This window comes from Chironomus tepperi, unplaced genomic scaffold, assembly GCF_022539635.2.
Source record: "Chironomus tepperi strain 1889 unplaced genomic scaffold, CSIRO-AGI_Ctep_v1 contig_395, whole genome shotgun sequence".
Classification (NCBI taxonomy): Eukaryota; Metazoa; Arthropoda; class Insecta; order Diptera; family Chironomidae; genus Chironomus; species Chironomus tepperi.
The window spans coordinates 303,147-591,247 of NW_027226517.1; the positions used below are offsets into that span (position 1 = coordinate 303,147).

Sequence of the window (288,101 nt, forward strand, 5' to 3'; positions counted from 1 at the left end):
ATTTGGAATCATTTTGATCCAATTTCCTCCTTTTGTGTGCGATGAATCAGCAAAAATGTTAGGTTGGATTGGAAGCTTTTCCAATTTTCGCGGTGTTCTTTATAAATTAGTATTGTAGATTTCCTAATAAAGCAGTTCCAACAATTATGTTCTTCACAAGAGATTAAGAGATTGAGTTGGCATAGAACTAAGCTTTGCATCAAACCCGGATAGCTTAGCTATAAGAATGTTAAATCGAAAATCGTGATTCAATTCAATTTTAGGAATTTCACTGTTGCTGCTAAATATACAAGTTGATCATAATCAATTTCTAAGAGACAATCACTATTAGGGTAAATAAATTAATAATTCATATTGTAACTATATTTCCAATAAAACAATTACAAAACAATAAACTATTAGCTCTTGTCAAGTCCACTTGTATTGCCAGTTGTCATTCTTGCATCCTTTAAAGCCTTTTGCATCTCAAACATTTGAGCTTTCAATGTGTCAACTTGTTCTGCCAATGTATTTTTAGCTGCCCTAATAACTTGATCTGCCTGCTTCTTATTGATATTCTTAATAGTTCTGATAAGCTCCTCGGGAGTTATGGCTGCAATATCAGCAATTGTACGTAGACCTGCCGCGTACATCATTTTAGCTCGAGCCTGTAAGGAAGTAGATTATAGATTAAATATTGATGGATTTAATTTAAATCCGATTGGATTAAAGCACTCACAATCTTAACAGACGGCAATTCCATCAACGGAAGTAGCTCAGTAGAACAGCAATAAGCCAATTTCTTAGAAAACTGCTCCATAATCTCCTTAAATATCCAAAATTCCTCAAAAACTTCACAAAACTTGAAAATACTGTAAGCTTGCGACGATGCTGCATACATCAATTTATGTACAATTCCACGATTTACTTTAAACTTCCTTGACACACTGAATACATCCTGACCATTCCAAAGATCAAACAGAATTAATGCTACATAAAATCTTTTCTGGATATACAGCTTATCTGGCTGAAAATTTGGATTTCTTATCATTTTCATTGCTGTCTTTTCGTCGATTCCAATAACACGTGCTGTATTAAGCATTGATGAGTCTAATTTGAGGATGATGTCACTGTAAACTTTATAGTCCAAGTAAATTGAATCCACAGCTTCTTTTGGTGCAACGACATACAGCAAATGAAGACATTGAGACAGCACTAAATTGTTATAAGCAGTCCTCAAGTCTGTTTCAAGTTTGCATGCATCCTCATAAGTCATTCCAGATTTTACAGCTGCTTTACACAAAATACTAATCTCAAAATGATCTTCAGCATAGACAATCTTCTCATCTTTATGAGTATTTCAATACTTCAGGTCGTTTTGAAATTTTGGACTGAAACTTTCTGCGTCACTAGACCTTGATTCAGCAGTTCCTTTAAAGTCTCAATGAAAATTGCCTTCACATCAATTTCGAATCTATCCTGCTGCACACGAGCTAGCATACATTTTGAATAGTCATGAAGTTCCTCAAAATTCTTACACAATCCAGTTCCAATTAAATTAATTATCAAGTCACGAAAATGCGCAGCATTCTTAATATAAGCACTGACTGTATCTTCAATTTTTGATGTCAAAATTTTTGTAACTTTTTGAAAATCTTTTTTATCACACATTAAGATGCTGTCGCCTTTTTCACACTTTCCAGCCCTTCCTGCTCGTCCAATCATTTGCTTGTATTGACTTAGTGATATTAATTCAGTTCCAACGTATGGTGCACGAATAATCACACGACTTGCTGGTAAATTGACTCCTGCTGCTAATGTTGATGTACAGCATATGACTGTAAGGATGCCAGAGTGAAATGCATCCTCGATGTGCTTCCTTTCTTCACTTGTGAGACCTGGATTGGGTGAGAAATTGCAATAAACATTGAATTTGTAAGAAAACATTGGATTAAACATTGGATTTAAAATTAATCCAAGGATTAAACATTGGATTTAATTAATCCCAAAAGCCTTTTACCTGAATGATGATAAGCAACGCCAAAAGGAATCGTCTTCGCTAAAGTAGGACAAATGGATCCATTCAAATCAAACTTAAGTGCCGCAATCAAATTCTTCTTCTCGTCCGTCTTCTTCTTCACCAGTTCCTTTGGTAAACTTCCAGCAATCAGCAATGCCACATTCTCACAATTTGCTTTTGTTGCACAGAAAATTAGACATGATGAGTCCATAGCTGGCTTGTAGACAAAATACCCAATGTGATCAGTGTCTCTTTTAAGCATTTCTGGTGTGTAGCTTTGCCCAACTACCTTGTCAGTCTTTTTGATGATTTCTGATGGACTTTTAGCTTTATGGTCAATTTTGTACAATTCAGTTCCAGTTTTTACAAATTCTTTGAGTTCAATTGGACGAAAATTGTAAGTAAATGTCTCAGCTGTTAAAAAATCAGAAATTTCATCGATGTTTGATATTGTTGCTGACATGCCGACGATCTGGATCGGTATATGTTCAAGGTAAAGGATTTTAGTCAGGAACGACTCCAAAATGTGACCACGATGAGAATCTCCAAGCATGTGAAGCTCATCCACAACAATTAAGCTGATTTCATTGATTCTCTTAGCTTCAAGGAGACTATCCAGCAGTATTTGACCTTTTTCGATTGTGCAGATGTAAATTGAGTTCTTATTTCGTCGTTTGACTGGTGGAACTGAACCTTTTCCTGCACAATATTCCTCAATAAGGAAGTTATACTCTACAGCCAATGGCATCATTTCATGCACTTTTTCTTGGACAATTGAGACATAAGGAAGCATAAAAATCACATTTCGTTTCCTTAACAGCACTTCACGAAGCATGAGAACTTCTGAGACTAGAGTTTTACCGCCACTTGTTGGCGTTGAATAAATTAAATTTGTTCGATTCTCGACAGCTTTTAAGCTTAGACACTGTTCCTGCCATCCATATAATTTTGTAATTCCTCTTAATTTCAACAAGAAATGTTTGTGACTTTTTGATAATCCAAAGAAGCTTCCTTCAGGTGTTAATGGTACAATGTTCCGATTTGTGACTGCTTTTGGAATCCTGAATGAATTCTGCTTTTTGATAGATTTTGTGGGTTTTGGGATATTTGTGGTGACAGGAACTTGAACATCTGTATAATATGGAAATTCTGAATAATCATTAGACAATTCTGAGTTATTGATCTTAGCATCATCCTTTAATTTCTCTAGAGTAGCTCCAAAATCCAAAAAATCATCAATCATAAGCCTTCCTTCAGTTGACACTTTGAGTTGCTTAACATTTTGTGGGTTTGTAGATTGGTCCTTTTCATGCTTTCTCTTCAGATCGATAGTACTTTTACTAGTGCTTGGCACTAAAAACTTAAAATCTGCAAATAAAATGTTGAGATCCAGTAAATATTTTACAATCAATTAGAAATCCAGTTTAAATACAAAGCTTACCTTTTGATTCATTTGATGACTGTTGCATAGTTTGAATTTAGTGATACTGTCCTTTAATACCAGGCAATTAGTGGCAAAATATTAATTTTCATTTCAAAAAAGTTTTTTGTTTATAAACAAACCGGAAAATTTTCAATAAAATTCTTATTTTAACCATTTTGTGGAAGTTTCCGGTGAAAATCTTTTGGATGCAACTAGCTTATATAGAATTCAATGTATTGACACTAATAATATATTAAATCATCTACGTTTTATGCAATAATTTAATTTATTTTTACAATTTCACAATAAATAATTTTTTATAAAAAAAACCGTTAGCCGAAAAATTCAAAATTTAACGCCAACTTCACACTGGTCGAATTTTAAAATTTTAAATTTTCGGCTAACGGCTAAAATTGGACATTAACAGATAAATTTCATTTTTAATACAATTCTATTGGTTCCTGTTTTGCCCACGGCCGTAAAGTTCCAGAACACAAAAACCAGTAAACTATGCTTCCAAATAAATAAAATCCAGCTGTTATGTAGAAGATTATTTGCCATTCAGCTTCAGTCTGTAAATAATTGAAGATCAAAATAGTTTAAAACAGTTTAAATGATCATTTGATATACTTACAGGAGTTGTGACAATATATCCAGTCAGCAGAGGACTCACAATTCCAGGAACAGACCCAAGTGTATTAGAAATTCCCCAAATAATCGAAGCATAAGTTGGTGCTATATCCAAATGATTAACAGCATATCCCGACAAAGAAAATGCTCCAGCACCAACAGCAAATGTAAGTATTAATACCGAATAAAATTTGTCAATAACAAATGCAACAAGTATCATGAGACAAGCTTGAACTGCAAAAGATCCACAACAGAAAATACGTCGAACATTTCTGGTTGATAAAATTCCTTTCATTTGGAACCAGTCAGCAAGATAACCAGAACAACAGACACAAATTGAAAGTGCAAGATACGGAACACCTGATAATAAGGCTGACGATGTTAAATCAAAGCTCAGCATGTCTAAAAGTTGATAGCTTTATCAGTGACATTGTAAGTATGGAATTTAGAGCAATTACCTTTCAAAAATGACGGAAGTTGCGTAAACATTGTAAAGAATCCCCAAGCCTCACAGAAATGAGCTATGATTATAGCCCAAACGGAACCAGATGTGAATATTTTCATCCATGGTACATTAACTTCTGTTAGTTTATTCGGTTCATCTCCAAGACTAGACATGATGTAATTTCGTTCAGCTGTAGACAGTCGTGGATCATCAGCTGGGCTTTTCCTAACAATGAGTAGCCATAGAATAAACCAGACAACTCCAATTCCACCAAAGACATAAAAAATGCTCTGCCATCCTAATGTTGATGCTAATATGCCTGAAAATGGCATTCCAACTACAGTTCCTACGTATAAGCCTGCCATGTTGAATCCCATTATTCTGGATCTTTCTAAAAATAAAGATGAATTAAAGATTCAATTGAAGTTTGCATGAATAACAAATTTTTACCCATCGGCGGTGCCCACTTAGACCAAACATGAAAGCAAGCAGGAAATGTCATCCCTTCAAACACACCCTCAATAACTCGAACAGCAACAAGTGCATAAATGCTCACACTTGCAGCATATGGTGTCAGTAATGTCAACAATGCAGTCACTCCAATTCCACATCCAAAAATGACATTTCCGCCATATTTAAGTGATAAATATCCACCGATAAACTGCGTTGTGATGTAGCCATAAAAGAATGCACTAAGGACAACCCCTCTTTGCTTTGAATCCCAGTCGAAATCTTGTTCCTGGATGATTGTTCCGTCGGTTAATGTAACGTTTCTAATTTCTGTCATTGACACAATTGCGACACTGGAATTTTAGAATTAATTGAATTAATGGAAGCATGAAAGGGTAAGGAGCTTGTTGGTAGACAGCAATACGGATGGTATTTCATAATAGGCATTGTTTGTGCTCTCAAGATCAGAGTAACTTTAGAGCAACGCTCATGAGAATGCTTTATTGGTATATTTAAGTAGAGCATGCCAGACAGACGAAGTCTGTTAAGAATAAGCAAGAGATAGCTAGCAGTAGAGCCAGCGTAAGGCACCACTTAAGGTAGGCCATGAATCACAATTGATCTGTACAGCTAACAAAGCAATCAAGTTTGAATAAGCCATTCACAAATGACAATCATACCAAAATAAAGCAAGTTAAGATTAGTCAATTGTATGTCTAGTTACAAACTTGACATTTTATGACAAAGCACACAAATGTCAAGTTCATAACTAGTAAAAGGGCCGAGCAGGGACTCCAGGAACCAATTCATAGGATGTTAGCTTCTAATATCGCTTATTCTACACCAGATATGCTTAAAAAAGCTTCACAACACTCTCATTCCCTTAAATACTAAGCATAACTTGTAAGAAACCTTCAAGTCAAATCAAATTATCCTCACCTTAAATTAACACGCAATGTATAGACATTGAAGAATCCAAAAAACGTGAGTAATGCAATCAAATAACGCTTTCGTTTCCAAAAAGGCACTGGATCTATCCTAAATAAACATCATTGAAGATTTATTTAATGAATAAAATTTGGCGGGTCTATTTTTTATGTTGTCATTTAGATAAGGAATGAATAGAAATTGAGATGACTTACGACTGACTTTCCTTTTCCATTTTAATACTCAAAATGTTTACTATGACTGAAATTTAAGATTTTTAAGATTCAAACTCAAAAAATTTAAGATTCAAGGATGAAGAAAATTCAAGCTTTAAATCTTAAAGTCACTTAAAAGTGACCTCGACTTGATGATAACGTAACTTTCTAAGAAAAAAATCCACAACCTATCACAACGCCGAAATGAGAGTCACTGAACATTATACTCTGTCTGCTATATGAGACAGCAAAGCTATTCTCATTATCTCTCCGTTAAATTACACTGCAATAAAATAAAAATATCATGCAGCCACAAATACTAGAAAAGAGTTGATAGATAAGTCTTTATTAATGAGTGGTTTATTTCTGGTTAATCAGCTTTTTGTCTGGCAATTATAAAATATTAAGATTGAGATATGATTAGCTCCTTAAAAGGTTTTTGATGTGGTCAGCATGCAATAGAGTCAAATGTAAAGGCTTGTGTAGTAACCTAGGCTCCAAGTCGGAAGATCTCCAGGTATTTTTTCCATTAGCCTTGCTGTTTTAGCAAGTTTCTATTTTTTTCCATTTTGTGTCTTAATTACTGCGAAAATCGGTTTAGATACAAGTCGGAAAAAGGTTCCAGTAATTAAACAAGAATTTTTGGTTTTGAAACTTATGTATAATCGAGTAATGATACCTTCAATACGTAAGTGATCAATTAATACTACTGGATATCATTCGACACACTTATAACTCTCACATCTAACAAAGTAACGAGCATCTGTCGACTACAAAAACCTAGATAACCACTTTACTTACATACTTACTCACTTTGCTGGCTTTACAGATCAATTGTGATTTATGGCCTACCTCAGATGATGCCTGAAATATACTCTATCGATGGCTATCACTTGCCAATTTTCAATATCAAATGAACTTCTGTCTTTTCTATACGACAGTTATATTCCATTACTCCGAGCCATACCGCGCTACTGGCGAATACTTCTCATTGAGATTCTCCATGGCACTAATGGATGCCGTACAGAAAAATATGTACGCTGCGCCAAATACCAAAAAGCCACTTTATCGATCTTAATTGAATTCAAAGAAATGCTTTTGGAAAGTGTACTGTCAAATCTTCAAAATAACTACTAGTGTTCCGCAAATACCCTTGAGGATCATACAGTCTTGAGTATATTAATATTCCATTCGTAAGGTAATGTTGTAGCTTTCATTTCCAGAATTCGAAGTTTACTCGGATTTTGTATGGAAAAGCTCTTGTCGACTTCGATTCCATCCTGCTTCATCTCTATTGCTGTTCCCAATACACTTTATGTCCCTGATTCGATTATTTATCCAGCGTTACCTAGCTCCAATATTCAGCCGAATTAATATAAAATTTTCGACGAAATAATCAAGTCCAAGTCATTTTGAAGCCTAAAATCTGTAATGCAAATTTACCAAAATAATTTTGACACTTTTTGAGTCATTTTTCAAGTACTTAATTTTTATTTTGAAAATTCAGATTTCCCATTGAGTAAATTATCGCTAAAGCTTCCTCAACCACATATAATTTGATCAACTTTACGATAATTTCATCACTGGGACAATCCAAAATATGATTATTAACAAAAAATCTAAAAATACTTTTTTTTCTCGTGTAACGATAATTAAATTATCAACTTAAAGCTTCTAACATTGTTTTTTTTTTTCATTCTTAATAAGAAATCTCTCACACATTATAAAACACTTAATCACATTTATGAATGTTATAATACATATTAATGTAATCATCATCATTATTATATTTATTATAATTATTACGTTGTGAATCCTTAACATAATTGAATTCATTAAATTTACGGAATCGCTATTCGTCCTTAAGTTCAATTCCTTCATTTGTATAAGTGTATGGTGGTGGTAAGTTATTTTTCTCGGGATCTGTTCTGTTATTCTCAGCTGCTTGTTGTTCATGAACTCTTGCCCATGGTTGAACTTCACCTGATGCAAAGAACCAATAAACAAGACATCCAAAGAGATAAATTCCAGCACTAATGTAGAATACAATTTTCCATTTTTCTACTGTCTATAAAATGCAAGAAATTTTCCGTCATTAGTTAAATTAACAAGGAACTCAAAAGTCATTTATCCTTACTCCATCTTCCACAATATATCCAGTCAGAATAGGACTTATGATTCCCGGTACTAGAAACAAAAGAGCAAATTAAACATTGTCATTCTCAATCAATCACTTTAAGTCATTCTTGTTGACTTACCCGTAGCAAATGTATTGGATATTCCCATCAATATTGATGCATATTGTGGTGCAATGTCAAGGTGATTTACTGCAAATCCACTCCATGCGAATGCTCCAATACCGACAGCTATTGTTATGCAAACAATACTTGTGACGGGATGTAAGAGGAATGCAGCAAGAAGCATGAAAATTGTTTGTGCGAAGAATGCTGTACAATTAAAATAACGACGGACTTGGGTGGTTGTGAGATATCCTTTAACTTGACTCCAATCGGCCAAGTAACCGGATACGAAGAGAAGGAGACCCATTGTGAGATATGGAACTGAAAATTGAGGATTTATGGTTATCGATCATATAAAATTGAGATTTTGAGTCTTTTAACGGTTTTGTAAAATTCAAATTTTGAAATTGCTTTACTTTTAACGGTTTTTGTAAAATTTAAATTTTGAACTTTTTGGAACATTGAAGTCTTTTAACAGTTTTGTAAAATTCAAATTTTGAACGGTTCTTTAACATTGAAATCTTTTAACGGTTCTAAAAAATTCAAATTTTTAACGGTTTTGTAAAATTCAAATTTTGAACAGTTTAATAAAATCCAAATTTTGAACGATTTTTTAATTGAAATCTTTTAACGGTTTTGTAAAATTCAAATTTTGAACGAATTTACAAAAATTCAAACTTTAAACCGTTTAGAATTTCCTCTAAATTACTCACCAGCTGATACAAATCCAGTCTTTTCTAAATGGAAATTGAAAACATCTGAAAAGGAAAAAGAAAATTTTTTCGTCATAAGTTTTCACATTTTCAAGCCACTATTTACATTTAATCCTAAACAAATAGGATAAGAAAATTGAAACTTACCACTCAAGAATGTTGGCAATTGCGTCAATAAAGTATAAAATCCCCAATTTTCGGCACAGTGACTAGCTGAAAGAGATGATAAAATTTAAAATGAATGACTTTTTTGATGTAAAATTCCAAGAAGTTCTGTGGAATTAACAAGTTGTGACTGTTGCAAACATCAATCAATACATGACTCAGACACGTGTAAGGAAAAATATCATTTAATGACATAAACGTACCAACAATAGCCCATACAGGAGGTGATGTAAACATTGCTTTCCATGGTGGACTTATATGCTTAGTTTGACTGTGATGTGCTGTTCCAAGCTTACTAACAATATATCTCTTCTCTTCTTCTGTAATAAATTTATCATCTTCTGGTGATTTTCGTACAATTATCATCCATAAGATAAGCCATGCAACACCAATTGAACCGAATACATAAAATACTGATTCCCATCCGTAAGCAGCTGCAAGCAATCCTGAAGCAGGCATAGCAATCACAGTACCAGCATAATTTCCAGCATATGCAATACTTGCCATACGACTGCGCTCAAGTGGTGGTGCCCATCTGGCCCATACTGAATGGATGGAAGGGAATGTGACCTGGAAATTTTTAATGGAATTGATTAAGTTGGGATAAATACAGCTGGATGTCGATTCAACTTACACCCTCGAACACACCCTCAATAATACGAACAGCCAACAGCACATAAAGATGTGTTTTTGCAGCCAACGGCGTTAAAAGTGTCAAAATTGCTGTCATTCCAATACCAATTCCAAAAATTCTGTTACCGCCAATTTTAGCAGCTATAACGCCTCCAATGAGCTGTGTTGTGATATATCCATAGAAGAAGGAACTAAGAATAAGTCCTTTTTGTGTCGAATCCCAGTTGAATGCCTGTTCCTGTACGATATCTCCATTTTCTAATGTTACATTCTTAATTTCTGTCATTGAAACAATTGCGACACTAAAGGAAAGACGATAAAAATGTTATTGGATATTCCCATAACATTAAAGCTGCGATTTTTCATACCTCAAGTTGACACGAAGTGAATAGACATTGAAAAATCCAAAGAATGCCATCAGAACGACAAGATATCTTCTTTTTAGCCAGAACGGTCTCGTCTCAATTACCCTGTAAAAGTAAATTAATTTGTAGATATTAATATTTATTGGATTTCTCATTCTATGCAATTTTATTAGATTAATTAGATGAAGCAAAGTTCAAAATCAGAACAAGGATGAATGTAGGATATGCGTGGATGTTGATAAAACACCAAAAAAATATTCCCCCTTTTCTGTGCATTAATGGAAGTTAATTTGACACTTTTTTAGTTGTAAAGAAGAATTAATTGCGAGGGAGTTGATGTATGGTAAGCAGGAGATTTAAGCATGCATGAATTTGACACACGTACACCTTGGCTCCAGTACTGAGAAATTTTTATGAAAATGTTGCAACTTTTTGATGCTGAAATAAGTGAATTGTCGAAACAGCATCTACAACAATTTATTCTACAGTCAAGTTTAGAGAAAAGTGTTGCATGGCGCATTTGCTGCAAAGCGAAATTAACGAGAATTTGCCATAAAATCAGTAATTTTAATTGCCACTCGCGCGATGATCTCAATTATTTAAGTATCGCCAAAATAGCACAAATCAGCTAATCAATCAAATTCTTTACCAGCCCGGCGTGATTCTGTCTTGTTCCTGGATTCGACTTAAATCCGCTACAGGGCCATCAAGACTCTAGCATTCGAGTCCTTGTCAGAGTCATGCTGGTCAGGTGACGGATTTTGTATCAATTAATCGACTTGAGCTGCTCGTGTTAAGCATTTCCCACGTCCTAAAATATAATTTCAATTCAGACCCATTCTAACTTTATTTTTAATCTTCCGAATCCAAAATTATCAACAAAGCAAACCACCAAAACGTACTCACATTCACGTTCATTCATGAAAATGTGGTTGTAAATGTCAAGAAAATAAGCTTAAAGAGTTTCTGTCATGTGGGATGAGTTCATGTGTCTCAACTTTTTTTTAGACACGTTAAACTTTCTTCTGCTATCTACGAAATTTTCTATGCAACAAGAAGGAACATCACAATGTAATAAATGTCTAGAGAATTTGAGAAATTTATTAATAGCACGGTGGAATCAAGTTCTTTGAATTTTATGAGAATTGGTTTACATTTTATGTGGTTAAGTTAGTGACTATGGAGGAATTTGTTGGTAATATTCTTAGAAGATTTTCAAAAGTGATTCAGAAATTATTGTAAATCGTCCAAATAGAGCAAATGAGCGAGGATTTTGTTGATAGAAGTAGCGTAATACTTGATAATGCGGAATCTAGTCATAGAGCTAGTTTCAGGTGTTATATAAGGAAGATTATGAATCAAAATTGTTTTAGACTTCCTTCTCTAGCTATTTTTTGACTGTCAAAGCATAGCTTTAATGTTGAACATCACAATAAGTACAAATAGTAACCTCAAACCATCATAGTAGGGACATTTACGTCAGTGATGGCCAACCTATGTACCGTGACATAAAAGAGAGCCGCCGAAATTGTCTAGAAATGGTGATAAGCAATGGTTTAAATCGATTTATGCCATTGCATCGTAGAATCTCTTCATAGTTACACTCTTACCTCATGCCATTTCCCCGACCTTCAAAATCTTCATAATATTGCTCATGACAGCAGAACAATGTCAAATTCAACGGAAACATGAGCATTCTTACTATTGACATCACGAGGTTAAATTTGATGTCAATAAAATAGCAAAAGAAGAAGTTTTCCTGACTCCCAATGAACTTGTTGTAAAAGTTTTCTAGGAAATTAAATAGGAAACTCTCATAGGAGTGGGATGAAGCAACACAAAAAGGGATATTTTTTCTCGGAAAGACTTGCTAATTAAATTTTCGATTCTTTCATTTCTTTGAATTTTATCGAGCATATCTACTCTGATTATACAATCAAATGAACGGAGCTGTCAATTCTTAATAACTATCTTAATTAGCTTTCCAAACCTGAGGGATTTGGGAGCACAATTGTGTAGTTAAGGATAAATTAATTGGGAATATTACAGAATTGCGTCTTTGCATAATCATTAGCTATTTAAAGAATCATATTAGGATATTGTAATTTAGGGTTAAAAAACATAGAATGTAGTTCCATTTGTAATCAATTGACTTGCATTTTAAAGCAGACTGTTATTCACCTGACATTACCAAAAATGGTTAAATACGTGATTTCTACCTTAAACATTGTAAATCTCAAGTACCTACATTCTGGTAATTTTTATGGCATTTTATCAATTTCCTCAAAAATAAATAAAAGCTTAGCTAGATTAAACCATTCTATTGTTATATCAAGGGGATATTACCCCTACTTAGTGCTCAATAAAAAAAAAGTTAAAACAATGAGCGCCTTTAGTGTTTTATTCATCTGATAACCTATCAGTACTCCAAGGAAGTGATGAAGAGCAGATGCTATAAAAACAAGACTTGAAACTGGGAAAATGTGAGCTTTTACAGTTTATAGCACGTGACTTTCTGACGTTTTTATGAGATACTTCAAAACAAAGGAATAACATCATGACCATTGTGCGAATCCTTGTCATATCGACAGCTCTAAATTATTAGGTTGAGAGATCGGTTTTTGGTGGGAATCGAACCAATCACTCATAAAAATGATATCCAGTTGCTTTCCTAACCACTCGGTTATAGAGACCTTACTCTGGCGTTGGCAGATTACCCTTTATAAGGTTTGACACTCTAGATTCCACTCTGTTCAAACTCTAAAATTAATAACGAGGATTCAAACCATTTTGTATAATTCATTAAAATGCAAAAAAGGGATGACAATTGGATGTTTTTGACATAAAGAATCATCTTACAGTCCTTCAAATCGGACAACTTCTACAACAATTCAAAAGGATAACAAAACTCATTCAATTCTTAGAATTCAGGTCTTATTCATCCAAAGTAAACACAAGTAAGTCAACTCATTTTCGCAATTTATCCGTTTAACTAAAGAAAAAGGTTAAAAGTCAACCTTACACAGAAATAGAAAGAAAAAAGCAATTAAATCGTGGATTTTTCTGTAAATTAAATTTACTTTTAATTAAATTTATTTTTTTAATTAACTTTACATGTGATTGATTTTCAAGGTTGATGCGGTGCTGTGCTGTATGTTTATTTTGAAATTTAATAATTTTGGATTTGTTAGATATTTGGTTTTGAAGCTCAAAGGAAATCGGAGGAAATTAAGTCATTGATTCTCAAAAATTGCTTAATTTTTCCGTCAATTCCAGCAAAGCTGCATATTTTTACCATAAATCTGCTCCTAAGAGAACAACAATAAACATCAGAAATGATCTTAAAAACCATGAAATTTGCAGAATTTTATGATTTTAAAAGACATTGTCTGCCCTTGTCTGTCTCTTCCTTTTATTGAAACATGCACAACCCATCTAAGTTACTCAACAATCAGCATTAAAACTTCAAGAATCTGTCATTGGATACTCATCTGTATCCAAACCAAAGTATCAAATGAAAAAGAATTCTAATAAAAGTATAAAGTCAAACTTGAAAGTAGTTTCATTGTCATGCTTCTCATGAAACATTTACTTCGCAGAACGACTTAATCTAATGCAATCCATTAAGCTTTGTAAACATGACGATGACATTTTATGATGGAACTTATTTTATCATTAAAAGCTTATTAAAAAACCGAGTTCTTCATTAAATTGTTCTATAAATAGCATAAGATATAGCAACAACAAATTCCACGAAGAGAACATTATTTGGGAACGAAACAATTCGTTCCGTATTCTTAATACAAATTAGCAGAATTTGTTTTACACTTTATTATAATGAAATTTCATTAATTCAAGGTGAACATTACAGAGTTTCCACATTTTTTGTTGTCATTTACTTTCAGCAGACCGTAAACAGCAAAAATGTGTAAAAGTCACCGAAGAAAACTCGTAATTTTTTGTAATTTTAATTAAAATGCAAAACTGGCTGACAAATTGTGAAAGTTTGTGAATGTATTTAAGTGCATTTATGATTTTACGTCAGCTTAAGCTTGTCCGTAGCCAGTTAACGCAATAAAATAACTCAAAAACACGTTTTTGAATTTATTACTTAACACAACGTAAATAATTGTCGTCAGTGCTCAGCTGATTGAACATTTTTAAATGTCAGATTTATTTACAAGTTTCGCGCTTGTCGAAAAAGAAATGGTTCCAATCTGTCTCTTTCTCTTTCTCCACTTTAAAATGCAACAATTTATGGAGCGTGCCTGATAATACAGTAAATATTGGGTCTGTTTACTAAAGATGTTTTTTTTTGCCTCATAAATACTTAATGAATTTGTATGGATCATTAAGGAGTAATTAGTTGTAGAAATTGTGTTTTTAGAGTGTTTCTTGTGTAGAGAATTTGAATAATTTTGGGATGTAGTCATATTATTTGACTGTTGACATTGAAGGTTGTTGTAATGTTTTGAAGACGTACTTTAATAGTCTTTAAGTGGTTTTTAAGTAATTAGTTAGTTCACAATTTTAAGAAATCAGAACTGTAAATTTCTAAGAATTTAAATTAACGACAAAAGAAAATTAACGGTCATTCAGGATTTTAAAAGTATCGAAAATTGAAAAAGAAGTTGAAATAAAGTTCAAAATTTGAACTGCGGGAATTTTTAGTATAAAAAGTGGAATTTTTGGAAAAAAGAATTTTTGAACACTCAAGCAGGAAACATCTAAAGGAAAAAATAAAGGCTAAATCTAAAGAAAATAACAATAGGGAATCAACAAAGGTTTAGTATAAAATACAAAAGATTTAACGAATACTTTAAATTACTAAGAAAATTGGTTGTTGATCCTCAAACTTATAAAAGATATTGTAACTTTCAACTTGTTTACATCGATCAAAATTATAATAAACAATAAATTATGTCCCATTTAAATAGATACTGTCAATAAATCTTCATTTAAATTCTACCATTAAATTCTCTAATTCAATCATAAAATCCACAAAAATTCCAAGAAAATCATCAATAAACACCCAAACAAATACGTTTCAATCATTCACATTATCAGCGATAAATAAAAATTTAATTTCTTTCTCAGAAAAGCTTTTAAAAATTGTCTGTAATATTTTCAATAATTCCCACTCCTACAACACTCAAGTAATCACTACGAAATTACCCTCGTCTCGGCACATTTTCATCTGATACTGTTCAGTCAAATAGCATCAAATGTTCTTCTTACCAGTATAGAAATTGTAATTGGATATGAAGCCGGCTATTTACTCATCATATTGCGAATCTATTGAAAGTTTATTTTTGCAGATCTAATGACCTTATTTTATGGATCAATTTTATTCCTTGAAGGCATTGATTTTTTAATTTAAAGAGAATTTTAAAGCTTGAGGATTATGGAAATTTGAGGAACTATACTGTGTGAAAATTAAAGCTGTTTGGTGTAAAAATGCTTGGAAATAGGGAATAAGATGGTTCTTTGACATTTTTGCATTAAAAGCACCACTAAAACTCTTTTATTGTTAGGAAATGGAAGTTGCCAATTTTCGATAGCCATAAGGCAGCCAAATAAAGATGTTAAGCATTTAAAATCTCCATGGCAGAGCATTCTTCATTTGTGTCACTCGGGAATATTGCATGGAGCATTGACACCACGCCACAATCACCAGAATTTCAATTTCATCCACTTAACGTCAAACATTTCATAATTTTCTAACTCAGACAGTAGAAAATGATTTGTCATACTCAAAATAATTTAAATTAGTTTAGATAAATTGAGTAATAAGGCTTGCGTCACTACAGATTCAATTACTAAATTATTGCATAATAAATTTAATTCAATGACCTCTAATTTTCTTATAACTCAATAGAATAGAATTGGTTAACAAAAGAGCATTCAGGAGAGTACTGGAATCAGTCGGGTTCTTAATCGGGTCTATTGAGATCATTTGACCCTTCTGCTTTTTGTTATGCAAGAGCACAATTGAGGCTATCTTCTTTAAATTCTCTTTGGGACCGTCTAAAACTGCATGTTTGCAAACAAAGAACGCAAGCTAGCAACCATGGACGAACTTGGAACGAAGTATAACCCGAGCGGTCGTTCCACGAAAAATACGTTAGAACTAGACATCTGCTGGACATTAATTTGCCATCAACTAATTGTAAAGTATTTTTGTCCATTTGGGTAAGATACAGCCGAAATCTGTTAATCTACTCAACCAAAACGCAGGGATGCAAGCATGCAGTTCTTGCCCGAACCCTACTTTCTATTTATTTACTTTCTAAATAAGCTTTCTGACGTATGCCAGAGCTTAAGTTCATTAAGTTCTTTTAAAAAAAATAACAAATGATTCTCATTATGAGGATCTAATTTAGTCACATTGACTGATAAAAAGACTTATCAAGTCATAAAGTTTATAACAATAAAGAGTAAGCATTCAGGTACGACCGTCAATAAAATACAAAAAATGATATCAGGAGTGCAACAATAAAATTATATTATTTTCAAATGATGATATGAATCTACAGCCGTCAATGTCGTCGAGATAATGTTTTAGCCTCTTTTTCTACGGCTTTATTTATTGTGTGTGAATTTTTCATATTTATTTAGTCTCTTGCATGCCATTTACTATACAGGCTCATTACTAGCGATAAATTACCTATATACATGTGTAATATTTTTATTTTTTAAAATTAAATTTATTAATGACATTTCAGTGACTTTGAGAATTAAATGAAGCTACATTGAAATTTTTCATATAATTTAGCTATCAAAGCTTATTCAAATAAATTCCAACTAAGACTTTTTATAAAAATTTATTGCAATAATAAAGTCTTTATGAAAGTTAAAGATGATGATGTCAAGTCATTGACCTGTTTGTGTTTTGAGTCAATGAGATGAAACTTCTTTATTTATTATGGTGGAAGAATAAGGAGTTTTTGTTAAAAATTGCAAAAAAATTCGACTTAAGAGTTGATATTTTGCAGTCAATAACTCCTCTTATTGCAGAGCCTGGTCAAAAACAGAGGTCGAAGTTGATTCGGATTTGACTCGGGTTGAGTCATGACTCGACAATTTCATAAAAAATCCGAGATTTTTTCATACAAATTACTATTTCATTAACAAATTTTTACAGATATTTATTTACTACCTTCCATTTGTTTAGGGATAATTCAGAAAATGCGTAACACTAAGAATTACTTTTGAAGACCTCCTTCAACTTCTCCTCCAGCTGCCTTCCCATTGCAGCACATTTCGGCAAAAATAATGAGTCTAAATAGGAACCCCAATCTTCCTCTACACCACATCAAAACAGTAACGTAATATAATTGTTACATAACTTCCGAACGTCCCATTACTACAGAATCGAATAACAAATCATTATTTAAATTACTAACTTTCATGGGCTTCTCTCTTTATTGTGAAAAACATTTATCAAAAGTTGATAACAAAATAAACAAAAAATCAAAAATTGAATGAAATTAACATTTCCATGGTCTTGGACATCAAGCATGAAGAAATTTTGTGATATAAACAGGTTTTTTGTTTATTTCGCACAAGAATGCATAAACAAGTCGAAATTGGTATTATGGATGGAAGTTGTGGATATGACGCATGTTTTGGGGTTAGTTGCATTTTTAAATATTTGAAAGATTTAAAGCTTTTTGCCATTTTGTTCTTTAGAAATATAACTGAGTGGAACGGGTTGCGATGTATGAACTGAATGTGGTAGCCGAAAGATACAAGGCTCTGTGCTCAGAATGCATTTGGAATTTTTCAAGACTTCATATGGTTTTGGTCGTCAGGTCAAAAATACGTTAAAACTAATCATCAACTGGACTTTAACTAGCCATCAACTAGTTATAACGTATTTTTTATACTGTTTGGTCTTAGTCTTGGTCTCTTGACACCTTACTTGTCATGAAACCACAAATTTATAACTAATCGCTGTCTGTTTCTCTTGATAACTTTGAAGAGTAAGTAATCATAATTATCAACAAACCTTGCTAATTTATTGCATATTATCAGTGCATTTTTCGACAATTTTTTGTGAGAATAACTCAATATATTATCGGTTGTGGGTAATATATATTGAGCGATTCTCCCAAAAAAATTCCATCCAACTCTTATTTATTTTGCACTAATCTCAACAACCTGTATTATCTTATCTTGTAACAACTTTGTGGTTTCGTTTCCTCTCAAAACACTTAACCCCAACAATGAAAAATTACGTAAAGAAAATGTCACACTCAATTTGATCAACAGCATGTGAACAATACCTAAATAAGCCAATTTTTTAATAAAAGTTTATCAAAAGTTTATTTTTAAGTGCGCTGATTAAAAAAGAGCATCGAATTTTGCTATTTTAAGGTCTAGACAGAATAAATCAGTCTGATGTTAATCTTGTTAATCTATCAAAGTTGTGAGATTGACAAATTAATTAACCATCCATAAAGTAGATATACACAACTCAATATGACAATTTCTATGACTTTCCATAATTTTTCGATAGTTTTGACCAAAAAGTCCTTAATTGTATCACTGAATGATACATAAACATCACTTAAAGCACATGCAGTACTCTTAGTATTACAACAACTACAATCCCAAAACTGCTTAAATCCAAAAAATAAATCAACTTAATATGTATGCTAACAATTGTTTTTCTCGCTTTCTGCTTTGATTAATAATTCATCATCGCATTTCATTTTTGTGTTTTCATTCTTATGGTTTTGGCTGTATTATTGTGTATTTGTGCGATCACAAATTCTTTGAACTTGCCATTTGTTTATGTTTTGTGGATATTTCGGTTTTTGTTTTGATTCGCGATACAGGTAAGAGACTTTGTGTTGAGCTGGACAGGTTTATTTTTCTTCTTTTGTGTTTTGGGGATTGTCTGGAAGTTTTGGGACTTTTTTTATGTAAATTCAGGACATTGAGTTGTCTGTCAACTTGTTATCGTGCCTATAACTAGTTATCCATTAGCTAATTTAGTGTCCACTCGAGAATTAGCTTCAAAATTGAATAATTTCCAATTTCAATCTTTAAATACCTCAAAAAATCTACAAACATTCAATCCATCAATTATTAATCCCACCCGGTCATGTGATAGTTTTAATAACTTTGTTTTGTATCACTTTATCAGTATGATGGATATGACACATTTATTTGTTGCCAGCCTCTTGACTTTTTGTTCCACTATATTTTTCTTCGCATGTTTCATATTTAACCTTATCACAAATAATTTTGCTCTTACGCATTGACAAAATTTTTCAAAACCCCTCAAAAAGCCCACTTGAGAAGAACTTGTTGAATGAAGAAAACAGCAAAATCACCTGACATTCTAATCAGAAAAAGGTCAAATAAACCATTACTATAGTTCTTAAAATAGATGTTAATGTTTGGGAAGAGAATTTATTCTTAGAATCAGGTTTAGGCTTTTTATGTAGATTAATACAAGATGATCAATCGATCAATGGACTTAAGGGAACGTGATCATTAGCCTCGAATGGAATGGGATACGGCACACGATGCATGCTGATTCATAGAATTTCCAAAATTGTTTGATAGACACAGTAGTGTCCTGCTGCACACAGGTTGCCCACCACTGACTTAAGGGGAGGAGGTCATCATTTTTTTAACGGAATTCAAAATTTGGTTCATGATTTTGTTACTTAGCGTTACAGTGGAATAGGAAGAAGATGGCTCGAACGTTCCCCAATCAAAAGCTGATAAGCATTGAAAAAACTTCAACTTCTGTTCCTTTAAAAACTTCTATTCTCAAAAACCTCATTAAAAATGAATCATTTTATCAAAACATTTCAAAATAATCAATAAATCCTCAATAAATCCCCTCCTTTTCAAGATCCAGTTGATTAATCTAGTTACACTCGTTTTAGAAATCCACTCCAAGATAAAACCAAGTTAACAAAAACTTGAAGTAGTAAGATTAAAATTAATTAAGTTGTTAATGCTAGGAGACATGATTTTGATATAATTGTCGAGCCTATTGATTGATCGGCATACCCCTAATTAATTATTGACGCACAGACTTATCTTTGCAGGTGATTTTTGTCTCTCCCATTGTTCTTTTGTGGTATCAAGCAGCCTTAATCAGCAATTTATTTCAAAAACTCATTCAAAAATTTTGGAATTTCCTTCAAAAAATGATAAGATAAATTTTTTGGATTTTTTAAGGGCCGATAAATGATGTTTATTGCTTGCAGGATTCTTATGGAATTTTATTTAGTTATATAAACAAGAGCCCAACAACATTTTACTTCTGTCAACATTTAGAAAGCTTAAATTAAGTACACAGAAAAACACGAGAAATTTTTCGCTGACATTGAATGTGAATATGAAAATGATGAGTTGTCATTAAAATATCGCATTTTAAATAACAATTTATTTCAATAATAAAATGAGTTAATTTGTATATTAACATGATGTATTATGTTTGATAAGTCAGAGTTGTTGAATTTGCAACTAGCTTTAATACATATTTTAATGATTTAAGACAATAGTAAGCCACAGATATCGCGGAAAAGTAGTTTGTCGTCAAATATGCTTCAAAATACCATAAACTGTACGTCATGTTCGACTCCGGTTGAGATTTATCACCAAGGTATGCCGCGAATGGTAAAAGGTTGCTCACTACCAATTAAGGATGTCAAACTAATCAAAATGATAAAATGTGTTCCACATTCTGAATTCTACTATATGTCTTTTAATCAGAGCCCGAAATTGACTCAAATTTAAAAACAAATTTAACAAAGATTCCATATCTTTTTGAATGTTTTATCCAAAAACTCTTCTGGTGAACAAGCCGGCATTTAATTAAGTTGACTCAAATTGATTTTTATCGTCAAGAAAAGAATTTAATTGACAACTTTATTGTTAAGAATTCCAACAGGAGACGTTGTAACCCCTAACCCCACCCTCTGGATCAAAAACTTAAAGCTGGTATGCAACTTATTTACATGAACAGATATTATTCAAAGAATTAATCAACAGCATATCAGTTGTGTACGTAACTATTGACTTAAACTTCTTTAAATCATGTCCATCACAATTAGGAAGCCAAGTCTAGTCACATGACTTTTATTTCCTAACATGAATCATGGCGTAATTCAATAATTCAAAAATAGGAACGAAATTATTCCAACAAAGCCACATGAACTCTTAAATAATTTCTGTTCAGACATTTTGGTTAAATTTAAATGACCCAAATCTTTTACATGAAATTTCAGAATAAAAGGAATAAAAAAAACTTGCAGAACTGGTTTGGTAAAATTATCCTCATTACAATAATTCGTATCGACAGAAATCTGCCGGTTAATGTTTTGTTGTGATACGGTCTATTTATTATTGGATATTAATATAGGTAATTGTAAAAAATAAAAGTAAAACTGTACCAAACAGGTTTTTTATCAAAATTAATTTTAATTTTTTAATAAGAATAAATGTGATTAAATTATTGTGCTCTAAATGTCACTTGACTGATCATCCAAATTATAAATTTTTTTTTTCAATTTGCAAAACTGATGCTCGAGGAAATTTTGTGGTTTTTGTCCCAAAATTTAATTTGAGTGGACAAAAACACGTTAGAATTAGTCGTCAACTGGACATTAACTTGCCATTAATAAGCTCTATCGTATTTTTGTTCACTTGGGTAATTTTAATCAATGGTCAAAAAATTCGAACAGTTCAGAAAAATTGTACTTTTTAAGGATTTTTCACAGTTTTCTTCAATTTAAAAATCCAAAAAATCTTGATTTTTACAAGTTTTGAGTTGAAAAATTGTAAAAATCACAATGTTCACCATTGTGTCTGATTCTGGACACTTAATGAATTTAAATGATTATTGTAAATTAGTTCAAATTATTTTTCACAATGTACACAAAGTAGTCACCAAAATAACTCAACTTCCATCTTCAGAAACATTTAGAAATTACATAACCAGTCTTGAGACATTATTCTTGAGGAACTTCATAACAACATCATGAATCAAAATCTGCATTATTTAACAAAATCAAAAACCCCCACATCCCCACATACCCACTAAGCCTTCTAAGTATTACACAACTCTCAAAAATTCTCCTCACTAATTTTCATGCATGCCTTTTTTTGATTTTTTAACCATTCCCAATGCAATAATCTACCATGACTTCACAACTTTAAAACTTCATGACACTTAAAATTTGTCAAACTTATCTTCAACAGCTAAAATAAAAAATTTCAAAAAAATAAATAAAATATGTTCTTACTCTTCATTATCAACCGACTGCATGATTGCGGAATTGTTGAATATCACTGATGGACCTTTATTATCCAGCTCGTCTTTTCCCATTTTTTAATTTTTTTATATTTTCTTCACTTTACACCTTACAACTTCACAACTGGCAATGAATAAGCAATCAAGCTTCACAAAAAGTGTATTTTTAAACCAATTTTGATATTCTTTTATCTTGAAAAAGATGAAAAAAAGAACTCCAATAGCGATAAAAACTCAAAATTTATAGACACTTGAAGACTAATTTTAAAACCTTAATCTTAAATAAAAAAAGGAACTCTCGACAGGGAGTCGTTAATCTCACAATGATAAGTATAATGAAACTTTAAATTGACAGGCAATCAATTTATTAATGATTTTGAGTTTTTGTACAGTCACAACTTAACTACTAAGTCATCACGAATCGAAACTAGCACTTGAAAATTACTAACAAATTTCAATTGTTTTTCTTTTCTGTCACAAAAGCTGTTTTGTAAAAATATTAATCCACGAGATAATTTGTAATTCGCGACTGTTGTGTTCAACGCTCAAGTCGCAACTGAATTGCGAGAATGAAAGCAGAAGGAATGGAGAAAAAAAAAATACACAAATTTGATGTGTGGAGTTGTGAAAATGTGAAAGAGCTCGAGATCCTAAAGCACTAGAATGTGTGAGTGTGTGTGTGTAGCTGTGTGGGTGTGTGAGGAATTATTTTATAGTCACAAAAAGCTCTCTCGATGACTCAATTGCGGTGTTATGGAAATCAACAGTAAACAAAATCTGTGCCTTTGTTTTGCAAATAATTGTTGGACATGAAAGAGAATAAAAAATGTTCTAATTTTCAGCACGTGATGTAAATTTGAAAAATTAGGCAATAATTTGTTTTGCAACAAGTGTGACATTTGAAAATTTATAGGCGGGACAATTAAGTTATGGTCGAGGTAAAATATTAATTATCAGACAATGTGGATGGATGGTCGTATAATTATTAATATAGTTGGTAGTGAAACTTGTTGTTAATTAATTCCTTTATAGTTTTTCTGTATATTAATTAATTTTTGGAATTATGTAACAAGATATGTGGGATTTTATTGGTTAAATGATGATAATTGCTTCCGTTTTTATATAAATTTCCTTGGTAAATTTAAGAATCTCATCGCAAATTAAATTCATTTCATGAAATTCAAATCTTGATATTTTTTTAAGGTAGAATTTCATGAGAAAATTGAGACTTGATCTGCTTCGTCCTTGTGAAGGTATTTTCTATTTAAATATAGGTTTTCTCTGCTTTATTACTTCTTTTATTTAATTGAATTTAAGAAGAAAAGTTACGTTTTATGGATGGCTATTGAATTTTTATTAAAATTTTGGTTTCATCGAAGAAGTTTGGTAAGGAAGGAAATAAACAAAAGTGACATTCGAGTTCAAATACTTTTCTATGCAGGATTTATAATGAAATCACTTTCCTCGTAGCAAAGGAATTTGTGAATAAAACTGGGTGGAAATTGCCTTAACTGCACGACATTGGCGGTATTTCAAGGATATTCCTGAAAGTTTTGATCAGTTTTAATCAGAAACAAAATTTCAAAAACCGCAGTTTTGCGGTTTTTTGCGGTTTTCAATTTTCATACAAATGTATGAAATTTTTTTTTTTTAACATAAAAATATTAAATCTAAAATCTTCCAAATTTTTTACGGAATTTTTAGGAATTTGAGTTCTAAAACTGCGGTTTTTTCTTTCAAAACCGCGGTTTTTAAAAAATCGCATTTTAGGGTCAAAAAGTGCGGTTTTGCGGTTTTCGGAAAACCGCTTCCAGAAACCCTAGTTTTAATCAGAAACTTTTTTTAACCTAAAATCTTCCAAATTTTTTACGGAATTTTTAGGAATTTGGGCTGAAAATGTCATTCACAATCTTTCATTTTTGTTCGGAAAATTGGAAGATTTTTGATTTTGGAATTCATTTTCTGAAAGAAATTGATAGGAATATTCCCAAAATCCGGGCATTCTTGTGCAGTTTAGAGCAATTTTCGGTCCGTTTTCCTCACAAATTCATTCAAAATTAGTTTTAAATTGCTGCGAGGGTCTGATATATTCGTTAACAGACAAAAAGCATGCTTTTATTGTACAGAAATACCACTAAGATATCTAAAGGCGGGTTCTTCACCTGTTCTTTTATTATTCAAAAAAAATAATAATAAATTTTGAAATAACAAAATTGACTAAATTCTTGAATTACTTTTGAAATTAATTTCTTAAAAAGTACAGCTTAAAGAAAGCTAAAAAATTGTTATAATAAAAATATGAAAAGTTTATTCTTAAGAAATTTTGAAGAGTATTTGTATTGAACGTATTTTTATATTTTCCGAGTAAGTCGTAAGTCTCTTGAGAAACAACCTTGGGAATAAAAACTCAATGTTCTTGGTAATCATTCAAATAATTTTCTAAAGTTATGATAAGATTAAGAAGTCCCTTTTTGGGATCATTCGTAAATGATGTCAGTAAAAGAGAGAGGAATTTTGCACTCTAAGTCAGTGGTGAGCAACCTATGTGCCGCGACACACAAGTGAAGCGACTAAAATTTTCGGAAATTCTGTAAGCCATGTGTGCTTTCGCTCGAGTCTTATCATCAAGGTGTGCTGTGAACAATAAAAGGTTGTTCACCACTGTTCTAATCTGAAAATCACAATTTATTTGCAAGGTTACCGTGTTGTTATCAAAACCTCGCATTTTATCGTTAACACGGCAAAATACCGCCCTGATGGCTAAGTACCGCTCAATTTTTGCCATTTCTCGCTCGAGCAATGCGAAATTCTTAGAACTCAATAAATGGAAATTCCCATAAATTTATTTGAGATTATCCAAAGGAAATTTGTTTTATTAATTCGTAAAATTTGTAATAAATCTTGTTGCAGCTGATAAGGTAGATTGGCATATAATAGCACTTATAAGTGTCGTTATCACAAAATGAATATCTAACAAATTCAATAACAACAATAAAAATACATAAAATGCACGTTTTTCATTCATTAATCAAAGGTGAGATAATTAAAGTTTTTAAAGTGTTAAAAACAGTGTCAATTATTTATAGCTTGTCTGATATCATGTCTGAATATTTTTCATTCATATTTAGCATTATCGAATGCTTCAGCAATATTGAAACGAACCATATCGGATGGAGAAGGATGAAGTGAATCTTGCTAATGTAACAGTCATTCATGGGAGCTTACAGCTAGTCTATTTGCAGCATTACATTTTGATGGAACAAGTTTGCTTCTATTTTTAAATTTCCATACTTTTACTCAATGGCCATCAAAAGTTATGATAACGCATCAAGTGATAAATGCTTCCAAAACAATTTGCTTGTTAAAGTAAATCTGAATTGAGAGAAAATATTTATGGATTGAGTATTTTATGCATGAATAAATCCCTAGCGGCAATTGTTGGGGAGGTTTTAATCATAAAGGATTTCTTAGAATTGTCATCAGAAGCAATCACATATCAATATGCCTTAATATTGACAAAATTGATTGATTTTCTTAGATTTGTTTTGGTCAAGGTTATGTGAATCATAAGATTGAGAAAGGTCACTCAAATTTCATTTGGTTCTCTTTAATAATTCTTATTTATTATTCAACTTCTTATTCAGTACACTGTTGGCAACTTAAATGTTTGAGCTAATTCATTTTCAACAAATTCTTCAAAGATATTCAAAATTGCAAATTTGATGAAAATTAACCCTAAACATTCTCGAGGCGCACAGCGTATCAGCTAGGAAACTGTATTAAAGGTAAGACATGAAGTTGTCCTGAAGCCCAACATGGCGGCTGATTTTGATCCTTTTTTATGTCGCATTGAATTTCACAGAATTTTTACGCAATATCCATAGAATCTAATTAAAATACAACAGTTGGCATTAATTAACAAATAAATATGTAGCAATATTTAAGGATATTATTGTTTGATAATAATAATAATCGTTTATTGAGCCATTAGCATATCCCACACATCGGTTAAAGTTTTATTTTCTTTGTGTTATCTCTCAAGTTTATGGCTATAAATATATTGTGTAACTTATGGTTGATCCTTGTGAGTAATATTGTCAGAATTCAAATGGTAACCTTAAACCTAAATCTTCTAAACATTATTTCAATTTTCATTAAGTTACTTTATTAATTTTAGGAATTAATGGAAGCTGAGATGACCAGAAGCAAAGGACATCCAAGAGGAGGAAGCAGATTTAGGATAAAATTCTTTAATTTGTTCGTGTCTGAGTATATTTCAAACAAAATTTCAAAACCTTCCTTCCACTTCCTTCAAAAAATTTCTGTCTACGCCCTTCTTCAGGTTTGATTAGCAGAAGACTGAATTTCTCGATGTGTGCATCTCTGTCATTGACTAAGGCTTGCTGACAGCTAACTACAATTAATTTTTGACTCCTTTTTATCTAATTAATTTTTACCTTGCGAAAAGAAGGATGTGTTGAAGGATAGACTAAGAGTCTTTCTACACAATCTCGTGAATGGTAGACCCATATCACTAGCTTAGTATTGCAGCTCATTGTTCACCCTAACAGGCAGTAAAACCGCTTTTAGGTACCGAAGTGGTCTTCCTGTATCATGAAAGCATACTCTTTGCCTGCTATGAACATTTCCATTTATGAAGTCATACTCGGTCACAACCAAAATTCCAACAACTTCTCCTAAGGACATTAGGCATATTATTTACAACGTTCATATCTATCTTTATGATGAGCTAATTTAGAATATTACATTAGGTAACTGTTCATCAGTGATAAAAGTAAAAAAATATTGAGCAATAAGAAAATAATCTTTATTATTTAATTGCCTTAATTTATATTGTTTGTGAAGCCACTAACCTTCATAAACAGCAAATAAATAATATCACTTGACTGATTATTATTGAGCTCTTCATGACCTTGAATTCTTCTTAATTTGTATGCCATTTCGCTATCGTGAAGAGAAAGGTTTGGGATTCACTGTACAGTATTTCTGACATCTTTGACATTTATCCATAACAGGTTATTGCTATTGTTTAGTCGTCAAGGTAGACTGCCTTTTTAATGAGGTTTTGTGATTGATTTTAATAAACAAAATATTTGCACTGAAAATTTTCACTCAGGATTCAAAGCTTACTATGACAGATTCTCAATTCTTAGAAGGTTCCTTATGCTGCACACAAATTATCAACAATAAAATTTGATACAATATTTTGAATATCCACAAAAGCATCGATTTCAGTGCCTGAATCAAATACTCAATTATCTAACGATACTCATAAACGTAAATCCACTCATCAATCAAGATGACATTATCGCTGAAAGGCATTTTTTGAATCACATTTCTGATTGATTAGGAGTGAGCATCATGACTTTTGATGCTTATTAAATTTACAGTTTGGTTAACGTAAGGATCCGTGATATTATGAGACAAGTTCGTAACCTTTATGCACTTTGATGTCTGAAATATTATTTGGTAGACTATAAGGGATTGAGCATTGATTAATTGATGATTCATTAATATTTTAGAGACTTATAAATGAGATTCCGTTGTTAAGTAAATATGATGAAGTTTGAATCAGCTGCGATTGAAAATGCAGTAATTAAAATCTCTAATAATTATTTGAAAGTTAATTGAGCAAATGGATCCATTCCGTGTTAATAAAGCAATTTTGTTTGAGCGAGGTTGAGCCTTAAAGGTTCCTGGTTGATCCTTCTTCACTTGTCTCTCTTTGGACTATAGGTAACATTCAGCGTAAAGTCTAAGTCTGGTAAGGAGTCGAATTCAATGAAATCGAATAAAATCAAGGCTCATATCATAGTCAGTAAGTTGTAACTAAGCTTTCAGCTATCAATAAGATTAATACAGCTTGGTTATTATGGTTGGCTTCTGTCGAACTTCATGTGTGTATCTTGTCATGGGTGTTGAGATTTAAAAAGCTCCTTTGTAGTCTCGGTCCCAGTCTCAGTCTTAACAATTTGTCTGAACCGTGAATTTGGGAAATCCTACTGTTTAGTCTCAATCCGATACGAGCATTGTTTACACTCCGAATTCTAGTATGAGTCAGTAACCTGGTCATTACTAAAACAAATATTGAGAATATTCAGAAGAATGATTAGCATCAATCAAACCTGGTTAGTTGATTCAGCACCGTAAATGTATATAACTTTGATATAACTCTTAAATTGCATATTAAGCAAATGACAAATTTCAAGATAAATTCATAAATTGTCATTCACATTCTAATTTTTTTACAATGTACCAAAAAATGACATCAGTACCTTAATTTAATTTGATATAATTTTAAAATTCCAAGTACCCGAAATTGATCTCAGTTAACTTATAAATTCAAATTGGCAATTGCTTTATTTACAAATTATTTAATTTAATATCCAATAAATTTCGACATAAAATGGCACCAAAAACAGAAGAAAAGCCAAAAAAGAAGGAAAAACTGACTGATGAAGAGAAAAAAGCATTAAAATTAGAAAAGCAACAGAAAATTCTTCGAGATCAAATAGAAAGAGAAGTAAATTTTGCAAAATTATCTCACAACAGAAGTGAAAAACCGCTGCTTAAAACAGCCAAAAATATCAAAATCGACAGCTTGGCAGTAGCAAAAAGTGCAGCAATCCAATGGTCGCATCAACAAGTTGCCAATGTAGATAATAAAATTGAAAATATCCAGACAGATCGCGAGCATTTATTCGATCATCTTACACATGCACAAATTGCTCAGGCTGAATTGATAAAGTACATAAAAGGTGAACTTGACTGCTAATTTAGCTGATTTATCACATAAGTCATTAACAATCCAATTCCACACAGATTTATTCCATTTATTTCAAAATGCATTACAAAACTTATTCGATGTTGAACGAAAGAATCTCGTCGATGACTTTTATGCTCAAAAAATAGTTTGGGAGAGACTTTTGTATGAAGGCAAGAGAAATTATGAGAATTATGCTCACGAATTTGTATCGCAATTGAAAGCAAGCTTAAACAGTCAGACAGAGAAATTAATAGACGATAAAATTGCTGTCAGAGCAAACACAGTCATCTTCAACGAAAGAATTAACAAGAAGCAAGCTGAATTTGAGCAGAAAATTATTAAGGAACTGAATGACATTTATCAATCATTTATGTGGATGTGGCCAAAGGAACGAAATGATCGATATCAAGCAACATTAAAGAAATACATTGAAATTCAAGCAGAGATTGAGGAACTTGATAGGTCAGCTGACAAAGCTAAATTTGATGTTTTTAGACTAGAGAACTTGTTGGAGGACAAGCAGATAATATGGAAGGAAGAGGTATTAAAGCATAGCAACTACTATGACTATTTAGTGAGATCCTACAGAAACTTAAAGCTTATTGAGAAAAATGCTCAAAATCAGGACAATGCAAAATTAAAAGCTCTTTCAAAGCTTACTCCAAAAGTTTCAAAATATCTGCAAAAAAAGCTCAAAACTGTCGAAAATATTTCAATGCTGTTCAAGGTTTGCGGAAAGTATGAAACCATTCAGGACAGAATTAGGTTCTTTGATCAGCCTGTTGACTATTCCAATAACTCTGACAATCTCAAAAGCTTTTCCAGAAAGCTCTCTGAAAAAAGCTTAAATTTTAGTATCCGAAATTCATCAATTTTAACAGACTTTGAAGGCCAAAATTCAGCATTCCTCAACAATAATAAGCTTCAATGCGATGCTATTAATAGTCAAAGCTGTTTAAAAAGTTCTATAGACTCAAACAATAGAGAGATTGGACATAAAGGAACTTCCAATGCTGAAAATAACTCAGAAAACAATCCATTGAGTTTTTTACATGTTTATAGCAGTCCGGATTTTAATGCTTATTATTCAGCCAACGATAAAATTGTTGACAGCCAATTTACGGATGAAAATACATTATCAGCAAAATATCCATCGCATGCATCTTCACATCCAGGCGACAAACTTCAGATCAATGAACTTCTTGTGGATCAATTTTGTAGAAAATTGTCAATAATTAAAGCTGATTGCTTAATGCTGAAGAATTACAAGGAGGAAATGACTAAAAGTAATGAACATTTGAGGAAGCTTGTGAAAGCTATGAAGCATGAATATGGAGTTCAACAGAATCTACGGAAATTGAGATTGAATTGTTCACCTAGTGTTGGGAATATCTGTCAAATTTCTCATCAAATTCCACAAATTCAGGAGGAGATTATCATCAGGAAATGTCGATCGATGCATTTGAGAGTTGATAGACTGAATAAAGCGGTGTAGTTGATTTGAAATTGTAATAAAAATGGAGCTTAGTTTTATTTTTTAGAGCAGTCAAGGTCAGAGCTCGAAGTGGAGTTGACATAAAGGGCTCGAAGTCAACTTGATTTGAGTCGAGTCGAGTCAACTCTAGTCGACTTCTTATCAAGGCTTTCTTGAAATTTCAGATTCTCTATTTAGAACATCTCAACTGTCATTAAATATTCAAATTATATTTGCAACTTTAATTAGTTGATTTTCCCCTTTTATAGTTGTTGACCCTTTCATGTTAACATTTTGGACTGTTTTATAACTTCAAACAATAAACATAATCCTTTACTTTAATCCATAAGGAAGTTCTTTTTATTATACTTATCAATCCCCTTCCATATCCTCATAAATCCTCACTATTTCTCTGCATTTCCATTAACATGAACAATATTAAACTCCGAAATCTTGAAATGATCAATTTTCCATTCATTCTTTTTCTCATCAAGTTGCTGTTCCTTTGAATAGCTAGTGAACAATTGGAAGTATCCTTCAGTGACTAGCAATTTCTCTTCTGTTGGAACTTGTGACTTTTTATTGTAATTCTTCTTTTTCATTAATCTTTCAACATCCTTTATGTCTTGATAAATTTTCAGACTAATATTTGGATTTGATACTTCATACAATTTGATGACGTCATCGAGGTACTTTACACAAACGAAAAAGACCTCAATAAGGCACATAAATTTTGCATCTGATTCTGCAATTTGAACATCAGTTGTGATGATTTTTTGGATGTCGCGGTCAGTAAAGTAAAGGAGCTTCCTTCTTGGATCATTTTGAGATGCAAGCATGTCTTTGAAGATTTTGGTAAAACCGCGAAGTGTTGATACTCTTGCCAGTTGAGCGGAATTGCGTGTTCGAGCTATGTCAAGGATTACTAGAGCTGCCTGAAGTCAATAAAGTTGTGGATGTAAAGATTCATGAATGAAAAACAAGTTTTAAAGGATGTGTAAACAAGACTGTCTCGGTGTAGGATGTCTATTGACTTTTTAATCCCCAAGCCATTCACATTTACCTGCTTAGCACCAAATAAGAATTCCTTTTCATTAAAATCTCTGTCATGTAGCTTGAGTCGTTGAAAGTTTATCTTATTTTTGAGCCATTGCGTTGGTGCTAGAACGTAGCTGCACTTTGGGATTTGTCTGTGGTTTGATTCGTGTGTTGAAAATTTTGTTGATTGGATTGCTGCGATCTTAACTAGTGATTTAGGTTCCAACAGACATTTTCGGAGGGCAACTGACATAATTTTGAGGGATTTTGGGCCGAAAGGTGTTTTTTTTTTTTGTTAATTATTTAATTTTATTAAATAAGAAGCCTTCTATGATCTATTATTGGAAATTCATTCTAACGGTTTTTCAAAATTCAAACTGATTTCGCTTGACAAATTCAAAAATATTTTAAAAGTTGCAACAAATTCCCAAAATTTCTCGAATTTCCGCGGGATAGTTACAATGATGTACAATCTCATATCAAATATCAAGGCATTACAAAGCATAAAATTAAGTTGCTAATTTGAATGCCCTTTAATTAAACTCAATTTCCCGTCGATGGGTCAGAATTATGCAAGATTTTGTGTCAAATAAAGATATTAAAACCTCATTAAACTGTTTATTAGCACTGATTAACATCTTTTTTTCAATTAATTTCGTTATCTTTATCATCAATACTTTCATGATTATATCCCAATAATTAGCAATTTTTCCTATAAAACAGCCAACTTTCACTCAATTTCAATCAGTAAAGTTTCGAGGTCTAAAACAATAAATCACAAAAAAAAAATGTTGAAAGTAGTCGGTTCTATTGTTCTGTTTTGTGCAATTGTTTGCAAAATTTCAGCAATGGTCCAAGAATCATCTGGTCATAAATATGATTTGGAACTTCAGAAAGTATTGCCAATGAACGAGACTGACTATGTTGTATTTCAAGGATTGAAGGTTAAGCGCTACAACAGAACCTGTAAGTATTATTACTGCTTTTATCAGCCTATACCTAATAGATCCAAACCCTTAGTCTATGTGGCTGACGGAGAATTTACAATAAACGGTGACTTTAACGACTCATGGACTGTTGAAGCTTACTGCTGGCGTAGTAAATTAGGAAATAACCAGTGGGAATTGACATCCTTCAAAACTCCACCACAAAAAGTTTCGGAATTTTTAAAAAAAATCTACATTCCACATATTCAGCCTGATGTATGTCCATATTCCAATCTTCCTGCATTTGAGGATAACGATGATGAACACATTTTCCCTGGCGGGGTCTATAAGATTGAAAATTACGTCGGAGATATTCAAAATTTTCCACCACATTTACAGGATGGAGTCTACAGAATTGAAATCTTTATAGCATTGGATGGACAAGTTTTATCTGGTTTTATAATTTATTGGAAGGTCTATCCTGAAGTTGGGTAATCTTCTGTACAGAAAATTTGATGTGATGTATCATTATAGATTGTTTTGATTATGGTGTGGAATATTGATTGTTTTTTGAATAATTAAAGCTATTATGCATGAATTAAACTTGCGTTAATTAATGATTTCTAGATTTAAGTCCAAAATGTAGTTAACTTTTGGCGGAAAATTTCAAATTTTTCAAAACCGTTAAATTTTAAATTTCAAAGAACCGTTAAGAGATATAAATTCCAAAGCACTTTTAAATTATAACACTTTAATGTTCATAAATACATTGCAATTTCATTAATAATTTGATTAAGATGTATTTAATTAATCAAGTGAATTTTGAACTTCATTTTCTTACAGTTCAAGTTTTTGAACCATAAAAAAACCGTTAAAGTTCATTTCATTTCAGTTTATTTTTAAATCTTAAATGAACGTTGCATTATTAATTTCATGACTGTTAAATTCATCTAAATTTTATGCCTCTCAACTGACCTTAAATGTTATAATCTAATTTAATTCATCAATACACACTACAAGAGCTTAATTACTCTTATCGGTTTGCTTTGAGAGAAATCCTTCGAGATATTCAAATCGCCATCGCATGTAGCAAACCTTCATTCTGTCCCAAACATTATCAAATGAATCCATTGCAGGCCTGACATCAAGAAGAGCAAATTTGTACTTTTCATCAACCATTCCACCGTCATAATAGTCAATAACATAACGAACGTCCTTTCCGCATCTGTCAACAATCCAGTCATGACGATCAAATGGTAATTCATAGCCCATCCAGTTACGAATCTTAGCACGAGGTGAAAAGTCCTTTGCCTTGCCTCCAAAACTCTTTAATTTTGGATTTCCACATTCACGAGCGTGAAGTGCTTCCCATTTTAAGACTTCCTGCCATGCCTGTTCATTATTTGCATTGTGAATTTTAATTATATCGTCCATATCCTTTGGTGAAAGATCTTCCTTTTGCCATTTCCAGCCTTTACGAAGCATAGCATTCCAGAACATTTGTTGACTAGGATATTCCCAATGGGTCTTGCCTTCTGGACCTAAAAAATAATAAATTAACGTTAATATCTAGTCTGAGGATCTTACAGGATCTAATATCCTTACTTGGAACTGCTCGAGGAATCGATGATGTTACTCTTTCTGTTGGTAATGGAAATGGCTGTCCAGGTGATGGCTGTTGATTAGCTGGTGGCATCATATTTAATGGATTTACATCTGTGGCTCCTCCTTGAATCGGACATTCGGAAACTACAACTTTTTCTTCTTTTTTTGGTGCTGGATTTTTTTGATGCATTGGACATTCTGGTGGTATGTCTTGGGGATTTATATTGTTTATTTTCGGATGATTTTTAGGTATTTCCGTCTGATCTAGTGACTTTATTACCGACTCAGCTGTAACACTTATTGATACTGTTTGACCCATATTTCTTTTTTTGATTCTGTAAAAATGTGATGTGATTAGGTAATTGTTGTAAATTTAACTAAATACATTTAAATTGAGGAATTCTTGAAGTTTTCCATGCGCTTTACTTACTTTGGAACTGCCTAAATGATGATTTGATTAATTAAACTCCTTTATTTTATTTTTAATCATAAAAAGTTAAATTTAGCTTGAATCGATGAGAAAAAGTATAAATAAAGCAACCCTTGGTTTTTTTAGCAACACAAATTTGAAAAATAAAAGTTCGTTACACTTAAACAGATACCTGTGGAATAATAGCCGTTTGAATATGTTTTGACTGACTTTGCAGACTTAAAATGATGGAGATCAATAAGGACATGGATTGTAATTTAAAGATACGCTGGAGGTATGTGGATTAATCTTAAAATTCAATTTTTTAACAGTTAATTTAAACTAAGTCAACATAGTTTAGCAGAGACACAATTTTGTTTCGTACGTGAATCGTAATGCTGTCAGTTTACGTACGTATTTTGTAATTTACGTATGTAATCCGTAATGTACTTTACGTACGCAGCATTTATCTTCTGAAATTAAACCTAAATCTACAAATTAACACAAACTTTAATTAACTTCTGAACTTCCTGTTTATTATTTTTCAACCAAATAGTATCGCTTTTAAAATTTAATGACGATTATTACACAAAAATTATGTAAAAGCTAAGACTCTTTATATCATGTTCTGTATCATAATTCTTATCAGCTCATAATTGAGCTATACTTTGTGATTATTTTCAGGAAGAAAAATTAGTAAATAATCAGTAAAAAATTATCAATCATCCAAAAATTTACCTTAAAGCTTTAGTTCATTGGCTCATCATCATCATTTAAGAATTCACTGCTGATTTGACCACTTTGTAGCATTTTTGTTAATCTCTCAACTTCATGCAATGAACTAGCTTTTGAAATAGCTTCACGGATCTTTTGAATATCGGCTGTTGTTGCTTGAATCTTGGGTTTAGCTGCGTTAGTGTCGTTTGCCATGCTAAGACGTGCCTTCTTCTGAATTTCTCGCTGGATCTCTTTGCCTTTTTTACTCTTGAAGAATGCAACACTTTCCTCGCGTTCCTTCATCTTTATTTTCTTAAAATCTAGTAAGCGAAGGTGTGGAAGTCTGAAATAGGAAGATCCAGGGTTACTTATTGAATGGAAATTGGGTTAAATTAAAGATTCAGAACTTACTTGTAGATAAGATATTCTCGATAGTATTTCTTGCTGGCAATTGGATTTGTAAGGAGTGATAAGACTGTAAGTTTCGGAAGTTTTGCTAATCCATCAATATCTCCTAATTCCTGCAAATTATTTCCTGTAAGTATCAAGCTTTCAAGATTCGGAATGGTTTCGTGAAGATCATCAGCAATTCTCCTGTAGAATAAAAATGGAAGTTATATTTGAATCAAATGGATATAAAGGCATATTTTCAATTACGTTATTCTGTTATTGTTCAATAGTAACTGCTTAATTCTTCCCAAATACGGAAAACCCGCCAATTTCCTCAAATCATTGTCGGAAAAGTCTATTGTATCAAATTGATCTAATGTTGCTCCTAGATTTTGTATTTCCGGTATTTTATATCCTGTAAATAAGTGAATAATTTTATTAAAAAATCCAGTTTCTCAATTTGACCTAAAAAAACCGCAAAAATTGACGAAATCAATCAAATTTCTCACCTCGAAGATCCAATTCACGATCTCTGCATGGATTGATAAACTGCATACATGAATTAATTAATTCTGGACTTAATTTAACCATTTTAAAGCTTTATTTATATAATTTTTACAATTTTTTATTTCACGAGTTTGTTTACAAGGGGTCCTTGCTTTGAATAATTGTATTGTTGTATGAAATTTGGTTAGAGTTGAAGATATTTAAATCGAGGACCCCTTTTGAAAAACTGAGCAATAGTTGATTTATTAATATTATTATAGACTGAAATTAGCGTGATTATGATCATAATAAATTGAAGATGGGATAAAATTATGTCTAATGAGGAAAAGACAATTAATTTAATCAACTTAACGACTTACAAAAACTCTAAAATCAACGACATAAAAAAATTCAAAAACTGAGCAACTGCAAATTGAAATTTTTTCGTAACGAATTTTTTGGAAAAATTTCTTAACGGCCATTTTCAGATTTTCATTTATTTTGTTGTTTTGACAATTGATTTTGATAATTAATAATGATTGACAATAAATAAGCATATAAAATGTTAAAAAATTATTTTAACAGTGACTTTAATTGATAAAACAAGAGAAATGTCTATTGCAATTTATTTTCAAATCAAAAATTCTTTAAAATTGCTTGTATAATTTTGCAGACAAATTTGACATGACATGATTGATTAAATTGAAGATGTGCTAAGTTTTGTAATAGTTGATGCAGAGTTTGAAGTTGAGTCGTAGTTTGTATGAAGTCTAGTCGACTTTTTCATACAAAACCCGACTATTCTTTGATATCTTCACAAAACTTCAGAAAATGATAGTTTTGATCAGTTCTAGACATCAAATATTGACATAAAGCATGTTTGTATCTCGTGTATGTTTCAATTACATGATATATTATGTTGCGATAATGAATCGTCTGATTCTATTGTACTAAATTCATTACAGAAAAGAACCTTAGAAACGAGAGCTTATTACATCACATGAAAAGCTCTGACCAAATAAGAAACCATCAAAAAAATAGAAATTGACATTACAAACATTTCAATTAATTGAAATTGATATGAAGTACATGATCGTGTATCTTATCTGATGTGATTTATTTTAAGAAATGTCAAAATAAAATTTCTAAATTAAAATCCAGTTTTAAATGCGTGGGAAAAAGTCAGCATTAAGCTTAAAAGAGCCATCAACCGACAATCAGCTTAAATTTCATGATTTATAGATAAATAAAGCTATGAAGACTACCAATTTGATGATAAGAAATAAAAAAGACATCAAAAGAAGAAGACGAGCAGTTTTTATATATCGTAAATAGAATGTAGACGAAAGAGGAATGCCGAATACATGTCATCGTGTTTCATTGATAATTTCCAACCAATAATCTATCAGCTGATAATGACATTAAGTGTCAAAAAAAAAAAAATATCTATATTTTATGTCTATTAAAGTGTTAGATACATTTTGCAATCTATTTAGTCGTCCGTTAAATTTTGTGAAGGTAAGAAGTTACTCATTTAGTTAAATAAGAAGAGGCTGATTCTCTTTATTACCCGCGAAAACGAATCCACTCGACTTAATTTTTGGTATAACAATCTATTATCGCGATAAATATGGAATTCTTATCAGACATAATTGCTTTTTAAACGGTTTTTATTTTCGGTGTAAACAAAAATAATGAAAGATTGAAAAGATTGGGGTAGGGAATGGAATCTTGGAGCGCATTATGGGTCTTTTTGTGAATTATAGGATTTTAATGAAATGCTGCTGTAGGCATTTAACGGAATTAGAGTTGCAATGTACTTAAGGCAAAATATTTTTATATATGAGGAGAAACTTATGTCCAATTTGAAATTATGTATCTTTTACAACTAATAATTAGTTTCTAATCAAGTTGTAATTGCTTTTATAATACCAATTCATTGTCACGCGTATCAAATACGTGGGCAATTTAGAGGCATGTTGATAATACGTCAGAATATATATTATTAGGAATATATAGCTTGTTCAAGGCAAAGTTGTCACGAATTTAGGATTCTGGACTTTAAAAGTCCAAAAATGCAACTTCAGTTCCTGACTTCAAAAAAAGATAGTCCCCAAAAGACCCATTGAAGTCTGGCTCAAATCTTTTTCGGGACTCCAAACTCCACGGAAGTTGGATTCCAGTGGAGGACGCTCCACATTTGAGTCTTGCCAACTCTGGTTCAAGTTACGAAATTTCCATTTATTGGTTTGGTATGTTTTGCTGATTCCATTTCATGATTGTGTAAATATTCCGAAAAATCTTGCTCTTGACTCTTTCTCCGCGTGACATAAGGCTCCATTTTTAAGCTACACATGATTCAGAATCCAAAAAGACTTCTGCTACTTTATGTCGTTCAGAAATTTGACTACATTTTCTAAATTTTCAAGTTATTTGCTAAATATTCTGTATTATTCTTAAGTGAGGTTCTTTGGACATGGAATCTCCAGATCTATACTATTTTATATTTGCTACCTTGGCTGGGACGTACGGGGACCCATTATCTTGTTTAGAGAACGTCTAAAGAGAGCTTTAGACGATAACTTCTCTCAGTTCGAAATATTGAGAACTACTAGGGCGCAATCCTTATCAACACATCGAATATAGGAAATTTTCGTTAGTTTCAAATTTAACGATCAAAAGATTGGTTTATTAATGGCATTCCTGATAAAATTGATATCATCAAGTCCTCAGAATTACAGAGTTCAATGTTGACTCGAATTTGCATGAAAAAATCGAACCTATATTAATTTCTCCAAATTCAACAATTGCGGTGAAATATAGAAATTCTCATAAACTACTTCCATTTTGTTAACATTCGTATCAAGATTCTTATTTGACTAACGGTATGTCCTCACGTGGTTGTACGTCATCACATGCCAACATTAGTCATCCTCAGAACATGATATACATATAGTCAAATTAAGGCCTGTCCATTCGTGTTTAGAAAGAAAAAGTTCAGAATATAGGATCAAAAACCTTTAAAATCCTCAAGACAGCCACCCAAAAACCAACCATATCTTAACCTACATTCAAGAACTAATCATTCTAAAATTACTGTTATCTTAAATATTTGAAAATCTGATTGGGTGATAGATTGGTCAAATAAATATTCAATTACAATTCTTCAAAAAAGTAAAAAAAAAGAATTCCAATTTGTATCCATAAAAAATCATGGAATTAAAATTTTGATCGTTAGATTGATTGAATTAGTGACATTCGAAGGCTTAAAAACAAATCAACAATTAATTATTTAAAGGTGGATTTTTTTTATACAAAATGATTGATTAATGTTTTCCTACACGATGTCTCGTGTGACGCAAATTTGATGCAATGACATTTTTATCTCAAAAATTTTGTTAAACTAGTTTCTAATGAGTCTCGATGCTGATGATGCTTTATAGTTTTACCGCTAGTTATACACACATGTGAACACTATTGGAATTTATTTAACTGACATGTGGACATGTTTATATTAAGTATATCAAAACCGCATCAAAGTTAGGTGTCTATTGACTTAGTTAATTCTTATCCCGAGCGGCATTATGTGGTCAATTGAGAAATTGGGTCAAAATTAGCCTTAACAGTGCAATCAGAACAATTTCTCGCTTTGTTGCTATCATGATCCAGCAAACATGTTCCCGAGTGGTCAAAAATACATTGCAACTAGTGTATAGCAACTTAAGGTCCAATTGATGACCATTTCTACAATATTTTTGTCCACTCAGAGCTGTGCTGCTCGGACATACCTTTTAAATTCACAAAATTGCAACAAACTTGCCTTATTATCGCGTCATATTGAGACAAGTGTGAGTTTGAGATAGCTTCACTCTCATATGCACATGTATTTGCACGCATGAATGTTTAATGATAGAAATGAGTCATGTCAATTAATATTAATCCTATTAGTTAGTATAACTTGTTGATGTGGATTATATTACATCAATAATTCATCCATATTAATACTATTCTCGTGCAACTGAATGCTTATGATTTAGTATTAATAGATTAGACAGTTTAATTGATGATTTATGTGAAGCTTTTGGATTTGCAACTAAGTTTATCTGAATCGTCAATTTTTAATTACTTTTAACGTTGGCATTGATGATTCTGTAGACCCAGAAGTAGTCCTGAATATCACAAATCGGTTAATTGATTCATAATCAAGAACCAGACTGGTGTGACATTGATTTGGTGTCGGATTTGGTTTAAATCTGATCCAGACCGAAGTGACTAAAGAAGAATTTGAAGTTAACTCGACTCCATTCGAGTCGACTTCGCGCTCGGGACTATAGTTTGGTGCCAGCGTGACTCAGACATGATGCCGGACTTAAACCAAATCTGACACCAAGTAAGAATTACGTCGGCTCTGATTTAAACCAAATTTATTCGCCGGCTCTGATTTAAGTCAAAATTAGGTTAGTTTGATGCCGAATTTCGGATTAGTTAACCGAATGGTGAAATTCGGAAGTCTTTAAAATTTCAAAAAACCCAACACTAAGACCTCCATTCAACCTTTGACTTCCTTCTTATCAATTTCCGCTTTATCAATCAATCGACTAAATTCCAAGCTTAGATCTCAAAATACCAATTCCTTCATTATCAATCGTAGTTGACTCACCACATAAGCTTTCACGTTTATTCACGTGCGGACGTCACGTTCCACTTAAGACTCAATAATTCACAGTAAAGTAATTTTCTTGCCAGAAACCACGAAAAAAATCCTTTGTTACTTAAAACAAGCCCCAAAAATGTCAAAAATGATTGATATCAAGAAATTAATAGAATTTTCTATCATACACTCCCAAATTAGCTCATTTGACGCATGTATCTGTTCCTTAAAATTTGTTTTTGAAGAATTTGGAAAATGTCATTCAAGAAAGCATGTAAAGCCTCAAACTGTATATACTAGAATCAACATTGATCATCAACACACTTAATCTGATTTTCAATTGACACTTACTTGTCATTTACTCACAACACAGCCTAGTGTAAAGAGAAATATTCGAATTATTTTATTTACAGCACATAACACTGACTGTACTTAATCTATGTGTGAATATATATTCCTTTATAGCTAATCATCACTTCAATTCCATTTACAGGTGAATTCGTACATAGTTTTGTTTGCAGTTCAGTGTTCTATAAGGCAATAAGCATGAGCAGCAGCAATCACAGACACCATGGCAAAAAATCATCATCAGTATCGTTCAGGTGAGTTAATTGTAACAATGTGTAAAATTTTATTCGTGACTTTATGTTAATAAAATCTGATTTAAATTGGAATAAATTTTCATCTTTGATGGAAGCGTGTGATACCAAAAATACAATTTTTTTTTTTATTACGTTTATGGTGCTAATTAAATGTTTAAAATTGGACAAAACATTGTGAATATAAAGAAAAGAGCTTGTTGACAATGAATTTTAAATATATTTAATTAAATTTAGAACAAATTTTGATTCTGTGAGTTATATAAGTGAATTGATTTGTGTTGAATGGTTGACTAGACATCGTTGCTGTATTGATTTCACAATTATTAATAGTATTAATACTTAACATCTTTCTTAGAGCCAATAGAGGTGATCAATAGACCCTAACAGGCAATGATCATGATCACTAGTTTGTGATTGCAATCGCATTACAATCACAAAGTGTTTTTTCATGATCACAACTTGTGATCACAATCATTATCGTATCTGATCGTGATCACTTTGAAAAAATTTTATCATCACCGTATCATAATCACTGAACATAGTCACTGAGCGTAATCAGATGTCATCTGAGTACGATCACTCCAAAAATATCTGAGCATGTTTACTGATCGCGATCAATGAGCGCAATCTGATGCGACCTTATCATAATCACTACTGGAAATTTTCATTTTTAAATTATCATGATCACTGATTGTAATCAATGAGCGTGAAAGTTGATCATGTTCACTGATTGTAATTAGTGAGCGTAATCAGAGCATAATCACTTCCAAAACTTTTCGAAATTTTTCAAAGTCATATGACCATGTTCACTGATTGTAATCAATGAACATAATCAAATGTGTTCTGAGCACGATCACTTCAATCAGGGGGAAGATTACTTGGCGTGAAACATATACGTAAAATTGGCGTGAATTCACGAAATTGGAAGTGACTTTGACCTTACTGGATCTTGATTTTAGTTCGTGGAAATGACTTTGATTCTACTTGATCTGGAGTTTTGTTTGTAGAAATGACTTTGACCTGACTAGATCTTGTTTTTAGTTCGTTTAAGTAACTTTAAGATCCAGAAAGTCCAAAGTCATGTCCACGAACTAAAAACAAGATCCAGTAAGGTCAAAGTTACTTCCATGAACTAAAATCAAGATCCAGTAAGGAAAAAACTACTTTCTCAATCAAATAACATGATCCAGTAAGGCCATGCAAGATCCAGAAAGACATTAAAGCAAGATCCAGAAAGATTTAATTAATGAAAGTCATTTTCAAGGAACTATCATTAAAAAAACTTGAAAAAATGTGATTTTTTGAAAAGATTTTCGCAAGATTTTCATTAGGATGAAAAACGATTGAAAATTCATTTTTTATATCGATTATCCCAAGATTTTCCTATGTTTGGATAAAAACCCTTCAAAAAGTGATTTTTCGCCTTAATTTTCAGAAGTTCAAATGAAAACCCTATAAAATGCAATGTTTTGTAGTTTTTTAAAAATTGGAATGAAAATCTTAATAAATCCATTTTCCGCGGAATTTTAATGAAATTAGGATGAAAAACTCAGGAAAATTTGATTTCCATCTTCAATTTTTTTTATCATATTGAATAATAATTTTTAACGAATCACAAATTTGTCGAATCCTATTTTTTTCATAATCACATGATTATGTTCACTGATCATGATCAGTGAGTATGAAAAGTAAAAAAGTTAATTAAGTTAACTATTAAAACCCGAATGGTATCCGAAGTGATAAAGTATCATTACTTCTTGAAATTTGCATCATCAAAAAATATAATAATTTAAATATGTCTTTTGCCATATTTTTATTATTATATATTTACAGATGGTGGCTTCAAGGAAAAACGTGAGATCTCGAAAGTTAAGCAACGCAGCAATAAGATGGGTGACCGAAAAAAAATTCTAAGTTTAAAATTTTCAGAAAAAAAATTAATAATTTCTACTAACACACATACAAAAAAATACTTAAAAAAATTCAGCTAACACCAAAAAAAATTGGTTAACTTAATTAATTTTTTTGTTTTTTCATGATCACTAACCCGAAGTGATCATGATCACTGATCACGCTCAGTGATCGCAATCACTGATCATGATCATGATTGCGTCTGATTACGATCAGTGACTATGAAAGTGAAAAAATTGCATGCAAGTTTGCACTTGCATACAAGTTATGATCGTAATCAGACGCAATAATGATCATGTTCAGTGATCATAATCACAAAAGCGCGATCGCGTCGGTACCGTACCGTCATCAAATAATGTATGGAGTGATGATGAAAATTCATCATGATCACAACTCCATTTCATCATCACAAATATCGTATCTGATCATGCTCATTGCCTGTTAGGGAGAGTAGTTCAAAATTGAAATTTTGTTTTAATTTGTGGAATTTTTATTGATTTTGATAAAGTTAGCAATTTTCGAAAAGATAAATTCAGAATAAGTTAAAATTAGCTGCTTAACGTGAAGATCTGAAGTGCCTTTATTTTATCAAGGGCTTTATCCCTCGAACAACACAAATGAAGAATACTCTCCTACAGATCTTTAAATACTCTGATTAGGTTCTTTTACGAACACATAGTAGAAACTTCTTACATGTGACATTAAAATAGGTGCCATATGACATCCACATGGAGCTGGTGTTAATAAAATAGCCTTAAAAGCTCTTTGAAAGAACTTTCTTCATTTGTATAGCCGGAACGACGGCGTTGCTTGATTTTTACATTATACGTAGGTTCGAGCGTTAAAAAATAGTATTATCGTATATCCTTTGCCAATTTATGGGTTTTGAATGTCTAAATTGCTCAAACAATACAAAAAAAAATCAATCTTTTCATAGAGGAGTACAAATATTGGTTCATAATTTTTTTACAAAGCGGTACGGTAGAAGAATAGAGTCAAAAAAAGCTTTTTTTAACGTTCTACAATTTTCGAACGTTCCTTTAATATTCTCAGTACAAAAAGAATTAATTTCGATATCTTCAAGTTTTAATTTTTGTGATTTTTTGTGAATCAAACTTTAAAATATTTTGAAATTCCGAAAAAAAATGAAAGTAAAAGCTTAATTGCAATTCGAAATTCTAAAATAAAATTATGCATTCCATACTGCATCTCCAACAAACAGATGATCTCATCTGAACTCATTTCACTTTCTCATTTTTATGAAAGAACCACAATAGCCAAGTAAATGTGCGATCAAGCAACACGATTCATATAAATAAAGAATGAAAAAATGTAATTACTTTACAAATTAACACGTTAAAGACTGATATTCAATAAATTTATTAAGATATTCAGTCTCAATTTTCTTAACAATGTGATAATTATAATTGTAGTTCCTTTGCTAATTTTTAGAGCATTCGGTCGAATAGAATGGAGGGAATATAATGTCTTGGGTATATTTAAAACAATTTGAATGTGGAAACTGTGTATTATATTGCCGATCTGTATAGAATGGGAATGTTTTTAGGGGATGGGCTCATTTATTGGTTTGAAATCAACAATTTTGTTGAAATTTTTTAATTTGGATCCTAATCAGCCTTTTTGAATCAAAATAGAGAACAGTGAGAAAAGGACCCGACAAGACATGCAGCATGCTCATGAATATGATCACAAAATTGAACATACTCAGTCATATTAGTCGAGAAAATTTATGAGCATGCTCTTATAAGTGAGTATGCTCATTGTCCGTTATGAGTAACTGAAAAGCATAATACGGTTAATTGCTCCTAAATCCGTCACAAAGCCGAGCTGACTCTGACAAATTTAAACCAAATCCTCCACCAAGTCATAGTCCCGACGGTCGGGTGTCTGATTTTTGATAGATTAATCAATTTGTGCTATTTTCGTTAGTTCAAGTGTCGGTACAAGTGTGGAATTTTGTTTCTCGGAAGATTTTTCCAAAAACATGATAAGATTAAAAGCTTAAAACTATTAATACCAATAAACAGATTAAAGATAATCCTGTGTGACTCGGTATTGTGTCTAAACATAAAACTACACTACACACAAAGTATTCATCATTGTGGACTTTAAATTATCGACGTAATGGAGCGAAAAAAAAGTTCAATTATACGAAAGGAACTGCAATTAAAGCTGATTATTATTTTTTTGTTCCTTTTCTTCTCTCACTCTTTCTCTTATCTCGCTGTTAAAATTTTTTAATGATAAAGAAGCGAACTAATACATTGTTGATAATGTGTATAAGTTTTTATCACAGCGCTTTATTGATTCCAAATCGCTTTTCAGTCGCTTTGAATTCGTATAAAAGGTAATGTGGATTCTCAATACACTTTTAGTTCTTTAACATTCGCAAGGCTATTTTTTGAATAAAAAAAAAGGCACATTTGTGAATATTTGTGCATTAAGAATGATAGTAATTATTTAAAGACGTCGGAATTAAGTTCAATTTAAAGTTGTGACTGCAATTAAAGTGACAAAAAAATGCGAGAAAAACAAATTTACTCGAAAATATCTTCTAAGGAACTTGATAGAATAATTAATTCAAGATATTTAGAAAGTCAGAAGAATTGTGAACTTGAAATTGATAATAGTAAATTTGCTAATAGGTAAATTTCAAAATTTTGTTTGAAATTTAATAAAAAAAATTATAAATTACAAAGAACAAAATTAAAAGAACTTATCGAGAAATTAGATAAATATGAAGTAAGGAAAATTATTTGAAATTTTTTGATCATAATAAATTGAAAAATTTGCTAAACACTTGGACAATTTTTTGGAAAATAGTAGAAGAATATAGTCGTTTTTACCGTCGTTAATTGATTTTTTGATTAGAAATATTTTCATTGTTTGAATTGAAAACTGCTTATAAATTCCCGACTTTTGAAAAGTTTCATTTCTAAACGAATTGCTTACAAACTAAAAACTTGGTTAAAATCATTAAAAACAACTTAAAATTGCCAGGACATGAAATCGACTCGAATTTTGTTTGGAGAAATCAGAGTGCGGCTATCTGAAAATCGAAAATTCGACATTTGATTGTCGAATTTTTTCTCAAAATTCGATATTTCATTAGAAAAATTAAAAATAATTTGACAGTTAAAAATTTTGTAATCAAATAAAAATTTACGAAGTTTTCAACAGAAACTCTCATTCTATTACAAATTTTGGAGCTTCTAATACCCTAATTCAATTCACTTGATGTGATTTATCGTGGTTTAGTTCATAAATTAGCAAAAACAATTTTTGTAAACATTGAAAATTTCGCGAATGTGTTTTGGAATAATCGGTTATTTCTTCATAACGGCAATTTATTATTTGAAAAAATTAACGAAAAATGTAATTTAAATAAAAAAATAACAGACATTTTTCAGGATGCCGCACTCTGGGAGAAATCGACGATAAAACTCCAGTCTGAAATCACAGACTTTGGAAGTCCAAAAGTCTAAAAGGAAGCCTCCACTGAAGTTCGAACCACAGTGAAGGGCCTCCAAATTAGAATAGTATCAACTTTACTTCAGATTCATTAATATCCAAGAAAAAGTTTTCTTTTCTTAATAGCAAAATTTTGTATTTTAGAAAATAAAAATTAATTTTATTAATGAAAGGCTTAAGAGGGACGTGTATTACTTGTTGTTGAGTTAAACACACTTCGGTCCCACTTGTATACAGTATTTTGAAACATAACTTTGAAACCGCTAATTTAACGTAGAATTTAAACTTGCAAACAATAAAAATTGAGTAAAATATAAAACTCTCCAAAGTTTAGTAAAGAATTTTAATTCTTGATCGAAATTGTTGAAGTATTTTACATAATGGTTAATCATGTATTAAACAATTTCCAAATAAATTTTGTTATTCACGATGATGTTTTTTTATTGGAGTTCAAAAACAGACTAAACTTTTCTATTTGGTGGGACCAACAAACATTAAAAGGGAAGATCAATAACTTTTAATTTTACAATTTAAACACGAGTGTCCTTTGATTGTCTTGACTCTGAAATGTGGTCAGATTTTAAACAATCAGACTCTACGGCAAAATTCAAGCTACCTTCAATAAAATTGGGCCATTAATAAATTCATACTGAGGACACTAATTTATGCCTTTTTAAGCCAAGCAATTTTTGAAATATATTCATATGATTTATATCCAAATTGATTAGAAAGAAATTTTATAAAAATTGCAATAAATTTTGATCAGTTCATTTTTATAAAATATCAAAATCCTTAAAAAATAGTAAAATTTACAGTAAAATTCAATTTTCGTGAAAAATTATTTTAAATCTTATAAACCCGACCAACATAAATGAAAAAGGCTCTGCCACGAAGCTTTTAAAGCTCCGCAAAAGCTCATTTATTAACACCAAATGTTAGCCGTCTATATTTGAATTTAGAAGAATCTTAAAAATTCCATAACGGAACCTTTTCCATTCGTGTCAATCGGAAAAACTGTCTAAAAAATTGATTTAAATTAAAAATACCGAATAAATTTATTTTTAACAGCAAAAATTAATTCGATCGAAATATTTTGATCGATAGCACTCAATTATCTCTAATATTTCTTATTGTTTCTATTTTACGATATAATTGTGTTATCAAATTGCCAAAAAAAAAAATAAATAAAAATAACACTTGAGATCGTATGAGTGTAAATATTATATGCTCACGAAAAACTCAATATAAGTGATCGAACTCTCGTGATAACTTTATTCAGTACATTCTTAGCCAGTGTTGGCAGAAGAACGAATAAAATTGGTCGGTGGAAAAGAAAAAAAAAATAAATAAAAATAAATTTGCTAATTGACAAGGAAGGACTTGCTAATAAGTTTGGAATAAAAAATGTCGCCTGTTAAAAATAATATATGGAATCAAGCTCCGAAAATTGTTATCGAGTGAGCATTTATTTTTGCATGAATTTTAACATTTTATGTGCTTTGTGAGAAAAAAGTTTAATGTGTAAGGTGGATAAATATTTGTTATTTGGCGTCCGCTAAAGAATGGGAGCTTGTAAATAATGAAAAGTTTTGAGAAAATATTGAATTTAATTCGGAATTTTAAAAATATTAAATATCCGGTGCTCTATTTTTATACGGAACATTTGTTTAGGATTTGTTAGTTTTTTAAAATTTTTTATGCATTTTAAAAATTAAAAAAAAAGAATTTTTTAAAATTTACTTAAATAGAAGTCAATCATGTCACAATCACACTGACCTGATGCCCAATTTTGGATCGATTATCCGACTAGTCGGTCGAGTTTTGAATTTTTTACATAATTTCAAATTTTATTTTTCAAAAATTCTCAAAAATCCTTTTTGAAGATTATTAAAGATGTTTCTGTTCCTGGCTAAAACAGCGACTTCTACTATTTGTTTCTCTTCTTTCCGGTTGATTAAAAATTGATTTTATTTGAATTAAATTTAAATTTTATACAAGTTCAACTTACATCATTTAAAAGTTGACTCAACAATACAGAATGTCACATATCCAACTGCTGCGTCTTGTCTTTCTGATCGCAATCCTAAAAATCGGACAGTACTTAAAAGAACCTGAAAAGCAAAAAGCGTAAAAAATCGAAAAATAGCCAGGATCTTGGGAAAGAATATTGTTAAAATAGTTCAAATTGTTTAAAGCGATTTTTGATTGGAAAAAATTGCAAAATTGATAATAATAGCATCTGGCTCATGAAACATTGTATAAAAAAACCAAAGTCTCTCTTGAGTGGGACCAAATTTGACCAAATCCTACTCTATGTCAGAATCTCGCCGACATGAGAACAGTACTCTTCATTTTTCCTACACTGTGTATCTTTCGGGAGTAATTTTTTAATATCTATACACCAGTTACAGCTTGTTTAAAACTGGATGCAAGATAAAAGTACAACAAACTTGTTGACATAATGTCTACTTAATGTCAAAATTCAATTCATCAAATTCTTTCCAAAAAAGAGGAACTTCCGTGCTAAGAATTATTGGAATCATCAGGCTAACAAGAGTGAGGCCGTAATGTATAGTTGATGACTAGACCTACGATCAATTATAGACATTTTATTTGGAACGTTCCTCACAATTTCTGATTAGTCGACCGTCGTCTAGTTATTTACTGGACATTATGTAAGGTTGCTCACTCGGATACGATGTTTAATATTAGAGTTCATTGACTACAAGCAAAATCTAAGGAGCTCTTGCTAAATTTAGAGTCTATAAAAATAGGAATCATGCTCAAATGATGTCCAACAACTACAAATATATATTAGAGGGTTGAAAACCGGACAAACAAAAAATATAGCAAGGATACTGAAAGTCACAAGTTTAATTTTAATGAACATTATTGACGAATAACCCCAAATGCTTATATAAAATGCACAAGATCTATCAAAAGAGGCTCATCACTCAATCACAAGTGGCAATAAATGATGATATGGAAAAAAATCCCATAATCACTCCTTAATGTGAATTTAATTGTCAATTTATTGCAACAATTTAGATAACAAAAAAGTAAAAAAAAATCAATAAAATCCGACTGTCAATTTGTTTTTCAACCCCAATATCCCAACTACAAGCTACAGATTGTTTACTAAAAATACATAGAAATGTTTATCAACATCCATGTGCTTACAGACATTTGGATTAATATTAGAAATTTAATCTAATCATAAGTTAGACTAATCAAGGTAAAATCGTCATCAAAACGTGTTGACAGTCGCATCCATAATGAAAAAAATATTTTCTTTGACGCACTTCAAAAATGCAATTTATCAATTTCACATAGCTTAAAATAGTCTTTTAAAAGGCAATCATCAAAGGTTTAAAAATAAATTAAAGACAACTTTTAATGATACTTAATTTTACCTTTAAATTGATTATCGACAGGCATTAAGTTGGAATTATTTTCAACTATCTTATCAACAGAATTGTAAAATAAACTTTTTTGATCCACATTTTGTAAATGAAAATGAGGAACAAAAAAAATTTTAATCAATTGAGTGATAAGAACCAGATTTGTCCGGGAGTATCGCTTAAAGATTACAATAACGAAATCATAAAAGTGACAATGAGTATTTCGCTTATATCAACAAAAATAAGCAATATCAATTAATTGCCGCAATTATTGGATAATTAGTTTTTTTTTGGTGGAATAGATAGCAATGCGGTTGTGAAATTTTTATTGGTTTAAGGGTGGACAGTGGGTGTGATGGGTTTTATATATGTAAGACCTGAATAACAAAACACCATCCTTGGAAAATTACTGTATACTAAATTGAACACGACGGTCAATTGATCAAAAATCCGACCAAGACAAAAATGATTCTGACTTGATACTGGATTTGGTTTTGAATTTGGCCGAATACAAACCGAATACAGCACCATGCTAACTCGAGCTGCTCTGGTGTCGAATTATGAATCGATTAAAATTATGCAATTCAGGACACAGTAATTATTCAAAGATAGTGCAATACTGCAAGCTTTGCATTAAAGACACAATAATTAGCAACTCAATCGACAATCATTCAAATGATGCTACCATGGCTAAAGATTGGCAGTATACTTAGAACCATGTGACAGCAAATTAGTGAAAATGACTAACTAATAGCTGATAAATGGTTCCAAGTATACTGGCGGATTTCAAAGTTCTTTAATTACGTAACATTAAAAATAGCTTTTTAAGACTACTCTTCGACGATCGTAATGCATTGTAACAAAATCATGAACTATAGTTAGTGCTCCGTAACAAAATCAGAGCTCGAAGTTTTAAGAACTTTAAAGAAGATAGAGACGAGAAACTTATGTCATGGATGCCTTTCAACTTAAAATTTTATTCACAACATTTACTCAAGCATTTCAAACCATAAACTAAATTTAAAGTGCTGCATTTCACTTCTTGTAGATAACAGGAATTTTATAGGATGCCGAGTCAACTTAAGTTGACTTTTTCATCACAAAATTCGAGTCGACTTCAAGCTCAGAACAAAATTTTAGGAACCAACCCTTGTCTTCTCTCCATCCTAAGCTTAACGTAATTTGCGAATGCTCTTTTGTATACTTCTGACTTCCTTTTTATAAAAGCAGCTTATCAGCATGACGGATAATAAATATAATTTGAATTTTTAAAACTCCATTAATGAAATTACGTAATATGCAAATCACCCCTAATATTATCCACAAAAATACTCGAAATCTGCCTAATAATTCCTCATTCAACCTCAAGAAATTCCCAGTCAACCAACCTACCGTAATAATGTTGATAAACACAAGCAAGTTCTTGAACTTTAGACTATTTATCAATTCGCTATGCCATTCACCCAAAAGAAGCAGACAGAAACACTGATTCATAATTTCTCATAACACAAAAAAATTCTCATATAATATAAAGCATGTCTACAATGTTGTTATTTCCCAGTAAAACACCACACAAATTAATGAGTGCACAGTACTGTGTACACCTACACACGAAATATAAGTAAAATTTACGTTTCACAATTAATTAAATTATAATAAAAAAATGAGATGAAAGCACAAGCGAAGCTACCATAAATAAACATAACACAATGGCAATAAAATCATGTGCATACACACTAATTTATTTCATTTATGTGTTGCGATAAGATAAGAAACTTATTTAAATATTTTTGTATATATGTAAAGCCAGTCTGTGAGAAAATAAGTTGGTTCTGTAAAGTTACAAAAAGTTGTGTAAAAAGAGATGTGGAATAAGAAAATGAGGAAGTAGAGGTTTGTTATGGGATGTTTGGGATAGTTGTTGAAGATATGTAGACAATACTATAAACTGTTCAGTCAAGAACATAAGTTCAGAATATAGACAAGTAGACAGGTTCAGAATATAGATGCATAGTTTGAGTTGAAGAATATTCAGACATATTATTGAGGAATTGAGTGATTTCACGACAAAAAGTCAATTCAGAGCTTGAAAATGACTTGGATTTTGAATGAAACATTGCCGAACAGCACAGCATAATTGCTAACGAACCACTAACTCGCCGTTTTAACAGTACGGAAAATTGCTCTGTCAGTATCTTGATGGCTGATTTAGACCCATTTTATGACGAGAAATGCAGTTTGCAACATAATTCTGTTCGGGAGTTCGGATTGAGACAACTCGACTCCATATAAAGTTCAAATCTACTTCGAGCTCTGATTATTAGTTTCAAAAGTAAGAACAAATTAACTTTTGACTAGTCTGAATAGCACAAATCGATCAATTGATCCAAAATCCGTCACTAGGACGTCGTGATTCTGATATGATGTGAATTCAAAGCGAATTCTTCACAAAATCGGAGGCTTGTCAGTCTGACGCGTATTATTTGAATGACTATCCATTTTGCACTATTTTAGTATGTGCTTGTGACTTATTGCATAATTTTGATGTATTTTAGACATTCTAGACGTTTCTAGAGCTATTAATAGTCTTAGATACAAGTTGTCTTGTGTATTGGTCAGTTTAGTTGTTATCTAGTCCTAAACAACTCTTTATAAGCAACGAAACTATCTCAAATTCATAAAAAATCCACAGAAATTTCTATTCACTCTTTCCAAAAAGCCCGTTTATTTAAAATAAAATTTACCTCTCTTTTTTAAATCTAATCTCAATATTTTTTACTACTTGTTACCTGCCATGTTTAAACAACTACAACCAATTATCTTGTAGCTAGTAGCTAGAAAATTTTTATTTGGCACGACATTGACAATAAAAATAACATCGGTGTGTATATTTTCAATTATTTCTCTTTCACTCATGAAAGTACCAGTTTTATCGTTATTAATCGTTGAAGTTTGAATGACAGAGAGCATGTGTCAGGCATTGACAGAAGTTCTTGTGAAAATTCTTGAAAATCACAATCTTCAACAATCGGCAATGTAAGTTGTTAATGTCCGAAAATAGCCACAATCTTTTATATCAATTCTTAAAGTCTTGGTAACAATATCGTGACTAAAACGTCACGACTAAAAAACGAGACTCATATGAGAAGGAACTCAGTGATAAAAAGTCAGACAATCATCCTTAACTGTGATATTTATTGACAGTAGCTGCGGTACATCAAAATGAGTAAACAATCGCGTAAGAATGAAAATAAATCAGTGCGCAGAGTAATTTGTGAGCAATTAAAAAGCAGTTAGTTTGATAATTTATTTGTTATCATATCGGAATAGGTGACGAAATAAATTTGAAAATGTTGTTGGGTGTTGATCAGTTAAGGCGCATTTTTAGTTTGAAATCGACAGGAGATGTAATCTGTGTCTCTAAAATAATCGGTAAACAATGTTCAATCAAATCACTTCTTCTTTTCTGAAATATCTTGTGAACAATGTTTCTAGTCTGGTAAAGATCTAATCTTAATTAAAGTGATGACGATGATGCTTACAACTAGGAAAAAATGTTTTAGGCGCCTTAGTTTCAATAAGTATTGTGTGTACCACGTCAGGGACATTTCAGCGGGAAATAGGGTTGAAGTCAAAATCCTCCCCCTCTTTAGACAAAATTCTTTAGTTTGCCGGTTCAAAAAATCTAGTTTTGTTTTTATAACCAAGCCAAAACCGTATTTAAGAAGAAGAAGAGTTTGAGGATTAAACCTCTTACTTTCATTAGTTTCTATAGTTTCATGAAAAATACCAAAAATCACTCGGAAGTTTGCGATCTATGAAAAATAAATTTTAAAAATTCATCCGGTACCAAGCCATGGATAACGGAGGCCAAAATCGATCTCATCTAAATTAATGAACTCTTCGGTTCTGTGGTGACTAGTAGTGTTTTCTATCCTAAAAGTGAATTGTATGTTTTCACGGGATTAATCCGTGGGTTAAAATGTATTGAATCCCGGGATTGTAACCTAGTAACTAGTCTAAACTGTAATCTTACTTGTTCTTTCATGCGTATGTGCATCATTCTCTACAAATTCTTATACTAATCAAGTTTTAATTTGTATGTAAAATTAAGGATTCTTGTGATTTATTGAGAGCGAGATTTCGAAGAATTCCCTTGTAGTTTTGATCTTTTACCAGGTCTTGATCTCGGTCTTGAAATTTTGTCGAAGTCGAGTCTTGGAAAACTCACGTGCAATCACGAAATGCACTTGTTGTCATATGCTAGATTTTATTAAACGTCAGAGTCACGCTGTCTTCAGGACACTATCGTTCATCTTATCTATGTCATCTGCCTTGTTCATATTCTTTATAATGACAATACACAATAAAACTTCCAAAAATTTCTAAATGTGTCAATTATCTAATTATCAAAAAGCTAGATCTGTGCTAGATATTTGAGCAGTTGATAAACTCAAATCTAGATTTTGGTGCATTAGCGATGATAATAGTTTTGCTTTTGATTAGGATCCTAGACCCACCAGGTCATGTGATGGTAAATTAAATATGCTTTATTAAGTTAATTGTTACAGATTAGGAGATTAATTCTAATTTATAATGAGCTCCATCAATGAAAATGTTCACAAAGTCAATAGAACCTAGTCAGCCAGTCCAAGAACACTATCAACTCCGTCATATCCATTAGAAAAATCAGCCATACAAATCGTAAACGAAACGTTTAGACATTTTTATTTATTGAAAGTTTTTTTTTATCATATCACACAACAAAAATATTTGCTGCTCTATAAAAAGAGTCGTTAACGAATACAAAAGTCTACATTTCGTTTTTTTGTGATAGCCAATTAACATCTGAGAACATTTTTTAAGCATACATTTTTTTTACACATTTATAAATAAATATTAAAATCAAATCACATGAATAATACAAAGTCAAGTCGTACTCATCGTGTTTCTTTTCGTAGTGACGTTGATGCGCTAACAAATCACAAGCCAACACAACCGTATCAAACACAATTGTCGATTGTTGAGGAAGGTGAAAATCCAGAATCGCCAACAGATAATAAAGAAAATCTCAAATTATTGCATTCAATTGATGATTCTCGTGTACCAACACCACATTCATCTTCAGAAAATATAACGACGAATAATAACAGACGTAATCGACATTATTTAAGTCCTGACTTTGCTGAACATCACGGTAGTGGTGACGAAAAGCATCCACATAATAGTTCACGGCGTGGATCAGTTCAAATTTTACAAGAATTTTTATCATCTCGAAGATCATCGACAATAATGGCTGCATTAAGGCGGCCATCATTGATGCTATTTCGATCAAAACATGAAGATCCAAATGATCCAGCAAATAAACCAGAAGCTATTGAGCAACGACGTAAAAATAGAAGAATTGGAAAGTGAGTAGCTGTGATAAGATATGATATTAATTACATTACATATAATTGTCATTGATTTTTTTTTTATTTCTCTATTTTGTTCTATTTCACCACCCTAACTCGTGCAACACAAAAAAAATACCAACATTTTAGTGATGCTTTATCGACGGCTTTATCAGCATTATATGCAAAAATTGTTGTTATTATCGGAATCGCTTTACCTATAACTGAACTTTTATCACAACGAATACCCTCTGGAGTCTATCAGGGATTTTATGTTTACCTGTATTTTGTTAGTATTTCATTTGTTGTATTCATCTATGCTGCACAATTGAAGAACAGAGCTATGTTAGGTGTTATAAAAGACTATCGTAAGTGTTGTAGTGAATTTTAGTTTGTGATGAGTAAGATTTGTAACTTACAAACATTCTTGAATGGCACACGGCTTGAACATGTCAGAATAGTGTCTTCAGACCAGCGTGACTTTAGAATGGAGTCGGATTTTGCCGAATCAGATTCAAAACCACAATTGCTCTGATCTGGGGATAATATTCTGGCATGTTCAAGCCTTGTGCCATTCGGAATTGATATTTGAACTTGACACATAGAGTAGAAAAAGTGAAGGAACTGATCCCAGATTTAGTAAAATCTGACCTAAGCCCAGAATCACGTCTTCTTGGGGCTCAATTTGACCAGTTCTTGCAACCAAAAATCGAAAAATATCTACTAACAAGCTCTATTCTATTCCTTACATAGACGCGAAATCAGATGCTGACTATCACGCGACTAAGAAACGAGCGCCGCACTTTGGAAGCTTTTACTTGAGAGTTGGAGCTATTGCTTTTGGTATTGGAACTATGGTTTATTCTGGGCTAGAATTGGGACAATATTTCGAAATGAATAACACTGAAAATGCAGTATGCAATAATGTGAGTATTTAGTCTTGGATTCTTGAGATTGAAAATGTGCTTATAAGGATCAATTGACATTTGCTGCAAAGTTTATAGGTTTAAATTAATTTTTCAATTACGTAGATGTTGTTCATTAAGTTCAGTTGATTTCAAGAATTTTAATCGTTTAAAAAAGTCAATCGATCATGCTTAAAACCACATAGCGCACGACTTATATAAGCCCTATGAAATGTGTTTTAAAATCACTTGATAACAGCTAATGAAGTTTCTAGAATGTTGATCCCCAAGCGTCAGAAATGAAGAAGGTTTGGGTGTGGATTGTTTAAGGCTTCATTACAGAACCTTTAAGGCTCTTCTACAGATCCTTTAAGGTTCCACAAAAGCTCTATTATTGACATTGAATGATTGCCGGCTCCTTGTGGCATCTTGATGAATGCTAAGTTCTAACAGGCAAAGAGACCTCTTATAAGTACTGTAATGGTTTCTCTGTACTATGAAAGCATGCTCTTTGCCTGTTCGGGTAATATAGACAGAGCCTTCTTCATTTGTGTCGCTAACATTTAATTGTCCTTAAATTAGGACATTAATGTTGCTTTGATGACAATCAATCCTAAAACCAATAATATTCCATTCTTTATCACCCATTACAGCTTTTCAACCTCCTACAACCATCATTCCGTATGCTTTTGGCGATAGTTCAAATTCAGTTCATATGTAAGCTAGACAAATTGTCTCCAACTGTCAAAATTGACATTAAAAATATCTTATCTTTAATTTTAGTCTTAAACACAAATGATTTGGACATGGGAAGTCACAAGGTCATATCAAGATTTGGATTGATGCATATGGTGAGTATTTTAACATTTTTGAAGCTATTCCAAGTAACTTTATTGAAATTCTTTGATTTAAAGGTCGCAACAAACTTATGTGAATGGCTGTATACTTTGATTGAAGAAACAAAACACGAAATTTGGCATTTATCACATGAAAGTCATAGTCATGAAGGTCATGGTTCTGATGCACATTTTGCCGAGCTTTCAGATAATCATAACTTAACTCATGCTGTCCATAATGCAACAGAAACTGTACATGATATTGTAAGAAGATCAGTACAAATCCAAGTCACACAAAAATATCAAGAATGTCAACGAACAAACATTATGGGATCACTAGTCCAAAACTCAAGTCCATTCTTATTTCCATGCACGATTGAGTATTCATTGATTTGTGCAGTCATTCTATTTGAAATGTGGAAGAAAGTCAAGTCAATTCCAGAAATTAACAAAGCACGAAAAAGTTCATTAAGAAATGCAACACATCCACACAAAAATGCATATCATTTTTCAATTGACTGCAGTAAGGCACAACGTGGAATGTTTGCAGGAATTGTTGTTATCGTATTAACCATAATTAGTCTTATTATGTACTTTGTATTACATGATAAAGAGGATTATCTTCATTTAGCAATTAAAGAAGTTACATACTATGAAATTTTACTTTATACAGTCACTGGATGTGCTGTTTTGATGGCATTCTTTAAAATGCGTGACTTAAAATACCATAGACCATCAGCTAATGGTAAGTGAATAGTGGTAGAAGTATTTAGGTTAAGGCTTAATAATCAGGAAGTTGATGAGTTAAAGTAAGACTAAATATTGATGCTGTTTGTTGGCACTAGCTCTTACTTTTCTCATTAAACTTATTTATTAGCTTTAGTGTACTAAATAAAGCACGCCCCATCATTTTGAATTGATTTGATATTTCAGACCATCATGCCGACTCAGTAAAGCTTGACTGTACTCTTCTTGTGCTGGCTGGTCTTGGTGTCTATGTCTATGGAATGTTCAGTATTATGGGAAGTGTATTTGCAGTTCAGGATGATTTGCCAGGTAATTAATATGTTTAACTCGAGTGGACTGTAATGCGTAAGAACTTTGAGGTCAAGTGACGGAACATTAACTAGCCATCAACTAGTTATAGCGCATTATTGTCCGCTCGGTAAGGTTCCTAATTGAATTTATATTGATCAAAATCTACATCTTTTTAGGCTCCGGAGAAGGACTCGTGGCTGAAATCTTAAGTTTAATTGAAGTATCACTCCAGACTTTATTCGTATTGAATGCATGCTGGAGACGGTGTCGAGGTGCTCAACAGAATCGAACAAAGTAAGCAAATTTGAGAATATAATCCTGCCATCTCGAACAAGCATTGAGCATACTCACTTAAATTAGCTTGCTCATGAATATATTTAATCAAATTGATTGAGCATGCTCTGTTTAGTGAAAATATTCATCAGCATGCTTCTTGCCTGTTCGGGTATATAACCATAGTCATAAAAGCTTCGTGACAGAGCCTTCTTAAGTCAATTGGACACAACATGAAGGCGAATGCCATTTGGTGTTAATTACTTACTTACTTCCCTGGCCGTACAGATCAAGTGTGATTCATGGCCTCCCTCAGTCGATTTCTGAAGCTGACTCTATCGGTTGCTACCGCTTGTCAATTGTCAATTCCAAGTATGACACTATCTCTATCGACAGAACTCCTTCCAAGAGTTCATTGGCCTACCGCGCGATCTCTTGTCATATAAAAATTTGGATTTAAATACCTTTACCAATGGAGGCCTTCCAATCATCCACAGTTAATGAGTATTAACGGAGTATTCTTCGGTTATCTCCAGTTATGTCGTTTGAATGAAACTCATACGGGATCAGAATACATTGTCCCCAGGCCAGCATGACCTTAGCGTCAGGCTGATATTTGCTGAATCTCAATGCCTTCGGAATCATGCTTCGAGCATGAATTCTAAACCAACCTAATTCAGAAAAAACCGCACATTCTCACACTTATTCTCAATAATTTCTCACTTAATTCAAATCTTGTTGCGACCACACGAGAGACAGACCTTCTTTCAGTCGTACCTTATCAATAACTTTACGTCAAATGATTTTTCGAGATTCTGTGTCACCATGAGATGTTCATTAATAATTATCAAAATATGACTTTCAAAAAATGTTTGCCGAATATTTTAAATTAGGCCGATCACAATCAAGTGACGACCTTCCGCATATTTTCACACTCAATATGTAATTATGAATCGCTAATCTTCTATTTATAAACAAAAAAGTCGACGTAATCTTCGTGATATTTTTGAATTAAATTTTAATGAATTTTTTTATTATTTCAGACCGGGAAGACAAATTATTACATTCCTTCTAGTCGCTAACATATCCATGTGGTTCATCAATACATTAATTAAGGGCCACGCCGCATTCCGACCCACACATCTTGAATTTTTTGGAACGTGGGCTTGGGTAATCATAACTCATGTATCGATGCCATTAGCAATCTTTTATAGATATCACTCAACCATCTGCCTGTTTGATATTTGGAAATCAGCATACAAAGTCAAAACTGAGCACTGAATAAAATTTTAATTGATATATGTTTATTATATATTATGTTTATATAAGAGTGTGCCATTAAAATTTAAACGAAAAAAAAAAATTATTAAATATGAATAAAAAGTTGAGAATTATGTGATAAATGAAACATTTTAATTCAGTAATTATTTTTAAAATTGGATTTTATAGATCATAGCGGGTTATGCATACAATGTTGTTACTAATGCTTGAACGAAATTATCAGCTGATTAATATTTTAAAAAAGAAGAAATTCTTTCTGTTTTATTTTGAATGATGACTTCAGACTTGTCTGGGATCAGGTGACATACTTACAAACTGTGTTGGATGAACAGAACGATTGTGATCTATAACCTGTCGTAGATTTCTTACTAATCTTTTTTAATATACAGAACAGAGAAAATTGTATTGAGTATATGAATCTCTTGGAAGGCGTAAATGGTTGAAAATTCGAACCCTTGTCAACTTGAACTTCGCATGGGGACGGTTGCAAAATGGAACAAATGATTCTGTTTGTGACCTTTAGAAAAGTTTACTTAGCGACAGATATTATGATGCATGGACTCATCATCATTTGGACTTAAATCTTCGGCAAAATAAAAAATTATATCAGTGGCAAGAGTGTCTATACACAGATTGTAGTTAGGTGCACTGCTTTGATATACTCTGGGTCATGCAATGTGGAAAGTTGGGGAATTTGTCGACGGATTTTGAACTTCGGGAGACTTCCAAAAAGAGTCTTGAGCCACATTTGTATGTATTTCTTCAGACACCTACCTCACAGGCCATTTCCAGTAATGCCAGTCAAAACATATAAATCTATTTTAAACTATTTATTTTTTGTTGATAAACAAATTGAATCTCTTCACATTTTTAAGAGATCCAAGATAATTTTCCACGAATATCTAAATGAAAACGTGTGCTTAAAACTGGTTGTTATTCATCGAATGGTCAATTTCTGGAATTTCGATTAGTATGTCTATTCTTAATATTGGCAAAATTTCATAATATTCTTCCAATGCTTGGCAACTGCATCACAGCTCAATCTTATATATTCATTCATAATCACTTCCTCACAGACAATGAACATACTCACCTAAATAAGCGAGAGCACACTCAATCAATATAACTGAGCATGATCAATTTAGTTAGCATACTGATTGGCATGCTACATGTCTGTTCAGTATCATTTTAAGTAAATTAACATGCAATTAAGTATTAAAAGTAAGAATCTTATTTATGTCATGAGTAGTGAATTTGTAATTAAAACTAATACATCCAATAACAAAAATCTAGTTCAAAATTAAAATCTCGAAAATGACATAAGAACTCATACCCGAGTAAACAAAAAATCGTTAGAACTATACATAACCTGTTCAATCGCTTTATTGCTTTACTGTTCATTTGAGATAAAAATTCATTTTTCACACCAAGTCGACACTCAACATTCCATACCCTGAAAAAAGTCCATTCTTTATATAGATTTACACTTAAGCGCTTCAAATGGCATCTAATTGTCTCACACGATTCGCAATTGATAACAAGACGATAATTAAATTCAATGAGAGAATCAAATAACAACAACAAAAAAACGAGAGAATACAAAACAAACTTATCAGTAAATAGGCTTCAGAACTCTATTGCTCATTTGAACACAAAATCTAATCAGTTAAGTGCACATTGAGGAATCAATCAGTATTCGCGGAGTCGTTTAAACGAAAAGATCGAATTTTAAAGACTGAAAGACAATTTTTTTATATTATTGCAAAAAAAGGAGGTGTTGACGCATAGAAAAGAAAAAAAGTAGATTTATATGACAAGTGTGAAGTATGTCACTATCAAATCAAAACAATAAGCTGAGTAATGAAATCAATTAAATCAACTTGCAAGTTCAGTCAAGGATTTATTACATTAATCAAGAATTGCATCATCCGTGAATAAAAAGCTATTGACAATAGTTAGTGTCCACGTTTAGAAAAGGTGATTAAATCAGTGATTAATTACATATTAAGTGATCCTCATCACGTGCTTTTATTGTTTTGAATCGGGAAGAAAATAAAATCATAAATAATTATTGACCTAATCTATAAATTGTCTGTGAATCTTCATATACTTTGTGCGTTGATGATCATTTTGTAGACGATTGATTCTTTATTGAGGTTTTATGAGTCATACGGGGGAAATTGAGAATTTAAATGGATTTTTATATTTTTCCTGTTTTTATGAGAGATAATTGAGATCTTGAATGCATTTTTCAATGTTTAGTGTCTGATTTCAAACTTAAGAATACAAATGAAATTGATTTAGGTTTTGCATCATTCCTAACAAGCAATGAGCAAGTAAATTAATTGTTTTTCAATCAACAAAAAGATACATCTACATATTTTAGAAATTCGAGCACGCATCAATTTCAAAACTAGATCTTTACCCGAAAACCAAACTTCATCCAGCTTCAAACTACCTTGGAAATAGATTTTTGGCCAATTCTGTGCTGTTTGCTTCCCGAGTTAGTGATCTTATTTGTTTAAGAATCATTTTCTATGAGTTTTAATATTCAAATTACAAATTATTGATCAAACCTTAAGAAATATTCCTGTTGATCCACTGGATCTCACAGCTTGTTAAAAAATCGGTTAAATAGGCTTCTGTTGCTGGCTAAGACGGGTCCTTCTGATATACTTTTTTTGGTTGCTTTGCTTTTTCTTTACGGTTGTATACAAAGTGATTTTCCTTGTGCTATTAATCCGTTACCTATTTTCCTTCACAAAATGCTAGACAGTCAAGGTCTCCTTCATGCTTCCTTAACGTGTGATCGATTAAACCCCTTTTCCGAAACCAATCTCGATGGTATGATAACTTGTTGTTCTGTTATACAATTCTAATTACTAATTGTGGAATTACGATGATTTTGACAAGAAATTTTCCAAAAAGATCGGAAATAATTTTTTTGCCCATTTTAATTGAACTATAGTTTCTTACTATCTCAATGCATTCATCTATTTAGAGCATTTTTTAACCGCAAGTCTGCAGTTTTAGACTTTAACTTATAGTTCGTCCAAGGCTGCAGGCATGCAATCTTGAGAAAACCTAATTAGAGAATTAAGCAAATAATATACTAATTTACCCCGAAATACCAGATAATCTCAATTAAGTCACACAAATTCCTTAAATTTTTCAGTGCACATGTTCTTCGCACTTATAATTTTTTCAATTAATTTAATCAAGAAAAATTCCGACCTCTCCAATCAGAATGATATTGAGCTTAATTCCTTCACATATTTTATTTTCGCAAAAACACCTAACTAATCGCAAAAATCTGTCAAAAAGTTCACACAATTACTAACACTTGACCTAAATCTTCTTGTTCTTTTGATCATGACACTTCAGAGCAAAAAATAAGTCCGAAAAACGGAGATAATTCAACGAACTTGACTTACTCCTGAAAACAAATTCTTGTGATTGACAATGTGACACAATTTCTTATCAATCAATTACCATATTTTAAATTATATTTAATTGCGTTCATGAAATACTTTTAGAATTGTAAATTGGATTAGCATTTTTGTTCAATGATTTTTCCTCTTCTGATTTTGATTGCTGATTGTCTGAGATTATATGTGACGTTTTACAATCAAAATAATTTTAATACTGCGTAGTTTAATTTGTAGTTTATGAACTTATTTATAAAATGTTTTGAATTGTGACGTCAATTTACATAGAGGAAATCAATTGTTTTGAGCCGTTTTGAATAGAATTATGAGAAGCTGTTTATATAAATAGGAAAGAATCTGAACTAAAACTCTTTGTCGTAAGATGCTGCAAATATTTAGATTTTGTCTAAAACTATTGACCAGCAGCCTTGGACGAACTATAAGATAAAGCTGAAAATGGCAGATTTATGAATCTAAAATACGGGAAACGCAGCCCTTGACCGAACCCTTCAAATATTTCTTAAACAATCCACACAAATGAAAAAGGCTTCATTATGGACATTCAGGACTCCATCAGAGATCTTTAATTAAAACCAAATGGAAGCCGACTTTTTTAGGATCCATATTTTGAAGGAATCGTAAAGGAGTCTTCTTCTTTTAAGTTAATGTATCACGCTAACTTGAGAAAACAATTCTGAGTGAAACATCGGATCTAATTGAAATCTTGACCTCTACAAAACATGCTAAGATGTGTCAAGGAGGCATACTTACTTATTTGCTTCCGTACTTCCTTGGCGAAGGCGCACGAATGCACATTGCAACATTTAGAGTTCGTCGAATGCTGGATCTGTCCTTAGATAACTTCAGACATACAGTCGATTAATCACAGCCTGTTCCATCCGGGAAGTTTTTATTTGACTTTTTGCATGTCCAATTCTGGAGATGACATCTTGGATGACATTACTCATCTTTTGAACAAGTCATACAATTGGTCAATCAAAGCTCTGTTCACTCAGCTAATACTCAAAGTATTTCAATTCCAACCAAAAATGTCATTCACCATATTGTGCAATTAAAACAAGGATTAATTATCATTTAATCCCTATATCTGCTTAACTTTTTTTAAAGATAAAGCTTATTGGGAAACAAAAATAACGAAAAATTGTTGACGAATGCAACTTTATTGATTTTCTTTGACAAAATAATAAAAGAGATTAGGAAACACATGTATTGAAGCACGGTTTGATGTGTATTTATCAATTTTATGTGATCCAGTCGTTTCGACCTTTTGTTTTCAATTTTTGTATTAGTTGAGTATGGGAATATGGATAGAAATATTGTTTGTAAGGTTGATCATAGGTTGCACATTTAAATTGACAATTTCATGAGCTAGATTGTGTAAGATTCACTAAATTAAGAATTTTCCTGATTATATAAATAATCGGTAAATTGATTTATAATCCTGTAACATGTCTGCGTTTCTCTGTCATGAAGAATGATTTACTTACTTACTTACTTCGCTGATCGTAAAGATCAATTGTGATCCATAGCCTCTCTTAGTTTGCTTCTGAAGTTAGCTCGATCGCTTGCTACCGCTTGCTAATTACCAATGCCAAGTTGATGCCAAGTGCATTACTATCTCAATCTACAGCGTATTTCCATGAGTTCTTGTGATACCGGATTAGGCTAGGGCTAGGGATGACAAATGTTATCTCCAGATCTGGACATGCAAGTAGTCAAATAAAAACTTTTCGAATAGAACAGGCTGAGATTTGTAACATGCCGGATTAGGCCAGGGCTTTACCGAATCTGACACCAAGTCAGAGTCACACCGATCTAAAATCGGATTTTTGTTCGATTATCCAATTTGTGCTATGCTTAATATCATCCCAACTCCAATCTCTTTCACAACATTCCAATTTCGCAATCCCTGTCTGAATCATTGAATGTTATCTTATCAAAAATTACACCTACTGCCGTATTTGTTCAATAATTGTTTATTGTTATTATAGTTGATAAGGAGTATACGCTCAGCAGAGCAAAGTGAGAGAGGATTTTATGTGCAGTGTACAAAAAAACAATTATTACTAATCTTTAGTCATCAGTGAGCTGTGAAACAATTAAAACCAGAAAAAATGTCGAAAGTGAATTATTGGAAAATAATGACCAGGAAGAAGCCAATGCCGGTCCACGACTGCGAGGAATCAAAATTTAATCGCTTATTTGGCACATTTGATTTGACAGCATTAGGTGTGAGTGCCACGCTCGGTGTTGGAGTTTATGTACTCGCCGGACACGTTGCAAAACTTGAAGCTGGTCCGAGTGTTATCTTATCATTCTTAATAGCTGCCGCTGCATCATTTCTTGCCGGTAAATCATTGAACTTTTAATACAAATTAATTCGACCTTTATTATCACATTATAATGGAATTACTCACGATTATATATATTTTCTAGGTCTGTGTTACGCCGAGTTTGCATCACGTGTGCCAAAAAGTGGCTCAGCTTATGTCTTTACTTATGTCGCTATCGGTGAATTTATTGCATTTATTATCGGATGGAATTTATTACTTGAATATATAATTGGATCTGCGTCGATAGCAAAAGGATTGAGTCTGTATATCGACAGTATAATTAATGACACAATGAAGAATAGCTTTAGACATATCGCGCCAATTACTTATACTGGAAACTTTTTATCAACATATTTTGACTTTTTTGCATTTACTGGTCCACTTTTGCTTGGATTTGCATTGGCATTTGGACTAAGAAAGTCTGCAGGAATGAATAATATCCTTTGTGTCTTGAATCTTTTTGTTGTGTTCTTCGTAGTCATTGTTGTGCTGATTTATTCAAATTTTGACTACTGGAGAATTGATCCAGCTGATGTTCCACCAGAATATAGACATGCAGCCGGTAGTGGCGGATTCTTTCCGTTTGGATTTTCGGGAACACTTAAAGGTGCAGCAACATGCTTCTTTGGATTTGTTGGATTTGATTGCATAGCTACGACGGGAGAGGAAGTTGAAAATCCAAGAAAAACAGTTCCAAGGGCAATTATGTATTCACTGATTATTATCTTTCTGGCATACTTTGGAGTCTCATTGTTGACACTTATGTGGCCGTATTACTTGTTGGTAAGTGATATATATTATTCAATGATCAAAATTCTGATAAAAAATGATAAAAAGCTACAAAATTTAATATTGTTGTATCTTGTTAGGACGCAGAGGCTCCCCTGCCACATGCCTTCGGTGCCAAAGGTCTTCTCATTCCAAAATGGATCGTGACAATTGGAGGAATCGTTGGCCTTATAGCAAGTCTATTTGGTGCTATGTTTCCACTTCCTAGAATCCTATATGCCATGTCTATGGATGGACTGCTCTTTAAAGAATTTGGAGTGATTTCAAAGAGGTTTAAGACACCTGTGATAGGAACTTTAAGTGCTGCTTTCTTGACGAGTTGCTTTGCCGGGTTATTTGATCTTGCGGCACTTGTAAATATGTTGAGTATCGGCGTGTTACTGGCATATACAGTTGTTGCTATATCGATTATTATTTTGAGGTAAATTTCCGTTCCGAATGTTTTTTTCTCTAAGATTACAATGCAGAATGTAAATTTGTTGAAAATATTAGCAAATATATTTTTAGTTCACAATATTTATCCAGCCAATAAGCACCAGTTCTAATTTTATACATATTTTTTCCATCGTAGATTTGCACAATCAGATCAAATTCCAACTCACAACGGTGATTACATCGAGACATCAAATTTATTACGACCTGGATATAATGTCACGGTTAAAGGATTCTTCTTGCAGCTCATACGAATGAACTCATCAACACGTCCAAACACAATATCCACTACAGTTGTTGGCATACTGATTTTGAGTTATTGCTTTGCATCACTTTTGGTATCATTACTGTTAACATATGGATGGCAATCAGTGTCAAATGGAGAAATGTGGGCGGTTGTGTCAATGACTGTTTTGGTTGTGTTGTTAGTCCTGTTTGCCTTGCTGATATCAATTCAACCTAAGCAAAATATTGTCAGCAATACGAAACCTTTTCTGGTGAGTAAAGGAACGGAGTCTGTTAATTAGGAAAAGATAAAGACAAATTGATATATGAGCTCTGTCCTGAGTATATGGGATTTGTGGAACTAGTTGTATATTTAGTTCTAGAAAGGATCATTGTGACATCATGATGATTCAAAATCAGAACTAGACATACAATTAGTCAAAATAAAACCTGTCCATTGAATTTACTTAAGATATCGATAAGAGTTTAACCTTTCGATCGATACAAACTATTCATGCCAACCAAGTGGTTGCCATATGGCGTCCAAGTGGCGATTTTCATGTTTAATTGCTTGAAAATTGCCCATTGGATTTCATGTTGCCGCCATTCGACTACCATGAAAAACTTGTGCAGATTGAGACTTTGATTTTCGATCGACACAAAGGACTTCCAACTAGAAGTTCATTACGCGTTAATATAACGTCTGAATGTACACCAAGCTTTGTATGACTTCCAAATAGTTGACAAATGTATCTGGGGCCCTTAAATATCATTCATATAAGATTATTTAACTAATTTTCAATGTATATTTCTTCAATTTTTAGGTACCCTTCGTCCCATTCCTACCAGTTATTAGTGTATTCATCAATATTTATTTAATGTTAATGCTTGACTATTTCACATGGATCCGCTTCGGTATTTGGATGTTAATAGGTAAGCTACTCTCAACTTTCATTTGCATGACTTATTACTAACTAACAATTATTAAATACACGAAGGATTCTTTGTGTACTTCCCATATGCTTGGTACCATCACACTCGCATAAATAATATTAATGATACTAACAAAATCGCTAAGCATGAAGGAACAGAAATTAATGAGAAAGGTCCTCAAGAAATTCAAGAACCTCAAAAAATTGAAGCCATTACTTCCAACAACATCGAACAAGAAGAACCAAAATTTATTCACATATCACTAAGATCCGAAGTTCCATCAACCAGCAAGGAACACGCCAATCATCACACACATCACGATAATCACGACTGTCAACTAGCAATTCAAATATTAGACACAGTAATTGAAGATGAAGAAGAAAGTGAATACAGCAAGCGATTATCGAAATTCTTAGACTCAAGTCTAGAAGACATAAATGACATTCCATTGGATATACCACAAAAAGTACCAATAATCTTACCAAAATTAAAAATCATCGACACTGACGATGTTCAGTGCCAAATTGATGAAATTCTCGATCAAGCATGTCTAATTGCATCTGAAAAACTTGTTGAGCTTCAAAGTCCAGTCGATGACGATGAAAATGTTTTCCAAAATGAGAAATTTTTAACCCACTTAAGTGATCTGATTATGTCTAATAAATCTGCTCAAGAGACGCAGACATTGTATAGGAAGAAGAAAAATTTGCAGGATGAAAATAAGACTGAATTGAAGCATTCAAGTAGTGCTCCTGATCTTCAAGATCTTATGAGGCAAATTGAAATGAGAAATGAGCCAAAACTTGTTGTTGTGACTCCATATGAGGATAAGTTCAGAAAGCCAGGAACTGAAGATCCAAATAAGCTTAAAGTACCAAAAGTCAAGCAGTTTTCCCAAACATTGACACCGCCATCAACCAATAAAGAACTTTTAGCGAAATTCGAGGAAATCCAAAAACGAAAAGCTGAAGCTGGAGTTCCAGTCTATCAAGATCCAGACACAGAATCCAGTGAAGATGAGGCAGTCGATAAAGAAGAATTTAAGGAAAAACTTGAAAAGCTTTTAAGCCAAACACCGACAAGAATGTCTCTCGTCAGACCAGTTCCAATGCCCAGAGCAAGTCTACAGAAAAGTAATCAAGTCCAACAGAAAATTGAAGCAATTGATCCAAAACCATTGAAGAGAAGGGTTGAGACACCATCGACTCCAATGAGTGCGACAATGCAGAAGCAGCGACAATTGTTTGATGAAGTTCTTAAGACTATTAAGAAGGATGAGAGCTGAGTTGATAAACTGAGCTGTTGATTTAGATCAGTGATGGGCAACTTGTGTGCCGCGGCACCAATTGATGCCTCGACTGAAACCACACACGGCATTCGGTTCATGGTATTTTCAAACATTTTTGATGACATACTAATGTGCCGCGGCACGCATGTTGTCCACCACTGATTTAGATCCTCTATTGAGCTTTTAAGTCAATATTAATCAGATAATGCATGAGTGATGAAGCGTGTCTAGATAACATAAGTTTAATTTTGTGTGATAAGTATGAATGTATGCATCTTTTGAATTTTGGTTCTGCTATGAGCTGAATTTTCAAGTTATTCTAAATTAAGATAATTGCATGTTCCTCAAAATAAATGGGTATTTACTAATTTTCAACTATGAAATTTTGAAGTAATTTTATTCTTAACTTATTTTCAGGGATCTTCCTATATTTTAAGTACGGAATTAAAATATAATAGTTTAATTCAATTAGGATGGAATTTACTTGAAGTTATGTAAAAAAAAATTAAAATTTCTTCTTTTAGCTATATTATAATGTATAGTTAATATAAAGAGGAACAAAAAATTGTGCATTTATAGCAAAACATTATTTTATATTTATTGAATTGTTAAAAACATGAAATGTTAGAATTTAAAACGAATTGAAAGAAAATAAGTGATATGAAAATAGATTTAAGACTTATTATCTGCGATCATTTGGACTTATTGGATAAAAATTAAATTTCGGAATTTAACATAAATTTTTAAAATATTTAAGATGGAAATTGTAAAAATAAGGATTTTAATGATTAGGAAAATCTAAATTTAAAAATGTAGAAATTTTGGATAGTTTTGAAAGTTTCTTGAATTTAAAATTTTTTGTAATTTTTAAGAATTTTTTAAATTTTTAACATTTAAGAAGTTTAAGAATCTTTGAATCTTTTTAAAATTTCATAATTTTTAATTTTTATATTTTAAATATTTGAAGTTTTTAAGGATTTTTGAAATTTTAAAGAGTTCTTAAAGCTTAAAACCAAATCTTTTTTTGAGAACTTTGGAAATTTTGAAATTTTCGAAATTTTTAATGTTTTTAAAACAAAATTTAAAATTTTGAAAATTTTTAGTTTTAGAATTTCTAAATACTTAAAATTTAAAAATTTATGATATGTACTTTGAAATTTTTAAGAGTTTAAGAATTCTTGAAATTTTAATAATTTAGGAATTTTGAAATTTAGGAAAAAGAAAATTTAGGAAATTTAGGTTTAAAATTTAAGGATTTTAAAATTTTTTATTTACAATTTCCAAGGAATTTCAAATTCCAAAGTTTTCAAATTTATAAATTGATAGATTGAAAAATTCTAAATTCGTCAAAGAATTCTCAAAATTTAACAAATAGATTTTTCGAATTATTTAAATCTAAAAAATTTAAAAATCTCTATTCTACTTAAATTTCAATAATTACATAAAGTTTCAACCAAATAATGTGTTCACACGATTAATTTTAAGTATAAATATCAATGTATCTAAAAAATACTAAAGCATTACCATAACTGATCAAATCTGATCTGTCAAAAATCAACCAAATTATTTCTACCAAAGACACCGAAAAATCACCAAAAGTCATTGACCATCACTCGGAAGCCAAGACAAAATTTCACAAAAATGACAGAAGACTTGCAGAAGACAATGCCCAGCATCAATAGACCTTTTCATATTCAATATACCAAATAAAGTAAAATTGTTCTTGAAAAATTTGCTTAATAAAGATTGAGCTTGAACTTAAATCACCAGACTATTTTTATGCTGCTTATACTGATCAATATCACAGATAATCTTAAAAATTGTTCAAGCTACCTCAAGGTGTAAAATAATTGCAAGTAAAATGCTCAATAATCATTAATCTTTACAGCTGTCAATTTTCTTTTCTTTTCATGTCGCGCTGAAGAGAAAAAAAATTCAAAAATGGTAAAATATCTTGAGTTTTGTTGGATGGCTATTTTGTGGATTTATGATGGAATTGGTATGGAGATATAGGATGAATCGGTCATTTTGTCCATTTTGGGATTGATGGTTTGGAGCAAATAAGTTAGAAGTCGACTAAAATTCGGGATGGACATCGAGTTGACATCGAGCTTTGGAAATGCCTCTGATTTTCTAGTTCTTGATTATTGTTGATACAATTTTAATGAATTAAAACTGTCCCAAGTGGACAAAAATACGTTAAAACTTGTCAATGGCAAGATAATGTTCAGCTTCTGTCGTCAGCGGTGTTCTTAGTAAAAACAGGAAGTACCACGGAAAGCTGATCTACAGCCTCCCAAGCTCCCTGATTTCCAGAGGTCGACGTCGATTCAAATTTTGTATTGAATCGAGTCGACTTGAGCCGAATTTTCCAAGTAAATACCGAATCTACTTCGAGCTGTGCAAATTACTCAACTGAACAAGGTACAGCTCAGAAGAGTTGCTGTTGAGTTCAAACTATCGGATTCGAATCCCATTCATCAGTTTAATGATTTTTTAGTAAGTAGTCGTTTCAGCGTCTATTTAGCATATTACGTGATACTTTTCAGGTTCGTTCTATCCACATTCCAATCATTAGGTAATCTAGTAGCTCTCGTCACTTTGTCTCTCGCTACACTTCAAGTTTTTGACCCGTTCCTTAATTCAACGTTGCCCAGAATTTCAAATTAGGCTTGATCTTGTACATTTCAGAATTAATTTTTCAGAAATTAACACTTTTCAGCATAATAACTCTTACTCTTACTAAGCTACTGTTTGTAAATAGTCTGATGGTCATCCGACTGACACAATTCATAAACTTCACGCAGCTATATTTTTATGAGATTTCATTTAGGAAATGTTCAGCTGTCATGAACCTTCATTACAAATACACAATGTTTTAATTGAAGAATGTCATTAGAATCGGTAAATTATCAAAGCAATAAAACATAAAATACTTCTCGACCTTGTCAAATTAATTTCAATTAACGCATGTGAGGTCCACTCCAGCGCCATCTATTGCTCAATAGTTGAGGCATAAGAATTTAATGAGAGAGAATTGAGAGAATAAAATGCACAACAAGAAGAAACTGCATTTTGCGAGAGATCACTCCACATGTACTGAATTTGTTTGAGATGTAACATGAGCTGATCAGTTTCTTTTAGTCTGTTCGATCATAAAGACGCAAATAATTAAACGATCTAATCGTAAATACGGCGCGCGTACATGTTTTTTTGTGGATTATTAAAGTCAATTTTTGATAGATTAAAGAGTTTTTTTTATGTGAATTTAAATTTAATTTGTGGAATAAAATACAAATTTAAATTAAGAAATTCAATTTTAATATTTGTGAAAACTTTTAAAAATTCAATATAAAATTTGTGAAAAATTTAAAAATTCAATTTAAAATTTGTGAAAAATTCGAAAATTCAATTTTAAAATTTGTGAAAACTTTGAAAATTCAATTTAAAATTTTGTGAAAACTTTAAAATTTCAATTTAAAAGTTATGAAAAATTTGAAAAATTCTAAAAAAATAATTAATGTGCAAAAAAAATGATAAATTAAGCTCATCAATTGGAAATTACATACTAAAAGTGAAAATACAATAAAAAATAAAAATGAGAATTAATGAAATCATCAATTACAATTTGATTGTTAGTTTCGTACATCATCCATGCTATAGCTATATCTAGCTGGAGATGAGTGAAAATTTTCAATTGAACAATTATCTTTAAAGTGAATTTTTAACATATAAAAAAGAAGTGAATTAAATAATATTTTGAATATTATTAAGGTTTTGAATGTTAACGCCTATTGAATATAGATTCACGGTTGGGCCCTATAGCCTCATCATCTCGATTTAGTCACTCAATAAAAACATATATATTTTATTTAAATTTATGTGAAAGAGCAATAAACATTCATGTAAATTAACTCAACTCAATCGATCACGTTTGATCTTTTAGTTCTTCTCCTTTTACTTACTTTATACTCGTGAATTGTGAAGACAATCACTGTGTGTACATTCTGTTGATTGTTATTGAATAAAAAGAAGTGAAACGTAAGCCCTTAGTTAGCGATAAGAAACATAATAATAAATCGAAAAAAGAAAGAGATTCAAGATATATATATACAATCAAATAATAAGAAAACATGGATACATCAGACGATGAGAAATGGGAAGACTTCTTTGGTGAGTTGCACAAGGCTTTATACTTTTTTTAAACAATCAATCAAATCCACATTTTACCTTTTGTTCTTAACATTCTTTTATTATGATGCATATTATATTCAGCACCTTCAATTTTTGTGTTTTTTGTGCAATTTCCCCTTTAAGATCGTCGTCATGATGACTCAACTTGTTCTTTCTATTTCTTCTGATTGCACATTCTCACACAATTCTCTTTTCTTATTCTTACTCTTCCTTTATGGATCGAACGTCTCTTTCCTTTTACGAAATATTGCATATCTTATGCGATGGCTCATCCGGATGGAAGATTTGGCTTATTTGCTTGATTTTCTTAGTTTTTGTTTATTCAGATCTTTTGTGTTGTTTCGACTTTTTTTTTTGTTCTTTTGTTACAAGTTGTGAATGTTAATGTTTGGATAAGATGTGTTGATTTTTTGATGCTTGCATCTAAGCAGTGCTGTTGAGAGTATACTCATGAACAAGCTCCTTGCCTGTTTTGGTGTTTGTTTGGGGTTATCTGTGTAAAGACAATAGATAAGTAACTAGTGCAATTTCTACTTGGGTTTCTCGGGGTCTTGGTTTTGACTGAGACTGATATTTGAGATCAAGAACAAAATCAATTTCGAGATCGAGACTGAAACCAAAACCAAAACCGAGTCCGAGTTCGAGTTCGAGTTCAAGTCCAAGATCAAGATCGAGACAATAAGAGAGTTTCATGAAGTTTCAGCCACGACAAATCCAGAACTCGAAGTTGACTCGGATTTTGTATGAAAAAGTCGACTCGAGTCCATAAGACAGAGTCTGAGTTCGAGTCCGAGATTGAGATCGAGACAACAAGAGAGTTTCATGTAGTCTCTGTTACAACAAAACCAGAGGTCGAAATCGATTCGGATTTTCAAGGAAAAATTGACTTGAGTCCATAAGAAAGTCGAGTCTCCTAACAGGCAAATACATCGTTTTTAGGTACCACAGTGCTTTCTCTGTGCCATGAAAGCATGCTCTTTGCTTGTTAGGGGTCGATTTCGAATTCTGATCAAATCTCGAGACTAGACTCAGCAACCTTGGTCTCGGTATGAAAAACTCTCACTATCTAAATCAATTTCAATGCTAGAATCCATGTAAGATCTATACTAAGTGACTTTTTATCATTTAGTATGAAATTTGGTGCATGTTGTGATCTAATCCAAGACTCAGACACTAATTGTAAAAATTGTACAATTTTTTCTATTTTTGTTGAGTGTCTGAGCTTTGATCTAAGATAGGAATTCAATAAATAAGATGACTTTAAACAGCAAAATGATGAGTTTTAGATTGAATTAGATTAGACTGTAGATTCGATGATGTAATGTCTATTTTCTACGACTCAATTCAATTTGCACAGAAATCTCAAAATCAACAAATTTTTAAACTTTGATTTTTAACATCACAGTAGGCGCATTAATTATTTTTTAAGTGAATAAAATTAAAAAGTGAATTTTTGTCAATGTCCAAAAAACCAGATTTTTCCATCAAGTCCAAAAAGTTAAGTCAGCGTGAACATGAGCAAGATTATCTGTCTAATGGACAATTTTATTGATATTTAAATATCATTCAAAAACTACTCAAAAAATTGCGGGTATGTACCAAAAATCTCCATCAATCCATACAATCTATATCCAATTCAAAATGCACAAAAGCCTAATGTGTACGCGCATAAAAGTCAAGAAATATTGTGAGATAGAGAAAGAGAAAGAAGTTCTTGTTTTTATGCCTCTTAGAATGGTCATGTTATGTTTCTGTTTTTGGAGTTATAGTTTTACCACATAAATGGTAACAAAACATGAGAATGGTACAAACAACAAAAAAAAGCGATAAAAAGCGACAAGTAAGAAGCAGAAAGAGAGAAGAATGAGAAAGTAAGAATCGAGTTTTGCTGCAATTGCAGCATCTTGCGAATACGATAGACAGTATGAAGGCAGAAATGGAGTATTGAGAAACGCATTCTTATGAATTAAAACATTTCGATTAATCTGTCTTAAGACTTTACTAGCATAATTACTGGTTAGGTTTGACGGCAGGTCAAGTTGTCTGATTCTAAGTCATTGCAATTTAGAGTTGTGATTGCTTATTTATTGTTCATGTGCTTCTTTAAACTGCTGATTCGTGACTTTTAGTTCAATTGTATTGGAATTGCATAAGGTCTGGTAATGGAATTTCCTGAAAGTATTTAGAACATTCGTGAACTTTGGAATGCTTTTGTTCCTTAATTTCAATTTTCATAAATTCAAAAATTTTCCATTCCAGTTCCAAAAACCAAACAATCATTGAGAATTTTCCAAACTCATTCCATTCTACATCGCATTGTCATTAAATTTACAAAACTGTTGGTATAAACAATTTTTAAATGTATATGCTCACTGCTTAGCACAATCTCAGACCTGGTCTGCTTTGTCTTTCAATGCATATTATTGTTGTTATTTTGCGCACTTCATATGATACACTTTCATACGTCATTCACGATTGTAGACATTTGAATTTATGATAGTCTTTATTAATGTAATTTAAAAATTCCATCAATAGTGAATGAGAATGGGAATGAGAATGAGAGAATGATGATCTCGAGGGGTGAAATTGGAGTAGGATGGGTGTTGTGGTTAGGTGATGAGGTCCTATGTGGATTTGGTCGTGTGAGATATGAGTGAGTATACTATGGAGTAGAATTAAGGTATCCCGAAATCTCAATTTTGATGAATTTTCGAGACCGAGACCAAAATTGAGATCGAGATCGAGTCCGAGAACGAGATCGAGTCCGAGAATAAGATCGAGTCTGAGAACGAGATCGAGTCTGAGAACGAGATCGAGTCCGAGAACGAGATCGAGTCTGAGAACGAGACCGACTCTGAGAATGAGACCTGGACTAAGGCTTCTTCATTCTCTACAGCCCTTACGCGAAATACTAGAGTTAAGTATAGAGTAATTTACATCAAGTTGCAGTTTTTTGGCGCCATAATCTGAAAATTACTTCATCTTCTACTTAATTGAGTACTTCATCCTACATTACTCGGGTCATGAAACTACTCAAGATCTCAGCTCAACCCAGATTAAAATATCTCTAAGAATAAATGAAGAAATGAATTAAATTCACGTGAAATGTTCAATGATGCAATAAGAAAAAAAATTTATTCCTCTCTGCCTATTTATATTTTTTTTTGCTTTACTTACTTGTTGCCCTTTATGCTCCATTTGTTTTGTGATTTATCACTTGAAATGCCTTTTAATAATAATAAATAAATGTTTTGTATACAAACAAAGTTATGGCTCTTTTTTAAAAAAATAAAATTATCAGACGTATGCGTTAAAGTTGAATGATCGTCGTTCTTCGTTTATCTACTTAAAGCCATTTTTTGTGCTGTTTCTTTCGAAATTATTTTTTTTTCTATACTATACACTTATTCATCTTTAGTGATTACAAATAAATTTTTTTTTCCGTCTCATAAAAATTACTGATGATGATGTGGAATGTAGCAGTCAGCCAGCATACTACAATGAAAACCAGACGAGAGATCGATTTTAATTAGAAAAATATTGTTTTTTGTGCTGATATTTTGCGAGTATGAATGAGGAAATTAAGTCAGTTTGGGTGTGATGTTGACATTTTAGTTAATTTTGTGGATTTTAATGAGTTTTAAGGCATTTTAAAAGGTAAATGACTTTGTAATGAAGTTTTGCCATCTTTTTGCATCGTATTTGACAAATTTTTCACAATAATATTGCTTAATTGAGCTAAAATTCACAAAAAATTCTTAAATATGAAGCAAAATTTTGTTCAAAATTATTTAAAATTCAGAAATCCGTTGAATTTTGATTTCAAAATTCTCAGAGTCGACTTAAATTTGATATGAAGTTAAATCGACTCATTTCTACTTTCCCATACAAAATCCGAGTTGACTGCTTGAAAATGCGCTCTCCAATCTCCAATAAATATCTCCACATACCATTCTCATCTCCTTGCCATTTATCTCTCCATGTTGCTAATTTAGAATTTAATTTTGGAATGTAATAGGCAAGACATCAGAGAAAAAACAGTCGGTGATTGATGGGTAGGAAGCGATCATTAAAATAAGTAGCGAAAAAAAAAAGTATTTGTTCTTATGAAAAGAAAATCATGAAATCGAAACAGCGACAGCAATTAAGCTTTCCAAGACAGCAAGTATTCTCTTTAGAATTGAAACTTACCACATAGTAGGAACTTGTTGGCTGTTTTAATTAATTTTCAAGCATGAAATGATATATTAATAGTTTTATAAAATAATTCGTCAAAATTTCATCCATTTGTGCTAATTAGAAGTGAAGGACTGTTGTAAAATACTTGGAACTACATGCTGGATGTCTATTTGGGGGTTTGATGGACGATCTTTAAAGGAGAAATTATAATTAATATTGAGTCAAATTTTAGAATTAAAATTCAATTCAAAATGATCTCATCGCCTCTTTGTCTGATGTCAGAACTGTCTAAATTAATTATAAATTCAGTATGAATCAACAAATGCAAATTTCAATGTCGAATAACTGATTGTTATCCCTATTTGTCTCAGAATGTCATTATGCATGTCAATTATTTACACAATTTTCATATAACGTCGTAGAACATCCCGGAAAGCACACGGCGTAAAAATGGTCGAATATCCAGATCCAAGCCGACTTGAGCCTTGAGCTGACTTAAACTCCAGGCCAACTCGAACCCTTTACCGACTTGAGCATTAGTTTGGCTTGAGCAATTGAACCGACTTGTACCATGAGGCAACTTGCGCTCTGGCCCGACTTAAGTCCTGGGCCGATTTAAGTCCTGGGCCGACTTGAGTTCTGGGCCAACTTGAATCCTGGGTCGGCTAGAGTCCTAGGCCGACTTGAGTCCTGGGTCGACTTAAGTCCTGGGTCGACTTAAGTCCTGGGCCGACTTGAGTCCTGAGCCGACTTTAGCCCGAAGCTGCCTTGAGACCTGGGAATAGAGTATTCTTAGTTGGAGCTGGAATTTTGACATTTTCATCTTCATGTGTACCAGACTTATAATCCCGAATAGTACAATTCGGTTAGTTGATCTTCATTCTGGCTCCAGAACAGCATGGCTTCAATTTGGTGCTAGGTTCGATGTATATCCTGCACCATGCCAGAATTACATTTTCCTAGTGTCGACAACTTGAGCTATTGCAAAATCCATACATTATAAAACTGCAGAAACCCTACCTCATTTAATCGCATTAAATATGACACATTCTTCAATAATCTAAGCAATCTACAAGAAAACAAAACTAAGAACCTGTCTCATAAACTCTTCCGTATTAGTCCGAGTCTTAATCTCATTAGTATTGAAACATTGAAGTCGAGATTAACAGTAAAACGCAGTTTAATTATAGGTGAAAAACGTGCTGCTGTTGAGTTAAAAAAATGGATTAAGGAATGGAGTGAACAGTTCACAAAGACACACATTCCTGTATGCAAATATGGACATTTAGAGCAAGCACATGAAGTTGTTTAGAATAATTATTTTGATATTACGGTTTGTGGTGTTTTGATTGGGGTAAATAGGATGAATTTTACATTCACAATTATTTTTATAGATTCTTGATTATTATGTGCCACATTTTTAGCTCAAACTCGACTTACTTATGGCAATTAAAATTAATATTTGATAGAATTTAATTGCTATTAGGCTATAAAAATTCTAAAGGGCAAATCTCGGATTAAAATGTGCTTTTAAATCTACAGAAGTTATTGATAATGTGAGTCATGCAAACATTGACATTCTGACAGTAATGAATTACACAAAAGTCAATAAGTATTCAGTAAATATCCGTGTAGGTGAGCTAGACTTTTGGTAAATAAAAGAGATTGGATTGTTTGGTGAAAGGTTATGTCCTGATAAGTGGTGTGAGGTAATCGCTTGAAATGATGTATGAGGGAAGTAATGTCGTGTGTCCAAGAAGCTAGATCAGTGATGAAAAACCTGTGTGCAATCAAAATATTTATTAAATGCCATAAACCGTAAACTTTGCTAGATGCTTAGGTCGAGGCTCTATTGTATAAAGTCCCACACAGAGATGAAGCTAGAGATTGTTTGAGAGTGGTTTGAATAAGCTCCTGGACTAACAAACCACAAATTAGTTAATTGATCCAAAGTCCGGTCTCAGGCTAGCGTGACTGTGACTTGGTCAGAGAAATTCGGATTCAAATCTAATCCGGAACCATGCTAGAGTCATTCAGGTCTTGTGCCGGATTTTTGATCGTTCAACCGACTTGTGCTATTCGGGAAAAGGCTTTTCATCTGTTTCTGTTGCTAGTTCAATCATCTAGCTCTTGCAAATTCTATATTAACATGTTAAGTTCTTAATGTATTCTTATCTTAATGTAGCCTAACAGCTAAAAACCACTAAAAGCTAATTATTGCTACTAAAGGTACATAAACCAGCCTATGAGCTTTACCGAGTAGCAAGTCCAATCTCTGTACAGCATCATACTTAATCCACGTTCAATTCCATGCAATAATCAACGGAATTTCCTTTATTATTCGCATATCAAGTCAATTATTGATAAGCTAATCCATAATCTCCCTTATACTAATTTTTTACAATGCTTGATAAGAAAACTCATAAACTGCAAAAAAAAGACCGTAAAATTTTACTTGTTCAGACCAATAAAATAATCCGCGCGGCGCCTGAATAAGAATCTTATAAAAATAGAATATTTAATCACATTTGGCGGTGTTTTGGAATGTTCGAGGCATACCTTACATTGTATATAGCAATGAACTCTAGCATCTCATTTATAGCACGTGACAAATCTCTCGAAACAGTATCAATTCCTTTAAAAAAAATGCAGGCATGTGTAAAACACATGTTGACTATTAAAATTTTTACATTTAAGCTACTAAGTGCCTAAGTCTTATTAATTGATGCATATAAACTGCATTTTCATAAAAATTCCTGCTTTCGACCATAAAACCAGCTATTTTCCAGCATTAACAAACTTGAACTCAGCTTCTCTGGGATCTCAAGTTCAAAACTATAAGTAAACTCATAATTTATCCTTAATTTCAATTTATTGCCATTTATCATCTCTCACATATATATTTTTTATTACAAGACCATAAAAGCTATGCATGCAGCAGTAGTTAATATTCAAGTGCATAATAATAATTAAATAGATATTAACATTACGTAAATACGCAAAAGGAAAATAAATAAGTAATTATTATATGGATTGAATAATATTTACTGCGTTTTCTAGAAAATATGACATTTATCTTGTTGATCTAGTTATGCTGATTATTCAACATTACAAAAACAAATTAGTTTGTGTCTTAGTCAGGTGAGATAACACAAGAGGGGACTGTAAAAGGGGTGTGCATATGTTGCAATCGATTATCGTGCCAAGAATGTTAACGGGATTGAATATTTCTTGATTATATAATGTTAATATAAATTATGCTCTTGAATATTTGCATACTTGTAGATTGGTGGTCCTATTTGGCTAGTCATCACGTGTTGCCTCTTCAAAATTATTGAGATATTCAATTTAAATTGCTATGAACACTGAGAAATTATTGAATATTGCGAAGAACTTAAACTGGCAACGATACCGCTTTTAAGTACCTTTTAGGTACCTTAGTCGTTTTTCTGTACAATAAAAGCATTCTCTTTGCCTGTTAGGAGAATGGTACAGTTTTAATAAACATAAAAAATTGAAAATTTAGAGGTTAAATTGTTCTATGCTGTAACCCCCATTGATAAACAAGAAGAAATCTGTGGCCATTGACTCAATGTACCTAAAGATATGTCTTGAAAATTAGAGAATTTCTTCCACAGCAAGATCTTAACAGTGAGATAAAGAAGATTCTTTAGTAACAAACTCTTGTAATTTGAGGAGGCATTCCTGTATGATGTCTAATTAGAACTAACAATTCTGGATAAGAAAGCCATAGAAGCGTACATATTAGAGGATTATATTACTTCACTGGACGTGCATATGAACTGTGATCCAAGGCTTCTTTCAGTTGGCGTCTAAAACTGGATTAATCGCTGCCAGGTTATTGCCAATTATCAATATTAAAAGTTACATCGTCTCAATCTGCAGACTTTAGTATAAAATCGTAATATAGTGTATTGCTTGAAACCAGAGGATTGCTTAGGAAGAAGATCAGATGATTTGAAAGTCTAAATTCACCTCTGTTTTGACAAGATTCGTAATATTAAATATATATATGTAAGATGATCTTTGAGAGTATGATTGTATGCTAGAGTCCGATTATTAGGTGCAGGCTAATTTAACACTTGTCGGATGCCAGATTCAATAAGTTCAAGCTCAGGCGAGACTCAAGCCGACCTAAAGTCAAATTTTTTACCCTTTTACCGTCAGATTCACTCTATCGGCTGAAATCCTAGCTCAAAGATTACTTTTGTCTAAAAAAGTTTAAGACAGAACAATTGACCAAATTTCAAAATTCCATTTTCCGATACACTTAATTTCCAAATGACCCCCACAATTAGTCCACAAAAAAAGAAGATAATATCCAATTATCCCACATTAAAAATACTTAAAAACTAGTGTATCGGGTAGAAACCCAATGCGGATATATTCACACCGTCTCATAAAAAGTCTCGCGAGTAGGCCAAGCTTCGCTTGGCACAAGTTTGAGGGATAAAGCTCCAGCGGGTAGGCCAAGCTTCGCTTGGCAAATGTTTGAGGAATCAGGCTCCAGCGGGTCGGCCAAGCTTCGCTTGGCAAATGTTTGAGGGATCAGGCTCCAGCGGGTCGGCCAAGCTTCGCTTGGCAAATGTTTGAGGGATCAGGCTCCAGCGGGTCGGCCAAGCTTCGCTTGGCAAATGTTTGAGGGATCAGGCTCCAGCGGGTAGGCCAAGCTTCGCTTGGCAAATGTTTGAGGAATCAGGCTCCAGCGGGTCGGCCAAGCTTCGCTTGGCAAATGTTTGAGGAATCAGGCTCCAGCGGGTCGGCCAAGCTTCGCTTGGCAAATGTTTGAGGGATCAGGCTCCAGCGGGTGCCAAGCTTCGCTTGGCAAATGTTTGAGGAATCAGGCTCCAGCGGGTCGGCCAAGCTTCGCTTGGCAAATGTTTGAGGAATCAGGCTCCAGCGGGTAGGCCAAGCTTCGCTTGGCAAATGTTTGAGGGATCAGGCTCCAGCAGGTAGGCCAAGCTTCGCTTGGCAAATGTTTGAGGAATCAGGCTCCAGCGGGTACCAAGCTTCGCTTGGCAAATGTTTGAGGAATCAGGCTCCAGCGGGTCGGAAGCTTCGCTTGGCAAATGTTTGAGGGATCAGGCTCCAGCGGGTAGGCCAAGCTTCGCTTGGCAAATGTTTGAGGAATCAGGCTCCAGCGGGTCGGCCAAGCTTCGCTTGGCAAATGTTTGAGGAATCAGGCTCCAGCGGGTCGGCCAAGCTTCGCTTGGCAAATGTTTGAGGGATCAGGCTCCAGCGGGTAGGCCAAGCTTCGCTTGGCAAATGTTTGAGGAATCAGGCTCCCGCGGGTCGGCCAAGCTTCGCTTGGCAAATGTTTGAGGGATCAGGCTCCAGCGGGTAGGCCAAGCTTCGCTTGGCAAATGTTTGAGGGATCAGGCTCCAGCGGGTAGGCCGCTTCGCTTGGCAAATGTTTGAGGAATCAGGCTCCAGCGGGTCAAGCTTCGCTTGGCAAATGTTTGAGGAATCAGGCTCGGGTAAAGCTTCGCTTGGCAAATGTTTGAGGAATCAGGCCCCAGCGGGTCGGCCAAGCTTCGCTTGGCAAATGTTTGAGGAATCAGGCTCCAGCGGGTAGGCCAAGCTTCGCTTGGCAAATGTTTGAGGAATCAGGCTCCAGCGGGTCGGCCAAGCTTCGCTTGGCACATGTTTGAGGGATCAGGCTCCAGCGGGTAGGCCAAGCTTCGCTTGGCAAATGTTTGAGGAATCAGGCTCCAGCGGGTCGGCCAAGCTTCGCTTGGCAAATGTTTGAGGAATCAGGCTCCAGCGGGTAGGCCAAGCTTCGCTTGGCAAATGTTTGAGGAATCAGGCCCCAGCGGGTCGGCCAAGCTTCGCTTGACATATTTTTGAGGAATCAGGCTCCAGCGGGTAGGCCAAGCTTCGCTTGGCACATGTTTGAGGGATCAGGCTCCAGCAGGTAGGTCAAGTTTCGCTTGGCACATATTTGCAGAATCAATTTTCATACAATGTTCAATGTTTCAAAAAATCGTAATAAACATTGATTTTGAAATTTTGTATGAAAACGAAAGTTTTTTGCTTTTTTAGAAGCAACGGCTGCTCCTGGCATGCCCAAAAACTAATCAGCTCTTCTATAGAGCAACACGGATCGATTGCAAAAAACTAGAAGTCTCTACGATGTCTCGTTATTGAGATTTCTTGCTGATTAACTTGTTTGTTTGTTTGTTTGCTTGTTTGTTTGTTTGTTTGCTTGCTTACAGAAAGCGAATTTTTCGATTTTCTCGGCAACGCCTCAACCAATTTCAAATCTGTTTTTTGATTATGGTGAGGAATTCCAGGCACAAACTTTTTGTGATAGAACAAAACTTGTCATTGTGCTTAATTTTGCTGAAAAATCCAAAAAACTGATTTTTCAATCTGAACAAATTCAATACATTCACACGTGAAAACGGTGTGAATATAATAACTCAAGTCCGAAGCAAACATTAGATTAAAAGATGAGAAAATTTTAGTTAATTAACCGAACACGAAACATGCATTCTTGTGTCATCGCATAAATGAGAATTAAAATCAAGATCAAAGTCTTAAAAGATGAATGAAAAAAAAAGGCACAGAAAAAATAATTCACGAGACAGGGACAAGTACATATGTTTTTATGAGGCATTTCATTCGACACATATCGACATTGTACGTATAAAAGGCTGAAAATATTTTTTTAACATTGCGAGAACTGCAATTTAAGTCAGTGTATAAGAAACATAGACAGGCCACGATATTCAATAAAATTGCGATATTTCAAATTGAAAATTTATTGTTTATTGTCCCTCACATGTCTCTAGATTGCAATCACTTTACAATCTCTCTGTTGTTAAAGCTTACAATTCATTTATTATCTAATGGAGACTTCCTTACTATCTATTTTATTTTATTTATTTATTTATTTGTATACACATATATCGCTATGTGCAAATAAAGACGAAACAGGCATTAATTTCTTTTTGTGCCATTTTTTTTAACGACCGCTTGTACCGTTGCACTTAGCTTAAATTAAGTATCTGCCAAGGCAACATTGTTTAGCGTCCAGTTAATTGTTCTATACATATTTGTAAAGATTCAGAGAGAATATTTCATTTCAAGTGGATATACATGTAAAATCGCCTGTTGTTTTGCTGCTGTGAAGCTTATGAAAATTGCAAGCTTTAATCCGTGAAATGGAATGAGAGAAAAAATGCATTTAAAATACATAAAACAGAACGCGAGTCGCCCGAGGAGCACATGTAATGGAAGGTGTACGTCGTCATGATGGTCGAGAGTCTGGTCGAGAAAATGGTCGAGGCCTGCTTGACTTTGGTTAGAGTCTATAATAGATGAAACCCCGCTCAGACCAGTAACAAGTCGGTCTTATTCCAGAATCAAGTCGACCTCAGACTTGAGTCAAGTTGGCCTCAGACCAGAGTCAAGTCGGTCTCATGCCAGTGTCAAGTCGACCCCTGACCAGAGTCAAGTCGGCCTCAGGCCAGAGTCAAGTCGGACACAGGCCAGAGTCAAGTCGGCCTCAGGCCAGAGTCAAGTCGATTCCAGACCAGATTCTATGAAATCCTGCTTCAAGACAGAGTCAAGTCGACCTAGAGTCGGATTTTCGAGCCGTGAGCTATCCAAGATGTAGGTGTCGTTACGTTGCCGCATCAGGTTGCCCTGTTGACCATGTCGGCTAAACGAAACCTGACTTCCATCCACTTTTACGTCAAACTCCCCACACCGTGCTGCTCGGGTAATCTATAGCTAAATAGAAAATTACACAATTTTGTACGAGAGGAAAAAGAACGACATGAGAATGTTTCTATGTAATTATCTGTTCGAGTGCTGAACTGTGCTGAACATTTTATATACACACAACGAGACGACTTAGATGTTTAATGAATCACCAAGTCAGTGATGATCAATATTTAACTTCTTCTTTTATTATTTATTTATTGGAAAGAAAGATGTACGCGTGAGTGCGGGAGAGAAGAGAACAGCTTGGATTGTTTTTTTTTTACAAAACCTACACAAAAGTTTACAAGTTTTGAAATTTTTTATAAATGTGTAGACTTATAGGGAGAATTCTCAACTGTCTTTAGCTTACTAAATAGAATTATACTAGATGTTGTTGCTATTAACAGTTTCGCAATTGTAGAAATGTAGAAAAAAATGTCTGTAGCATGAAGAATGTGGAGTTTGAGAGATTATATGATGTATTTTGACTTGGCTAAGTAATATTTTGATTTTGTGGCTTATAGCTTGATATTTGGAATATTGGGAATAGTGCAAGGCATATTCAGGTTTGGGATTCATCATCATTTGACCCAGACTACGGTGTCCAAACCCACAGACTGACTCCAAACAATCACTCCTTATCAAAATTACTCGTTGCGGTACTGATTGACCATTATAGGTGAAATCCTGTCTTTATCCGCGACCGTTGAGACAAGAAGTTGGTGACATAAGCCGATGATGCAGCCTCCATCGGCCAAAATAGATGCTGGCGTTGAACAGCTGATTTTTAAAACGACCATTTGGGTTTGAAAATCAATCTTGAGTGACTTGGGACTCAGAGATTCAATAAAAAGCATTCATAGATTAGTTGACAGCTAACTTGAAGCACCAATAAGACTTCCAATCTTATATTGCAACTTGATTCTGGTTTTTAATCCAAAAAGGCTTGTCTTGTCTTTTAAAAATGTTTATTTATCTATAGAGTCGAGTCGACTTGAGTCGATCCATACAAAATCTGTCCCGACTTCGATTCCTGCAGCAATGTCTAACAACCTCAATTAATCCAATTCAATAATCATTACCATAACTCATATGTAAAATAAATATTGCGCTCAATTCATCTCCACACCCGCATGATCATCTAAAAAAATATTTCTTCTTTTCCCTTCCATGCAGCGAGTCTTATTGTAAACATTCACATTAGAATCGATATAGTTATGTATTTATATGAAATAAAATAGAGTTGAGTAAAGTTTAAAAGCATTCATATTTTTTTTTCAAGTGTTGTACACAATTTCTTCTTACACATTACTTGTTTCGCCTTCTACAATATTCATGTAGAATTGCAAAATCACACAAGAGCAGCAAGAAGAAAGAAACTCGAGCATTTCAGCAAATAAATACAACAAGACTCTTTTTTTCCTTTATGTGCTCAATATATTTATGTACAAATAAATTCATTTTAACGTAATACACACAGCGGCTTAAGGTGCCATACCATGCTTTTGAACTACCCGGCAAATGCATTTGCAATTTATATATATGTAAACATATGGCACCATTGAGCCAGTGTAGGTACAAAGTACATAGAAATATAGTTCAAAAATATTAAGTAATTATCACATTTGACAGACAAATTACACTGAAATGGACTTAAAAAGAGAGTACGAAAACAACATGCTGTGTTATGGTCAACGAACAGCATTATGAGTTTACTTAAACTAAGGCAGTTTTGTTGATTATGTAACACATTCATCTCAATTCTTCTCGACATCTATTTATCTATCAAACATCTCTATGAGTCAGTGATGGGCAATCTTTTATTTTTCGCGGCATAGCTTGGTTGTAGCTTACTTACTTACTAGAACTATGTGCCGATTTGGAGTCTAGGTTGCTACAAAATGCTATCAATCTCACTTTATTGCTGACCAAATCACTAAGCTTGTACAAATTCTCAGTTTTGACATCTAACTGACATTCCTTCATTACTGTCCTACGACATGTTGCTCTTGGAGCACCAAGATGACTTTTTGTATTGTGGATTCCAACAAATGGCAGTATAGCAAGCTTGTGTCTCTCTCTCAGCTGCATTTCTTCATTACCGTCCTATGACATGTTGCTCTTGGAGAACCAAAATGCCTTTTCCTTGTGTCTTTCCCTCAGCTACAACACTATTCCTTGGTAGTAAGCCTCGACCGCGTTACAAAGGTTCCCCACAACTGCTCTAAATTCAAGTCTCAAAATTGTAAAGTATAGCAAAAGGGCACTACTGTCAATCAACATATCATTTTTACATATTCTACGATCAAATAAGACAGTTCTGTCTATTTTTTAAGGTTCAACGATTATAGACATATTAGATTGACATCGATTATCTACTGAATTTGTCCATGAAGAATTTTATAAGGCATAAATTATCTCATAAAATGTAATCACATAACCATTATAAACACATTTCATTATGCTTGTTAAGGCTATACATTTTTTTATTTCAATCTCTTTCTTCTGAAAAACGCCAATTTAAGTTTGTGTTTATGTAAATTTCAATCACATATTACGTACATTACATCGCATGATTAAAAACCAATGATGCGTGAAAGATCAATTGATAGATTTTTACGTCTGTTGCTCACTGTCGTCGGGGGGCAGAGTTGTTGCTGCTTTTTGAGGTTTTTCTAACGCTATTAAAATATTTTTTTATAGCAATAAATAATTATTCTATTACAGATTCTAGACCGGACGGAAGCAATTAATTTTCCGAGTATTTTCCGCAAAGAGAAAAAAAACTGCCTCTGGATGTTTTCTATGTCTTCTTCTTACTTGTATCTGCTGACTTGGAATTATTGTTGTCGATTTGCTTTGAGGATGTTGCTATACTGTTCATTTTTATGTTAGGTTTTGATTGTTAACAGTTAATAAAGGCTTACAGTTTAAGAAGGGTCGCTCATTTATTACATAACGCAAAAATGGGCATTTTGACACTCCCATCTCTTCCCGTTGCAAAGTTTGTTCGGCAAAATAAAAATTAAAACTTCGTTCAGTACATCTACGATCCAAGACACCCAGGAGCTCTATTTGCAATAAAGTAAGATTCTGGCCATAGAGAAGGAGGTAGAGTAACAATACAAGAAACTGGCAGAAATAGTCCTTTTGACCAGGAACAGAAACCTGTTCAACTGCTTTATTAACGCCCTACGATTCACAGTGGACCAATTGGCAGTAATCATAATCATAAATCTGGTTAAATAGTGGGCTTTTTCCTCTGAAAATAATGGATGAATAAATAGAAAATTAATTAATTAATAATTCTGACATATTACGTTTAACACAGTAAGATCCAGTATACATTTAAACACACTTTGTTCAATATAGTACGATTCAAACACACTAATTTTAGGACAGTAAATTCCGGTAGTGTAGAATTTGGTATTGGTAATTGGCTCCTCTATTGATGTGTTCGGCCAATGAAAGAAGTAAATAAGATCTACTAGACATTTCGACCGACTAAACATCAAAAGTTTCCGAAGAAAAGGCTTTAAATTACTTTATAAATAACTTCTGTTCAAAATTCAGTAAGTGAATTATATGTTTATACTATAGAGAGATGATTGAAGGAATGATGTCTACTGTTCCACTGTGATCCTGGTCGTAAATAAAATCTTTACTATCTAGCTCATTAATCAATGTACAACAATGTCTAACCAACCTACATCTCAAACCTAATGTAAATTCATCTGATAAAGTAGTCAAACATGCTCTCATATCTTACTAGTCTGTCCTTCAGAAGGGCATATTCAAGTCAAATAAATAATAATTCACTTACAACTGCAATCTACTTCAACTAATAAAAACTAGCTCATGGAATTCCGAAGTAGAAATTGAAAAAACAACAAACTGAATGAGATTCAATTTGTAGATTGCATTTATTGCTTATTGTGCAACCTCACCTGACATTAACCTTAAAATTTGTGTCCCTAAATACCTAATTTAACAACAAGAAATGCAATAGCAGCAAATCTTTAATTAACTCGATCATTGAACCTTCAAACGACAATGATTTGTCACAAAACGATTATTTTCACTTTATAACATCCAATAATCAAGTTTACACCATCCCACATGCTACAACTCTGTTAAAATGAATCCATTAACTCTTTAATAAGTTTATGACACTGTCGGTATATTCAATTTTTTTATTTTGGAATTCAATGAAGTAATATCCAAGAGAAAATCACTTTTAAATCTTTTAATGAATCAAAGTAAATCCCTCAATAAAAAAAGTATAGAAAAAAAAGTTGAGCCCTTTTGCTCAACAATAAAGAAATTAAATCGATGCTTAAACACTGTACAAAAATATGTTTTTTTTTTTTTACTTCTTCTTAAGACTCTATTAAATTTATGCTTTATGGCTTTATTTAATGCCGGCTGTTTATAATCGTTTTTTACAACATAATTAAATTATTGATGCATGACTCTCTTTGCGACTCGACTTTCGATTATTATTTATAAATAATAATTAAGTTTCGATGTAAATATAAGTATTGAGTATTGGCGCTATTGCGACTCTATATAAAAATTATTATAATTTTAATCGTATTTAACATTTTTGGGGAGCGTACGGTGGTTACGTGATGATATATTTAGACCCCTTCCCCTCTCCATTCCCCAATGCTTTATAGTAAGATCGTAAATCAAAATTTGTTCAAATTTCTATAGTTAGTTGAGGTGACTCGGTGGCTGAATGGCTTCGTGCTATGATACCTAATTACTACGATACCGACCAAGCGGTCATGGGTTCGAGACTCAGCAGGAGAAACTTTTTCACCTGTCGTTTTTCTAATCATATGCAGTTTAACAGAGGATCATTGCCTCTCTTTGTAGTCTTGGATTGACGGTCTCCTCCGCGCGAAGGTGAGGTTGGTACTTGGTGTGGTTAGGCTAAGTGCAGTACGAAGCTGCATTCGCACACCTTACAGAGACCAGGCTATAGATAATAAGCTGATAATTGCGTCATCAGAAGTGTGTGGCCCTGATCCCACTTTAAACTGTAGGTGGTCTACTGAGTGCAGAGGTCTGGCGCATTCTCATTCGTTAAACAATCATTAGCCGCAAAACACCCTAGCATAGCTCTGGATCTCAATGATCAGAATATTGGAAACCAGACCCTCACCAAGTGTTGCGTAGTTTCCATAAGTTCCCTTTATGGGACCGTTCACTTATTACACAACGCTCTAAGGACTCCTTAGTAAGGAGAGTGAAGCGGTTGATGTAGTTCAAGCTTTTGCTACACCTCTTAGAGTTTGAGGATGATGAATAAAGATTGACAAAAAGTCAAATTCCTCCACGTTCCCTAACTTCCGAACGTTCCCTTAGTATGAGAAAAAAATGTCATGCTGTTTAATGGCATGCATTTGTTGGATCAACAAAAAGAGACCCGGAAATCAATAATAAAACTAAGTGAAATTTATATGCATGAAAAGAGTCATAGCGTGAAAATTATTGAGGAATTGATCTTCATAATATGCGAAATGAATATTCCATCATTGTCCGACAGTCGTCGTCATCCGCAAAAAAAATTAACAGACATTGCACAGCTATGTTCATACATATCATGTACAGGAGTGCTATAAATTCATTCACATACTTTACGTTTGATATGCACGATGCATTTATATCCAGTAGCATGTTATGATAAAAGTATAAATGAAGAAAAAGTTTTTTAATATTTTTAAGAAGGAATGATGGAAAATTAATTGAGAAATTTATGTGTGTGACTGGCGCTCATGCCTTTTTTTAATGAATGAATGTTAGAGGTTCCTGAATGTCGTACATGTGTTTTCACTCTTAATTACTTTTATTGCTGATTATTCATTGTATTTTTCAGCGAATTCTCTTAATTTGGCATGAGAGCATGTCTATTGTCTTTGTAGAAATCGAAAGTGGTAATCTGTAGTGTCTATAAATAAAAAGCAGCATAAGTAAACAAAAGTAATGTAAGCTATTTTAGTCATTTCCTGATATATTGACCTAGTATTGTTTTAATAAACAATTTGTAAACAATTTCGATGTAAATACTTTAACCCTAAGGTGTTACTTGCGTCAGCTTATTCCAAATATTTTGATAAAAACATCCAGGCTTGTTTCTTTCATCTGAAGGTTAGAAGTCTGGATATAAACAATAAGAAATTGGAACAAATCGCAAAAACGTTATTGCTGCTTAGTCTCAATTGTAATGTAAACTTCTTATTACCTCCTAATTCTCATGTTTATTGTAATAATTGCGGCTGTAAAGTCAGTTGTTGATAGCAAAGTTTATTTTTCCAAAATTTCCTTTACTCTTGCTTGTAAAATGCTAAAATAATAAATTACTCACATTACTTTTATGCTGTTTAGTTAATAAACACGCTCTAGTTATAGATTAATATTTATTTAAGCACCTAAATCACTAAGAATCTTAAAAATTCCAATTTTTCTAAATAAATCTTGCTTCAATTGATGCGAAATCCGCATCGAAATAATTTCAAATTTCTAAATTCCGTTGAAAATGATTTTCTCATCAAAAGTCATAAATTATGTAGATTTAAACATATTAAAGTCTCAAATCATCACAATCATATCAATTTACGTCAATAGCAATAGAAATTCACAAGATAATCCCCCTTTATCATCACTAAAACATGAAAAAATTACAAATTCAAATTCCTCCGAATATTTACTGAATCATCATCGCGATGCAACGCCAATCCCGAAATCAGAGTCTCTAATGAATGCAAGTGGAATAAAATTCATCTCCGAACACTTCATTTTGTGTATTTTTAATGCTATACCATGCCATGCCATGTCTTTGTGGTCTTGCTACTGCACACACAATTTCATAATTTCTCTCGACGCCATCCGTCTTTTTTTGTTTTTGGATGACTGGAACGAAAGACATTGAGTGCATAGGAATTATTACTTATTACACACTTGCATATTACTTACCGTACGAAGAGATGTGGAATAACAAGAAAATTAAAATAATAATCTCATTAGATTTGAGACGCGAGACTGGCGCAAGCAGATACAGCCCAAAAAATGACGGTTGTAATTTTACGGACATCGAAATGAATTGATTGCGTACCATTGCGACAAATTTGAAAGTGGTTCATGTCTCGTACACTCGCGTCACTGATCTTATCATAAATGGCATTGTCGCATTACTAAAAGGAGTGTTGCTGCTCATGTAAACATGCAAATTTTTAATTTAATTTTCTCTTCTCCTTTCTACTCCTGATTGTCATGTCTAGTTGTTAGGATATCCGACATATTGTCAACCCGGAGTCTGCTTTCATTCAAGTTCACAGTCAATGACTCTTTTCATTTTTCATTAAATATTCAAAAAAATTAATCACTTTTGTTTATTCAAATTAATTCAAATTTTTATGATTTATTAAAGCAGAACTGACTACCAGATTTATTTGTGTCACTTCCTTAAAACATTTTGCAAAAAATTTGAATGATCAACGACTAATTTAGATGAATTGATATGCAGATATATCTTGACTGTAAAGAAGACATTAAGGCATGAATCTGGGTTGCGTTTCAACTTTCAATTATTGATAATTTATTCAAATTCAAAAAAAAAAAAAACGATCTAAATTTAAATTAATTTTTAATAGTTTCAGTTTCTATTTTACTAAAATGGAAGTAAAGGCTTTAATTTTTTTTAATAAAAATACATTGATTTATGGTGAAAAGTTTTTGTTGTGATTTGATCAAATTGATTGAAATTTATGAGGGAAAATCACTTGGCTTGACAGATTGAGTCGTAATTTTTACTTTGATGGTGATATTGTCGTCTAGCTTAGGCTTTGTCTATATGACTAGACATAGAGTTATTTATAGATAGTCAATTGTTTGATTCAGTGTTACTTGAATAGCAGTAAAGTCGGTTAATCGAACTGAAATCTAACTTCAGTTTAAAGTGACTGAGTAGTTGGTGCTGAATTCTGTGTAAATCCTACAATATGCCAGAGACATTCTGACCTGCATAGACATAGAGTTTTTCATGGACAGTAAATTCATTTTTTCACTAATCTGATTATCAATAAGTCAGTTGATTGGACTGAAATCCGGCACCAGTTCGGCATGTCTCTGGCTTGGTTTGGGATTTAAACCGAATTCAGCACTATCAATTCACAGTGATTTCAGATTGAAATCGGATTTTTGATCGATTTGTGCTTTGTATTTTGGTAAATTCTGTTTCTGCGATTCTTAAATGTACTGAATCCAATGAGGTCCCTCTTACTCTCCATAGAGCTTAGAATAGCTTGTTCTTAGATATTTAGAGGACTTTTTAGTCTATCATTAAGATTGATGTCTTGAGTACATCTTGTTAAACTAACAGAAGCAGCATGATTTTGAATCACGAATTCCAAATGAGACTTGAACTCATATTCTGAGATTTTCAGTGGCATGTTCCTATCACTGAGCTATCGAGGGTTAATTGACTATATTGCAAGGTGTTATACATGAACACTAACCGGAAAAGAGCGTGCACTAAAGAGCAGAATAAGCTAAGAACACGCTCATCAGCAGAGATCACTCTCACCAGTACCCTTAATTAGTACATTCAATTAGAGTAAGCTCTTGAGAGCATGCTCAAAGAATCTTTGAGACCATTGATATAATGTTGAGGAGCCAATAAAATAATTCTGTTCCAAAACAAAAGGAGAAAAAGGAAAAAAGGAGAATATAGAAAAAGGTGTTAACCCCAAGAAACTAAGTCACCAGATACACCCCAGATCTAAACTTCCCAAAGAAATCAGCAAGACAATCCTCTTTCCATACAACATATTACCACACATATCTCAAATCTCATTCACCTCAATCGACCATAGTTCATTCTCCATTCAACAGACCTGATTGCAATCCAAGTCACTAATTCAATTTGCAGTTTGACATTTAAAATAAAAAAGACTATTCGTGCCTAACAAAACACTGCTGACAATCTCCAAGATTCATATCATCTCACCTTACATAAGACCTAATGAGCCTTAATTTTTTTGCGACCATTAAAATTCACGTGATTATCAATGTTGTGATCAAAGCACGCGTTAAATAAGTCAACAAACAAACCAAAAAGCATTAACTATTTCCAATCAATAGCATAATGACTCTTTTCAAACTATAAATAAGCGTTAAATTTGATTTAATCGGTTCATAAGCTCTGCAAAATTGTGAAATAAAAATGAGCTAAAAAGCTTTTTTAAAACATTTTTGCTGAAATAACCTAAAATAAGATTTATAAATGATACCATAACAAAGGCTGTAAAAGAGCTATTAACGGGACGTATTGATATAGTCGCTGTGTTAATTTATCACGATAAAATAATAAAAGACTGATTATTTAATGCTAAAATGTGATTGCGGCATAGGAGAAGTTGATGATGGCTAAGTAGATGTGCTAAAGATGGTCAAGTTAAGTAGGAAAACCGTTAAAATTTGAATTTTTGAATGTTGTAAAACTTAAAATTTAAAATCCGTTAAAATTAGAATTATTAGACATTTAAATTTTTGAAAGACTTTAAAATTTGAATTTTAAAATTGGTTAAAATTTCAATTTTAAATTTCTTAAAATTAAGTTTTAAAATTTTTTAAAATTTTAAAAGTTTAAAAATTTGAATTTTTAAAAGTTTAAAAATTTGAATTTTTAAGTTTGTTAAATTTTGAATTTCTTTTAATCAAAATTTAAATTTCTTAAGTTCATAAAAATTTGAATTTTTAAAGTTCGTTAAAATTTGAATTTTCAAGTCCGTTAAAATTTGAATTTTAAAATTCTTTAAAATTTGAATTTTTAAAAGCTGTTAAAATTTGAATTTCTTAAGTCATTTAAAAATTAAATTTTCAAAGTAGTTAAAATTTTAAATTTTAAAAGCCATTAAAATTTGAATTTTTAAAATCGTTAAAAATTGAATTTGAAAAATCCGTTAAAATTTAAAATTTTAAAATTGTTTAAATTCGATTGTAAATTGTTAAAAATTTGAATTTTTAAAATCGTTAAAATTTGAATTGTTTTATTATTCCAAAAAATTGAATTTTTCAAAACCGTTGAATTTTGAATTTTTCAGAGCCGTTAAAATTTCAATTTTGAAAATCCTTAAAGTTCGAATTTTAAATCAGTTAAAATTTGAATTTTGAAACCAAAGAGTTTTTAATTTTTAAACCAAATGAATTTCAATTTTTTAAAACTATTAAAATTTGAATTTAAAAAAGTCGTTAAAAATGAAATTTTTAATAATCCATTAACCTGTTAAGTTTAAAATCAATAAAATCAGCTACAAGTGTTTTCAATATCAAAACCATTTCCTCATTTCCATTTCTCCCCCTGAATGATAATTCCAAAACAAGCATTTAATGCGATCAGATGTGTTTCTCTCATTATCTCAATTAAAATGGAAAAACGTATGCAGGCTTAAGGTGAAAGAAAGAAAGAAAGATAAAGTGTGGCTAGCTGGAATTGTCTTTCGCGAATGTCTATCGATAATAAAAAAAATAAATAAGCAGCGTTAAGAAACGAAGCAAATAAATAAATAGTTAATAGTGTATAAGAAGATTAGAGGAAAAAAATAAACAGGAAGCTTTTTTTTTTAAATAAACAGTTTTATTTTCTGTGCTATTGCCTTCTCTTCCTATAATGAAATTTAAATTTGCATGAGCACAACCATCCAATTACTTACATTAGACTTTACACAAAATATATAAAAAATGTTTCTTGAAATTCTCTCAAATGGAATTTCCATACAATCTCTTTTCAACTATAAGAGACATGCAGTCAGCAAAAATTTGTCTTAAAACGATGAGGATGGAATCTTATGTATTATTTTTAGGTCTTTTCAAATCTCAAGAATATCTTCAAAAAATGAAAGAATTCTTTGGAATCTGAAAAAAAACGAAACAACAAAAAATAAATATAATAATAACATCGACAAAAAGGGCGGCGGCTTCAGCATTTATGGCATGAGATGCATGTATTTTGAAATAAAATAAAACAGCAACATATGCAAAGTTGGAAGGTTTTGAGATTAATGTTCTTAACTTGGTGATTGATGATTAAGGCGCATTTAGAGATGATGATAGATTAGGCACGTGCTTGAAGAATTCAGCTCAATTTAGCTGAAATTTTGTAGAATTCTGTTCAATTTAGTAGAAATTTTGTAGAATTCAGCTCAATTTTTTAGAAATTTTGTAGAATTTGGCAAAATTTAGTAGAAATTTTGTAGAAATCAGCTCAATTTAGTAGAAATTTTTGTAGAATTCAGGACAATTTAGCAGAAATTTTGTAGAATTCAGTTCAATTTAGCTAAAATTTTGTATAATTTAGCTCAATTTAGCAACAATTTTGTAGAATTTAGCTCAACTTTGTAGAATTCAGCTTAATTCTGTAGAAATTTTGTAGAATTTGGTTCAATTTAGAAGAAGTTTTGTAGAATTCAGCTCAATTTAGTAGAAATTTTGAAGAATTCAGCTCAATTTAGTAGAAATTTTGCAGAATTCAGCTCAATTTAGCAGAAGTTTTATAAATTTCAGTTCATTTAGGTAAATATTTTGTAAATTTCAGCTCAATTAGGTAGAAATTTTGTAAATTTCAGCTCAATTTAGTCAAAATTTTATAGAATTCATGAAAATTTAGCAGACATTTTGTAGAATTAAGCTCAATTTTGTATAATTAAGCATAGATATGTAGAAATTTTGCAGAATTCAGATCAAATCATTCAAAATTTTGCAGAATTTGGCTCATTTTAATAGAAATTTTGTAGAAAACAGCTCAATTTAGTCAAAATTTTGTAGAATTCAGCTCAATTCAGTAGAAATTTAGTAGAATTCAACTCAATTTAGCTCATAAGCAGACAATCCACATTCAATCCACCAATCTCTCGAGAAAATGTCGCACTAAAAAGAAAAGAATGAAAGAAAAATATTTATCGCATTTGAGTTATCACATGTTTCTATGCCATGGCACGTTAAGCTCATTCATCTCTTCAACTTACTTTTTTTTTATTTAATACAATAATATATATTTTTGCTTACAATACACCCACATTCATAATCTCAGATGCTGAAAAGAGGAAAATATTTCAACTGCATAGGCTCGATTCTGTTCACAAGTCTTAATTAAGTTATTCAAAAAATAAGACATTTTCTAGATTAAATAACAATTTAAACGGATCTATTTCTTTTGAATGTAGCAGCCACTAACAATAATATAGGGGGAATTTTCACTGACATTTTTATGCTTCCAACTATTATCGATTTGTCACGCGATATACATATGTGGATAATACACACATAATTGGATGAGATTTCTTCTACATAGCACTATATTAATTTCGTTACAGCTCATTTTAAGTAACACACAAATGGAAATGAAATTTAATAAACAGTGTCGAGTAAATTTTATGTCAAGCACAAGAATCTCACATAAAAATTCAGTCATGAATGAACAGAAAAATTAAGTGTTTTTTTATTATTTATGTCCCAGTGTCAGAGGTCATAAAATTTGTCACATGACATTTACGATTATTGGAGGTTCTTCTTCACTTTTTTTTCGTCGAGACAAATTTCACGTCCATTTATGTAAAACATTAATAAATAAATAAAAATGCAAATTATTATAAATAAAATTTTGATATATTGACTGGCGTTAATAATGCTCAACAATATCGTGAAGCGTAAATCCGTATGAGAGCTTCGCTTACTGCAATACAGCACCGGTCATTTGATTCTTTATTTTTTAATTTTTCTGTAAACTGTGAGCTTGCTTTAAGCATGCAAGTTATGAGATTATTTGTCTAGTTGGCCGCAGCTGATGAGTTTTTAATCTTTATGTAAATGACATGGTTTTTGACTTTGGGGTCATGCATTAATGCTGTATAGAATTGAAGGAGGGTCTTGATTAAGACAATTTCGACAGTAAGACTAAAAATAATTTTGAGATTTCTTCCCAAATTAAATGACAAATTAACGACTAGACAAAACACGAATAGGACAAATCGATCAGAAATCCAGTGCTAGGCAGGCGTAACCCTGACTTGGAGTCGAATTTGGTGTAAATCCGGCAACTTGTAAGAGTCAAACTGACCTGGTGCTGAAATTTGGATCGATTAACCGACTAAAGCCATTCAGGTAAGGTCGACTAATCGCAACCTGTTCCACTTGAGCTATTACTAAGTTCTGACTAAAGTCGAGTCGAGTCGTGTTGAGTCAAGTCATCTTCATGGCAGTAGAACTGATCAAAATGATCAAAAACTAGTTAGGGATGTTCAATGGAGCTATTAGTCGACTCGAACCGACTTATCCTCACAAATACCGAGTTGACTTCTAGCTCTGGTGCTAAATTATGCGCATACATCCTAAAAAGTAGTTGGCCGATTATAAGTCAATCTAGTATTGGCTACAATACATTTTGGCCAAAAAAATAGATCAAAATCAGTCGTTCATAGCAAATTTGCGTCTTACTATCAATACTGCAATATAACAGATCCATAGCGAACACAGCAATTGTGCTGTTCTTGCAGTATACTTACTTAGTTTGCTAGCCGTACAGATCAAGTACAGATCCATGGCCTCCCTTAGTCGTCTCCTGAAGCTAGCTTTATCACAGGCTAACGCTTGCTAATTATGGCAACATTCATTCATTTTGGTTCGGAAGTATGAAACTTACAATTGCATGATAATTCATACAAATATAACAATTGCTTAAGAAAGTCCATCCAAAAATCGCAAATTTCTGCAAACCTCATTTGCAACTGACCCCAGTCAGCCTTTTATTAAACGAAAACTTTCCAAGAATTAAGCATGAATGCATTATTATTTTCATTTTTTAAGTAAATAATTTGAGTGAATCATAAACTTTTTTTTATTATGGATGAATAATGATAAGGTTTTATTACAGTTTATGACTTTAATCTGAGTTATACTTTCATATGAACTTTGTACCTTTTGACTTAATGTGACAAATTTGGGTATTTCACTGATTTGAGTTACATCCTGACTGCATTGACTGTAATTGAATTAAAAATAGTCGTAAATTTAAATTTTCACATAATTTTCAACAAATAGTTTACAAATTAAAGCCCTAAATTTATTGCAGTACAATAATAAATGTCTGTAAGAGAGTCCCGGATGGAATATGTGGGCCAACAGCTAAAATTTATATCGTACACGGCTCATAGCGTGACAAAAATAATTTAACATAAGAACCAAAATGAGAAGAATTTTAATCTTTAAATCTGAATGCCTTCTAGCTCGGATCTGGGATATGTAGAGCAAAAATTTGTTAATTAAAATGGGATATGGGTCTTTTTTGAGGCATTTGAAATCATTACTGAATCATTCGACCAACATTCTTTTGGGTCATTTATATGCAGTGGTAAGTCATTACTTAAATAAGAAGAAATTTTAAGAATTTACCGCTTGAATGAATTTTGCACATTAAAAGTGGGACAATGGTCTGTTACCTTTATCATTTTCTTTTCGCGTATAACCTTGGGTTTACTTAAAATTTGACAGCTAAAGCCTCGATATGTTTTTTTATGTGATATCTGACAAAACCACTAAAAGCTTTGCCACACTTAAGCTGTGGATGGTAATGATGGATTTTTTTGTGGATTGTAGATAATTTTTTTGGGTGACCATCGAGCTGTTTCGACATAAAGTGAGTAGATTGTGGATTAAACTAGTATTTTGCATTATGGATTTTGTTCACTTAAGTGGAATACCACAAGGAATTTGATTTGTAGCTCTTAAGCAATTGTCACGATCATTTTAAGGTCCAGACTTCAAAAAGGCAACTTCAATTTAGTCTGGACTACAATTGAAGCATCTCTACAATGAAGTCCTCCCAACTCTGTTTAAGGGCAACCTCATCTTTAAGCATTCTGTTGCTTACATAGCGACTTAGCTGCAACTCGAGATAGTGCATATGTACGTATTTATAAAGATACCAGTGTAGCCCAAATCGACTAATCGATCAAAAATCTGCTATTAAGTTGATGTAGTTCAGGCATGGTATGGTGCCGATTTTAAACTGAATTCAGCAGAGTCACATCGACCACAATCAGAGCCACGTTCCCGAGTGGACAAAAATACGTTATAACTAGTTTATGGCAAGTTAATGTCCAATTGATGACTAGTTCTGAAGTATTTTTGTCCACTCGGAACTGGTCAAAGTCAGATCTTTGTCATCTAAAGTCAGAGCCACGAAAGCCATAGTCAGAACCAAGACAGTCATAGTCAGAGCTATGCTGATTTGGGGACGGATTATTGCTTGATTAACAGATTTGAACTATCCGGGATAGTCAGAAGTTTAGCAAAAAAGAGAATTTATTGAGATTTGTATGCTTTTTCGATATCAGGACCGGAACCGGGAAATTCCGGAAAAGTCCTGTCCCTAGTCACGGATATCTTCTGACCTTCCGAAACCGGAATTTGGGAGAACATAGAGATTTAAAGTCGGTTTTTGAAAACATTGCAGCTTTATATTTCATATTGTTAGAGTTCGCTTTAGTATGTTCGAAAAACCGACATCAAAATCACTTAAATAAGTCCCAAATTGTCTCAAAATATTCCTCACTCAAACCCGCACTCAGTCACATTCTCAAAGCAATTAAAAACTTCCATTAGCAACTGCAATATTCATAAAAATAATCGCTTGTCACAATTAGAACATTCACACTTCGTATTTAATTTAAAATAATTAAATTGTCAGTGTTATCAAAGATTTTTTTATAGGAAGTAAGCGATGACATTGCCCTCAATATTTAATAAATAATATTCAGCATCATCACAAAAAAATGCGCTTACTGAAAGTTAACAAAAAATCGTCAGATCGAGGATGTAAAATAAATTTATTTTATTGCATCAATCTCGAGCCCCTCCAGTTGTAAGCATATATGGTAATCATAGAGTAGTGTAATTGAAAGAAATATTGCATCAATTATTTGATAATTGCAAACTAGTTGATTCGATAATATTTCATACGTGAGGCAAAAACAAGCAGTTTTACGATTGGCAGTGCTTTTTTGAAAGTGTAAATTTACGTTTTTGTGATTGAGTTCGGAGATTTATATGGAACTGAATGAAAAGAAATTGAAATATGTCTTTATTATATATTTTTTTGCATCAACAAAACGACGTCATGCATGGAATCTAATTTGACTGAAAGTGTCGCAGTATAGACGTATTGTTGGGCATGGACGTACTCTAGGGGGTATGGAGGTCCCCCCTCCCCAACATTTGGAAAAAATCTTCAATTTTTTAAGGTTTTTTGTCAAAAAATCCCAAAAATCCTCTAAATTTTTGCGAAATTTGCCCGTCTCCTTCCTGACTGCGTCTCTGATTTGAGGAGCAAACAAACTATCGCAAATTGTAACAAATGAAGGCACATGCTGCGACCTATATTGATATAAATATAAATTCATTTTATTCACAACAATTCATTAAACTTTATTTAATTTAAATATTCCTTTGTCAATTGAGGGAATAATAGAAACATGTTCCTGTATGATCAATAAAATGCAAAAAATAATCTCTATTGATGATGAATGAAAGGAAAAAAAAACTTTCTAGAAATGACTAAATTTGATCTTGCAGTATCAATTGCTTATTCGAAACAAATTTCTTTCTTATTTTGTAAGCATACGCCGGGTATCAATCAGATTTTTCATCTCTTCTTTCTGCGAATCTGCGACAGAGTTGGTGACTCTTGAGAGAGGCTGGTGACTCTTGAGAGAGTCTGGTGACTCTTGAGATGGGCTGGTGATTCTTGAGAGAGGCTGATGACTCTTGAGATGGGCTGGAGACTCTTGAGAGAGTTTGGTGACTCTTGGGACAAGTCGATAAATTGAAACAAACTCATGCACCAAACTGAGGTCATTCTAGCTGACACAATTCTAGTCGGACTGAAATCTGATCTGGCACCATGCTATAGCATCGTCCTAAGATTCTAGAGTACCTAAAGCCCATTCAACTTCCCCAAAAGCGGCAAAAAATGAAATTTTGAGTCTTTTTTCACTATTAATCCTCTTAAACACTTAAAATTTCCTCTGATTACTGATTACGCACTTGACAACAACCAACTACAAGCCAGGTTCAATTTCTGATTTGGTCCGTTCCAATCCTAATCGGATATCCAACTTTACTTTCCACTGCATCTTATTGAAACTGCAATACATTCAAAAAAGAAACGAAAAAAATTAATTTTTTCTTCCTCGATCGAGTTTTTTTAAAAGAACATGTGTAGCAATTAACAAGAAGAAAACAATTCAAGTCATTAAAAGCAATCAAATCAACATGATTTTTGTTTTTGATAAGTCCACAAGTATGAAAGAAAAAAATAAATAATTTAGAACCTGTTGAGTAATTTTCAATCTTAAACCATCAAACAAATTGACTTCGTAGCGCAATTGGTAGAGCGTCAGACTCCAGATCTGAAGGTTGCGTGTTCAAGTCACGTCGGGGTCAAGAATTCTTTTTTGATTCTTTTTTGCTTAAAATGAGGTTTTGAATATTTTTGAGGGAATTTTGAGTTTATTTTTGATATAAAATGCTGTAAAATGATGAATTCAACATTTTGGAGGGGTTTGAAAATTTTTGATGGATGTTATCATATACCCAACCCTGCATTTCACTTAGTAAACCAAACAAATAGGCAAGAAATGATAGAAAAAGTAAAGCTGCGGTTCCAAGACACAACCGAAAAAGGAGAGAATAGAAAATGTAAAGTTTCACTGCACGCGAAACGTCGATATGGATTGTACGTACATATGTTTTACGATCTATCCGAAACCTTTCACTTATCAATCTTAATTCTTTCTACATCATCATTATTGTCGTGCCTTCTTCTTTTTCTTGTGAATTTTTTCAGAAAAAAAATCTCTTTATGGAATTTCGCATATTCTATGCGGGACAGGGGGAATAAAATGCTGACATCAAACGCTAACTCACGACTTGTTGTAAAGACATTTTTGACTTGATTGCTCATTCATTCTTTATGCATTCATCCGTCAGATAGTTTTCATTATTTTTATATAAAGTTTTACATTTATAAACAGATCGAGTCATTCACTCAACATGTTAGAATGTAATGAATATTCAAAATATGTATATACATATATAAAGGAGAAATGTCGGAGAAGGGATGGGCACTTTTATGACGAATTCTTATGCGGATTAATATTTGAAACGGAAACTTGTGTTGAGACTTGCTTTAATCTGTCAATCTTATCGGGAATTCTTTATTGGGATGTCAATCTGTAAATGATGTCTAGACTTAGAATCGTCCCGTTAATCGATCAAATAAATGATATCATCCGAATCTGTTACCACGAGTCATAATGACCTGATGCCGGAATTTAAGTCGATTAGCCGACTTTTGCAATTTGAATGTGATTTTTGGTTCCGAATTTGCATTTCATATTTGAATTGGGCTAGAGTTGGGATGCAGCAAGATGGAGTCTGTGGAACAGGCTACCGACGAGAGGTGGCAACCTGCGAATGGTGGAATAGCTGGAAGCTGAATAGGTAAGCAGTAAAACCCGGCTTTTGCGAACTCTAAGTTGATTCAAACGTCCAATGGCACAAAATGCGTGAAAATTAATCGAAATCAGCCTTCACTGGGCCGTTAGGACAGAGTTGTGAAACGGCCTGATTTTATCGGTCGGCCCAAAGCGGTGGCAGACAAAAAACAATGGCCGATATAATCAATGAACGAGTGGCCGATTCTCTCGGTCGCCGACATCGGCCATCACTCTGGTTAGGACCATTTTTCGTCTTGTCTATAGTAGGGTGACATTGGACGTTACCCTAGCGATCACACTTTGCTGTTCAGATGAATTGATTTCAAAATGTCAAAATGACATGAAGTTTAAGGTCTCCCTTTCAAAGGCAAGGCGAATAATGCTCTAACGGCCCAGTTTTGGTATATTTCGATTGATTTTTAAGTATGGTGTGTCATTCAAGTCATTAGCAGTTCACAGAAGCCGAGTTTTGCTGCTCTGACTGCTGATTTTTGATTATTTTGACAGCGAGCAATGTCATTTGTTAATGGGGCTTCGAGTAGATCAGGTTTGAATTTAATCAATCGACCGTTTTTCTACTCATAAACTTGACATTTGTGCAGATTACCATGAAATTTGTGTGGCTTGCCATGAACTAGTAAGTTTGTAACCAGATCTCTTTGAGGTATCAGCAAATCTTGAGGTCGACACTAGAAAATCCTTACTTGTGTAGCGATACTAAGCTATAAACTTGGAGAAGGAAGTGCCTCCGTTCCTCAAAATACTGTACATCATTTCACAACAATCCCTATCAACCATCTCTTCCAATATTTTGTCATGAACTCTTTCTAATCGATCTGCTGATCACAAAAAATCGGCAACTTTTTTTCTTAATCTGATTTCTTTGACAGCCTTTAATCCCAAAATATTGACAAGTCTTTAGATGAAGAAATTGAGCATTTAATTAATCAGCAAATATTTCAGTGGCTAATGATGTGGCTCAAATATGTCTCTTATTGATGTTTCGTAAAATAAATTTTAATTATAACGGCAATTTTTGATGTAGAAATTGTCTTAATTTATGCGAATTATTGAGTTCATTAGTTTCATTTATGGTCACAAGTATTTCTCAATTGAGCATAATTTGAAATCAATTGGATTCTTAATTGAACTTGGCTTGTGGATTAAAGTTATTTTTGAGGTATTTTGCAATTATTTTGATTTGATTTTGAATTATTTGTATTTTAATTGGGATTAAAGTCAGTTTTATGAGTTAATGGGAGGTTATGCCAGGTTCCTGAGCTGCGCAACGTGTTGGCAAGGTCACTGGTATGTCGGCATATTGCAGTAAGGCATGAAATAGCTCTGACGATCCAGATAATCTCCATAATTCCAGTCCAAATTCCATCATCTCATTTCAGGAAATGATCTTTTATGATAATTTTATGCATCCATTGAGAATGCAAATTACTGAATTAATTTACCCAAAGATGCACACCAAATAAATCATTCTTAAATGAGATATAGCACATAAAATGTCCTCATAAAACGCCTCCAACGATCATAATATGCTCATTTTATTGATGCCCACATAGCCCCCAAAGAGTCAAAATATTGTCTTTTGTTGTGACGTGAGAAGAATATAGCTTGTTGCAACATTGTATGCTGATGCTTGTGTGATACATTTTTATGATTATTGGCTATTTATAGGAGAAATTTTTTGATTAATGATACTTGTGACTTTTTCTTTCTTTTGTGAGTTATTGATGTGAAAATGAGGTATTTTAGTGAGTTGGAGTTGGGGATTGGATGGTTTGTGAGGTGTAGGATATGTTGGGGCTAACATAGGTAGAGTAAGCTAAGAGAATACTCATAAACAAGCTCATAATGAATGATTTTTAATGAGATCAGTTAGGGGATACGTCACAAAAAAGGATAATGTCCATTCCGATCGAGACAGGATGGCAAGCTACTCAAATGTCAAGACTAGGCATATGATCGACTAATAGTCCCCATGTACCACTAGTGCTAAAGATTTCGAATAGCTTAAATTGGTTACTTACTTGCTTCCTTGGCGAAAGCGCACGGGGGCCCATTGCCGCTTTTAGAATTCGTCGAAAGATGGATCTGTCTTTAGATAACTCCTGCCAGTTTCTAATTCCCAGCACTTTTGCATCGTTGCTCACAAAGCTTTTTGGTCTACCTCGAGATCTCTTTCCATCAAGAAAGTTACCAGTTGTCACTTTAAGTATTGAGGCATCATCTGGCCTTAAATTGGTTAGTTTATCAAAAATCAGGTCACATGCTGTCGTGACCAAGGCATTGACACACGTTTCTTCCGGATGAAAGATTCTATGGGCCGGATGAAAGCAGATGAATGATTTGTATGGGCTGGATGAAAGAAGATGAAAGCGGATGAAAAGTGTCAATGCCTTGTTCGTGACTTCGGATTTATATAGAATCCGGAATCATGGAAAAAGCCGGATTTTGAATAGATTAGCCGACTTGAGCAGTTCGAGTAGGTTCGAATCCTAATTTGAATTTTTGACCATGATGTCAATCTTGTAAGCAACAAGAGCATTTATGACTCAAAAATGACCAATTCATGTTCAAATCTCAGAAATATTAGCCCAATATTAGCCTACAATCTCCTCATAATTCACCCATAAAACCACCATAATCATCTAAGCATCAACTATATCCCACAAATCCCACGTCTCTCTATTTCTATTCACAATCTCTTCAAATCAAAACCACGAATGACTACGTAAACAAATTAAACGTTTATATTCCATTCCTTGATCAATTATAAATTTCTTCTCTATCTATAGATAGACTGAAATGAGTACATTTGACCTTTTTTATTTCTTCATCTTTGATTGATGGTCATCAATTACGGTTTTGTTCTCTTTTTATTCCATTCCTTCTTTATGCTGTACAAATTAGATTAATAATTCTTGTCTTCTTGTAATCTTCTTTGTTCTCGACTTCGAGAGTTTAAAATTGAATTAAGATTCGCAATTTTCGCTGTTCCTTTCTTCATCACCTTCTTCTTATAACCGTCAATTTTTAACAATTTTTCAAAATGTTGTCATCGTTAAGCATTCACATTCATATCTTAAATAAAAGGGCGATGCTCGAGACAAATTAGTCAGTAATTCAGCTAATTGATGAGTCATACATTCGTCACTATGCATGCATGCTTATGTATATCGGATATTAATTTACAAAACAGCCACAATTCAAGTCTGAGAAATACTTTCTTCCTTCTATTAATATGGATATGCGGGAAACTAATGTGAATGATTACAAATCGACAAAGAGTCGGGCAACGACAGCAGCTTTGAAAACAACAACAACAGAATAATGTGTGGAGTGAAGAAAATAATCTAAACTAATTTACATACCAACGTTCAATGCAGTGAAGAAATGAGACGAGATAACGTGGTTAAAAGTGACAGTTGGAGTGGTCGCAGGTCTATTTGTGTTTAAGAGTTTAATTTTTCGATAATTTGCGGGGTGTTGAGTTATTGCTGTTGATTTGTCTGCTTGTTATAGTTTGAATTTTATGGTATTGAGCTTAGGTTAGGTAAATTCGACTCAATTTGGATCAGATTAGTCGAAATTTTGCTCTGCTGAGTCAAATTCAGCTCAACTGAGTCAAGATCCGCTGAGTTGAGTCTAATTGAGCTTAGTTTAGTCTAGTTCAGCTCAGATGAGTCTAGTTCAGCTCAGATGAGTCAAATTCAGCTCAGATGAGTCTAGTTCAGCTCAGATGAGTCTAGTTCAGCTCAGATGAGCATAGTTCAGCTCAGATGAGTCTTGTTCAGCTCAGATGAGTCTAGTTCAGCTCAGATGAGTCTAGTTCAGCTCAGATGAGTCGAATTCAGCTCAATTGAGTCAAGTTCAGCTCAGCTGAGTCAAGTTCAGTTTAACTGAGTCAAATTCAGCTTAGATGAATCAAGTTAGACTTTGCTATCTCTAATTCTGCTCAGATGTGTCAAATTCAGCTCAATTTAGTTAAATTTAGCTCAGTTGAGTAAAATTAAGATTAATTTAGCTCATTTGAGTCAAATATCGCGCAAATCAACTAAATATAACTGAACTCAGCTCAATTCAGCAAAGCTGAATCAAAACAATCCTTTCCATTGCACTTCCAATGAGTTCACTAACTTTTCACTTCAATAATCCACAACATAAGTTCAATAAACGCTCCAATTTCCTTCCAAACTGAAAAAATCCACACACAGAAATGCTCCGCAATCACACTTCATTTACAAGAACATTTCCTACCACTTCACATATTATTTTTTTTGCCTGTTGAAGTGCTAAGTGATTTAATAGTGAAATTATAATATTTTACATACTTTATGCCTTTATTTTTTTTATCAAAATGTCTGTTAATAGTAATAATAATGCTATTGCCATAGAGCATTTTTATTAAAGCACCGAGTGTGGCTGCGCAAAGAAAAGCATAGATAGATAGAGAAATGCGGTAGTTGAGGTCTTAAACTTGTGAATAGTGAGGTGAAGTGACTTATCTATCACTAAATAAAAATATAAAAAGTAGTGAAAAGTCTCGACACACATATTTTATCTTTTTCAACTTTTAGTTTCATTTTATATTATTATTATTTTATTTTTTGCATAAGAAAAGAAATGATCGTAAATTTCTCAATTACATAAATCAGAAGAAATGCCTACAGACAGGGGTGTAGCTGGTATGTGAGTGGTCATCATGTTTGAGTTTAGATTGTCTTTGATCATAAGATCGTAGAAAAATTGAGCTAACTCTCTGTCTAAAAGAGAAGCAACAAGAGAAATGAGGCAGCAGGGGAAAGGGGAGCATCAAGGTGAAATAGGAGCAGCACGGAGAAAGGGGAGCATCTATCGGAAATGAAGAGCTGCAAAGAGAAACCGGAGCACCAGAGGGGAAATTGAGCATCAGGTGGATTGGAGATTCAGCAGAGGAAAGAAGAGTAGCAAGGGAGTAGTTGAGCATCAATCCAAAAAGGGTCATCTGGGGGAAAGTTGAGTAGCATAGAGAAAGTGAAGTAGCATGGGGAAAGTTGAGCATCAGATGGAAATGGGGCCGTCAGGGGGAAAAGGAGCATTCGGGGAGGAAGGTGAGCTTCAGGCGAAAAGAGACTGGACATCAGGGGGAAATAGGAGCAGCATATGGAAAGGGGCCCATCAGGGGAAAGAGGAACATCATTGTGGAAGTGGAGTATCAGGCAGAAAAATTGGCATCAGGGGAAAAGAGGAGCATCATGTGGGAAGTTGAGCATCAGGCAGAAAGAGGGGCATCAGGGGGAAAGAGGAGCAGCAGAAAAATAGTTGAGAACCAGGCGGAAAGGGGACCATCAGGCGAAAAAGGGGCCCATAGGCGGAAAGGGAACCATTAGAGAAAAGAGGAGTAGCAGGAGAGAAGATGACCATTCAGATCGGAATTGAAGATAGCAGGACAACATGTAGAAATGGACCAACAAGTGGACATTACAGTAGATGAGTACCCCTGTAACCTCCACGCGTAACAATTTGTACAACTTTATATTTAGATAAAAATGAGATAAAAATAGTGAAAGATGTTTTAATGCCAACCAACAATAGTAATGGAAATTTGCAATAAAGTTGCACTTAATTGCCAGACTATTAACATCTTTTACAGCCTTATTATATATCCTCTAGCCAACAAGCATCCAATCTGATTATAATTTTCAATGTTTCTCGATCTATTTTAAATTTTATCATGGCTTGAACAAGTCACAAAAGAATTTACAATAGTTTTTTATGTCGCCCGTAGGATATTAGTCAATTATTTTGATGAATGTCGATAAATTCCATGTTGTTGTTGTTGTGGATGTTCATTCACTACAACATATATGCATACACACATGATCCGCGACTTATAAAAGAAAATAAGATAAAAAAACTATTTAATTATCGACTGACGTTGAGCGATCGCGCCATAAGCGAAAAATTGATTTGCACAAGACTCTCGTCGCCAAGCCTGCATGTCATGTGCAAGTTGAGTATAAACTTCTATCTAATCTATCTATATACACATTAAGTACATACAATAAACATGAGATATAGAGGCTTTATAGTCGACAAGCGTAAACTTCGATCAATTTGTTTATAAAGTGCATGCTTAATCGTTTAAGACAGCTTCAAGGATACACTCGAATGGGGAATAGAAAGACAAAGAAAAGAGCTTCTAATTTTTTTTTGATGCTGTAACAGAAAATGCAATAAACATCACCGTTATGTCTATTGAAAGTAAACAGTTGGCAGTAATAATTTACAGGTTAAGTTTGATTATTTTAAGCCAGCCATTCCTTCTCCGTTCCTTAATAAACGCATTAAAATTTTTTATTCTCAATCAAGAAAATCCATTAAAAATATTTTACATCTCTAGCACAAGTCACATATTCCATGTTTAAACAACACTAAAAATCTAATAATGAATTTACGATCTGAATGATCAATGAGGCATGAAGTCGTTGCTGCTGCTGCTGTAGTGCAACATTAATTTTACTAAAAAATGTTTATATGTGAACATGAAAAAATTATTGGAAAGCATGGATGTGATTATGATCGGCTGAAGCGCAGTTCTCTCAGTTTTAAGGGTTATTGATGTCTCAACCGGAATTGGCAGGACTTTGGGAGTGGAGGCACCAACTCTGGTCTCAATTTATACAAAATCATAAGATCAAAACAAAGACAGTCCAATAACAACTCAATATCCCCTCAAAACCCCTTAAAACCCCTGCCGTTCCTATATCCTACTTAGCATTCAAACCCATCCATACAAAATCTCAGCTGAGGATCAAATTTAGTTGTACCGACGCATTCATAAATACTTCCAACCATCACGCCATTAAAGACATAACAATAAACATAATTAACACATCCAGTTGGGTATGCAAAGTATCCATAGGGTTGATTGGCACAAAAAGTATTAGCATCAAATGCGGCTGCTGTTGTGGTTGTATCTACGATTGCTTCTGTTGTGGTATCAGGAAGAGTTGTTGGGGCATCAGTTGGTGCTGCTGTTGTGCTGAAAAATTGAATTTTTAGAATTTATTCTTCAAATCCATGACAATCCATGATTATTATTGGAGATACTTACGTTGTGGTGGTTGTCTTAGCTTTGGTCACTTTGGGAGTCGTGGTAGTTGTTGCAGTCGTTGTTGTCGTTGCAGCAACGGTCGTCGTAGTCGTTGGCACAGTCGTTGTAGTCGTAGGTGCAGCAGTTGCCTTGGTCGTTGTGGCAGCAGTAGTCGTTGTTGTTGCAGGAACACAAACATATACAGTATCACAGTACAACAAGGTTGGGTTGAACAGTGTGGAACCTGGACAGGTATAAACTGCTCCAAGCATGCTTACGCCATTTGAATAACATTTGACATAATTTGTGCAGTTGGTAGTTCCTGGATAGGGATGATAGCCACTTGATAATGAATTGCAATATGTATTTGCGTCGAATGTTTGGGAATTTGCTGAACTAATGATGATAAAAATTGCGAAAATTTTGATGATCTTCATTTCTTGAAATTTTGGAAGTGACTGCTTGATGAATAAAGTAACTTCTATTTAGTATCAAAGATAAAGCTATCTAAGATAAATAGAAAAATTCGCGAAAATGATCATAAATTTTAATGAAATGAATTGGACACAGAGATGCTTTGTTAGTTGCTTGATGCAATGGACATCAAATCCGCACAGGGTTGCATGCCTGTATAATCTGATACATATCAATTTAATGTATCTATTCACGGATTTATGTACAATTAATGCAACAAACCGAGTTCAAGAATATCGAAAAATCACCAAAATCTGACTAGACATTCTTGCTGCTCAGACAGACGTGACTCTGACTTGGTACTGGATTAGATTTAAATCCCAAAATTACGTCGGCTAGGTTCCGAATTTCAGATCGTGCAATTCGGCTCACCTAAATTTATAATAACCTTGAACACATTTGAGACACATCCACCTAATTAACCTTCAATCTTATCACCAAGTTCCCGTAGCCATGACTTTCCCATCCTCAAAACAATGAACAACACTGCTTGAATAACAAAATCAAGGCCAAGAAAAGTGAAATATATTTGAATATCAAATTTTGTGACTTTATCTTTTGCTTATCTTGTGCGTCTTTATTTATTCATTTTATTGCCAGTTCTATTTATAAACCTTGTTTTTAAGTCATAGGAAATGACACTTTATTACTCATATTTAAGGATATCATTGAAGATTCTATTTGTGCTTTGATTATGTACAAGTATATCCAACAGCACAATATCTTAATGCTGGATCAAATGCTGTAGTTCCAATACATGTTAACACTGCACCACGCATTGATGCACCATCGTAAGTATAACAATAAATGTATTTGACACATCCAGTAGGATAAGGATAATATCCTCGAATCTGATTGGAACAAAATGCTGTGGCATTGAATGATGGTGGATTAGCTGTCGTCGTAGACATTGTTGTAGTTGTTACAGTCGTAGTTGTTGTTGTCGTTCCTGTAGTCGTCGTAGTTGTAGGCGGTGGGATGCACTTATATCCACTTTGACAGTAAGATGATACTGGATCGAATAAAGTTGTTCCAGGACACGGATATACCTTACCTAATATTGATGTCCCATCATATGAGTAACACTTTACGTATTCAGAACAGTCAATGCTATTTTCGTACGGAAAGAATCCATATCTGTTGATATTCGTGCAGAATGCTGTTGCATTGAAGGAATATGCTGAATTTATAGAACCAGAAATCATTAAAATTAGTAGAAAATACATGTTGATGAAGTTGATGTGCTGATTTTTGACTTACAAATGACTTAATTACATCTAATTACAAGATCCTTATATACCTTAGATAAAGTGTAGCTTGTAGGGTTTCGAAAGTATTTAGGCAAATATTTTTGTAGTGTAAATCTTGTCAAATTTAAGACTTTTATCTCGACAAGCTTCCATGAAGTGTCAAAATAGTGTAACTGATAAGGGATTGTTTGTAAGTGATGCAGCAGGGCTGTAGGAAGGGTTGAGAAATTTTATGATAAAACAGGGATTTTTTATTAAGTAATTTGTGAATGGTTCCTTAGGAGCTATTCATACTTACTTACTCCACTGCCTGTATTGATCAATTGAGTTCCGTGACCTCCCATAAATGTAGTTAAGGTTGCCCGAAGCTTCGGTCTCGACAAATTCTCGACTATACGGGAAGTCATCTGATGCTGTCTTTAGCTCTGGCTTCCACTTGCCATTTACTGATTCCAAGTGCAATAACTACTTACGTTCCCTTCACGAATCCTTCCTAATTCTCCATTTTCTATACAAAACTATTGAACATCTTCATATGTCCACAGATCTCTCATGAGGCTTACTTACTTACTTCCTTGACTGAAGCGAACGAAGGCTCATTGCCGAGCGTATGGATTGTCTAAAGACAGCCTCTATCCTCCTAAACCTTCTGCCAGTTCATTCCAATCCAGGAATTCTTCTGATTCTCCCATAAGACTGACCAGAATTATTGAGTACTTACTTCGCAGGCCGTACAAATCAATTGCCAATACCGGCTTCCGCCAGCCAATTGCCAATGCTAAATGCAATGCTGTCTCTATCGACAGCTTCCTTCCAAAAGTTCTTCGGTCTACCACGAGCTCTCTTACCATCCACAAAGTCTGATTTAAAGACCTTATTTAGTAGAGCTTCTACAGGTCTTCTAATAACGTCGAATAATTGTGTGATACTCTAATTAAGCTAGCAGCAAGACAAACTAGAGCCAACAACTTCTAATTCGCCCAGAAAAAATGCTCAACTCTCGATTTATGTTTACATTATGGCAATATATTTTTATAGGACTGTTACAAATTAATTTTTTTATGAGCATTTTTTTTTTCAATATACCTACGTGCAACATGCAGCGGCATGCCATGATCTATAATTAATATGAGATGCAGTAAATGACGCTATCAATGAAATGTGATGTTTATTTTCGAAATACTTTTATTTTTTTGTCACCTACGCGAGACATGACTTTCTTATAATTCGTTCCCTCTTGTTATTGTATATATTTTTTTGAATAACAGAAACAAAAAAAAAGATGGATATGTGGAGATATATATTTTTAAGGTTTTTTAGTACCGTCATTCTTTGTTTGGCTTTAATGAATTGAATTATAATTCAGACAAGAGCAAAAACCTTTCCCGGGCAGTGCAGGGTGTTTGGTAAGGCACTGCTAGGTCAACTTATATAGGGTAAGACGCAATATTGTCCAAATGAAACCATGACGGCTGATTTTAACTCACTTTGAGCTGCTCGGGACCCCAGTTTGTCACCGTTCTAAAGCTAATAAGTAATATTGACCTAAAGACTTTGAGACGGCTGATTTTGATACATTTTTACCAACATTGAGCTGCTCGGGGCTCCAGTTTTTTGCCTTACTAAAGTTTAGAAGCGAAATGGTCTTGATGGCTGTCTGACGGCTGATTTTGACCAATTTTTAAGGTGAAATTCGCAGTTTACTGAATTATGCTACTCGGGGCTCTTGTTTGTCATCATATTAAGTTTAAGACGTATCGTCACGGCTGATCGACTTTGTCATGGCTGATTTTGAATTATTTTTATGGCAAAAAATTCAGTTTGCCATATTTTCCTGCTTGAGACTCCAATTTGTCGCCAAATTAAAGTTTGGGCTCTGGTATTGCTAATTTTGACCCATTTTAACGACAATAAATGCGGTTTGTCATATTGTGCTGTTCGGGATTCCATTTTGTCGCCATATTAACGTTAAGACTAAAGACTGCGGCTTTAGGACTGCTGATTTCGACACATTATAATGATGAAAAATGCGGTTTGCTGCATTGTACTGCTCGGAAATCCAATATGTCACCATGTTTATGTTTAGACTAAAGATTGCGACTGTTGGACGGCTGATTTTGACTCACTATGACGGTGATAAATGCGGTTCGCCGCAATGTTCTGTTCACTTCAGTTTTATTGCTGGATTAACGTTAAGACGCAAAGTTGCCTTGACGGCTCTGTGAAGGCTCATGTTGACCAATTTTTACGGACAAAAATACAATTTTCCATATTATGCTGCTCGGGTTTTCTGGTTGTTTTGTGAAAGATCTGAAGAGATCTCATCTCGCCCCGTCTCCATCCATACACCATATAGCATATATTGCTGTAATATTATGCAATACAAAAAATTTATTTATTTATTTTCAAGTGATGATGCTCAATTTCAGTTTGTACGTCGGCATCATCATGATCGTCATCGTCAAGATAGAAGGAAAACAAAACAGAAAAAAAGAAAGAAAAAGTTGGAATTTTTTATTTTTCTGTAAAGCCCACGAAGAATGCAGTTATGCTGTCATATATAACTCAATTCAATTGTGCCAACAGAGAAGCTATGGCTCACTTTAAATTGGGCTCGGTTTATGCCTAGATATCTATTGAATAATAATAATAATAACATTATGATGATGATGACAATTGAATCAAAACTGTAAAATTGGTACGATCGCCCTTCTTACGTGATGATTATCATCATGACAAATGAAAATGTTCAACAAATTTTTTAATTTCATCATCTTTTGCATAATGCATCGTATTTATGTCTTTATGGCATGACAAGCCACATAACTTGAGGATCAAATAGCAGAGAATTAATTTATTTTATATAAAGCCGTTTAATGAGCATCTTGTTGACATAATTATAGTTTTCGATCAATGGAGATTTAAGTGTGTCTGTTGAGCTAATGAATTATGTGGGAATTTAATGATAAAGATTGTACTTGATCTTATGAGATATACTTGAACCTACTTGAAGAGAAATTTTTTTTCGTTTTTGGAAATTTTTTAATTAAAATTTTCTAAGAAAAATATTAAGAGAGAGAGTTGAGACTTGATTCTAATGGGAGGGGGATTGTTCATAAATGATGTCTCAGATGAGAGGTTTGAAGCTGAATACTTACTTAGTTACTTCGCTGGCCGTATCGATTAACTGTGATTCATGGCCTCTCTCAGTTGACGTCTAAAACTGACTGTATCGTTGGCTGTCCTTTGTCAAGCTGTGAAATTCTAGAAAAATGTCATTGAAATGTTGCCACCAAGGCGACAAGGTAGTAGTATACTGGTATTAGTATAAGAAGTAGTAGTAGCGAAAACAACCGGATTTGCCAAGTGGCTGCTACTTGGTTCTAAGTATACTACTACCTCGTCGCCATGGTGGCAACATTTCAAAGAGTGCCGATCGGGAAAGGCTGTACATTAGCAAATAATGTCAAGGCAAGTGACAGTTTAGCGCATGAGGATTAGTTGGGCTACTGTACTTAAACATAGATCTATAGTTCATAGTGAAGTCCAAACTATTCCACTAGTTATGGCAATGAAAAAGGCTCAGAATTACACTTTTGACAACAGCAGACCGTGTTTGATAGGTTTGTTGGGTCGCCGTATTAATGGAAAGAAGCAAAATTACTCTGACGTCCTCGTGACTGCAGATTCCGACTCATTTTAGGGCAAACAATGTGGTTTGTCAGATTGTACCATTCGAGAAGTTCATATCCAATGATTAGCAAGTTAGGAAGTAGTTTTTCAACTGTTGACTGGAAATAAGTCTCACAACAGACCTGATCATCAAACTTTTGTACGCTTGGCATAGTAACCAACGTATCTAGCGTTAAATTTGTGTCTCTTTCTATATTTCACGATATACTTGAAGGCTTAGATGACATTGTAGTGTATTACGTCGCATAATTTGAGAGTAACTGATTTTGAGTCTTGTAAAAAGCATATACAACTCCTCAGGCTTGATATTTTAGCTTTAAAAGAATTAGTCTTGCACCATTTGGAAATTAACAAGTGGAAATTAAAAAAAGAGAATTACAATTGTTCTGTACGACCATCGAAGTAAGTAAGTGAGTAATCTTATATCAGCTGATTTGGCTACATACGGATCAATGTCCCAAGTTCTATCAAACACTTAAAACACACAGCATTAGACGTCATAACCAAATCTACCCAAAAGATTTAATGATTTTTTGCAGATTCACAGCATATTAATTGCAAATCAATCTTGAAATGAATAAATGTGTCAATACGGCGTCAGCTGTATATAAATTCTTTTTTTCTCAATTAAACTCAATCTTGACATGAATTTCTCATGATTTTTTTATTTCTTATTCTAAATGATTTGTTTCTAGACAAGCCTTTCACTTTTATGAGTGAGATTCACTTAATCGATATGACTTGGATTTCAAATATGATTATTGGTTAATTGGCTGAATATTATTATTGATGTTATGGATGACTAGTGTTGCTAATGAATCTGTTAGATATAATTGATGGATTGTTTGATTTATTATAAAATATCTGTGTAAATTGTATCAATTTCATGGTGTTTATGGGTCGACATTGATGAGTGTTGCTCTTTACGATTTTTATAATTAACAATCATATTGATGATGAATTTGACTTTCCTGCTGATTTGTCACAATAATTCATTATTTGACCACAATTGGCACAATTTTCATTCATTCATGTTCTGTCTGGAAATTGTTTGTATTATGAGAAGATTTCTCTATTTACGACATTTTAAATGAATTAGTAATGTTTGTCGGATGAGTTGTCGTCTGGAAATGCGTAGATGAATGATTAGTTGACAATTTGATATGAAATTCTTCAAAATTTTGTATTAGTTTTCTAGCTTGAAATTCCAATGAGAATGAGAATTTGAGAACTCTCTGTCTACTCTCCAGTGTAGAATTGAGAGCTTAACGATGCATTTAAGGCAGTCCCTGAGCGACACAAATGAAAAAGACTCCGTCAAACTCAACTAGCACAAATGAATTAATCTATCAAAAATCGGGCATCAGGTCAGTGTGATTCTGGCAAAATGCAGGATTAGGTTTGAATTCAGACAATGCCAGAGTCACGCCGGCCTGATTTTTTGAGTCATAAAGTCATCTGATGTCAGATTTTGGATTGATTACCTGACTTGTGCTATTCGAGAAATCTTTTTTATTAACATCAAATAGAAACCGTCTCTATTTAGCAGTTGAATAACTGTCACTCCGAGTAGACTAGTATTTACTGATCCATTTAGTGGATTCCGAGCAATATAATGCATCATACCGCATTATTTGCCGTAAAAAGCGTCCGTCAGAGCCACATTCCGTCTTAACTTTGACACGTCGATATTGCGCTCTTTTTGCAGACAAGTTGTGATGTTCGGGTCAATTCTCATAAAATCGGAAGTAAATACAACTTAACACTCAATAACTCCATCAAATCCAGAACTCATACTCAATACAAGGAAATTCATTACAATAATTTCATAAATTTCTCAAGTCATAAAGTATAAACTCGTAAATAATTTTCAAACAAAAGCCGTCAAGTAAATTCAATAATTTCTCATAATTCTCTTTCCTCATTCAGTACTTTAAATGTTCCTACTGCATTTAAAAATATAAAAAGATTCTAATAATAATTTATCATTTCCGACTGCAATGAGGTCAGTTGTAATATCTCGCGAGACATTAAAGAATTAATGCATTGAACTTAATTATGATAATCTCTGTGGATGGAGGGGTCAATTTGGTTATTATGGAGAGGTTTTGAGGGGAGAGGGGGTGAAAGGGGTGATCGAGGGGTGATCGAGGGGATGAAGGGATGACCGAGGGGTCGAGATGTTGTTATATATCAAGTGTCAAGTTGAAGGAGAGTGGATCATGGGGTCAAAAACTCAATTATCTGCGTGACGTCATAGACAAACGGATCCCGATGAAAAAATCATGCAAAATTGTTAACAAGACCAATTTGTATGACCTCAACGGTCCTTTTCTCAGCTGTAAAAGCTGAAAATTGCCTGATTAATATTCACAACTTGTTTGCATAAAAAGAATGTTGCCCACGGCTTATCACTGTCTACAACAGATCATAACAGCCATCATAATATATCTCGACAAGGAAACTGTCATGATTGTTATGAGGAAGACAACAACAACAAAAAAGAACATGAATTGATAAACGTGGATTGATTGCAAACTTTCTTTTTAACTTTGTGGCATATGCAAACTGTGAAAATTGATTTAATGAAGGAATTTATGTGTAAATAATTTCATGTAGAGACACAAGGCCGAACATATCACATCGCTAAATGCTTAAATTACTTAATAATATTTATTTTTTTTGGCAATCTTTTAATTATCACCTCACTAAATGCTTTACTGATTGTATGATGAAATGTCTGAGGGTCTTTTAAGTTGTTGTGCGTCTTTTGATTAATTAATGTTGATGATGACAAAATGTTTTGGCTAGAAATGAAGTTTTTGGATGTGAAATCAATGTTGAATCAGCAAAATATGTTAAAGTTGGTGATGATATCTGAATATACTTGCTTGCTTCTTTGGCTTGGGCACAAGTTGACCGTTGCGTGATATCTGGTTGTAGCTGAGCAAAATGAGGCTCCTTATGGGGATTTGATGTGACTGTCCATGCCTATTTGATGACGATTGGTAGTATTCTAATCAAATTCTGGTTGTGACTAAGTTATGACACATTTAAATGAATATTAATCATCTCTAAATTCAGTCAATTCCAAAATTAGGATGATATTGAGTTGAAACACTGTTTGCGAACTTTCAGGTGTATTTAGGCTTGTTGCTACTCATGCAAATCATCTGCAACTTTATCTATCTTCTGAAATTTTCAGTTAATTTGCGATATTAACGACTTTAACCTTATTTTTTGGATATTCAATCCATAAAATTTTAAACATTAATTTAAGACTTATTAAATTCGATCTGAGTTGCAAACCAGGTGCCAGGTAAAAACCGGAAAATTCTTGATAATGTGTATGGTTTTGTGGAAAAAACCATATAAATTATCATGAATTTATCCGTTTTTCGCCTGTCACAGGCACCTGTTTTGCATCTCTGGATTCGACTTTGTTGGTCTATCTAGTCAGGTGCTCCTTAAAATATGATCCGAACCATGAGAGCTTAAATATACAAGACTAAAGTATCGGGAGCGTCCGTGGCGTCCTACTTCAGAATTTTCAGCTTTACATAGCTTCACGTGGCATCACATTACACCCATTCCCCATGATAACCCCCAATTTTCGGCTTCACATGGCTTTCGTTCTTGTATCAGCAAAGGAATTGGGTGTTTATAACAGAGTTTCAAAACAGGCACCTGTGACAGGTCAAAACCGTATAAATTCTAGATAATCTGTATGATTTTTCTTACAAAACCATACAAATTATCAAGAATTTTTACGGTTTTGACCTGTCACAGGTGCCTGTTTTATAACCCTGGTTTATAATATAGATGAGCATGCTCTGGAGCATTGTTCGCAGCTTCATGTCCTCTTGAGAGCACGCTTTTTACCTGCTAGAGTTTTCTTTAAAAAGTTAAAAAAATTCCTATCAAAACTGTCACTTTCTATCCATTTAAACCACACATTAAGCCTATAATAAATCAATTACCTCAATAAAACGATGACAATAGTAATTATTACCAAAATGACAAATGAATTTATCTTTAACTTCAGATAAGAAAATTCATTTCCAATTCTCTCTTTCGTCATCATTTGCATAATAATGAAAACAAAGCTTAAGACACAAAAGAAGAATGAAAATTCACTTTTTGTTGCCTTTTAAAAAGGCACACATAATAGTTATGTATGTGTATCGATTATTAATGTTTTTTCATCATCAATTATTGTTTTTTTTTTATTCACACACATGTCAATGCATAATAGTAAATCATAATAGATTAAAAATTGAAAAAAATATTAATTGACATCGATAAATGACAAAAAGCAACACTAGATGTGTACACGACAATGTCTGTTGAAATTGAAAATAATAAAAAATTGAAATTATAAAGCGCCAATAACACATAATGAATGAATAGGTTTTGTGAAAGAAGGAGGAGGCGATGCCAAAATTGAACAGCAATTGTAATGCTAGGAAGTTGGAAATTGAAAGTGTTTGGTTGATAAAATCAAGTCTGAGTGGCAATAGGGATGGCCAACAATTTGGAATTTAAATGGAATATACTTAAACACTGGGCCCGGTTTCTAGAGCACCCTAGGGCCTAGGGTATTACACCCTCGAATTGAAATTTGCTTTTAAGTATGATACACTAGTGTCCAGTGCTTCAGATGAGCTTCTAAATTAATGGATTATGTGTTAGCTTTTCCAGAAGATATAAGGCTTTAAAAGATTAAAAAATCGTCAGTAGATTGCCTTGAATTTGATAGTTAAAAGGTGAAGAACGATCAATATATGTAGCTTAAGCCGCATCTAGCTTCATTTCGAGTTTAAGCCGAATAAGGTAAAGTTTCACCATGCACCAACATTGTCACTGTGGAATCCGTTGATCCAACCCACAAAATGAACCGGAGTCAAACGAGATTCTGATTACCACATGGTACGCAGGCTTAGCAACCCGCCATTGTTAACTATAAGCTAAGAAATCTAATAGAAGAACCGGCTAGAAGTCGAATTTGGTAAAATCAGGATTCGTTTCTTATTTATATTGTTTTGATATTGATTGCATGAGAAGCTTACTTAATTATGCTAGTTATTATGCTAAGTATGTATACGTATATGCTATGCTAAGTTACTTACATACTTCTTTGGCTTGGTAGCACTACTCGCAATGGGAGATCCACTGTTGTGTTTACAGAACGACTGTAGACAGCTTTATGTTTCGATAACTTCAGCCAGTTCGGGATATGATTGCATGTGAAACTAAAAAATTGTGTGACTATTAAGGTTGCTTGCATACGTAAGTTCAAGGGTATGATAAGAATGTGCCTTCGACTTACTTAAGCTGCAAAAGCTATTGTAATAACTAAAAGCTATTTCAGCTATTATTGGGCAATTGGAACCTTTATCAGAGCCAGAGTTGGCTGGGTCTGGAGTCCAAACACCATTTGAGGCGACTCCATAGTTAAGGCGCCTTTTTGGACATTTGTAGTCCAGAATCTCAAAGTTCTGCCAACTCTGATCAGAACACGTCAGTTCAGGATACACGTGTAGCAATTCCGACAATAATAAATCCAGCCGTCATCTTCCGAATACCAGAGTCTGTCCAATACCAGACATTTCTCATAAATAAATATTAAATCATCACCGACATTTCTGTTAATTGCTGTAATTTTAGCATGTAAAATAAAAATTTCTTTTTCTCATCGATTCTCTTATTTTTTAAAGTAAAAAAAAATTTCCATGGTTTTTCTCATAATTTCTCGTGTAACAAATGTGCTGCAAATTGATACAAATGTTTTACAAACATGCTCACGAATACATTTGATAATGAAAAATAAATGAATAAAAAGAGATGTGCCAACAATTATCGTTTGTTGTGTCAAAACCTTAGTCAAAAATAATAATAATATAAGCGTGAAAGACCTCGAAATGAAAGTGGAAGTGATAATAATAAAAGTGAAGACCATGAAAAAAAAGTAATTAATGGGCAGCAAAACCTTCCCGATTTTCAAAGAGCCATAAATAAATTTAAATGAAAATGAAAAGATATTATTTTTTGAATGGAATTGAAATTGGTCAGTGATGCAGCAAAGAGAAAAAATTAATGAATATGCATATGCATGTGGATAGCAATGAACTCCCTCGGTACTGCTGCTTGTGATGCTTGAATAAATAATAAAAATCGCTTTTTTTGATTATTTTATATGTTAAAATTTTAAAGCGAGATGCAATCGAGGATGTAATATTTAATCAGCTGGTCTAGCAAATATTTCAGCCTTCAATTATCGTGTCGGCGTACATTTCACTTCGCCTTTTTTTTTCCTTCTTCTTCTTCTTATCAATTCTTCTTTTGTAAGTTTTTGTATTCAAGGGTGATGAACTCGTTGAGTTTTAGCGTACTTTTAATGTCGCATGAGAAAATGTCATTATGGATATTATTTTGCGTTAGTTTTAAAGCCGTGAATGTCAAAGGTGACCGTGAACTATGGAATTGACCTTTAATTTTGAGATTGCTGGGCTGAGAGAGAATACGAGAGGCTCATTAAGAATGAAATTTTTGACAATACTCTTATTAAAAACTGTTCGGTTTAAATGAAAGAACTAAGAAGCCCTAATAGTGCTTTTAGTGAATATACTTACTTAATTACTTACTTCCTTGGATTGAGCATACGTAACTTCATTGACAAGCGGAGAGAATGTCTCAAGCAGTGATGGACAACCTTTCATTTTTCGTGGCACATCTTAGTCGTAAAAACAGGAAATTTGTACAAGCTTTGTGATGTGGCCAGTAACAGAGTTAGATGAAAGACCTTTTGTAATAAACTAGGCTCCAAATCGGAGCATGGTTCCAGTAAGTAAGTATCTTAATCGTAAACATTGACCGAAACCACTTACGGCATACGATTCATGGCATTTCTTACATTTTTCTGGCTGCACAATCACTGGTCAATGCAAAACGAGCACGTCTAGTGACTATAGAACCCACATTCTCACTAAAGTGATACTTACTAGCTACTACTTCTTCTGTTGCTAAGGAACATATCTGAGAGAGACTTTCCCTAGCAGATAAAGTGAGTGCTCTCACTAGGAGAGTAAGCTGTTAGCAACGCTCATGAACATGCCCATCTAGTTTCATCATGTTAGAATTTAGAGTCAAACACCTCATCATAAACTAGTCATTCGATCATACAATCTTTATGTTTCAACGGCAGATTCGACTAAATTACATGACTCAAAATCACAAACAAACTCAAATTCCCCATACCAACTTCCCGAGTGTACAAAAATGCGTTAGTACTAGTCATCAACTGGACATTCATTGCTATTAACTAGTTATAAAGTTCTTTTTATTCACTCGAGGTTGACTCTGACATGAAGTCGAATTTTCTTCGAATCTGGCATGGGGCCTGTGACGCTGGTGTGACGCTAGCTTAAGGCAAGATTTAAAGACATTTCTTACTCGTGGGCCTTTCAGAAACAGGTCTGTCTGTCGCATTAGCAACATCAAAACCTACCATTGAACAGTATTAATGCCTTACTTGTCAAACAAATCTGATTTACACTCTAAATACTTACTTATGTGATTTATGGCCTCCCTCAGTTGGTACCTAAAACAGGCTATACCTCTGGCTACCGCCTTCCAATTACCAATTCCAAGTGTACACTCCAAATACTCTATTCAAAAATCAAAGTTCCAAATCACCAAACTATCATCAATTTTACACCTAACTCCACCTGACTTTCCGCATCAAGAACTTCCTATCCCTTGTCCTCAAACCCAAAATAATAAAAAGAAACGAAAGAATAGCAAGCAAAAAAAGTAATTTACACAAAAAGCTTTCATATCATCTCTTCTACACACAACACAAAACAAAGAAGTGATTTTGACTCAACACAGGACAGTTACATGGTGATTTTTTGTCATGCAATATGACGCGCACAGCAGTAGAATAATATAAATCCATGAGAGTATAGAACCACACAAACGCTAAAACTCACGTTGATGTTGATGAGCTTGAAGTGTGACGAATATACAAACAGGCTATTGTTGTATAATAACAACAATACATAGCAGCACAAAAAACTAAGTAAACATTTGTGAAGGTGACGATCAGTATGTTAAGCGATAAAATAATAAATTCTTTATATGTGTATGGACTTTAACATTCATGACTTTAATACCGAAAAATATTATTAATACATATGATAAGCTATCTCAAGGTATGTCTTGACACACACAACATTAACTTTGTAGATATCGTTACACATATTCATATATTCGTCATACGTATGCACACGATACTTGATCGTGTGGCTGACTGTTTTTTTTTTGTGTATTTATTCATTCATATTATTTTTTTGTTCTATGTCTCATCAGTAAATGTTTGGAAGTTCAAATGTACGGTTGATTTAGTAAGTAAAGTTAACTTACGTTTTTTTCGGGTTTTTTTATCGGGCAATACATAAGGAACCGACTAAAGTACATTTTTTTGCGGAATTATAAGTGGAACAGACAGACTGAGTGTAAATACATAACAATAAACATTAAAATCTCTTAAAAAAGTTCGAGTTCCCCCTACGGTGCAATCGAATATTATTATAGCCAGTATGCATGCATATATGCTTTAAAAAACCTACAATTGCTCTCTGGCATGATCATTATGTTGGAACAAATTATTGTTTAACAAAAAAATAATTTTATTGAACACCGAAATAAACAGCACATTGGAAAAGAAAATATACAGGAACAATGGCAAATTGATGTTATTTCTCATTCTCATCTTTTTCGCATCTCTCAAGAGCTATAAAAGATTATTTTGTGTCTTGTAAAAATATTTTTGTGTGAACATAAATAAGTGAATTGAAACAAACGTGTAATTACATAATAGCATTGAGAATTAACAATTTGTTGCTGTACAGATAACAGTAAAATATATGGAAATATAATTAAAGATTTAAAGGAAATAATCAATGCTGTTTAGCTACTTGTTTAGTTTGAATAAGCTGATGAGGTAAATATGGAAATACTTAAATTACTAGAAATTCTGTGACTCGAAAGTTTTAGTGACGAAAAATTGTTATAATTTTGTGGTTGATGATTAAGGCGCACATGGTGACGTAAAGTTTTTTGTTGCTTTTTTACGCTTCTTGATTTTATTTTGCGATAAAATAACGTGAATATTCAACAAAAATGTTGAAAAGTTTTGTGATGAAGTCATGATGGTCATTTGTTGCTGATTATTGGTGCTTATAAAATGTCTTTCTTGAAGATTATTTACTTACTTACTGCAGTCAGGTACTAATGAGAGCTTTAGGTTTTCCATCTGTCTCTGTTCCCGGGTTTGCCAAGTGGCAGCCACATGAGTTTAAGTGTACTGCCACCTCGTCGCCGTGGTGGCAACATTTCAATATGTGCCGACCGGGGTTTGTGGCTCTTTAGTGCTCTTTCCTGAAGCTGACTACCCAAAAATTACTGAAAACGGTAATCTTGAGATTAGTCGAACAGCACGATGCGGTTGTTTCATTATGTCGTCAAAAATAGCTTAAAACAATCTCTATTAACAGCAGGGCGCCTTCCAACTTGTCGTGAAGGTGACAACCAGCAGTTCTTCAGCGGCTTCATTATGCTGCTTGAGGACTGTTTTTCTGTTGTAGCTTTTTGAAGTCATGTTGACTTAAATTGTAAAAATGTCATTAATGAAGTGGCTAGGATGGCATTATGAACTGAAATTCTTAGTTTGAGCAAATGATCTGGTGATTCCTACTTAGTTGAAGTACTATTAGGCTTAAAAGGCATATAAAGCACAACTTTTTCGTGTCGGTTGGTTTTTATTTGACAAACTGCAAGTTTAATTCCAGAAACAACTAAAGTCATCGTAATGCAAATTGTGTTCCTTAGAACCCGATATACAGCTATTCAATGCTCGTCCTACTGATCAATGATGATCTGAGGCTGTATGTATCTAAACTGTGTATGTAGAGACACTCATTTAGCTTTGCCTAGTGTTCAAAGATGTATATATGATATTGATAATTGCTCAGTTTTCAAGAACTTATCTAGTGCCCTAACAGGCATAGAGAATGTTTTCATATTACAGAAAGATCTGCGATATCTAAAAATGGTCTCTTTGTCTCTGCCACCCCTTAGCTTTTGTTCATTAATGCTTACAATATAATATGACAAGTGCACTTAAGAATCCGACATATGCTGCTAACAAACCTTCACCCATACCTCATAAAACACACACTATTCACAATGCAAACTATTCTCCATTCGCTGCAAAATGACATAAATTAACGTATAAAAAGCCTCTTAATAACAATAATAATGTATAGCTTTTACAAATTGCAAATTGAGAAAAATTAGAATTTCTATGAATACATTTTAATGTTTGATTTGAGGCTATACAAACGATTACTTGAGAACTGGGGTAATTTACAGACTGAAATAATTCTAAATCTCAATTTAAAGCATTTTTTCGCATTTCAAATTCGACTGGAATTTGAGCCTAAAAATTCTAAGAAATTCATTCAAGATTAGGTTGTAATTATCGGCATTGTTGTTATGCATGGAGAGAATATCTTGTAAGATTGATGTTGAAAGAAAAAAGTAGAATGATATGTTGAAGAATTTGGAGAATCAGCGAATAAAATAATTGGCAGTGCTGAATAAAAATATTTCATATATTTTTGTGGTTTATTTGATGGAATCAAGATTTGAATTATCATGAATTTGGAGAAAAGACTTATCCGAGCGACATAAATAAAGGAGGCACCACCACGGAGCTTTTAAGGCTCCGCTAAACCTCTTTAACCATTGCCAAATGGAAGTCGCATTCGTATTGCAGCCATATGGACGTTATTTGGTCTTTCCACGTGAAGACGGTTTCTATTTGGTATTAAATGGTTTGGTGGACCCTTTAAAGCTCCGTGGCGACTTAGTGACGGCTTAGCTTCTGGCAAATTATCAATAAACAATTCAATCGAATTCCGCAAGCAATTGAAGTGTAAAATCTAAAGATAACCATTAATTTTGACAATAAAGCTAGATTTGCAGCACAGTTAGGCGTTCAATTGTCAACACTATAGAATCTAGAAAGCTAATCGCAATCAAATGCTAAGAAAACAAACAATTTTATTCAATTTTCTTCTTTAACATTGCATTCAACTCTACTTAACCTAAATTCTCTATTAACATTAATTTATCAGAATTTACCTAGATACCAAGATATTCTTTATATCCCAAGAATTTCTTCTCAAATTACCTCATATTATTCTTATACCAAGAACACCATTCAAACTCGAAATATCCGTTAATCTGCATATTGTCTAGAACGTAAAATGCCAATTCTTTTGTTCTGTAACTTCGCATTATTCTGCTGACATCACACGCTTATAGAAGTAAATTGAATACGAAAGCATAATTCACAAGTCGAGTGTCTAGGCTAGCTACTTGAATGTGTGTCATTATACACATTATCTAAAGGAAGAGAAAAAAATAAACAATTTTTTCCAAATGACTCACATTACTTCCAAGTATCAGGTGTCTGTCTTCACGATGCACTCCGGCTATCGCACAATTACATTCAATTTATGCAATTTTTGCTGTATGCATTCAAACTCTTACAATGCGCCAATTCAATTTCAATTTGATGTAATGTAGAAAATGGAACATAATAAGTCATAACACCAAATATAATGTATGAAAAAAATTATTTTATCGCTTAATGATGCGAATTTATAGCGATGAATCATTACTTATACACACATTGAAAGAAACTGGTAATGCTATTGTACTTATTACTTATTGAATTGACTCGCATTATAATAAAGCAGACGACTTTGCTCATTGATCAAGAAAATGAAGTATAAAGTACTTTACGTGAGCTTAAAATGACGTGTGTTCAGGCACACAGTATGTGAGAGATGGATAAGCTAGATATCTTTTTCATGCGAGCTGTCAGAGGTAGGATTGCCCAGCGAGTGGCTATAATGAGCTTTATGCGATGACGAAAGACTCATTTTTTCTTTGCTTCTATTGATCTTCTGTGAAATGTTTTTAATTCGCATGTTTTGAACGGCGTGTGCTTATTGTGGATTGATATTTTGAGGCTGTGGATATTGGCAGAAAATTTGGGAGATTTTGGATGATTTAGGAGATGTTAAGCAACAATTATAGCAAACTAAGCAACAACTTTGCAAGAATTAACGAAGATTCAGCGAAAATTTGCTACAATTGTGCAAAATTGAGCAAAATTTATCAAAATTGAGCAAATCTTCGAGATAACTAAGCAACAATTCAGCTAAATTGAGCAAAAATTCATCAAAATTGAGCAAATCTTCGAGATAACTAAGCAACAATTCAGCTAAATTGAGCAAAAATTCATCAAAATTGAGCAAATCTTCGAGATAACTAAGCAACAATTCAGCTAAATTGAGCAAAAATTCATCAAAATTGAGTAAATCTTCAAGATAACTAAGCAACAACTCAGCTAAATTGAGCAAGTTATGTTAAATTTAGCAACAATTCAGCAAAAATTCACTAAAAATCTGCTAAAATCTCCTTAAAATTTCATTAACCTTTGCCTACATTCACAATATTGCAAACTAACATATATCATATATCCACACATATTTACATGTGCTGTAATTGCTTACGAAACAAACCAGCGAAAATAAAAATAAAAAAAAATTATTTCGTCCAACTTGTTGGCTTCTTTCTCGTTCATTCACCAAATCTTCATCCATCATGGATGGCTGAATTGTAAATTTAACGGCGCGAAAAATGAAAATTATTTTCATGAATAAATGAGGAAATTAAAATGAGCTTGTAACTAGTTGAGGTTAATTAAATAAAAATATATAAAAAAATCCACTTTAATTTTCACTTTTCAATTTCTTGTGAAATCTTGTTTTAATTTCATACACTCATTTACACCTAACTGATAACAGTCGCAGGCTTGTAATTCTGGTGTATTTATTTAAACAGAAATGTCGCTTTTTGATAAGATAAAAAACTGTTTGTTTTTTCTTCTTTCTATGGGGAAAAATCACTTACCGACCTGAAAAAAAAAGATATTAAGGCATGGAAATAGTGCAAGGTAACTCAACAAGTTCAACTTTTTGTATAATGAAGTATTTATCTATCTTAAGTATCTATTAAGTTTACCATGCAATAAAGTAAGGTGTCAGTATATGCATGGATAAGGCGATACTTGTTATTTATTAATGAAAGATTTTTTTGGATTTGTTGATGGGCGTTGGAGTTTGTAAATATTTACATTATTATCTCTGGTTATTATACAAGGGTATTGAAATGCAGGCATTTGGACATTTCTTGTTTGATATCTTGTAAATATGCTATTTTAATGTGTAAAGTTTAATTATTAGATGGAGTTAGGAATTTAATGGAAGTACATTTATAATTTCTTGTGAGATCCAAGGTTTTGATTTTATCAAAAAAATTAGGAAAAGGTGTAAAAAAAATTCGTAATTAATAATTTTTTGGAAGAGTCTGTGAAGCTGTTATCTAATGGATTTTAATAAGTTACGGTCTCTCTGTACTTCCGAATAGCATTAATCGGGTAATGGATCCGAAATTCGGCATCAGACTGGCGTGACTTTAGCATAGTGTCGGATTTAAACCGAATTTGACACAAGCTAGAGTCATGCCAGTCAAGGGCCTAATTTTCGATCGATTTACCGATTTATGCTGTTCGGAATTACCACGAGTGGACAAAATCAGTTAAGAATGTAAATACAAATGTCAAATAAACCAGTTAAAGACATGTTAAGGTGCAGTTTATGACCAGGGTTTGTAAACACTTGACATTTGGTTAGATATCGGTTTCCCTAATCTATCAATAGTTCGCAGCTATGCTTTCTCGCTTTCTCTCTGGGAAATCCCAATTCCCATCCCGATCCCGAAAAATTATCCTGAATGGGATGTCGAGAAAGCATATCTGCAGCTTGGATACTCAAAAGATCTTCAAAATAGAGATTTTTTGAATATTTCATCCAAATTTTATTTGTACTTTAATTCCTACTAGTTAAGCGCTATAACTATAGTTCACTTAAACGAAATAGACATGAATGATGAATGAAAGTGAAGATGGAGTTCATATGTAAGCAGTCTGATATAGAGTCAAACAAAAATTGCGATAGTGCTGATTGAACAATTTCAAATTGACAAAATATTTTGATTGATTTGATTCTATTGAGTCACACTCTTCGTAAGTGCATTAATTCCAAAACTCGTTTGATTTCCTCCTTCTTCCGCTTTTGTTTTCGGCTTTATTGTCGATTCATATTGATTTTGCAAGAATTATTGATGGAATTATAAGAATTAATTTAGAATCATTCATAAAACTCTCCAAAATAATGGAAATCTTCGTAAAAAATTGATGCAATTCAATATAAATTCTGGAAATTCACTTTGTTCTTCCCAGAAAAATTGAGATTCGATTCGATTCACTAAAATATGTCCTGCTGCTTTTGATTATCTGAAATGCATAATATCTTAAGAATTTTGGGTCAAGATAATTTGTCAGTGGACCGGAAAATTACTATGAAATTTGAATAATTTACTTAGTATTGTTCTGACTCAAAACTTCTTTCTAGAGGCTTTTAATCTTTAGATTTGATAATACAAGCTTCAAAATTCAACACAAAACTTAACTAAGGGGCCGTTCACTTATTACGTTACGCAAAAAACAAATTTCTAGACGTTACAAAATGCCAATGCAAAAAATTTTTTTTGATTAGGCTGTTACAAATTTCTAGACCCCCCTCTCCCGTAAAATCGTACGTAATAAGTGAACGGCTCCTTAAAATTAATTCAGAGCTCGAAGTAAACTTAAATTTTAGAAGGAATCGAATTGACATTTCTACACAAAATCTAAGTCGAGTCGAGCTCAAACTTTACAGTATTCTTTATCAGAAATGAATCATAATCAATTAAAAATATTATTTTGCTGCTTATAAACAACAATATTTTCTGATTTCAACTGCAATCTTCAATAAATTTTCAGGGTGTGCCCCAATTTTTGCGATAAAAAGTTGTGTAAATTCAGGATTGTTCTTGGTTTTTTGCGACGTGATGATTGAAGAAAATGAAGTTTAATTGATCAAGCATTTATTGGATATGAGTTGATATTGATGTTTACTAACATGGAATAGGAATGGCTGAAAATCCAGCTTTAGATAGACTAGTCTCTGGCCTGAAGTTGAATTTCATCGTAAATGCCCTTAAGTGAGAGTCAAGCTAGTCTGGTGTCTGATTTTTGGCAATTTATGTGTAGTGTGTCTTTCGAGTTATTTTTGAAGCATTTTTCAAATTCAGACTTAATATAAATTCACCTCTGTTTATTGAAGAAGCACAAATTTTCTATCAACTTACAAAATTATTATCAATTTCTTTCTATTTCTTCATGCATTTACTTGTTATCCAGATCATCTTAATCCACCGTTCCCTTTAATTAATTTACCAAAATTCACACGAGACCTTTATCAATAACGATCACCATTTCTAGTTAACCTAATCTAATCTAATCTTACCTAACCGTCTGTAAACTTACTCATCACAATATTACCAAACAAAAATAAATTAAACTCCAGAGTTAGTAGGGCTTTGTGAGGCCGGACTCCAAAAATTCAAAAAAAGTGGTTCCACAGGAGTTTGGACTTCAAAAAAAGTGGAGGTTCCTTCAGTGGAGTCCAGCGGAGTCGCAGAGGTGCCTTCAGTGGAGTTTAGTGGAGTCGCAGAGGTGCCTTCAAAGAAGTCCAGCGGAGTCGCAGAGGTGCCTTCAGTGGAGTTTAGTGGAGTCGCAGAGGTGCCTTCAAAGAAGTCCAGCGGAGTCGCAGAGGTACCTTCAGTGGATTCCAGAGGAGTCGCAGAGGTAACTTCAGAGAAGTCCAGCAGAGTCCCAGAGGTGCCTCTAAAGTACTCCACTGTACTCCTCTAAATGCGCATCTAGTGGAGTCGCAGAAGTGTCCCCACAGTACTCCACTGAACTCCACTGAAGGCGCCTCCAATGAATTCCAATCAACTCTGTTATGCAACACAATAATTCACATTTTATTTACGGTTCGAGTTGTCAAAAATTCGCAAACAATTCGTTCAGTTTAAACTTTCTCAGATCTAATCTAATAATTTTTGAGTGAAATGTTTCTTTTCACATAAAACTACATACGGTAACATACATGCTACATATTCATCTGACACGACTGTTATCTAAGAAGAAGAAGCAAAAAAAAAAAAATTGAAATGTTGTGAAGTTCCAAATGAATCGAATCATCAGGTGTGTCTTGAATCGTCAATGAAAAATACAATTTTAAGCACATAACTTTATAATAAACTCATCATCATCATCATCTACATCTTCGTCATCTATTGATGATTCAATATAGACATTCTCTATACACATGTGGCACTAAAAAAAGTAAAATAGAAACAGAAATGAAGACAGAAATGTTGTTTACCTTAAAGTACACACATAAATTGTGGAGATAAATTATTTTCAAGTCACATGTCGATGGGAAAATGACTATTTGCTATTAATCCATGCATCATGCATTCTTCTTCTTGTTTACCTTACAAATATTTCTCTATTGCTGTGGATTTTTTTTTAACAATTTAATATTTTAATGAACATTTATTTATGCGAAGACACGAATATGCATCAGAAATGAGCAGTAGAAGTAAAAAGTTGCAAACGTGTTATTGGAAGGTCAATCACATTTTTTTTTTTGAATACTGCATCAGCTGTGTAAACTGCATAAGAAGTAGAATTGGTTACCTGAAATTTTTTTAGGGGGTACTGCTGAGATATTTATGAGGAATTCCCTGTTCCGTTATGGATTGTTTGAATTATTTGTTGGATATTTGTCAAAAGGTTTATGGGTTTGAGTATCTGTGACGTCATAGCAGCTTATACATATTTCAGTTCGTATAACATAAGGTTTCTCGATTCCAATTCCGAAATCGAAACTTCTTGATAGAAACCAACTCGGTTTTTAAAAGAATCAACAAAGATTTCTTGGATAGTCTCAGTCTCGGTCTCAGTTACGGTGTTGGTCCCGGACTCGATCCTGGTCTCATTCTCGGTCTAGAAATTTGTCGAGACTTCGGAAATCCTTGGTTGTCAAACCCAAGTCAATCAGATTAAAACTGAATCCGACATCAAGTAACAGTCACATCCGCATGGGGTCGGATTTTGGATCGATTAACCGTTTTGTAATTTTAGTTACAAATCAATTGAGATCAATAGAAATGGGACAGGACAATTAAGGTTATCATTAGTAAGATTGCGGCAAATGTTGAAATCGACTCAGATTAAGTTTGGAAAATCAGCTCGCTCAAGAATTACAGGCCCGTATTTTCTTGATTTTTAGATGCCTTCAGTTTTTGACTGAACATCAACACAATCAAAGTACCTTCCATCACGGCTACATACTCCATATTTCATCCACATTAAGATGACTTCCATTTGATGCTAATAGAAGAGGTTTAGCAGAGCATTCTTCATTTGTGTCTCTCGGGTTTCACATCTTCAAAGTTCACAAAAATGCATTATTTCACATTCTTACTTACTTACTTCGCTGGTCATCCAGATCAGCTGTGATTTATGCTCTCTACAGTTGACGTCTAAAACTGGCTCTATCACTAACTGCCCTTTTCAAATTGCCAATACCAAGTGTTACACTGTCTCTATCAACAGCCTCCTTCCAAGAATTCTTTAACCGCCCTCGTGCTCTTTTGTCATCTACAAAATCAGATCAAATCACATTCAAGTCACCAAAAATCTTCAAAATCAACACCCATTTACACGTAAGAAACCCTAACCGGTATTTAATTCCATCACCAAAACCACTATATACAATATAATAATTGCTTTTTTCCTCCAACTTCCATGAATGCAAATAAAGCATGTATGGCAAGCGAACAATAAAAAAAAATATCGAGAATTAATTCAATAATATAAACAGCCCATTGTGGAATGTTGCTCGTTACTAAACTTGTAAATGGATTTCCATTATCAAATTCGATATGTATCTAATAATAATAATAATTTATTATCATTTTTATTTTAAAGAAATAGAGAAAAAATGGCAATAAACAACAATTGATTATTGGAATTGAATGCAAAAAAGTCGCACTGAGTTAATTTTTCAATTATAATTCAGTAAATGAAACTGATAGACTCAACGAGATTAATTGATGCTGGTAATAAATTAGCAGTAATCTTGACTTTAAAAATGTTTCTTAACTTAATCTTCTTAATGAGAATATTAATCACAACAGCAGCACTGCTCAATTTAATATTTTTTAATTAATATGTAGACTTCTTTTATTTTTCGTCCGACATTGTCTTAATTTACATACTGTATGTACTTATATGAGCGTATGTGCTTACTAGGAGTGTGTATATCGACAGGGATGTAGCCAGTTGGGAGCGGTGGGATATGTGAGGGCATTCAAATCTTCTTAGTATTCTTAGTCACTTACTTTGCTCGCTGAACAGATCAATAGTGATCCATGGCCTTTTTCAAATGGCGCCTAATCTTCAAATGGCTGGCTTAATCGTTGGTTTCCATCAGTCAATTTCCAGTACCAAGCGCAATACTGATTCTATTGACAGCATCCTTCCATGAGTCGTCCACGAGGTTATTTACTATCTACAAAGCCTGATTTGAAGACCTTATTTGATGGATCTTCTACATAGTAACTTACTGCGTTAGCCTTACAGATCAATTGTGATCCATGATCTCCTTTAATTTGCGTTTGTAGCTGGCTCTTTCACTAGCAACCGCTTGCCAGTTACCGATGCCAAGTGAATTACTATTTCTATCGACAGTATCATGGAGCTTCTACATGTCTTCAAATATCATGTCTAGCCCTTCAAATTCTGTTTAATTTGACTTGTCCTATGATAACAGCCTATTTTTCTCTATTTCCAAAAAAATGAAGGCTGACCCCCAAAACACACCTCTCCCTCCATCTCTTATTACACCCCTGTGTCCATAATATTGATACTGCACTTTCTGTTATTGATCACCTTGTTGATCAGGCTAATTATATGAATATTGCGGCGTAAATATATTTGATGTTGATTGAACGTAGTTAATATATCCCTTGCGGCAGCATTTAAGGGCGGTTGATACTTTTTTCAGCAGTAATTATATATTCATTTCTAATCGAATGCAAACAATCTTATCGCAGGTTGTTGCATTGTTGATCAGCTAGAGCAGTGCTGGGCAACCTTTTGTTTTTTGTGGAACACTTTGGCAGTAAGCCTCGATAGTAAACCTCGACATACGGTTTATTGCATTTCTAGATTTTTTTTGACAGTCCTCTAGTGTACCGCGGCACAAAGGTTGAGCTAGAGTAATTATAGTCATAATGGATATGAATTATTGAACTGTCTAGGCAAATTGAACACAATCCTTCAATTCTTACATCAATTTCAACTACAATTTAAGCAATCATCACATTATCTATCAAAACCAGCAATCTAGTTCCCATAAATCCATTAAAAATGTGTAAAACCTTGAGTATTATTATCGAAATTAAAAGCTTTAAATTCCATTTCATTAGAACATTTCTAGGTCATAAGAATCATTCCATAACTAGAACATCCAACAATGTTTACTTCTACATACAATTCCTCTAACTATAAACATGCAATCCGAAACCATTCACTAACCAAGAAAGTGATGAAATAGAACCAAGATGATGCAACATGATCTTAACTTAGATGTGGAATGTGATAGGTAAAATAAATGAATGCAGGCATGTTGTGAGTGGCTATAGACTTGTTCTTATAGTCATCGCAACATGATACTCGAAGAATGTCTCAAGAATGAATCTTAAAAGTCAAAATTTATGAAAAATGAGACACGTTGAGGCTATAAAATGCATATTGTTTAATGGTTCCATAACTTTGAGTCAGAGTGTCACTTTATTATATCCATTAAGTATGTTATCTATGACTTTTTATCATTTGTTTGAGTTTCAATGAATATTGAAAAATCATTTGATACGGAAAATTAGATAAGAGATTATGAAGTGGATTGTTTATGCACGTGGAATGGTCGATTGAGTGGATGGAAGGTGGATAGGGAAGTTAGTGATGTTGGGGTTAATGCTATTGTGAGTTTAGTGGATTGAACTTGATCGGGAAATGATAAAATGTTGTTGACATGATAGTCGAGTGGATGGAATACCTTCCTGGAAGGCACTTGAAGTAGAAATGACGAAGAATCCGGCGCAAGGTCTAACAGACAAAGAGCATGCTTTCATGGTACAGTAAAACTTCCACGATACCTCGAAGTTGACTTGACATTAGTCTTCGACTTCAAATTATGTTAAAAGCGTTATCCCTGTCTGTTAGTACAGGGTAGCGGGCTTTGATCGAGTCCTATGTTCTATTTCTGTATGGTTCAGTAATACAACTACCATACCTAGAAGCCAAAGCTTGAAGTTGACTTGGCATTTGTCTTCGATTTCAAAGTTAGCTAATAACGTTCTTTCGGTCTGTTAAGGCAGGCCAGCCGGACTTTTATCGAATCCTGTCCCAGTTCAGAGATATTTCAGAGTAAGTTTGCCTACCAGATATACTGACGAATTACTAGAATCTACCAAAATGAATTTTTATGCTTATTGAATTTGCCTTAAATTGTAATTCAGATTGTGGCAATCCATAAGCCACAATTCCACTTTAGCATGTTCCAATCATGGAAACAACCACTTCACAGGTTCCCATTCCATTGATTCCTTGTCCTGAAAACAATTTACCGGCAGCAAACTTTTGTTTATAAACACTGTTCCTTAATGTTTACACAACTTATTATACAGACATTCATTAACACAATGCTGATACTTTTTGAATACAAGAATCAATTCTGCACAGCTGCATAACACAATTGTTGATTCCTACATGATTCATCTTCACAAAAATATCGCAAAAAAACTTGTATAATTTATTATATTTAAACTTTTCAAGGCAAAAACCTGAAAAGATGCTTAAAAAGTAACAAACCAGTTTAGTCAGCCACGTATGACACATAAAAATGCAGATATGCCAATTACTTCCTAGAAGAATCCAACAAGTGTCGAACAATTGTGTGATAGGACAAGGATTACTTGTGAATAATTAAGCAAGGAAGTCAGTTAATTGTGTTAATGAGGTTCAAATTAATAATTGCATGAAATTGATAAATGTGAATTGAGTGTGGATTTAAATGACTATATTAATTATTTAATTGACGGGAAAAAAAAGCTTTAATTACTTCATTATTCAGCTGAATAAGGTGCAGTTTCTGATATAGTATGTTTAATTTTGCAGAGGAAGAGGTCGATTTGGAGAGGTGTATTCTAGAAGACCCTTGAGGATACTTAGCTTCTAGAGGTTAAGAACTTTAGGAAGTTATGCAAAAGTCAATAGAATCAAACCAGAGTGAAGTTATGTGAATTCTGTTGCTTTCTTTGAACATGTTGGGTTCGGAAATGGTGGATTGCAACTCTTTTCATTATTTTCCATTGATGTGGCCTTGCTACCCTTCAAGCAGGGTTGTTTGGATGGGTTTTTAATCTATGCATTACAGTACATATTCAGGAAAGAGCTCGGTAGCGGTATATTTAGTGGTATGCAGGATTTTTAACCCCGGGAACCCGATATCGATTTTTCCAATCCCATAATTGGATTTAAATTCTAGTGGTATGAGCGGATATAACGAGAAGTCGACTCAAATTTTATATGAAGTCTGGTCGTCTCAAGTCGACTTTTCCATACAAAATTCGAAACAACTTCGAGCTCTTGTGTACTTTTTGGAAAGATTAGGAAAACCAAAGTCTGACTCTTAACCTGATCAAACTCTAGCGTTATGTTGTAGCAAATTCAACATTTTTGTCTTCAAAATGAGCCGAAAACAGACTGTCCTGTTCTAAAGGTCATCGCCATTACATCATTTTGTTGTTTTTCTATCAACACGATGACTTAGCGGTATTCTAGCAACTTCATTGAGTTACTCTGATTGAACTGTTGCCAATTCTGCAAATATCCACAAAGTTACATCCTAAATACACCTGGAAGTTTTTCAAATTTTACATATAATCCTTACAATTGCTCAAATTTCATATTTTTTTAGAGCTTTAGGGCTAGTTCAAGCTTAAACTAGCCTAAATGACCAGAAAAGCATCAAATTAACCTCAATTAGAGTTCATAAAACCCATAAAGAAGACCCATTAGACACCTTTAAAATAAGAAAGCTCAATTTCAACTGAAATTAATAGAAACTTTTACTTTAATTGCATCAGTGATTTATATTTTAAAACACATATATTGCTTAAAATTAAAATTAAGCAAAACCTCATTGCAAGGTCACTGAATTTATCATTTTTTCTAACTAAACAACTCACAATATTTATATAAAAAATATTCATAAAAAATTGTTAAATTACGTAGCATTTTTTTAATGAAATGTGATTTGCAAGGCACACATATTTGTTATTGTTGTGAGTCGCTTACAACAGCTCAAATACTAACTGAAGCGTGTTGGCATTAATTACACGAAAAAAGAAAAATTCACATTTTTATTGTATCAATAACGCGATTGCAAATAATTTCTACAGCTGCAATTGTTAGGTACGGGTGCTTTTGTTTGCATTTCATTTGGCTGTCATAGACATGAGATGCTTTTATCATATTGTATCTGTTGATTTATTGCTCAGGGGGCTTTTCCTATCATATGATCAGTCACAAGTGTGTCTATCACGACTTAATTAAAATGTTGGACTTGTCAAATTTCTTGAAGGTTGATTTAAGTACAATGGATTCTATAAATAATTCTGAATTTACTTCTTCTTCTTCTGTGATGGAAGTAAAATTTTTAATGGGATTTGAATCCATCTTGTACGGTATTTTAATGATTTAGCACAATAATGAATATGTGGATGATTAAGGTCTGACAACAGGCAATAAACAGAAGTTTTAATTATTCTTTTATGATTAATAATTTTAATATTTGTTTAATATTTTGTGGTAGAGTAAAGTTTATGGACGGTTGTATAAAGAATTTTGAGTTTTTAAAATGAGTTGAGGAATTTAGGTCGGGAATTGTGTGTATGAGAATTATTGGGTTGATTCTTGGGTATGAACTTGCCATTAGGGTTTCTTGAAGTCTCGGTTTTGATCAAGTTTTAATAACTTTTGGAGACTGAGGCTGAGAACAAGACTATAATTCTTTAAATATTTAGTCTTGAAAAATTTCGAGACTAGAAAGTCTTGGTCTACGTCTCAAGAACCCATACTAAACATATTAGTGACAGCAACTATGAATTACTCTAGAAAATGCTCCCTGAGTTCAGATTATCTAAGAATCACTGCTTAATATTTAACTCTAAGTGAGTATCCAAAATCATATTCTAGTTCGCACCTTAGGCTCTACCTCTCAAGCAGAGATTTCAATAATTAATTCCTTATTTACCTAAATACCTCAAATCTGCTGATCTATCAACAATTGGGCGTCAGACACGATTTAAACCCGTCATCACTATGACGTGATTCTGACATGATACCGCTTTTCAGATCAATTGAATTGTTCTATTCAAGATACATCTGAACTATATCAATTTCTGAAATGCTCACAAGCATGCCTATCTTATATGTTTAAGGTGAGCAAGCTCTCGAAAGCATGAAATTTGCCTGTTAGGGACCCCTGTAGACATAAATGACATTAAAGTACCACAGAACACTATTTGCAAAAAACAGCATCAAATCCCTCACCAAGAATCAATTCTAACCTCAATATATTCCACCTAAACAATCAGTTGCTGATTACTCATCCATTTACCACAATTGTCAACGGCTATCAATATAAATTATACCTTATTTCCAATCAAAACGCCTCAATTCATCCTTCTTGTTAGTCTGCTCCCAATATGTTCACAACATTCAAACATCTAATTTAAATTGTGACGATTATCGTCGCCATATAGTCGTGAAAAGCACAACAATTGTCAATTGCTATTCTGTTTAATTGCTATGACATTTCTTCCTTATAGTTCCAATTGCCAATTGCATGATATCTGCATGAAAGTCAATAATTTTCATACCAAAATACAATTTATATGTTTATTCATAATAAGAAGACAATTAGACTTTATAAACTTAATGTTTCTATCTACAGAATGAGTAAGTTAGTAAGTTAAGACGATAAATTATGACAATTGAAGTTGTCGTGCCACACAAAATGTGTTTAAAATGAATGAAATGTAGAAGAAAGAAAGCATATAATTACAATTTCTATTTTCTTTACTTCTTACTTCTTCTAAGTCTTTTTATTTTTATTATAAAGTAAATGTATGTGAAGTATCAACATGCATATTGTGTGTACACTAGAGACATTACTGTTTAATCTTAAATAAAAATATATAGTGTACAATTTAATATAAAAAATGGATATAAGAGAAATAACGTATTGAGTGAGAGTTTATAAAACATTAGAGAGTACACCCATAGAAGGTCCATAAATTTTTCAAATCAAATTAGAGATTAGAGGGAATAGCGGTTGCATGCCTGGTTGGCTTTATGCGAGTTTAAGGCATGTCTACTTTGTAATTATGGTTAAGAGATTGATGTATTAGAGCAGAATTGGAAGTTATTTTGGATTTTATATAAAAATCTAGAGTCGACTCGACTGTATATAAGATCCGTGCTCTGTATTGTAGCTTATTGTCTAAATATTGTGAATATTATTGATCATTCCTGTCCAAGCACTGATTGTTGGCCAATTGGGTTGAAAACCGTCGACAAACCCCTTATTTTATGGGACAGAAAGACCACTAAGGTATCTAAAATCGAAATTTTTGTCTGTTAGGGAAAGTGACATTTTGAGTACCAACATGTCTTCTTAATGCTCTATTTCAGTTAATGCTGTTGCAGTGTTTTTCAACCATTTAATTAGAACTCGACTAAAACTACAAGCATTCTCATATTTAATGTATGTTTAGTGAGTCTTTGTACTTGTTGCGACACACCTTAAAAGATATCGTGGAACGTAGGTTAAGAAACACTGTTCCATCATCAATACTAGGTGTTAAGTCTCTTAAATGAGTAATCCTCAAGATAAAAGGCTCAAATTCGGTTTGGGAACTCCAAAAAAAAATCGTCGATTCTGATCTTCTAATTTCCAAATTTGTTCTTTTTTAGAAGTTAAGGTACTTCAACTGCTTAATTTTTTAAATATGTATGATCAAATCGTATGCATCCACTTGGTCACAAATACGTAACAACTAGTTAAAGGTAGTTTAACGTCTAGCTTCGGACTAGTTATAACTATTTTTAGTCCCCTAAAAGTAGATCAGTACAATATTGAAACCTTTTGCAAATGCCGATGATCTAACGACAATGTTGTGCTATTCAGGCTAATCACAACGACAATATGTAATGCCAAATTAAGTTCCGACTATCATCATTCACTATTCATACCTAGTATCCTCAAAACATCAATAAACAGTAGGCCACAACTATAATTCCCATAAAAACTATCACAATCGCTTCCTTTTTGTTTCCAAAATTGTCAATAAATTGTCGACCGTCTAACAACTTTTTGATGTTGACTATAAAAAGTGAATGACTTCTCCGTTATGCCTTCAAAAATAAATTTCAAACTTACAATAGTACAAACCTTAAACCAATAACACACAAAACGTGACACGTAACTAAATCAATTGAATACAAAAAAAATTTCAAACAAAATAAACGGAAACTGTAATTTTTATAGATGAATAAAATCAATTAGTTATGAATTTGTAATATCTATAGCTATAAAATTCTATTCATTAAAATTTCCTTGATTTAAATATCATCGGCAAATAAAACAATAGGAATTTCCAATAAAAAATTGAAGCTTAAAAGTTATGAAGAATTAAAAATTGAGAATAAATTAAAAATTTTATAGATGCATGCAATGGATTATGGAAATGTCTAGATAGTTGAGGGATTTTAAGCATTTTTGTGGTGATAAGGTTTGTTGGATTTGAAGTTAGATTCATATTTTAGAAGGTAGACGTAGAAAATCAGGTCTGGACTGAAGTAGGTCTTGCCTGAGGGCGGATATTGCCGAATTTGGCTCTAGACAAGACCCATCTCTTGCCTGAGGGCGGTTATTACCAAATCTGACTCTAGGCTAGATCCATCTCTTGCCTAAAGGCGGATATTACCGAATCTGACTCTTGGCAAGACCCATCTCTTGCCTGAAGACGGATATTACCGAATCTGACTCTAGACAAGACTCAGATCGGTATTAGTCGGATTTTAAGCTTTTTCTAAGTTTTACGCCTTCCAGGCTCTTTGATTTAGCAAACAACAGACTAGAGAACCCCTAACCAGCACAACGCAACGACATTAACTCGTTTGTATCTGAAAATAACAATACTAAATGATAATTGAAGAAAAAAGATTAAATTTATGGGCATGCATAAGCGATAAATGGTAAAAAATTAACTTCAACTCCCCAAAATACGCCACAACAGCACCAAAGTCTCTCTCGTCCCATGTGATATGTTAACATACATAAATAAGAAAAAAATGTATGCATTTTACCGGCGACAACATCGAAAACATATGTCTATATATGAACGACGCCAAGTCATTGACAACAAGTAAGAGTTTGTGTAGAAAAGCGCCAGATTTACAGAATCTGAATGGAATATGAATTAATATAAAAAAAAATGAAAGGCAATTGACTATGTTGGGCTAATAAACAATTGTCTTTGTCTCATTCTTACACCTTCATTACATATTCAATAATCCATAAAGTAAATCTTAACTTATGAATGAAAGTTTCTTTCTTTTACGCATCCATCGATGCATTCTGTTGACTATCTTCATATGAAGCACATGCTGCATAAGATATCTTATTGATAGATTGACTACAACAATCATGAAAAGCGCATAAAATTTATAATAAGACATTGAGAAAAGAGAAGAAATTTTAAATTTAAATTGATTGGAGTTAAAGACATTCCGGTCTCGTGCTGAGGAACTGCTTGAAAGTTGTCATGAGGCTGGGCTTCAACCACTTTTTTTAAGATGAAAATTCCGCACAAAAAAAAATGTAAAAAAATTTCCACATGGGAAAATAATTTTATTAATTAACTTACTTCATTCCGTTCCTTGTCTCATGTCTCTGACTTGGCTGTTTACTTTCCTGCTTTAATGAAAACAAAATGCCAATTTACTTCCTTCAATTGGAGCACCATTGTTAAAATATCACACAAATAATGTCTTTAGACTTTTTAAAAGTCGATTGGAAATTGCGAGCTCTATTTTTACTTTACTGACTTCTATATGCAGATTAGCTCGTGTGCCAATATTTTCTCCATCATTAATCTTTATTTATTTCGTGCATGCCAATAAAAATTGCACTCTTTACATGCTTGTTTTAGCTCTTTTCATTCTCTTCTTTTGCATAATTTAATTTCCGAAGTTTTTTTTGCATTTTCTCATTATTGTTCCGGAATGAATGGATTGTGAATGGAATTTGTACTATTTAATGATGGAACTAGCTATAGCTGATCCTTTTTTAGCTGAAATCAAGATTGGGAAGCATCTATAGTGGTTTGTGGTAGCTACATAGTTCGATATCTCGATTATTGAATCTATTTGAGTAATAAATCTCAAAAAATACAAGTGATAGACATCAGTTTGATGTTAAGCCTGATTCAGGTAGGAACTAGCTCCAGGCTGACTCTATGTATAGACATAAAACATGCTCATGAGAATGCTAACAAAATTGAGCTTCTTAAATTATATTGATTGAGTATACTCAAGAGTACATTCATTTAGTTGAATATGTTCATTGTCTGTTAGGTACGGTTAATAAAGAGCATTCCTCCTTTACCCAAAATCAAGGTTATGCAACCTTTTGCCTCGATATCTCGATAAACTAATTAAATAGAATAATAAATGACGGAATGCTAAATTCAGGCTGAAAATGATATGAAGTGGACACAACGCTTTCTTATTCAGCTTACTTACTTACTTCGCTGGCCGTACAGATCAACTTTGATCCATGGCCTCTCTCAGATGCCGCCTGCCAATTGCCAGCTGGTTCTATCGTCGGCTACCGCCTGCCAATTGACAATACCAAATGTCTTATTCAGCTACCTTAGCTTATAAATTGATAGAAAGTCACTTAAACAGCTGCAGTTTTGATTCTGAATAGACAATTAGTTTGGTTACATGACATCATGATACTTTGATCACAGTACACAAAATAAACATATTTAGTGAACATGCTTGACCAAAGAGAATGAGACAGAGCAACAACACAAGAAACTAGTCGTTTTAGCCTGGAACAGAAACCTGTTCAACCACTTTGTTAATAACCTACGATTCACAGTGTATCAAAAGGAACTAATTATCATGCTCAATGTCTGTGAGGGATTAATATTGAATCATATGAGATACTCAACCCTAAATCCCAAAAAAACATCATTTACAGCAAGCACTCTCCTTATCCTCACTAAACTCAATCCCCAATCCACTCAACCTACCTCATTACATTCCATTACATACTTGTGCTGAACGAAACAAATGTTTAATGCAAGCAAAAAAAAATCTTTAAACGTTCATCAATTTCATCTCAAGAAGAAACTGCTCTATGCATATGTATATATCCAACAAAAGCAAGTTGAAAAACATTTTCTCATAGAAAGCATCAGGTTGATCGTGATATAAATTAAATGTATATCGCTGTTAAATCTAGATTATTATTGCTTTTATTAAACTCGCTCCTTTATAAAGTAACTAAATCAATGATAGACGTAGCAGGTAAAAAAAGTCATGCAAAAACTAAAACATGAGAAAGATTTATGTGTTAATCTCATGTTGAGTATCTTGATGATGATATTGCAATTTTTATTAATATTCATTACATCAATCTTACTTTATTACAACAATTTCAATGAATATATGTAGGAGATATGAACATTAAAGACTATGGAGTAAGTTATTAGAGGTGTTTAAGCAAGAACTTTAGGAAAGAAGGAGAAATTTTAGCCTTAATTGCTGGCAATTAAGTGAAAAAAAATGTGTTGGATAGGCTATGTTAAGGATAGGTTTGGCAATAGCTTGAGGGTGATTCAATTAGAGATGATCTTTTTTGAATTGAAAAATTGAAGAAGCTAGATTGTAAAATTATAGGTTTGGATTGATTGAGTCGGCTCTGAGGGGCTTTTAAAAATATCTTTAAAATATCAACTGATTCTTGGAAGTATAGAGCTTAATATCCCGAACATCACATGTTTGATTGTGCACTGCAACATTGTCATTTTAACGGTAAGACGCAAATCTGGCCTGATGACATCGTGATGGCTAATTATTGTCAAAAATTCAGTTTGTCGCTTTGTGCAACCCTTTAGTGACCTGAACAACATGAAGTGCTTGCTTGGGCAATGTTATGTCGTCGTATGATAAAGCCTTAACGATAAGACGCGATAAATTGTTCCGAAGGTACCATGACAACTGATTTAGACGCATATTTACTTCCTTGGTGAAGGTGTACTGGGGCCCATTGTCGCATTTAAAATTCATCGAAATCTGGATATCTCTTTAGATAACTTCTGCCAGTTTCTAATTCTTATCAATTTTGTACCGTTGCTCACACAGCAATCCATGATAGTCTTTCAATGAAATTTTGCTGCATTTTTGAGGTCGTTTGCTTATTATCTTTGCATTTTTTAGATAATGTTATGTAAAGTATCAACTTTGATAATCTTTTATGGTAGAAAACGGAGTAAATAAGATAAGACCTCCAAAACAGCTTAAACAATCGTTACCTGGAAGGCACACGACATAGAAATATCCGAAAATCCGTACAAGACTGGATTAAGTAAAGATTAAGTTTAGTCTGAGGTCGGATACCTTTAAATTTAGTGTTTTCTGGATTAGCTTCTAGTTCATTCACAAATTGAATTTTCATGATCAAATACACTGTCCATTCTTCCAATTCTTATTAAAATACAGCAAATCCTTGATCATAGCTCTTCATATAACCTCAAAATCCCACAGAGCTATCCTATATCTAACAAATTGCAAATCCATTCAAATTCCAGCAAATTTCTCTAAAACAAAGCATAAAACCACAAACTGATTGCCTCATTATGACTCCATAAACATTAAACATGTTCATCTATTACTCAAGACTTTTAATGAGTCAATTTGCAAAGTTATGAAATCTTTAATTTCCCCATTTGTGCATATTGCTGCTGTTTTTAGTGTGTAGTTAAATGTGTTGCATTAAATTCTAAATAAATCACAAAACTTTATGAGTTGTAGTTGTATGTCCAATAAAATATTTAATGTATGAAAATTTATGAGCATCAGGAAGTAAATTTCATTTGATAAAAAGAGACTTTTTATCAGCCAATTTGCAAATTTATTAAGTGAATCTAGAATGGTTTACTTTAATGCCAATAATTTAACGATAATAACAAGGAAAAGAGAGACAAAAAAACTTAAATTGGTATTTTTTGCGATACTTGCAGTTATTTTATTTATTATTTTAATGCCTCATATCCATATTCTCTTATGGAAATTTGTTTAGCCAATTGATTTAATAATTCATTTGATTGATTGTAGCTAACAAGCTGACTAAGTAAATATGCAAAAATATAAAATTGTGGTCATGTACATATGAGATGAATATTATGTTGTGGCAAAGGGTTGGGCATGGTCTGGTGATGTGGATTGGCTGAATAGCATAATTAGGCTAATCAATTCATAATCCAGGCAGCAAAATAGCAGCAATTGAGTGATGGTTAGAGCGTTATGCTACCGTTCTAAGGACCGAGTTCGATCCCAGGGAAAGTCTAGTAGGATTTTGGTGCTTTATGGCTGTTTCTAGTCACACCAAACCAGGTTTGTATATTCGCGACACACAAATTGTGGCTAGGTACATTGCATTGGTATACCTTTGTCCACGCTTAAGTATTGAGTTGTAAGAAAATAAAACGTCATTTATGGCAAATTATCAAAAAATATTTACAATCCAGCACCAGGACATCGTGCTCCTCAGGCATACTACTTACTTACTTCCTTGGCGAAGACGTACGGGGGCCCATTGCCGCATTTAGAATTCGTCGAAAGCTGGATTTATCTTTAGATAACTTCTGAAAGTTTCTAATTCCCAGCACTTTTGTTGCCGCAGGCATAGTGTCGTTTTTAAATCATATTCGGCATCAAACTAAAGTCAAGCCGAAATGGAATGGATTTTTGATGATATTAACCTATTTATGCTATCCGAGTGGATTTTTGATGAGATTAGAAGATGATAAAGACTAAGAATACAAGAAGGGTCTCTGAGTGGAGCAATTTGAGTTCATTCAGTGGAGCTAGCTAATTAGTTTAGTCTATATCCTGTAATAATCTTGAAAATTCACGGCAAAGCACTTCATTGTCAATTTTTCAACAATCCTTTTAATCGACGGATCACAACCTGTTTCATTCAGGATTCCTTCAATTAGAGGAAATTCTTGCCTAAGATCCTCATTCAACCTTCATATTCTCTTTAAAAATGCTCTAAAAAATTACGCAATAATTTGCATCTTACCTAACAAATCCACAAAAGTTGCAAAAAATCGAAAGTAAAGAAAGTAAATTCCACTAAATATGACAATTTACATCCAAAATCCTCATAACATCCAAAACCCACAAGATTATAAATTAAAGCAGTAGCTTCCATTTACAGTCAAACAAAATCTAACAAATCACATAAAATATTTTGATTTGTTGCAAAATAACCGCAAAAAGCAGCATATTCAATCACGCCAAAAACAGTTGATACCCCTTGCGGTGCGACCACATTAAAGAAAAATTATTTCCAAATCACAGAATGAATTTCATCCAATAAAAAGGCAAAAGCAGCACAAGATTAATAAGAAAAGAAAATTGCATCGCTTTTAAGTTTTGTTGCCAATATCAAGCCATGAGAGTAAGCCAAGAGAAATGCAATATTTTTCTGATTAATTTTCAATTTATGGGGATCAATTTCCAATTAACCAAACGATATGTATGCACTGTATATCCACACGATAGAGTTAGTTAAGGCTTAATATGCAATGATCAGATTTCACGTACTTACAATTGGATGGAATAAATTTCGCGAGCAGCAACAACAAGAGAATTTCTTGTATTAATATTTCATCAGTTTTGTCCATTTTCGGAAGCTTCACTCCGCTAACGAGGAGATATCAATTTTTGCTCCACATTGTTTGCAACATTTTTACATGTTTCGATATTGTTTCTTTATGGATATAAGTCTGCCAGGCGATTGCACAATTAAATACTTTTTACCGTAATTTGTATAGCTTGGGTACAGCATGGATGGGTGAGACAAACAAGCGCAAAAAAAAGAAATTAACTCAATTACTTCATAATTTTCATTAAGTTAAAGATTCATTTGTTGCTGTTACTGTGTTGCTAGTGGCATTGCCTCACATGAAGTAGTGCATAAGAAATGCCTTAATTTCACTTAACGATATCGTTAATGCATGTTACCTCATTTAAGATAATTTATGCTACCTTTGACCAAATTTGGATGATTACTAATGGATGCCATGATGGCATGTGTTGTTGGCTGATACACAATGTATTGGTAAGGATGGCATTATGAGGTTGTGGGTTAACTGCGTTTCTTGGATGGGAGTTTCTGGATGTTGCAACATTTTGCCTGATTTATTGTTCGATTTCTTGTAGATTTTGAGTTGTTCTGGATGTTGTCTTACATATTTTAGGCTGTTCTGGATGTTTTCTGATTTATGGCATGATTCCTTGTTAATATTTTGTTGCTCTCAAGTTAATTTGGATGCTTTCTGGTTTAAAGCATGATTCTATGTAATTTTGGATGTTTTCGGTTGTTATCACGGCTGCTTGGGACAGATGGGTATTCAGGGGGACTTAAGGACCAATCCTGACCCCTTAAACTCATTAAAAAATAATGGCTACGCCCTGGATTTGCAGATTTTGGATCGTTCTGGATGGTTTTTTGAGTTTAAGTTCGATTTTTTCTAGATTATAGGCTATTGTGGATGTAGTCTGATCTATGACATGATTTGTTTTAGATTTCAGGCAATTCTGGATGTCTTATGACATGATTTCTTGTGCATTCTAGGTTGTTTTGGATGTTATCTTAATCATAACATGAATCTTTGCTAATTTCTCAAGTCAATCAATAAGCTAAAAATAAATTAAGCATCAAATACTAAGAATAGTGACTAGCTCTTCCTACAATGTCACTATACCTGCACCGTACCTTCACATTACCCCCCAAACTGTCTCAAACCTCCAACATATCTCCCATCAACCGCTAAGAATTACAAAAAAACTTACAAAATAACCAAACAACATACTTTTTGACTCTGCGAAAATGGCCAACATTATTCTCGAATGGCATTCATGCAGGCTATTGCTCTTCTTGATTTTTTTTATCATGTTTTGTATGCTATATTAGGGCAAAGCGGTGTAGTACCAAGTTTGGCTTAAACGATTTTTATTTTTAAACTCTTTTATTTTGCTTTTGCTTTATTGTGCACATCAATAATGTATTGAAGGTTCTTGTCGTCTTTCTCTGTTCCTCCTTACATTATCTGTCGTTGTGGTCGCAGCAGTAAAGAACAACAGAAGTGAAATATGTAAAGTAAAAGAACTAAAATTACGTAAAATGAAAAAAATTCCATCAATAGATAAAAAAACCAGTTTGGAGATTCCGAGCATAAAAAAATACGTAGAAGTGAAGAGCTGCTTGAACACACATTAACCATATGCTTTAATCCATCATTCATCGATTGGTGACCACACGAGGCAATAAAGCATCATGCAACGGCAAACAAAAATGTATCAAGTTGCATTAAGATATCACAAAAATGCCTGTGATCAGCTATATGTCTACTCATGCATATCATTTATATATTTTTTAAGGAAGTAGACATGACTTGATACACAAACATTCAATTTTTTTTCAACGGCACTTAAGCCAATTTTCTATATTGCCTATGTCGCCGATCTGTATCCTCATCATAATAATCATGTCATCAATTGAGGCAATATTACAGCACACAAAATAATTATCGACTATTAAGCGTCTCGTTGTGAACAAAATGACTTAACGAATCGAAGAATAATGCAATTTAATGAATTGTGTCCAATTGTGCACATTTAAGGCTTTTTGAGAGTGAAAACGTGATCGATTCTTATTGCGAGGTGAAGCTCACATAAGCATTGTCAATTAAGTATTAAAAGGTTGGAGAGGTCTTGAGTTTGGTTGGAGATGTTGGAGAGATGCAGAAGGGCTTTCAGGGGATGGGAAGATGGGATGTTGTTGCTCAATTTTGCATCGTTTTGGCATTTTTGAATGATTTTGTATTTTTTTGCTCAGTTTTTACATCTTTTTGCTCAATTTTGGATTTTGTTGCTCAGTTTTTGCATCATTTTGCTCAACTTATAGAATGCAATACTAAACTTTACTGGTTATTGCTCAGTTTTGCATCTTAAGTTTTCTTTGGCTTCTTTTGCTCAGTTTATTCTAGATTCGAGTCCTTTTCCTCAATTCTACAACTTGTGCTCAGTTTAACATAAATCTACAACTTTTTGTATATTTTAGTCCGATTTTGTGACTTTTTGCTCAGTTTTACATCTTTTTGCTCAGTTTTTGCATCTTGTTGCTCAGTTTTTGCATCTTTTGCTCAGTTTTTGCATCTTGTTGCTCAACTTTTCAATCATGATGCTAATTTTTTGCATCTTGCTGCTTGGTACTTCCATTTAATAGCTTAGTTTTTGCTTCTTGTTGCTCAATGTCTAGAATTTTGACTTTATTTTATCAAAATAAGTCTCAAAATTCTCATCCTTTAAGTTCCTCTACCCAGAAGCAATCAACCAAACCAACAATCATGTGTTTAAAGAAAGTAAACGGAGAAAGGGAATCAATTTTATGAAAATGAAATGAAATGTCGAAATTTACATATGTACGTATGAGAATTATGTGATTTAACCAGTAGCAACGACAGTAGCTACTTTCTGCAATTTAAAACAAATAAAATCAGTGACAAAAATCAAAAAATAGTAAATATAAAATTCCACACCTTTCTATGACCTGATCTTTCTCTTTTTATTAAACGCTTTTTTTGGAGTTACTCTGTTGGTTGGTCATGATCAAATCTTGCGATCGATTTTTCGACCACTTCTACTGATCCAATTGAGCTCAAATTTTTTTCATATGTGTATTCTCGATGACAATACAATATTTTAGCATTTCTGTATCACAAAAATGCTTAATTATGCGTTAATTAATATAATAACATTATATATGGGAAAAAAATCCAAAGTCAATCACGCATATTTTTAATTTGCATGAACTAGACTAATAATAAAGTTGAAAACCAGTTTTTATAGTTCATTGCGCATTGATTTATAATACCAAGCATTAGTTAAAGTACAATTCCTCTCTTTTTAAGATATTTATGAAAGAGAAAAAAATTCATAAGTAATTTTCTCACGGATATTCCTAGTAAAAATTCAAAATTCAAAAAACCGTTACAGTTTGAATCTCAAACAATCGTTATTGGATCTTGAAATATTGTATAAATATGGTTCTGGGTGTTACTGGATCTTGTTATACTGTATGTATATGATCCTGGATGTTACTGGATCTTGATATACTGCATGTATATGATCCTGGATGTTACTGGATCTTGTTATACTGCATGTATATGATCCTGGATGTTACTGGATCTTGTTATACTGCATGTATATGATCCTGGATGTTACTGGATCTTGTTATACTGCATGTATATGATCCTGGATGTTACTGGATCTTGATATACTGCATGTATATGATCCTGGATGTTACTGGATCTTGTTATACTGCATGTATATGATCCTGGATGTTACTGGATCTTGTAATACTGCATGTATATGATCCTGGATGTTACTGGATCTTGATATACTGCATGTATATGATCTTGGATTGCAAAAAAAGACTGTTGTAAGGTTTCAATACAAATTTGACTATACTTCACAAGACTAAAAGACAGTATGTTTTGGAGTTTTTGTATAAAATTTCAATATTTTATGAGATCGAAAATCTTTCAAGCGATGTGCATGTCTTACACCAAGTTTATCTTCATAAGTTACTTGTTGATCTATAGACTGCACATAAACTAAAATATGTCGTCTTGATTTGAATTCGAAGCTCGAACAGTAATAGTTCGAATGTAGTCCGGACCTGGTTGAGCTAAGCTCACAAATTTTTACAAACTGAACGGTACGAAGCGAGTGAAACTTCTTTGACCTAATAATAGTCGGGCGAACGAAGCGAAGCGAAGTGGAGTCCGACACTCGTGTGACCTAATAATAGTCGGGCGAACGAAGCGAAGCGAAGTGGAGTCCGACACTCCTGTGACCTAATAATAGTCAGGCGAACGAAGCGAAGCGAAGTGGAGTCCGACACTCCTGTGACCTAATAATAGTCGGGCGAACGAAGCGAAGCGAAGTGGAGTCCGACACTCCTGTGACCTAATAATAGTCAGGCGAACGAAGCGAAGCGAAGTGCAGACGTTCGAGCGAAGCTCAAACATAAGCAGTTCGAACGTAGTTCGGACTTGGTTGAGCGAAGCTCACAAATTTTTGCGACCTGAACGGAGCGAAGCGAGTGAAGGCGTGAAAATTTTCCTACATCTAATGTTCTGTGATCTAAAAACAGTCGGACGAGCGAAGCGAGATCCGACAACCCCTGTGATCCATGAACAGTCGGACGAGCGAAGCGAGATCCGACAACCCCTGTGATCCGAGCGAAGCTCAAACTTAATTAGTTCGAACGAAGTTCGGACTTGGTTGAGCGAAGCTCACAAATTTTTGCGACCTGAACGGAGCGAAGCGAGTGAAGGCGTGAAAATTTTCCCACATCTAATGTTCTGTGATCTAAAAACAGTCGGACGAGCGGAGCGAGATAAACAGTCCGACAACACCTGTAATCTATATCAACAATCATTCCAACAATCGATTAAAATAAACTATTTATTGATTTGACTAAAAAGAAGTAAATAAAATAAATTAAAAAAAACTTTTTAAAAAAAACGCTTTTTTTAAAAAACCAAAACAGATGTAAAAAAAACTTGCGAAAAAATACTTGATCCTTAAGACTAAAAACAAAGCGATCTAAAAAGAAGTAAATAATATACCTTAAAAAAACTTTTTTAAAAAAACGCTTTTACGTTAAAAAAAAAAAAAAAAAAAAAACAGAAAGATCCAAAAACATAAGTGTTAAAAAAATGCTCTAAAAAAGGAGAAAATAAAATAAATCTACGCTTTAGAAAATTTGGAAATATAAATATTTCTTGAGAAAACCAGAAATGTAACTCAAAAATTTTCCCAAAATATTGCAATGTAGTACAAGAACTCAACGACTAAAAAAGCGTGGGGCGTAAACGAAAGATTAATTTAGTTCTTAAGTTTGTAATTTGACCGCCCCACGCTTTTTTAGTCGTTGAGTTCTTGTACTACATTGCAATATTTTGGGAAAATTTTTGAGTTACATTTCTGGTTTTCTCAAGAAATATTTATATTTCCAAATTTTCTAAAGCGTAGATTTATTTTATTTTCTCCTTTTTTAGAGCATTTTTTTAACACTTATGTTTTTGGATCTTTTTTTTTTTTTTTTTTTTTTTTTAACGTAAAAGCGTTTTTTTTCCTTTTATTTCCATTCGAGTACTCGCGAGTACGAGGTCAAATATTTAAAAAAAAAATAAAATTTATTGCAAAGTGAAAATAGAAGATGAAAGATAATGATCATATATGAGCACAAGAGCATAAAGACTTTTTTCACATTACCAAATGAAGCATAATAGAGATACAGATAGAAAAGGAATTAACGATCGACGACAAATTACATTTGATTACCATGTTAGGGATGAGGCATGCACAAGAAAATTCTTTAAAGGCTTTTCACCTCTTTTCTTGTCAGTGTTTTATGACAAAACGTGAGAGGAGGAAGAGGTGGAGGAATGAAGAATTAATTCGTCATAAATTTATGCACTTCATGCCATCATATATTAATCGCCTCTTGAATAGTGAACTTTTCCTCCATAATATATATTTTTTTCTGGCGCGGTATTAAGCTCTGGCGCCTTTTATCGTTACTTTGCATCGCACACAGTTTTTTTTTTTTTGTATGAAACAATATTTATATCGCGATTGAACATATTAAGTTTTGGATTTGAGGAAAAATGTTCAGAAAATTTATTGAACTTTAGTGTTTTCTTGGTTAGGTTCAAATCTAGTCTTCTGAATTAGGTTTCGATCTAGTCTTCTTGATTAGGTTTAAATCTAGTCTTCTAAATTAGGTTTAAATCTAGTCTTCTAAATTAGGTTTCGATCTAGTCTTCTAAATTAGGTTTCGATCTAGTCTTCTAAATTAAGTTTCGATCTAGTCTTCAAGATTAGGTTTCGATCTAGTCTTCTAAATTAGGTTTTGATCTAGTCTTCTAGATTAGGTTTCGATCTAGTCTTCTAAATTAGGTTTTGATCCAGTCTTCTAAATTAGGTTCGATCTAGTCTTCTAGATTAGGTTTCGATCTGGTCTTCTAAATTATGTTTCGATCTAGTCTTCTGAATCAGGTTTCGATCTAGTCTTCTAAATTAGGTTCCGATCTAGTCTTCTAAATTAGGTTCAAATCTAGTCTTCTAAATTAGGTTTCAATCTAGTCTTCTGAATTAGGTTTCGATCTAGTCTTCTAAATTAGGTTTCGATCTGGTCTTCTAAATTAGGTTTCGATCTAGTCTTCTAAGTTAGGTTTCGATCTAGTCTTCCAAATTTGATTTCGACTAGTCTTCTAAATTAGGTTTCGATCTAGTCTTCTAAATTAGGTTTCGATCTAGTCTTCTAAATTAGGTTTCGATCTAGTCTTCTAAATTAGGTTTCGATCTAGTCTTCTAGATTAGGTTTCGATCTAGTCTTCTAAATTAGGTTTCGATGACGGATTCTAAATTAGATTTTGATCTAGTCTTCTAATCTAATTTCGATCTAGTCTTCTAAATTAGATTTCGATCTAGTCTTCTAAATTAGGTTTCGATCTAGTCTTCTAAGTTAAGTTTCGATCTAGTCTTCTAAATTAGGTTCAAATCTAGTCTTCTAAATTAGGTTCAAATCTAGTCTTCTGGATTAGGTTCAAATTTGGTCTTCTAAATTAGGTTTCGATATAGTCTTCTAAATTAGGTTTCGATCTAGTCTTCTAAATTTGGTTTCGATCTAGTCTTCTAAATTAGGTTTCGATCTAGTCTTCTAAATTAGGTTTCGATCTAGTCTTCTGAATTAGGTTTCGATCTAGTCTTCTAAATTAGGCTTCGATCCAGTCTTCTAAATTAGGTTTCGATCTAGTCTTTAAGATTAGGTTCAGATCTAATCTTTTAGATTAGGTTCAAATCTAGTCTTCTAGATTAAGATTAGATCTGGTCTTCTAAAGCCAATTAATGTAATAATTTCTGAACATTTTCCTCCAACCTCAATCCACTCCACAATTGCATGAATTTATTCAATAATTTCAATAAGAAAAGAAGCGCATTGAATCAAACGCGAGAAAATAAAAATTATGAAGTGCTTGCCTGCTCACAAACAAAAAACACAACAAGTGAAATATCATTTGTTAAGAATCTCTCACATGGTGTTTGAAGTCAATAATATATAAAAAAAAAAATAATACAGTAGACAGACGAGTTGTCGAGTGAGTGTGTTTGGCAATAATTGAACATTATTCAGCGATTAAAATAACAAGCGAAAAACATGCAAAATGCATTTGTGAATTAACTTATTTTATAAAGTAAGCACCACAACAGCCAGAAATATAAAAAAAATGAAAGTGAGGAATCAATTTCAAAGGATCTTGACGTGATTTGTACATATTGCATCACCATCAACATCATCTTGATTTCTCTACTGAGTATGAGGAATAAAAAAAAAGAGAAAAAAAAAAAACAGTTCCAAACCACAAACTGGCATACATGCTGTAGACGTTAAATTTATTGCTACCACTGAGAATGTAACGAATAACAAAAAAAAAATCTGTGTACTAAAGTGCAGTACATAACTTTAACACAAAAAAATAAATTATTAAATTTCAGCACGTTTTCATGAACGAGTGAAAAATGAAGAAGAATTTACAGTAAAAAAATTACTTCTTGGGATTGTTGGCAAATGATGTCAATCAGGGAAATATAAACTTACTCGTGAATGCTCTTTTTTTAGTTACTTCACTGGCTGTATTGATCAGTTGTAAACCATGACGTTCTAAAGCTGCAGCCTTAAGCTAGTCCTGTCGCTGGCTACTGAATGTTTATCCCAGATACCAAGTGCAATATTGTCTCTATTGATAGGTTACTACATACATCTAATTATGAGCTTATCGCACCAAGGATACACAATCTACACTTTAACAAACAGATCAAAAAGCAATAGAATTGAGCATGTACAATTTTGTGAACATACTCATGTTCCTTGTCTGTTAGGGTATGACAGTGCGACTCAAATTCAACAGTCTACACTTCAAATATCAATCTAATTCTAGTCAGTTAAGAAGACTGAGTCGAAGTGATTCGGTTGCGAATTGGTTTCGTTCTTCGGTATTTAGTCATTGCAAATCGACTCAGCGATCATGGGTTCGGTACTAGGCATGACATTTTTTTTTGCATGTCCTTTTTCCAATCGTATACACCAATCGTAAAACGTATTTTCCAATCGTAAAACTAAAGACAGTAATTTACTCAAAGAAATGGTTCGAATTACACTTTAATATGTCGGACTAGGTTTGAATGCAGCTCATTGACGAGCCTTCACTCGTTAAACTGTCTTTATCCCAAAGATGAATATAATGCTAATTTCTGGATCCTTCAGATCTGAAAAGAAATATTTGTAAGCAACCAAGTCTATTTATAAACACACTAGACATCATTTATGAATAACCCTCAGTTAACAAGATTGCGATGATGCATGATGTAACTGAGAGACATTTGACTTGAATGAAAAGAAATTGTTCTGACTCACTCAGTAGTTAGCTTTTAAATGTTTTGTAATTTTAATTTTAAATTAATTTATTTTTTTTTTCAACACAATGGGGCAAGATCGAAAAACATATGCAAAATGATCAGGCGACGATATTATTTAATTGCATCGTAAATTTGCCTTGATAGATGATATTTAACGATAAAAATTCTTTATGAGTGACGATGTGAGGAAATATTTTGTTAAAAAAATTAACATTTTTATCAGTAATTTTTCATTTCTTAAGTAACATTGCCGGGGCTGCAAATTAAGTGACAACAATTTATTAAGTACTTGTAATTTTAAAATTGCAGTCAGTGACACTGAAGGGAATTTTTTTCAGTGGCATGTTAAATTCCATCAAATTGACTTAGTCTTAAAGACTAAAGTAAACATTGCGCAGTCTCAAGAAGTCAAGATGATGAATGATCATGCTGAAAGGCTGTATAAGCTGTGTAAAAAATCTGAGTCGATGTGTAGTAACTTCCTTCGCAATGCATCGGATTTCAAAAGAAAGATTTTTCAGTCATTTTCCTTCAAATGAGCCGCAAATTGAGTGAATTTAATATCTGTGAAGTAAAATAATGTTGAAATTTGAAGTTAATGGAGGAATGAATGACCTTTTTTTGAACAGCATTTAGTGATGTGTTGAAAGGAATATAAAATTATTTTTTAGGTATGAAAATGAGGTTTTTGACTTTTTGTTTGGATTGTTTTGTGGATAAATTTGAGAATGGTTGAGTATAATGTCCTGAACATTGTTCGAATCCTAAGAACATCGACAGAATTCTATACAATGATTCAAAGGATCGGTTACTGATGGGAACCGAACCCATGGATTCTAAAGAGAATTACACGGATGTCCGAATTGTTGCCTAACCACTTGACCATTGAGGCTATACACTTGCACTAGCAGATCCGCCTATAAATGGCTCGATACCCTAGATTCCACTCTGTGCAGACACCATATAATGTTTGATGTAGAGTCTAGTCATCCTGAAGTAACTAGAGTCGATTCTAATCCAAAATCAATTCAATTTGAGATAATTTAAGCAGTTTGAACTTCGATGTATAGGAAACATCAACAAATCAACTTTTAACACTTGCTTAACACCTAAGCTAATCCAAATCCAGAAGCACAATTTTATCTCAAATCTCAATCTTTAAATCAACAACCTTGACTAGAATAAATCCCATTCGATTTCATACTTTTACTTTCTACATCACATTCGGCCATTCGTCATAAACATTTAACAGAATGGTAATTATTGGCGCCATAAATAATTTAAAAAAAAAAGTATAATCAAATTAATTACTATCTCTGCTACCGTAATTACAATCAATTTCCTCGCATTTCATCATGTGAAAATAAATCTCATACTCCATAAATCCGATTTGTGTTATAAAAATGTGCATAATTTAATGCACGGCGAGATATCAAGTCGACATAAATTTCACGGATAAATGTTAAGTCCATGAATACTTTAACATCGTCCAGTACGTTAAATGGGTGCCATCAACGTTTTTTTTGTGGACCTTCACTCTAAAGTGCAAGAATCATAATTGCTTTAAAATTGAATGTTTTTCTGGTCCACAATTGAAGATAAAAAAGAATCAGTTGTAAACGACTCTTTTTTGCTGACTTCATGAAAATGTCAATATATTTTAAAGCGGCAACGATTGCATCGGAAAATGTGAATTGACACAAAAGAACAGAGAAACAGAAGGCAATAAAAATAATAGCAGATGAATGGTTGTTGAAAATTCTGTAGATTTTTACGATTTAGTGAGCGCATTTGGATATGAGTTTCAAAAATTTAACGGTTTTTTGAATTTTGAAAAAAAAATTCTCCATTTCGAAAAGTTTTTGTTGAATATTTTGATAATGTTAGCAGATTCCTACTAATATTTAGTTCCATAATCTAAAAAAAAGTGGCAAGTACCAGACTATATACAAAAATATCCCATAAAAGATCAGCAGTAGCTCTAAAATTCAAATTTTTCTCAAAACCACGTGTCCACCGAAAATCAATATCTCCAAAACTGAACAAAAGTCTCCATTATTCTAATAAAACTGCATCCAAAACAGATCGTGAACAATTGTGTAACGTGAGATGCGCTTCTGAAGCATGAAATGAGATTTCGAGAGCATAAGAAAAGAAGAAAGAACAAGAAAAAAAATGCAATTTTAAAACATCAAACTTTTTTTTTTCGGTGATGAACTTTCGGTGCCGACGAAGTCAAGAAAGAATCGTGAAAGCAAAAATTGCAATTTACAAATGATTGCCTTTCAAACTTGATGTTTATCGACATATTTCGAGCATAAAAATGTGCAAAGAGAACAAAAGAATTGATTTATGTTGTTTTAAGGCTGTTGTTCGCCCTTTTTTTTTTTGTTGCTCATAAATGTGAAAGAGTTCATAGCTTATCGGCGAGTCGAATCAATGCTTTAAGGATTAATGGAAGTAGATCATGTCGTGGTTATCGCGACATACAAGAACAAGCGTTTAACAGCAATTTTAGTTGATTTTTCACTCTCTTTTTCTGTGCTACAAAAAAACTTTTTTGCCGGCTCGATCGAGCCAGCAATCAATAAAATAGTCAATGAATAATTATAATGATCATGTCTTGAGCATTTCATATCACTTTGAGTGATGATATATCCATTTAAGAATTGAAAGAAAAAGTTTTTATTATGATTATAATTTCACTTCATCGTCGACATCGATAGCTGACAACAAGACACGGACAGATTCTTAAAATTTATGCATTCGTCTCAATTCATTCATAATATCAGGTCAGTTATTTATGCGGAACCATATAGGAATGCTCGATATGTAATTTTCTTAAAAATACAACATAGATTAAGCCTTAATAATGGGCTTTGGTATGAAGTTTCACTCACTTAATGGGATGATGAGTGAGATCACTATCAGGCTATGCTCTCACAACATAAGTGTACGACAATTTTATGTGTGTTTTTTTAAACAAAGTGAACTTATTGAATGTCTGTAACGTGAGTGTTCGCATAACAAGTTAGTTATGGTCTCAGATGACTTATCCAATTTTGTTTGTTTGTTGTGTCTTACGCATTATATTGGACTATAACATTTTTAAGTTTAAATCTCATGCAAATCCATTTGTCGAAACCTAAATAGCTTGTTTTCTATTCCTTCTCGTTTTTTGAACTCGTATAATTTTAAAACTAGCTAAGCGCTTTCAGTTTCTAAATCATTTTTGAGCAATAATTTTGGAATTGGAGCTGAAAGATTTTCAGATTGTCTGAAGAAGCTTATTAGTTTTCTAACTGTGCGTCAATTAAGCGGGGTTTATTCAAAGCTGAGCGTCAATTAGGTTAGAAATTTTTAAAGCTGAACGTCGACAAGGTTACAAATGTTCAAAGCTGAGCGTCGATTAGCTTAGAAATAATTAAAGATGAGCATCGATTAAGATGAATAAAGTAAAAGCTGTGCGTCAATCAAAAGGAATAAAATTTAAGCTGTGCGTCAATTAAGTCAAATATATTAAACGCTGAACCTCAATTTAGCTTGAATTCTTTTAAGCTAAAAGTCAATTAGGATTTACAATTTTAAAGCTGTGCGTTAGCTAGGTTAAGTGTGTATAGAGCTGAGCGTAAATAAAATTAGTGGCCTTTAAAGCTGAGCATCAATTATATTCGGAGCTATTTAAAGCTGTACATCAACTAGGATGAATAAAAGTAACGCTATGCGTCATTAAGTTAGGCGAATTTCAATCTGAGCTTCAATTAAGTTAGTGAAGGTTTAAGCTGTGCGCTAATTATTTCAGATAAATAGTGAAGCGGATTTCTAGCAGATCGATGTTTGATCTGAGCTTTGTTTGAGTTGAGCGTTGTTTGAGCTGAGCATTGTTAGAGCTAAGCGTTGTTCTAGCTGAACGTTGTTTGAGCATATCGTTGTTTGAGCTGAGCGTTGTTTGAGCTGAGCGTTGTTTGAGCTGATCGTTGCTTGAGCTGAGCATGGTTCAGGCTGAGCGTTATTTGAGCTGAGCATTCTGATTTATTTATTTATTAATATCTTTGTAGCTAAGCTCTATTATTTTTCGACATATTCAAAGCTGAGCGTGATTTAGAAGTGTTTATTGCTGAGTTTCACTTTATTTACTAATCTTCTGTCAAAGCATCACCACATTTTCAACAACTATGCGTCTCTGTTTCCTCATTCCATATCAACTCATCTCAAACTTCCCAAACTACTTGAACTGAATAATATGCTTCACATTTATAAGAAGAGTTTTTTTTTTCATTTTCTATTTTTGTCATAAACTCTACGAGATTATAATGAATGTTAATATATCTATTTATATCCATAATAACATTGCGGGCGTGATGGAATTAAGTTGAGTATAATCCATTTGATAAACTGGAATTTCACATCATAAAGACGATCTCGATTCATTCTAATAACAGCTTTATTGCTTGACTACTTTGTAAGTTCCTTGAAGAATGTGCAATAAAAAATATTTACATACTCAAGATTAATGCACAATGACTGAGAACGGAGCGAAGAAAAAGAGAAATTTTTTTTGAAGCCATTGAACTTTCAAGAATCTCAAATTTCCATCATAATCCATCACAAAATTGATATTCTTTTGATAGAATTCACTTTTTCTTTCATTTTTTTATAGTTTATGGTTATTTTTTCGAGTATATTATTAATAATCTCTGGATGTAAGAGCGGCAAGATCTCGTTTTTTTTATTGGAGATTATATTACAATTGCACTTAAATTCCCATTGAAATTAATGCAGTTTTTTGTATAGTTAAAAGAGAAAGAGACTTGAGAGAGTTCTGTGATCTTAATATGAGTTTAATTGATCTGTTCCGTACACAATGGGAAAGAATTTATTAATTAAATATTGGATTGATTTATTACATACTTGCGGTGTGGTATTTTTTATGGTTAAAGGATGAAATTTTTATTAGAGAAATTTAACACATTGAAGTGATTTTTTAATTTAAATTTGTTACTTATTCGACATGAATTAGCGATACAAATGAAAGAGGCTGCATAATGGTAGGGCGGCTAACTACTGTATTGTTGCCAGGACGCTGCTGTACTTTTTTATCTTGCTGCTGTGTCCCGACAAAGCCTCAAAATGTCCCAATTTTTCCACAAATCGAAAACTACATACAAATATTGGAATTTTTGACAAATTTTGAACATTTTCTTTTTGAAGGTCCTGGTTCAAGCCTAGAACTGAACTTTTGCCAGTTTCGTATCGTGTCAATCGGACTAGGATTAAAGGTGGATATTTGGTGTTCTCTAGTCCAATTGACCCGTCAAAAAATGGTCAAACGACCGTCATATTAGAGAAAATCATCGTGAAATCATGAAGGTGTCGTGGATAATTCATTTTCAACATCACTGTCATTATGTGTCGTTTTAATTGAATTTTAGTGGTTTTTAGACTTATAATGCAGATCGTAGCCTAGGGCAGTGAATCTAAAACTGTTTTATGCGCTATTTATTGCATGATGCAAATTTAGTGTGTCGACATACTTTTGCGATGTACCTAAAGAGTTAAATGACATAATCATTCAGTTTTGTCCAGACTTTGTCCCAACTAATGGCCACGACACATCTTCGTAGTAAGCTACGACCACAACCGCCCACGGTTCATGGCATTACCAAAAAAAACTATGCTGTACGTTGACAGCATTGCATTAATGTGTGCTGTTAATTGATGATTACTTTCGTACTTATTTCCTTGGCTGGGGCGCACGAAAGCTCATGGCCGCTAGTAGGGAATGTCTAAAGAAAGCTCTTTCTTTCAAAACCTTCTACCAAATCGGGATATTAAAGACTCAAGCGTCCTTTTCAACACATCCAATCCAGAAATTCTTCGGTCTTTCTTGCGATCTTTTGTCATCCACAAAATCTGAAGTAGTTGCCTTAAGGACTAGTCGTCGCATAGCCTTCTGTAATTCCTGATGATAAAAACTCCAAAATGACATGAAAACACGATATGAACCCCTAATGTCATAGCTAGTCTACTTAGTTGCATCTCTTTAAAGACTATAATCTAGAATCATTTCAAAAACTGCTCTAAAGCTCAAACAGATCATCAACATCATCTATCCTATTCAAATAAAACAAAATTTCCACAACAAAATCCACAATACCTCTAAAAATTCGCATGCCAATTTCGTCAATTTAATTGATTTAGCCTTGATACTAAAATATACAGCCATCTAATCAATTCTCTTTCATACGTGATCAACTAAACTAAAATTAAATGCCAATCATGCAATATTAAAATTCATTTCAAAACAAACAAATGATTTACATTTCATCTATCACATTCAAACTTATTTGTTTTTCATGCTGACAACAGTGGTCATTAATAATTCTAAGTTATTAACTCTTCAACAGCTCAAATGCAGGTTCAATCAATTTAAAAAAAAAAATCAAATCTTTTAATTTCATAGCTGTCCATCAATAAGCCATAAAACTAAGAAGCTCACTTGCAAAATTTTGAAAATCAAAAAAACTTCTAAGTCAGTCCTTCAAAATTAATGAACACATATTGGCTATAAATTTTTTGTGCGTCACGAATCAAAGAACACGATTTACAAATAAAAGAAGCATCAACTTGAAAATTCTTTGTCTGCTTTTTATTCCATAAAGTTTTTGATTTTTCATTTACGATGTTTTCGCATAAAAGAAGAGAACAAAAACAAAGAAAATATAGCGAAAAAATTCAATGGAAGTGAAATAAAAATGATAATAAAAGTTAGTGAAATAGTTGCTGGTATGGGATTTGATGGGGGAATTAATGCGAAGATTTTGAGCAAAATCAATGAAATTAATTGAAAATTTAAATTATTACAAAAAAAAAAAAGAAAATTAGAATTTTAATGATTTTTTAGTTTTAAATTTTAACGGTTTTCTGGAATTCAAATAATTTAACTTTTCAAACTTCACTTTTACCATCTCTAAAATTCAAATTATTAACAATATGCAAAATATTCAATTTTTATCACGTTTAAAAAATTTAAATTTTTAACGGTTTTTAAAAATTTAAACTGAAATTCCTCAAATTCCCTAAAGCCGTCTAACCCATCTAGTTAAAAAAACATCAATGCTTAATTTCTCATAAAAAATTTAATCCGGAAAAAATGTTTTCAAGGGAAAAACTCTCGAGATTCGCATTTCCAATAATTATTTTAATTGATTCCACATATACAGGCTTTGATTTTTTGTCCATCTCGATCAATTAATCGGCTGACTCGTTTTTTTCTTCTCCATTCCAATTGCATTCACACATGCAGCGCGCTATAATCAATAAGCAATACAATTTCCTTCTTCTTCATCCAATTCTTAAGTGATTTATGGTTTTTAAACTATCCATAAATGCAGATCGCGCGCTTCGGACTCATTGAGGCACAGCAAAGAAGAAGAAGAGAAAAAACTACAAAGATGATCAGCAATATTTATAAAATAAATTCACATTCATTCATGTATGAATGTTTAACTTACTTATTAATGGCGGAAATCGCGGAAATATGAAAATGAAAGAAGAAATTGAAAGAAAATAACCAAGTATCAATAATTGAATCGATTTTCTCTGTGTGTGGATAAATAAAGGCAACATGACTCTTTGGGTTTTGTGGCAGAGGTGGTGGACTGGAAGGCTTTTAAATACTTAAAGTTGATTTTTTCAAGTTTTTTTTTTTTGTTGAAAAACTCAAAAAATATGAAAAATTTAAAAATATAAAATTTTAAAATCAATTTTTTTTTTAAATTTTACAGAATTAAAATCTAAAATTAGCAAAATTTTATAAAAACTTAAATTTTTTAAAAATTTAACTAAAAAAATTTTAAAATTTGCACAAAAACTAAAAATTTCTGAATTTAAAAAGAAATTGAAAAATTTACAAAAAGTTCAAGAACATCAAAAAATCAAAATATTTTGAAATTTTTGCAAAAGCATAAATTGACGAAATCTACGAAAATTTGATAAATTTAAGACTTTTTAATAATTTAAAACCATAATAAAAATTCAAAATTCGTTAAAATGTCAAGAATTGTCAAAATTTTGAGCATTTTTAAAGATTCCTAAAAAATACATAAATTTTAAAAATTTAAAATTTTTAAAAATCGTTGAAATTTTAAAAATTTAACATTTTTAAAAATTGTTGAAATTTTAAAAATTTAAAATTTTTAAAAATTGATGTAATTTTAAAAATTTAAAATTTTTAAAAATTGTTGAAATTTTAAAAATTATCAAAATTTCACAAATAATCAAAATTTTAAAAACTGTTCAAATTTTAAAAATTCAAAAAAATTGTAAAAATTTAAAAATTGTCAAAATTTCAAAAACTATAAAATTTTAAAAAAAAATTGAAAAAATTTAAAATTTTTAAAGTTTCAAAAATTGTCAAAATCTCAAAAATTTAAAAGTTTTCAAAAACATCCTATCAACAATTCCACCCCTGCAAATATTATATTTTTATTATAAACACAAAGTATTAGGAAATAAGCAAGCGTAAGAAGAATATAATCACCATCATCTAAATAGCATCGGTTATTTTTTAAATAGCGCACGAGAAGTAATAATTTAATTTTCATATAAATGTTGTGAATAGATGAGCATTTTTTCCTCATCATCTATTAATAACATACAATTTAGTAAAGATATTTAATAATTATTAAAACAGTCTGATTTATTCTGAGAATGAAGAAAAAATGAGGAACAACAACAACAACAAGGCACGAGAAAGAGAAGTTGTTTGAAATTGAAACTCAATGCCATTCAAGGTTTATTTTTTGCTACAATAAATATAATAGAAATAAGTAAAAACTGTTTCATTTGTAGCTGCTGTGGCTAGTCGGCTAACTACTTCACATGATACTTACTATGCACATATTTTGCGTACTTATTTTATGATCTAGCCTCATAAGTAATTCATCACATTATTGTGAATTGAAATTGATTTTATTTCCATAATGCCATTTCATTTTTTTTATGAATTTTTCCCGCCATTAACTAAGGAGTGTAAACATGTGAGCACGCATTAAGTAAGCATTTAAAAAGAAATCGTAAATGACCCTTCTCAACACATTCGCTTAGTTTAATGATTGCATAAAAAGTTGAATAATATTATGTTTGCACCTCATTGAAACAGAAACAAAAACTCACGCTTTCATCTTCTTCTTACTTTCGTCAATGTTGTTGCATGCTGCATAGAACTTTAAAGTCTAAAATTAGAAATAGAGAAAAAAATTCCATTTCCTTTGTGCTTTGAGTTGTGTATTTTGCAAAACTTAATACAACTCAATTTCATCCCATATTGTCTAGTGGTTAGGATATCTGGCTTTCACCCAGAAGGCCCGGGTTCAATTCCCGGTATGGGAAATTCTTTTTTGCTTTTTTTTTACTTTTTTTTCATGAATGAAAAGAAAATTTTATTTTTCTCAACTTTTATCCATGCCAGATGTGTGAAATGCCTTCACTTAATTTTCATATTTCAGCTATAGATTATGATCAGCCTATAAACATTCGAACTATATAATATCAATTTTTGAATTTATACACTAGCTCGTATTATAAATATGTATATATTAATGATATAAGCCACCCACATTCAATTATCATACGAATATAAAGTCGAAGATGATGTGAGGCATGTAATGATAAAGATATAGCAAGATGAGAGCGTAAGAGAAAATAAATGGAACAACGCGTGTGCGTGTTTCTGTTGATAAATTTATTACGTTTTTATCGATTCCATTGTATGACACTTCTAGCGCATCTGAGTGTCAATAAATTGTGATGCATAAAATTTAGCTTTTATTGCTGATGCAACAGGGTGTGTCCGAGTGAATTACAATTTGAATTGATGTTTTATAGGCAATTTCTCATTTTTTTTTGTCCATTACTTTTGTATGCCGAATAGTTCAAGTAGGTTAGTTGATCAAAAGACTGCCTCCAGGCCGGTGTGACTCTAACTTAGTGTGACTTCAATGTGATTTGGTTCCAGCATCATTCCAGAGCCACATCGATCTGATGCCGGATTTGGTATTAATTAACCGATGTGTGCTATTCTAGATAGCTTTTAGGAAGCTATCAATTCTACTTGATCTTTTGTTGTGGAATTCTCTTAATGATTCATTGAGCTTGTTGAATAGGAAGTGCATACATTGTTGCTAATTTAGCGCAAGCAGCAAAAACTTGACATTTGTTTTATCTGCTGTTGTTAATCTTGCACTTCAGGGGTAATTGTTTGCTTTATAATACCTAGTGGACGTTCCTTGACATGGAATTTAGTCAAGTATCTTATGGAATTTTTATAACAATGTTGCTTTCCTGCGGAATGTGCTTTTTGCACTAATCTAGATTCTGATGATAAATCTAGCAAAACTCAATAAATTGAAGGTTCAAATCTCAAAAATTCCTCAATTATTCTATCAATCAAATGACCATTGACTCCACAAAAATCAAAACATTAATTTGACTGATCATTATTCATCAAATCTCAATAATTAATGGTCATACAGTCACTAGATCAATAGCTTATAAATGCATCTAATATATTCAACAACACTACACATGTATTGATCTAAATTCGATGATAAAATTCCCATTTTGACATGTAGATCACCCATATACTAAATTATACATTTTCTTATGTCTTTCTAGGAAGTTCAACTGACTTGACATCACCCGTGATTGAATATTATGACAGATTATCTGGAAGTTTTAATACAGAGAAATTAATCGGTGAAGTGTGCAATAGAAATTCACCTGAACGTCCAACAGAGGACATTAATCATAATAATTTACGTGAACAATCGCCAAAGCCAAAATTAATTGTCTCAAAAATTCCAACAAAGCCTTTAAATCAATCATTCAGTAAGTCAACAAATTCATTGACAAAATTTCATGTAAATTCATCAAGTCCAGCAGCAAAGACACTACAAATATTATCACCAAATGTACATCGAATGATATCATCGCATCAAACAACGACAGAGACAATTACGGCAATTCCCACAGTTAAGTCATATACAAATAAGAATGGAAGTAATTTACTAGTGAGTAATAAGCGTTTAAGTGATAAAACGAGCATAAATTTGCCACCAGTTCGACGGATATTCCTTAAAACAAATAAACCAACGGGAATTGCAATACCGTTGACTAAAAACTTGTCAAAAATATCACAATCAATTGATTCAATAACGGAACCAATTGTTCATACAATCACAGACAATAATTGCAAAAATGATGATATTTATAAATCATGTGATTTAATTAATGACAGTGAAAAGACACCAACAAATTGTGATCATAATTTTAATTATGATAATACTAATGTCTATGGTGATGATGATGATGACGATATACAAAATGTTTTAAATAAGACATCGGAACTAATAAATAATTTGTTAAGTGGTAATAATAATGATAGTCATTGTAAGTCATTAGATATTCATGAAAATCATAGTGAAAATAATATTAATATAATTAATAACATTAGTGATAAATTATCGTGCATAAATAATGATGTTAATGGCAATAAAGTCAATGATATTAAGATGAAAAATTCAAAAAATAATTGCAATAAATATCAGCATCAAATAAACTCTGATACGGATGATGATGATGCTGTTAATAAGTCAAATACGAATTTAAAATTCACAAAATCACTCGATAATGTCACTGAGATTGACACAAAACATCCCACATCGTCACCAAAACTTACTTATTCACGTGCGAAGCTTCTCTCACATCAACAGCAACAGCAATGTCATGATCAATTGACACCAACACATTCGCCAAAATTAAATGAGAAGCATCAGCCGTTAGAACCTGGAAATGAAAATAAAATTAATCAAGTATCGCCATCGACTAAGCATCGTCCCTTGTCGGCTGCGTCCATTAGTAGTTCATCCTCGTCGACCAGTACCGCCTCGTCGTCAAACTCTTATGGAAATGAACACATTTCTGGTGGTGGTAAACTTGTTGGCGGTATAACTTATTTGGCCAGTATTGAAAGTCTGGCTGATCATAGTGAAAATGAAATTCATCCTAGTCTAACGATGTGTGAACGTGCTGCTTTAGAAATTGTTGATTCTGAGAAGAGCTATGTTGAGGATATTGGGCAGATTATCAAAGGGTAAGTCACCAACTACTTTATATTGATGTTAAAAATTACAATAAATTTCCCAATCCACAGATACCTTCAAGATTGGAAGGAACGAGCATGTCTAAAAGTGGACGAACTCGACACTTTATTCAGCAACATACAAGAAATTTATGAATTCAATTCTAGTCTATTAGAAAAATTAATCGAGTCAAAAATTGATCCTCACAAAATATCAAAATGTTTTATAGAGGCGCATGAACGATTTGATGTGTATACAACTTATTGGTAAGTCGATAAATTATCTCAATGTAAATGTTATATAAGTCATTTGCCAAAAGTGTTGATAACTATCACAATCCCATATTGTCTAGTGGTTAGGATATCTGGCTTTCACCCAGAAGGCCCGGGTTCAATTCCCGGTATGGGAAATCTTTTTTGCTTCTTTTTTGAGGTAAAAAATATTCCCATACAATTGTGAAAATGAAACTTTTTGAAATATGAAAGGTTTCATTTTCCATAAAAATCAATTTTTAAATGAAATGGAATTGGAACATTTGTTAAAGAAAAGCATTTGGCCAAAACGCACACATCGTGTTCCACCGAGCAGTTGGCTTGATGGAGAGAACACGGCGCCGTGGCTTAGTTGGTTAAAGCGCCTGTCTAGTAAACAGGAGATCATGGGTTCGAATCCCGTCGGAGCCTTTTTTGCTTCTTTTTTTAATTTTTTTTTTCTTTTTTTAAAATTAATTTATTTTTATTCTTTTTTACAGCACAAGCTATCCCGATGCGATATCTCTTCTTACGACATTGTTACAAGCATCTCATACAAACTCTTTGTTAACATCGACGCAAAAAATGTTGAAGCATACACTACCTTTGGGCTCTTATTTATTGAAGCCAGTTCAAAGGATTTTAAAATATCATTTATTATTAGATGTGAGTAGTTTGCTGTCAACAATTAATCATGCATATCAATCAATGCCAAAAATAATTATTCTTTTATAGAACCTTAAGAAACACTGTGATCTACCAGAAGTCAAAGAAGCTCACGAGATGATGAAAGATGTAGCAAGAAATATTGATCAAGTCAAAAGGAAGTTGGAGCAAAAAAATCGTGTTAAGGAATTGTCTGGCATACTTGATGGATGGCTGGGTCCAGATTTGACTGTTTTAGGTGAATTACGACAGGAGGGTTTACTCATGGAACACAATAAGCCACGTATTGTGTTTTTATTTGAAACGATGCTAATAATTACGAAGCCGAAAGAGGATAAGCGATTGCAGTTTAAAACTTATATTCCGGTAAGTGAAAATAAATTTTTCTATAAAATTACATACTTCACAAGAGCAATTTTCAAAAAAAATGAAAATTTTGAAAATTCTTTGAAATTACATACTTCACAAGAGTAATATTCCATCAAATCTAATCAATTTCTTTCAAAAATCTTAAATCCACAGTGCAAAACACTAATGTTAGTCGAACATCTTCCTGGTGACCCGACCAGTTTCCATGTTCTTCCATTTTCCGACCCACGTAGCCAAATTAAATTAACTGCCAAAAATCGTGATCAAAAGCGCCTCTGGGCACAACAGATAAAGCAAGCAATGCTGGAGCATTTCGACATACCGAATCGAGCCAAAGAACTAGTTTTTAAATTGGGTGATGAAGAAGGTAATTAGCCACAAGCTTTAGAATCTGTCCTGAATGACTAACAATCCCAATACATTACCCAATCCATTCCAATCCATCATTCCAGATCGTCCAACCGATAAGCAAACCTGGAAGTGGTCACATGCATCATCAACACCAGAATATCTAGAAAGAAGACATCAATATCGTCGCAGTGAGGTTCGATATCGATCAAAAAAGGTTAAGAACAAGATGGTCAAAACAGCATCACTTGAACGTGGACGCGTTAAGGAGAGACGCGAATCATTCATTTCCTATTCACGTGATGAGCTGTTCGAAAAAGATCATTTAAAGACATGCAATCATCAAGAAAGTTGTAACTGTGAAGTTGTCAAGAAAGAATTGACAGAAACATTGAAAAAGAAAGGCAGAAGTAAGTCAGAAACAAGAAATCCAGAACTAGAACCAGTGGAAATTGTCGAACAAAAGCCACCAGCTGCACCATTGTCACCGCTGGAAATTAAAATGTATAATTCAAAAACACTTCCAAAAAGGATCGAAAAGATCAAAAAGTCACGCGAGAAGAAGGAAACTGCAAAGTTCTACACAGACCTTGACAATGACGACAATTCACAGCCACAAGATCAACAGAATGACGAGACTGTACTTAAAATTGTTGAACCAATTGAGGATCACAGTGTCAAAAAGTCCAGTTCCACAGAAAAAGTTGTAGACTCAGCCACAGATTCTCCAAAGAAAAAGGATTCAGACATCATCAAATCAATGCTTGTTGCACAGTCAGATCTCGCAAATCGTCGTCTCCAAAAGTCTGGTATGAGCAGACGGACATCGTTAGAGAAAATCGAACAAAGTTCACCTCTATCAAGTCGGAAGCTAGCAGAAGCACTAGCTGCAATTAAAATTGACAGCAGTTCACCAAAACTCAATGACAGTCAAGAATTCAAGACTAAAGAAAGTCCACCGGCAGAAGAGCCGCTGTATGAAGAATTACTTAGAAATGTCCATGTTCCTTACAAGTTTGCACCATCTATGCTTAGAAGATCTCAGTCAGTCTCATCAGCATCATCAGTCAAAGAGAATGCAATGATTGAAACTAAAAGTCATCAATCATCATCAGTGGCTATCGACAATGACGATAATGATGGATCCGAATGTGATTATGTGACTTTAAAGTATAATAATGATGATCAGCTAGAGACAGTTGATGGAGTTTATGTTAATAAGGATGTTAGTGACAAAAGTAATTCAGATCAGTCAATTGATGACATTAAGGATGATAAGTCACTGGCAAAGTCTGAAATAAGTCTTGGAAGAATTGAAAATTTACCCAAACAGAAGAGCTTCCTGCAGAAATTCATGTCCTCAAAGAGTCACGATGAAGATGCAGCATCACAAAGATCAATGTCAATAAGTAGTCGAAAGAGCTTAGAAGGTGGATTGAACCTTAGCTGGAAGAATATGCTGTACAAGTCATCTAATACTGACATATCCAGCACCTTCTCAACTCCACCGATTTATCGTCAAGGAAGTGAAGATTTGGGCAATCGAATTGCAAATGTCGACTATGCCGATCCAAAGACTTTATTCTCATCATCAAGCAATATATTAATTAATAAAGGTTCCTTAAATCAGCGTGACTCTGTCGTGTCCTCATCGTCTGATAGCATCATTGATCCTCAAAAGCTGCTGCAACTCCAACAAAGTTATGATCCATTTTCTGATTCCTATTATGAGGATACAGCTGAGAGTGTCCTTGAGAATGACTTTAGAGACTCTGCAATCTACAGTGATGACTCGAATGGAAAGCGATCGGAAGCAACATTGAGTCCTGATTGTGAGCACATCTATGCAATTGTCAATAAGACACCAATAAAGCCAGCAATTCCACCGAAAATCCTCAAAAAGCCAAGTCCATTGACATTAAATTCAAACTTTGCATCATCTCCGTCACTTCTTCATCCACCAGTTCCAGCACGACCATCAAACCTAAAATCACCAGAAGTCCGTAATGCAATCTTTACGATCCGTAAGGTCAATCAAAAGTCTGCATTGCCATTGCCAACATCGAGTCAATTTGAGACATCAACACCAAACAAGAGCTGGATACGACAGCAGGCTGATAAATATAAATGAACTCTTTAAAACTGTTTTTGTTAATCTTTATGTCTGCCATACCTAAATTAATCGCAAATAAAGTTAATAATTTTATTCCTTTTTGAAAATTTAAAATGAAAAATGAATTTTTTTTTTTATTTAATAAAGTTTTTTTTTGTTGTTTTTTGAGTTATAAAATCTTTTACAGCATTCACATAAATTTCCGATCATTACTAGGCGAGTCTTGATATTTCTTCCTTAAATTCTTATTTAGTACGTTTGGACGGTCACCTCGGCAATTTGGACAGTACCTGGAATGAGAATTGGAATTGGAGTTTTTGATTATTTGACTTTATGTTGGATCCTCTTGAGATTCTTTAGGAATTGAAGATAATGAACCATTTAGAACAGTGGTGGGCTGTCATGTGTGCTTCCAAACACATCTAGGTTGTAAACCTTTACCGAACTCGCACACGTTAACGGTTCGTGACATTTCCAAAAATATTTGGTGGCACACTAGAGTGTCGCACACAGGTTGCCCATTAGTGATGCCCGAGCAACACAATTCGGCGAACCACATTCTTCGTGGTGTCGTCAGGGCTTCTTCATGTCTTATTGTTGTCCTAGCAAATGCTGGCTTTCACAAAGGGTTCGTTCAAAATATTGGGTCTATAGCCTTCGGCGAACTCTAAGATGTAGCTGAAATCTGCATGTCTTAGCATTCAAAACGGAGGAAATGCAGGCCTGCACTTCTTGGTCGAACCCTATGCTCTAGTATTTCTTCACTTTCCACAAGATCTGATCACTCTCGAATGGACTAAAATGCATTACAACTAGTTGATGGCAAGATAATGTCCAGTTGATGGCTCGTTCTAATGCATCTTTGTCCACTTGAGACAATCTAACTAACTCTAGCACTAAGATCAGACAATCCTAACCAGAATCTCAAATTCGAAAGACTTCACAACTTACCATCGTCCCTTTGGCTTCGATGACAATCCAACACAGCTGAAGTGGAACCATTCGATCTTACATGCATCATTCTCACACAGAATCATCTCTCCATAGGAAATTTGTCCTAAAAATATGACAAAAGTTAGTTAGTAACAGCTTTGAATTGATTTACAGTCTTTAACAGTGTTGTCCAAACTTTTTTGTGCCTTGGGACACCTTTGGGATAAGCCACATCATGTGGCTCATACAGTTTGAACAACACAGGTCCATAACATACCACACAAACAATAAGTCTCTTCATCTGGATCAATTGCTTCGTCCTGAAGTGTTGCAACTTGTTGCTCAACAACTTGATTAGTCTGTGAATTGTTTGCCTGCTTAGCATTTGTCTTCTTTTTCTTCTTCTTGTTTGAAGCGTTGCTGGCTGTTGATGAACTCTTTTTGACAGCCACAGCTGGAGTTGTAACATTGGAACTTGTTGCTTTGGTCTAAAAATCAATATTGTAGAAATTTACGGATATTTAGGAATTTAAAATCATTTACTGGAGTTGGTTCCGCTTTCACTGGAATCTCAGGTTGTTCAATAACGTCAAGTATAGTGTCCGTTCGAGTACGTCTTGGACGTTTAGATCCTTTATCAGTTCCATTATTGACAGTAATATTTAGTGATTCTGACAAGCTGTTATTCGTACTGCTACTCATATTCGAGCCTGACGTTGACGGATTCTTGTTGAGTGGCAAATTTGATAAAACTTGCTGAACAATTGATGCATTTTTGGCAGTAGACGATGCTGATGATACTGGACTTTGTGGTCGTTCCTGTTTTGATAAAATATTTGTCTGAAAGTCACGCTCAACAGCACGAAACTTTGTCTCAATTAATTCTGACAATGCCTGATTGTAGCGAATTTTCTCATCATTAAGATCTTGTAGTTTAATCAGTATTTGCTGTAGGCGACTGTAATGTTTACTTTTAGCCTCTCCTGTAGTTGTGAGAATTTTTTCCGTCAATTCTTCTGTCTCATTAACGATATCTTGAATGAAAGATTGAGGTAAGGATGAAATTTTGTAGATTTAGACTAGATTTATGTAACTTACTGCTAGTTTTGACGTCTAATTCACGAACCACAGATAGTATACGTACAATGTCATCTGAAATGAAAGGAAAAATTTGTACATTGATGCTCTAATTGAAGATTGTTGATATTATTACCTGGAAGTTCCTCAATATAATCTAAGTAGTTCCTCAGAAACACTCCAGAGTTGTTTGCTTCACTAGCAGGAATTTGATTGAGCATCTTTGCAATAACTTGGATTAATTATTTGAAAACAAAAACTATCAATGCACTTTCGGCTACTTAAAACTATTTCATTCACTGACTTTTCAGATAATTAGATTAAGTCTCTTATTGTTCACTATGTTCTATCATTTAAATCTTGAATTTTGTGTAAATAACTCAAACTTTCTTTAATAAACTAAAAATTTAAAGTTATATTGTGTATTTATTTCCACTGGAGACATTTGATGTCGATTTGGAGAGTCTCCAATCCGACATCTGGATTTGAATTTTTGAAACTTTCAAATCTCATCTGACCGTTATTTTTATTGGAAAGTTTTAACGACTTTAATCAGTTTTTGAATACTACCTCAATTAGCAAATAAACTTGTTGCATGCAAAAAGTCATGAAACTTTTCGAAACTAATACACGTTATCTATGTTTAAGCTTATCACGACAAACTATATCAAGTGACTTTTTCAAAACCTACATCATCAAATAATCATCCCATATTGTCTAGTGGTTAGGATATCTGGCTTTCACCCAGAAGGCCCGGGTTCAATTCCCGGTATGGGAAATCTTTTTTGATAAAATTTTTTGTTGACAGTTCTTCTTATCAGCAGTTTAATTTGGTACATGTTGAGGCTCAAAATTTTTGATAAGATGCTTAGTTGCCTTTTACAATTTCAGTTTACCTTTCTGATTATCAATGTTTTGTGAATTCAGTGGTGTGACTAGCGTGTCGCAACATACCGGTATCGAAGGAATCGTACCCGAAATATATTTTGACTGATTCTGAGTGGCTGTAAAGGTCAAGTCTATTTATTGATTTTCTATCTAATTATCATCACAGTGAATCATTTGAAGCTACTATATGTGCAGTCACGATTCATACAATTTTACGACTTAATGAATCATTTTAAAAATATTAATTTTTTTAACGTTAGGTGGTTGTTTTTAAAGCTAAATCATCAAATAATCATCCCATATTGTCTAGTGGTTAGGATATCTGGCTTTCACCCAGAAGGCCCGGGTTCAATTCCCGGTATGGGAAATCTTTTTTGGTCTTTTTGACAAAACCTCTATTTTGTTATCAATTCCGGTTTCTTATCTAAAATAATGGTTTAATACGGTACAGTGAGCGTTTAAAAGCCGATAAGAATAGATGACAAAATGTTGGGTGAACGAACCCAGGTCCTTGTCCTATACCTAACTGATCAATAGCTGCATAAATTTTGATACATAAAATTATGTACTACTTTTTGGACATTGTTTATTTGTTTTGAAGGTTACAATTATTATCAAAAATTCAAAAATTTAACAAAAAATTTCCCATACCGGGAATTGAACCCGGGCCTTCTGGGTGAAAGCCAGATATCCTAACCACTAGACAATATGGGATGATAATTTCATGTTTAAGCATTAAAATTAATAAAGTTTTGAATTTTAATTAAATTTTAAACGTTAAAATTTAAAAAATTTAACAAAAAATTTCCCATACCGGGAATTGAACCCGGGCCTTCTGGGTGAAAGCCAGATATCCTAACCACTAGACAATATGGGATGTTTATTTCATGATTTAGCTTTAAAAACAACAACCTAACCTCAAAAAATTTAAATTTTTATTTAAATGATTCATAAACTTGTACATCGTGACTGCAACTGTAGTAGCTTTGAATTGCATATGTGATGATAATTCGATGGACTATTAATATACAGATTTAACCTTTAAAGGACCATTTAGTATTTAGTACTTACATTCTATTTTGGGTCTGATTTCTCCGGTATCGGGATGGGTGGCACGCTATAGCCATCACTGGAACTGGAACACCACTGGAACAATGGAATGGTCTCCTTAATATGTTTTAATCCTCAAAATTTTAATTTCAGAAAGGCAAACTATAATTTGTACCTGAAATTTCAAAAGGCTATGCCCAACTAAGCATCTTATCAAAAATTTTGAGCCTCAACTGTACCTCCTATAAAACTGCTGATAAGAAATTAAAACTGTCGACAAAAAATTTTATCAAAAAAGATTTCCCATACCGGGAATTGAACCCGGGCCTTCTGGGTGAAAGCCAGATATCCTAACCACTAGACAATATGGGATGATTATTTGATGTTTTAATACTTAAAATAATAAAGTTCTGATTTTAAGTTAAATTTTAAGTTTTGATATATTTCAAGGTTATGAATATCACGAGTTCAACAGCCGAATATTTGAGCTTATCAAGCTAGAACACGTAAAAAATTATCAGCTTGTGAACTCTTAGTGTTCCGTATCAAACCATTATTTAAGATAAGAAACCGGAATTGACAGCAAAATAGAGGTTTTGGTAAAAAGACAAAAAAAGATTTCCCATACCGGGAATTGAACCCGGGCCTTCTGGGTGAAAGCCAGATATCCTAACCACTAGACAATATGGGATGTTTATTTGATGATTTAAGTTTGGAAGCGAGTTCCTTTATAAGCATTTAACAAATTTTAACTCAAAGCTTTGAAAGCAAACTTCACTAATATTGGTTTAAAATTGATTGAATTTAGTAGTTTCATAAGAATTTAAGGACCAAGTTTGATAAGAATTAAAAAAAATTAATTAAAAAAAAAAAAAAAAAATGGCAAAAAAGATTTCCCATACCGGGAATTGAACCCGGGCCTTCTGGGTGAAAGCCAGATATCCTAACCACTAGACAATATGGGATGTAATTGAGATATTTGAAACTTAGCAAAAGTTCACATTTAAGAAAAGGGAACAGATCAAAATGTGAAAAATATAAAACATAAATGCAGTTCCATTTTCAAAATTGTTCCAAAAAGATATATTAATGCAAAATAATTAATTTATGTTTTAATTAAAATGCAATTTTCAGATAGCAAAATAATAAATGACAAAAAGGCTCCGACGGGATTCGAACCCATGATCTCCTGTTTACTAGACAGGCGCTTTAACCAACTAAGCCACGGCGCCGTTCTGTTGTTGAGGATCTTTAGTGTTCCTCAACCGACGAAGTTGTGAAGTTTTCGACAAAAATTTCATTCCATTCTAGCGAGTAAAATTATAAAATCTCTGAGAAAAAAATTGCGTGTAATGAATTATATACGCATACTTAATTTTAAGTTTTAACTGATAAGAATTTATTCAAAAATAAAAAATTAAATACTGTAATTAATAATTTTATTAAAATTTTCTGCAAAAAAAATATACCACTATTATTGCCGTGTTCCTGCTGAGGATCGAACTCAGGACCTTTCGCGTGTAAAGCGAACGTCATAACCGCTAGACTACAAGAACCGAACACGAGTTGAGCGCCACCTTGCCAAAAGGTCTACTTAAGATACATGTTAGTGTTTCATGCGTAGAATGTGAAAATGTATAAAAAAAGCTATTTTTGAGGAGGAAAATGTTGAAAATTGGAAGTAAAATACTTGATATTTCATAATGCATGCATAATATTGAGATTTTATTTATTAAATAGTGTTTAAAGAATTTTAATTCTCTCTCCAAAACAACATTCTCAACAAAAACCGAATGCCTAACAATAAGACATAATAAATCGTCTCACGTTAATGAATAAAGACAAGATGTGAATGAAGACGATAAAGAAATATTTAAGAATAAGTTGAATAATTGTCCTTCAATTTTATTCATATTCGTTAGTAACAGCCGTAAAATTTAAATCGCATTCATCCCCAACACAATTGATTTCGTCAACTTCTGTAATTGGTGGTAAATAATCCTTCGATGGAGGTAAGTAATCGTTGTTTAATGGCGGCAAATATCCAACATTCACGTCTTTTGGCAATTCCAATTTTTTTCCTTCTGGCTTATTATAAACATATCCAGTATTGGATATAGATGCTATATCGCATGACACAGCAACGATGAGCATTAATCCAATGATTGTTAGTTTCTGGATGTTCAATAATAATAAATAAATATAAAAATTTAATAAATTTAATTTTTATGACTTAATTACCATCATTTTCCAAAAATAGAAGTTAGATTAAGGTACAGAATAGAAATAAAAGCTTGTTAGTAAAAGATCACAAAAGACGCACTTGAAGAGCTGATCACTGAATGATGAAACTTCCATTTATTGCACGATGATTTATATTCAGTGAAATTTTACTTCAGAATGATTTATTTAATATTATGTCAATATAAATTGCCTTGATATATCCAAAAAAAAAAATTAGATCGTGAATATTTTGAGAAAAAATGTCATAAAAATGATTTGATCTTTTCTTGTGAAAACAAAACAATATATCGAAATTTGTTAAGGGGTTCATCCATAAATGTAAGAAATAGTAAGAATAGAGATCGATCAGATCAGAGTTGCAAAACTAGCTCCAATGAAAAGCAAAAACCGTACAAATTCTTGATAATTTGTACGGTTTTTTAAAAATCCATACAAATTATTAAGAAATTGTACGGTTTTTGTCTATATCAGGTGCCTGTTTTGCAACCCTGGTTCATATGATATGGAACACGAAAAAACGACATTTTGACCTCTCATCTCCTTAGAACGTTAGGTGATGAGTATACGGCCCCAAATAGCAAATTTGAAAATGGAACACAATCAGCCATTAAGGAGTCGTGAGGACACTCTAACGTTATGCCGTCAACGCGGCAACATAACAGCGCTCTAGCTTCTCAACTGTGCTACTCAGGTTCGGTCTCAGTTTACCTTTTTATTGCCATTATCTTCGAAATTGGCAGTTGTCACCATTAATATGGTCATTTTAGAGGACATCAGCGGGAGGCCATGGATCACATTTAAACTGTTCGGGACAGGATCGTAGCCAAAAATGACCCTAGCAATGGAAAACTCTAGCAAAATTAAGAATGTTCTACAAAAAAGTGGGACTGATCCCCGAAACCCTTCTGAATTCGCCCCTAGTATCGGAAGTAAAATACGTGAATCTACAGTCCATTTACAATTTTCTAATATTTTTACTAGGTCACTCCCCATTGTATCCCCATTAGCATCACTCTTACATTCATACCTAAACCTCATTGATGAACGCCCCCATCAAAAAAGAAGCATCTATTGATCTTTCATTAAGATTTTTTGTCTTTATGTCTTCTATCTTTAAAAAATGACTTTTTTTCTCTTAAAACAATTTTTTTGTGCTGCTTCTTTTAAATGCCAAGTGTGAATGTCCAGATCAATTTAATTCACGTGCATGACGTAAGTGCAAGAATAATCAACACTGTCTGTGTACTAACAATTTACGTGACTTTTTTCTCAGACGTTCGTCATTCCGTTTTTATCATGAAGACATTAAAGTACGCATTTAGAGAAACTAGATCAATATGTATGTCATCTTCTTCTTCTTCTGGTTTTCGGACTTCAAGGATGCAAAGAACATTTTTGTTTTACCTGCTGTCATTTAAAATTTGGTATTTCTGCGTAAATAAATTTGTTTATTGACAATTTTTGTGGAGAAGATCGAAAAATGAATTAGGCGAATGATAAATTTGTGCTGAGTTTCTTAAGTGACAGGTAGTAAAATAATTAAAGTAATGGGGGATTATGGCGCATTTGAGTTTATTGAGGCTCATTTGTTTTTGTTGCTGTTTTTAATTATTAATTTGTGATTTTCAGGTCAATTTAGGGGAGAAAAGAGGAAGAGGACAGAGTGTGCGAGGGGGGTTGGGGTCGGGAAGGTAGCGACTTGTTGTGAATTTCTGTCAAAAAAGCCCTAGCAGATTAAAACTTTGGGTCCAGATGAGGAGGTCTACCTTCTCTTCTAGATACACCTCTAGCAATCAATATAAAAATAAATAAAATAGAAATAACCAACAAAAAAGGCTCCGACGGGATTCGAACCCATGATCTCCTGTTTACTAGACAGGCGCTTTAACCAACTAAGCCACGGCGCCGTAGTGTTGTTAAGAAACTTTGGTGTTTCTTAACCGACGAAGTTGCGACGAGCTCGGCAAAAAAATTATTTCATTCAATCGTACAGAGAAGAAAAAAAATGTATGTTTTTTGATGAATGTGTGTGCGAATGGAATATGCTTGAGTAGTTGATAATTTATAAAATACTGATAAAGTTATTTAAGATTAATAAGAAAACTCTGTTTAAATAAAACTTAATATAGCAGGGGGAAAGCAAGTCTATGTAAAAAAATTTAAAAATTTCAAAAATTCACAAAATTTTTTTTTTAAAAAACAAAATTAAATTTTAAATAATTTTTTAGCAAAAAAGTTAGTAAGACTTTTGGTGTTTGAATACCATCCATACAGGAAAAATGTTTACTTATAGTGTTCCTGCTGAGGATCGAACTCAGGACCTTTCGCGTGTAAAGCGAACGTCATAACCGCTAGACTACAGGAACGGAACACAACTTGTATTCAGTTTGGAAAAAAAGCTTATTTAAGCTTTTAGCGAATGTAGTACAATAAAATCTGTGCATGAAAGATAAAATGAATATGTTGTATGGATAGAAGACAAGTGAATTTTATGCGGAATTATTTATTGTCTTTGAAAATAATTCATTATTGGTAGTCTTAGGAGTTCTTAAATGATTACTATAGTGCTTCTCAAACTGGACTCCGCGACACACTAGTGTGTCGCCAAAATCTTCGTAGTCATGGAGAATTTAAAATGGTCCAGATGTAAGTCTTGATTGGTTTTTCAGTTTTATTGCTCTTCTGGACCTAAAAATCACAAACCGAATCAATATGCGACCCCCGGCAATCGTATCTCTGTCATGGTGACGGTATGACTCTGACATGGTGCAAAAGTAACTCTGCCATGGTTTTGGTGTATCTCAGGTGTAGGACCAGAGTGACTCTGGCATGATATTGCCGTAACTTTATCATGTGGCCGGAGCGACTCTGGATTGGTGTTTGCATGATTTTGGTCTTTGGTCGGAGAGAATCTGGCAAGGTGTTCTCGTGACTCTGGCATGACTATGGTATGGTGTTGGTGTAACTCTGACGTAATGCCGGATTGACTCTGGCATCGTGTCGACATAACTTCTAAATGGTGTTGACATGACTAGCATGAGACCGAAGTGACTCTGTAAAACTGTTGGCGTAATTTTGGCAAATGGTCGGAGTGACTCTGGAATGGTGTTTACTTGACTCTGGCATGGTGTTGGCGTGACTTTGGAGTAGGGTCGGAGTGAATCTGTCATGGTGTTGAGGTACTCTGGTGAAGAGCCGATGTGACTTTGACATAGAACCACCTTGTCTCTAAGATGGTGCCTGATCTAAAACAAATCCAATATAAAGTCAGAATCACGTTAGAGCTTGAAGTTACTAGAGTCTGGGATAGTTAAGAGCAAATCTCTTAGTCAATTTGTATGTATAACCCCACTAAAGTAGACTCAACTTTGTATTAAATAAATGAGTCGACTTCAAGCTCTGGCAAGAGGCATCAATTAGAGATCAAATTCCATTCAGGCATACCTTCGTCTTGATATTTAAATAAGAATATCTTAAAACACCTTCAAAGCATAGTAATTTTATTAATTAATTTGCGTGATTCTTCAGCAACTTTGTGTCTTAAATCCTTTCAAAACAAATAATTTAATCGTGAATAATTTCCAACCAGCTTCTAATAAAAACAAAAAATTGCAGCATCCTAAGAATGACACCATTTATGGCATCTTATTAATATGCTTTGTTGTCTGTTTGGCTATAAATATATGGTAAGCATTGGCATGTAAAAACATCAAACAGCTTAACAGATCATAAACGATTTTTTTTTTTTTTTTGCAATAAATCTTTTCTTTCCAAATTTGTACAAAAATGTCTAAATCAATTGATCTTTATTGAATCCAAAATCCTATCCTGTATGACGTAAATCTATTCACTTTTTATAGATTTTAATTCCTATAATTAAAACTTCATTAAGTTTAATGCTTAGAATTTGATTTTAAAAGAACTATTTCCTACAAATCATAGATGGATTGATACACATTACTCATTGACATGTCGATATATCTTAGAATTAGAGTCTACCTCATAATAAAACATTTACGATGGATCATAAAAAGAATTTCAACAACGGCTACAAAGAGTCAATAAAAATGCGCTTAAGTCAACGGAATATAATTTATTGAAAGTTTTATTTTTAATAGGTGTCAGAGGCGTAGTCAGAAGTGCTTTTGTCGCATATATTAGTATATCTTCTGTTACCTGACCGGTATCAGGAGGTGAACTGAATTTTGCGCTGTAAAAATTGGTCAGAAATCAGCCGTTCTGGTGCCATTTATTCTTTCTCGCTATCGGTCGCTATCGGCCGAAAATTAATCGGAACCGGAATTCCGTGAAAGCATAGTGCCATTAAGCAACTTGCCGTATTCCCTTTAATACCGCGTTAAAGCAGACTAGGGTTTCTAGCAGACTAGTTAAAGCAGACTAGACAAAAACGGGAATTTTCCCGATAATTCCCGGGAACGATTCCCGAAATTTCACGGGATCGGGAATTATGAAATCCCTATAGCAGACACTTAAGGTTGTGCGGATTGGTTTCCTAAAGGTGGTGAACACGCGATAAACTTAGCTTTAGTCACTCCTAGATTAGCTCCACTTTGGAGTAGAAGGGAAAGCCATTTAGTGAGACAGAGTCAAATGAGGCTATGATTACTAAAGAATGTGGTGATATAGTCGCAATCTTTAGATTTAAACTAAGAAACCAAAAAGAATAACTGGACTAAAAGTGCCCTAATTTGATCTCTTAGACTGCTCTTTCCAGAGTTGTCAGGTCATTTGAAGTCTGTATTGCAATAGAGTCACGCAAATTTTGTCCTAATCTACAATCTGAATCTTCACCGCATCTGTATCTTGATGCACGACTAGATATTAGGCTTGAACGAGTCTGATATAAATAATGTTGTCTCTAAAGCACCGCAACGTTGCATCGATGACGAAAAGAATTAAAGGTCTTCATGGTACAACAGATTGTAAATCACAGTGCCTTTTCGTCTTCGACGGACCCTAATTTTTATTCTAAAGGTCTTCTTCCTTTGCATACTTTTGACAACCTTGAACACTTCATTAAAATTTTGAAATTCCAAGAATCCTTATAGATATTACCAACATACATCCCTGTTCAACATCACTTTAGTATGATTCAATCCAATTAATAAATTCATTTTGTATTATATCATTCAATATTTCACTCGTGGTCAGTTCTGGATAGATTCATTAATTTTTTTTTCATCTTCATCATGTCTACCGTGTATTTTGGTAAATTGCTTCCTTTTCTAGAGATTCTCCTCAGATTCTCTTTCTTTTGTGCATGATAAAAAATGAATATTTTTATTTTGGATAACAATAAGCATACACGGCTTGTCTTAGTTAAGTATCATCACTAAATAATCGTTAAAAATTGGCCTGTAATTATGTGAATGGCTCATAATCAATTCATCTTTACAAGAATAAGAAGAGAAGCCACTAGAAATGTGTAGAAGCATCTGATCATCTTTGTTTGTATTGTTCTGGAATAGCTGGATGTGTGTTGTTGACTTTTTGTTATTTTGAATTAAATTAAGATTATTTCGGGATGTTTAGGTCAGTTTTCGACATGATAACTTTCAATATGCTAATTAGTCTCGAGACTCCTTATATACATACACTCTTAGACAGATGTCATCATTGGTAGCGAGCGATATAAAAACAAATATTAATTAATTACTGGATGAAAAATCAGGTTTTTAAATTAAGTCGATTGGGTTCCTGATGTAGAATGTTTCTTGAGAAAAGCCAACGGACTTTAAAAAGTTTATGTTGTGATCTAATTTCAGAGGAAAGTAATGAGTTTAAAGACTCTGCTGTGGATATAAATAAAATTTAGTGATTTAGTCACGAAAAAGACCGAGAAGTTCTTAGATTAAATGTGTAGAAAGTGTAGCTAAAGTCTTTAATATACTGATCAGGCAGAAGTTTTCAAAGCAGAACCCTTCTTCGACCCTTTTTAGACCAAATTCTTCAATTTACTTGGGGATCAATTCTAATCTTGCTCTCGGTATCTGTTTCAGTATCGGTATCGATCTCGTTCTCGGTCTCGGCTTCGTTCTCGGTTTCGGACTCGTTCTTGGTTTCGGACTCGTTCTTCGCTTCGGCTACGTTCTAGGTTTCAGCTTCGTTCTCGGTTTCGACTTCGTTCTCGGTTTCGGCTTCGTTCTTGGTTTCGGACTCGTTCTCGGTTTCGGACTCGTTCTCGTTTTCGGCTTCGTTCTCGGTTTCGGACTCGTTCTCGGTTTCGGCTTCGTTCTCGGTTTAGGTTTCAGACTCGTTCACGGTTTCGGCTACGTACTCGGTTTCGGCTTCGTTCTCGTTTTCGGCTTCGTTCTCGGTTTCGGCTTCGTTCTCAGTTTCGGACTCGTTCTCGGTGTCAGCTTCGTTTTCGGTTTTGGCTTCGTTCTCGGTCTCGGTCTCCAAAATTTGTAGAAACGTCTAGAAACCCTACATTTAAGTTCATATTCCAGAATAAACACCGTAATTCCATAGATTCCACGTTGCGTTACATCACCCAATTAATCAATCAAGCAAAGTCACCATCTCAAAAATCTTCTAAGTTCAGTATCCTTTTAATCCCTTTACAAAAGAAGCTTTTAAATCAGAAAGAACATATAAATGCGCCATTAATCAACAAAAAATAAAGTTTTTACAGAACCTTTTATTAAAGAATTTCTCACACACGTGTTTTATTTGGGCATCAAGACTGTAAAACTGTAGAATTTAATTTTTTTGAACTTTCAATTTTATCGCTTCACATATTGTTTTTGGAGACATAAATTAGCCTATTAGAATACGAGATGGAGATGTGTATAGGAGCTGTACGTAAATTTTATTTTTTATAGACTTCTTGTCTCCTATAGGGAATGGATGTAAAAAATCACACGTATCTCTGAAATGTCAATGCCATACGATGAATTAATTAAGTACTTATTAGTCCCATCATAAACAACATCACACACTCCTACATAAGTAAGTTATAAGATGAAGCTACTAAGTAATAAAATTTAATAATTAGCACCATACATGATTTATGAATGGATTTGATGGTGAATTCAAACAAGCATCTTGAATCATCTTGCAACTGCAAAACAGAATATTTGAAGTTGAATTTGTGATTCAATGATGCAGCAACTGCCCGAGCAACACAATTGAAGAAGACATCGTACAAATCAGTTGTGATCCATGATCTCCCAACAAGCCATCCAAATTGCCTGAATTCCTAAATGTAGGAGCGACACAGAATTGTATCAACTCCATGGAGAGGCTGATATTATAAGACGGGTCAAATTGATTCATTAAATCAGGTCTTTATTTTTGTCATAGATGTCATGGATGTCATAGATGTCATGAATGTCATGGATCACAATTGATCTGTCCAGGTCAGCAAAGTAAGTATCCAGATGGCGCCCATATGACATCCACATGATAACGACTTCTTCTTGATATCAATCAGAGCTCGCAGAAGACTTAGTTCTAAAATACAAGCATACATACAATTAGCATCTAATGATACCTAGTGAGCATGCTGATTCATACCGGTAGATGGTCATTGAATGTATGCTTGGATGTTAGGGTAGATTTTGTATCTAGTGTAAATGAAATAGCTTTAGCGGACCATAAAAACCTGCTTTACGGAACCTTCCTCATATGTGTCACTCGGGCAGCTAACAAAGAATTGTGTCAATATTCCTGTGGTCCATGATGTTCTGTATTTTATTGAATTTGTGTGACTGTATGAAATCTATATAGCTTATAAAATATAAGATTTCATTTTAATATTCTGATAAGAACTTAATTTTATGAATATTTATATCAAGATTGTTAATTTTTGTTTATATTTTGTCTTAATCTTAGAATCTTGACCTTTAAACATTTTGAATTTTTAATTTAATCAGCTGATTAAATTATATAATTTAAGAATCACTCGAATTTCTTGTTAGTTTTGTTGAAGCTGCATTAGGTTGCAGGTGGATTTGAGAGATTAGAAAGAGTTTTGATGTGAAGATATCGGAAATATCTTTTGATTAGGCAGAAATCTTGTTAAAGATAATGAAAAAGTCACGTGGATAGACACATTATTTGTAATAATTGAGAACAGGTAGGTCAGACAGTCATCTGAAAATTGAAGAATTAGAAAAAGTGAGAAAGTCAGAGTTTGAAGATGACGTCAATTTGTTATGGATTTGAGGCAATTGGAGGCAATTTTCTGAAATTAAAAGGCGTATTTGCCATGAACTTCGCAACTATCCGACACAGAATTTTGAGCTTCTTTGATGAGCTCTGAATGGAAAAAGATCTCAAGGTTGACACAGAGCTCATGAGATTACTGTGTGAGCAACTATGCAAAAGTTCTGGGAATTAGAAACTGGCAGATGTTATCTAAAGGCAGATCCAGCTTTCGACGAACTATAAATGAGGCAATGGACCTTTTTGCACCTTCACCAAAGAAGTGAGAAACTGATAGACAACCATAAAGAGTTCTGAACGAGATCTCCACTTCCTATACCAACACCAGCTTAATTTGTCAGCAATTCTATTGTCAATTCTCCTCAAAATTCAATCATCTTCCTCAATCCTCAAATCCCAATTCCCGGAAATCAAAACTTCACATTATAAGATCTTCATAATCACCAAAAAAATCAATGACCAGCAACACAAATATGACAACACAAATTTGTTACGAATATAATAACTTCAAAATAGAACAACAAGAAGAAAGGAAGCGAGACTGAAGGATGGCAAATACCTCAAGATGTCCACCTTAACGCGATTATGTAAGCATACTTGAATTAATGTGGCAAAATAGTAGGCTTAATAAAAAAAAATGATGCTATTCTGGATTGTTTTGGATGATCGAGATCTACTTAGCTCTAAAATTCATCGTCATTATTTCTCGACATTGCCTTTATATCTCCTACCTATGTGCCATGTCGTTTTGGTTGTATAATATAATAAATATATGTTGTTAGATCCCCATTGCTGCCGCCGCTAGAACGATGATTCTATTGCTTAATGATGACGATGATGAAGATGTGTTGAGGAACAAAAACAACAAAATCGCGCATTATAAAAAGATGGTGCAGAAATCCAAAAATTATCATTCAGTCTTTGGTCGTTCTACCGACAACACAACACAAAATTTAAATAAATATTTTTTTCTGTAGAAAGCGTGATTTAGAATCTTAAAAAAATGGTAAAGAATCTTAAAACAAATCTTGTGCTGTATATTAATTCCTGAATTATATTATTCCAGAAAAGCATCATCATTGTGTTCGCTCTCATTGCTGCCGCATCATGTGACGTCTCACATATTGTCAAAGGAGATGGATGGTTCAAGGATGAAACTGGATATCATTATACACAACCAGAGACTAAATTTGATGCACCAGCTGCTGATGAACCAGCACCAGTTGTTGCCGATGTTGTCGCTGAACCAGAAAGTTTAAATGAACCAGAACAATACATTGTTGAGGAAATTGTTGAAGTTCCAGCACAAGTTGATACAGCACCAGTTGCTGATGCCGTTGTTGAAGTTAATCAAGATTACTTGCCACCAATCATGAATGACTACCTTCCACCAATCCCAAATACATTGAGAGATTACCTTCCACCAAATGAATCAAAGAGAAAGCGTCAAGTAGTCCGTAAAGTATACCGTCGTTTCCTCAAGAGACACTAAGTTAAATGATTCCTCAGCACATACTAATTAAAGATCATCAGCACAATAAGAAGAATTCTTTTTTTTTATCAGACACAACCGGGAAAAAAAGAACAATAAAGTTTGAACCTTGATTAATACAAAAAAAATAACAGCACCAAAACAAGTGGCAGCGTCTAAATTACGCGTTTCAGGGTTGGCATTCACAATACATTTTCTTTCATGTACAACTTTTATATATATTGATTAATGAAATAAATCGCAAATTCCTTTAAAAGGAACTTCTTTTAAAAAAATATATAAATTCACATCAACGTTAATTGTTAAGCTTTTATTACTTCCAAAATCCGAACCCATTCTCAGTCATTGTTACAGGAAATATTAAACGTGTGAGATCTTCATCTTGAGTCTTAAAGTCTTCAATTGAATGTGATTTTTATAGATCATTATTCATACACCGCAGAGTCTCCGTCATCTGATCTGAACTGCTGATAAAACTTTGTAAATATCATATGCTGTGGTCTCGAGATGAGCAAGTTTAAATGACAATTTTTAAGGCACAAACAAACAAAACTGGAACAAGAAATACTTCTTGCAATCTCATCCAGTAATGTTATGCAATCGCCCAGAGACTATGCAAATTTATTGAAATATTATTTTTATCTTTTTCAAGCAGGAATATTTGTGAAAAGGATTTAAATTCCTCTTTAATTAGAGATCGCACTCTTGACAACACGATCGTGACACTTCGCATGTCGGATTTTGTGAACCCGAGAAGCATATGATTGGAGTTTGGATTGCTGTTGGTTGACTTGAAGTGTTGTATGATTTAATCAGGTAGAATTTGACGCGGGCAGCATAACGTAGTCGCTAGATGCTGTGTTAGTATCAAGTTGGGCTAATGACGCCATCTTAACCAGGTTTAGTCCATTTTTAAGGCGAAAATGCAATATGCTTTGTCGTAACGCTCAAGTTAGGCACGTAAACGACGTAAAACCTTCTATACAGTCACCTGAAAGCCATCAGACTTCCCAAAACGCTTCATCGGCACCTATATAGTCAACATCAAGCTACCAAACATCCCAAACATTTCACAAACATCTATATAGCTACAAGGAAGCCATTAAATATTTCAAAACATTTCATATACTTGCATGCTGAAACCAGGAAGCAATCAGACATCCCACTTTCTTCACATACTTCTATATAGTCACCAGATACCCCAAAACATCTTAAATACTTCTATATAGTCACTAACAAGCCACCAGATATCCCAAACACTTCACATACTTCTATTTAGTCTTCAGAAAGCCCACAGGCATCCTAAACAATTCTTGTTCTTCTATATAGTAACCAAGAACCCATCAGGTATCTCAAAATACATCATATACTTCTACATAGTCACCAGCCTTTTAAGAGGCCACTAGACATCCCAAAACACTACACACACTTCTATATAGTCAAGAAAGAAACCAGGAATACCAAAATACTTCATATACTTCTATATAGTCACCAAAAAACTACCAGATATCCAGCAAGCTTCATATACCCCCCGGGTCAAAAAACCCCTCATTGTAATTAAAATTCTAAAAAAAAGATTCAAAAGATCCTCTCAAGAACAATTAAACAGAATTCATGATCATAAAGTCCATGTTCTATTGACACATCTGTGTCTATGGTCTGTTACGTAATCTACAAGTGACAGTAAATCGAAGCCTTTACAAAATAACGACTACTATAGTCACTTAATGACTTTATGAGGACTTTTATTCGCCTATTATGTCTCTCGACTTCGTCTTAAAAGTCATTACTATTGTCTGTAAGGAACTAAGCAATAAGAAATTTATTTTCGTACAATGGCACTTGACCTTGTCGTTATTTAATTAGTCGTCTAAGAAGATTTTTTTTTTTTGGAGGAATTAAGAAGCTACAATTTAAGTTTGGCACTTTTTCTAATGGAAGAGATTCGTGAGAAACTTAACTTTCTGATTTTTTTTACCATCAAAACGCGTGGCACTTAAATATTATGACAAGCGGAATGAGAGTTATGAGTCATTAGGCTGATATGCTTATTTTGTTGTTTTTAGTCGTAAAATGCACGAATGATTATTGATATTTGATAGTTCTTGAGTGATTTGGGTTTTTAGAACTATTTGGAAGGTAAGAAGTCTTCATATCTTGATGGATAGAAATTTATGGCTGAATATTTGATTGACTAGATATATACATTTTAGATTTATTCATAAAAATATTTAAAGTGGTGCTTAAAATTATTTATGAATTTAGAATGATAGGGAAATATCCGAATTTGATTTAAAAACTCTATTTTAAGCATATTTAAGAACAACAACACACAGAACGAGCAGAAGTTGCCGTTCAGGTCAGGAACAGAAACCTGTTCAACCACTTTATTAACGCCCTACGATTCACAGTGGATCAATTGGAACTAATCATCAAGGAGTACGATAGACCCTTCCGGTAGTCAAGTAGGTATTTGCAAAAGCCTAAACATTGGAGTCCATACCCGACTGAACAAAATGTCGTTAGAACTAGTTATCACAAACTACCACCCGAAGTGGCCATCCAGATCAACTGTGACTCCCTCAGATGTCACCTATTACTGGTTCTATCGCCGGCTTCTGCCTATGTAATGGTGTATCTATCGGCAGCTTTCATCCATGAGTTATTCGGTCTACCACGAGTTCTCTTACCATCCAGAACGACACAAGTAAGAAAAACAAGTGACAAAAAATCCACACCAGGCCAGCGTGACTCTAGTCTAGGACAAGATTAGTATCGGCATTCGCCACATAATTCATCCACCGTGTGTCTTCCAGGAAACTAGGCAGAAAAGGCAGTTGTATACAATTCAAAGAAATTCATACAATTCTTTAGAATTCTGAACTCAGTGTGACACCCAAAAGAATGTCACATTAAGAACTCTGTCGGTCAGAACAGCATTAATTGAATTATTTGAATAATAATGAGTTGTGTTGGTACTAAGTGTTAAGTATGAATTACTCGAGTACTGTACATTGAGTAGGTTTAAAAAATCAAGTATCTCAAATATTAATTATTAACTTACTTACTTACTTCATTGGCTAACGTGCATTGCCGCGTTTAAAGAAAGTCTGTAGACAGCTCTAGATAGAGCATTATAAATTAGTCAAATCTGTCGATCCCAAGCTAGTTCAGTATCTGTGTAGATAAAACCTGAGCCTTTAGGATTTCCTTATCCGGATTTGGTGAAATCCGGGTTTCGACCAAAGCATGACAGGAATGGATCAGATTTTCGGACATTTGTACATGGTGTGCTTTCTGGTTGTACAAAGGTATCCATTGACACCCCGGCCGCGTAAATAAGTAAACATGAAAAAATCATTAATTAGAATTTTGCGAATCAGCTTAAGATGGCACCTGCGTGACTACAAATAAAAATTCCAAACACTTAAGCATTTATCACTAAACTTAAAATTTACAACAACATCTTTTTCATCCAAACACGCTACATGATATGTTCATTATAAGTGATTTATAGCAGCTCGATATAAATCTAGTATTTAAGAATTAAGGGATCTTCTTCATAAAATGCCAATAACTTAATAGCTCAGTTAAGAATTTTTTTTCGGACATTGATTATTATGTCATAAAATTGAGTAGTAATTTAACCTATATCATTTATGTCCATTACTAATTTTAAAGCAGGTAATGATTATTATGTCTCATTACCTCTTCAAATGACGTCACAGACTCAATTGCTTCATCGTAGATTCATCTCACATGTTTATATTTCTCACGTGCTGACTACATATGGATATATAATTTGGAATTGGAATAGAAAATTTCATAAAATTGAGGATTAAATGTTAAGAATCAAAACAAGCACAGAATGTAGATCGTAGATCAACATCCACCTACATGATGGTTCTTTATTAGTCAAATATCTTGTCATTTAGACCTTAAAAATACTTGACATTCCCAAAATCTTGTCAAAATTTATCTTCGCTGATGGTCTTCTTCTCTGCATGGCACACACGTTTTTGTTTGCTGTAGTTTTGATCCATTTTACTGCCGCATTTATTTTTGTTGCAAATTCTTTACGTGAAGATGAAATTCATGGGCAATTGTCCGAAACGTAAACTGAATGAATGTCTTAATCCAGGGCTGCTCAACCTTTTTTGGAGTATGGCACATCTTGGTGGTTAGCCTTGATGATTTAAAGTGCTGACAGGTCACATGGCTCGGAACATTTCCAAAAAAGATTGGAGTCCGTGGCACACAGGTTGCCCACCTCTGCCATAATCGATTTATGGTCTGCAAATGTGTTGGTGCTACTATCATTTACTACTCCGTCAGCATTGACTATGCAATAAACTCTTATTGGGAATAAGAAGTACTGAATGATATTAATTTCCTAGGTATGACACATGTACTGAATATTGGTACAATATATATTTTTTATTATAAAAAGATGATGCAGTGAGCTGTAAATTATCATTCAGTCTTCGGTCTTCATATCGACAACAGTAGAATCTTACAAATTAATTCTTCAAAATGGTAACAATTACTTTTTTTGTGGCATTAATATGATTTTGTGGACTAAAGTGTTTCTTATAATTACAGAAAAGCTTCATTTTCGTATTTGCTCTCATTGCTGCTGCATCATGTGATGTCTCACATATTGTCAAGGGTGATGGATGGTTCAAGGATGCATCAGGATATCACTACAATGAACCAGCAATTAAATTCGATGAACCAGCACCAGAGGAGCCAATCATTGCAGCTGAAGAACCAGTCGTTGTCGTAGAAGAACCAGTTGAGCCTGTTGCTCCTGTTGACGAGCCAATCCTTGTTGAACTTGATGTTGCTGCACCAGAGGAACAAGCACCAGTTGTTGAGGATGATATTGTTGAAATTGTTGATGAATATGTTCCAATAAATGACTACTTGCCACCAAACAACAATGAATATCTTCCACCAAAATCCGAGGAAGCAAAGAAGAAGCGTCAAGCTCCAGTCCGCAAGGTCTATCGTCGCTTCATCCGAAGACAATAAATGATCATAATAGGATAAAGTTTTAGACAAAATAACAAATTAGGAAAAAAGTTATCCGTTAAATAGAGGAACTGAGCTTTTGAGAAAAAATGGCAGTTCCGATTTATACAAAAATGTGATGTCTCTTAGTAATTAATAAAATGCAATTCACAGAAAGTGAACTTAAACTTCTTTTATTTTATTCATACTTGGTAGCTTAATAATAGGAATATCCAGCATAATCTGAAGATCCAGCATAATAAGAATAATTTTCCAAATTCAAATATCGATCCGATTTTCAGTTTTTGGTCAACTTTTTAGCGCATTTTTGAAATTTTTTTCAAAAATGTAGCTTAATAAGACACTTTGTTCGTTCTGGCGTTCGTATCTGGACATCGTAGAGAGCTCGGAATAATTTAAAAGATCAGTTCCATAAAGTTATTGCGTCGGGCATTTAAAAGTTTCAAATCTACGCATAAATGCTATAATTAACAATTTTTCATTTTCATATACAACAACAACAAAAACAACAACATGTTTTTTCATTGTTTTTTTCAATGTTTTTCGATGTTTTTACATTGTTGAACAAACTTTGAATTTTTTTAACCGTTATGTGGTTTAAATTATTAAAATCCGTTAAATGATGAAATGCTTAAATTTCTATTATGGTGACTTTTAAATCTGGTTTTGTTTCAAATGACTTGGAACTGAATCTTGATGAATCTGGAAGTTGTAATCCTTTCGAACTTTGGTAGGAAAATTGATACCTATTAATATATATTTCAATTACTATACAAAAATGCGCTTAAGCCCCTCGATCAATAACACGAGGACTTTTGTAATTTTTTCATTGTTTTACAGTGTTCTTCAATGTTTTTCGATGTTTTTACAGTGTTTACTGAAAAATATTTGAATTTTTTTTGACCGTTATGAGGTTTGAATTATGAAAATCTGTTAAATGATGAAGTTCTTAAATTTGTGGAAGTTTTATATGGATCTTGTTTTTAAGATCTGGAAGTGACCTGGATCTTACTGGATCTTGGTTTTCGATCTGAAAGTTACCTGGATCCTACTGGATCTCGTTTTGAGGGCCGGGAAGTAAACTGGATCTTACTGGATCTCGTTTCGTGGGCTAGGAAGTGACCAGAATCCTACTGGATCTTGTTTTTGAGGTCTGGAAGTGACTTATTAATCAATTACTGATCGCTGGGCAAAAATGCGCTTAAGTCCCTCGATGAATATTTTTGAAATTTTATCCCGTACAATGGGATAATTTTTCAAATTTAAATTTCCGTCCGATTTTCAGTTTTTGATCGACTTTAAATAACGTCATTTTAGACCAAAACCAATATCGTATAGGCAAATGCGTATATGTTAATGAATGAAACAGTTACTATTAATAAACTGTTAAGTTCATGCCAATTGTAAGCATACCAATACTTCCTCAAATCACTAATAATTCTCATTCAAATATCCAATCATAAATCAAACATATTAATCAGTCCAAATATTCATTCAGCTTAAAAATTGTAAAACAAAGCATCGAAAGAAAAAAAAATGTATGAATGAATGTCTAGTTAGACTTATAAGATGCTCTTAAGTGTGTATGTGACGTAAATCTTTTTATTACTATTTACTACATCATCTAAATTGGCAATAAATATTTTTTTAGATGATTTCCTAAATGTGACAATTGTGTTAAGTTTTAGTGCAGGATTCTTCTATTATAAAAAGAAGCTACAGATAGCTGAAAATTATCATTCAGTCTTCAGTTTCTAAATCGACAAGAGTAGAATCTTAAAAAAATATTCAAAATGGTAAGAACGATAAAGAATTGGATTTGAGTCACGTGTGACTTAGTGCTTGATATAATTACAGAAAAGCATCATTTTCGTATTCGCACTCATTGCTGCCGTCTCATGTGATGTCTCACATGTTGTGCAAGGTGATGGATGGTTCAAAGACGAAACTGGATATCATTATACACAACCAGCAGTAAAATTGGACGAAGTTGTCGTTGAGGAAGCAGTCATCCCAGCTGATGAACCAGTCGTTGTTGAAGATGTTGTTGTTGCTGATGCTCCAGTTGAAAATGTCGAACAAGTCGTTGCTGATGAAGTTGTTGAAGTTGCTCCACAAGACGAAGTAGCACCAGTTGCTGAAGTTAAGGTCACCAATGAATACTTGCCACCACATGACTACCTTCCACCAGTTGAAGCCAAGAAGAAGCGTCAAATTCCAGTCCGCAGAATCTACCGTCGTTTTGTCAAGAAACACTAAATGCTCAAAAATTCGGGATAAAGTTTTCAAAATTTAATCCAAATTATGCTCTTGATTGTGAAAAGTTATCCAAATTTAAAAGGAGAAGTTGAACTTTTTTTGAATCAAAAAATGGCAGTTCTTCTTTGAAATAATAATATATGTGATTTAAGATTTATAAATAAATTTTGCAAATTCACAGAAAGTGAAATTTTAAATTTTTTTAATTTTTTGAGTGAATTTTCAGAATTTTTTAGGCATACTTACTTAATTCGCTTGCTGAACAGATCAATTGATGCATAGATCTATTGTGTTCCATGGCCTGGAATTCTAAGAAATTATTGCAATTTCTAATCAAAATATTCATGATTAATCCTAAATCCAACAACTTTTTTATAAGATCACTTCCCAAAAGTCAGCCATAAATCTTATGAAGGCTGTCGCCATAAATCAACATTCAAATATAGTTTTGCAAATTGAATTTTTAGCACAATTCGAAGAATTTATTGGAATTTATTGAAAAACAATGTTGATATTCTCAATGTTCCGGCTTTATTTCATGATTTTTAATAAACATTAAATTTGCATTAAGCTGCTAATGGAGATTTAATGGAAGTGACTATTGGCTTCCATTTGGTTAGTTGTCGTTATGCTGTGTCCTTGTTCCTATGGAATTGCAAAAATGAAGTATGTTGATAAAAGGGTCAATGAATAAAATGTATATACTTTTTCATCAGTGCATATATTTGATGAATGGAGTACTTCTGATTTTTAATTTGAAAAATCTTCTCCAACATGCTTTGCTGTGGCAAAATCAGAGTCTAACAAATTAAGCATTTTCCGTATTCTCCGAGAAGAATTTCAGCTATAGGCTTTGAAATTCACGAAATTCAAACATATATGATTTTTCAAGGGTTTCTTCAAAATTGCAGTTTTATACCTCTGGGCGAACAATAAGGTATAACCGTATTAAAAATGCAGGACTGCGAGTTATTTGTTGTAGATTTAACTTTTGCTTGTTTTTGACCAAGCTAATTCACTCATCATTTTAAATTTATAGTATGGCACCTTAGCATTTAATTCAGTGATCGACTACTAGGGTGCTACGAGACACTGATGTGCTATTAGAATTCGCAATTGTGTAGTAATTTTGGTCGAAAACAACAAAAAATAGTCGATTTTTTAAAAAGGTACCAAATCTTAATTGTAAAAGATCAAAAACAGTTAAAACTTCAAATCCAATGTAAAGATTTTGAGTTTTTAATGCCACAAATGATTTTCTATGTGATGAGGAGTATCATGACACATAAAAGGTTGTTCACCTCTGATCAAAGTAGAAGATAATTCTGTTCATTATCATCAAATCAAAATATATATTTTTCAAAATTTTGAAACTTATTGAATTGTTTATTTTCAAAAAATAACTAATTAAGAACCATTCATTGCAATTCATTCAAAAATAATGAAAACTTGTTTTAAGTAACAATATTGTCAAATTCAAGTGAAACAAAGTAAAATATAAACAAGCTTAATTAACTCCTTAACAAGCCTCTTCTCCTTGTCAAAAAGTCTCAAAATCTCAAAGGGAATATTTCGTTTGTTATGTGACATGCTTAGGGATTTGCTCGGAAGTTTGTTATTAGTCTGACAACTTATGGAAGGCACAAGATGTCTAGTAGGTAGAAAATCTTAGTCTAGGCCGGTTTAATTTTGGATTTGGTTAGCATTAGGATTTAACGGGTACAAGCTCATGCCATCCTGGAACTGGAGTTATGGCATCTTCTATACTAGCTTGTACCTTCCGTGTACTTTCAGGAAATAAGAACTTTTAATGTTGAAGGACTCAAGACAGACTCTAAGTAATTCCAATAATAGTCATCAATTGTCTCAATCTAAGACTACACCCAAAAAAAGACAAAATGGTTCAGAATAACTAGCAAAGTAAACAAGAATACTTCACATTCCACAGAACAATAGATTCTCAAAAATAATCTAGTTTCAACTACAGTCAAACTAAATCTACAACAAAAAGATCATATCCATAATCCATACCCATAATTCATGAACTTAATCGGTCCAAATATTTATCCAAAGCACGGAAAAAGAAACTTGAAGACAAAAAGAGCATTGAATGAATGAATAACATAATCGATATATGATCTTGACTGTATTTGTGTGGTAATCTCTTCTTTACTACTGTTTACTACATGATCAACAGTGTAAATGTTTCCTAGATACGACAATTGTGGTAATTTTTCAATGCAGTAATCTCTTATTATAAAAAGATGATGCTTAGTGCTGAAAATTATCATTCAGTCTTCGTTTGCTCAATCGACAACAGTAGATTCTCAGTCTTAACTTATTAAAAATGGTAAAAAATTATTGTGGATTTATTTAAGGTTTGTGGTACTAAAGTGCTTCATATAATTACAGAAAAGCATCATTATTGTGTTCGCTCTCATCGCTGCTGCTTCATGTGATGTCTCACATGTCGTGAAAGGTGATGGATGGTACAAAGATGAAACTGGTTATCATTATACAGAACCAGCAGTTAAATTAGATGAACCAGTCCCAGAAGAGCCAATTGTTCCAGTTGAAGAACCAGTTGTCGTTGAAGATGTTCCAGCTGAAGAGCCAGCACCAGTTGTAGCTGAAGTTGTCGCTGAACCAGAAGCCGTACCAGAAGTCGTTGTTGCAGAAGAAATTGTCGAAGTTGCCGCTCCAGAGGAACCAGCACCAGTTGTTTCTGATGCCGTTGTTGAAGTCAACCAAGACTACTTGCCACCAAAGAACACATACCTTCCACCACAATCAGCTGAAGCTAAGAAGAAGAGACAAGCTCCAGTCCGCAAGGTCTACCGTCGTTTTGTCAAGAAACACTAAATGCTCACAAACAATTTGTGGATAAAGTTTTTAGACTGAAAACAAAAATCGTTTTAAAGGACAAAAAAGTTATCCTCGACAGCAAAAAAAGGAATTAAAAAGAAGAATTGAGCTTTTTAAAATTTACAAAAAAATGGCAATTCCTCTTTTTAATTAAGTTTATTTAAAATGTGATGTTTAATAGTAAATGAATAAATGTGCAAATTCACAGAAAGTGAACTTCAAATTCTTTTAATTCGTCATTGGATATAAACATTAAGTCTCAATATTATGTAGCTTATGAAAGTTCTCCATTACATCAAGGTCAAGAATCAAATAAAAATCTCATCAATTTCTCATCAGTTTCCGATTTTTTTTGCTCAAATCGAAGAGCTTGACTTTGAAATTTTTTGCTGGTTTTTATTATCTTGTAATAAATATTGAAGGTTGGCTGTGTAAAATTCAAGGATTTTTAAAGTGAATTTAGTTTAATTAAATAAATGGAAAGATATTTCAACAAATTATTAGTTGAGTCGAATGTGAAGATTTCATTCACAGTTTACTCGAAAGATAAACTGTGCAAAAAAAGCGAAAATTTGATTTCAGGCTGGCATAAGCCTTTCCTGGAGTTAGATTTGATGAATTTGGCCTCAGACCAGACTTGAATCGAGTTTATCGTCATTTACAAATACGTCGTGGATTTTCGGTGACAACATTAAAAATTCGACGATTTTACAAGAATCTGCAATCCTTACAGCTATCTACAAGATATTACTGAATCATAGAACTAGACATACCAATAGTCAAATAAAAAACTGTCCACTTTAAAGTTCCAGAGTCATGCCAATTTTTCTGATCTTTTACATTTTCTCCTTGATTGATTTACTCTGCTAGAACTTAAAATTTTTTTAAACATACAAATGCGAGTTTGAAAACATTAGGAACTGGGTAGATTCATTTAATGGCTGTAATATCCTGCCAGATTTGAATGACAATGAAAAAACATTATGATGGCAAAAATGATGATGATGATGTCAAGGCTGTGTTTGTTTTATTTTTTCGCTGGCCATACTGATCAGATGTGATACATAATCTCCTAAAGATGTCGCCTATTTCTAATAAAGCTGTTTGATGAAAATAAACTTGGAATTTCTCATTTTCTAAAATTTTAAGGTAAATTTGATTCAGTTAACACTGATTTGTCTGATAATTTCTTCTCTTAATATTCAAAATTGCTTGATTAGATCATTTTTGAAATTAAGTTGATATTGCTATCTGAACATATTATTTTCAAATCTTAAACTAAAAATTCTTCGGTAACAAAAGTATAAAATAACTTTATTGCCGCGAAACGTCTTCAAGTCTATCAGCAAATCTCAAAATTTTATCGCTTGAAGGAAATAAAACTTTAAACCCATCTTGATTTTAAAATTTGGCAGAAATGGCGAAATAAGTACAGAATCAAGTTTCTTAGTAACGCTCAAAGCGTTACATAATTTTAAGTTCTTTGATAAATTTATATCAATTATCTTTTGAAGACAAAACTGTCTGAAATATATTCATTCACCGGTCAATATAATCTGGTAGAAAACATTGAATCCATGAAAGTTCCTTAAAATTTTTGAAATTTATTAATTTATTTGTAAAACTCATGAACAAAATGTTGAATGCTGTTGAATTAAATTATTAAAATTGTGTGATTAAGTAGCATTATTTGTGTATTACAAAACTTAAATGCTACTTGCCATTCGGACCAATTTATCTGCTCTCAAATATGCACTATTTCCAAATTATATATTTGCATTGCATGAGAATTACGACTAATTTAACAACATAATGACTCATAAGCCATACATACATTACATAAATCCAATAATTTTACTAAATATTTAACAAGATCACCTGACAAAAATAAGTTTCATCGACCAAAATTTCAAGCTCAATTCTTTTTATCAAGCAGACAAATTCCAAAATAATTGTCAGCAGATGTCTATAAAACACAGAAAGTCAAACAAAACCTTTTATATACCTCACATTTGTGTATCAAGAGCAAACATATCTTATGTCCATAACCTGCATGAGCGGATATATGTATTGTAAATTTACTAGATTATAAAATTAAAGCGATGGCTGCAATTAGATCTTTATTGACTAGAATTGTCAATTGTTGGATTTGATTAAACATTATGTTTGATGAGTTTTCGATTATAAAAAGAAGGTACAGCTGGACAGAAATTATCATTCAGTCTTCGGTCTTTAAATTGACAACAGTAGAATCTCAAAAAAAATTATCAAAAATGGTAAGAAACTTGTGCTTAATTGTCATAAAATTTTGACTGACTTCTCTATCCACAGAAACTCATCATTATTGCATTCGCACTCATTGTTGCTGCCTCATGTGATGTCTCACACATTGCCGCCGGCGAGGGATGGTTCAAAGATGAATCTGGCTACCATTATGACAAACCACAAGGAAAGCTTGATGATCCAGAAGTTGAAATTGAAGAAATTGTTGTTGCCACAGAAGTACCAGAAGTTGTCACCGAAATTGCTAACGATTACTTGCCACCAAATGACTACTTGCCACCAAACAATGACTACCTTCCACCAAAGGTTGAGGAAGCCAAGAGAAAGAGACAAGCACCAGCCCGTAAAGTCTATCGTCGTTTCGCCAAGAAGCACTAAATTAAGGAAGTAAACTTAGCATGAACCTGGACTGACAAAATTGACAATTAAATTAGAGTGAAAATGAAAACTTTTATCAGACACAACGGAAAGAACAAATTATGTGATATATATAAAGATCATGAATGATGACGAGCATCTAGATATTTTTAGATTATTCATGATCACACGATATTCAGCATTTTTTTCTTCTTTCTTTAACGTAGCACTTTTACTTATTTTAAGTTTCTGAATAAATCGCAAATTCCTTTAAAAGGAGAATTTTTATTGTCTTTTTTTTTTTGTCTATTTGATGTTGAGTTTCAGAACATTTACTAGGCACACTAAAAGGGTCTTTAATACAAATATGATGTCTTATTTTACTTTGACAGAATGCCGACTGTTTGCTGATCGTCTTTTTGAAAAAAATAAATCTAAAATAATCCGTTTTGGCTTTTAAGAATTTAACTAGTTGAGGTCATTATGAAGGTTGAAGCTTATAGAATTGGTTGATTTTGAGTAGATCTAGTAGAATTTCTGAGAAAGACAGTCTAATGTTAACTGCAGATTTCAATTCCTGAGCGGAACAGTGGGTTGAACTGCATTTTCTGACCTAAAAATGGATCTTAATCAGCAGAGCTTAACGATAAGACGACTCGGATTTAGTATGAAACAGAGCTCGAAATCGAATCGAGTCGACTCAAGTCCAGTTCATTTTTTCAATTCGACTTCGAATCGACTTGGGTCGCCTAAAAGAAACCGACTCTACTCGAGTCGACTTCAACCATATCGACTTCGAGCTCTGGTATGGAAAGTCAACTGGACTCTATATAAAATTTGAGTCGACTGAGAGCTATGGAAATCAGTCATCAAGGTGGCTTCAGGAAATCTTCGCTTCTTATTGGTACAATCGACGACTGAACGGTGTCCAAGCGAACACGTTGAGCTGCTCGAGATTTCATCTTGGTTTTGTATTAAGACGAATCGACTAGAATTGACTTTTTAATACAGTATTCGAGCCAACTTTAAGGTAGTTAGCCTATTAAGATATACATTTAAGCAAAAAAAAATAATGGGTATTTTACAAAGAATCATTCAAATTTTGATTCTTAAATGCATAAAAAATTGTTTCTCCAAATCAAATCTTGTCAATTTCGATAGATGACTAGCTTTATATTCAATAGACTAAATCACAGCTGACCTGGTCAGACAAGATTCTAAGATTGACACTAACATGTATTTTCAAAACAATATCAAGCAGTTTACTACATCATAAATAAGTTATGCGATCATCTTCATTATGATGGATCTATTAGGATAGTTTTAAACAACCTTCAATGCTTCTTTTAAGAACATTCACGATTAAAACATTTAGACAGCCACCTTTAGTCTAAAGTTAGTAAATCAAATCAATGTTTGTTTTTATTTTAGATCAATAAATCAAACAAAATTATTGAAAAATGATTTATTGTCCGATAGATATCTAACCTTGATCATCAGATGATCTTCTCTTCATCGAAAGGTGATTGAACTTACAATGAAGCTTTATTTTGATTGAACTTATATGAAGATGAATGCATACTTGCTTATTTACTTACTGTAACCATGCTCATATGTGGAATTTAAAATACAATAAATTGTTTTGCATCTGACTCTGTTGCTGGCTCAGTCACCTAGTTTTTACAAGTTCTATGCAGAGTTGCAAAACAGGGACCTGTGACAGACAAAAACCATACAAATTCTTGATAATCGAATTAGAAATGTGCTACGGATGCGTTTTGACGAGGGTCACGGATGTTACACATTTGTCCTTTTCAGTGCACTTTTTATTTTTTATTTTTTATTATTGAATTATTTTGTAAAAATTTATGAATTGATATTTTCAAGAACTCTAATACCATTTTGGTAAAATAAACAAATCATCATCATCATAATTTTGCATCTCTGATTCTATGCCAGCACATTAAGCTGAGATTCTCACATTACTGCTCTGCGTCATGTAGCTTTTGGAGCTTGAGGACGTCTGTTCTCTTGTAGATTCCAACGAAAAAGAATGCATCCTGTAAATTTAATCATTTCGAGCATTTTAACGACCTTTTAACAATAAATTGTCAATATAACGTGAAGGTTGCTAAATTTAACTGACGTAATCGTATTTTAGCACCATTTTGCGGACACACCCGAGCGACACGGTGCCATGAACCAGATTTTTTTCTATTAAAATGATTGAAATTCTTTCTTCGCGGTGCTTTAATGGCAACTTTGCGTTTGATCTTTAATGCGACGACGATGCGGTAATCTAGCGAACACGATGCGCTTAAGGTTTCCCAAAGTCTCGATGTGGATAAATTCTCGAGGACGTTTTAGTTTCCGTCTCGGCATCGAGATTCATTTGTTGTGCTGCTCGGAAAAATCAAATTTATGAGCTCGTTGAGCTTATTGTCATCATCTTTTTAATTAATCTATGATCAAGACTAAAATATCCGGATTAGCTGTAAATTTTTTGCAGTAAATGCTTCTTGCAGATGTAATTGAGCATCAAATAAGAGGAAGCTTTATATTAGCCGCAAAAAGGCACTTTAAATGCCAAGTTTCCATGACTATTTGAACTCGATTCGATCAATTTCAAAGAAATATACTAAGTACCACTTTAAGTTCATCAATTAAGTCTTAAAGTGTCTATAGCACCTGAAATTCTTTAGACATGATCAAATTATTCGACATTTTAAAATTTGTGCATCTTGTTAAGGAATAATGAGCGACAGAATAGGTCAGAAGCAAGACCAGACAGGACAGAAAATTCAAAAAGCAGCACAGAATTAATTGATTTTAAATTTTATTTTCAAAATATTGTGGCGTCTACAAAAAACATCCAAACATCTTAATCTGACCTCAGGGTCAGCGCTATTGTAAATCACAACAATATGAGCTACTGCTGTTTACAAACAAGTCCATAACAATGTCCACTCAAAAAACATAAATGAACACCTTGTTAATCCACAACAAAAGAAAGTGCTGTCAACATCAATCAAAACAGTAGCTATACATGATGTAATTCAGCTAACAGACATAAACTAATATGTTTGAGATTAGATGACTTAATTTATTGAATCCCAAAAAAAACCATTAGCGGTAATAAAAATTGCAGTAAAGTTCTTTTGCCGGTCATTAATAAGCATTATGTCATTTTCTCATTCTATTTGATTTGAAGAAAAAAAAATGACGACTATAATTCAAATAGAATTCTGTAATATAAAAAGGAGGTGCTGAAAGTCAAAAATTATCATTCAGTTCCAAATCGTTCTATCGACGAGAGTAACTAAGCAATTTAAATTTAAAGCTTTTTTGCAGTAATAAAAAGTTAAACTTTGTCAAAATGGTGAGTTTTGTGAAGCTTTTGGTAGGAGATTGTTCTTGAGCGACATTCAAACAAGGTCGTGAAACTGATCAATTACATTGAAAGACACACGGTTTGAAAAAGTCGAAAAATATTGTCAACAGGCCAGCATGACTACCAAATGGCACAAATCAGTTAATTGCTCAAAAATCCGACCCCAGGATGACATGACTCTGACTTGGTAACGTACTTACTTACTAACTTCGCTGGTCGTACAGATCAATTGTGATCCATGACCTCCCACAGGAGTCGCCTGAAGCTGGCTTCCACTTGCCAATTTCCAATACTGCTCTGACTTGGTAACGTATTCGGCTTAAATCCGGTACCATGCTAGATTCACGAACGGCTGTTGGTAGATTTTGGATCAATTAACTAGCTTGTGCTATTCTGGATTCTAGCAAGAAGCCGAATTTTGTCGAATCCGACTCGAAACTCAGATTAACGCTGGTCTAAGGATTTTTTCACATCATGTGCATTTCATGTACATTTTTGATCAGCTCCACATCCTTGAGTTCATCAACTAAATTAGAGGGAATTTGTAATTGGGAAGAATTCCAAAATATGTGACCCGAGTGGAGCAGGCGGCAATTAGTTGACCGCAGTACGTCTACTTATATACAGAGCTCTCAGTTGAATTAGATTTTGTATGGAAGATTCAACTCAAGTTGGTTTGAATCCATATAAAATTCCAATTGACTTCAAGTTCTGGTTATAAACTTGACATTCTATTGCAAGCTTCACAGATTACAAGTTAATTACTTCATCGACTAATCTCAGCCTGTTGCACTCGGGTGAAAGTTGGAAACATCAAGAACAAGAGCTCAGAATGCTTTCTCGCTATCGTGATCGGGATCGAAAATTTATCGGGACCGGGATTTCGAGAAAGCATAGAGCTCAGCCCAAAGATTCGAAAATCAGAAATAAATCATCTCAATAATTCCAAAAATTATCAATATTTTCAGAAAAATCTCATCATTGCATTTGCTCTCATTGTTGCCGTCACCTGTGATGTCTCCCATGTCGTACAAGGAGATGGATGGTACAAGGACGAAACTGGATATCACTACATTCAACCAGCAGCTAAATATGATGCCGTCGAAGAACAAGTCGTAGAAGTTGGCGCATTCACACCATACGGCGAACCAGAAGTTCAAGATGAAGTCGTTGAAGTTCTTCAAGAAATTGCCCCAGCCGCAAAGGAAGACGAATTACGCGAATATTTACCACCAAAGCAAGACGAATTCAAGAGGAAGCGACAAATTCCAGTCCGCAGAAACAAAGTTGTTCGTCGTTTCGTTAGAAGACACTAGACATAAAAATCAATAAGCTAAAATAAATTGACGACCATGGGCAAATGGATAAATGGACAATGCGAAAACAAAACATTATTTTTTTCTACTTCCAAAATGGCAGGCATTATTCAATAGGCATTTATTTCTCACTTTCATGTAATCTCACTCAAAAGAATTCTTTTTCAAATAAATCGCAACTCCTTTCAAAAGGAATCTTTTAAGGTTTTTATTTCCTTTAATTTATTGCTGCAATTAATTTCAGTCTCGTTTATTGGATATACCTCACGTTTATTTTTGAATGTCACCTTCAAAAAAAAGCAGTGTTTGTGTTAAGATGATGCGATTTTGACAGTCTGAAAATTAACATTTTTATTGGATGCACTGTTGTATCTCCTACACTGTATGGAGTTAATGAGAAGATTTTTTTTTTTATAAAGTTTAATCGCGGTTGGATTACTATTAAGTTAGTCAGGTGTTTATGTGAAAATGAAAATTAATAAATTAAGACTTGACAAATTTTTAAAGAATGGCATTTTCTGTATTTTGAATAAAATGAAAATTTAAAAGGCTATAAAATGGTTTTATTGACTTCTGAATCGATTCTGCCAATTAAATTGGGCAAAAAATCAAATTTGTCAATTAAGTCATGATGGGAGATCCAACAATGAATGATGTCTAACACGAACAGACCCTTGTATCATGAGAAGCCATGAGCAGGCTCATGAGAATGCTCATAAAATTGAACATGTTTTATTACTTTGATGCGCAATCTGTGTACCGACATTTTTTGCAAATGCCATGAATCGTATGCCGTGTAGTTTTGGTCGAGGCTTACTATCAAGGTGTGCCGCGAAAAACCACCACTGCTCTATTTAATCGATTGAACATACTCATGAACACGTTCATTTAAATGAGTAGTGAACATAATATTTGGATAAATAAGTCTGAACTGATTTCATTTTAAACTAGATTGTTAAGTTAATTTTAAATACTCATCTATGTCTTGAAGATCAAGATCAAGGTCACTAAAATATCATCCCGAGTTTTACAGCTTTTGATTAGTTGGCTATAAGTTTATTGATAACTATGACATTTTATGACAAGTTCCAAAATTATCAATGCTCGAAATCGACTTGAATTTTGTATAAAGTCAAGTCGACTCAAGTTGACTTTTTCATACAAAATCTGAGTCGACATCGAGATTTGAAAAATTTCAATTTTATTTCTAGACCTATGAAGGACTTTCAAAGCATGTGCCACTCGGGCAGAGCAAATTAATTAAAATTCGATAGTAGTCAATAGATGTCGCCTGAAGCAGGTTTTATCGCAAAATATAATCTAATAGTTTATGATATCAAGTTCAATACCATCTCTATTGATTTTGCCAGACATTTTTCAAGGTCTATATTTTTATTATTTTGTTTGAAGAATTCTTTAAAGAATACGCAAAGCATACAAATTAGAAATATTGGAAAATCTAGAAGTGTGTGAGCCTATCCCGATGCCGAATTTCACTGAAACTAGCTTCAGAACTGGTGCCAGATTATTCTCTATTTCCTCACTATTTGCTTTCTGGGAATTCTCCACTGAAACAGATGTTTGGATTCTTGTATTTCAATTCAAGAAAGGAAAAGCTTTGCAACGTAAAGATCGTACAGATCAACTATGATCCATGGCGTCCCTCAGATGACGCTTAAAGCTGGCTCAATCGCTAGGTTCTACCTGTCAATTGCCAATACCTAATGCAGCACTGCTTCTTCCGTCAGCTTTCTTTCAGGAGTTCTTTGAAACTAGAGTTGTCAATTATTTGGGTTTTTACTATTTGTACAAATACCAAATACCCAAATATCGAGACCCCCAAATATTGTACAAATACCAAATATTTTCGGAAGCATGGATATGACCTTAAAACATCTGAATTTTCAAAAAATTGCCTGTATATTCACGCTTAGTGTATAATTAGTAATAACAATCAACTTAGAAGTAATGAAATTAATTGTTTTCCAAAGAATAATAATATAAAATAAGTAAAATATTAACTTCTCTTCAGTCATATAATTAGGAAATTTCGACTTAAAATATTCTATGCAGAGAAGGTTCGTTCAACAATTGTTAATGTAGTTTGAATGGACTTCAATGAAATAAACTGCACCTCTAACTTCTCAGTCCTGTTTTTAGTACCTTTAAATGACTTAACATATTGTTCTATGTCTATTCATGAATACAGCCACAGCCATTCTAATCATAAGGATATGAAGTGCGAATTTCTATCTCTTAGTCCTGACTTTCTAAACCACAACATGTGTTAAGTTTTTGTATTCATTACATATTTAATCAAAACAATGCTCAACAATTCTAAAAAAATACTTGAAAAATACTACATAAATTTTTTAAAAAATATTGCAAATTTTTATATTTGAAGATTTTTGGGAAAAATTTCATACTTGCTTTACATTTAACTCTTATATTGGTAGATACAAATTATTTGGTTTGAAAATACAAATTATTTGGTGACCCAAATAGTTTCAAAATTGACCAAATACCCAAATATTGGTATTTGTAATTGACAACCCTATTTGAAACAACATCAAGAATTATGAATCAAAATTTACGTTCCTTATTGGAATTGTTACTTTTTAATTAGTACGTAAGCTATGCAAACGTTCCATTTGTACCCAGAAATAGAACATTCCCAATTTTTGGACGATTTTTGAATTATTTGTCAAATATACTATAATATATTTAAGGAACTGTTTGCGATATCCCCTTTGTCACTTCCTCCCTTTTATCACTATGTCTCCTCTGTCTGTTGCCAATCCACAATATCTATGAATCAATCCATTATTTATACAAATGGACTTCTTATTGAACTTTCTGTTTCAAGTTCCTCATCTTCTTCCTTTAAACTTCTTCATCCCTCAACAACTACCTACAATAAAGTCAATTCAATTCGCGACTACTCACTTAAATAAACAGCAGGAAATTTCAACAGTGGCTCAATGAAATGTCCTTCTATAATAATAATTGCAAAAATATATTAAGTAGGCATATATAGACTATTGTTTCAGCTGCATGAGTTAATGTAAACATTAACTAAAACTGGTTTGATTGCAAATTAGAATCAACTGTTTAATTTCTTTTAATTGTTCAACCATGACGTTAGGATAAGTCAAACAATATTTTTGGATTATAAAAGGAAGGTACAGATGGGCTGAAATTATCATTCAGTCTTCGGTCTTTAATTCGACAGCAGTAGAAAATCTCAAAAAAACAAAAAAACTTTAAAAATGGTAAAAATATTTAAGTAAATTAGACCTTATTGACTCTAATATGTAAACATAATTAACATTACAGAAAAGCATCATTATCGCATTCGCTCTTATTGTTGCCGTCTCATGTGATGTCTCACATGTTGTACAAGGTGAAGGATGGTCGAAGGACGGATCTGGATATCATTACAGTAAACCAGAAGTAAGATTTGAATCACCCGATGAAGTTGTTCCAGAAGAAGAGCCAGTTGTTGAAATTGCCACCGAAGAGCCAGTTGAAGAGCCTGTTACAGTTGTGTTGACTGAAGAGCCAGCAAATGACTACTTGCCACCAGCAAATGACATCAGAGAATATCTTCCACCAAAAACTGAAGAAGTCAAGAGAAAGAGACAAGTTCAAGGACGTAAAGTCTATCGTCGTTTTGCAAAGAAGCACTAAATCATTATGGTATATGTGGACTGATCGATTTATGACTACGACAAGGCAATAAATCAACATCGAAAGAAGAAGTAGAGAAGAAAATAGCTTAAACAACATCGGATGATGATGATATCTACATTAGATGTCTATACATCATTGAAATATTCTTTTAAGGGCTGTTCATTCGATTTAGATTTTATTAAGCATGTTCAATTCTTTGTTTGTTGTAAAACTTGATAATAAATTGCAAATTCCTTAAAAAGGAGAATTATTTTGTGTATTTCTATAAATTTGTAGGTACTTTGAATTGGGATTGTACTTAGCCAGGAAGACACACAGTCAAGAAACGGCTGTTTCGACCGTCGTTCCGACGACGCAGAGAGCGAGAACAGCGAAGAATTTCATTTTGTATAGATTAGTTAAGTGATTCAAATTAAAAGCTTTAAGCACAGTCAAGCACACCTAGAGTCGGAATTTTAATCATTTCTACACTAAATCAACCAAAATTCAAGAAATTCTTCAAAATTTTGAATGTTGTTCACAAATTGATCTGTATGGCCAGTATATGTAATACTAGAGTGACAATAGGTAGTCACTATGACTCTGCTAATTCTCATCGTAGATAACAAGACGTAAAAATTATATGATTGAGCTTAAATGTAGTCTGTCAGAAAAATGAGTTATTTACGCTAGCTTCACTCTACATCACAAAAAATGCAATATTCAAAAATCCTCGGAACCCAAGTGATACTCTAGTTTGCTAATATTAATCTTTCCCTCTCTACCCCTTTATTCCCCTGTGTTTGAACTTCTTTAATTGCTCAGTATTTTTCAAGATAAATCCCAAAATTCCCTATTAATACATAGTAATAGGAAAAGTAGTAATAATCTTTATTTTACCACAAAGGTATTTGATTTACAAATGAAATTGATACAGTTGAATTTTTTTGGTACAAAGTATTTTTAAGACACATTGATATGTAGGATCAAGTTAACAATTTTTCAAGTCAAAGTTTCGAATAAATTTAGGCTCTCGTTTCGGCGTATTACATGATTTTCAGGCTCTTTCTATCCAAATTCCAATTATTAGGCAATCTAGTAGCCCTCGTCCCTTTGTATCTCGCTACACTTCAAGTTTATTACCCGTTCCTTAATCCAACGATGCTCAGAATTTCAAATTAGGCTTGATCTCGTACATTAATTGGGGTTCATAGAATGAAATTGAGTACATACAACGCATGATCTTCTCCTCCACCAAGGCATGCTTTTTCGGGATCAAAATCGGAAATTTCTACAAAATATTATATCTTAACCTCAGAAATTAAAGAAAATGTCAATCCAGAGCTCAAAGTCGACTCTGATTTTGTACAGCATTCATTCTCATGCATGCATCACAATCCATCTCTACGACCACCAAAGCTTATAAGCAAATATATAGAAACACTAAAAAAGTTCATTAATTTGCATTGCCACTTCATCTTACTTGACTCTAACGGATCTCCATTTCCGATAGTTTCCAACAATAAAAGCACCGAAAATTCTGCACATCCTCATTATAATTTTATTCACGGTCAAATAACTGCGTAGTCAAAATTCCAAAAAATCATATTAAATTGCCAGAAAAATAATCTCAAAACAGATCAATGAATTTAGCTGCCTGAAATGAGAGATTATCCTCATTAAAAGCTCATTGAGTATCCATCGATCACACACAAAATTTACTTAACTCATCACATTATGATCGTTAGTAGTCAATGTGCCATAAATCCAAATTATCTTGTTGAATATATTTACGCGGTTGAGCTAATCTTGACTATAATCCGCTTCTAGCAGATGGCTTACATCATCCAGCACATGTCATATTCTCACTTTCATTTCGTAATCCACCAAATAAATGATACAACGCAGCTTTCATATCCAGGTTATTAAACTTTAAATGACAATTGGGATTAACATATGAAGAATCGGATAAATAGACACGAGGAAATAAAAACTTATAAAGCTATTTGGATATAACATTTTAAAATATCGACTTGTTGCGCACATAAATATTTATCATTGACTTTTTTTTTTGTGTGTATCGCACATCTTATTGTGAAGAATTCCATATATGTTGCAAATTCTATTTTGTGTATCAACGGATGATGCCCGAAAAGCACATGTTGGCTTATCGATCAACAACCCGGTCACAGGATGACGTGACTCTAAATTGATGCCAAATCCGATTCGGTTTGAAATTGAAATCATGTCAGAGTCATGACGGACTAATGAAGGATTTCTGATGAGTTAACTGGCGTGTACTATTCGGGGCAATCCAATACCATGTCAGAATTACGCCGGTTTGATGTCGAATTTTAAATCGAGTAACCATATTATGCTGTTCGGAACAAGTCAGTTTATATCCGGCATCATGCCAAAGTCATGCTAGCCTGTTGACAAATTATGGATTGATTCACCATCATGTAATATTGGGACCTATATTAGGGTAAAGCCAATTTCAATCTAGCACCATTTCAGGGTCACGTAGGGTGCTATGATCATGTTGGCCTGATCGAGATATGATAGTGTAAATGTCAAAGGCATTTACGATTTGATTGAACGACTTGTGGAATTCGGGATGAGACAGTTTAAATACAGCATCATGTCAGAGTCATGTGATCCTGATACTGGAACTTGACTCCATTCACCGAATTGTCCTATTTAGGACATGTCTGTTTAAATTCCGTACCATGCCAGAGTCAAATATGACTTGCCATAGTCACATCGACCTGATGCCAGGTTTCAGATCTTTTAACCGACTTGAATTATTCGTAAAATGATGTTTTATATCCATCTCCATGCCAGGGTCACGTACAGCATACCAATGTCGCATCGGCTTAATTTCGGATTTCAAATCCATGAACCGACATGTGCTAGTCGGTATGGTAATAAAAAAATATATAAATACAACTAATTATGCATGTAGTATGTGTGTAAAAAAAATTTTATAGCCATTAATTGCATGATGATATAGAATAGCTTGTCAGATATTGCAATTTGATTCTTTTATTGACTAGAATTGGTCAATTTCTTTCATCCACAAAAATATTTCAAGTTTTTCTTCACGATATTTTTTTTAACACTTATGTGGAGCAGCGTTATCGTGGATTGTATAAAAGATGGGACAGAATGTCGAAAAAATATCATTCAGTCTTCAGCTGTTCTACTGAAAACAACACAAAATATTTTCCTTATAGAAAGTGATTTTTAATTAATTCAAAATCAACAAAAATGGTGAGAATTAAAATTTTTTTGACAAATTTATCGGAACTAACAATTATTTATCCAACAGAAACTTATCTTTGTATTTGCACTCATTGCCGCTGTCTCATGTGATGTTTCACACATCGTACAAGGAGATGGATGGTTCAAAGACGAAACTGGATATCACTATACTCAACCAGCTGCCAAATTTGATGATGTTGTTGTAGAAGAATATATTGTTGCCGATGAACCAGCATCAGCACAAGATGAAGTTGCCGAGCCAGAACCAGTCATTCTTGAAGCTCCACTCGAAACACCAGTAGAAGAACCAGTCCAAGCCCCAGTTGAAGAAGCCGTTGTTGCCGATGAACCAGCACCAGTTGAAGTTGCAGCTGTTGAAGAAGTTGTTGCTGATGAGCCAGCACCAGTTGTTGCTGATGAGCCAGCACCAGTTGCCGAAGTTGTCCCAGAAGTTAAATTGAACAACGAATACCTTCCACCAATTAAGCCAGCTGCTGATGCCAAGAAAAAGAGACAAATTCCAGCCCGTCGTGTCATCCGTAAGGTATACCGTCGTTTCGTCCCAGTCAAGAGACACTAAATCAATTACCATCATGCTGTAAAGCTAACGATCATCGCAATGAAGAAAAACTAAAACTCAAAATCTTGTCAGACACAACCGGAAAGAAAAATAAAAGCGAAAAGTGATAGCATCTATATTAGATGTCATCTTTGGGTTTCTTCTTTTGGGGATTCTTTCAAAAAAACAAAACATTTTTTTCTTTCTTTTCATGTTCAAATTCTTTTCATTTTTTAAAAATCCTGAATAAATCGCAAATTCCTATAAGAGGATATTTATGAGCTTTTTTATTTATACTTACTTATTTGCTTTTGTTTTAACAGGAATGCAACAGGAACGTGAGCAGATGTCATTGAAAAACGCGTTTACTAATAGATGCAATTTTATGGGATCTGCTGAAATGTGGTAGCAGTTTCGGGAATTTAGAACAAAAACCTGAAAATTTTTATAACTCATTAAAAAAGGAATTAAGTCAGAGCATTTGATTTTACTGGATGATTAGTGATTACTGACCATTTTCCAAGATTTTTGAAGAAATTTATGCTTTTTTCTTGATTTTTTAGAAATTTTAAACAATTTAAAAATTTTGTTGGTAGGTTTCCATTGGGAAGGCACCATTTTGGACTTTTGGAGTCAACGTTGCAAAAATCCTGCTAAATTTGTCTGAAAATTATAAAGAATTAGGTAACGCTCCACCAAAAATTCTTTTGTCGTTTAGTCTTGGTCATCGCAGAAAGGTCCAATTCGGTGCAGTTAAGGATAAATGTTGATAGGTCAACGCACCTTGTATTAGCCAGAGTCTTGTTCGACTCCGCCTAACTATGTGTATTAGAATGATGGTCTCCATAGCAAGAAATTGAGATTAGCATATGGTGGAGTTAAGCTAGGTGTGGCTACAATCACATATATTGTTCATATTACGCGTTTATCAAATTTAGGAGACCGAAAATTCAAGCTTGTAGGGAAAAAATTTAGGCCTCCAATCTTAGACGAATTATAAATTTGCATCTTAAACGCAGATAATGCAGACCTTTCGGCTCTTGGTCGGATCTTAGAGTTAAGTAGAATTTTGAGAAAAATGACTCTAATAACAACTAAATAAAACATTTTATGCAATATATTTTCAGGGAAGTCTATTCATCTATATATCTATTCAAATGTATTAATGGATAGTTTTTATTAAATGTCAATAAATTGAATATTTGAAAACTAGATGAAATTTCAATAACGCACCATATATTCCATGTTTAATATCTACGCATTATAAATTATAAGATGATCTTTTGTTTGATTTATTTTTGAAACGATCGTCATTATTTCATCGGCTCAAAGCCAATTTAGGGGTCGTTCAACTATTACGTAATGTAAAAAAATAGAGTTTTTAATCTTCCTTCTCCATCCGTAAGGAATTCTTCGTGGATTTCTTCCCACAGGCTAATTTCCTTTCTCATTAAAAGCTTCCAACTCAGGCCTATTGTTACGTAACGCCAAATATGGGCATTTTGAATAGCAAGTTAAATACCCACACATTCTTACTTTTTCCTTTCCCCTACAAGTGAAAAACTCTTTCTTTGAATATAGACCAGCTAAATGACTTCAATGTTCTCAAATCAATTTTGTCAAATCCTCCATAATCCCGAACAGAAACAAGGAACTTGCTGAATTATATTGACATGAGTTGACGGATTGGGAAAGTCGAAGTCTGATTAAAAAGCTGTTAAATGTAAGGGTATACCTTCTCGTGGTAACCCTTGATACCAGTGACGTCCGAGATATGTGCTGGGATAAGAACGTTAAATGATACAGGAAATGACAATCCAAATCACCATGTCTCAAGGGTGGCGGCCTCACCATCAGACTACGGATAGTCTGATCATATCCGAAAGCTATTTTTCCAAAGGAAGCAACACAATCATTTGTGTAGATGGGTATCCTCATTGTCTGTTCCGGTATTTAGCCAAAAATCTCCTAAATGTCATTACACTTTGCTTAATACAATTTTTACGAAGACTACGCACATAAACGTTATTCCGCATTTTTTTGTGTTACAACCAAATATAACGAGCTAATATTGAAGACAAAGAAATTTTATTGGTCTTTACAGCTACTAACTAACCTTTTAAAATTCTAATAAAAATGCTATAGCTACTTTTTTATATATTTGGTCCTAATTTGAATACATACCAATTATGTATGTTGGTAAGCAAACATTTATAGCCATTAATTGCATGATGATGTAGAATAGCTTGAAGGATTTTGCAATATGATTTTTATTTTATTGTCTATATATGGCAAACTTCTTGTCAAGCATCGTTATCATTGATAGTATAAAAGTTGGCGAAAATGGATGCATATTCATCATTCAGTCTTGGACAGTTCTACTTAAAACAACACAAAATCTTGTAAAAAATAAATCTACAAAAAAATGGTAAAATCATCAAAATTTTTGTTGGAACTAAATATTAAGTGCTCTTATATTTTCACAGAAACTCATTATTGCATTCGCTCTTATCGTTGCCGTCTCATGTGATGTCTCTCACATCATCGAGCAAGGTGATGGATGGTTTAAGGATGCTTCAGGATATCATTACAATAAGCCAGAGTCACGATTCACAGAAGAAGTTGCCGTTGAAGTTGTTGCTGCTGATGTTCCAGCCGTTGAAGAAGCTGTAGTTGTTGTCGAACCAGAAGCTGTCGTTGCTGATGAAGTCGTTGAACAAGTCATTGGATCTGACGAGCCTGTATTAGTTGAAGTTCCACTCCAAACACCAGTTGAAGAAGCTGTTGTTGCTGATGAACCAGCACCAGTTGAAGTTGCAGCTGTTGAAGAAGTTGTTGCTGATGAGCCAGCACCAGTTGAAGTTGCCGAAGTCGTCCCAGAAGTTAAAGTAAATAATGAATACCTTCCACCAGTTGTAACAGCTGCTGATGCCAAAAAAAAGAGACAAATTCCAGTCCGCCGTGTCGTCCGCAAGGTATACCGTCGTTTCGTACCAGTCAAGAGACATTAAATCAATTTTGAATTATAACGGCTGTGCTATCTCATCATGAGAAGATGTGATATGATGGTAGTCGAAATAATGATATTTGCGCACATCCAAATCGTTTTTGAGAGATTCTTTAAAGATATTTATTTATTTTTTATGAAAATTTTGTAGTTATTTTTTGAATTTTATTAATAAATAAACTGCAAATTTTTTTAAAATTGAAAATTTTAAGTTTTTTTTTGATAATTCTTGAAGAAAATTCATGCTACATAAGAGTACATTTGGGAGATATTTGGGAGCCAGCTTGAACAGCACACAGTGTTCGTTAGGAGCCGCTACATCGCTGTATTGACGAAAGGATGCAAAGTTGCACTAACGGCATCATGACGGCCGATTGCGACCTATTTTTGCAGTATACCGCAATCTGTCACTTGGGTACATAGAGTTTGAAGGTCATTTGGACTCGTCCTAGTCTGTGTAAGAAGAGAATGTAATTTGAATCTTAAAATACTTTCGATGATCAAACACTAATCTGATTCACAAGACACTTAAATTGAATTTTCTAAATTATGACTCAAATTATTGAAACTTAATATTCCCAAAAACCATCCAACAACCACTCATTTCAGCAATAATTGTCACTAATAAACCAAATATTGTAAAATGCATCCAAAACTGAATTAAACTTACTATTAACAAAAATCATAAATTCTCCAAAATCACCAAATTGCTCTCTAATCTTGAAATATTAGATTTTTGCCTAATGGACACACGTAAATAATAAACGAAATCATTGACAAATGAATTGTCGCAGCAGGTGTTACAGATAATGATGCAATCTAGATGAGTCAGTCGAATAAAATCTCATTAAGTGTTAACGATACGTGCTATTGTCATCATGATGCTCAAATTCATCAATTTTATTGATTTCTATTCAATTCTAGAGTTCTTTATGCTGAATTTGAATGAAAAATCTTAATATAGAGCTGTAAAACAATAAGGTATGATGATACAAAATAGAAACAGTTGTTAATCCCGAGCTGCATAAGTTAAGAAGGCTTTACCATGGAGCTTTAAAGGCTCTGATGTCAAATGGCAGCCATATGAATGTCAAATGGAGACGGCTACAATTTGATGTTGATAAAAGAGCTTTAACAAAGCCCTAAAAGCTCCAAATTGAAGTCTTCCTAATTTGTATAACCCGGATTTTTGAATTATAATGAACTTAAAATAGTTTCTTATCAATATTTGTCAGACTAGTCCTGAAATGTGCATATTTGTGAATTACAATGCAGTCACTATCGTTCCTAATTAATCATTACATGGTATGTACAAATTCCAACAGCATATTGTTGTGTTGCTGATAGCAATATTATATCAAAGGCAACAATAATTCAAGGATTAAAATGTATAATCCAGTGTTGTTCGAACTGCGTGATGCGGTACATTAGAGTGTCGGTGATTTATTTGTTGATGCTTAACTGCATGCATTGTGGGGTTTCGGTCGAGGTTTATCACTAAGGTGTCTCTTCTTTTTCCTAAACTGGGACGTACGTGGGTCAGTTGACTTAAGAATAGAACGTCTAACGTCGGTTCTATCCTTCAAGAACTTCTGCCAATTCAAAATGTTAAGGAACCTAGCATCCTTATTCTACACATCCAATCCAGGATGTAGATGTCTAAGGATGCGATCTAAGGAGTGCCATATCACATAAAAGATTGACCAACACTGCAATAATCAATTGTCCATTTTAGTCAAACTACATAATCAATCACAAGCAGCAACAATAGTCTCAATGCAACAAATATTTCAATATCTAAATGAGACATAAATACAATACACGAATTATAGATCAATTCTATTTGTTATTCGACTTCTGGGTGATATACTTCATGGAAAATATTTTGTGTCATAATTTAAAGCACATGCTGTTTTATTAGCAATTTTCGTGTGATTTTATCAGACATTTATCTCAAACTAATAATGTTATCATGTTTCTATACTTTTTTGAGTAGGTAAGCATGCCTATGAATACACATATTGTTGCCTTATGAATTACTGTTTTTTAAATCTATTGTCTAACTATTCATAAGCCTGTATTGATCATGTAAGCATCTTCACAAAGGTATTTTACCTCGTTTTTCTTAACTTGCTTTCTTCTCTGTCTGTCTTTCTGTCTTGGTCAAATCTTGCGATCGATTTTTCGACCACTTCTACTGCTCCAATCGAGCTGAAATTTTTTATGTACGTGTATTCTCGATGACAATGCAATATTCAAGCATTAGTTAATCACAATATTGCTTAGTTATACTATAATTAATTTTGAAAATTTTCAGTGCTTACGTATTACGTACGTATTTTGTCTTACGTTTTTCTCTCTCTAAAATTTGAAATGATTAAAATTCCAATATCGATGATGCTTAGTTGTATGCATAAATAAGCGATTTATGATGGTTAAAGTGCATAAATACAATTCATTACACGATAAGCAATAATATAATTAATTAATTAATTATAGCATTAATTAATGTAATTTAAGAGAATTGGAAATAATATTTCCCAAAAGGTCATTTTCTCACGGACATCCATGGAAGAAATTTGAATTTTAAAAAACCGTTAGACAGTAAAAGTTGTACAGAATCTATACTAAAACATGATTAATGTATCAGTAAATAAATTTATATGTTGAACATAAGCTTTAATGCTACTGTAACATAAATAAATAGTTCCTACGTTTAAAAATAATTCAACCGTTAAATTTTGAACAGACTTTTGAGTTTAAATTAAGCGTGGGATTAAAATTAATCTGAAGATGCTAGGCGAAGCTTTGTCTATATGTCTAGCTTAAGTCTTCAAATTTATGCTAATCAAAGTTTGACCTATCGCTCTAGCTAATTCCAAAAAAGCATTGAAATAGTTTACTGTATGATGAATAATAAATTTACTAATTAATTAAGGTTGAATTTCATAGACTGTAAAAAAATAAGCTCAAGCCCGACTCTAACGTGATCTATGTAAGTCGGGCGAGCGAAGCTCAAGTTCGACTCTAACGTGATCTGTAAAAGTCGGGCGAGCGAAGCTCAAGTCCGACTCTAACGTGATCTGTAAAAGTCGGGCGAGCGAAGCTCAAGTCCAACTCTAACGTGATCTACGCAAGTCGGGCGAGCGAAGCTCAAGCCCGACTCTAACGTGATCTGTATAAGTCGGGCGAGCGAAGCTCAAGCCCGACTCTAACGTGATCTATGTAAGTCGGGCGAGCGAAGCTCAAGCCCGACTCTAACGTGATCTATGTAAATCGGGCGAGCGAAGCTCAAGTCCGACTCTAACGTGATCTGTAAAAGTCGGGCGAGCGAAGCTCAAGCCCGACTCTAACGTGATCTATGTAAGTCGGGCGAGCGAAGCTCAAGTCCGACTCTAACGTGATCTATGTAAGTCGGGCGAGCGAAGCTCAAGTCCGACTCTAACGTGATCTGTAAAAGTCGGGCGAGCGAAGCTCAAGCCCGACTCTAACGTGATCTATGTAAGTCGGGCGAGCGAAGCTCAAGTCCGACTCTAACGTGATCTGTATAAGTCGGGCGAGCGAAGCTCAAGCCCGACTCTAACGTGATCTATGTAAGTCGGGCGAGCGAAGCTCAAGTCCGACTCTAACGTGATCTGTAAAAGTCGGGCGAGCGAAGCTCAAGCCCGACTCTAACGTGATCTACGTAAGTCGGGCGAGCGAAGCTCAAGTCCGACTCTAACGTGATCTGTAAAAGTCGGGCGAGCGAAGCTCAAGTCCGACTCTAACGTGATCTGTAAAAGTCGGGCGAGCGAAGCTCAAGCCCGACTCTAACGTGATCTGTAAAAGTCGGGCGAGCGAAGCTCAAGCCCGACTCTAACGTGATCTACGTAAGTCGGGCGAGCGAAGCTCAAGTCCGACTCTAACGTGATCTGTAAAAGTCGGGCGAGCGAAGCTCAAGCCCGACTCTAACGTGATCTGTAAAAGTCGGGCGAGCGAAGCTCAAGCCCGACTCTAACGTGATCTACGTAAGTCGGGCGAGCGAAGCTCAAGTCCGACTCTAACGTGATCTGTAAAAGTCGGGCGAGCGAAGCTCAAGCCCGACTCTAACGTGATCTGTAAAAGTCGGGCGAGCGAAGCTCAAGTCCGATTCTAACGTGATCTATGTAAGTCAGGCTTGAATTTCGTCCAACTTGATATAAGGAGCGTGATTCAACAATTGTATTTATGATATACCATGCTACATATTAGCTTACTATAATTTTGAATAAAATAATATTTTGACTAAAAAGTTGAAAATAAAATACTTTATAAAAAAAAACTTTTTAAAAAAACCTCGTTTTTCGCGTAGACTAAAAAATAAAAAATAACTTTTACTTTGTGCTGTAGAGAAATTGGTTTCAAAGTTGAGACCACACATGAATTACAAGCATGCACCTTGACCTTATCGTATAGTTCTACATCTCAAAACGAGGGCGTAAAGCTTTTGTGAAGCAAGTTCTGATAACAGGCGCCCTCGTTTTGAGATGTAGAACTATACGATAAGGTCAAGGTGCATGCTTGTAATTCATGTGTGGTCTCAACTTTGAAACCAATTTCTCTACAGCACAAAGTAAAAGTTATTTTTTATTTTTTAGTCTACGCGAAAAACGAGGTTTTTTTAAAAAGTTTTTTTTTATAAATTATTTTTTGGTTTCTAATTAAATAAAACAATGCCTTTGTAAAGGCGACAATACTGATCATTGCCGATATGTTTTAATTACTTGAAATATTACATGGTGAAGACAAAAGGCAGAATTGGACACTTATGAATAATGGGGAATGTGTGATTTTAGATTCAATTACGTATGCTCATGTAAAAAATAATTGTAGGAAGGTTGCATGTTGTTGAGTTTAGAATAGGACAAAGTCTGTGACTTTATGGAGCATTTTTCTGCGATTTTTGAAAGAATTCTATGACATTGTTTGACCATAAATAAAAGTTTGCAAACTTCGGGATTTGCTGCTTACTTGCTTATCTTCCACAATTTTTCAACTCCCGTTGATCGTCTCTTTTACAGGTTGCTACCTTGTCATAGTCGGTGAAGTGTATCAAAACAATGGGAAGAAGGTATTTTTTAACATTATGAGTCAGTGATGGTTAGGTTCAATCATATGCATTGTGGAGTACATCTTGGTGATTAGGCTTGACTGAGATCGCATTTCGTGGCATTTCCAAACATTTACGGCACATATGAGGGCCTGCAAGTAGAAATGAGATGTAAGCATTTTGACTTCTTTGAGCTATATTTCTTATATCTTACAATATTAATATAACATATTATATATTTTCGGAAAGGTCTTAAGTTGTACTATCCAAAAAAAATTAACTATAGTTTTACATAACATCCAGGGTTTTAGCATGAGTGCTTTGAATGTGATGAAAACCATACTTTTTCAGTGGAACTTTTCATTCAGTTCCAACTATGTAAAAAATATTCTTTTGAGGTTTTTAGATGCACAAAGCAACGAATAAAATCGCAATGTAAAGAAATTTTGAAATTAACTCTGGAGTTCTGAAATATGAATTTTTCAACTCTGTCTACTTTTATATGGGGTTTTCACTAAAACAGCCATAACTTTTCACTGGAAGCATATTTTCAAATGATTTAAACATCGTTTAATAGCTATTTTGAAGCATAATTTTGTTAGTATAAAACTTTTTTGGTTGCATAAAATTTAAATTTTTAGAAGCCGTTAAACCACTTTTTCATGTTTTTCACTGAAAATTATCTTAAAATTCATTTTTCTTGATTTTTGACTTCTAAGATAAGTTTTAAATACTGTAATACTCATAATAAATCTATAAACTTATTTCAGAAGTCAAAAATCAAGAAAAATGAATTTTAAGATAATTTTCAGTGAAAAACATGAAAAAGTGGTTTAACGGCTTCTAAAAATTTAAATTTTATGCAACCAAAAAAGTTTTATACTAACAAAATTATGCTTCAAAATAGCTATTAAACGATGTTTAAATCATTTGAAAATATGCTTCCAGTGAAAAGTTATGGCTGTTTTAGTGAAAACCCCATATAAAAGTAGACAGAGTTGAAAAATTCATATTTCAGAACTCCAGAGTTAATTTCAAAATTTCTTTACATTGCGATTTTATTCGTTGCTTTGTGCATCTAAAAACCTCAAAAGAATATTTTTTACATAGTTGGAACTGAATGAAAAGTTCCACTGAAAAAGTATGGTTTTCATCACATTCAAAGCACTCATGCTCCAACCCTGGATGTTATGTAAAACTATAGTTAATTTTTTTTGGATAGTACAACTTAAGACCTTTCCGAAAATATATAATATGTTATATTAATATTGTAAGATATAAGAAATATAGCTCAAAGAAGTCAAAATGCTTACATCTCATTTCTACTTGCAGGCCCTCATATGTTGCCCACAAGGCCATACAGAAGGCCAAGTGATGCCTCAGTTCTTAAAGTAACAATTGCAGACTTTGTGACAAGAGATCGCGAGGAAGACCAAAGAATTCCTGGATTGAATATGTTGAAAAGGACACTTGAGTCCTTAATATCCCGAACTGACAAAAGGATTCGAAGGATTGAGCTTTCTTTAGACATTCCCTACACGCGTCAATGGGCCCTCGTGCGTCCCAGTAAAGGAAGTATGTATGTAAGATTGCCCACGACTGACTTAAACAATGAAAAGGTATATCTACACTTTTTTGGAATGGAAGTTATGTAACAAATTAAAGAGGAAAGTGGGTCTAATAATTCATTTTGAATAACGTAATAAGCTAACGGCACTCAGTCAACCCTACAAAAATTCATAACATTTCTAGTGTCACAGCCTCGTCTCTATACCTCAGACTTAAAAACTCAATTGAACATGACAACTAATCTTTAATATACGACCGCATCACGGTAGATTCTAAGCTTAGTTCTTCTCATTGTAAGCATACATTCAGTTCTTGTCTCTAACAGCAAAACAACAGAAAAATTCCATTTAATTATAAAACCCCACCAACAGGTAGGTAGGATACAAGAAGATGAATCAACACAAAAATACCAGATTGAAAAAAATTATTTTTAAAAAAAAATGTCATCGAAAAAAAATTAATTAAAAATTCACAAAAAAAGCCAGAATGCTCCCATTTAAGAAATATCAACGCAGCAGCTTTATATTATATACCAAATGATCAGATATTCTTTCATAAAGAAGAAGCTTGACAATTTGTTGTGATTTTTTATATTCTCTATTCCAACGACAGACAAACCCAAAACGTGTGACTTAATCAATAAAGCTTTTTTTGTCAATTCCGATTGTCACCTAAAATAGAAACCAATCAGTTTGGAAGCTTGACTACAAACTATACAGCTTTCTTCTAATTTTATGGCATTATTAAGATTGATGGCTTTATCAGGTAAACAACAAAACAGATATGATGATGTTAATATGTGGGTAAATGTCTCACTGGCTATTAATATACATAAAGATAACAAAGAATAAGATCTCGTCCATTGCAAGCCTTTTGGTCTTCATTTTTTGGGCCACAAAATTTCTTTAAAATACATAATATTTCTTGTTTTTAACACTTAAACTGAAACATTGTTATCGTTTATTATATAAAGATGCTGTATTAAATCGGAAATAATCATTCGGTCGACAGTCGTTCTACTGCAAACAACACAATAAAAAGATCTGCCTTTTTTTGTGTGTTTATCTAATAAAGGGAAATCAATAATAAAAATGGTAATTTGATATTGAGAATATTTGATGCAGTCATTAAAGCATGTGACATATTTGATTCATCAATAGAAAATTATCATCATAGCATTCGCTCTCATTGCCGCTGTCTCGTGTGATGTCTCACATGTTGAACAAGGTGATGGATGGTTCAAGGATGAAACTGGATATCATTACACCTTACCAGAAACAAGATTCACAGAAGAAGTTGCTGATGAGCCAGCACCTGTTGTAAATGACTTTGTACCAGAGCCAGTTGCAGTTGATGATGCTCCAGCTTTTGTTCCTGAACCAGCTTTCGTACCTGAACCTGCTTTCGTTCCAGAAGCAACAGCACCTGGAGTAAGTGGATTGATCGGTATTTTTGATAAGTTTTAGGGAGTTTTTGGAGAGTCTATACGTTTTCAGTCAATAAATCATCAATATGGTGCTGAACATCATTCTATAAGCATTTAAACAAAGACAGAAGCTGCATAGGAGCCAAATTGATGATTTTTAAAGTTTATTCCAATGATCTATTTGACTAACAGACAGTTTTATCATTCAGGATAGTCAATAACCCAAATGTCTCTTTCCTTTCCATCCACAGTGCCCCAACGGAGGATCCGGACCATACTGTTGCATCAATGGCTCAGACAGTGAAGATTGCGGCCTCACAGACCAAGAGCAAGTCTACGAAATCATTGAATACATTGACGTACCAATTGATATTGAACATTTGAGAGACTACCTCCCACCAGCAGCTGACGCCAAAAAGAAGAGACAATTGCCAGTTCGTAGACAAGTCCGTAAAGTATATCGTCGTTTCGTACGCAGACACTAAATGATTATAAAGACAAACACAAACATCTCGAAATATGAAGAAGAACTTTTTTATCAGACACATTGAAAATTGAATAACATCCAAAATCTATGGCAGCATTAAGCATCAATCAGGATTGGTATTCGATAATATTTTATACGTATATATACTTTTCATGTACACATGTATTTTATATAGTTATTTAATAAATCGCTTAGTTTCGTTCTAAGATAACACAAAAAAAAAATTCTGGATATGCTTCTGCATTTTTATTCCAAATTTCTTGTTTGTGTGACTGGATATAAGAAGAAAACCTTAATACCAATCAAATTAACCCGCTTAGAATTAAAACCCGAACAGTTCCTGATATAAATCTAACATCTCATTAGTCATCCTCATGTTTGCGGATTTTGATGATTTTTGTTTTAAAAACAAAACGACGTAAGACCTAAAAACACACACATCCAGTTCCAACAAATGACTATAATTCTAGTTTTATTACTTGCGAATATTATCAGCATTAATATCTTCATTTCTGACTCAATATACATTTTAAATGGATTAGTGAGGATTATCGCAATTTTAGATGATTAGTAATGACAACTTTACCTTGTTTTATGGATGATTGACCACAATTGGCTACGATATTTGATTGTTATAAGCTCATTGAACAAACTTACATGTTGATGGACTTTATCAATAATTGGATGTGGAATGAGAGCATTAAAATGGATTTAGAAATGAAATTGGAAATGTTAAATTGATTAATAATTTATTGGACAATATTGGTTTGATTGACATAAGCAGCTTTAGATAATTTCAGTTTATTTATCCGGATCAGATATTATTGGGAAGTTTATTTTCTGTTTTATAGAGTTAGTTGTGACAAAATGTTAGCTTATATTGGCTTAAACAATCATAGTTTAATCTTTTGATAGATAAGGAGTTGTAAGGAACTTAAGGCTATCTAGAAGTAGGGTAGGGTGAGGGGGGTGATTACTCAGGTGGCAGGCAAAGTTAGACACTTTTCTAATTTGTGATGACTTTTCGTCACTTTTGTTTTTTTTCTTGTCAATTTTCTCTTAATTTGCCGGTCCGCTTTGTTTGTGTAGAAATTAGGTCGGTAAATCGATCCAAAGTCTGGCAATCGGTCGGCGTGACTCTGGCATGGTGTTGAAATCAAACGGAGATTCAAACCAAATACTTATGTAAGTCAGAGCCTCACTAAGCTTATCCCGGATTCTAGATCGATTTATCAATTTGTCTCATTCAGACCACCTATCAATATCCATAAATGCCACACGTCATTTGAGAACTAACCCAAAGAAACTGGAGCATTTTTAAATGGAATTACTCTATTTATCTTAATTTATTCCTTCTTAAATGTCATAATGACTGCTTTGCTTTTTATTACTTGATGGATTAAATCAAGAATTTTGTGGCATTCTTATCTTTGATCTTGAATCTACATAAATGCAATAAAAGATTTTTAAAGTAAGAAAAATACTATAAACAGAGTGGTGATTATTTGATGGAAGATAGTTCTGCAACGTCTTGCAAAAGAGATTTTGAGTGAATTATCAGAAATACCTTTGGTGCAAACTAGCGCCCAAGTGTACAACTTGACATAATGTCTAGTTAATAACCAGACCTAAGGTCGACTAATGACATATTTTACGGAACGTTACGAAGAAAATGTCATTGATCAATCTTAGGTCTAGTTATTAACAAGACATCATGTCAAATTTTCCACTAGAAGTGTAATCGAGATGATACTTAAGAAGCTCGGAATGATGTTGCAATTCAAAACGAAGCATTGGCTATGATTTTACCAAAATATCATCATATTTTGTCAATCAGTTCTTAAATTTCGTCAATATTTCAATGATTTCATGTCAAATTGCAGCATTTCAAATGTTGGCAAAAAGTTCAATTCAGTTTGTAGTAAATCAGGGAAAAAAGCTAACATTTTTAGAGGAAGATGATATGGAATATATCGTAAAAATTTCGGGAGATTTTGGAATTTTTCTCCTGAAAAATCCTAGCAAATTGGAGATTTTTTTTTCCCAAAAAGTGGAAATGTGGGCGAAATACGCAAAAATTTATCATTCACAAAAATCATCCTTATCGAATCCCATCAATAAAGAAACTTTTTTTTACAACTATTTGAATACTTGCTTTTTTGAAAGTGCTTTATGGAAGGTTGATGTAAGCTCTGTCTTGATCTGGCACATGAGTCGTATTAAAAAACAAAGTTTAAGATCTAGCAGTGTTTGTCGACAGAACAATGACCTTAATTCATTATACAGTCTACATATGTGACCATACCAGCTCACAACGCACTAAGCTTGTTCTTTTAATAAGAACATAATTTATGAGAATCTAAACTAAACAATTGTCTATCAAATTTTTCAATTCAATAGACCAAAATCTTCAATAATACTCAGCCTAAAAATAGCAAATCTATGAATTAAAACATTTACAATAACCAATTAATAACTGCTAATTAAACCCTTCCATTATATTCCAAAATTAGCCAATGTTAAGAACTTCATAAAAAAGGTTCAAAAAACTACAATCGTAACACCTTTGAGGAGCCATATAAGATCATTAGAATTCTATTCTAACACCTGAGCTATAAGATTCTCAAAAGAACCAAAAATTGAAAAATTATTTCCTCTCATAAACAGAAGAAAATTTTTTTAGGGAACGTCCATAGAAATGATGGCAATCATGTTCGCGTGTATCAATTCATCTTCATGTCTCTTGCTATTATCTTTTTGAATATTCACAGTGACTAATTTTGCGATGACATCATTGGAACATCGTGTGAATCGAGACTTAAGGTGCACACACGCAGTAAATGAGAAATGTTAATCCAAAGCTTAAATGACTGTCATTAAAATTGACAAAATGATTTTTTTAGTCTCTTTCTTGTTCGTACGACTGTTAATAATGATGGAACTAGAATGAATATCAATGAGATTCTAAAAAGATTTTTTTAAATTTATTGCCCACATTTAAAATCAAATAAAAAGCTATAAAATGTCCAAAACTGCTCCAAAATATCAATCAAGACATCTGTTTATTACTTCCCATACCTTTCGCTTTCAAAAGACGCGATGATGATGATGAAGACAAAGATTTTTAAGATATAAATCCACTTGTTAAGGTGTTTCTGTTGATATTCGACGACAAAATATTTGATTTTATTTTTGACATTTTCATTTTGATACAATTTGCTTTTTTTTATTATTATTGGCATTATTTTATAATCAGATTTTAGAATTTATAGTCATAAATAAGGCATCTAATAAAAATTGATACAGTTCTCATCGCTAAATATCAAGAAGAATGTGATGATCAGTGATGTAATATCTGGAGTAATTTCATTTGGGATAGTTTTGGAAAACGCGACTTTTATTACAGATGAGTCTCATATGGATGAATTTGTCAGTTTTTATCATTTTAATAGAAGAACCTCCGTCAGCAAAGAAATGTAGAAATGATTACAAACATGTCGTCATCTGAATTGCGAGGACGCGAATTCAATTACCGCAAATATAGTAAAATTTCTAATCTATAAACTCCAAAATACCACCAAAACTTCTCGGCATGATCTCTTTAGATGTCCCTAATCAAGACTCAATCTTTAGATATCCAGATTGACATGATTTTTGATTTAGTTTATCCAAAGAGCTGAGATTTTTGAAAGTTTCCCAGCTTGATCGGGTAATAATTCAATTAATTTTAATGTCTAACGTTACCTAAGCTAGCTCTTTCACTTCACAAGATCACACCTTCTAAACCCTTAGCAGTTATTCTTAAAGAATATTCAGCGACACACAACTATGTCATTATAACATGCTAAATGAATCTCAGATATGTAGCTTCAATACCCTAACAGGCAATGAGCATGATCAGATGCGATATTTGTGATGATGAAACTGAGTTTTGATCACGATAAATTTTCATCATCACTCCATACATTATTTGATGACGGTACGGTACCGACGCGATCGCGCTTTTGTGATTATGATCACTGATCATGATCATTATTGCGTCTGATTACGATCATAACTTGTATGCAAGTGCAAACTTGCATGCAATTTTTTCACTTTCATAGTCACTGATCGTAATCAGACGCAATAATGATCATGATCAGTGAATGCAATCACTGAGCGTGATCAGTGATCATGATCACTTCGGGTTAGTGATCATGAAAAAACAAAAAAATTAATTAAGTTAACCAATTTTTTTTTTTGGTGTTAGCTGAATTTTTTAAGTATTTTTTTGTATGTGTGTTAGTAGAAATTATTAATTTTTTTTTTTTGAAAATTTTAAACTTAGAATTTTTTTTTCGGTCACCCATCTTATAGCTGCGTTGCTCAACTTTCGAGATCTCACGTTTTTCCTTGAAGCCACCATCTGTAAATATATAATAATAAAAATATGGCAAAAGACATATTTAAATTATTATATATTTAATGATGCAAATTTCAGGGAGGAATGCTACTTTATCACTTCGGATACCATTCGGGTTTTATTAGATAACTTAATTAACTTTTTTTTCTTTTCGTACTCACTGATCATGATCAGTGAACATAATCATGTGATTTTGAAAAAAATAGGGTTCGAAAAAATTAGTGATTACATGTGCAAGCATACATATGCATAGGGATGTATACAAATTAAAATTAGTGATTCCTTAAAAACCATTATTCAGTCAAATAAAGCAAAATTCACGGAAAAATGGATTTATTAAGGTTTTTCATTCTAATTTGAGAAAAATGATGCAAAACCTTACATTTTATAAGGTTTTCTTTTTAACTTCAGAAAATTAAGGCAGAAAATCAATTTTTGAAGGGTTTTCTTACAAGCATAGGAAAATCGATATCAAAAATGTATTTTCAATCGTTTTTCATCCTAATGAAAATCTTGCGAAAATCTTTGCAAAAATTCACATTTTTTCAAGTTTTTTTTATGATAGTTCCTTGAAAATGACTCAAATCTTTCTGGATCTTGCTTTAATGTCTTTCTGGATCTTGCATGACCTTACTGGATCTTGTTACTTGATCGGGAAATTATTTTTTACCTTACTGAATCTTGTTTTTAGTCCGCGGACATGACTTTGAACTTTCTGGATCTTTTTTTAGTCACTTAAACGAACTAAAAACAAGATCCAGTCAGGTCAAAGTCATTTTTACAAACAAAACTCCAGATCCAGTAAGATCAAAGTCATTTCCACGAACTAAAATCAAGATCCTGTAAGGTCAAAATCACTTTAACGATTAAATAACAAGATCCAGTAAGGTCAAAATTACTTCCACGAACTAAAACCAAGATCCAGTAGAATCTAAGTAGCTTTTACGATCAAATACCAAGATCCAGTAAGGTCAAAGTCACCTTTACGATCTAAAACCAAGATCCAGTAAGGTCAAATTCACTTCCACGAACTAAAATCAAGATCCAGTAATGTAAAAGTTACTTTCCCGATTAAATAACAAGATCCAGTAAGGCCAAGTAATCCTGATTGAAGTGATCATGCTCAGAACACATTTGATTATGTTCATTGATTACAATCAGTGAACATGGTCATATGACTTTGAAAAATTTCGAAAAATTTTGGAAGTGATTATGCTCTGATTACGCTCACTAATTACAATCAGTGAACATGATCAAATATCACGATCATTGATTACAATCAGTGATTATGATAATTTGAAAATAAAAATTTCCAGTAGTGATTATGATAAGGTCACATCTGATTGCGCTCATTGATCGCGATCAGTGAACATGCTCAGATATTTTTGGAGTGATCGTACTCAGATGACTTCTGATTACGCTCAGTGACTATGTTCAGTGATTATGATACGGTGATGATGAAATTTTTTCAGAGCGATCACGATCAGATACGATAATGATTGTGATCACAAGCTGTGATCATGAAAAAACACTTTGTGATTGTAATGTGATTGCAATCACAAACTAGTGATCATGATCATTGTCTGTTAGGGATACACTATAAGCACTCAAAACTTTTATAATTTTAAATTTTTTAAATATCATCAGGCTTGGGATAAAGACAGACTCGTGTGCCATCATTAAGAGGGTATTGATCACAATTGACTACTTAGTATGCCCAGCAAAGCAAGTAAGTAGCTAACCAAAACTCAAATAAAATCTAAAACAATATCATCTAAATTTTCCCCAAGGACTTTCTTCTAGAACGATATGTCCAAAAACCAAAACAGTTGCTAAAATCTCTGTTCATCAAGTGACATTTGAGATTAATGACCATAAAATTTTGTTCATCAAATAAGCACAAATGTAGTCATCACCAGTATTAATAACGTTATCTGCAAAGCGTCTCATCTTCTACTCAATAGATGAATTTTAAATGACGAATCTGTATCAATTAAGTAGCGCGTAAATATCTTGCTGTGCGTTTTATGGCTGTTACACTCCTAAAAATCATCTTTTTCGATTTTGAATAAATTTTGTGTGTGACTTATTTAAGTAAGGCAAAGAAGTGACATAAATTGCGGAAAATATGAGAAATTGGGAATCTGAGCAGAAGAGTGTTTGCGGTAGGGTACCTCTACTTAGCACTTACTTCCATGGCTGGGACACACGTGGGCCCATTGCAGCGTAAAAGACGGTTCTACCCTTCGAGAACTTCTAGGAATCCAATCTAGGATTTTTTTGGGATTTCTCATTTTGGGGAATTCTAGGGCACCGTGAAGGCTAACTTACTTACTTTTCTAGCCATACAAATCAATTGAGATCCATGGCCTACCTCAGATGGCACCTTAGACTGATTTTATCGCTGGCTTCCATCTGCCAATTACTAATACCAAGTACAATATTGCTGAAGATTCCCTACGCGCGGATATGGGCCCTGGTGCGTCGCAGCCAAGGAAGTATGTAATTGCAATACTGTCACTATTGACAGCTTCCTTCCAAGCACCGTGAAGGCTGATTTTGACTAATTTTTACGGTCGGCTTGAGCCGCTCGGGTCGAATATTTAACAAAAACTAAATATATCCGTCAAAACACGAGCAAGCCTTCTATGTGGACATGTCAAATAAATTCCAATCACAATATACCTTCCAAATAGCCCGTGTAAAATATAAATGACTCTAATTCTTACTCATGAAGATGAAATTGAAAGTTCTGAAGGAATTTTCGATCTCGATTTGTGGATCTTTATGGATTATTTTTATATGCTTAAGACCACACCCGTTACACATCTTCAGAACTCTTATTTTTGAAAGATATGAATATTTTATTAATTTTAATTAAGTCTCATTCATCATCATTGTTTCCATTTTCATTTTTTATGCTTGTAAGCGGATCAAAATAAAAATTAATGAGCTGCTGAAAAATTAATTTTCATAATTTTTTTGTTGATTATTAATTTTGATGACTCATGGACCATAACTGAAATATAGCTCATAAATTAGATATCGAGCCCTAAAATTCAGATTTTTGGGAAGTAAAATAAATTTTCATGGGAATTTTATTTAAAATCATCATTTTGATGCCAAAAACGAGACATTTTGGTAGCGACCGAGATTCAAAGCCTTGTTATGACTGACAACGATTGTAGGCTCGATGGGAAATCAATGATATTCAATATATTCTAATTTTGACTTTTACAGACATTCCTGATGCGAAATAAACATCTAAACGTTTATTGCATGTCCAGTCCGTAAAGAGATGATATCAATTCCATATCAATTTACTTATGACAGCTGTGTTGTTGTTCTATACGTCTGAGACCAAACTACAAAGTTTGTTTGTGCGTGATTTTTTTTTTTTTTTTACGAAGTTATGAGTAAGGAAGTGATTGGGACTTAATTAAATGATTTATGTGTGGTATTCTTTTATAATTAGATTTGGTAGAACAAGACAAGCAGATTGCGTATTGTGTATGGTAGGAATTGAGATGTGATTTGTATTGGTGGATAAATCAGAATTTGGGATTTATGAGACTGAAAGGGTTAAGTCCGTTTTGTGAGGTTTTTGGAATTTTAACAGCTTACTAACTTATTTACTTACTTACTTACTTCACTGACAGTATTGCTCAATTCTGATCAATGGCCTCTTTGGATGCCGCTTGAAACTGGCCCTACCGCTTTCTCCTCTTTGCCAATTGCCAATACCAAATACTACATTATATCTATCTACAGCTTCCGGTAATGGATTTTTTGGTCATCCTCGTGAGCTTTTGCCTTCTTCAACAGCCTTAACAGGGACTGAATTTTGCCCCAAACAGCACAATATGATTGCTAGGTTCATGCTCCATCGTCGTATTAACGATAAGACACAAAGTAGTCTTGACAACATCGTGACGACTGATTTCCACTCATTTGTGCGTTGTCCCAATGTCAGCAGCACTCAAGCGTAAGGCCCGATTTTGTCAAATCTGTTCTAATCAGTGAGTCGAAGTGACTCGGTGGCGGAATGGTTTAGTACTTCGGTACATAATTATTGCAAGTTCTTTTTCGAATCATATGTAATGGAAACGCGGCTCACAGCCTCCCTTTGAAGGCTACAGGCAGTAATGTCATCAAAGAAGTGGTTCGTTGAACAACTTTTCCGCGAAATGACAAATTATTGGAATTTTTGACCCTATCCAAGTGAATTTCCTCATCATTTCCAACAAATCCAAAGCTTTCTCGAAATATTCTCAGCATTAGAATCAAAGAATAGCCCAGAAAATCCAACAACAATTAATTTGTAATACAAATTAGGTCCCATGTGCGATTTAGCAAAAGATTTATCACCCTTTATCCATTTTATAGCTCATATATTAAATACATCAAACCATCAAAAAAGCTCTTTTAACAATCAATAAAAAAATTTGCTCCATTTATTCTCGACTCTACGCATTTTATTTGACATTTCATTCCAATTCTTGATTTATTAGAACTTTTTTTTCGTCAAAATTGAAATTTGTCGTAAATTCTCAATGATTTAATGGCTCTTATGGGTCTGAATAAATGCTGAATGGGGATAATAAATCTCAAATAAAAATGAGAAATTTTACGACATTGTAAAATGTTTTACGGGAAAGAAAATCAACACGTGATATTTTTCAAGGTCCATAAGGTGAAAGAATCTCATTTCGAAAAAGTTGATGATTTCTTTCGTCCACAAGAGATATCAATTGAACAATGTTCTCTTGTTTATTGCCTATCATCCTACATATTATGTGTTTTATTCTGGAGTGTCAGGGGTGTATTCAGGGTAAAGGTACCCAATGATGAGACCGAGACTAATACCAAGACCAAGACCAAGACCAGACCAAGACCGAGACCGAGACCAAGACCAAGACCAAGACCAAGACCGAGACCGAGACCGAGACCGAGACCGAGACCGAGAACGATACCGAGACTTAGACTAAGACTTAGACTGAGACTGAGACTGGGACTGAGACTGAGACTGAGACTGAGACTAAGACCAAGACCAAGACCAAGACCAAGACCAAGACCAAGACCGAGACTGAGACTACTGAGACTGAGGCTGAGACCGAAACCGACACAGTGATTAATCTATCCGGTTATTGGGATTATAGGAAGGGATCAATCCCCTCCTCTTTTTCCAAAAATTCTTAATTTTTACTATAATTTTTCGAAGCAAAAATCCATAAACTCCATTCAACTTTGGCTACACCCCTGTAAAGAATCAATACGACACAACAAGAATCAACCAGAAAAATCTCATTTTTTCGGCATTTTACAATCAAAATCATCTGGAAGTGATTTTTTTTGAAAAATATAAAATAAATTTATTAGTGAATCAATTTATTAATAAAAAAAATTTCCATATTTATTATGGCAAATTAAGAATAAAAGGCAATTTTTTAATTAATTAAGAAGCTCTTTTCAGAAGTCGACCGTCGTGCGTTAAGAATAATTTAGTCATCGCCTTAATTTGCTGCTTAGTTTGTTGTTGTTGTTTTTGTTATCCAAATCAGATGATATGTATGACGTAAGCCCGAAACGCACAAGTTGGTTTATCGATCCGAAATTGGGACTAGGCTGGCGTGACTCTGGCATGGTGCCGGAATTTGAATAAAAAACCGGTACCGAGGTAGAATCACGCTGATCTAATTTAAACCCAATCCGGCACTAAGTTAGAGTCCCTCCAGCCTGAAGCAGAATTGTCGATCGACTAACCAATTTGTGCTATTCGGGAAGTGCTGTACGGAAATAATTATGTAGGATTTTCAACACACTAAGAACTAGATTTCATACTTAATGGACTAATCAATAACATAATAGTGTATGTATGCAAATAAATTCTACTCAGTTACGATTCCTTCCTGAATCATCCATAAAAATTGCTCAACCTTTGTTGTTTGCATAAAAGTTTAGTCTATTAATTACTTTTTTTACGCAGCCAAATGCCTTTAATTTATTTTAGTCCTCAGATCGAGCACGTCCATAATTTTAATGATTTAAAGCAGAATATATTTGTGTGTTGTGTGTTAAGAAGGTCAATGAGTATTAATGTATCACATAAAAAATTGCGATAATTATGTTGTCTTGAAAGCTTTATGTGATGACAGCCTTTTGTTGCTTCTTATTTGGAGTTTGGTGCTGAAATCTAATTTTATGATTTTTGCGAATTGGCGTCATTAATCATTGACTAAGGGAATGGTTGGAAACGTAAAATAGCATTTTTGGATGTTCTTCCTCACTTTAAAGCTAGGTAACAAAATCATGGTGAGTCGAGGTGGCTCGGTGGCGGAATGGTTTAGTACTTCGGTACACCGATCTAGCGATCTTGGGTTCGAGACTCGGCATGGGAAATTTTTCACATGTCCTTTTTCGAATCATATGTAGTGGAAACGCGGCTCACAGCCTCCCTTTGAAGGCTACAGGCAGTAATGTCATCAAAGAAGTGGTTCGGATTCCACTATAAACTGTAGGTCTAGGTTTGAGCGAGAGATCTGGCGAATCCTCCCTCGTTAAACTCCCAATAGCCATGAAACGCATATAAACGCGCAGCTATGGACCTTAAGGTCTGCAAAGCTAATGTTTATTTATTTTTTTTTTTTAACAAAATCATGAACTCCAGAATGAAATTTTTGCTTTCTATCTTGCTTCTTCTTATTTACTTACTAGAACAATGCTCCGACTTGGAGTCTAAGTCACTACAAAGGGTTTTTCAGTAGATTCTATTGCTGGCTACATCACAAAACTTGTATACATTTCAGGTTTTCACATCTAATACAATTGACATTCATGCATTATCGTTCTAAATTATGTAGGAGCACCACTAAGCCTTTATCCTTTCGCCCCTGCTCCTCCCTAAACGGTAAATTATTTCCGAATGTTCCCTAATTAGACATAAAATTTATCTAAGCATAGTTAGCTATAGATTCTGTCAAAAAACCACAAATTTATCAAAAATCGAAATTTTGAATTTTAGAATTCTGCCATGGTTTGGCCATGGTATTTTATCAATTTTTGAATATGTAGGTCCTCGGCAGACTGAGTACCATTACAAGATCATCCGCGACCCTTGGATCGATATCTTAAAAGCTTGAGAACCCCTATTTTAGGCATTGATCAGTACAATTTATAAAATTCAGTATCTAAGCCTTGATTAAGATACACATCTTATCCACTATCTCATCATCACTTCAATACACTCAAACTCCTTAAATGCATGACTCACATCAATAACGTATTGCCAAAAAAAAAAAAACGAATAAACTTCTAATTGACAAAGACATTCATCATCATAAACTAGATTCCCACATAAGCTTAGAGGATTAAATTGTAGGATTAAGTAATCAAAAGATTAATGAAATTTCGATGATTTTTATGGCATGTTTAGTCATCTGATAGTAGACTAATCACAAACACCTGCTCGTAAGTCAGTAAAAAAGAAGAAAAAATTGCAAGCTGCTTGTGTATGTCATCATCTTAACAATTCAGTTAAATCATACAAGCGCGCTTGACTTGTCTACGTGCAGATTCTTCAATATGCAAACATTATCGCTTAATAAGAAGAATTGAATACACTCACGTGAATAAATAGAGCAGCAGCCGCCGCTAAAAAAAGACAAAAGTCAAATAAATTTTAATTGATTTTCAAGTCGACCTTCGATCGACTTAATTCTCAGTATTATGTTTCACATAGACAGAATATAACGGAATGAATATGCATAGCACTTCTTTGTTTCTAATCTTTTTCATGCTATTTACTTATCAAAAGATCTTGGCTCACCTATCACTATAAAGTGACTAAAATCACAGATATAAAAGATGTCTGTTATCTGAATATTCAGTCAGTCATTTGAGTTGCTTGCAATATCAATTTGTTGAATTATAGAACACATTAAGTATGGTAAGTATTGATCATTAAAGAAGCAAATAAAAATCAAGTCGTAAAATTCATTTTATTGCTGCTGTTGCCAAATATCTTCAAATTTCCCACAGAAACTAATCATTCTGACGCTTACATTGATTGGAGTTATCTCATGTGAAAGTGGATGGGTGAAAGGACCTGATGGATATCAATATCGTCAACCAAATCAACCGCTGACTTATCCAATTCAAGATGAAATTTTACCACCAATTAATCTATTAGCATTGAATGAAAATGGTCCTGAACCGTTAGAAGCCAATGATTTTGCACCATATTTCTCAAAAACATTACTTGAGGATATTGAAGCTACAACATTTGAGTATGAACTTGTTCAGAAGAAGTGATATGAAATAATTTAAACAAAATTCAACAAAATGTGATTTTTTAGGTTAATTTGATTGATTCAAGATGAATAAAATTTTTAAATTTGATATGATTTAATTTTGTTTACTAATTTGACCTTACCTTACCAGCACAATATGACGAACCGCATTCTTCACAGTAAATATTGGTCGAAATCAGCCACCACGGTGTCATCAAGGCATCTTCGTTTCTTTCTGTTAATACGACAACCTACCGATACACTAACAAATATAAAATCCTGCTCGAGTTAGTTCATCAAACTCGATCGATTCAGTATCTTTGGGTAAGCATTTTCTGATTATTTAGAGACAAGAAAGGAAAGGTTTAATTTTTTTAATAACCATAGAAAATTGTAATGTTGGCTAAAAGGAAGACACTAGCTACGTTCTTGCTTCTGGTAACAATTTGAGTAAGAAATGGCCAATTTCTTTGTTACTGACATGGTATAGTACAGAATAATAATACCTTCGAAACAAGGACCGTATGAATCCGTCTCTGGATTTCCAATGACTAAAAAAATGTAAAGTATCTAAATCTGCCAGACTTTTAATACGTCTAGTTGCTCAGTGTATCTTAAAGCATCTGATCTCTAAGGAAATGACTTAGAATTTAGTCTCAGATATACACTAGCCTTTACCATTAAGATAACATTAAGCAGTATCTTAGAACATATCAGGAGCAGCAATTCTTTGATAATTAGCTTCCGAAGTTTCGTTTTAAATCCAACACCATGGTGTCTTTGCCAGAAAATTAGACATACACAGCAATTTTATCAAATAAATCTTAGAAATGAAATTCCCAGAAATTCCATGGAATCAAAAAAAAAACTCACGAAAATCAGTAAAATCATCGACCCAAAACATTAAAAACATCAGCAGCATAAAAAACTTTCTCTCTGCATCTCCAAAAATGTTGAGTAAAAATTTTCTCTCATTTGTCCTTATTCAAGGCCATCATCATAACAACATAACATTGAAGTGAAAGAGACGGCAAGAAAACATTGCAATGCAGCTGGAAAGCAAGAGCACTTCCAATGAAACATGTGATTTTGGAATGAACATAAATCGATATAAGGAAAAGCTTTCTTCCATTTCTCTCTCTGTATTCATTTTTCTTCCTTTTTAGCCAGAAAAATTTTCCAGACTTTGAGTCAATTTTCATTATCAGATTAACATTGAATCTGACCGGTCGCATAAGAATTTTCAGTCTCGGGTCGTTGGTGATTACTTTTTATGTTCTATAAGGTGAAATTATTGAATTTTTATTTCCAAAAATAATGTTAAATTTTTATGCTTTTTGATCGGAATTACCAAAATTTATTTTTTGAGTGGAATAAGTAGGAAGTGCTCGAAAATGTTTTGAAAAAATAAGAAGACATACTTAGTGAATTTTTTATGTCTTTGAGGATGTGCGAAAAGTTAGAAGAACATACAGAATAGAAGTGAAATAAAAATATATAAAAAATCCATTAAAAATGTTTGATCTTGAATGTTAAATGTAAATAGACGGCCAGAATCTTTTTGTCTTTATCGTGTCGTGTCTATTGCCCCAAAATATACAAAAAAAATAAGAAAAAAAAAATCATAAAAATGTTGTTTTAATTGAAGCAGTTCCATTGAGTTTTGTGTATGTGTTTATGTGCTCATGTTTATGTTGATGTGCTATGCTGAAGAGAAAATATCCCAGCATCTACTGCCTCACAGCTTCACAATAAAATAAAGTTTATATTTTTTTTGTTTTGTTTTTTCGGTGAGTCAGCTATTTTGCGTATTTATTTATGTCTTCCTTACATATTCATTTAATTACACTACCTAGAATTTAATTCAGTTTTACTTTTACTACCTTATGAGATGGAAATGCTATTTCTGCTCATATGTGCTGTTTATTTGGGTAAATTATGTATCTGAAGATATCATCATATGGGAAAAGGATGGGAAATTTTGGGCAAATTATTAACTTTATTATATACTGTGTGATTTCTGCAGATTTTGTCTCTATAAAAATTGTTCTGTACTTGAAATTTTGCTAGATTTGTTAGTGACGAATTTACAGCAATATTTTAGTAAATCTACTAGATTTGACTAAGAAATTGAATAGTTTATTCATGTATAAAAACGACAAAAATCAAATGATATGGATTGCTTACGGCTCGTTCCCACAATTATAAACTACAATCCAAAAAAGTGCAAAGTTTTGAGATATTTTCCAAAAAAAAAAAAAATTAAAAATTCAAAAATTAGGATAGTTCACTTTATTGAAATCGGCCGAAAATATTTGATTTTTTAAAAATAATAAGCAGGTCCGAACAGCACAGCATATTTTCTAGAGCATAGTTACGTATTATTGTATTAACGAGAAGACACAAAGTTGCCCTTTCGGCTAATTATGAACAATTTTTGAGACAAAAATGGGATTTACTCTACCTTGTAGTTCGGTATGCTCCACTCTATTATCTAGTAACTTCTTAAATGTTCCAAAAAAGAGGATAATTTGCTTTAGTGAAATCGAATTATTTTAATTCAAAATTCTGTGCTCAAGTCTTTCAAATTAGAATTAGAATCAAGAAGTTAGTCAAATTATCAATGTGTATATATATAATGCTTAAAGGGCCCAGCCTTATGAGCTGGAGGTACTGCGATTTTAAATCTCAATGTGAAATTAAATGTATTTGCCATTATTTTTCAAAAATTCAAATTTATTTTAGAAGTGATATAAATGAAAATTTTATCTACATAATCGTGATTAAATTTAGAATCCAACAATGCGAAAAAAATGTTTGTGTTGTGACAAAAAAAAAATTTCCATTCTATTCATAGCTTGATTTTAAAAGAAAAATTGTGAGAAAAAAACTGAGCAACTCGGCTTAACATGATTTTTGTTAAAGTGGTCGCATGTTTGTTAGCTAAAAATAATTTGTGGGACAATTTTTTGATTATTTTTATATCTGTGCTCATTTGGATTGTGTCTTTGATATTATTCGAATATTATGCCTTTTTTATGAGTAGAGATTAAAAATTATTTTTTAAGTAAATAGGAAAATTTATAAAAAAAATCTAAAAATTTTAAACAACTGGAAATTTATGGGTCAACTGGGAAAGTTGACTCGATTCTAGTCTACTCCATGTAAAATTCATCTCGGTTTCTAGCTATTTTGATAATTCATAGTCGTAATAATTGTGTAATTTTACTTTAAAGTTCACCTTACTCCTAACAGGCAAAAGACTATAGATTATGGTGTGTCAGAAATTAGGATTTGAGTCAGGAATTGTGATTTGGGTCAAAAACTGGAAATTATTACAAATAAGTTAAAGTTAAAAATTAATTTGACTCATCTACTTTTATAAAATATTTCTGCATCATTTGATTATAGATGAATTAAGTCACGAATTTTCTTATTAATTGATGGTCGAATCAAGAATTCGGTTTGACACCCCTCATCCGCATTGTAAAGCTCCTTAGTATAAAGTAAAATAGACCCATTTTAAGTATTCAAAAGGAATTTACTCAAAAATTGCTGGTTAAGGTCATAGTGCTTGTAATCTGCTTCAACATTACTAAATAATTCTAAGTAAAATGTTCATTGTTCTTCAAATTTTTCGCAATACCCAACTGTAAAAGGTTTCATCGCCCGAAACAGAATTAAACATTTCCATAGAAAAAATTAACAATTTTTTAAATAATTTTTGGGTGGAAATTCTTTGACATTTTCAAACGGCGCCTGAGGTAAATGCTCGTGTATCCCTCAAAAATTTACTGATCCTTTTACCATATTTTCATATTTCCTCCAGTAAGGAAAACAGCTCAAATTTATCGTATCAGTTTCTATCTCAACAATGTTGTTTCCTTTCTCAAAATTAAACCCCAGGTTAGAGAATCCAAATAAGCAGCACAAAAAACATGTGTATTTCATTATAAATTTAAAATATAAACAAACCGTAAATTCCTTCCTCGTTGTCATCATCATCATCAACATCGAAGAGTGTAAACTTAAAAGTTCAGAATGATAAAGTTGGCTGTAAAAGTATTTTTGTATGAAAATTCTTAAAAGCACTTGACGATGGGAAAAAATTTTGTGCGAATATTATGCAAAATAGACTTCTTACTTCTTACTTTTATGCGATTCTATTCATAAAGGTGTGCTTGTGTTGATTCTAGTTCCATTCGTGTGTTGGGACAACAAAGAAGACACCAAAATCAAATTTAAAAGAAGACGAAAAAAGGTTTTTGTACTTTACAATTACTTGCGTGAGAAAGCACATAAAAGGAATTCTAAAAACCATTTTTGCTTCCTTTTCAGACAAACAGCACACGTTTGTGAAACATTTTTACTTCTATTTAGGGATGGTTTGGATTTTACGTAACAGTAAAATTGTTTTTAGACATTTTTTTGCACTTCCTTCATTTTAATGCTAGTGAACAGAATCATAAGTCCTTACATGATACCTTACTTACTTACTTACTGGAACCATGAACCGACGTGAAGTCTTACCAACTTACTTCCTTGGCGAAGGCTTATTAGGGTCTACTGCCGCATTTAGAGTACGTCAAAAGCTGGATCTGTCTTTAGATAACTTCTGCTGGTTTCTAATTCAAAGCCTTTTTGCATCGTTGCTGAAACAGTAATGTGGAAGCATTGAACCTATGATGTGGAGACCAGGTAACCACAAAAGGCTTCCAGTCTGACTTTGTTGTTGACTTCTCAACACAATTTGTACAAATTATCCATATTTGCATCCAACTGACATTTCCTTAGAACCATCCTACGCCATGTTGCTTCTAGAGCTGCAAGACGTTTTTTTCCTTGTGGTTTTTTAAACCTACACTTAAGTGACCTCACTTAGGCTTCTCATAGAGCTGGTTCTATCGATTGCTTCCGTCTGCAAATTATCGATACCAAATGCAATGCTATATCTTTTTACAGCTTTTCTCTGTGATTTCTTGGACTTTTCTAGCTCCTCTTGCCATCAACAAAATTTGACATAAAGATCTTTTATAATGGAACTTCCTCAGGTTTCCTAACAACCTATTCTATCCACCGGAGTCTGTCTACCTTAATTCTTCTCATAAGCCCACCCTTAAGCGTTACATAACTTCCAAACGCCTCCCTTTAAACAACACTGAAACCCACCTGCGCTAATCAAGGATTAACAAATTTCATTGTCATTATTCATTACGTGACGCATGAATTTTTGCGTTTCGTACGAGTTTTTATTTGATTTTTACTTCCATTTCTTTCCCTCCCGTGCAGCTTTTTATGAGAATTAAAGTAAATGTTTGATTTTAATTTCTTTGCATAACAATTGTTCCTTGATATTCAAATTTTTTTTTTCAGCCATGGCTGACTGATTGTCATTTTGAAATATGTGTTGCTATGTGGTAAGTTGTGTGGGAAGACTTAGAAATTTATTTTTTTCGGAATGTGTACTTGACATTTTAGTATGTATTATTTTATTCATACTCATGTGACCTTTTAATATGAAAATTTTATATTATTATATGATTTGATTATGGAATGTTAAGTATGTAATTTTTTAATGTTTGTTTTGGAACTGATTATTGGTTTTTTTTTGGAAAATTGTTACTGAAATTATTGAGGAACTCAACTGAGAATAATCAATATTGAAGTAATTGTAAGTTGTGAGCATTTATGCTAGCCACATGATTTCTAACTGTTGGAGCATGATTAGTCCAATTTAACATAAGTTTTGGACTAGATACATTGAATTGATGTACCTTGGATCATGCAATAGAGAAAGAATCGTCTTCATCGACAAAAGTACAAATTGTGTCAATAAGTCCGGCTGCCAACCATAAAATTGAATCAAAAACAGTCGCAACAATGCCGTTAAGGTACCTCTACGTCTTGTCATCAAGGTGGTAATGTAGAGATGTTCTTACTTACTAACTTCCTTGGCTGGGACGCATGAGGACCTATTGCCACGCGCAGGGAATGTCTAAAGACAGAGATGTCCTAGCCACTGCAAAAAACTACTCAAGAAGCACAATGCGGCTCATTTTGACGACAAAATGAAAATTGTCACGATGTGTTGCACGGGTCAGTCGATGAAGACAATTTTTTCATGACCCAGGCTGCAAAATACATCCAAATGACATGCCATTTCCCTGACGTACAAAAAATTGAGTTTCTTTTCAGCATGTGCATCGAAGATTATGTCATTAATAGTCTTTCCCATCAAAACTAACCGAGCTTTAGCTCATTTTAATCATAATTCAACTTCTAATCCATTTCCCTATAATAAAACACATCAAATCTCCTTCCTTATACAAATATTTCTCAAATAATTCAGCTGACTTCATCCTGACACACGCACAATATTAAAATACACTCAATAATCCCTTCCTAAAAACCTAACTAATTCTGTGCTAAAAGTAAAAATCCATTTAATGATTCCAAACATAATACTAATGAGAGATTTCAGTCAGAGCAGTGAACCGAGCATGATTATTTATTGCGAATAATTTTTTTTGGCTAAAAGGCAATACAAACTAATAAATCACAGACTTTACTAATGAACAGTCAATATTATTTTTTTTGTTCAGCTTGAAGGCAACAAAGTTGAGCTCGTGAAGCTATTTTTTTTTCGGCGATTTAAAAATTTTAGGATTTTTCAATTTAATCCAAGGGGTGAGAGCTCTACTCTACTCATTGCAATTCATTGCACTTGACCGTGATTTCACTGCACTTTATTGCAAATTCAGCACTTTTCTCTACTTTAGCGAAATTTATTGCACTTTATTGCACTTTGTTGCACTTTGTTGCACTTTATTGCACTTTGTTGCACTTTATTGCACTTTGTTGCACTTCATTGCACTTTGTTGCACTTTGCTGCACTTTATTGCACTTTTCTCAACTTTGTTGCACTTTATTGCACTTTGTTGCACTTTTCTCCACTTTGTTGCACTTTATTGCACATTTCTCTACTTTTCTCTACTTTGTTGCACTTTTCTCAATTTTGTTGTACTTTGCTTTACTTTGTTGCACTTTATTCTACTTTGTTGCATTTTATTGCACTTCGTCCCTGGCAGAGAAACCAAGCGGTATCGGCAATATTTGGCGGTATTGTATTTTCTAAGATTTTTTCTTTCTAATATTGGGAAACCAAGGTGGGAAATAGCGTTTTCCGGTAGTTTTTCTTTCTGGTGAAAGGAAAGCTATACGAAAATAGTCATTTCCGAGGGTTTTCACCCCATTATAGAAAAATTGAGGCATAATTTGACTTTTCCAAATGTTTGTCACCATAACATAGGAAAATTATGGCGAAATTTGGCTTTTTCGAGGATTTTTCAACTTGATATAGGAGAAATTTGGTTTTTTTAAAGGTTTTTTACTCTAATATTGCAAAATTTAGGCCAAATACAGGTTTTCTGAGATTTTTTTACCCAAAAATAAGAAATATGAGGAAAAATTTTGCTTTTTGGAAGGTTATTCAAATATAAAGCATGTACAGTGCAGTAAATTATCGTAAAGTGTAGTAAAATACAACAAAATGCAGTTAAATGCAATAAAGTAAAGTAAAGTGCAGTGAAGTGCAATAAAGTACAGCAAACTGCAGTAAAGTCCAATAAAGTGCAACAAAGTACAGTAAAGTGCAATAAAGTGCAGCAAAGTACAGTAAAGTGCAACAAAGTACAGTAAAGTGCTACAAAGTACAGCAAAGTACAGCAAAGTGCAGTAAAGTGCAATAAAGTGCAGCAAAGTACAGTAAAGTGCTACAAAGTACAGCAAAGTGCAGTAAAGTGCAGTAAAGTGCGGCAAAGTGCAGTAAAGTGCAATCAAGTGCAATAAAGTACAGGAAGTGCAATCAAGTGCAGTTTAAGTTCTGTAAAGTGCTCTAAGTGCAGATGTTTCAAAATAATGTAAAATTTTTCTGAAGTATAATTTTTAAATTTGTCCAAAATTTTTATTTTTGTGACATATACTATGAATATTTGAGTGTAAAAAAATGTTTTATAGCATTTAAAAATTTTAAAAATAAGTTTAAAATTGGTTGCACTTTAGTCTGAAACATCTGCACTTGCTGCACTTCAATGCACTTTAGTTGCACTTGATGCACTTTCTTGCATTTTACTGCACTTTATTGCACTTAGTGCACTTTACTGCAATTTACTGCACTTTGTTGCACTTTATTGCACTTTGTTGCACTTTATTGCACTTTGTTGCACTTTATTGCACTTTGTTGCACTTTATTGCACTTTTCTCTACTTTGTTGCACTTTACTGCACTTTGTAGCACTTTATTGCACTTTTCTCTACTTTTTTGCACTTCGTTGCACTTTATTGCACTTTATTGCACTTTGTTGCACTTTGCTGCAAATTTTTGCACTTTTTGAGGAGCTCTCACCCCTTGATTTAATCTCAAGAATTTAAATGCGACGATAAAAATTTTTTTATTATGGATTCGCCAATAAAAGTTTAATACTTGGGAATGGATTGGAAAATGATTTTAATGGAATTTTGGGTGAAATACGCTCAGGGGCATACTCAGAAACTTGTTTGAGAATGTAGGGGAGCCGCTCATCCTGAGAGGTTATTATGGAAGCCTGCTGTGGGGCGTTGTGTTGGCGCTCTTTTTTGAGAGTGGCTAGAGGGTTATATGGATATCTTATGAAGGTTGTATAGATGCCATTCAAGGGTTATATTCACACCATGTGAGGGTTGTATAGCCGTCCCTCTATGAGGATTGTACGGACGCCTTATGAGGATTGAATGAATACCCTATGAAGGTTGTATGGGAACATTGTGCGGGTTGTATCGACTCATTTATGAGAGTTGTATGAACGCCATGTGAGTGTTGTATGGACGTCCAAGTGAGTGTTGCATGAACACCCATCTGTGAGGGTTGAATGGACGCCCTGTGAGGGTTCCATAAGCGTCCCTCTGTGAAGACTGCATTGCAAATTAGCCCCCTTTTAGCCTGAATCCATCACCTTCAAATAGTAAAATTGAAGTCATTATTAAATCATGTAATGCAGACTATAAAATGAATTATTTTTTGACCTAAATTTTGCGCACCAATAAATTTTTCTCTCCTCGATAATTCCTCAGTTCCTTCTTCCTTCATTTTATTTGCAATAATTTTGTGAAGCGGAACTTCTTCTTTTTTTTGGGGAGAGAAAGAAAGTTCTTTCCCTTGAGATTTGTGACGTATCTGTACATGAGATGCTATAATGGCTTAGTAATCGAAATATATGGCGGTTCTTCTTGCTCCCTTTTTTCACATTCTAAATATTTTATTTGGCCATTTAACAAATGAATATTTAAACGAAACTTCATGCTGAATATCAAATTTTTTAAATTCACAACTTCACATCGATGAGGTGATTTGAGAATGGCGATGTGCATTAGATGAGATATTCGATGAAGCTTTAAATCACCCACAGGCCAGAACACCCACGCAAATTTTCCCATAACCACCGAAAATGAAAATCACGGGTTTCCAGAAACACCACTTGTAAATGTATGTGGTGGTTCTGGAATGTAGTGAATTTCATAAACACCACATGTATTTCCAAGTGGTGGATAAAATCACACGTGTGATTTTAACCACCACATACATTTGTACGTGGTGTTTCTGAAATCACGTGCGTTTCAAATCACCCACAAAATTTGGTCTGTGGGTGATTTGGGAATTAATGTAATTTTTCATGAAGTACAAAATTACAAATTTCAATACAAAATTTCATTAAAATTTTAAAGTTTTTTTATTTATTTATTTTTTTTTTATTTTTGTTACAAGCCTAGATTTTGAGTAAAAAATCAGAAATTATATTTTTGATTTAATTGAGTGATTCTTTGTGCGATGAGCCATTTTTAAACACTTTTATAATATTGAGCTATAAGTCGAAAGTATTAAAGTATATGGATTGACATTTAATCGGGAAGCCCTCAATTAAAAAAGGATGGTTGGATAAGTCATACGCTTCGAAAGCGAAACACTAGGGAAGCTGTTTTAAGTGGGATCGTCCTTATTCTTAAACTTATTCTCCCACGCTTGGCTGATATTATAAGAAGTGTCAAAGTGAACAGGCTTTGATGGGCTGAACTTAAGCCTGCAGTTCTGCGTTGCTCCGAAATTTATACTGGTCACCTTTTCTCTTGGTTCCAAAGATAACTCTAAGGAACCTCTACTTAAAAACTCCATTTGCACTCCCGTTTCCATGACTCTGAACCATTGCGGTACTTGGCGGGCTAGTTTCTTATACATGATTAATTTGGCATGTCTTGAGATTCTCCTCGACGTTAGTAGATGTCTAACTAAATATTATACTACCTGGGATGCCAATATCCTTCACTTAATCTCCAGTGTTATGTCAAAGTTATTACTAATAATGGTTATGGACTTATAGTTCAAAGTAGACAAAGTCGTTGACCACTTGGGATTTCTTATCACCAATAACAAGATGCGATCCCACAAGCTTCCTTGATATCTTCGTTGCAGCATCTTTAAGAAACTTAGCCTTATCCTCATTAACTCGTACTCTCGTAACTTTCAGAATGTGAGACTTTACTAATAAAAAAGGAATGATTAGCCAAATGTCTATGCTTATTTATTTACTGGAACCATGCTCCGACTTAGAGTCTAGGTTATTACAAAAGGCCTTCTATCTGACTCTATTGCCTTTTTTCTCAGGCTGAGATCATCCATACAAATACCGCTAAATACCACCGTATCCATATAAATTCCACCGATACCGCCTAGTTTCTGAGCCTGGCTTTTTCTTTGTGGATTTCACCCAAGCGTGGGAGAATAAGTTTAAGAATAAGGACGATCCCACTTAAAACAGCTTCCCTAGTGTTTCGCTTTCGAAGCGTATGACTTATCCAACCATCATTTTTTAATTGAGGGCTTCCCGATTAAATGTCAATCCATATGCTTTAATACTTTCGACTTATAGCTCAATATTATAAAAGTGTTAATTTCTGATTTTTTACTCAAAATCTAGGCTTGTAACAAAAATAAAAAAAAAATAAATAAATAAAAAAACTTTAAAATTTTAATGAAATTTTGTATTGAAATTTGTAATTTTGTACTTCATGAAAAATTACATTAATTCCCAAATCACCCACAGACCAAATTTTGTGGGTGATTTGAAACGCACGTGATTTCAGAAACACCACGTACAAATGTATGTGGTGGTTAAAATCACACGTGTGATTTTATCCACCACTTGGAAATACATGTGGTGTTTATGAAATTCACTACATTCCAGAACCACCACATACATTTACAAGTGGTGTTTCTGGAAACCCGTGATTTTCATTTTCGGTGGTTATGGGAAAATTTGCGTGGGTGTTCTGGCCTGTGGGTGATTTAAAGCTTCATCGAGATATTCAAACCCTTTTTTTATGCTTCACATTTCTATTATTTTCTGATCTCGTTTTCCATATTATTGCTCTTTGCTCTTTCTCAAGTGCCAATTGAAAATGCTGAGAATAATGAAAATAAATTATCGAATGAGAAGCCTTTTGGGATGTTCTTGATGATTTTTGTTTGAGAATTTTAATGTGGAGAAATCGGGTTTGGGAACATAAATGTTAAAAGGAGGTTTAGCTTATTTTTATTGATGGAATCTATGGAGATAATTGTATGGCCTTTCTGTTAGTGAAAACAAATGTTCCTTAATAAAATTTTATTGGTTTGATGTATAGAACTATGATTTTATACATATAATCTAATATGGTAATTTTTGTGTTAAATTTAGGCTTTTCAGCAATTTTCATTAGAATCTAAATACTTTTAATTGGATCAAGTAAACAATAAGAGGAAAATAGGAAAAGGTACAAAATGCCAATGTCAGATAGGCACTATCTAACTCGAACAGACATGACATAAGGATACTCATGACTATGTTCACAGAATTCATCATATTTAATTATATTTTTTGAGTTTATCTCATGAATTTATTCCTCATCAAGCATCCTCATTTAAGTGAGTATGTTCATTTCCTAGTAGGGAAAGCACTAGTAAGCAAACAGCATGCTCTCAAGAGCAGAGCAACATAGGCTTCCAGAGAAAATGCACAGGCCTCAAGCCTTGGACGAACTATAATATACAGTTGAAGACTGCATGCCATCGTATCTTACTTAGTTACTTATTGCAACCATGTTCCTGTGTGGAGGTTACAACAGAAGGCTTTCCATGAGACTCTGTTGCTAGCTATGTCACCTAGTTTCGCATCTAGCACGTAGAAAATGCAGGCCGTCAATTCTTAGGCTAAGTTTTCACATTTCATGTTTTTTGACAAGGTGTGCTTACCGAGTGAGCTATATACTCACGCTTACATAGAGCTAGAGGACAGCGTCAATTCTGGAATTCGTAACGATACTGTTCTTATCCCACATTTCAGATCTTTTGACATTTTATATCATTCATAGTTAGTTTCAATCCCAATTTGCACAATACGTTTAATCAGGTACCAAATGCCAAATCCCATGCCAAATTAACCATTTTTATGCCTTTCGTGACTGACATTAAAGGGTCTGAATTAAAAATTTTTTAAGTACAAAAAACAATATACGTACAACTACCAGCTAAAAATATAATTTTTCCACAAAAACTGGTCGAAGAATAAACAACGTCATGTAGCAGAAAAAACAAAACAAGCAAAAAAAGGATATCTCCCAGAGGTTACAAAAAGCCCATTGACCTTCCATCATGTTCGTGTGAAAGTCAATCCATTTTTTTTGCTTGCGATATATTTTCCAGAGAATTTGTTAAATACAGAATCCATCAAAACCAGAACGGATTCGTAGAATTTGGGACATAAAATAACAAATGGGATTCATATGACTTTGAAAATCTGTTGAGCAGTCAATACTCAATGGGTATGCAGACATGATCTAAAAATAGAAATGGAGCAACTAAATCAATAACCCAAAAATTATTCAACTCTAATTTCCTTAATCGATTAGTTCCAAAAGCTTCTTTAGCACGTAAATAATTTATAAACTTCAGTTTCCATCAAGGACATGATGCTCAGACTCTGTATATCCTTAAAGTAACATAAATAAAGGAAATTTTTGGTGCTGATCAAGCCCAGATAAAGTCCCAAAAATATTTTACCTTAAAGGAATTAAAAACCCAGCGCTAATCTCTTTTTGAAGTGAGAAATTTTTTTTATGTCCGCATTTTTCTTCATGTTTTGTAAGCTCTTTTATAGATCCGCAGTAAATTGCTTTAAATTTTTCTTTATTCTAAATACATAAAAGCTGAAATACGTAGGACGATAATTTGCATAAATACACAATTTTTCTATCTCACTCGGTCGCTTTTTTTGCTCAAAGGAAAGCAGCAAAAAAAAAACGAAGCAACAAGAAGAAAATAATGGAATAAGTTGGATGTTTTTTGGATGAAGTGTATAAGGTGCATTTTGAAGTTTTAGAGAGAATTTCAGAGATTTTCATAGTTTTATTGGAATTGTAAGCCAGGATTATGAATTCGATCAATCTTGAGCCACAATTACTATCTCGAAATTTTGATTTCATTTTATAATATTTCCGCAATTTTACAATTTACCTATGTTAGTTCATTGATTTTCGCTGTTAAAATGTTCGATTTCGAAAATTTATCGGGACCGGGATTTCGAGAAAGCATAACAATTATTTTTCCAGACATGGACAATCAGTCGATTTATATGATATCTAGATACCAAGACACATAGTGGAGGTGAGTCGAATGAGGCTCTGGTTAATACAAAGTGCGAAGGCTTAATAAGCCTCCATCCTTACTAGCTAAGAATCAAAATAGAAGAACCAGGCTTGACCTATCAGTAACGGCTAAGACTAAACCACAAAGGAATAACGATTTGAGGCTCAACAGCTGAAATGCGAACGATTTCAAGAACGGGAGCATTGTCGACATTATTGCTTAAGCTTAAACACTACAAATGCAATATAGCAGATCAATTTTAATCCATAATTTTTCTCAGATGACACCAAAAGTAGGTTGACTTGTCAATTTCCTATACCTATGGCTAGAGTTAACCGCACTCTATTTTGGAATCCGACTTCAGTGGAGTCGATTAAAAAGTAGAATTCAAACTTTAATGGAGTCTACAGGACTCAAAAGTCCATCTCCTGAATTCCAGCTAACTCTGTCTAGTGCATCAAAGTCTCAACAGCCTCTTTTCAACATGAATTCTTATCATTAGTGGACCTTCTACAGCTTTCTGAATATTACATCCACTCCATCGAAACTTTTTTACTTTGATTTGATTCAGAGATGTAGGAGGGTAAAGGGGCATTCAGTAGGAATTTTAAAATAAATTTTTTAAGCACACTTCCTCCTAATTTGGTCAACATCTCTCCCAAAAGTACACAGAGGCATATCCAGTTGGTTAACCTCCCCATTCCCCTTCCTTAAAGATTAGTAGCTTGACAAGGGGTCGTTAACTTATTACGTAAAAACTAATTTCTAGACCCCCATCCCCCTAAAAAGCGATCGTAATAAGTGAACGGCTCCTAAATAATACTGTAAACGAAAAGAAAACCTAAATGACCCAAAACAATGGGATTAAGAGGAAATAACAATCATTTTAAGGCACAAAATGTGATTACCTTCTCAGAATCCAAAAACCCAAGATAAACCGTCCACAATAAAATTCTCATTCTTTCATCATAAAGTGATCTCAAAAAAAATTATATGTTTTACTAAAATAAAATCTCATCTCGTTAAATATTTACATTTCCTATAGAGTAAATTTTATATTATACAATATGTACTTATGTATAATAAGAATATATGTCTGCACAAATATACACACTATAATGAGAAGGAAGTGGATTTAGATTCTTCTCTACTTTTTTTATTTTTTATTATTTTGCAAGGTTTTTAACATGACGACGATGTATATACAATTTGGAGATTACCTTGATTTTACTGCTATTGCTATGTGCTTTAAAGATTAATTCTCGTTCATTTGATCAAGACAATGGGAATATTTCTATATTTGTGTACAGTTTTAAAAGAATTCAAGCTATATTGTATTGGAATTTTTGTAAAAAAAAAGATTATCTGTGGCTTGATATTTGCCTCTTAATCTTACGTTAGTTAATAAACATTTTTGTTTTTTCTTCTTACTTTACCTCATCCATTCATTTACTGATCATCGACAAAATATTTCAGTGAATTATTGAGACAGTAATAAGTCAGTGTTGAGAGTAACAATCAGCATTAATCCAAGATTTATTTTAAATAATTATAAACAAAGTAGTTCTTATTTTGCGTAGTAATTTAATTCATTAAAAGTTTCATTTGAATATCAAGAAATTTGACGGAATCATTAATCTACATTAAGTGCCTACATTGCATTCATCATCATCCTACACGTGTCTGGAGTTTGATAAGTTTTCTTTTCGCATACGAATATTAATTAAATGTCAAATTTTAAGTTATCCATTTCATTATTTTTTAGGAAGAAATGTTAAGTTCACGACGACCACACGAAAGTTGATGCAAATGAAGAGGATGAGGTGCTGAACAAGGCTCAGACACTCACAAAAGAATGTAAAAATTTTACAATATTGTTGAGTATCTGAGCCTTGGTGCTGAAATGTCAATTTCAATTATTTCGGAATTTTGGATTCATCTTATTAAGTTTAAGAGATTTTTATTGAAAATATGGTAGACATGAATGCAAATTTGAGTATTTAACATTTAGATCAAAGTGAGTTAAATATGCTTAAAACCCGAACAGACAATGAGCATGCACATGAGCATGCACATGAGTATGCTCATAAAACTAAACATGTTGTGACTAACCACAATATTTGTCTCATCAGTGCAGCTTCGCATTTTACTATTATAACGGCGATATTCCAATCATCAGGGGCTAGGAGCGAAGTCAGGTGGGAAGAAAGGGATTAGAGGTTGAACATTTCTGACCGTTTAAAAAAAAAAACCCTCAATTTGCTTGGATTCTTCGTAACAATAATAGTATAAGCTTTCTGAAATTTTGTGATTTATACAAGCCCGAGTAACACAAATGAAGAAGACGGCATATTAAGGCGGCTTTCATTTGGTGTCAATAAACGAGTGTAAACGGAGACTCTAAATTTCCGTGACGAAGTATTCTTCATTTGTGTCGCTCAGAAAGCGACCAAAAAGTCTTGGTCTCATTATAGATAGGGCGGCCATTTGCTGTATTTTTGGATTAGACTGGGTTTACTTTTCTTCCTTGCTGAGGTGTCCCGACAAACCCTCAATTATGACTCAAAATAGTCTAAAAAAAACCCCAATAATGCTAAATTTAGAAGTGTCTCGATTTTTTTGCAAAAGTATACCGATATTTTGCAAAAATTTTTTGGCTTCCCTCGAAACTTTCCAACGTAGTCCTCAATGGAATACATTTTTTGCTCTCAACTACCATGAAATTTAATTAAAAACTTTATTTTGGTATTAAATGGTAGTAAAGGCTCATAGTTGTAAGAAAAAATCTAAATAATTCTCTATGATTAGTTTTTGCTCTAAAAAATCTTTATTACTATTTTTACTATATCCCGCAAAACCGCGTTGAACAAAGCTATAAACCCCAAAAAGAAGTAAACATGACTTTTTGTATGACTAGTTCTGTAATTATGTTGTTTTTTTTGGAAACATCTATCGTGCTCTTGTAAAAATCTCTTCCTTGACTTCTTCCTAGACCAGTTTATTACCTAAAATCCTCGATTCTGTGTTTTGCAGTCAAAATGTCACCAATTGTCATGGCCATTAGTAAGCCATTGTAAATTAATAAACCATTAGTAAGTCGCCAACAGTTCAGGATTTTCCAATTCATTAACTTCAACTCTTAATCTCTTGATCATTATAATTTCCTTTTGTTGATCTTAATTCCTTCAAAATTTTAAAGCCACAAAAATTTAATGAATTTTATCCAAAATATTATCGATTTTCTAATTACCTTAAAGTCTATTTTTAATGATTTAAGCCTTAAAATCCATCAAATAACTGTTTGTATATCCCCAAAATGGATCAAGCTTAATTGAATTAACAAAGGACCGACTAAAATGATATAATCTGATTTTTAAAATTTACGCAAAACAAATTTCATTAAATATTGATTTTTTATAAGTTCCTCATTCTTGATTCAAAGCTTAATTCATGTGCTATTAATTGCCTCGACTTCAATCATTCTGTGTCGGAGAAAGAAGAAATGCTTTTTTTCTCAGCTGAAGGAAATGAAGAAATGGAATGTCAACATGATTTATTACTTAAATTATTTACGATTCTCATATTGTCGACTAATTAAATTATTGTCATTTTAATTTAATTTAAAGCGAGGATTTTTTTAAACGAAAATTATGCGAGTGTGGGACTTGAGAAAAATATGAATTTCTTTCCTTTTTTTTTGAATAATTTAAGACTTTTTTTTTGGAGGGGATTAAGTGGAATAATTAATGAAAAATTCATGGCTTGGAATAATATGAGATATGAGATGGAAATTTACTTTTCTTTGGAGGAATTTAGAAGATTTTTTAAGTATATTAAGCGTACATAATTAAAGTATTTAAAAATTCCATGTTTGTTCATGTTTAGAGCGTCAAAGAAATATCAAGACAAAAGCAATGCTAGAAATTTTTCATGAAAAATCCTAGAAAATTGAAGCATTTTTTTCCAAGAAGGTGGAAGTTTTGACCCCCAAAAACCTATGCTAAACAAGTCTTGAACACGCTTTTGCGTCAGGGTTGCTTCATGCCTTGCCGATTATAAAGAGATGCAGCCAAAATTGTGCAGTTTAAGTATTAAGGTCGTTGAGTTCACATTCAATGCGACCAAAAAAGAATTTATGACAAATTTCTATTTAATTCCGAATTGTACAAAATTTTCATGGCAATTTTGTTTACATCTGTGTCTAACAAGATACTTTTTGAGGATTAAGAATAACTGGGTTTTAAAGACGGAGGTTTTGGTATGTTTTACTTGCCCTAGCCAAATATTGTAGTAAATTCATTACTCATATAAATGAAAAGAGAATAAAATATTTTTAATTCAGCACATGCTAAGATAGCACACAGCATCGAAAGGTTTTAGAGTGTGAAATAGAACTAACCTAAAAAAATATTTCCTGCACTTGAGATACACGGGCTTGCACTTTTTACTGATCAACCACCAGACATCTGTTTCCGCCAACATGCAGTTTTATGAAGTACGTTACATATAATCATACCAGCTTCGTGTCAGTCTGATTTTACATTGTCCTTTCTGTGTCGGTAATGTTAATTGGCAGACGGAAGCCATCGATTTAATCAAATTTACAAGACGCCTAATCAGAGTCATGGAACGCATTTGATTTATACGTCCAGAGAAGTAGTCAAATAAGGGTTGGTCTATGATTTATAATCCATAAACTCTCCCATAGCTGCAAAATACCAACAATCTAAACAAGTTTCTATTCTAAATCTATCTTGAAAATTCCCAAAACTATCAATATCCCCCAATAACTCGCTGATTCTTCAAAAATCAAATTCCATCTCCAATATCCATCTCATGACATCCACATCACAACATTAATCAACCATAAAACTCAAAAAATTGCTGAATTTTCAAACACAAAAAAATAGAAAAATATTTTCCTCATATTTCCTCCTCAATCCAGCAGTCATTTATATCTCTTAATAGTTTGAAATTCCCTCCATTGTCACAATATATATCATACTTAAAGCTAAGCTACCGATGATGACAGCAGAAATTTTCATTCAATTTTCATGAGCACAAAAAAGAGAAAATTTTCAGTCAAAACTTTTCCTCGCCATTCTTGACATTTCAAAAGATGTAAAGGAAGATGAGAAGGAAGACACAAAAAAGTATTCTTGTCACGTCAGGAACATTCCATCAGACGCGCGTAGATATTGTAAATTCAAAAAATATTGCCGAAGAAAGTAAAGCTTCGTGTGAGTCAAGGGAGATAGAAAAAAGGTAGCATAAGAGTCATAAAATAAACATAAAACACTTTTATCGCGTGCAAAATATTTCGCCTTATTTTTACATACTTACGTTCGCGCCTTTGTGCATGTATGCCTTAGTATAATTTTCATCATACAATTCTTAACCTCTTACGTTTGATTTGTGTGTGAGTTGCAACAAACAGAACCGACATAAAAGTGGAAAACCTGAAAATGCCTCTTTGAACTTCATTGAAACTGATAGATGAGGTGGAAAACGTTTAACATCACAAACAAACACCTGCCGAGGCACAAAACTCTCATCAGCAATTCTCTTTAATGTTTATTCCTTCTTTTAATATCCGAACATTATATAAGCACCTAGGATTCCTACTGTCTATAAAAATTTCCATAAAGAGTGTTTTGAGAAGAAGAAAAAGAAACAAAAAAAAATATATTGAACGAATGCGAATATAAAATGTACAAGATCTTCTTGTCATGGCTGTATACTAACAGAAAAATCTTACAGGATTTAATGGAATTTGGTGAGAAAAATTTATATCAATTGGAAACTTTATGAGTCTCTTATTTTGTTTGGAAAATTGGAAAATTTAAAAAAAAAATGAGGCAGAGTTGTCAGTTAGATGTCTAGTTGTGTTATGGTCCGAATAACATAAGTTGGGTTATCAATCTTTAATCCGGCAACAGGTTGGAGGCTTGACTCTGGCATGATGTCGGATTTAATGGGAATCTGGCTAATTATTATGATAGATCTGAACGACAAAAGCATTCATAAAATCTTTGATTATTTAGATCATTGATATCCAGAGCTGCGCTAGGTAGTTTCGTGGCAAATGATCGCTTAACGAGTAAGGGTGTCCAAGCTCACTGCACTCAGTAGACATCCAGTTCATAGTGGAATCAGAACCAGTCCATTTACCCTATGTAGTAAACATAGGCAGAACGCCACCCAGGAAGTAGGTTATTTCGTGACTTAGCACAAACAGAAACTGCATAGTTAGCAGTTTTCTAGCTATATAAGTAAAAGCATTTCCTCAGTTCATTTAGTCATTGTTAGATCAGTTATTGTCAAGACAGTCAAGACAGTCAAGTATATGTTTACTACACCTACAAAGGAAAACTGTGAGTCGAGTTTTCAAGACAAATTATTCGAAAAAGGATAGGTGGAAAAGTTTTTCCTGTTGAGTCTCAAACCAATGACTGCTTGTTCGGTATCGAAAAAAATAGGTAACAATATACAAAACCATTTCGCCACTGAGTCAACTCGACTCAAAACCTAAATGCATCGTCATAAATGACCTTTAAAGCGGAAGTTTCTTCCTTTACTTACTTAAATACATTCTTGGCTCGGGCGAACGGGGGCCCATTGCCGCGTTTAGATTTAGATCTTGAATTTTTCAAGAACATACATCAGCAATGGACACTAACTAAGGACGTTTTTAGCATTTTTTATGTCTCGACATCAATAGATTCTTGAGATTGAGACAATTCAGGGATATCTTGTTCTCATCTTGACAACTCTAGCCTGGAGTCCTGAGGTAGGCAACTATCACACAGGTTGTCCACCACTGCCATAATGCAATGAACATAGATGAATGTTTCAAGCTGTGGGTCTACAGATATTCTTAGATATTCCCTATTCCAGAATCAAGTCGATAGCAAAACAGTCGCAAAAATCTAACAAAATTCTTACAAAAACACAGTACAAATCCAAATAGAAGCAAAATTATTTTTCTATTCATATTGAAAATGGCAACATAATGTCGTATGCAAAGTTTACAAAATATAATATATCCAGCAATTTTATTATGTACAAAAAAAAATGCAATAATATTTGACTACAACTTTCATACTCTTTTACAAATCCCATTTCTTTTCGATTTACATGACTGCTGTATATCTACAGCTAGATATATTAATATTGACATTTTTCTTCCATGTAACAATAAAGGAGAAACACTTTCCATACTGTATGCTCGATATTTCTTTAGGGAAGTTTTTTATGTTGTGTGATTTTCACATAGTGAATGGTAAGAGGTAGGGTAAGGACATGACGACACTGTATGATAGAGAAAATATCTTGAATTATTTTTCAACAATTGAATAAAGTGTCAAATTTATGACAGTCATCAAACATACTTCATGCTTGCCATGTAAGCTTATATGTTTAATGTGGAACGAGAATAATTTTATTAATAATTCTATTGTTGATGCTTAAAGGACGTGATAACATCAATTTTTTGAGGAAAAACTTGAAGGTACAATAGGTTCTCATGTTACACTATAAACAACAAGACAAGACAAAGTACATGTTTGCAGAACAAACTTTTTAAGAATTTTATACTGTGACATGGTTGAAGTTTTTCATTAAACTTTTATGCTTGAAGAATTTTTTTTTTTTTTTTTTTTTTTTCTTATAAAAATTAATTTCTTTAATGAATAAATTAGAATGTTTTGAAGAAAAATTTTTAACAGCAAAAGTTTGTGGATTTCTTTTCTTTTGACTTCATAAATTTGATACACGTTTGAGAGTTTTTGAAAGGGTTTAAAATTCAAGGCTGAGTTCTAGGAAATAAATTTTCGAAGACTTTTTTGAAGTCTTGCTAATGAATGGATTAAAATTTATTTTTTGAATTAAGTCATATTTGTAAGAGGCCCTTGACTTATTACGTAGCAGTCTTAGCGAAGGTGAGAGGGGAAAGGGAATGAAAAAGTCAATTTTTTGTATTACGTAACAAGTTAACATTTTCAAAGAAAGGCGACAAGAAAAATACCAAATAAAATTCCGAATATTTTAACAAATCTAACTGCAAGCCAGAGTCACGCCGGTCTAAGGACACAATTCTTCACTTTTTTCAACTTTCTTTCCTAGGTTTCTTGAAAATCGAGGGTTAACCTTATCATTCTTAACCTCGAGCTGTCTTTAATCATTCCTGCGCGGCAATGGGCCTTCGTGCGCCCCAACCAGAAAGTAAGTAAGTAAGAAGCCTCGAAGAATTCTCTTGGAGTTCGTCAAAACTGAGACTTCAAGAAACTCAAGTCTTGTGCCTTTTCAGATATTGCAGATGTTTCATATCTCAAAACAGACTTACTCCTTGGCTGTAGTGAACAGGGACCCAATGCCGTGTTTAAAGAATGTCTTTAGACAGCTTTATCTTTCGATAACTTATGCCAATTCGGGGTTTTGAGAACTCTAGCATCTTTAAACTGACGGTTGACTGACGGTTAAAGATTTTAATTAGAAAACCCTTAACAGCACAAAAATAACCCCAAACAAATTGTCATGCTTGCTGTAAAATTGAGCCAAAAACAGCTGTCATATTACTTTCAGGGGACCCTTACGTTCGGTTGTCAACTCGACGACACAACGACATATTAGCGACTGTATTTTGTACTCAGGCTTGACACTAATCTAATTACTAAAACTCATCCGAATGGACCACGATGAGCTGATTTATTTATTCATTGTTAAGTTACAAGGACGAATTATCACATTCGAATTTTCTTAGTCGTCTTTGTAACTAGACACTAACTAAACTATATCATCTAGTTGTTCACTCTTGTGAATGTTCCAAAAAATAGAACATATCATATAAAGTTATAAAACTCAGTAGTTGCTAGGAGAAAATTGGAAGCCGTAGATGATCTAAAAAATGTTTTATGGCTTTCTTTCTTACTTAGTAACATAAGACTAGTTCTAAATTGAATGGAAACTTGTAAAACCCCAAGAAAACTTATGAAAGAGAAAGAAATATTCACGAGTCATCTAGCAACCAGCTCTGTCCAGCACTATACTTGAAATTTATTAATTTTAGTCAAAACAGATCTTAAATTAAAGAAGAAAACATCCAATATGTTCTTCAATTAAGCTAATTCTCGGAACAGTAATCCATCAAGAAATATTCCATCCATTCAACCCTCAAGCAACACGTATCTATTGATTTACAATAACAGAATTTTTTACTAAAAATAAGTCGAAAGCACAGAAATTTTCATATAAAAATATCCAAAAAGAAGACAAACTTTGAAGCTAAAAAAAATCTAATAATACCAAAAATGTTCATCTACTCTGATGAAATCCAATAATAACCCTTATGTATGATGTTGAGAAACTTTTTCAAATTTATATCCAAAAATCACCCTAATACTCAACCATATAATCATGAATAAAGTTCTTGAAAATCCCAATATTCATAAACTCAATATTCACGTTCCTTTAGACGTGTATTGACAATATTTTTCCAATAATGATGATGTAGAGCATATAGCTGCTTTTGTTGATAAAGAAAAAAATTCTCATCTCTCTTTTTCAACTATAATAATAATAATAATACATTACTAACACAAAAGAAAAGATGGAAATGGTAAAGAAATTGCGGAATGGATTTTTTCTTTTTTTGAATGAATGAAAAAAAGTTTTGGATGAGAAATTGATTTTGGTGGGTTTGGATGGGCTAGGGAGCATTTTTTGGGGGTGAATTGTCAATGAAGATGCTCGATTGATCAATGTTCCAGTGTGTTTGAGTGTCAGTAGGAGGAAATAATCAGTTTTTAAATTAGGGTTCGTCCCAAACTGCAGGATTTCAAGCAAAAACTTCAGACCTGCAGCCTTGGAAGAACTAAAAGGTACAACCGAAAATTCTGAGAGATGCAGGCTTGCGATTTTTGGCTAAATTCTATTTTTAACCAAAATGTACCGAAAATGCAGCTCAATTATCATTTTTGACGACTAAATTCACGTGATTTATTAAATGAGTAGTCAATCAATAACCTTGATTTGAGTCTTAAAATCAAGCTAGAGTACTTTTAATCAAACGAACCTTGCTTAGTAATTGCATATCTAAACAGAAATCCTAGAAGGCACAAGGCGTAGCCGTTGACCCCAGACGGTGAATCTGGTTTTCATCAAAAGGTTGTTAGCCAATCGTCTTATTCAACATAAAGATGCGCTTTCCGAAAATGCTTTAAGTAAAGCATTAAATGTTTTCTGACAATTTTGACTGCAAGAGTGTGTCCGAGTAGTTTAAAATGTTTAAAAAGTTCAGTACCTAATTATTGAAATGCAGCACATAGCCTCAATTTGTAGACTTCGTGCAGTGATCCCATCAAACGAGTGTATCTAATATCACTAAAAATTGTATTTCGACTTAGAGCAGAGGTTTGATGCATCCATGTACTCGTTGAGCTATCATCAGCTTCGAATCACTCTAGCACACCTCTGGATCTCAATATTCTGAATGCCTATAGGTTTTTCTTGGGTTTTTCTTGTTCACTGCCAAAAATTGAAATTTACTACAGCGAACTTGCTAAGGCAAAAAATATTCTCTGAATTATTGAAGACAAATTCCCATTGAAACCAAAATATCTGCAGCATTATACAACAATACCTCAGTCAGCCAAGGTAAACAGCAATACAACCCATAAGCATACCTTTCCATTCCCACGACATTCTCTCACCGATAAATTAGCTCATAAGATTTCTTATTCTATATTTTTTTATCCTTCATTTCATCATCACATGATGTTCCGCATGTGTATTTATTTAAAATCGATATATTGATAAAGATAGTAAGGATATATCCGCACATAAAAGTGAACATCTAACATTACTTCCTTCATTTTCACAATATTCAGATACACAATTTGCACAAGTTTAAAAGGAGACTTATTTGCATACTAAATGCTATTCGATGGTTGGGTATGAACGAGTAAAATGTCAATGCTAAGGAGGATGAGATGTAGATGTAGTAAAATCATGAATGAATGAAGGAGGTTTTTGGGGGGATGGAAAAATATTTATTTTTTATTTATTCCATGAAGCTGCTTCATTTTCCTTTTTTGTCTTTGACAGAAAACTTTCTTCTTATTTCTTTGCTTGAATCGGAACTCCATTCGGATGCAAGAAAAGAAACGTAAAATTTTTGTTTATTTACTTTTTGCTTAAGACAGTGGTGGGGAACCTTTTATTTTTGTGGGGCATTTAGGTTGTCGAATCTTGGTCGAATTCACACTGGACATACGGTTCATAGGATTTCTCAAGGGTCAGATACTCCAAAAGTACAGTACTGTACTTACTGTACTTGTTGAACTTTTATGAAAGCCACTGAAGTGTCCAGATGGAAAGACACTGAAGTATCTGACGGGGAATTGGAATTTCTAACAGTTTACCTTACCAAGTCTCGAGCCCAAGACCCCGACCAAGCGGTCGAAGTACGAAACCATTCCGCCACTGAGCCTCCTCGACTCACCAGGTTGCCCACCACTTACTTCGCTGGCCGTACAGATCAAGTGTGATCCATGGCTTCCCTCAGTCGGTTCCTGAAGCTGGCTACCGCTTGCCAATTACCAATTCCAAGTGTGACACTACCTCTATCGACAGCTTCCTTCCATGAGTTCTTTGGCCTACCGCGTGTGGAGGTTGCCCACCACTGACTTAAAATGTTCAATTTTGAGAATGATTAAATGGAGAAAAATAAATGAAATATGGAAATGATGAAAACATTATATTTCGTGCATACTCCACAGGGACCCTTTTAAATACGCCTTAAGCTCTTTCACCCTCTTCTTCTTTATGTTCATTCACTTCTTTCTTTTTCATTTATTTAGTATTAATACATTAAATTGAACGCTGATTGAAATGTTCTTTTATGGAACACGAATACAAGTAAGTTTGAGAGGAAAAAGGATTTATTAAATTTAAAAATTTTGTTTTTTGAGATGTTTTCTTTTTCTGCTTTGGTTATTGAGCTTGTTGGAGCTTTTTCGAACTTTTTTAGAGGCAGTAGTGGAGCCAGTAGATAATTTGAGTATTTACAACCGTACTTTTCGATGTAAGAATTAAAATCTGCTATTATGGCAGGCAACTCCGTGTCATATCGTTTAAACGATGAACAAATAGAAATATTTGTGGGAAACGCAAGTCTTAAACTAGTCTACATGATTTAACATGACCGAAAATTATGTTTTCTTGGCCCAATATTCCATAAACTGCTTTGTAGGCTCGGACTCGTGAATTGACCAAGATAGAGATTTCGGGAAACCCTATTTTAGACTTTCAAATCCTAAAGTTGTCGTCAACATCGAGATCCAATTATATTGACGTCTCTGAGACTAAACCTCCATGCTTAATTTCTTCTGCTCAGACAGAAACTTCACTTAAGATTCTTCATGTTGGAAAAAGGTACACTATTGTCATTAACATTGGATGACATACCTTTATCGAGTTTTTAGTTCCATTTTATTCATTTATGTAAAAACGTATGAATTTTTTACTGCATTTTCCTTTTACCTTACAATTTTAAGAAATTTCATGCATTATCGATGTAGCTTTTAGCTCATTATGTTCTGTTTTAACTTCCAGAAGTAGTCGTTTCAACCAGGAGCAACAATGAGGTTTGTAACAATAAAACAGTCCTAGTCAAGAGGAACTGATCATTAAGTGACATCCCCTGACTACACCCCTGTTTTCATAAGAAATTCTTGAAGCATTTGCTATTATTAGAAATTGATTTTGAACAGAAATTAAATTGAAGAATCGAAGAAATTTGATGAAAATTTGAAATGAAATTTAATATTTTTTTATGCTAAAATGGAAATAGCAATGGAATTTTTCTTTTTCTTGCTAAACTCAGCATTGTCAGACTCTGTAGGAATCGTTATTATGTAGACAAATTTCCCCAGAAAAAATGCGTGAATTTTTTGAATTTTTCATCAATTTTTTAAGCTTAAATGTTTCCCCATCTATTGTGAATTCCCAAGTTAAAATTAGACCTGCACAGCAAGATCCAAGATACCGTACCTTTCTCAAAACTCATAATGTAAATAATAAATACCTAACAATAAGCATTAATTTAATGAAAAAATTCTCACAGCAACAATTGCTGTTGATAGAAAGATTTTCCACAAAATTTCATCACTTGAGTGTTTTCCCATCCCAAACAAACACCTACACACGGCAACAAGGTCTACCTGAGCATTCGTACATCTAATTAAAAAATCTTTGTTTGAAAACTTTTTTGGGGCAACTTCCTTCGTTAGAATTGAATTTTTTTATCTCTAAAACACAAAATTAATTCCTGCCTATGAACGAATAAGAAGTGAAAAAAAGCTCCTAAATACATATCAAATTGAAGAAGGCATTGATTATGCCTCAAAGCACTTCTTTATCTGTTCATGTTGTTCTTTCTGACAATACTTAAACACCACTAAGACTTTCATAAATTTGATGAGTTTCGTAATGAAATAGAACATTTTCTCGGATATAATTCCGTTGTCATTGTCAGTCGGTGAACGAGATAAAATGTTGCTTTTCATGATTACCTTATCACTATACGTCACATCCTTAATATCGTGCGAAGAAAAAAAAAGTGATAAATTGAAATGGAAAATGTAAAAAGAGAGAAAAAAGTAAAAAAGCTTTTTAAAAATCAGGAAAAGAAGAGGAATGACACCCGGTGTTTCTACATTTCATATTGATTTTTATCATGCTAAGGACATTTGGAATTTGATTTTTTGGGATTTTAGATTAAAAGGCAGATTTTAGACTGTTTTGGATGTAGCAAAAGTTGGTTTAAGCTTATCTATCTGGATGGATTTTGATGAATAGGGTCAGCTATTTTGTAGCGTCCATATGAACAAAAACGCTTGTATCCTTCAAAAATCAAGCATTAAGGCATCGGCTTGTTTCTTTTAATAATTGTAGACAATAGAAAAATAAAAAATTTTCCATAGCGCTTGAAATAAGACACATAGTTACGAGGTCTCAAATTTTTAAGATGTCAGTAACACCATTTCGATAGATCACCGATCGCAAAATTGACATATTAAAGACTAGGATAATAACTTGATTAGGACAATTTTCAGACGTTTAAAGGGCATATCAAAGAAGAACGGGAAGGCTTGATGTTGGAAACAAAATATTATATTTGGACTTGTTGTTAATATAATAGACTTTAAGATTCGTGATTGCAAGGGCAACATTTGATTCCAAAATAGGGTTCGGAAGTCTACAGTTATTAACAGTTATCTACAGTTATCTACACTTATCTACAGTTACAAACTGTAGATAACTAACTGTAGATTTTTTGTTCGAAACAAAAATAATCGTTATAATTTTTGTTGAAAATTCATTTATTTTGATGAATTTATATCAATTTTACCAACTTATGAATTGATTTCAACAGCACTAGAGAGAAGCACATCACAAATCTTATTTTTGGTATCAACAATCTCTAAAATCAAAGAATTTACGTAAATAATTATGAATTTTTCGATTTTTTCGTTACTGAGTCTTTTGGATTGCTTGTGACTTGCAATTCTTTCACGAGATCATTCTACACTGGCTAAACAATCTTTTAGAATTTAAACCAATTAAATTAATTAATATCAAGAAGAAAAAGTTTATGAAACCATATTTATAGCCTAAATACACTGTTAGTGATGAAAACCTGCAACAAATTAGTGTATTTGATGCGAAAAAAGAATAAAAAAATTTGTTTGTTTACAAAATTTTCCAATTTAGTCAACTGATTTTTTTCATTTGAAAAATTATCTACACTTTGCAAACTGTAGATAACTGTAGATTTTCTGTAGATAATCTACATGTTAATAACTGTAGAGTTCTTAGTTAGTTTTTTTTTAGTTAGTCTTTTTCCGAACCCTAGTCTAGTTGAATTGACAGCCCTTCCTTGGCTCTATCTCTGAAACCAATAATTGCAGTTTAATACTGCAGTTTTGTCATTAAAACTGATGAAAAATTTGTCAACATGCCCATATCATGCTCATTTTCTACTCATTTCTATTTTTACTCCAACCCCGCTATAAACACAAGAGAGAACGAGTATGAATTTGGCAAGACTTAATACAACATAATAATAATAATAATAATAATAATAATAATAACAATATTGAAAGGCAACATTGAAGATTAGGAGCTTTTTTTTCGAAAAAAGGGGGGAATTAGTTGAAATGGTGATTGTTCCATCATCGAAGCCTCCTTTACTTTATCGACACTATGGGAGGAAATTTGAAGCAGCATGCCTACACGCTTATATTTTGTTGTAAATATACATGTACGCACGCATACATGTTATCAAGACCGTGACATTACCGTACAAAAGCTTCCCATGGGAGGCAAAAAAAAAAAAGTTTTTTCTTGCCTCATTATTTTCCCTTTTGTTGTGCGACTCGTGCTCAACACTCTCATATACAAGTCCAAAAAAGTAAAGGCAAAGAGTTTTACTCAATTTATCATTTTTTTCTTTCTCTTTTCTTATTTTATTTTCAACGCAATTTACTTTACCACTTTGTGAAATGACTTTTTCCTTACATTTTCTTTTCCCTTCCCCATTCTTCCTTACATTCAAGTCATAAAGCATTTGCTTATTTTATTTTTTTTTCTTTTCTATTGTTGCGCTTTATCAGCATAATTGCTTCATCTCACTCAGTGAGATTAAGTATACTACACAAAAAATATAAAATAAATAGCAAGCACTAAACAGGCATGGAGAAATCAACGTCATAATGTCGGGGTAACAATAGTTGATTGTTATCGCTTTTCTCATGCTGTAGTGAATTGAGATGTAATCATAGTTCAGAAGTCATAGTAATAAGTTGAGGAACTTGTGACTCCAAAATGTCGTAGTGTGTTTTCTGTTTGGGTCGAATAGCACGAGTTGGTTAATCGATCCGGATATTCAGCACATCAGCGTGACTATGACTAGGTTCCGGATTTGATTTGAATTCTGCATAATGTCAGAGTCATGTTGGTCTGGTGCTGGATTTTTGGACGATTCACCAACTTGTGGTATTCTGGTGGATTATTTGAGCTTAAATGAGAATCTTGGATGTTGAGGGTTAAACTGCACTAGTCTGTATGACAGATGAATTAAGCCTCAGTTTAAGGGAGGTTCCAAAAGGTCATGGGATTCCTGTGTGAGCAAAGATCCAAAAGTGCTGGGAATTAGAAACTGACAGAAATTATCCAAAGTCGTATCAAGCTATAAATAAGGCAATGGGCCCTCGGTCGTCTTTACGAAGGAATAAAGTATGTGAAGGGAGGTCATGGTTCACAGCAAAGGAATCAAATAACAACAAAATTATCTACAGCTGCAGTTAATTTATTCAATTGGCTTCTGTTGCATAGGATAGACAGAATAATTCTGCAGAATTCTGAAACACAGTTGCGCAGAATTCTGAAACACAATACTGCAGAATTATTCTGCAAAATTCTGCAGTATTATTCTGTTATATCAGAATTATTCTGCAGAATTATTCTGATGAATGTCACATATCTCACATGCAACATTTTTTTTAGCTGGCAGAATAATTCTGCAGAATTAAACTGATGAGCAGAATTAAACTGATGAGGAGAATAATTCTGGAATTTAATTTTAAGAAATTTTAATGATTTTATTTGCATAGTTTTAATAATCATATACTTCACAAGAGCTAAATTTTTGTATGAAATTATATACTTCACAAGAGGATATTTTTTCGTACATTTTGTATGAAATTGTATACTTCACAAGAGGATGTTTTTTCGTACATTTCGTATGAAATTATACACTTCACAAAAGGATATCTTTTCGCCCATTTTGAATATTTTGTATGAATTTTGACTTCTCAAAAGTGGTGAATGTGGGAGAGGCTTTGATCCAAACCACATAGTAACAAATCAGGATTCGTCGGTCTAGCAAGCCGTCATCTTTAAATCAAAGCTACGAAACCTAATGAAAGGAATTACGGACTGGATCTATCAATAACGACCAAGGCTAAAAGAAAACAGATTAACGTTAAATAATTAATTGCAAACTACTCCAGTGGTGGAACCAGAGGCAGTTTTGGAACGGGATTCATTGTGAACCCGAAGTGGTAAAAACATGTAATCGACTAGAAATTTTTAAGGTTTTAAATGTAATTTTTGCTTTTACAGAAAATTCAGAAATAATATCCTCTTGTGAAGTATATAATTAATTTCATACAAAATGTACGAAAAAATATCCTCTTGTGAAGTATATAATTTCATACAAAATGTACGAAAATATATCTTCTTGTGAAGTATATAATTTCATACAAAATGTACGAAAATATATCCTCTTGTGAAGTATATAATTTCATACAAAAAATTAGCTCTTGTGAAGTATATTTCTTAAAATTATATACCAGAATTATTCTGCTCATCAGTTTAATTCTGCAGAATTATTCTGAAAGCTAAAAAATTTGTTGCATGTAAGATATGTGACATTCATCAGAATAATTCTGCAGAATAGTTCTGATATAACAGAATAATACTGCAGAATTTTGCAGAATAATTCTGCAGTATTGTGTTTCAGAATTCTGCGCAACTGTGTTTCAGAATTCTGCAGAATTATTCTGTCTATCCTATGCAACACACCCTTCAATTGAATTCAAAATTGACAACAGATGCTTAAGTCATTCCAAACATTGATTAAGCATTAAATTCAATTTTTCAGAATCAATTTCAGTTCCCCTAAAAATCACACAGCAGTCTAACTACTGACGTGCATTCAATAACCATACGCAAACTCATCAACTGGCCTCCTGCATACAACGGTTGCTTTCCGTTTTTTATTTTCCGTCCTGTAAAGCTCAACGACAGGAAATTCATTTTACGATCGAAAATCAGCTAATGGATGTAAATATGAATTTTCATTCCCAAAAGCGCCGTTCAGCCATCAGGAAATTCAAAACAAAAAGTAAAAATCCTTCAATATGAAAAATGAGAAATTTCCGTTCAAAAAAAAAGTGAACGGATTGTGTTTTTTGATCCATTTTGTGCCATGTTCTTAAAACTTTCGTCAACAATGTCTGAAGGACTTTCATTGAAAATTTTTTTATTAGGCTCTATTCATCGTTTTTGTAGCCCTGTAAATTAGACATTGCAGACAAAAAAAAGGCGAATTCATTTCTCAAGGGTCAAAATTATTTTCAATTCCTTCATCATCCTCTTTTGTATAATGTTGGATTGAAAGTTTCTATGAATGAATGAATGAAAGAAACTTATGGCAATGCTGGGTGGATGGAGGCGATTGAAAGAAAAAACTATTCGTGATCTGAATCATTTTGAGCTTATTACTTTTGTGGAACATTTCCCTTCCTTCTGTGCTAGCTTAATCTCGATTCTCTTTTTTGTTGTTGCTTCTTATTCTTTTTCCTGTATTTTTGAGACAACTACTAAGTAACTATCTTAACTCTCGCAATATCCCCCCACCTCCCATCTCGACTTCCTACTGCCAACTATTGAACATTCTGTACTCGTTTGAAATTGTTCAATTTCTATTGCCAGATAAACTTTTTTTTATAAAAAATTGTTTTAGTGTGCAGTAATGTGCAATTGAAAGTTTCCATAATTGATTCCGTTTTTTTCTTATTCGTCTACGACTTCTGTTTCTGTTTTTCTATTTTTTTCGATTAAGGAAATCATTGCCTTTTATTGCTGAACGTAAATTTGTTCATTATACACAATTGTAGGATGCAAATTTACTCAGGCATGCTTAATGATACATTTATGTTAAAATTGAATTGAATTCAATGAATGGACAAATTGATGCAGTTTTCAAATGCAGTCATTTAGTATGAAGAAAAGAGTCAATCTTAAAAGTCAATAGATGGCTGATTAAGGTTTTGAAGTTGTCGACAGCACTAAAAAACAAAGAAAATTGCTTTCATGTTACAGTAATAACACTACGGTACCTAAAAGTTATATTTTTGTCGGTTAGGGCAAATTGTAAATTTAATAATAAACTTAGTCAAATGGCATTAATTACTTCCTTGCCTTGTGCGCACGAGGGCCCATTGCCGCCCGTAGGAAATGTCTGAAGACAGCTCTATCCTTCGAAACTTTCTGCCAGTTCGGGATATTAAGAACTCTAGCGTCCATTTCAACTCATGCAATCCAGGAATTATTCGGTCTTCCTCTCGATCTCTTGCCATCCACAAAGTCTGAAGTAGTTGCCTTAAGAATTGGGGCGTCACTTGGCCTCTGTATATATGACCTGCCCATCTCAAGCGATTCGCTCAAGTCAAATGGCATTAGTTACTTAAATGCTAGAGAGTTGGCTCAAAATGCGCCTCCATCTGGTCTTACGAAGTACTTTTATCCAGAATAACAGAGCTTACAAGTGGTTCGGTTATTCTGGATTATCTATAACTGTAGGTCTGAATTGTGTGGTTTGGATTGCAATGTCTAAAGTTCAATAATGCCAAAATTTGGCTTCTGGTCAGCTTAACATTAACTTAATGCTTGTTGCGAATTAAATCCGACACCATGCCAGTGTCACGCCGACCTGGAGACAGTTTTTGGATCTAATATTCGACTGATGCTTTTCTGAGGTCTTCAACTAATATTATAAAGCAATTAGCATCTGGAATGTGCAAAAATTTTAAAATTTCCATATTTTAATGAACCAACAAATTGCTACTAGACCCATATGTTGAAAATTAAAACCATCCTAATGCCAACTAATGGATAGGCATCAAAAATTCAATTTCACCCAAAAAAAACAATGATTTTCCTCCAAAGATTATCCTTAATTAAAATAAAATACAATAAAATGTGTTACACATGACATTTCTCAGTAATATGAAATTATAATTACAGCATTATGTACACATGTGTCTAACCCACATCAATTCTCAGAAGAGGAAGTCTAGATCTGACATAAACATTTTTTTTTGTTCTGCACCTCAAATAAAGGAAGTTCCATCAATCTACAATATAAATTTTATTACAGAATAGTATAAAGTTTTACAGCACTTTTTTATGATTTACATGCATACATCCAGCTTGACCTGCATAAAAGAAGAAAGATCATAGATGACTATTTAATTTCATTAAGTCAGCTATTCGCCTTTCCGGATGAATGAATAGCATTTTCAATAATTCATGAGATGTTTATGGCATGAAATAATCTTTCTTCTTTTTCTATGGCCATTTCCAATATTTTATATATGTACATAGTCTTCTGTGGGTACATATTTTGGCAATAACATTATGCATCACTATATGATTATATACAGACGATAATATTCAAAAAAGGATCTTATTTTTTGATAATAATAAATTTTTATGTACAGAAAATTCAATGAGATGAGAAAGCTTTCATGTCTCTTTTAATACTCAACTGAGAGGGTTGAATTTATGTCTCATTGGAATATTTTTTTTTTGACTTCCTGGTGGGGATGTGTGGTTATTAGGTGAGGTTGGCATTACTATGAATCTATAGAATCACCAGAGTGGGGCAGGCTGCTCTTTTGCCCCGAGTAGGGATGGCTGAAACTGGAATATCGAACTTCTAGGTACATAAAAGCTTGACATGGTATGGTATGGTACCCGAACTACACAACGTGTTCGTTAGGACATCGTTGCATCGCCATATTAATGATAAGATTCAAAATTGCTTGACGGCACCGTTACGACTAATTTCGATCCATATTTTGTGCGAACATGCAGTTCATCCCATTGTGTCCCTTGGATTACATAAATATCAAGTTAATAACAACACATACGATCGACCATCGCATTCTGTTCCTCTCTAGATACTAATTGACACCTAAATATGAATTTTAAGCTTCACGTCATTTACAAAAATCCCCCAAGTCATGTCATAAATGTGAATTTAAATATTGACAGCCGTTTTCATCCGTTCCTCGTCGTTTTTTCTTTTATAATCATTTTACAAGCTCTTTTCTCTTCCACTCGAGTAAGTTTTTTATACAACTCAATACATTCTCAATTGCTTCTATTGCTGCTGCATGTCATGTACTTTCAGCAACTAATGAATCATGTAGAATAAGAGAATATAGATGATGAATGTAACTGAAGAAAGATCACATCGTAAATCTATTAATCTTCTCTCATTGCAACTCGAGCATTTCCTCATGTAATTGAATTCTTTTAGTCGCTTCAACTAGGAACGAATGCGAGGATTAGAAACTAAAAGTTGATGAATTATTGAGGATTAATCATGCATTTTTTGCTTGAAATTGAATGATTGTGACTGGATTTGTGTGTGAAACTGATTTCTCACTCATAGTGTGATTTGAGGTATAATCCAATTGTATCAATTTACAGTTTGATGCTTCCATGTCTTGATGGTTATATAGTTGCTAGGGGAATGCTTTTAAATTCTCTCTCAAATAAGCTTTTTCGTATCCAACAAACCCATTTATCCATTAAAATTTGAAACTTTATGTAATATTTCAACCTTCAACATTGCCGGGAGCAAAGGAATTAAGGAGAAGAAATAATAGGATAAATTTCTAATCCCTATTACTTACTACCAACCCTTAACAACAACAGAAAAAATATTTTTTTCATTCTTTTAATGCCTTTTTAAAGATCTCAGCACTTAAAATAAAGTATTTTGTACTTACTTTTAATTTTTTTGTTTTTCTCTTTTCCCACCCCAATTTTATTTTTGCTGGATGGGGGCTGTTCACTTATTAGGTAAGGCTCCTATGACCCCCTCCACCCCCTTTTGCGCGTTGAGATTTCGTTACGTTTCAAACAATTATACGAAGGGGGAAAGGGGTCAAAACAAAGTTGCCAAGACTTTGTACGGTTTTTTCATGTCACAGGTGCCTGTTTTGCAACTCTGAGTCAAAAGTCAATTTCTCCCGTTACTTAACAAATGAACAAACCAATATGAGAAATGAAGTCAGTAAATTTTGTGTTAAAAAATTCGCGAAAAGATTTTTTCAATTAGACTCCATCTAGCCTATGTTATGCATACATGCTTCACAAATAGGTTCTGATTTATGGAAAATAATGAAATAAGCATATGGCAAGAGGGAAATCAACTAAGCTCAATATTGACTTTGAGAAATTTATGCATAAAAAATTTGAAGAGAAAGAGAGCGAAAAGACTGCTAAGAAGGAAGGAATTTTGAGTCGTAAAAAAAGATGACTTGAACGATGATAAATGGTGAAATGGGTGGGAATGCATAAAGTAACAGAAGCCTACATAAATATATATGAGAGAATATTAAATGAATTATTTTTGTAGGTTATTTTTGTGTTTTGAAAACAGACAGAGTAAATATAAAATATTATTAGATGAGTTGTAGGGAAATGGAGCTTGTGAGTGGAGACTGAAGCGCTCTTTTAGGGTGTGTCTTATAATATAACGTGGGATAGTTGCTTGATATATATGTTTAGAGTACGCTTCACTCTTTTCCAGTACTACTGTGTCGCAATACAATCTCAGGAACTGATTAAATGTCATCAATACTAAGACAAGTATCAGCTACTGAAAATTGTAGGCTTTTCTGATCTAATACACAACCTACTTGACTAGAACCGGCTGCGATTAGATAGCACAAATCGCTAAATTGTTCAAAAGTTCGACACCAGGCTGGTGTGACTTTAACTTGGAGTAAAATTCGGTTTAAATTCGGGACTAGGGTTTTCAATACCGGTATCGAAATACCGGTATACCGATACTATTTGAAAACCGAAATACCGGTATTTAAGATTTTTGAATACCGGTATTCTCGGTATGGAAAAATGTAGGGAAATTTTTAATAGTTTTAGTTAATTTCAGGTAACTTTTAAAAAAATCTCTATTAAATGAAACTTTGAGAATTTGGGGTTCATAAAACATCGCCTAAAAAAATTATTTACACTCGTTTATTGTCAAATAACGTGTTAAATTTAACATATGAATTTTACATTGAACCATTATTTGAAAAATTGTTTTAACTGATTTTAGTTTTCATTATTAAAAAATTAAAGTTAACAGCTAAAAAAATTTAATTAAACGTTTTATACTCAAGAAAAAATCAATTTATTGTGATAATTTCTAACGGTTATTCAAAATTCAAATATAAGTGCTTAAAGCAGGACACTGTTAAAATTGATTTGCTAAAAGCAGGACACTTCCGTTTACCCTGGATATGAACATGTGAAAAATAGTAACATATGAATAATAGCGAAAAATTTGTCCTTTCATATACATGGACATTAAACATTAAATTTTTTCTAAATAAGAAACAAATTGTTAAGATTTTTTACATACTTAAAATGATATTTAGACGCGGTTTGAAGATTTATTAAAGATTTCAATAAACGGAAAAATGTCAAAAACGCAAAATTTCACTAAGGGGCCGTTCACTTATTACGTTACGCAAAAAAACGAATTTCTAGACCCCCCTCCCCCCCTCGTTACAAAATGTCGTTACAAAAAATTTTTTTTGGTTGAGGCTGTTACAAAATCCTGGACCCCCCCTCCCCCCTAAAAAGCGAACGTAATAAGTGAACGGCCCCTAATTTCGTGATCTGAGACAGTAATTTTGTGCGAATTTTGAATACCGGTATGATACCGGTATACCGGTATTGAGATTTTTCAATACCGAAATACCGGTATTAAGAATTCGGTTCGGTATTGAAATCCCGAATCGGGACCATGTGTTAGTCGGTATAAATCTCTTATATTAATAACTGGACATACGATCGATTAATTACAGATTGTTCCATCAGGGCTATGATGAAGCCCAAACATGGCATAACTAGACTAATCAATTTATATTGCCAGAATTACTCTAGAATATAATCAAACCTAGGTTGTGGAATAGAGTATGACACCTGTGTATGCTCTCCAGGTGCATTCAGACTCAGTATAACTCAATCATAATCAACAGTTCTGCCTCCAATTCTATCAAATTGATATCAACATTGAGATGTGCACATTATCAAAATATGCTACAAATTCAAATATATTTGATAATCAAAATAGAAACCTTCAAACTGACTGTTGCTTCAAATCTTCCCTCATTTCACATTCCTGATCATCCACATTTCATTCCCTGTCTACTTATTATTCAACACAGATAACTTACTTCCTACGTCTGACAAAATGAAGCCTCTACTTTCACCCCTAAAAAAATCACAATAATAAAAAATACGAGAACCAGAAAAAAAGTCGAAATAGACATAGCATGAAATGTAAATATCCTAGACAGTACGAAGACTCGTCATAAGACTTTTGTGACATTCCGCAGTACAGCAATATTGAGTTGAGTAAACAAATTGAGAAATTGAATGAAAATTTTTACGATTTTTTCATGTAATTTGTATAATTTAAAGTTAGATGAAAATGATGGATATATACATAAAAGACATCAACAGCAATACCAATGTCGAACAGTAGAAATGACAACATCAATGATGATGATGATAATCGTGACTACAAAAAAAAAACGCGAAAGAATCTAATTAAGTTTAATGATGTCGCTTTCAATTGACACTTCTTTTCATTTTTCCATCACACTCTGTGAGCTTTTCCTTCCCTCAATTATTTTATTTAACGACCGTGACTAGATGAAAATTTTCTTTTTTCTGTTCCGTGCAAGAAAGTTCCTTAGTGTTACAAAACATAAAATAACGAGTAATAGGAACGATAGACTATATTATCATTCCAATTCGCTACTTTCAATCTTCATTAGATACTCCCCTTTACTGTTCCACGACTCGCATGACTGACAAACAAGGCAAAAAAAATTTAATTTGAAGTTAAATTAATATTAGAAATGGATGGAGCATTGAAGATGAAATTCAATCATAAATGGCATGAAACTTTCTCAATTTTCAACGTGAAAATGCAATTGCTGGTGAAATAAATGGATGAAAAACTTTTTCGGAACAGAAGCATTATTGGATGTTATTAAAAACTCCTTGTAAGCTCAGCATTATCGATTTACATAGAAACCATTCGGAAGTTAAGAATTTCTTTTTTGTTGTTGTTCATCAAATGAGGAAGTTTTTACAGATTAAATTGTAAAGTCGTGATTGGCTCTGAGATTACTGAATTATTAAGAAAAGCAATTAAAAACAATACTTATTGGAAGTTATGAAGTCATGAGAGTAATATGATGTAATGTTTGGTCTTAATGGTTGAGATGGGACTGAAGATTGATGATTTCTTGCAGTTTTTAAGAGTTGGTTTGTGATTACTGACTTTATAATGCAGCCATGTTCTTATATTTAGCTTAAAGTATTACAAAATGCTATCTATCTGACTATGTTGCCGTCTCTGTCTCTGGTTTGTACATATTCTCTACCCGCACGTGTTTATGTCTCATTAATGACAAATTCGAACGGATTGGAACTTGTGGCAACGTAAGAATGGGGTTTATTGCTAGATTTATCCTACATTGTACAATATTCTAGTCAAAACTCGAAGTCGATTCGGATTTTGTATGAAAACGTCGACTAGGTTCCAAATAACATTCGAAACGACTTCGATTACTGATCGTAGTGAGTATATGTAGCCATAAAGTCCAGGAAGGATACATAAAAGGCCATATTAAGGGAGTTATGAGGTGTATATTACAGCTGATGGTAAAGATTGTCTCTAAAGTAGCGTATATCCTAATATACATCAAAGAGTCAACTCCTTAAGTATTTTTCCTAAACAATTCCACTTTTCCAAAGTAAAAGCTCATAAATTCCTCATCATCCCCACTATATTCCATAACCAATCCAAAAAATTTCAACAATTTCCTAACCCATCAATAAGCGGAACTACTTAACCCACTCCCATAACCGAATGCCCTTAATAAACAATTTTAAGCACAAAACTTCAAGAAGAAGACAACATCGCGTGACTTTTTCAATAAACATGAAAAGCATTGATACTCAAAATCATAAAGAAACGCTAAACTACTTCCAAAGCACGTGAAAATAATCATTTTCGATATCACATTGTTGCCACAACCAAATCATCATCACCTTCAAGTTTTTTGTAAATTTAATAATAATGTGTCACTCACAAAAAAAAAAAGTATCATTTACAAGTTGCTGTGGTTGCTGAAAGATGTGTGGCATGTGCGTAACATACAACCTTAGCAGTTTCGCAATTGTATATTGTCGGTAATCAAATAACAATGATATGGCAACTGTGGTTGATATTATTCAAAGTATTGCGTAAATAAATTGTGACAGTTAAGCAAAGTTTTTTTTTTGGTGATGGAAATGAAATTTTCGAGTGGTTTCATCTGTTTGTGCTTAGTTTCTGATATGTGGGGATTGTGAGAGGATTTCTTTGAATGGAGGTTTGACAGAGTGGCACAATGTTGGTAAAGAATTGCAAACTTTGAGCTTCATTTGGCTTCTATACTTACTTGGCTGGTCGTACAGGTCAATTGTGATCCATGACCTCCCTCAGGTTTCTATATGAATGCGTATTGCCTGAATTATTGTTAGAATATGTAGAACCTACAATATAATTTTCAAATCTAAACCCAAATCAGAATCTGACCTAAATCTTCACGTCGACATGAAGTATTCTGTATCAAAATTTTCTATTCGTAAGGTAGCTTTAAGTTCCTGATTCGAAGTCTTATCCAATGTTGCCTGGCCTTCGATTTTGCCTAGGTCTTGTAGATATTGATTGCAAACGAAGCCGTTGCGTAATAATAGAGAATAGAATATAATGAAGAGTTTGCTTATAGCAACGGCACTGCGATTGATAATATGTTGTACCATCCCAAATTCTCTAAAAAATGCCTATGTCCTTGATAAAACCAATAATGTCATTGCATTCCGCAGGTTTATTTTGATATGTAAATTTGAATAAATTTACAGGGTAAGAGATGTTCAATATTGATTTGTCTTTACATCACTTAATGCCACAGGGGTCAGCTGCTCTATATACCTCAGGGCATTTACTGTCTTTTGTTTATATTAGAAGAACAGCTAAAACGTTTGTCTGCTAGAGCATATGTGCACAACTTTAGAAGACAATTTTGTTTGGTTAAGGTTATCTAAGGGTTATGTCCTTCTTAGAAGTATACCGAGCTGATGATCATGCCATAGCTGTAGATCATACCACATCACAATTCAGATCATCCCATAAGAAATGTAAAATTCCACCTAGCTTCACTTCATCACAATCCGTTCCTTCATCCCACAGAATATTTAAAGCCAATAAGTACATTATCCCAGTAAATGTCAATTAATAATAACTAAAAGTCCATAAAAAACACACAAAAAAATAAGTAAGAAGATTAAAAGAGGAGAGAACATAAAAATAAAAGAAAATTGAAGGAATAACGTCCGCATGATAGATGAATTGATCCGATATAAAGGAAACTGACGATGACAGAAAATTGTCGGTTTTTATATAAAAAATTCATTTTTTTTATGCTTTCATTTCTATCATAGCTTTTAGTCAGTGAAAAAGATGAAATAGACAGATAGAAAGGCAAGTTGTAAGGAGCAAAAAAATTTCGCTTTTAGATCATCAAATTCAAAGGAAAGACAGTGAAAAAAAGCTGCAGTCATTGAAAGATAGAAACGTGATTTATTTTTATTTCTTTCAGACGAAAGTTTTCTTTATGTTTTTTAGAGAATTTATACCGCAAATCGTTTCATTGAGATAGGGGTTGTGAGGGAATGATGTCATATGGGAGCAAGGGTGTAGTTAATTGTATAGATTGTCACAATTTAGCGGAGATTTTAGGATTTTTTTCCCAAAAACCCTAACAAATTAGAAAGAGGGAGCGTGGCTTGACCCCAAAAGCTCCTTCCCGAATACGTCACCCCTGCATAGTAGTCTAAGAGACAAACTATTCTACTGTACCCTGGAATATAACTTTGAATACCAATTTCCCTCCCAGACTTCAAGAATAATCCAATAAAATCCCATTTTCATTAACATCATCTCCGAACAACTCCAATGGGAAGCATAAATTCTCTTAAAGTTTTCCTTTCCTTTCGTGTCTGTCTCTTCCTCTATCATTTGAAGATGAAAATGAAGAAAAAAAAATATTTTTGCATTAAAAGTTTGCTTTTTTTAGTTCCCCAAAATGAGAAAGATTTTTAATTTTTCGCATGCATAGACAGAAAATGTAGAATGTTGATTTTAAATTGTTACTAGAGGCAGTCATGCAATTTTCTATGAAAAAGCGTGTTTATGTTTATGTTTCGAAGGCTTCTCAATTCAAGCTGTATAGACTTTGTCGACGAAACCACATTAAAGACTATAACACGATATTTACTCTTGTGTGGAACATTTTTATGTCTTAATATTTAAATTTATTTTCAAAAGGTTTTTAAAAATGGAGGAAATAAGCTTCTGAAGTTTATAGAGCTGCAGTTTATTAATTCATTTCAAAATTTTCTTCATTTTTATGAAAATTTTGTTAATCTTTTGAATATTTAATAAATTTTACATTTATTTTATTTCCTTGCAGATTGACAAGTATTAATAGGCATACAAACTCAATTGGACAGTACCAAAAATATAATATTTTAGGTAAGTTAACAATCAAATCATGATTGATCTCTGAATTCACAAAAAGGATGAACTTAAGCTCATCCAAGACCTGAAAACTCTAGATTAAACTATTTTTTTACGAACTTTTAACAGCATGGCTACTAGAGAGCTAGAAATAAGTACTCAACTTTAAATTCTTTCTTAAAATAAAATTCAATCAAATTTACAAAACTGCCATTTAATCTCAAATCTATAATATAATGCTACATGCTTATCAAACATTAAATTATCCACATAAAATGGACATCAATCATTAAATATACATTTTTTCGCACAAAAATTCACTTATTCATTCAGTTTGAAATTCATACTCGAAGCTAGCAACTAAAAATTTAACAATGAAGGCTTTAATTCTTTTGGCATTAGTTTGTGCTCTTGTCTGTGTCTATGGCGTTCCATTAGGATCAACACAATTTAATGATTATAACGATGACATTCCGATTTTCGACAAAGACGATGAACAAGATTTTGATTATTTAAATCCACAAGAAAATATTGAAAAGCACCATTTTGACAAACTTTACAAAGAGTTTGATGCATTTCTAATGAGTTTGTTCGAAGATCACAGCATGTTTAATGTAGATTATTGAAAAATTGACGCCTGCTGCTGTCTAAATTGTATTTAATTAAACTCGTTTTCATTTTATGATTGTGATTAAGATGTGACTAAAAATATGTCTAAAGCCAAACTATATTAAATTGTTGTAAATAAAATTGTGTTAAAAGTATTCAAAAGGATTTTTTTCAGGGGGCGAATTCGACTTCGAATTCGCTTAAAAACGATTAAAATGTATATGTTTTCACTTTTGAAATTTTGCATTTATTGCAAATTTCAATCGAATCTTAATGAGCCGATTAGCAAACTGAACTCAATTTGTCTTCGACCTCTGATTATTTAGTAAATACTAATTAGGGGTACGTTTTTATTAATCTTGTCTTTTAGGCAAGCTTTTCTTGAGCTACAACACAAATGCATGACCTTAAACTATTCAAATGATTCGATCAACAATGAAAACAAGCAAAAATATTAAATATTCATGAACTAAAGCCACGTTTGTGAGGGTTCATCCTCTTAAGACGTCAGTGTGTTGAAATCAATGAGGTGGTTTGTAGTTTGGACAATTTGCCTGGTTTCAGGACCTTCCAATGAATATTCTATTCATTAGGTAATCTTATAGCTCTAGTTCCGCGATTTTTTGTGCAATAATTCAAGTTCCTGACCCGTTCATGAATCCAATGTCTCCCTTAAGGCTCCAATTTTTTTGTTTTGAACTCGTAAATTAAGCAGTAGAAATATCTAAACTACAGAAAAAGCAAAAATTTGGAAATGGAAGGATGCAAACTGACGACTTTACAGTTTTCACATCAAATTTGAGCTGAGCGTTCTGTCGATTGATCCACAGTGCCTGACTTATGTTTTAATAGAACTAGACTAAATAGTCTTCTAAGAGAATGCTAGATTTTTTTGTGTAACGCAATAAATGCACGACCCCAAAAGCAAGAGATTCCTTAAAAATTGACAAAAAAATATTTAGTTTCTTCTCCAAATTTGTTCGGTACAGTTCAAAAATAATATTTTGTCCTTAATGAACACAAAAATATTGTTGATCATTTTGCTCCTTACAATTAATCATTCAATTTTGTGCAATAAGTTTCCAGGTTGGCCTATAAACAAAGCAAATAATTCAAGTGATTTAATTTCAAACGTTCTATCTGATGTTGTTGATGTATTTCTTCATAAGCAAAACATCAACTTTAAAATCTTAGTTTTTAGAAGAGTCAATGATTACTCATGGGATGTCGTGACAGATTTCCTGGCAAATTCAACATATAAATTCACTTATGAGTTACAATACTTTAATAGTTACAAAGTAAAAGATATTCTATTGAAAGGATCTTATATAATATTTTTAAAAAATATCTATGATTTTCAAGCACTTGAAAAAGTTTACATCTCATGTCGATACCAAAAACAGCACATTAAGTATTTCGTACTTGTTGAAAATCTAACTTATGAAATGTTAGAATCATCCTTATTGGATATTAATTATTATGAGAGAATCGATTTTTTTACCACAAAAATTTTACATCATACTTATTTCATCACCAATGAGGCAGACACAGTGACACTGTCATCAGTTGAGTTATTCAGCCCGGGAAAATGTCAATTAACAACTTTATTAAAATTGAATATTTTTGATAAGAAAACAATGCGTTGGGCATCGAAACTTGTGAATTATAACAAGTTTATGGACTATCATGGATGTGAATTAGTCTTGATGCTTCCTTATCCTTACGTCTATTCCACAAGTAAAAGTGGAATTTTAACAAATTCATATGTATCAGGTTATTCACTTCTTGGCAAGAATCATACAAGTTTTACTGTCCATGGAATGACACCAGCTATATTTCAAATTGCTAGTAAATTTCACAATTTTAAAGCTGTATATCAGCCTGTTTATGTGCCACAAGGTTGGATTTATTCTCCTAAATTGACAAATCTTTATTTAATTCCAATTAATAAGATTATCAGATATCCTTTTGTATTTTTTCAAATAAGAACTATACATGATTTGAATTCTAATCCTTACTTGCTACCATCAAATGTATTCATCAATGTTAAAGTCAATATGCTCGTCACTCCAGCTGAAAAATATTCACCATATGAGAAATTTGTATTGCCATTTGATCTTGAGACATGGATTATGTTGGCAGCAACTTTTATGCTGACAATATTAAGCATTTTGATACTAAATCACACATCAAAATCCACACAAAGTCTAGTTTATGGACATAAAGTTGATACACCACTGTGGAATGTTGTCAGCATATTTTTTGGAGTATCGCAAACTAAATTACCAAAAAAGAACTTTCCAAGGTTCATATTGATCATGTTCATCTATTTTTGTCTGATTTTTCGAACTTGTTTTCAAAGTAAATTTTTTGAATTTATGACAAGTGAGCCAAGACGATCACCACCGAAGACCATTAAGGATTTGATTGACAGAAACTATACTGTATATTCACAAGAACAAAATGCACTTTTATCTAGCAAATTATTAAGTTCTGAGAGAGGGTAAGTGCTTAATATTACCCGTATAGTAAAAATTGGTTGACTTATTGAAAATCCTACATCAAGCTGGTGTGACTCTGGTATGGTTCCTGATGTAGACCGAGTTCTCTATAGAACCTAGTCCGGTGTTACTCTAACTTGTGGCACCAAGTTAGAGTCCCGCCAGCTAAGAAGTATCCTGGGAATTCGGTTTAAATCCGAAACCATACCAGAGTCGCGTAATCCTGGTGCCGAATTCGGGATCGATAAACCGAATTATGCTATTCGGAAAAAGCTCTGTCAAATGTTTAAGTGACACAAATCGAAGGAATCAGAGATCGAAGCCAAATTTAGTTCGAAAAAGTTCACTAAGAATCTATTGAAATTTATATGAAATGTTATACTTCACAAGTGCCATTTTATAACAGATTTAATTGTTTTCAATAGTAAATTGAGTTTATTTAACTCATTTAGGCGAGTATACTCATTGTCTGTTAAGGAATCAAACACTTAACGTGCCATTTGGTGTTATCAAATTTACTCGTGTCTGAGTTTTTAAGGATCCATGGTCGAATCTTTTCCATTTGTGTCATTCAGGACGAAAACCTAATATTTTATTTCATTTTATTTTTATTTCAAAGGCCAGGAATAATCATAATTTCTCCAGAGTTATTCATGAGTGCATACATATATGAATCACAAAATTCATCAATAAAAATGGCTTTATGTACTGACGAATTGGTTCAAAATCATATTGAAAAATTAAGTCGTGTGAATTACCGATGGAATCAGCTTAAAGATCTAACTTTGTACACAACTCACGAAGCTATTTTAGTTTGGTCTTTTTCGTTCTATTTTCCGATGATCAATAAAGTTGTTAATGATTTAATTCCAACGGGAGTTATGCAACATTTAGTTGAAAATAATTACACAGCAAAGCCTAATTATGCAGAAGATGTAGCAGGACCAAAAGTATTGAGTTTGGATGATCTTTTCTTTGGTTTTAATATTTGCTTTGGATTTATATTGATCACCATTGTGATATTTGTTTTTGAGCTAATTATAAATTTTGGAGTTAAAGACAAAAAGACTACAAAATTGAAATTTCTAAAGGTTCATCCTATTGTCGGAGATGACAAAGAAATAAATTGCAATCTGAGCTCAAAATTGATTGATATATTCAGACTAAGTAATGAAACTAATGATCAAGACATAGAATTTCAGTTTGATAATCTTTTTGGAGATTCTGTTGGTTCAAATGGTAATTGTGGTAGTTATGGAGAAGATTTAAGTATATCTAGTGGAACAAGCGACACCGAGTAGTTTCTAGAGGACAGTTATGTCGTCATCTAGCTGTAAAGTGTCAAAATGTTGTGAAAATGCCCTACCGGCTCTATAGCGGCTGTTTCTATCAATTTTGAATACAAACATTCAGAATTGGCAGCATACTAAGGTGGAGATCCTAAATTAGACCGGCTTTCAATGGAAAGGTCTTTTTGAGCTTTTGGTGTTCGGAATCGTCTTATCAACACTACATGCATGACATTTGCTGCAATGCGCCTTACATTATGTATTCGAAAAGAGCTACTTCGACAGAATAGAGTCATGTAACTTTCTTATAGGCTCAAAGGAAGAGTTTGACCTGATTTATCTTCCTCTTCTCCTTTATTCCCGAGCAACACAAATTAAAAAGGCTTCCCCTCGGAAAAGGCTCCGATAAATATGTTTTACTAATACAAAATGGAAGTCGCCTCCTTTTGGCGTCCATGTGGCTGCTGCCATTTGTGTTGCTCGGGATTCATGGCTATCAAATGAATGATATCCCAAAAAATCATTAGATTGAATAAAAATATTCGACAAAAAGACAAATTTACTTACTAAACCTAGAATACAAAACAAAACTAGGTTGATAGATTCTATTAAAATAATTGAGAATTATAATTGTTCATGTATAAAGAAATGGGAAATAAAAACAACATTACACCAAACAAGAAGTTCCTTCATTTCATATTACCATAACTTTCGCTCCATAAATTCTCTCTTCTCCACATAAAGACATAAAACTACAACTACTGAAACAGTTCTGCTTAGTTTTTGTGTTCAAATTAAAAGAGAGAAAAATTTTACTTCCTCTTCTTTTATTCATAAAAAGTTGTTGAAGGAAAATTGTCGTAATTTATTAAAACATTTTTCTCATGAAACAAACAACAAGCAAGGATTCTTTTGTTTTCTTTAAATTCCTTTTTCATTTGCAATCGAAGACAGAAAATAAATTTAAATGAAAATAAAATGGGAATTCTTTAGAAATGTTTTTAGGAAGTTTTTGTAGCATGAAACATCAATAAGTTTTGATAGGACAGGAAATAAATATTTTAAGAAAGTTTTGTCTTCAGTTAAAGACTTTTTGGTATGAACTTTCTGGATTGGACATTCTGGAATGAATTCCAAGTAAAGATGTATGTAGCCAGGCTGAAGAAACTTAGAACTGTGTCTTAAATTCGCTAGAAGCCTATCAATAGTTCTGTCCAACTATAATCTCTAAACCAGAATTAATATTCAACATTATATTCGAATAATGGTCGGATTAATGGTTTATTATGGACGTTACGCTTGGCTGGAGTTACCAAACCACTTTATAGCAACAGAAACAGACTTAGTGAGTAGCAAGAGACAATTCGGACGACCAAAGAACTAGGATTTATGCCATGGATCACAGTTGATCTGTACGGTCAGCGAAGTAAGTAAAGCACTAGGAGATTGGTTTGATCGAAAAGCACAGCTCGAAATCAACTAGGATTTTGTATCAAAAAGTCAACTTTTGTCTTTATCAAATCCAAGACGACCTCGAGTTCTGCTTTTAATCTGTCCTTTAACATCTATCCTATCTAGTGTTAAACATAAGAATTAGGGGCCTTTTTGAACCAAAAAAATCAGTTGATACAGTTTTTTAAGACAGTTATTGCATTCTCAACCTCCCACCATGCATGTCTAGGATTTACCAAGCAACCAATTCCAAGAAGGTCTCTCTCAATTTACGACGTCTACACTACAGTTTAGAATTGTTTATAAACTTTCCCACCGACCATCAAACAAAAAAGGATCCCCAAAAACCCCATCAAAAAAGCCCAGCAATTAAAACTTATATAATCATTTGACAATACATTAAGCCTTACATCATCCAACTTTTTAAAAAAGCTCATTTCAAGATATAATGATGAAAGTTTTAAAACAAAAAAAAAAGCCACAGAATAAGAGGATGTTGAGTTGAATGATGAAAATGATATGTCATAGAAGACATTAAATGAAACTCAAACTGTAACGTAATGTGGTAACTCTACTTAACTCTTATAATCCCTCACACAATGATTATTATTACGGAGAAAAAAAAGAGATAAGAAATGTGAAGAAAAGAACAAACCACAAATAAGACTTTCCCATCTTCCGCTTGCCTTACTTTCTCATGCTCATCATTTTGTGCTTATTTTTCCCTCGAATGTTTGATATAAGACGTCAAAACTATGTATGTGAACGACATGTCAAACTAAATAAACATAAGACAATGACTGTCGTAGACTCTTTTTCATTTTAAATTGTATGAACTCAACTTCTCCTTATTATACATCCATGTCAGTTGTTCTCGGATGATGAAAAAAAAAGGAGATGTGAAACTTACTTCCGTAATGTTTTGAAATTTCACATTTTAAATATAAATATTTTATAAGCATTTGAATCATAAATGGCTTGTACATGAAGTCATATGAATAGAAAATATAAAAAAACAACAGCTTTATGAGTAATCGCATCCTTATCCTCTACATTTTAATGCATGTACAATGTAAACGTTGAATGAGATGTGCAATTAAATCTGGGAAAATGCTTACAATAAGAGTGTTTTTGTTTTGTTTGGATTGCATGCTGCTTGGGATAGTTAAGAGTTTTGATTTGATTGTCAAGACAGATACATTAAGGGTAT

General features: G+C 33.2%; 22 protein-coding genes, 2 long non-coding RNA genes and 15 other non-coding genes across 41 annotated transcripts; 20 read left to right on the forward strand and 19 right to left on the reverse strand.

Annotated features, from left to right (window-relative positions):
• Window positions 1-276: 276 nt before the first annotated feature.
• Window positions 277-3,574, reverse strand: LOC139096592 (helicase POLQ-like). Its single transcript, XM_070648327.1, is given in 5 exon segments — window positions 277-647; window positions 719-1,338; window positions 1,341-1,877; window positions 2,000-3,367; window positions 3,441-3,574. Coding segments are annotated over 5 exon segments (2,802 nt in total). The 5' UTR covers window positions 3,469-3,574; the 3' UTR covers window positions 277-398.
• A 115-nt stretch (window positions 3,575-3,689) lies between these two features.
• LOC139096563 (vesicular glutamate transporter 1-like) lies at window positions 3,690-6,288 on the reverse strand. Its single transcript, XM_070648300.1, has 6 exons — window positions 6,090-6,288; window positions 5,887-5,985; window positions 4,948-5,300; window positions 4,511-4,888; window positions 4,057-4,454; window positions 3,690-3,994 (listed from the first exon to the last, which is right to left on the reverse strand). Exons 1-6 carry the CDS (start codon window positions 6,107-6,109, stop codon window positions 3,863-3,865), a joined length of 1,380 nt encoding a protein of 459 aa, XP_070504401.1. The 5' UTR covers window positions 6,110-6,288; the 3' UTR covers window positions 3,690-3,862.
• Window positions 6,289-7,559: 1,271 nt separating this feature from the next.
• LOC139096593 (sialin-like) lies at window positions 7,560-22,981 on the reverse strand. The gene is made up of 9 exons (XM_070648328.1): window positions 22,481-22,981; window positions 10,209-10,310; window positions 9,842-10,142; window positions 9,411-9,777; window positions 9,190-9,255; window positions 9,043-9,087; window positions 8,348-8,650; window positions 8,227-8,276; window positions 7,560-8,157 (listed from the first exon to the last, which is right to left on the reverse strand). The coding sequence occupies exons 1-9, from the start codon at window positions 22,561-22,563 to the stop codon at window positions 7,942-7,944; spliced, it is 1,533 nt and encodes a 510-aa protein (XP_070504429.1). The 5' UTR covers window positions 22,564-22,981; the 3' UTR covers window positions 7,560-7,941.
• Window positions 22,982-28,915: 5,934 nt separating this feature from the next.
• On the forward strand, window positions 28,916-30,770 carry LOC139096610 (dynein regulatory complex subunit 2-like). The gene is made up of 2 exons (XM_070648345.1): window positions 28,916-29,267; window positions 29,332-30,770. Exons 1-2 carry the CDS (start codon window positions 28,916-28,918, stop codon window positions 30,768-30,770), a joined length of 1,791 nt encoding a protein of 596 aa, XP_070504446.1.
• Window positions 30,771-31,153: 383 nt separating this feature from the next.
• On the reverse strand, window positions 31,154-32,040 carry LOC139096611 (uncharacterized). The gene is made up of 2 exons (XM_070648346.1): window positions 31,813-32,040; window positions 31,154-31,684 (listed from the first exon to the last, which is right to left on the reverse strand). Exons 1-2 carry the CDS (start codon window positions 32,038-32,040, stop codon window positions 31,154-31,156), a joined length of 759 nt encoding a protein of 252 aa, XP_070504447.1.
• A 1,396-nt stretch (window positions 32,041-33,436) lies between these two features.
• On the reverse strand, window positions 33,437-34,870 carry Cchl (Cytochrome c heme lyase). Its single transcript, XM_070648363.1, has 3 exons — window positions 34,749-34,870; window positions 34,319-34,653; window positions 33,437-34,254 (listed from the first exon to the last, which is right to left on the reverse strand). The coding sequence occupies exons 2-3, from the start codon at window positions 34,635-34,637 to the stop codon at window positions 33,737-33,739; spliced, it is 837 nt and encodes a 278-aa protein (XP_070504464.1). The 5' UTR covers window positions 34,638-34,653; window positions 34,749-34,870; the 3' UTR covers window positions 33,437-33,736.
• Window positions 34,871-35,242: 372 nt separating this feature from the next.
• U2A (small nuclear ribonucleoprotein polypeptide A'-like U2A) lies at window positions 35,243-36,495 on the reverse strand. The gene is made up of 4 exons (XM_070648364.1): window positions 36,344-36,495; window positions 36,102-36,249; window positions 35,856-36,038; window positions 35,243-35,787 (listed from the first exon to the last, which is right to left on the reverse strand). Exons 1-4 carry the CDS (start codon window positions 36,423-36,425, stop codon window positions 35,475-35,477), a joined length of 726 nt encoding a protein of 241 aa, XP_070504465.1. The 5' UTR covers window positions 36,426-36,495; the 3' UTR covers window positions 35,243-35,474.
• Window positions 36,496-37,808: 1,313 nt separating this feature from the next.
• LOC139096639 (proton channel OtopLc-like) lies at window positions 37,809-60,230 on the forward strand. 3 transcript variants are annotated; one of them, XM_070648374.1, is made up of 11 exons: window positions 37,809-37,838; window positions 41,465-41,573; window positions 55,339-55,788; window positions 55,921-56,138; window positions 56,524-56,696; window positions 57,329-57,392; window positions 57,459-57,526; window positions 57,590-58,256; window positions 58,445-58,567; window positions 58,726-58,843; window positions 59,866-60,230. In XM_070648374.1, exons 2-11 carry the CDS (start codon window positions 41,518-41,520, stop codon window positions 60,101-60,103), a joined length of 2,175 nt encoding a protein of 724 aa, XP_070504475.1. In that variant the 5' UTR covers window positions 37,809-37,838; window positions 41,465-41,517; the 3' UTR covers window positions 60,104-60,230. The 3 variants fall into 3 exon arrangements, with proteins under 3 accessions (XP_070504475.1, XP_070504473.1, XP_070504476.1); XM_070648372.1 differs by lacking the exons at window positions 37,809-37,838; window positions 41,465-41,573 and adding an exon at window positions 45,923-46,150; XM_070648375.1 differs by lacking the exons at window positions 37,809-37,838; window positions 41,465-41,573 and adding an exon at window positions 48,256-48,433.
• A 1,559-nt stretch (window positions 60,231-61,789) lies between these two features.
• LOC139096638 (cationic amino acid transporter 2-like) lies at window positions 61,790-69,935 on the forward strand. The gene is made up of 7 exons (XM_070648371.1): window positions 61,790-62,080; window positions 65,544-65,901; window positions 65,989-66,668; window positions 66,755-67,095; window positions 67,246-67,603; window positions 68,156-68,264; window positions 68,330-69,935. Exons 2-7 carry the CDS (start codon window positions 65,667-65,669, stop codon window positions 69,547-69,549), a joined length of 2,943 nt encoding a protein of 980 aa, XP_070504472.1. The 5' UTR covers window positions 61,790-62,080; window positions 65,544-65,666; the 3' UTR covers window positions 69,550-69,935.
• A 3,333-nt stretch (window positions 69,936-73,268) lies between these two features.
• On the forward strand, window positions 73,269-173,811 carry GEFmeso (Guanine nucleotide exchange factor in mesoderm). The gene is made up of 7 exons (XM_070648279.1): window positions 73,269-73,725; window positions 168,484-169,960; window positions 170,021-170,215; window positions 170,701-170,866; window positions 170,936-171,232; window positions 171,389-171,602; window positions 171,688-173,811. The coding sequence occupies exons 1-7, from the start codon at window positions 73,686-73,688 to the stop codon at window positions 173,712-173,714; spliced, it is 4,416 nt and encodes a 1,471-aa protein (XP_070504380.1). The 5' UTR covers window positions 73,269-73,685; the 3' UTR covers window positions 173,715-173,811.
• On the forward strand, window positions 103,086-103,158 carry TRNAW-CCA (transfer RNA tryptophan (anticodon CCA)). The gene has a single exon. It is a non-coding gene; the product is annotated as a tRNA-Trp (tRNA).
• LOC139096627 (uncharacterized) lies at window positions 110,506-111,761 on the reverse strand. Its single transcript, XM_070648362.1, has 2 exons — window positions 111,325-111,761; window positions 110,506-111,252 (listed from the first exon to the last, which is right to left on the reverse strand). Exons 1-2 carry the CDS (start codon window positions 111,738-111,740, stop codon window positions 110,982-110,984), a joined length of 687 nt encoding a protein of 228 aa, XP_070504463.1. The 5' UTR covers window positions 111,741-111,761; the 3' UTR covers window positions 110,506-110,981.
• LOC139096612 (uncharacterized) lies at window positions 112,913-116,269 on the reverse strand. The gene is made up of 4 exons (XR_011544990.1): window positions 116,186-116,269; window positions 113,326-115,392; window positions 113,038-113,235; window positions 112,913-112,957 (listed from the first exon to the last, which is right to left on the reverse strand). It is a non-coding gene; the product is annotated as an uncharacterized lncRNA (long non-coding RNA).
• On the forward strand, window positions 167,128-167,199 carry TRNAE-UUC (transfer RNA glutamic acid (anticodon UUC)). Its single transcript has one exon. It is a non-coding gene; the product is annotated as a tRNA-Glu (tRNA).
• On the forward strand, window positions 170,287-170,358 carry TRNAE-UUC (transfer RNA glutamic acid (anticodon UUC)). Its single transcript has one exon. It is a non-coding gene; the product is annotated as a tRNA-Glu (tRNA).
• Window positions 170,559-170,632, forward strand: TRNAT-AGU (transfer RNA threonine (anticodon AGU)). Its single transcript has one exon. It is a non-coding gene; the product is annotated as a tRNA-Thr (tRNA).
• Window positions 173,811-176,156, reverse strand: LOC139096544 (inhibitor of growth protein 2-like). Its single transcript, XM_070648280.1, has 6 exons — window positions 175,843-176,156; window positions 175,728-175,781; window positions 175,173-175,663; window positions 174,907-175,117; window positions 174,648-174,753; window positions 173,811-173,986 (listed from the first exon to the last, which is right to left on the reverse strand). Exons 1-6 carry the CDS (start codon window positions 175,925-175,927, stop codon window positions 173,887-173,889), a joined length of 1,047 nt encoding a protein of 348 aa, XP_070504381.1. The 5' UTR covers window positions 175,928-176,156; the 3' UTR covers window positions 173,811-173,886.
• Window positions 176,157-176,412: 256 nt separating this feature from the next.
• On the forward strand, window positions 176,413-176,484 carry TRNAE-UUC (transfer RNA glutamic acid (anticodon UUC)). The gene has a single exon. It is a non-coding gene; the product is annotated as a tRNA-Glu (tRNA).
• A 405-nt stretch (window positions 176,485-176,889) lies between these two features.
• TRNAE-UUC (transfer RNA glutamic acid (anticodon UUC)) lies at window positions 176,890-176,961 on the forward strand. Its single transcript has one exon. It is a non-coding gene; the product is annotated as a tRNA-Glu (tRNA).
• Window positions 176,962-177,236: 275 nt separating this feature from the next.
• TRNAE-UUC (transfer RNA glutamic acid (anticodon UUC)) lies at window positions 177,237-177,308 on the reverse strand. The gene has a single exon. It is a non-coding gene; the product is annotated as a tRNA-Glu (tRNA).
• A 91-nt stretch (window positions 177,309-177,399) lies between these two features.
• TRNAE-UUC (transfer RNA glutamic acid (anticodon UUC)) lies at window positions 177,400-177,471 on the reverse strand. Its single transcript has one exon. It is a non-coding gene; the product is annotated as a tRNA-Glu (tRNA).
• Window positions 177,472-177,944: 473 nt separating this feature from the next.
• Window positions 177,945-178,016, reverse strand: TRNAE-UUC (transfer RNA glutamic acid (anticodon UUC)). The gene has a single exon. It is a non-coding gene; the product is annotated as a tRNA-Glu (tRNA).
• Window positions 178,017-178,263: 247 nt separating this feature from the next.
• On the reverse strand, window positions 178,264-178,335 carry TRNAE-UUC (transfer RNA glutamic acid (anticodon UUC)). Its single transcript has one exon. It is a non-coding gene; the product is annotated as a tRNA-Glu (tRNA).
• A 202-nt stretch (window positions 178,336-178,537) lies between these two features.
• TRNAE-UUC (transfer RNA glutamic acid (anticodon UUC)) lies at window positions 178,538-178,609 on the reverse strand. The gene has a single exon. It is a non-coding gene; the product is annotated as a tRNA-Glu (tRNA).
• A 193-nt stretch (window positions 178,610-178,802) lies between these two features.
• TRNAT-AGU (transfer RNA threonine (anticodon AGU)) lies at window positions 178,803-178,876 on the reverse strand. The gene has a single exon. It is a non-coding gene; the product is annotated as a tRNA-Thr (tRNA).
• Window positions 178,877-179,127: 251 nt separating this feature from the next.
• On the reverse strand, window positions 179,128-179,200 carry TRNAV-UAC (transfer RNA valine (anticodon UAC)). The gene has a single exon. It is a non-coding gene; the product is annotated as a tRNA-Val (tRNA).
• Window positions 179,201-179,524: 324 nt separating this feature from the next.
• On the reverse strand, window positions 179,525-180,020 carry LOC139096630 (uncharacterized). The gene is made up of 2 exons (XR_011544991.1): window positions 179,886-180,020; window positions 179,525-179,819 (listed from the first exon to the last, which is right to left on the reverse strand). It is a non-coding gene; the product is annotated as an uncharacterized lncRNA (long non-coding RNA).
• A 1,701-nt stretch (window positions 180,021-181,721) lies between these two features.
• On the reverse strand, window positions 181,722-181,795 carry TRNAT-AGU (transfer RNA threonine (anticodon AGU)). Its single transcript has one exon. It is a non-coding gene; the product is annotated as a tRNA-Thr (tRNA).
• Window positions 181,796-182,181: 386 nt separating this feature from the next.
• Window positions 182,182-182,254, reverse strand: TRNAV-UAC (transfer RNA valine (anticodon UAC)). Its single transcript has one exon. It is a non-coding gene; the product is annotated as a tRNA-Val (tRNA).
• Window positions 182,255-188,886: 6,632 nt separating this feature from the next.
• Window positions 188,887-189,869, forward strand: LOC139096541 (uncharacterized). Its single transcript, XM_070648278.1, has 2 exons — window positions 188,887-189,084; window positions 189,145-189,869. The coding sequence occupies exons 1-2, from the start codon at window positions 189,082-189,084 to the stop codon at window positions 189,568-189,570; spliced, it is 429 nt and encodes a 142-aa protein (XP_070504379.1). The 5' UTR covers window positions 188,887-189,081; the 3' UTR covers window positions 189,571-189,869.
• A 4,133-nt stretch (window positions 189,870-194,002) lies between these two features.
• On the forward strand, window positions 194,003-194,765 carry LOC139096634 (titin-like). The gene is made up of 2 exons (XM_070648369.1): window positions 194,003-194,106; window positions 194,173-194,765. The coding sequence occupies exons 1-2, from the start codon at window positions 194,104-194,106 to the stop codon at window positions 194,602-194,604; spliced, it is 435 nt and encodes a 144-aa protein (XP_070504470.1). The 5' UTR covers window positions 194,003-194,103; the 3' UTR covers window positions 194,605-194,765.
• Window positions 194,766-196,347: 1,582 nt separating this feature from the next.
• Window positions 196,348-197,053, forward strand: LOC139096595 (uncharacterized). The gene is made up of 2 exons (XM_070648330.1): window positions 196,348-196,400; window positions 196,462-197,053. The coding sequence occupies exons 1-2, from the start codon at window positions 196,398-196,400 to the stop codon at window positions 196,861-196,863; spliced, it is 405 nt and encodes a 134-aa protein (XP_070504431.1). The 5' UTR covers window positions 196,348-196,397; the 3' UTR covers window positions 196,864-197,053.
• A 2,094-nt stretch (window positions 197,054-199,147) lies between these two features.
• LOC139096577 (magnetosome-associated protein MamJ-like) lies at window positions 199,148-199,944 on the forward strand. The gene is made up of 2 exons (XM_070648313.1): window positions 199,148-199,213; window positions 199,276-199,944. Exons 1-2 carry the CDS (start codon window positions 199,211-199,213, stop codon window positions 199,723-199,725), a joined length of 453 nt encoding a protein of 150 aa, XP_070504414.1. The 5' UTR covers window positions 199,148-199,210; the 3' UTR covers window positions 199,726-199,944.
• Window positions 199,945-201,933: 1,989 nt separating this feature from the next.
• LOC139096576 (uncharacterized) lies at window positions 201,934-202,650 on the forward strand. The gene is made up of 2 exons (XM_070648312.1): window positions 201,934-202,004; window positions 202,060-202,650. The coding sequence occupies exons 1-2, from the start codon at window positions 202,002-202,004 to the stop codon at window positions 202,387-202,389; spliced, it is 333 nt and encodes a 110-aa protein (XP_070504413.1). The 5' UTR covers window positions 201,934-202,001; the 3' UTR covers window positions 202,390-202,650.
• Window positions 202,651-205,640: 2,990 nt separating this feature from the next.
• On the forward strand, window positions 205,641-207,270 carry LOC139096567 (uncharacterized). The gene is made up of 2 exons (XM_070648303.1): window positions 205,641-205,747; window positions 206,728-207,270. Exons 1-2 carry the CDS (start codon window positions 205,745-205,747, stop codon window positions 207,073-207,075), a joined length of 351 nt encoding a protein of 116 aa, XP_070504404.1. The 5' UTR covers window positions 205,641-205,744; the 3' UTR covers window positions 207,076-207,270.
• A 3,006-nt stretch (window positions 207,271-210,276) lies between these two features.
• Window positions 210,277-211,015, forward strand: LOC139096568 (probable serine/threonine-protein kinase kinX). The gene is made up of 2 exons (XM_070648305.1): window positions 210,277-210,347; window positions 210,412-211,015. Exons 1-2 carry the CDS (start codon window positions 210,345-210,347, stop codon window positions 210,763-210,765), a joined length of 357 nt encoding a protein of 118 aa, XP_070504406.1. The 5' UTR covers window positions 210,277-210,344; the 3' UTR covers window positions 210,766-211,015.
• A 2,876-nt stretch (window positions 211,016-213,891) lies between these two features.
• On the forward strand, window positions 213,892-214,842 carry LOC139096556 (uncharacterized). Its single transcript, XM_070648292.1, has 2 exons — window positions 213,892-214,020; window positions 214,079-214,842. Exons 1-2 carry the CDS (start codon window positions 214,018-214,020, stop codon window positions 214,589-214,591), a joined length of 516 nt encoding a protein of 171 aa, XP_070504393.1. The 5' UTR covers window positions 213,892-214,017; the 3' UTR covers window positions 214,592-214,842.
• Window positions 214,843-216,938: 2,096 nt separating this feature from the next.
• Window positions 216,939-217,782, forward strand: LOC139096617 (uncharacterized). Its single transcript, XM_070648352.1, has 2 exons — window positions 216,939-216,998; window positions 217,057-217,782. The coding sequence occupies exons 1-2, from the start codon at window positions 216,996-216,998 to the stop codon at window positions 217,579-217,581; spliced, it is 528 nt and encodes a 175-aa protein (XP_070504453.1). The 5' UTR covers window positions 216,939-216,995; the 3' UTR covers window positions 217,582-217,782.
• Window positions 217,783-224,500: 6,718 nt separating this feature from the next.
• On the forward strand, window positions 224,501-226,350 carry LOC139096594 (uncharacterized). The gene is made up of 4 exons (XM_070648329.1): window positions 224,501-224,585; window positions 225,188-225,308; window positions 225,375-225,644; window positions 225,892-226,350. Exons 2-4 carry the CDS (start codon window positions 225,306-225,308, stop codon window positions 226,123-226,125), a joined length of 507 nt encoding a protein of 168 aa, XP_070504430.1. The 5' UTR covers window positions 224,501-224,585; window positions 225,188-225,305; the 3' UTR covers window positions 226,126-226,350.
• The last annotated feature ends 61,751 nt before the right edge of the window (window positions 226,351-288,101 follow it).

Bases quoted from the DNA above. Each gene is read 5' to 3' on its own strand.
- LOC139096627 (XM_070648362.1), bottom strand. From the start codon at position 111,740: ATGAAGATCATCAAAATTTTCGCAATTTTTATCATCATTAGTTCAGCA. The intron at 111,253-111,324 runs GTAAGTATCTCC...TCAATTTTTCAG, and splicing joins GCTAAGACAACCACCACAAC to CACAACAGCAGCACCAACTG.
- GEFmeso (XM_070648279.1), top strand. From the start codon at position 73,686: ATGGATACATCAGACGATGAGAAATGGGAAGACTTCTTTG. The intron at 170,216-170,700 runs GTAAGTCGATAA...TCTTTTTTACAG, and splicing joins GATGTGTATACAACTTATTG to CACAAGCTATCCCGATGCGA. The intron at 171,603-171,687 runs GTAATTAGCCAC...CCATCATTCCAG, and splicing joins TAAATTGGGTGATGAAGAAG to ATCGTCCAACCGATAAGCAA.
- U2A (XM_070648364.1), bottom strand. From the start codon at position 36,425: ATGGTTAAATTAAGTCCAGAATTAATTAATTCATGTATGCAGTTTATC. The intron at 36,250-36,343 runs GTGAGAAATTTG...ACTTATTTACAG, and splicing joins TCGTGAATTGGATCTTCGAG to GATATAAAATACCGGAAATA. The intron at 36,039-36,101 runs GTAATTGAAAAT...TTTATTCTACAG, and splicing joins TTGAACAATAACAGAATAAC to GAGAATTGCTGATGATCTTC.
- LOC139096544 (XM_070648280.1), bottom strand. From the start codon at position 175,927: ATGCTCAATCAAATTCCTGCTAGTGAAGCAAACAACTCTGGAGTGTTT. The intron at 175,782-175,842 runs GTAATAATATCA...CTTTCATTTCAG, and splicing joins TTATATTGAGGAACTTCCAG to ATGACATTGTACGTATACTA. The intron at 174,754-174,906 runs GTATGTTATGGA...TCATATTTTTAG, and splicing joins AGAGACTTATTGTTTGTGTG to GACAAATTTCCTATGGAGAG.
- LOC139096594 (XM_070648329.1), top strand. The intron at 225,645-225,891 runs GTAAGTGGATTG...TTCCATCCACAG, and splicing joins CAGAAGCAACAGCACCTGGA to TGCCCCAACGGAGGATCCGG.
- LOC139096611 (XM_070648346.1), bottom strand. From the start codon at position 32,040: ATGTCAGTTGCCCTCCGAAAATGTCTGTTGGAACCTAAATCACTAGTT. The intron at 31,685-31,812 runs GTAAATGTGAAT...TATTGACTTCAG, and splicing joins TCTTATTTGGTGCTAAGCAG to GCAGCTCTAGTAATCCTTGA.
- LOC139096638 (XM_070648371.1), top strand. From the start codon at position 65,667: ATGTCGAAAGTGAATTATTGGAAAATAATGACCAGGAAGAAGCCAATG. The intron at 66,669-66,754 runs GTAAGTGATATA...GTATCTTGTTAG, and splicing joins TGTGGCCGTATTACTTGTTG to GACGCAGAGGCTCCCCTGCC. The intron at 67,096-67,245 runs GTAAATTTCCGT...TTTCCATCGTAG, and splicing joins ATATCGATTATTATTTTGAG to ATTTGCACAATCAGATCAAA.
- LOC139096610 (XM_070648345.1), top strand. From the start codon at position 28,916: ATGGCACCAAAAACAGAAGAAAAGCCAAAAAAGAAGGAAAAACTGACT. The intron at 29,268-29,331 runs GTGAACTTGACT...AATTCCACACAG, and splicing joins ATTGATAAAGTACATAAAAG to ATTTATTCCATTTATTTCAA.
- Cchl (XM_070648363.1), bottom strand. From the start codon at position 34,637: ATGGGTCAAACAGTATCAATAAGTGTTACAGCTGAGTCGGTAATAAAG. The intron at 34,255-34,318 runs GTAAGGATATTA...ATTATTTTTTAG, and splicing joins GATTCCTCGAGCAGTTCCAA to GTCCAGAAGGCAAGACCCAT.
- LOC139096593 (XM_070648328.1), bottom strand. From the start codon at position 22,563: ATGGGAAAAGACGAGCTGGATAATAAAGGTCCATCAGTGATATTCAAC. The intron at 9,256-9,410 runs GTACGTTTATGT...CATCTCTTTCAG, and splicing joins TCCTGTATGGGCTATTGTTG to CTAGTCACTGTGCCGAAAAT. The intron at 9,088-9,189 runs GTAAGTTTCAAT...TTTCCTTTTCAG, and splicing joins ATTGCCAACATTCTTGAGTG to ATGTTTTCAATTTCCATTTA.
- LOC139096639 (XM_070648372.1), top strand. From the start codon at position 46,026: ATGCGAGAAAAACAAATTTACTCGAAAATATCTTCTAAGGAACTTGAT. The intron at 57,527-57,589 runs GTGAGTATTTTA...TTTGATTTAAAG, and splicing joins GATTTGGATTGATGCATATG to GTCGCAACAAACTTATGTGA. The intron at 58,844-59,865 runs GTAAGCAAATTT...TTATTATTTCAG, and splicing joins GCTCAACAGAATCGAACAAA to ACCGGGAAGACAAATTATTA.
- LOC139096563 (XM_070648300.1), bottom strand. From the start codon at position 6,109: ATGGAAAAGGAAAGTCAGTC. The intron at 4,889-4,947 runs GTAAAAATTTGT...CTTTATTTTTAG, and splicing joins TAAGTGGGCACCGCCGATGG to AAAGATCCAGAATAATGGGA. The intron at 3,995-4,056 runs GTAAGTATATCA...AATTATTTACAG, and splicing joins GATATATTGTCACAACTCCT to ACTGAAGCTGAATGGCAAAT.